General features: G+C 47.7%; 8 protein-coding genes across 17 annotated transcripts in view; 6 read left to right on the forward strand and 2 right to left on the reverse strand.

The window, feature by feature from the left end:
• The first annotated feature begins 46,759 nt into the window (after nt 1–46,759).
• Nucleotides 46,760–184,898, forward strand: LOC3290643 (probable WRKY transcription factor protein 1). Of its 10 annotated transcripts, none has more exons than XM_061652157.1 (7): nt 46,760–46,976; nt 48,384–48,865; nt 70,388–70,497; nt 92,962–93,777; nt 100,115–100,227; nt 171,318–171,501; nt 179,194–184,898. In XM_061652157.1, exons 4-7 carry the CDS (start codon nt 93,550–93,552, stop codon nt 181,096–181,098), a joined length of 2,430 nt encoding a protein of 809 aa, XP_061508141.1. In that variant the 5' UTR covers nt 46,760–46,976; nt 48,384–48,865; nt 70,388–70,497; nt 92,962–93,549; the 3' UTR covers nt 181,099–184,898. The 10 variants fall into 10 exon arrangements, with proteins under 10 accessions (XP_061508141.1, XP_061508140.1, XP_061508142.1 ...); XM_061652156.1 differs by having other exon boundaries at nt 48,416–48,865; XM_061652158.1 differs by having other exon boundaries at nt 48,427–48,865.
• Nucleotides 184,899–189,415: 4,517 nt separating this feature from the next.
• Nucleotides 189,416–206,937, forward strand: LOC11175951 (uncharacterized). The gene is made up of 21 exons (XM_003436119.2): nt 189,416–189,837; nt 189,948–190,173; nt 190,261–190,311; nt 192,663–193,012; nt 193,092–193,193; nt 193,278–193,384; nt 197,341–197,496; nt 197,577–197,805; nt 197,883–197,978; nt 198,072–198,204; nt 198,293–198,312; nt 199,473–199,591; nt 200,787–201,039; nt 201,245–201,473; nt 202,094–202,235; nt 202,313–202,541; nt 202,630–202,849; nt 205,542–205,770; nt 205,858–206,101; nt 206,337–206,423; nt 206,518–206,937. The coding sequence occupies exons 1-21, from the start codon at nt 189,486–189,488 to the stop codon at nt 206,760–206,762; spliced, it is 3,819 nt and encodes a 1,272-aa protein (XP_003436167.2). The 5' UTR covers nt 189,416–189,485; the 3' UTR covers nt 206,763–206,937.
• On the forward strand, nt 191,996–193,502 carry LOC133392068 (apolipoprotein D-like). The gene is made up of 3 exons (XM_061650120.1): nt 191,996–193,012; nt 193,092–193,193; nt 193,278–193,502. Exons 1-3 carry the CDS (start codon nt 192,664–192,666, stop codon nt 193,424–193,426), a joined length of 600 nt encoding a protein of 199 aa, XP_061506104.1. The 5' UTR covers nt 191,996–192,663; the 3' UTR covers nt 193,427–193,502.
• LOC11175800 (apolipoprotein D) lies at nt 193,654–194,602 on the reverse strand. The gene is made up of 3 exons (XM_003436118.2): nt 194,158–194,602; nt 193,855–194,080; nt 193,654–193,775 (listed from the first exon to the last, which is right to left on the reverse strand). Exons 1-3 carry the CDS (start codon nt 194,510–194,512, stop codon nt 193,760–193,762), a joined length of 597 nt encoding a protein of 198 aa, XP_003436166.2. The 5' UTR covers nt 194,513–194,602; the 3' UTR covers nt 193,654–193,759.
• On the forward strand, nt 199,231–202,002 carry LOC1273378 (apolipoprotein D). The gene is made up of 4 exons (XM_563569.3): nt 199,231–199,591; nt 200,787–201,039; nt 201,245–201,473; nt 201,677–202,002. Exons 1-4 carry the CDS (start codon nt 199,445–199,447, stop codon nt 201,735–201,737), a joined length of 690 nt encoding a protein of 229 aa, XP_563569.2. The 5' UTR covers nt 199,231–199,444; the 3' UTR covers nt 201,738–202,002.
• Nucleotides 206,938–219,022: 12,085 nt separating the features above from the next.
• LOC1273376 (mitochondrial import receptor subunit TOM40 homolog 2) lies at nt 219,023–221,550 on the reverse strand. The gene is made up of 4 exons (XM_312343.5): nt 221,022–221,550; nt 220,615–220,943; nt 220,049–220,273; nt 219,023–219,699 (listed from the first exon to the last, which is right to left on the reverse strand). Exons 1-4 carry the CDS (start codon nt 221,331–221,333, stop codon nt 219,591–219,593), a joined length of 975 nt encoding a protein of 324 aa, XP_312343.5. The 5' UTR covers nt 221,334–221,550; the 3' UTR covers nt 219,023–219,590.
• Nucleotides 221,551–247,478: 25,928 nt separating this feature from the next.
• Nucleotides 247,479–248,917, forward strand: LOC1273375 (hatching enzyme 1.2). The gene is made up of 2 exons (XM_312342.6): nt 247,479–247,852; nt 247,943–248,917. Exons 1-2 carry the CDS (start codon nt 247,528–247,530, stop codon nt 248,770–248,772), a joined length of 1,155 nt encoding a protein of 384 aa, XP_312342.5. The 5' UTR covers nt 247,479–247,527; the 3' UTR covers nt 248,773–248,917.
• Nucleotides 248,918–278,589: 29,672 nt separating this feature from the next.
• Nucleotides 278,590–288,358, forward strand: part of LOC11176005 (inactive rhomboid protein 1) — a 15,688-nt gene continuing 5,919 nt past the window's right edge. Inside the window, exons 1-3 of the mRNA XM_061652786.1 lie at nt 278,590–278,797; nt 281,095–282,690; nt 285,222–288,183. Coding sequence (XP_061508770.1) covers nt 281,921–282,690; nt 285,222–288,183 — 3,732 coding nt within the window. The 5' untranslated portion in view covers nt 278,590–278,797; nt 281,095–281,920. The remainder of the gene's footprint in view (nt 278,798–281,094; nt 282,691–285,221; nt 288,184–288,358) is intronic.

The raw sequence follows: 288,358 nt of genomic DNA on the forward strand, positions 1-288,358 counted from the left end.
TCTCGGTCCAAAAAAGATTGCTTCCCATTTTATGACGTTTTTATTGCCTCCGGGGTGGCGCGCGCCCTGTATCTACCCCGGTTGTTGGTGAGATGAAAATTTGCTGCAGCCTTTCTGTGGGCCGAGGTTGGTTTTTTTTTGTATGTGTGTGTTGGTGTTTTGTTTAAAGAGCCACACCGAAATGTTCCGCACGGACGGTGTGCAGACGGTTTTTCGTGGATGGACGTGGACCAGAATCTTAAGGACTCCAGGATCACTCCAGCTCCAAATGATGGTCGACTAGGACGTTTGTGAGGTTAGATTTGAGAGAGTGAGAATCAGAAAAAAACGAAACGAAGGTACGTTGCAATGTCATTTGATTTGGGTTTCCGTCGGGATGAAGGCAAATGCGAAACTTAGCCCACAATTTACTGGAATGCGTTCGAATTTTGCGGATGTTGCTCGGCTTCCAACATGTTGCTCCTGTCACCTGAAATGGGTTTTTATTCTGTTCCGACCGGCCGCCCACACACACCCACACAGAGCCAATTCAGCCAATGGGCAATCTCTTCGAGCTTATCCAATCTACAAAAGACAACTCTCCCTGGAATGGACATTTAAGGGACATTGATAAGCTTCGATGTAGAGCTTCGAAAGAATACAAACAAAAAAAAGCCTACACACACAATATCCCCTGGAGGAAAAACCAACCAAATATGGGGCAAAAAAAAAGAATCAAATTTTCTCTCGTGCAAATAAGAAGCGAACGTAGGGGCAGCCAACGACAGTCGAATAAGTTGAGATAAAATTTTCTAAAATCACATAATAACGCCAACTTTTCTAGCCTAGCCTTGTTGCGTTTGCTCTCCCAGCTGTCTCTTGTCCTCCCCTTGCTTCTGTTTATCACATCGCTACCAATTTTCACCGATAGCGTGTCGATACGGGACGACACTTTATGGCATCATTCGATTACAAACTTTGATTTGAGTTTTGATTTAGTTTTATCCTTCTCGGTGCCATCTCCGTCTTTTGCGCTCTTTTGCGCTTTCCTCCCCCAAGCCTGCAAGTCATCCATCCGGCAGTGGCAGTTTTTGTTTCGAGTATTTCCCGGGAGGATTATTAAATTTGTCGCAAACTTTGTCCAATCGAGAATCGACAGCGGGCCGGCGGAGAGTGATCCCGGGGAGTTGTGCGGGATCATCGCGCTGTGGACGCTTGCGAGAAAACGGAAACCGATTTTCGTGTTGTACAGGACGTTTCCGCAGTGATGATAGCTTTTGCTGGCTATTGCCGAATGGCATTAGATTGACGGTAATTTACCATCGCGTGTGCGCTTGATTTTGAGCACGCAGCTCAGTTTTAAAATATATTTCCACCAGCTGGCACCCTTTTTGCGTGAACTCTCTGCTGCTTCTTGATGAGTTTTGACAAACACCTTCCCAGCCAGGTGTGTGCGCGAGTGTGTGTTGCTTATTTATTCGACACCTGTGCAACTTCCGGAGCACGTTTGTAATGCCCCCCGACATTTATGCCCGCCCCCGATAGCAATCTCACCCACACCACCCAACACCTTGCGCGAGTTTGGCAAAAGTTTGACGCTTTGGCGTAAAGTTTTCATGACAAAACGCGCGCGTGTGTGTGTATTACGTTTACTGTCGGAAACACCTTTCAACAAATCGCTGCTGCACGGAGCGAATGGCGCCAAGAATGATCCTGCAAATGTGCTGTTTAGACGCGCAATTTAAACTTTGCGCCAAACTTTCCCCACCGAAGTGTGATGCAGCCCTTCGCTAACGAGATGATGTTTTGTTGACGAATCTTTCTACACTCTGTGACGGGATGGAGTTTGGAGCGGGCAAAGGGAAGTGTGGTGCACCATTTCATACTCCCAAAAACCATGCACCCACTTTACTGCGCGTTCAATAGTTTCGAGTACGAGTTTTATACCGACAATACCACTCGGAATTTGCTGTGTAAAAGGCGCCCACATTCACCAACTTCTGTGGTTGAGAGGGCTGAAATGGGGCTTTCAAAACCCCCACCCACGATGCGATATGCTGGGCATGCGGTCGGTCAGCGATGAGAAAACAATCCCCTCTCGAAATGCCGCCCGGAAGGAGGCGCCAATGCATGTGTCGGAAGTGACACTTGATAGCAATGCCGGGAGGGCATCCTTCCCTCCCGACCCTGGGCGCCGGGGTAAGCTCCTGGCAGGAATGCATGTTTTAACAGCAGCATTGTAAGCGGTGCAGTGCAGCACTCTCATTATGCTGTGCTGGCCGGGAGGGGAGCGAATAATCTTATCAGTGGTAAAAACAACAATCCCGCTCTCCTGGTGGCGTGTGTGTTGAGTGTAGCCTTGTCGGAAAACATGGCACGTAATTCCACCTGGAGAGTGCCGACTGCTGTGTGCTGCCCTTAAGCTTGAAAAGCACTACAGCAGTAGCAGCAGCAGCACGATTGCCGGAAACGGGCAGCCACACCGAACATGCACCGTGTGGCAACCGAAAGTGCCCTCTAATATCAGCCGTGGTCAATCTCACTCGCCCGGCGAAGCAGCATTTCACTTCCTGCACCGACGAGCCAGGTTGTCTGATGTAACATTTGTTAATATAAATACACCCGTCATACACCGGTGGGGCACCGGTTTTTGGCGAAGAGCTAGAGGGGAACTGCAGCAAACCGGTGAATATGCAAGAGGCTCAAAATTACTGCATCCGGGGAAGCCCTCGGACGCTGAAGTCGGCGGCGTGGGGTCGACTTGGGCCCAATTCGGGAGCTCAACAACGTAGCGCGCACTGACTGACTGACCGACCGGGCTGTGCATTACCACCGAGCTTCTGCATCTTCTGCGGGCTTTCTACGAAACACGGTGCACACACACACACACTTCTCTACCATTTTGCATGTCATAGCCCTTTCCACACACACACACACACACCCAGACTTGATCCCCGTCTTCCCCTTTTTGGACGTTGGCGAGCAGCAGCAATGCCCACCGTCCTTGAGCGAAACCGGCGAAGGATAAACGTTTAAAAGCATTCCGGTGCTGCCCGGGCGAGAGCGTTTGCCGAGGAGAGTGATATGATAATATTTTATTTAGAATCAATGAATAATAATAACAGCTTCTCATCTCGAGCACGTCGACCAGCACGTCAGCCAACACTGCTGCTGCTGCTGCTGCTGCTGCCCGATCCCGGTCTCGTGGGGGTCGTTTGGAAGCCAACTGGAAACTTCACTTCACTTAGCTCTCTGTCTCGCGCTCTGTGTGTGTGTGTGCCTCGGCACGGTCAGCTAAAGTGCATATATCCCACTCGAAACCGGCACAGTGGAGCCGTACTTTCGACACACTGCCAGTAATCTATTTCGGTGAGTGCGAGCTCTTTGCCGCAATTTACGAGCCTGTCGATAGCCTTCACGCAGCCCAGCCACCCAACGTACCAGCGTGCAAGTGACGCTGCACTGGGCAGATAGTGCACAAGTGGGCCTGGGGACGCCCGAAAGATAGAGGTCGATGCGAACATAATGCAATGGACTGCATTGTGCCGAGGATGCTCTTCTTGAAGAAGGAAAAAAAAGAAAAATGCTCTCATCCCCTTTCCGACTGCGCTGGGATGCGAAAACGGGCATTCGAAAATTGCCTTCAGGTAAAGCGTGCTGCTGCTGCTGCCTGCCCAATCTCCCTCGGCGTGGGTCATTAGTTCGAGCGTGGTAGTCATCGGCAGCTCGGGAGTCCGCGCGCGGGTGGTTTTCCTTGCTGACCGATAAGTGGCCCCGACAGGCCCGTAAAGTCCCGGGCTGTAACACGGCCGATAACCGATAGGGGTTAGGGTTATCCCGTTCATTTTTAGCCCGTGCATTATTCGTTCCGGGAGCCTCTTGGCGTCGTAGACTGTTGCAACTGTTGCAAAAAGAAGCAGGTTCGGTTTTTTGCTTGTGACCAGTTCTCTGGCCGTTTGTTATCTACCTGCGGACCACCGGTTTTGGAAGAAAGTACGCAAAGAGAGCCTTGTACACTGGGCTAAGGTGTATCTAAGTGGCTGGGCAGCGAAGGTTACCCCGGTTCGAACCTTGCCGGCGATAATCGATTTCTCTCCCGTTTTATCTATCGGTTATCTATCAGACGGGGAAACCTCGGTTTTTGTGGTGGGAGCTGCGTTCCGCCTAAGGTCGGCCGGAGTGCTGGGAGTGCAGCTACGCTTCGCATTCATCCCCGGGACGTGTCATAAATCTTGCAACCAGGGCGCAATACACCGTAGCACCGCCGGGTGTAGTAGCAGTTCATCGGCCGTGGCATCGGCAGCACTGCTCCTGGTCCAGCGGGCTGCTGCAGGGCCAACCGTTTTCACCAAATGATCATAAATGAAGTGTAACCACGTAGCCACGTCGGTGTTGCTCAGGCCCCTTGCAGTGGCCCTTGAACTGCTGCCCCCCCCCCCCCCCCCCCCCCCCCGTTCCGCAGTTTCGTGTGTTGGGAGCGCGAGGCTCATTACGACCGGCCGGCCAGCTTCTAATCGCTTGACCTGCAGGATGGGATGGACGCTCGGTGAGTTTCTCCGGTGCTCCAGCACCGGACCGAGATGGGTATGCGCACGTGTGGCGAATCGAGCAGTACGCTTGGTGCACATCCAATCTCCACCGACACTGAGAGCACTGCTGGAATGTTTTGTGCACGGTTTGAATGATTTATTTTTACGACCAACATTTACGGCGAAAATGTTTTCCATCGCGCAAGGCATTGCAAGCAGCAGCTCGTGAGGACTTGGGAAGGTGTTCTTGGGTTTGAGGCGATCTTGCGAAAAATTTGAAGACCGAACCTGCTCCGATGATTGAGTCAGGTTGCAGATCCTCAGGTGCAGGCGTAAAACGGCCTGTTTTTTTTCGTTGAGAAACGATGCTTTACTCTGCCTGGAGATAAACGCTCTGCGTACTGGAGAAATAATTCAGTTTGCTGTTGCCGGTTCCGTTAGCATTTTTCCGCAACTACTACTGCAACGAGCTATCGGACCCAATTCGTTATCGGAGGTGGATTTTCGGCCCGTTTATAGTGTGTAGTGGAAGCTGGTCGTGAAAGCAGGTACATTCCCGGGGTTGATTTGGTATCTCGAGTTGAGCATGATTTAAACAGCTTGTATCTAGGTTGATGTGTATTGGAATTTATCGTCGAGCAAGAAGTTAAGCATGAGACTAGAATAGCTGATACAAAATTAACTTTGGTGTAATAAATAGACGATTATTTTGAACCACGTATTCTTCAAGGCATTGCAAGAGCATGCGTTTTGGTAAAGAGGATCTTGTTTATGCGCTTTCAAGGTGCAAGATGTGTGCGAGTATCACAAGCCGAGTAGTTGTTGCTCAATCAATATTAAACTGATTGCTCCCGAAGTTGGAACTGTTTCTGCGCAAAATAATGCCCTAGCCATCCCCACTGATATCTGCACACACTAAAACATTCCCAATGTTTCTCAATGTCCACCCTCGCAGCCGCAACCAACTTCGCAACTTTTCACATTAAATTCCCACGCTTGCAAAACCCACACAGGCCCATTACAGCCATCGGTCAAGCTCCGGTCGTCGTCGCCGGTTTGTGCTCTGTCCGCCACAGGATCAACTACTGGACACCACACTGCCCTCTGTACTTGCCCCCTTTCCCTCTACAAACTAGCGCAAAATCCCAAAGCCCATGCTGTGTTCGGGGCAACAGCAGTAACACTCACACACAAAAAAAACCACTCCACGCAAAACGGCGAGTACACATGCGGGGCCGCCCGAAATAGATACAGCCATCATTACTCACTCACCCCCGACTGACCCGAAACCCCAGGTGGCGGCAAGCTTACCGAAGCGCCCTGCTCCGTGACGTCTTGTTCCCGGCCCTGGGATCTCTGGAGTTTGTGTGTTTTTTTTTGCCGAAAGGCCTGTTACTCTTCCTTCTGCGAAACGCACCCCTCGACGGGTCTGCGCAAAGAAGTCCTTGGCAAGGTCTAGTTTGTGTGTGTGTGTTTTTTTTTTTTGTTCAACTTAATTACTAATGATATATTTATTGCTGGCGACGACGACGACGGCCCCTTGGGCAACCCACTGTGTGCAACGCACAGGCCTGGCGGGGAACGTGTGGCAGCGAAGCGACGACCGACCGACCGACCCGTTTGTCAGCGGGATGGCGACCTCCGGGCCAGGTAGAAGCGCAGCAACGGGCGTTGGGCAATGTGCGTAGCCTGCCTAGGCAAGTCCAGGAAGTCAATCGGCCAGTTGTATCGATGTCTTAATGAACGTTTGCGATTGGAAAACGGAGGGGTAATTTACAAATCGGAAACAAGGCTAAGTAGCTCGTTCAGTTAGCTGTAAATGGGAAGGTTAATTGGTAAAATGCATTACCGAAAGAGTGCAGATCAATCTTGCCTTGGAATGTATTGCTGAGGCACTTCAACAGACTTCCATTTGGCATTCAAATCCGAATGAAAATCATTAACAAATGCAGAAATCAGAACAAAATTAAGACATCTCCTATATTGTGGATTAGCAGTACGTGTGTGATACGAATGTTCGAAAATTCAAAACATCCGACACACTCCAATTCTCATCCGCTCGTTTTTGTTCATCTTCTTTATTTCCCAAGAAGCGAAGATTGTTATAATCTAATTTATCCTAGCCGGGAGAACCGTTTCAAATCTACGAGGTATCCGCCTCCGGAACCTAGCCCAGCAATCAGGCTCGAACAGCCTTAGAACGCTTGTGGGAAGAAGATCGGCACCCTGAAACCTGTGCAGGAGAATTAGATTAAACCGATAGCGCTCCTCGCGTCACAAGTGAACCAGGCCTTCCGCCCGCAAAAGGTGTGCATGTGGCCGAGACCTGGCCGAGAGGGCCCAATACCGCTCCTCGACTCCGTGGTCCGACGTTCTCCAGTGGTACAGCCCGGGAAGCCGTAGTGTTAAAATGCAATAAATAACTGGGAGATACGGTTCCATGATTAAACGCTCTCGCCCTGAAAGAAGGTAGAAGGCAAGTTGCCCACTGAGTGTGTCTGTAAGGTGCAGAAAAAGGTTGCCTAGCCGTTGCGCTTTTTTTTTCTCCTCTGCCTCCTTTCTTTTATTAATTTAAGACCGATTAGAAGTGTGATGTTTATCTTTCGTACGATGAATTTCGGGTAAGAATATGCGCTTCTCTCCTCCTCCCCCCCCCCTCCTAGAGCGCACGAGATGGGCAACTTCAACGCGAATAGATAGCGACTGGAAACGTAATCATTAGCCCGCCCTCCGGGATGGTTTGGTAGAAGCTCGATGGCGAAACGAAACGACGAGCGGACCTGCTTATCTTGCTCTCGGTGCCATTTTTGGGATCAACACTGCTAACCGTATACCCGGCGGGTTAGCCGAGATGGATCCTCCACCAACAGCAGCAGCAGCCCGGGAGGTTGCGGTGCTGCTGCTGGTGCGATTTGAATATTCAGGAGTCCGCTCGCACCGGTGCGGATACACATTTTTCGATTTCGATCGCTTCCCGGGGGTTTCCGCGCACTGGGCACCGCTGGGTCTGTGGACCTGTGGAACCCGGTCCGGTACGAAAAGGTAACATATTAATCAATAATCCGCTTGCGTTTTCTCCCTCCCACCCCCTTCAAACTTCAGATTGTCAATAATTTATTGGAACACACCGCTCTCCTGCTCTCGCACTGTTATGCGACGAAAGATAAGGCTGTGTGTTGTGTTGTCGATGGAACAACTACATGATTATGCTCTTGCCAAACGATTTATGGCCCAACCGGCATGGGTGCAGGGTTTATGGGAGGCTTTTTCCACCCACCCTCCCCAGCATCTGTTTCGTTGCCTTTTTTGCGCTTTAAACTGTGAGTGATGCTTTAAACTCGTACTTACTCCATCCATTCCCAGCCAGCAGCAGCAGCAGCACCGGAACTTCTGGAGCAAATATTCACCACTTCAACAATGCACCATTGATTTGTGTGCCTGTGTGTGTGTGTGGGGGGAGGGTGGGCGCATTCACTGGAAGGGTGACAAAGAAAGGCAACTCATCAGACCGAATCGCCCAGCCAGGAAACGCGCACTGCCCTGGCGCCCAGACCATTTCCGTTCCGGTTGCTTGTAATTTCAAGTGACACGTCCACTACCCAACCCCCGGCGCTTTCTACCCCTCCCCCCCCCCCCCCCCAAAATGAGGCTGCGGGACAGGAATGCGCTTGAATACGCATCGCGCACTGGCTCACACCGGAACGCACTTTTGAATGGAGCAATAAATTACTTCCGCACTGTTGTGTGCCGTTCGCGGTCGGTTTTCCACCCGCGCGATATTCCAGTGTGGTGGTGGTGTGAGTGAAGTGTGCTAAGGATTACATCTTGCCCTTGTATCCCGGGCAGGTTCCGTCATTACTTCCGAAAGTCGAAGGCGTCCTGCTGTCCGCGCCGCACCGAACCACGGTGTGATGCCTTAAAAATGGCTGCCAGATATTGAAATCCGGTTTGATTAATTCTCTCATCAATCGACCGGAACACAGGCAGGCAGGCAGGCAGGCAGACGATGAAGCAGCATCAACTCGTGCTCCTGCTGCTGCTAGTGACATTTCGCACGGTGAAGAGGGGACGGGGAAGAAACGACCACCGTAAGCTGGAATCTAATTGGATCTCACAAATTAAGAGTTAATAACAATCCATTCATTAATCATCACCCCGAGACGCGCCTTACACGGGGCGATGTGAGAGGGAGGTGTGGAAGTTGCGGGGAGTAGGAACCATGCCCCGGATGTCCGGATGAGACGCAGCGAGGTTCAGTGGGGAGTTGGGAAAGATATCGATCCGGATGCACCAATGGCAACTGTTCCCAGGACACGCTACCGGCGTAACTCTCCCAAAATTCCAGACAAACCCGGTGCACTTAGCTGCCCCCGCTCCAAAAAAGGAGCAATAGGCAGACGAAATGGGAGAAGCTTGTGGGCTGGGGGAATGCTGCATTAATTTATGTTCAATCGCTAATTTATTGTTCAACCATACGGACCGCAACGTGGCAACGCGCGCGCGCGCTCGAGTGTTGATGCGCTTCTATTGTGTCCGCTGCACAATCGGATGTGCGTGTGCAGTGCGGTGTGCAGCCGACGATAGCATAAATTGCATCCGGCCACGGAGCGAGAGAGAGAGAGAGTGGGAGTAATAGCAACATCCGACACACATGCACGCACAAACAAAAAAAGAGCTGCAACGAAACATGGCGTTGCTCTTCACTACATCACATCATTAATCAGCAATATTTTAGCTTCATTAATTTCACCCAAACAACAACCACCACCACACTAATGCGGCGGCGGCCCCGGCGAAAGCCTTGATTGCGGCGATGTCACCAATGTGTTCTCACGTTGTAAAAATGGCGTTTAATCAGGCAGCTTCAGCCTTCAGGGTTGAACAGTGTCCCCTGTATTGATACAAATTGATAGTTTATGCGTTTGCGCTGTAAACAAACTTAAACACCGGACGTAAAGGTAAACAAAAAAGAACTCAATCTGAGTCCTTTTTCTAGAGTGCCAAAGATGCAATGATTATTAAATTAAAACCATCTTTTTCATGTTATCGTCTTCTGGCTTACACTTATGCATCTGTGAAGCGAGACTCTTGGGAAACACGCACAATCGCTTTCCGCGTTTGTCAGACCCTCGCGGCAACTGCATTCCAACACTGCAAGCGATACAAACGATAACACGGGGCAAGGATCCGGTTTCCCTTGCCTTCCCATGAGACGATCAACATTACCAAGGGCAGTGTGAAGAAGGCATCCATCGCAACAACATATTTCTTGATTACGCACGGGATGTTAATTGTGCTAAATTTATGGATGATTTGTTCGGCCGATTTTGTGCGTAGCACGCGCACGAGAAGGGTGAACGGGGCGAGTCAAATTACGGCGTGCCTGCATTCAAGGCACGCATACGAAGCATACGGGTGAAAACGCACAGACACACACACATTTCGAGTTGCGTTTCGTGTGTGAGATTAATCCACCTTTACCACCTTTACCACCCAACGTTAGCATAGGAGAGCTGGGAATACGACGGCGAAGATACTGCTACTGGCTGGCACTGGGTGGAAAGCTACCCCGAAACGGGGGTTGAAATGAATCACTCCCGGAGCCTTTGAAAGGCGGGAATGAATAATTTATAATCTAATTTCACGCACTCTCAACCACTTACCCGCCGCGGGTGCAAGGATGCCTCGCGCGAAGGGTCGCCTCCGAACTTCGAAGTCGATCTTGAGCTGGTTTAGGTTTCGGGCGGGCTTCTCGTACTCTCTCTCTAGAGTGGGTAAATTGATTTCGTTCGATCTTCCGACCCATCCTTTCCGACAAGCTGCACTGCTAGCTAGCCGCACCGACCTGCTGAAACGAACGATACTGTCAGGTGCAAATGAATCACCCAGGATTCGTTCGATTTCGTCTTCGTCTTAGGCACGGTGCTGGTACGCTTACCATTCCGGCTGTTCGCCTCCCCAATGCACGGTAGCGCATGGAAGTGTTGGAATGATTTATCCCCTGAATTCTCCAACCACCACCGACCTGCCGGATTCGAGAGACAAACAATCCTGTGCCATCTCCCCCGCTACACTGCCGCAACCGTTGGACGATAATTGTTAGATAATTAACGATGAAATGTGTTCCCGCTGTGGTTGACGACCATTCACCAAACTGGCGGGCGGCTGCTGCAACCTATTTGCTGCCGTTTGATCCTTTTGCAAAGCGTCTTGGCGGCGGGCTAAGAGATTGATCATCGCACGGTCACCGGCCGAGCACCGTTAATGCTAATCACTCAAGTGAGTTTGCCGATAAATTGATTTCGACCGATCCTCCTGCCGGTTTTGCCGTAAGCGCGTCAAGTGTCTGATTTGGTCGCCACTTCCCTCGCAGTCGGGAGCGATGACGATTTTCCGAGTTCCGAGCAGTGGGATGGTTTGATTGAAGACGGGCACTAACGTGCACAATGTGCCGGTTAATTGCAGCTAGGAAGCGAGCTGTTAAGTAGAATTATAAACGGGCTGCTGCTACTGCTGAACGGTAACTTGGGAACGGTTCAACATTCAGGTAGTAGTGTACTTAAGGGCTCGGATTGGAGTTCAATCGTATTTACCTGTTTAAGGAATTTAACGACGCTTTCGCTTTATTGTTTTAATACACTTCGCTTACTGTTGGAACGGTCTGCAAGAGTGATGGATCATAAACAGATGTTTAAACAGATGATATTGTATACTTGCGTACATAATAGTTTAACGGCTAACTTTAAAGGGACATTAAAGTTTTATATGTCGCCATGTATGCTATCGCCCTAAAAACACACACCTTCCCAAGGTTCTTCGAGAAACACTCTGTGTCGAACCCACCATAGAATGTCTAAAATATGTTACATGAAAGGTGCAAACAATTTCAATAAAGATTCCTCACCAGCTACAAACTTCCCCGGTAATGCATACATCTCACATTAAGACCTTCGCAAACTTCTTCATTCCGCCTTCCGGAGGTAGTGGCAGTGGTTTGCAGGAATAGGTTCGGTTGCGGTTGTGCTACACATCGACTCCCACTCTCCCCCATAAACTAGGCTCGATCGACGACAGCAGGGTTTCCTTTGCTTCAATAAACGGGTGGCGTTCCCGGTGTGTACCGCTTTTCTACCAAGAGACGTTTAGTGTCCGATTGCAAAACCTCTCCCCCCCATTTGTTGCGACGAGGTTTTGTGTTAATGTGTTTGGGCTGGCCTTTGGATACCCCTTTTCCCCAGCAGTAGCTGCTACACATCGCTTAAACTGAGATTAGTAGCCGAAAGGGCTTGGTGGTGATGCTTGGTTGTATAGTCTTCCGACATGTGTAGCTACAACTTACCGACAGCACGACCAAACTGCTCCTCGAAAACTCTAGGCCGAATTAGGCCTACTCGGGCATTGGGTTTCATAAAATCCCGCAACCTATTGACCATGCCTGTTGTTTGGAGCACGGCAGTTCGATAGGACGTCCTCCAACCGGATCTTACGCATTCCTCCCCAAGGATGCATAAAGAATGAAACTTTACCACCACCAACCACTGCTCGCTCCTGCCCGAACCGGCCCGGAATTGGCAGGCAAGAACCACTCCCAGGCACTTACGCACGGACATAAACAAGCAATATAACCGACCTGTGGTACCGCGCCGCCGGCCATCGTACGCAATGTACCGAGCACAATTTACATTTCCTAAATGTTTTCCTCGTTGCTGCTTGCCCTTTCAACTGCTTCCGCTTTCAACCACCAGGACCGTGGTTCAACGTTAAGAGAGAACACGATCCAAATGAGAGGGACGGTGGCCATGCGTTTTGATGCTTTCATCACGCGCTGCGATTTAGCTTGAACCTAAGCTCAATCTTGCCGGAGTGCGATGAATCGATAAGCCACACCTGCTCCTCGCCGGGCATGTTTCGAAAACGCTGTAAAACCCTCCAATTACACCCACTGAGCCTCCTTTTCTGGTCATCGCCTTTGCTGGTCGGAGGGCTCTTATTACTCATTAAGCAACTGCCCTAATGGCCGCCCGGGAAAATGTGTTGTGGTCCACAGCGCTCCACCTCCATTGGCTGGTTTGTGCAGCACATCACTTTTATTGCCACGTTCGTCCTGTGCTGATGGAAATTTTACCTTTTTTTTTGCTGTTGGCCGCGCTTTGCGCTGTTAGCAAAGCACGAGGCGTTAGTAAAATATTTTTATTACTTCATCGTGTGCAAACCTTTTTCGAAACCATCTCCGCCGATGGGTCAGCCGCGGCTAACGTGACGTCGTTGGCCGCCCGTTCATCACACCAGCAGGTCGGTGGTTGCTGCTGATGTGCATTAGTCGCTTTATTCCCTTGGCAGCGACTTCTAAGAGATTTTTTTTTTGTAAATGTCCTTCCCTCTCGCCCTGACTCGGACACCAATCACTACTGCAACCTCCTGGAGGGTGGGCTTTTTTCCCGTTGACCAACACACTTTCTCTGCCCACCAGTGTTCGCGATTCGTTCGGTAGTGGAGGAAGTAATTTTAACATTTTCTTCCCCCCGACTCGGGCAGAGAGAGCGAGAGAGAAGGCCGACGAGGCTTACGAGCAATTTGTGGTTTCATGTCAACTTCCGGCCACGAGCGAGAGTAACCGCTTGGCTGGCACTCGCTGTCGCCTGGTCGCTGTGTGTGAACGTGGTTTGCTGACGTGATGTGGTTTTCATCATTCTTTCCCATTTGCTCCTCCGATCCATTCCGCTCTCGGGGTCTTGGTCGTGGGGCGACAGATTTTCCCGGATTGTTACTTGTTACCCGCGACCTGAAAGGGACACTCTCGAGTTTCCAAACCACTTTTCATCACCTCACACACACACACACACACCGGTCTGTGTCTGCGCTTTTTTTGGAGCGAACAGAAGAATCTGTGAAAGCCTCCGCGCGCCGTTAGTAGTACTGCATCGCACGGTGAGAGGAGACAGTCGTGTGTAGTCGTCGGGCAAGGATGCATTTTTAAACCATCCTACTAGTGTAACTATTTTTTGTTACGAGAGGTGAAAGGCTCTACACACGGTCGGTCACTGGAGGCGAGGTTAGGAATTTGTGGAAAATTCTCGCATTAGCAGCACTTTTGTGTCTGCTGGCATGCATCCAGTGTCGCAGTGGTCGTCATGTGGAGTGCGCAAAGGTTAGCATGTTGATGGAGGAGGATAGAAGTGGAGGGAATTTACTTTACCTTTTATCAGAGAAAATCTGGTGGAACGAAACACAACACTGGGACAAGCTGTCGTTTTAGTACAGCTTCCAACGTGTTTCTATGGAGGACAATGGTAGATAGGAAAAGGTTTAATTGTACTTTTTATTTAAGAGTCTCTTTGTTTCCTGTAAAAGTTTCGATATTGGACAAATTTTTGTAGCTTTTCATTTAAATTGAGTTCATCAGAGTTCAATTTGACACCGAGTGCGTTAAGATAATTTTCTAAAACAAATCTCCTCAAACTGCTCCAAACCAGGCTTGATTCAGGAATTGGCGTGATGCAACGAGACACACTTACCGGTTCGACTAATCCGTCTGCTAGTCAGTGGCACACCAAACGTCCTATATAAACCATCAAATACCATCATTATTGTTCTAATCTCAAATGAACGGAGCCAAAAACAAAACCAGTTGCAATTTCGTTACAACAATGTTTGTTTAGGGCAACAAAAAACGAAAGTGAAATGCCCTAGTAAGCCATTTGGTTTGCACGAGACCGCCTATCGCGTACAAAGCACCCTAAAAATCTTTGCTGCGGCTAATCCAGTAATTTACGATCGAAACGACATATTGTTTTATTACAACGCTTTGCCTCGAATTGCACCTCCTTTGAATACTCTCTCGATAGGCAAAAAAATAGTTACATGTACGCACACATATGCATGGGCTCAAATCGCTTTACATCGGCATCGAAACATAACACTAAACAGCCATCATCAATGGCGTATCCAATTTACTTTAATCCTAAAGTGGACTATAAAAGCGATTACGGAAATTGCGCGCATGGCCTGGCCTGGGCTCAGAGGGCCTTTCCCTGGCATTAGGCTCGGTTCTATACAAACCGCGATCCTGCCGTGTCTCCTTGCCTTCCCTTCGGCACCAGTGTAGCAGTCCACGTTGGGCCGGTCAAGTGTAAAGCAAATAATCACCATAATCACGCCCGTGCGGCCACCCGATGCTCATAACTCTCGTGAGATTGAACCCGCCCCAAACGGAGACCGCCCCAGCGCCACCGTACCGTACTGTCCGTGTGACCACGTGTGACAACACGACGGCAGGTATGGTTGTTACACCGAATTTTCCTCCCCACCCACCGAAACAAAGCCGGCTTTTCGCAAGACTTCCTGCTACATCGCGTGCCCAAACCGCGCGCCACTACTGTGTGAACGATCTGGATAAGAAAACTAATTTGTTAGCACATTCGTCCGCCGCACCGTCCACTTCCAATCGCCATAAAACAAACACGCACGCGGCACAGACGCGCACAGGCTTACTGCAGGTGGCTGGGCTGTCCTTTCACCTGTCCCCGGACACCACAAAGGTTCCACGGTGCTGGAGTGTGTGCCTGTGTGACCGGTACAGGTTATCTGACGGTCAACAAATCAAGCCCGGGTTATTGGATGAAGTTTCCGAGACACTGGCCATGCTCACGTTCACACACCGCTCGGTCAAAAGTACTGCAGTGTGAACATTTACGAAAAAAAAGAATTGTGTGTGTGTGAAATAAAACACATTCTCGGTTCGCTGCTGTTGGTTGCACGGTAGCCGTACGGAGCGATTGCAACAGCGGGCAAGAGTAAAGGATCGAAAGGGCTTTTCCTTATCGGCTGGAATGGAGCGCTCATTGTATATCCTGCAACAACGCCACTCTCGGGCAACAATGCGTGTTGGTTTTTAATAGAACTTGGCCCATTGGACAAGTGGACCGGAAACTGCCATTCCCCTTTTCGTCCGCCCACTGTCTCCGCTTCACATCAAACCCGCATCAAACCGTGTGCCGTGTGTAGCAACTGCGACAAATTCGACTTCGCACACGATTGTGTTCTGTTCGCGCGGCCCAAGGGACCGATATCAATAAAGGGCTAAATTATGGGGTGCCCGGCTGCAGGCCACCACCTAATCGCACGTTTGTTTGTGAGTGCGTTGTGCGTATGGGTTAGTTGTGTCGCTCGTTCGCCCATATTGATGCACCGCGGGATCATAACGAACTGCCTCGGACGACTACGACGACGACAACGACGCGAAACCGACGCGACGATTGGAAATAGCCCCAGGTGGCCAATCGTGGCCGGCTCCAACACGGTCACTGCTTGCTCGTACCGCGTTTGTGCACACAGAGCAAAAGACAACGAACATTGTGTCCGTCCATGCGTCCATCCCCCCACCTGCGCAGTGCACGTGATTGAGTCATTTTCGGGCGTAACGAAATTTGCCATTGTTGTTTGTCTCGTTGTGGTGGGGCGTACCGTTTGAAACGCTCGCGAAATTAACATATTCATCCCTGTTGTTCTGGGATCCCCTCCCGAAGCAGAGTGCGAAGCGCTGGCTGCGCAAGCATCACGGCCGCGACCGAGAACGCGCATCATAGTCATTAATTATCACTCATTAGAATACATTAGGCAGAGGGATGTGTGCGCTTTTTGGGGAGCGCGGATCGAGGAATCTATGGCAGGAGACGCAAACTTTTGGGCACCTTCCTTCCGCAGCAAATGGCAGGCAGGATCGTCCATGACACCACAAAAGGTACGAAAAACTAACCTTTCTTTCAAGGTTTTCCTGTCCCTGCGGCCGCGGGGAGCATCTGCAAGAAAACTAAACCGGTTCCCCTCCTGGCTGGTGGTCGCGGCTGAAACTCCAACTCCGCTCCCCCGTTGAACGGACGCTCCTCTGTTGGTGATGAATTATTCTCTACCTGCCCGTGGATGTGCCACAGTTACACATTCGCATGGCCGGCGGTAGAAACACACACACACCGGATTGTCTGCGGGACCCACTGATTAATCGCGATCGAAGCGAGCGCACATTTCTCATTCGCTCACCCGCGAAAAGCCAGCCGGCCGACACCGCCGCCGTTGCCACCCGGGTCGAACAAAGACCGCCCGCTGGCTGGCTGCGGGCTAGCCGCACACCAGCTCGCCCCGCTCGTCTGCAATCATCTTCCCTTCGAGCTGAAGGCTAAGGAGATTAAGCCATCAACAGCGTCTTGAAAAGGGGTGACATTTCAAGGTATCGTTTCGAGTGCGTGCTGTCGGTCGGTGGTCCGTGTGCGATGGCGGGACGGGCGCGACCGTTTGAGGTAGGTCTTGCTTTGCTGGGTGACTAATTTCCTGCCACCGTGTCGAGTTAGTTACCGACTGCATGCCGGAGTTTCGGCCAAGGTTGGCGCGCGAGAAGTTAATCTTGCCGTCGGACAGGAGTCATCAGGCAAACTTGACTCCGGTCGGTTCCGGTGAGCGGCTAAAGCGGAACCACAACACGCTCCAGCAATGGTGATGCATTGCTGTACTGAGAGTGAATGAAGCGAGCGGTCAAAACGGATTTCTTTTTGGAATTGGACGAACTGTGGCAGTTGATTCATTTTGAGAAAACCTTAACTTGTTTTTTTGCAAATTAAGATGTAACACGGATGTATCAGCGGTTGTCACTGTGAATATTGGACTGCCGGATTGTACTACCATACCTAATTGAGTTCCACTATCTTGGATTTCAATGGTTGTCTCCCAACGTTTATGGCTTGCAAAATCGTTTTGTTTGCTTATTTTCGGCATAAAAATCAGTATAATACGTTTCAAACACTGTGACACCTTGTTTTGAGCTTCTTGGTTGGCAAAATACTTGTAATTCAGCAGAATTTGGGCAGAAATCAATCAAGCATGAGCTCGCCTGATCAAGAACTGGGCATTTATTGAAATTTTTAGACTTCAAAATTTGGACTTAAAACTTGAGGATAGTTAGATGTGAAGTTTTACATGGAAGGGTGATATAATTTTTTTGTCAAATCTCAAACTGTACATAAAAAAGTTATTGGAATCGCAAAATCCACGAAAATTCATATAATGAATTGTTTTGATTAAACTGAAATAACTTTAACACTAGATATTCGTCGAAAGAGGGTTCTAAAAAGCGTATCGTTATTGGGGTCTGTTCCGTTTTAAGTTCGTAGGCTTGTCAGCTGTTTGCATTGTGCAGGCGATCCCCGAGATACACGATTAATGGGGACCGAAAACGGCCGCAAAATACCGCGTATCTCGAATTTCCGCATAAGTCGAATCTCGTGATTTCCAGCTAAAATTTCACTAATTTTCGTGTAATTTTGCAAGTAGGGGGCGGTTTTAGTCACTTTATGAGTTATTTGATATGATTCTGACTGAATATAACAGCTTTAAACCTTTTGAAATAGTTTTTAACATTCGAACGAAACGGAAATTATTTGGCAATTTACAATTGATGTAGCAGATCAGTACAATTTAGTCAAAGAACTGTCAAATTTATAAAACCGCGTATCTCCGAATCCGCGTATAAGAGGTACCGTGTATCTCGGAGACCGCCTGTATTGCAGTTTTCGAGCAGCTATCTAAGTCAGTATAATATACAGGTGGGCCTATCCCAAGGTGTATGAATTTAGAAGGCTGATTTTAATCGCTTCTGCTTCTGAATGAAGATTTTAAGAGTGTTTTGTGTATTCGTCAAGCCTCCAGAAAACTTGTGTGGACAAAAATTTTCACCCATCCTGTCAAAAAGGATATTCAAATTTGTTTGTAAAAAACTTGCTATCATACCACCTGGACTACATACATTTCGATTCGGGATTCCATCACCAGATCTCTTTAATGCACCTTGGAATGTAAACGCTACCATGTTTTACCGTTTTTTGAGCTGGTACTCGAATCTAATTCTAGCTTTGAGGCTAGAATAATCTAGACTGAAAATTGCAGGCTAGTTTTGTATGAGGTTTTGTATGGAGTGTTTACATGACTTTAGCCTCCAACTGTCAAACTCCATATAAAAATACTGACTAGAATCGTGAAGGGCCCCATTGCTGGATTAAACAACGTATTTTTTGATTTGTTTTTAATGCCAATCAGAGTTTTTCAAGCGCTGTTTAGATCGCGACAGTTGTCATCTGGATTGCTACTGTATGTATCTCGCTACTAAATGTTTATCCTTGGCTTGTTTGTAAACTATCCCCGGTTATTTATACATTTCTCGGGAGGTCGGATGGCAAACCGGCAAGGCAATAAACACCAATAGGCCACAACCACAATCATGCGACACCACCCATAAAAACGGCAAGTGATTTCCCGGTTCCTGGCACTGCCGGGAATGGAACACCACACTCCACCAAACTATACTACCGTCGTCCATCAAACGCGCAGGACCTCTTTGCCGCTCCGAGCAGCAAGGACGACAATTTCAGACACGGAAATCATTTTTATCGAAAGCTTTCCGTTTACAGGCTGCACTTGTTTGTGCTTTCACCGTCACCAACCAGCGGCCGGGGATTTACGAGCGTATCCCTGCCGGCCAGGGAGGAGGACTTCACGCTGACCTGATTAATATTTATAACCCACGGCTAAACATTAATCGCCCGGATGCGAAAACCAGGATACAAAAGCCGGCGTCCACGACGACCACAACGACGACGTGCCCTGGCAAACACACCCTGTTGGCCTAAAGTTGGGGCAGAAGTTGTTGGGCGACGGTGACAGTTGGCGTCTCGAGGCCATGTTGTCGTTCCGAGCGGCCCCAGAAAATCTTTTGGCAAACTTTCTGAAGCGGGCGCTAAATTGCGCCAAAGTACGTGAGTGCAATAAATATTTGCACAACCACTGGGGTGTGTGTGTGTGGTTGATTTCCCAAGTTGTACCGTGCAGCCGCATGACCGATTGTGTGTGATCCTTGATCGGTGGTGGTGGTGGTGATTCGTCGTTTCCTGAAGGCTCCTTCCTGCCCTTTTCCCCCGCATTTGTCGAACGCTACACGCACAACGGCAAGCCCCTCCGGGTTTCGGTATCGGTAGGAAGTTTGAGTAATAATTGTTAATAAATATCTTTATGATTATTCGGCTGCCACCCTACCAGGTTCGGAACTGGTTACGCCCTTCCACACCGATTGCACCAACGGCGATCAACAATCGGGGCACCATTTACCCCAGCACCAGCGGAACACAGCGAGGGTGAAAAAGGGGGAAAAATATCGAACGGAGTGTAGTGCCCTGTTTGTTTCCTTTCCGTTTCTGTGTTGCTTTTTTATTGTTACAATTTATGATGCACTTTGTGCCACGGCACGCGCGTGTGTCTGTGTGTATGGTGTTCAATAAACGAACGCAACGTGGCCGTTTACGCATGTCTTCGTTCCCTTGTTCGAAACGCGCGGGAGAAAGGCAAAATGGCCCGAAATTACGAATGAATGTAATTGTTTTCCAGCACCTCGAAACCGACCAACCGACCGACGTAGAGGGCCATATTTTGCAGCCCCTGAAAGCCACCCACCAGTTCCTCCTGTGTGCGAATGGTTTCCGTTCAGGGACGCTTTGTTCGGTCGCGGTCGGGTGTGTACTAAATGGCGGCCAAAAGCCGCCTACACTTAACGAAATTATTTTCCGCTTCCTTTTCGTGTGCCAGCAGGGAAACGCGGTGGAAATGGGGGTGTTTACCCTAAACGCTACCGGTGGTGACCCTGGTGATTGCGTTGCCGAGGACTGTGGCTGCCTTAGATGCATGGGACGAACTGCCTTTTGGTGGGCAACGTACAATGCAGCAAGAGGGCAATAGCTTATCGATTGTTTTGTATAGACAGGTTTAAATATATACAAGCATTGAAATAACCAGGCTAAATGAGGTATAGTTTTATTACAGAATTATTTGAACGTTGACATGCTTTTAAAAGGACGACATTATATTCATAGTAGGGTGAAACACATTTAGTTTTAGATTTGGATAATTTTTTGTCAAGTTCTTTCTTTGATCTATTACTTTAAAAAAAAAGTCAATTTCTACTGTTTGTTCATAACTAATTTAAAATTGAATGATCTTTGCTCTTTTGCTTTGCTTTTATTTTACAGTTCCTTATGTATTTTTTATGTTTTTTTTCTTCACTTCACATTTTCTCATTGCACAAATTTTGCTCTTTTTTATGGGTTTGTGTTTTACTTGATTTTTTTCCATCAATTTTTTCATCAATTTTTTCGTCAATTTTGTTCTTCTGTTATCTTTTTTTTTTAATTGCAAATTTTTCATTCCAGGATAAGAATCTCAAAACAACTGTTTTGTTTTGTTTTTTTTTGCTTTCCAGTTCAAAATTTACTTGCTGATGTGACTCAATTAAATGAATATTTCAGGTCATATTTCTATTTTCCTCAAATGAGCTTCTCACAAACAATAAGAGCAAATTATTTAAAAAAAAACTCCGATGAGAAGCCAATCTACTTAACCTTCTTCCCTATTTTGAAAAACAAAATACACTACCCGTCTTAACGTACCGTCTCCCGAAAAATGACCACCGTGACCCAGGAAGGGGCAAAACATTAATAAAATCCCATGGTATATAAATTATAGCCGGCGCGTGCCAAGAATAATTCAATCATTTTCATTAGACTGCAAACGCGCCATATTGAATACCCACCCCCCCCCCTCCCCCCTCCCGTCGTAGAGTGGAAGTAGTGGACGTGAGCCAAACCCCCGACTAACCCACACGTGGCTAGTGTACTGCTGCTGCGAACGGTAACGGCGTTGCTAAGGGCAAGAGACAACACTGGTCGACCCTTGCTGCGGCCTATTCCGTCCATATCTATTAGGCAACCCGGGGACCGGGAGTTTTACAGCTCAATTTAACCGCCCGCCCTTTACCCCCGCGCACTGGAATGAAAAATGATTTTGCAATAATCAACAAACACTGAAAACATGCCACATCCTAACGGACCGCGAAACACCATGCGCCCGTGAAAGTGCGCGGTTTATGTGCGCCACGCCGGTCACGTGGTTAGTACACACGGTGCGCGTCCTTCACGCGTTCGTTCGTCCGCGTCTGCTTTTGCCAACCCCCATTACCGGCAACGGAAGATGTGTTCTGGTTGCTCTGGATTGTATCATCCGTCGGGAAACCGTGGAAAGGGATTCTACCGCTGTTTGAAAGGGGATAGAGAGAGAAAAAAAACAACTGTGCGGCAGGTCGTGAAAAACCAGTGTGGCGGCAATTACGGGCTGCATTTGTGAGTAATTACGGCCAGTGGGGTGGGTGGCATCGTGCGTGCATCTCCGCAGCCGTCTGCGGTTGGTCGCGTGGGTTGGCAAGGGAAAATATGATTAGAAGTTTAAGCGCCCGAAAAACGAACTCCGGTGCAGCTTTTCCTATTATTTTGTTTTGGTTTTTGGTTTTCCATTCCATAAATGCTCGAACGGTATCGGAACGGGTAAACATGTGCCCGGGAGGCGGCTGTACATGTAGATGCATCTGTTGACTTTGAGGTTTTGAAGAGCTGTTTATTTAGCACGATGTTTGATCACAAGACCGCCGCATCGTGTATTGGAAGTGTTCGGCAACGGCCCTCCGACTAGGGCAAGGAAGAGGAGGAAACGACACGCACACAAAACAACAACACCTATCGGTGCGCGTTCGTTAGGCGGCTCTTTCAAACGGCTTTCAAAGCTATCCTTAACGAAGCTGGTTGTGCATCGTAACACAATTACACGCGCCGCCCTTGTCCTTTGCCACAAGCGACTGACGGCGCAGTCAAATTACGTGAAGTGCAATCACGCCGGAACGGAACCGAACTGTCGCCCTCTCGACTCTGCATGCGCATAGCAGAGAGAGGGCACATTGTGTAGCGAAAGAAGTGCGAGTCCTGCCGAAAACGGGATGATAATTTCGTTTGCTTAACAAGACAGACGGCGAAGGAAACGAACTTCTTTGTACTGCTGGCTAAAGCCAGGCCAGCGAGTCAACTTGGAGGGAAGCACCTTCCAGCAGCAGTGTCAGTACGCACACACGCGCGCAGTTAACCTTTATCGCTAACTTCGCCCGGAAGCCCGCCTCGGTTATGCTGCAGCGGGTTCGCCAAATGTCCGCATCGAAAATCGTGAATAAATAATAACCGGCCGCCGAGCAGCGTCTTATCGTTTGCCTGCAATCAGACGGGGCCACCAACTCCGTTGTGCTTGGGAATCCTTCCTTCCTTTCCTTCCTGGTGCTGGGAGCCAAACTTTTGGACACCCTTTCCTGGGGGGAGCAGATGAAGATGGTCTCAACACACATTGGGAAAGAGAGAGAGACAGAGAGTGAGTGAGAAAGATATAGAGAGATTGCTGTAGTGCTCGGCTCCAAGGATAAACCAATATTAATGCTTCCTTATTTATCATTATTATTAATTTAACGCTATCAGTGCGCTCGGCCGACGCTCCGCTTCGGATGAAGATATCCCTAGGATTTAGACGACGCATTGGTTTTGGGGTTTGTTTCGAGCGGCTTTACAATTCACTTTACACAGCCTTCCACCGTTCCCCTTTTCGAGCCGTAAACCGCGCATCAATGTGTAAGATACGCGCATAAAGCTTCCCGATGGCCGCCCGCGATGCCTTATTTAATTACTTCATTTCGTGCGACGACCGTCAAAGCGTCCGTCCGATCTCGTTTGTTCCGCGCGGAGCCCTGTTGTCCGGAGCTGGGTGTTTGTCTGCGTCTACCAGAACTTGCCTTGTATCCAACCCGTTAATTATCGATGGAAATACCCGACCCGTGGGGCGTACCGCGGTAGCGATACTGAAACAATGTAGCGATTGCCGAGTTAGTCACGCAGCCATCCGGGTAGGCCCTACTGGAGGTCCAGTCGGGGCTTTTTTTTCTTTCTCCTCATCTTCTGCTCCACTTTCACTGCGCACAGCAGCATTTGAAATAACGAGCAAAATGTGCCATTCGCAAGGCGACACACAGTAAACGCTACGGAATGTGCTATCTCATGTTCGGGCAATGTTTCGCGATGGTGCGATAACTTCTTCACCGTACGACGGAACCGCTCCCGAAAAAATGCTTTTTAACAAATTGGGCACTCTGCTAACTGCGCACCACTTGGACAGAGTTGCCGTTGAAACTGATTTCCGATGTTCCATCCTGATCGCTTGCCCCTTTTCCAAAGGTAGCCAGAACGAGATGTAGAGAGTGAGAGTCCTGTTACGGTCCCGAAAGAAACGCGTAGAATCCTTAACCAATGCCCCCGTTTTGTTGTTCCGCTTGTATCAGCTCTCCCCCCGCAATCTTGATTCCCTTGTGCCCCGAAAGAGGTGACCCACCCTGACAATTAGTCCGAAAATAAGAAAATTGATGGTTTTGTTTCACGAAACCGTACTCGCTGCTCGCTTCCACCGCTACCGCACGCATCCTTACTTTCTCTCGCTTATGCTGTCGCTCAGGCACTGGCCTCTTCCCCCAACAGCAACAACAGCAACAAAAAGGGAACCGAAGTAATGACTTAATCATTAGTATGAAGTTTTTCCCTTCAGCCCGCTCCGTTTAGCTTATCGTAATGGGATACGCACCGCCCCGATGTCCATGTGCGTGTGTGTCTTCACTTGCTCCACGAACGCGGGGACGTTCCTGGCCGTTCCCCTTAATGGGAAAGAAGGGCTAATTATGTGGTCGCGGCTTGCCAACCGAAGGTTCGCTTCCGTTCCCTGCGAATCCAACCGCCAGCTGCGGGCGGAAGGGAACGTTGTTTATCATCTCCGATAGTAGGGACGAGCAAATGGATTCTTGTACGTATGTGTATGTGTGTGTGTGTGCGTATGTGTCCGTTGGGGGCAACGCATTCCTTGCCCACACCGGACATCCTATTAGGGAAGGCGGGCTTATGGTAAAATACGGCAAGGAAGCGCAAAGCTGTGTAATCCATCTAGTCCACCGGCTGGTCATTCCGGCCGGGTTCAGATTGTACGGCCGGAGCAGCTGTTTCCACGTGCCGAAGCTAGTTTGTATCTATTTCAGGAGCGGGGTCATACGAGGGAAAAGGTGTAGCTTAGGACCTGCCGTATCATTCGCGCGGTTGGGAGATGTATTTATGTTCGGAGTTGTTATTGAAATAAACGGCGATAAGGTTGCCGGGTGGAATGAGCTGAGGACTAATGTTAATTCAATTGTGAATTCTTGATGGTTTCTTTAGGAAATGGGTAAATCGTATGAGCCTGGCTTTTGCAAAAAAAGGAAAACATTGAATATCTGATCAATATCTAATTTTCTGATGACTTGGAATGGTTGCACTTTGAAATGTTGTACTCATCTACAAGAAATGTTTCCAGATCAACTATTTGTGATCCAATTCTGTGATCTTCTTATCTTATCTACAAGCTGAACAATTGATAACTGGAATCCATGTTTAATAACCATTCAATAGGCTAGAAATCATCCAGAACATTGTTGATTTCTCACTCCAACCATAACAACGGAACCATGCCTAATCATAATCGACACCTTTCGCTCGTAACTTTGAACCTTGTTGCATTACAAAGGTGTCCAATAATCGTTCCCAAAATTACAACCGATCCTCGGCTCTCTCTGTCCACGCACCAAATGACATCATCAGGCCAGTACGTTACGGCCTGCTGCTCATAATGCGATCACAAGCTTATTCAAAAATTATTTGCAGTCAATTTAATGCCGGCTCCTTACTTGTTTCTTGTGGCCTCACTCACCCCTAGGCAATCAGTTTGCATTCGTTGCACTCATTTCGCTGGACAATACTCGGCCGAATCAGCCGATTGCGGTGCAGTCCATTACAGTAAGATCCCGGCACCCGACAAAATGAAACGTGGCTAATCCGACAGAATGCGATTCGACACACGGAGGGTGCACACACTTCATCCTCACACAGCATGCTGCCCCGAGCAAGCAACTCCAGGCGATTACAGATGCCTTCTTCACGCTGCGGTTACGGTACGTCGCATCCATCGCCCTTACGGAGCGCAACATCCTGTTGCCTTGGTCGGAAAGGATCATCTCACCGACAACTCAATCCGATTTTTTTTTGCTTTCCAAGCAACATTCGGCCGTATCGTCCTGTGTCGCTTTCGATTCTTTGATCGTTACCTTCTCTACCCCGCGGGGTGTTGGCATTCTACGCCGTTCTCCGCACACTCCGGCCCGCAATTGTCGGCAGGTTTTCGGCAAGTTTGGTGTGGCGCGGGGTTAAGGAAAAACAAACTTTCCTTTCTCACTCTCAACGTTCCCGGTTCGTTCGATATCGTCTCGGTTGCCATATGTTTCCATGTCTCCGCTACGCACGGCACCCGACCTTAACCCCGGTTGCCTTTACGGAAACCGATCTTAATCGCTTAATTTCCCGTTTAAAACCCATAAGCTTTGAAAGGTTGCAACGATCCCGCACTCCGCTTCTCGGCATCTCTTCCCATACTCTCACACGCGTGCATTCTTCGGGCGGCATCCTATCCCATCGAATGTTGGCAAGCGAGGGCCCGACTTCTGATGCCGTGTTGCAAACCAAGCCCATCGCATCGCTACACACAGAAAGTACCGAAAAGTGTACTGTTCCCTTTGCCCTTTCCTTTCCGTCCGTCCGGCCAACAATCAACTGTGACGGATGACCGAAAACACGGCCACAAAACAAGCGCTCGTCGTCGCCACAAAAGAAATGCCAAAGCACAGGCAGTCCCCTCCCTGTCGCGGCAACGATGCTGTGGCGATCCAACAGGAAGGAGTCGGTTTGTGTGCGTGCGTTTTCTTCCACACGCTCTTCTGCGCCGCTTTGTGCGGAGTCATCTGCTGATGTAAAACTATCAACAAATTCTTCCGAAAACCCCGACTGCCAAACAAAACATGGTTTGCCTGGCGAAACCATAACAGCCCTGTGCAGGCAACGGCGTTCGTCACACGACGAGACGGCCACTCCAAACTGACTGGGAACGGAAGACGTGCACCGTCGTGACCCTGGAGCGATGCAAATGTGTAACGTCTTCATCTTGCCAAAGCCACTGTAATTATCTTGTTCCGTGTTGCTTACTTCAATTATTGTTCGATTGGCTTTAAATGGGGGCTCCTTTTGTTGCTTGTTGTAACGTGGTTTTGTATGTATCGTTTTAAAAAGTTTTCCAAAGCGTTTACAAAACAGAAACAATGTTCTAAACAAGCACTAAATGCTTTTCCTACAGCGCTTCTCAAGCCCATCCCAAGCGTAAGGGTTACGAAGGAGACAAACAAATAAATAACTCACCAACTTCAAACAAGGACATCAAATAATGGGAGAAAAAAACACAAATCCTGTCATCCTGAGATTCCTTCCTCAACATGTACCTAAGCGTACGGCGCGCTCATCCTTGGAAAACCTTATTGGTTCGTTAGTTTTCGCCCTAAAAGCGTCCTTCGACCTCTGCAAAAAGCTCTCCGTACAATTGGTAGCGAAACCAGGAGAAGGATGTTCTTTGTTTCTTCCTTTTTTCCGTTTTTCATTTGAATGAAATCTCCCCGAAGTTCCGGAATTCTTGAGCAATTCTTTCCAGGTGTATTGTACATGTGTTTGTCTGGATCCATTTTCTCCTAGGCGCACGAAAGGTACGCGCCCAAAAACCGCCCTACTTTCTCACCCTATCCTGGATCATCCGACCACGTTACGCTTCGTTAGAAAGCAAAACAATTATCCTGAGGAAGTAAAAAAAAGTTTTTCACAAATAACGAAGTTTATGAGGTTGCCATGCTTCCCGCGCGCGTTTGTGTATGCTTGTGCTTAGGATTTGCACTATCCATTGTTTTGAGGAGACCGTACACATTTTTTTAGCTTGTTCTTTTTTTTCACTATTTCATCCCTTCCGTGAAGAAGGATCTTTCCAGGAGGACGACAATGATTCCAATAGATGCTCAAACGCTTTACTCTATTCCGCAACGCACCGGGAAAAGGATCGGCAAGGGATTGGTTAGAAAAGTTACGTTTTGCGAAAATATTTTGCTTTCAATTTAACACACACATTCTTCGGTTTTCGTTCGTTTACGAGGTAAGCTGCTTTGACAAAGGATAACAAAGGTAGGTGGGTTTTACATGTTTGTGGTTCTGAGGCCCGTTTCCTGACCTGCAACAAGTATTTCAAGAACCCGTACCAAAGTTTCAATCATTATTTTTTCCCACTTTTATGTTTCGTTTTAAGCGATATTAAAGCGTAAACAGGTTAGAGCACGTTAATAGATTTTCAAGACATACCAACACACGCAATTGGGATGCTCCGGTTCGAAGGACCAAAACGGTAACCGTCCAAATATTGCCTTACTTTCCCGCCAGCGATCGTTTGGGGCAAACCGCGATGATTTACCGTCCTCCCGGCCAAACAAAACCGTTCGGTAAATTCGTATCGATACACACCGCGCTCGAGTCGGGCTCATGTTTATATCGTCCCGTCCCGGATAGGCTACCCGGCAGAAAGTATCGAAAACAAAACAAAACTTGCCCGTACTTCACGCTGATATACGGACCTAGGGGTCGTAAAAGATGAATTTTTAAAACCTTTAAAAACCGCTCGAACCAGCACACACACTCACCATCGGACGGACGGACGCGGGGCTGGTGGTGCGATTGCGCATTTGGCTGAGGTTATGGTTGTTTTATTTTAATTTCTCTCACGTTGCCCATTCTCCAGGCCTGCAGGCTTGTTTTCACCGCGTCGCTGCTCTTGGGCGCTCGGGAAAAAACGATCGAGGGCGGTAAGCATTTTATTAGAACTCGAAAATCTATTTTTATTGAACTGCGAGAATAAATTAAATCTATCCAAATTGGGTAGCCAACAAAGACAAAAAAATCATGCTAGATATACGATAGAACTGTATGATACACACGCAGCATGAGCGTGAGTGTGTATCCAGCGAAAGTCCACGCGAATGGGAGCCCGAGAAGGAAACGCATCAATTAATGATAGTTTCGTTTTTGTGGGTGCTAGGGCTTTAAAAATTCTAGGAAGCTTTAAAACGTTTGAAGCGATGTGGCGTAGAGCGGAGAAAAAGGGGGAGAACGCAGCAAACGTTCACGCACTGAATTGTAGCAAAATTCACGCTTGTCTGATGATTGTTTTATACCTACACTTGTTGGTTCCGCGTAGGAGTGATCCTGTGCTCTCAGCTCCATTTTGGGGTGAATTGGGAATGCCGCTTGAACGTGTGATATTCTCTATAGGCGCAAACAAGAAAAATCCATAGTTTTTAATTAACACCAAATCGGAATCGAAATGGCTTCTCCTGTGTACGTTTGTACGTACGCTCCAAACACGGACATCATTATAGCCCATTTCAGGTGAAGTTTGCACAAATCTCGAACGGATGAGTTCATCCATTCGGCCAGTGGTAAATATTATGTCATCCGCATTGCCTGGGAAGGCGCTGTGGCTGGATTGGCACCTTGTCACTGCCGGACACCTTCAGTTACCACAACAGTCCATTCCATCGCGATTATGATCTGCGTGAGGCACGATCTCTGCGGGCCTTTCAGCTTGAAGGGTTGTGGTCATACCAGCCCTGCCGATCGTGTGCAAAACCTAGCCCGCTCTCTGCAGTCCGATGCATTCGATTTAGGGTGCGATCGTGTGCGATCGACAAAAAACGCCGCCCAAACACGGCAAGGAGAAAGGCACGATAATAACTATATCATGCGCACGGAGATATTGAATGGAAATTGAGGGGCCGCCGTAAGTATATATATGTATGGGAGGCAGGCCGCACTGCCGTCGTCGCCCTGTGCCGACTTCAATCAACTTCGGCAGCGAAGGTTAACCCAGCAGCGTGTTTGGAGAATGTAGTGAACATGGCGTAGCGCGAACAATAATAACGAAAACCTCCGAAACAGATCAGGTAGCCGAGCTACCTGTCAGTTAGCATTTTTCAGGTCTCAATTTCTCGTTTCACCCATCATTGGCCGTGTTCTACCGCGTCGCGTGTGTTACACGATCGAGTCTGGACAATCGGGGTTGTTTTGGTTGTTTTTCTTTTTTTCTGGAGCAGCAAATCTGACGTGCACCCTTTTGCGCGTCCGTGATCCTTTAATTTTATCCGCCCCGAATGCTGCAGATGTGTTTCCATCGTTCGGTTTTTTGCTCCTTCTTGAGCTTCTTCCGCCGTCCCTGAGGATGAGGTAACTGTTGCCAACTGTGACCATTCAACCAAGGGCGGTGAAGATGATAAGTTTTGCCTCGCAGCTGCTGCACTAGAACCTACCGAAATTGAGAAGATGTCGGTGGATTTTGTTTTTTTCGGTACCCACTCTCCCAGGATCTCTTCGTTCGGGTGCCGTTTGCCGGCAGTAATGAAGCAGATGTGTTGGAACGTAATGATTATTTGATGATGGATCAATCGCACCGTGCAGCGAAAACGAGCACGCTATCCATTGCGATCTTGCGTGCCTCTTGTTCCCCGGAAACGAACGATTCCCTCCAGGATCTAGTGAAAATAATTAAAATGGAAAACACATAAACAGATTCACTGAGAATGATGATGATGCTGCTGTGCGGGTGCTCTCGCTCGGATGCTTGTGCGGCCCGATTCGATTTAAGCTCACACATTATGTAGCATGCGTGTGCCCTATTCTCTTTCCCCCAAACGCCTCTTACGGCGGCTCCACTGACGGCCCCTTTGGCCGAAAAATCTCATCCAACCGTTTGTCGCAACGCATCAGTTCCGGGGCACGCTCAGAATGCACCGGATTCCGGCAGCATAATATGCAAATATTTATTTTGGAACGGCTCATCGGCATCCCGGGATCGGTGCACGCGGTAACGGCTCGCACGGGATGACCGTACCGATCCCGGGCCGGGCTGTGCAAAATGTTACCAAACGGAAAACACGGTACACCTCCTCTGGTTAGGCGAACGAAAAGCGAACCCTACGCCTACCAGCAACAACAAAAAAGAGCGATTCGTTGCTGGACTTCACTTGAATATTTATCAAATGCCGGACCATGCGTGCATACATTTGCTGGAATGGAGAGAAAGAACGATCGTAACCCTAGCCGATGTGTTTCCCGTGCGTGTGAGCTAGACAGGGTGAGTTCATTAACATGCGACGATTGCGTTGTTTGACGTTGTGAGCAGCAGGAGCAGCCGGAGCATCAGCAACCGATCCAGGCAAGCGTGTACGCAGCTCCAAACCAAAACACATTGACGGCTCATTATTGTCAAACTGACAGGCGCGTCGTCCGTCTGAAAGCTTGAAGCCCCGAATGTGTACGCACAGTCGATACGTTTACAGTACCGGAACGTACCGGTCGAGATTGGGACTTGGGACACACAATCTTGGAAGGGCGGGGAACGACGCCAGCGGATCGCAACGGGTGATCCGTCAACGGTGTTTGGATCACACAGAGACCCACAGACCATTGAAAGCAAATCAAACATGCATTCAGAACTCCCTGCCTTTTAACGGAATAATCAAAGATAATTTACCTCTTTCTTTGCGTTCCAATGCCTTCAATGTTGGTTACCTCCGGACATTGGTGGGCAACAACCTGCTGGAAGCGATGCGAGATTCTGAGCTTCTTTGTCCGGCCGTGGCAGTGGGAAAGATTGCTCTCCCTTCTTCAATGTATGCGGCGATAGGCTTTGGGGGATCCCAAGCTCCCACGAGCAGTTTTAACTAGGCAACCATCAACCTTCGCGGGGTGGAGGATTAATGCCTGCCGGGGTAGACACGGTGGTTTGTGGTCCGGCGGTGCTCCGACGAACACAGGATGGCGTGAAACACTCATCAGTCAGTGAGCAAACTAATCGATCGTCTCCCGCAGTCCCTCCACCATCAATGGACGATGGAGAATTCCCCCGCCACATTACACCATCGGAGAAGTGCAACAAAATCAGTCAACGAGAAAACGTCCACCCAAGTGGCCTAGCCGGACTTTGGGGGGGAAAAGTACCGCGTAGCATCAGAAATATCGTTATTATTCAAGCATCTATCTTGCCGATCCGATCACCGATCTATCATAGCTGGGGATTGCTACCTTTTTTCCCTGCTCTCTGTCTCTCTCTCTTCCAAAACACGCTACGGATGTCCCTTGCGCCCAAGTCAACCCAATGGTCCAGAAGAGCCACTCGTTGAATGCTTTGATGCGATGGTACCGAGCGATGGACGTCGCGCGTTGTATCCATCCGAATCCACCAGCGGTCCCAGCCAGTGATTTTCCCATTTCCAAATCAGTGCCCCTTCGAAGGCTGGACGCATGCCTACCTACGCGCGCACCGTGGCTGCTCATTTCATGATAAATTAGTCCCGAAAGCACGCGCTATAAATCTTGCGCCTGCCCGCGCTACTACGCGTACGGCGGCTACGATTTCGGTGCGCGGCTCGACGCAGCTTCTACTGCGCCCGCCGTACAAAACCCACTGTGCAGAGCCCGTCGGCAGCCACGATTTGTTTGACGTTTTGTAAATCCGCGTGTTTCGCTTGCGAACGTAGCGACGACGGGGAAACATAAAGGGGGGAGGGGAGAGAACAGGATTTGTGTCTTGCGAAAAGAACGCCAAAAAAGAAAGCCCGCCACAGCCACCACAATCAATCTATGCTGATGCGAATTATGCTGCCACATTTCACTCCCAATCAATTGCTTTCAGCTTGATGCCCGTCTCCCCGTTTGACTGCCGTCCCACTCCTGTGCCGGTTTTGTGTAAGTCGGTCGTCTTCGCCGCCGCCGCCGCCGTCGTCGTTTACAAATTTCCAGCCTGACTGTGGTGTAGGTTTGCCGCGCTTGCTGATGGGTTGATGAGTGCTCTAGGAATTTATCCGGATGATGAGGAATTTCGCTTTCCTCAAATTTGATTCTACCGTGGCGGCCCCTTCCCCGACCGATCAGCAGGTCTTAGGTCGGTTTAACTTTCCTCTTTGAGCGACGTGCTTTTTTGGGTGCAGGGGAGGGTTAATGTTGTGCTAAGAATAGGGCGGATTAAAGAATGGGAAGCTTTTACGGAAAGCTATTTGTGTAGCCTTGGTAGCTTATTAAATTAGTCGACTAAATGCAGCTGAGAGGCTTCATTTTGTTTTGGATTCATTTTGGAGTAGAGGCAGATATATTGTTAATCATTCGCGCTCTTACTGTCTACTCCAGTATCTGTCAGATACTAGTTGCGTTTACATCCATCAGCTCAAGTGCTCAAGCTTGTTTCAACTAATTGATGTTGTTTAACGAATTCGGTCAAAGTAACAGAAAACGTAGTACGCTAAGGAAGATTTAAAAATAATAATAACCCTTATCTTCATCTCGTTCTCTTATAGTTATCAAACGGTATAGAGAACTCATATTTTCTCATGTTTCTTCGGTGTTTGATCGGTGTAGGAATGCGTTACATTTCACGTTGTGTCTTCCGCTTATGTGACGCTGGCTTTCATCAAACTATTCACCGTTGACCGTAAAATCCCGTAAAAAGAAGTACACGACCGTACGAATGCCAGCATGTTAATCAAGCATACACCATAGCGATGTAACGTTGGGCAAAATTCAATTCCGGAACTGCACCTCCGCTTCGCTTACAGGCAGACACTACGACACTAAAGCGCATTTCAGGTTCAGTGCGCGTCGTGCTCGTTCATTTATTTGTTTGCCTCGAAGCTCTGTGTTGCTGTGGCTTTTATGGCAACGGCAGCAGCGTGTTGTTTTAGCACAGACAACGACAAAGCATCACCTAGCCTGCCAGTTGGAAGGTAAGTGCGGTGTTTGTCGATCGTTACGGCCAACGATCTGGAATTGGTAGATGAGCGGATGTTCGCTGAATGTGCTAAACCTCCCTATCACCCTAGAAACAGTTAGTTTGGTGTTACATTTTTCTCTCCTTATAATATAACTTTTATGAATTGTCAATTCCAAACACTATTTTAATTCTTTAAATCATCAACAAACACTGTGAAGAGCTCCCAGGTGATCCTTCCACCTTTTATTCCGGTTTCATCACAAACGACAGCACCCCGCTGGAATGGTCACACACCCTCTTTCCGCCAGCGTGCAAAAGATGCCCGAGCTTTTAGTAAATGTTCGAGTGTTGGCATTCATGTCGTACCAATGGAAAACACCGTCACCCTTCTCCGGTGGGTAGCTTTTTCGTTTATCACTGCAACACGTGCTTTACATGCCCGGCAGGGGGAGGGGGGGAGCCACAGTTTTCACAGCAACAACCATACACAATCGCACACCGTCAGTGTTGCTGTGGGCTACTCGATTTTGTCTGCCGTTGATCACCGAGCGTCGTCCGGTTGATGGACGGAACCAAGTTTTCCGCCGAAGGGAAAACCGGGATCATAAATATAGCATTTGCTTGCAACTCGGGGCTCCCTCCGGGGTCCTTTGCGATCCATTGCGCTTCGGTGCGCTTCGTTTTGTCGGAAGAGAAACCGACGCCCTTCACCACCTCCCCACCAACTGCATGTGCATTATGCATTCCAAAAATGTGGCACTGTGGTGGCAACAAGTATCACCCAGTAATGCCACCGTACTCCAGCTCTCGCTCTCTCTCCTGGAATGGGCAGGAAGGCAAAAGCATCAACCATTTTACGTTCCAAATCGGTCAACTGCCGGTCGTTCTGACTGACCTCCTGCCTGCTCTGCATGCTCTCTGCAGTGTGGGTGTGCAGCAATACAGGCTTCCCGGCACCCCCCGGAAGCCCTTGCCGAGCAAGCACCGAAAATGGGACGAAATCACTTCACTTTAAATTTTATCAAATTATACACACAGCAATGCGTTCAGTTGGGCGGAAACATTTTACACACCACCGCCGCGCAACGAGACGAGGTGGTGGTGGTGATGCTGACGTGTGCTGTGTGTTGGTATGTTGTGCCGTTAACTTTGCTTCGTCTCTTTTTTTTACCAAAATTTCACTTCCGGAAAGTGTCCTCGCCCGTAACGTGCTGGGCGTCCATTTTACTGCGGGGTGCAAACTTTTGACCCGATTATGCACACGCCAGCGCCTCCTGTCGACTTCTCTCTGGTGGCGCTGCTCGGTGCTTTGCGCACGCCACCGCACCGGAAATGCAGCGCACAAATTGAATCACACGCTTCCCTCCGAGAGGACCGGCGGACACTGAAATTAAATCGGCAACATTTGCGCACAATTGTTCATCATTATCGTTTCGGATCGACCATTTCCACTTCGTTTTTATTTTTGCTTTTCCTCCGTTCGACGAATCGTAAATCATTATCAAGTGTGTGTGTGTGTTTGTTTCCAAAAGCCGCACAGCGGTGTGGTGGTGGTGCGGATAAAAATCAATCAGCACTGTCCCTACCTTTTTGTTCCTCACACACACACTCAAACAAGCGCGCATTCAAGGTAACAATTAAAAATGCAGATTTAACAAAGTGTGAAAAGCGGACAGAGAAGAATAGAGCCTGACGACGGTCAGGAAATGCAGCAAAAGTGGCACTGCGGGTCAATTGCACTTTCACCCGGAGCAATGGAAAATGATAAACTGTCCACCGCAGTGTGGAAGCTGGGGGAAAACGGCACACACACACACACGCGCGCGCGCGAGGAGGAAAGCAACAGTGTTTTGCCGAATGCCGAAGGTATGAAAGCACATAATCTTTGACCATAAATTATGATCAGTATATGAACGGACGGAAGGATCTAATGCGCACGCATACACACTGGTACAGGCCCATCCCTCCGTCCGTGTCTGCTCTCCGGGCTTGATGATAAATCAATTTCCTTCCCCTTGCAAGCAAAGCAATCTATTTTATTAAACTAAAACTTTTATATACTTTCCATCTTTTGTGGTCGTTGGGATCGGTTTGTGGCAGCAATTGCCTCTTTGGCGAATTGTTTGGGGTATTGTTTGTTATTTCGCGTGCTCTCTCAGTTAGCGGAGATGAAAAAAAAACAATTAAAGGATTTTTTTAGTTTACCTATGACTGAACAGTGCTGAGCCATCGGAATTTTGCTTGAACGGGGAATTTGCAGGGAAGATAAAAATTAGGGGATTTTTTTTTTGTTTGTTCTATCACAAGGGAGGGTTGTTGGTGGCCTCTGTATGGAATGTCGATTCAGCTAACTAGTGCTATTGTGTATCGTTTGTTGACTCTTCACTCAATTATATGATTGTATTTGTGTGCATACGTTGAATATTTCACTACTTTCAACGACGACCACGTGATCAGCTGTACCATCCGGCTCGAAGGACCAAATTTTGTTTAGGATCTAAATTATTTCATTTCTTCATATTTTAATACTGTTGATTTGAAGTGTCGAATTGCATTGAGGAAATAGCGCTTGATAATAGGAATATGACAAAACAATACTCGATATCACGTTAAGGCCTCATTGTGGTTACGTTATAAACGAGTAATAAAGTTACAATTTTAACGAACGCTTTACACAACCCGCTGTAATTAAATCACTAAATGAGGTTTCGTTTTTCATAGCTCCACACTCTATCATTACCGCAGTGGCCAGCTAATGCAATTAGTAGTTGTGTGTGTTTTTTTTTTTTTTGCTTTTGTTTCATGTATTTGCAGCTCCTTACTTTATTTTCAAAGCTGTCACCGCCGATGATCAAATTACCCTTTAAACGACCGACCGATGCTCTCGTCCACCAACAAATCGCCCTAAAATGAAACGGATCAATTTTAACGAAGGCGATCAACCATCATCATTAATCCTCGCTCCTCGGCACTCTAGCACTAGTGACGACCACCACCACCACCATACCGGCGTTGTCCATGGGCAACGGCTCGTTAAAAAGGGGTTTCGGATTGTACAAAGCGGGTAGCATTTGCTACCAATGTCCTCCCTCCTCGCTAACGTTGGAGTTCCCGGGAGGCCGGGATTGGGCGCGCCACTTACTGATTACATATTCATTAAGGTCCTTAAACAACGCGAAACAATTGTGAAGCTTCATTCCATTTTTGCCTGGTCGCACTGTGCAAGAGAGGGAGCGGCGATTGGTGGTTGTTTTTCCGCGCGCAGCAACAGCAACAGCAGCAGCCACGATAATTAGATTGTTCGCGGATAATGAACGAAAAGTCATTTTCAATTAATTTCGACAGGTATTGGCGCGCTCGATACCTTGGCCACCGGTAAACCGGTGTGTGTGTGTGTGTGTGTGCACGCGATGGTGTAACAGACTTATAGACTCAAACACACACACACACTCCCATTGTAAAATGGGCACCCGTGGGGAAAATTTCGGTGATGATGAAGAGGATGAAGGTGGGTATGTACATCCTTTCATCCTTGTTTTTTGCCACGGGCACACGGGACACCTGTTACAGGGCGTGTGGAAGGTGTTTGATGGGACGATGTTAGGGGTGTTTTTATAGCGACGCGGTTTTCTTTCAGCAACCGATGGCATAAAGGGAGGCATGAAAATTCGATCAAATTGATTGCCTCAGGGAAGGAAGATGCTGTTGTGCTATATCGTTTTAAACCCGTATTGAAGGTATGAGGGTTGCTTAAGATGTTTGTACACGAAGTACACACTTTCACCGGTGTGTTTCACGGTGTTTCGTATCAATCCCAGCCCTAGGATACAGTCTGGACTTGAATTTGTGTCTGAGATGTCTGGCCCCATTAAACTTTAAGAACTCGAAATTGCTCTGAATTTTATATTCCGAAGCCTTGAATTCCTGGTCATAATGTGTACATCAGCTTAGACCAGACGTTCCAGCTGACATCAAACATCAATCGAAACTCTGATCGTGGTCGGAGAGTTCAATTCTTAATGAAGGTTTAATCATCTCCAAACACTTAATTTTGAAACTCAAGATTAAGTCGATGCCACTCGTGTTGACGTCAATGCTCTGGGCACTTTAAAAGAGGCTGATGATATAGAACCTCTTAAACTGAATCCTACCCAAGGCTACAAGGGTTTACAGATCGAAGCAAATTTCTTCCGTGGATATACACCCTAAGGAGGGATGTAACGCCAACCTTAGCAAGGATCAATGTACAGGAAAGAAATGGAAATATCTTTAAATCGGTTAGTAACTCTGAAAGATACCTGCACAAGAACGTCTCAACCCAAAACTATAAACACGCCCATTGATTTTGATTTGCCTTGCAAATGTAATCCAAACACTTTGCCATCCTTGCATACAACCACCATGTCAGCCAGGCTCGAACTGGAATGCATGGACATACAAATAAAAAAGCCAACCTAAAACCAAGCTCTCCGATCTTGTCGCACGAGGTGCTAATCCGACGACCAGCAGCAGGAGGGATGCTTATAATAAAGATGCGGAGTGGTGCGCAAAGCGTAAACGCGCAAACGTAACTGGGTATCATAATCCGGGCGATAATGATTATCATAACAATTCACGACTTGATGAAAAACTTGTGCGGTGCGCACACAGGAACACACAGGGCCCGCCCCGGTACACGGTGATGACTTTCCACGGTGTTAACGGAAAAAGGTGTACAAAAGATGTCCTGTTTTGCCCCGCTTCCACCATCTTCTCTCCATCCCATTCCTTTGTTGGTAGTTAGCGTACCGTTCCAACCCGAACAACCGCACCAACCGACGGCCCTTCTATTCACCCCGAGGGGGCATTCTGCGTTGCAAAGTGCAAAACACTTTTAACACTTTATTAAACCAGTTTCATTCTTCCCGTGGTTCGCAGCGTAAACGTCTTCGTTGGTTTCGGTGGCAGCTTTCGATGGGTGACCCGCGGCACCGTACAAGGGCTCGGGATTCCGGAAGGGAATTCTATTACCTTGATAATTTCCAGCAATTATATTTCAAAAACGCGCATTCCTCCACCCAATTGAGGGGGGTTGCTTTCTTCGCTTGACAATATTACCGCCCATTCCTCCGTTGGGGTTGGTGTGAGTGGAAAATGTTCACTCTTTCGCTTTTGCGTGTCCCCAGGGCGCGGAGAGAAAGGGCAATCTTCTGCTCCTCCGTATCGGTTTGCTCTATCGAAGCTAAAAATAGCTGACAGCAGGACAGAACCGACTGATGGAGAAAATGATGAGCATGATGACGGAAAAATGTCATTCCTGTGGTATCGATACCTCGTCGTGGCGTTGGTTCACTCGGAGCACGGATAATGGCAGCGTTCGGGGATATTTTGTAACGAACGCTTCAAATTCAATGGCCAAGCTACTTCCCCAATACTCGCCCCGGCTGTGATGGACGGGCTAGCAGAGCGGTTGGCCACTAGGGAATGACGTCTGGAGCTGCATCTTCTTGGCTATGCTTAATGAGCTTCGCATGCCTTCGGGTTATCGGGTTGGATGACGGATTCCTTGTATCCGCGTTCCGCACTCCTCTATCGACCTTACTGCTCTGGCCATGCTTTTGTGAAATTGAAAATGAGTTTTCTGTCACAATTTCAACGATGCCGGTTTAGGTCAGTTTACTTACAAATTCACTGTTGTCTGTTTTCTGCTTTGCGTCCCAGTTTTGCTATCCTTGTTTGTGCTGAGAAAAAGTTTAAATTACTGACACTGTGTCTCATACCTGTGCCCGCTGGACGAACGCCAGCAAAAGGATCTGACAGAAATCACCTGGGAAATTTTGCCCTGATTGAACGGTGAGGACTATAGTGGCCAAGAAGAACGCAAGAGTTAAGAAGCTTAAGAAATGGTTCTTCATCATCATCGTCATTGCCGTCATCACGCAAAGATGTAGAGGCCTCTGCACTGCCGTTTTTTTTGCGTGGTTCTCCTCTCTACCTCAACACTATCAATCATCGTATCAATCAAAAGTCGTATCTTACGGTACTCCGGCCCAGCAACCCGGCGAGAAGCCCGGTGAGAGGGCACAAGCGTCCCAAAACTTTGCCACCATACTGCGAACGGGGTCACGCAGTGTGTGGTGCTGACGGTTAATGCCAAAACCATCTCCTTCCGTGCACGCTAAAAAAGTTAAAACCGCGCCGACTGATACTGATGCCGCAACAAAAAAAAGCTGACGCCGCACATCGATGACAAACGACTGCTAAAATTGATTCCCAAGGTTTCCAAATGGGGAACTTGCAGATACTCTCAGTTTTTTTCGTTAGTTTAAATATTATCTGCATACAAATGGATGGAAGGAGATATTGCAGTTTTCAAGCGCACCTCTGTGTGTTTGGTAGAACGAGATCGAGTCGCTCGGTGCAATTAACGACATCATTAATCTTATCAGACCGTCTCACGATCGAGCTTGGAGCGGCGAGCTGCCAACGCATCAAGTCGCCGAGATCTTCCGAATGCAACATCCAAAACTCACAACCAGCGAGGCTTTGCTTTGCAATGTGTAATTGGGAAGAATTATTTCTGACGCTCTTGTTGTGACATTATTACGCGAGCTTCTGTCCTTTGCTTCAAACTTATTTCAATTAAACCTCGAGAGCAATGCCACGGCGTTGATAAGATGTCACAATATTACTGACGCTTTCAAAAGTTTTTCCAATTTTTTATCTTCAAAATTCCACTTCAAAGTTCAAAAGAAAGTGTCACAAAGTGAGCAAACTGGCAACTGGTGCTTTTCACCGTAGACACCTGTCTCCAATCTCAGGGCCTAAATCACCGGGCCTTGGAACGTGACAGTCGCACGAGGGTGATGGGTATCCCGTCTCTCTCTTTTTTCCCTTTAATTGCGTGCCCCGGGACAACGACGCAACGCATTTGTCACTTTATTAGGCGTCACTCTAGCGTGTAGCTTCAAAATTCTAAAGCTCCATCAGTTAGGCTGACAGTAATGGAGATAGAAGAAGAAAACATAAAGCTTCGTTCCACGACTACACACGCGGTTGGTGCATTGTACTAAGGAACGTACGGGACTATTAAACGTCCACCGAACGGTTTGATGACAGGTTGTTGTGGGAGAGTTCGCGCGTGTATACATTGAAAGAGGTACTAATAAAACCTCGGAAGCCATTCTCCACGATAAACATAGAATTCCTCGGGGCGGGCGTTCATGCGTAGTCAGCAATTGCAGCATAAAAGCATCAACGGGTAAAACGTTGCTAGGAAAAAAAACCAAAGTGTACGGTGAAATAATTTACAACTGTTGACATTTGTTTCAGCAGGTAGTTCTTTTTTGAAGAATTTCAATGTGCATACATCCCTGGATTGTGCGTGCGTAGAGAGGTCGCGTCGCGGGAGCATAAGAATCCCGCCGTACGCACATTTCAACAACGCAACATAACACAGCAAAAGGCATGGCGCGTTTTGACTGCAGGCAATCATCAGCGTTGGGTTCTGTCGGGTCAAAGTGGTGGTGGTACCGCCCCACTCTGGAGGTGTAATAAACTTTATGATCGTAGTCGCCCCAGCATGACCTCTCGAGCGTGCTGTAGGGGAGCATTTCATTCAACCGACCTTGTCGTTTCATTCCGGTTTTTTTCCTTCTTATTCACTCTCTTCCCAAAACATTTCTTTTGGGCGTTAGTGCTGCAAGGTGAGGGAACGGTTTGCGGACGAGACAAATCGAGAAATTAATTACACAAAAATCATTAAACATCCGCTACACACCTACCACCACGTTTTCCCCGAAATGTCGAGGCGCACTGTTTACACCCTGGCGATGGAATCGTTTGATGCTGTGATGCTGACCTGATGCTGGAACAGATCTTGTGAATTCCCGTTAGCGCTTACAACAGCCGTTTGACTGCCGTCACTTTTGGAATGCTGTCCAGACGGAAACCTAGTAGATGCGCGCACACACACGCACTAGAAACGGCCCCGAAGCCCCGAAGCGTGAAGAAGGAGGCTCCGTGTCTCAAGCCGAAGACGCCACTTGAGTGTCAATAATGTTGTTGAATCGTCGTTGGCCACCTTTCCCATACCTTTGCCAAGGTTTGTTGGAACATTGGCAGACACTGGCGGCTTTCGGTGTATGCCGGCTTTTAGTTGTTTGACTTATGAGTACTTAAGCGGTGGTGTATTTTTTTGTTTTGTTATTTTGGGGAGTGGGACTAAAGTGCTCAAGTAGGTTGATGATGTTCCAATACACGGCCAAAGGCGTAGCGTTTTTTTTTTTTTCGGAGCTCGTTTTTGGGAGAAGGCTGATGAAGGCGATGTTAGATGAAGGGCCCCAGGGATCTGTTGCGGTGTGCAAACACTTGGACCTGGGGCGAGTTGTTTGTCAACTGTGCGCCTTAGTTGTAGCAGATTGGCCACTTTGACCGTTTAGCGTCAAACCCAACAAGATCGCTGGAATCTCGACTCGTGCAAGAACCTGTACGCCGGGGTAAGGTGGTGGTACTCATTGGAACAGATATGAAAATGAGTTAATTACACCGGTAAGGCACTTGGTGGGAAATTTCAATTAACTGTGCGACATGAACTTAATTAGCAAAGCCATGGTTGTTCTTGCACAATTTGTTTTTAAGTTGTTGAAATGAAGTTAATTGACGATAGTGAAGAAAGAACCAACTATTTCGAATGTTTTGAAGTGACTAAGGGTAGTAATGTTGAGCTGTAGTGCTATTTGTTGCGCGTTTGCGTCGCCACGCGGAACCATCTTTATAGCGTCGTACGTTAGAGCACCCGCAAGCACAAGGCAGGTCGCAGACGTAGTTCTATAAAGGATCTTGTAAGTCTATGCAATATGATGCGTTATTAATTTTCAGACTAAGTAAAAGACTTTTTAAATATTTGTTTTCCAGACTTCAGCCCAGCTGAATGTGAAAAAAGAACTGTAAACATGGGATTCTGCACTCAACAATCCAGAGATTGGTAAACGGTCTTTCTTCCAAGTAAGCATTATACTCTTTGCAAGAGATGACGAAGTGAGAGTGAACTGATGTGTGACGATGTTGGGATATGCTTTGGTATTGGCAGCGACAGGTTATCCTGAGTACTCCTTTAATATCCTATCCCGGTAGTCAAAAATCGCATCAAAGTTAAATTGTCCATAAATCTGAACGCTGTTTGAAGGGCACTTGGTCTTGATCTGTAGGCAGATGCTGTGGGTATTTTTGTTTATTTATTTATTTTTTAGTTTGCTCCCGCACTCTGCACACATTGGGGATGGAATGTTCTGCAATGCTTTTCGCACCCACAGAGAACTTTTAAACATTTCGTTCGGAAACAGTTAAATTCCTTTCCCGGCCAAGAAACCAATTTGCATATCAATCGCCAAACGATGGCGAACAGTAACTGCAGCAGAGGGTGTAGGGTACGCGTGCGTTCTGACGACATGGTCTGGTTAAGCCATTCAGAAAATGGGAGGGCCCCCGGGGCCTTGGCTGGCACTGTGTTACCTTGGAATCCGGAGCACACATCGGCACAATAAGCGCTGGACGCGAAATATTTTCTCTCATTTTATTACTCCGTGCGGGACGCCGATGACGACGACGACGACGACTCCCCTCCGCACTGTTTAAATGGGAGAAGACCCGTGCGATGTAACGCACTTCAGGTGACAGTTATACGCACACGACCCTGTGTGGAGTGTTTAGGAATGTTAAAGCGGGGCAAAACACCACACCGCAAACAAGCAAGACCCCGAAACCGTTGACGGCGTGAGTTTATATATTATTCGATATAGTTTCGAGGTTAATGCATCTCCGGTTGGTGTTGTTTTAACTACACCGCACGGGACGAATCGGTTGTGTGGTGCGGTTTATGGGAAGCACAGAAACCACAGCAAAGAACATATACTTGCAAAGGGTGAAAAAGGCAAAAAAACCCCGACATGACTAATCTAAATGGCAGCGGGTGGTAATGATCGCGTCGCATAAATGCGTGCTGAAATGAACCCGTTTGTTTGCCGCCTAATGATCGCCGGTCGACGAAAAGAGTAGGCCAACGGCAGAAAGAAAACAAAGTTTAAAACAGCGTTAAAACTGCACCTAACACGGCTAAGGAAGAAGCAAAAACGGAACGGAGATTAGCAAAAAAAGACAAAGCAAAAGCGAAACGCGGCAGTGTGAGATGAAAGAAACACAATCGGCACTTACAAAAAAAAAGAACAAGAAAAAAGTTTAAAATAAAAGAAATTAAACAAACAGAACAGAAAGAAGGAACGGAACGACACCGAGCGATTGAAAAACGTTAGCACACATTTTTATCTGGTGTCGGAAAGCGTCGGATATTCCACCCTTAAGCTGCCGCCATCGCGGCACGCTCTTGTTCTTTTGAAGGTTTTTTTTTGTTATTGTTTCGTTAATTTCCTACTCTTTTGCGTGTGCTCTTGGCGCAAACAGTTCTTGGCAAATCAATAAAAATAATCGATTGTGTTCAGCGCAAAGCACCGTCAATCCGAAAGTTATCTGGCTAACGCCCACCACGCGAGAAGGATTGTTCTTTTTGTTTTGCAATGCAAATCAATTTGATGCGTAATTTATCAAAAGTAACAAAAAATCTGCAATTTCTGCAACATTTTTTTCTTCTCCCTTCCCTAGTTTCGATCAGCAATGGCTCCGGTCGGATTTAAATTACGTTGCCTGGGGATTTTGCACGCGCATCATCGTCACCGAGCGAGGTGCAATAAGCAGAGCCTATTACCGTGGGGGTTGGATTACCCATGGCAACGGTTTCGGCATGCAGCAGCGGACCAGATCGCGCACGGATTGTTTTTATTTCGTTCCAATCCACCATGTGTCAGCCCCCTTTCTAATCCATGTGTCACCGACAAACACCGTGCGGGGAGCTTGGCAATTCGCAACTGTTGGAAATTTTGACGGTGAGAGGTAACGGGGAGGGTGGCCTTATATGCATCGGTTTAATGCCCCGGGCAATGGGTGCCCCGCGCTGTGCGCTGGGTCGCACTGTGTTTGTGTTTGGACTCTTGAATTGAATCATAAAATTTTATGGTTCCCCAATAAATATACATAAAAATATACACTCGTTCATTTTACGATTTTTGGTGCGTCGTTTTTCTACTTCACTCGCTGCAAGACACGAGGAAAACTACGAAGAGTGTGGAGACGGAAAAAGGGGGAGAGGGTAGAGAAAGGGTCCCTTTTGTGGGCACTTTCTTTCGTGCGTGTTGTTTTCGTTGCACACTACTCTCCTTTGACCATTGGTTGTCAAGGTATTGCCCAAGCCCAGTGTGTCATACGGAGTGTTTCCATACTTTGCCTGGACCTAGCGACTAACTACGCTTAAATGTCGTCATCACCCATCACGGGGTCGGTCTGTTGTATGCACCCGTGCAGCGTGCAGGAAAGTTGCGTTCTAAAGAGCAACCACAGTGGTCAAAGCAACCCCGGCGTAGCACATTGGGTTTTATTCTTTCTTTCTTTTTTATTTTGACTCTGCTTTCGCTGTTCATCATCATTACCATCTTCATCACCATTCTCACTGTGCTCGTATCAACATCACTCTCTGGGTCTATTTCTTGTTCAATTTTGCTTCGGTTTCCCTTCGCTTTTCCCCGAACTGGCCCTTTCTGTTGCGTGTGTGCGTGTGTTTCTTTTGTTTTCCCTTTGTTTTTATGTGTTTTTTGTTTTCTCCTCTTACCTTTCCCCTTGTTTCCTCTTACTCATTCCCTTTGGTTGTACAGTGCGCCCCGCTATCGCTATCACACACTATTGATTATAGTTTGATTTCTTACTTCTCCTTCTTATCGTTCTACACCAATTTCTCTTGCTCTCTTCCATTCTTACCGTTTGCCTCGCGTCTTCATCTACTTTTGTCTTTTTCGTTCCTTTGATTTGTTTCGGGGCGTACGGCGGCCGATTTCTGTTTTTTTCTGTTTTTTCTTCTTCTTCTTCTTCTTCTTCTTCTTTGCTTATTGATGATTTTCTTTTCCCTCATCAACCGTTGCGTTGGTGACCCGCCGTTTCGCGCCCAATGCTTCTTTCAGCGCCTTTTGCGCGGGGTGTGTGTGTGCATCGGCGGCTTGCCGTTTCTTGCTCGAAATTCATCGAAGTCGAAGTCCCAACCCCGGCTACATTCTTTCGCGTCCTTGGAGTTGCGTCGCCCGCCCAAACGCTCGCTTCGCCAGCGCGGGGTGCCTACCAGTTGGGGAGATGAACGTTCGTACCCCCCCCCCCCCCCCTTCTCCCCCCGACACAGAGAAGACGACAGAATGGAGAATCTCTTAATTTTTGGACTTCCTTTTTGGGGCGAAACGACAACGGAGACGACGGACTCTGTGTTGGGTGCGTGTACGGTTTTGTAAGCTTTTCTTCCCATTTGTTCGTTCTGCTGCTGAACCTGCGAGGGGGGCGGATGGAAGGGGGTTAGAAGAAGGTTGGAGATAATTAGTAGCATAAATGCAAATCCGTATATTCACGAAACCCGTCGTGCGAGGGGGGGGGGGGGGGGGCAGAAGAGGAGGAAAAGAACACTGGGGCTCGTTTGACAGTTGTGTCACGGTGTGACGGTTTTCGGTGAACATGGAAATCAACTACACCTCTATGGTAAGTGGAATATGTTAAAGAAGGAGAGAAAAAAGAAAGAAATCAATGGTATAACGAGCGGGAAATTTATATTAGAGAGCATAAATCGTGAAACACGCTGCCTTAGTTGATTCGGTTTCGATTTAAATGCAAAGTACGAAGAAAGTTTCGCTTCTTTGTTGTCCGTTTGTTCTTCACTTAGGACTTGCACAAAATGCTGGCGCAAACGAAGTTACGAATGTGTCATCCAGAAAATTTGGATAGTGATACGCACGAAGAATCACCATGTACATTTATTGGATAATATCAAAGCGTCTGCACTTGCACAACCAGTGTTTGACAGCTCTGGAATGAATGTGTTGCTGTTGGGCAAACACAGAATGAACTTTGCGCCGAAACCGACCGAAGCTGACAGCCGAATGCAAGTGAGATAGCGAGATCATGCTTTCCTCGTTGCATCGTCCGAACCCGGCGTAAATGAACCGGTCGCACGGGAAATGAACCCTCGAGGCGATGATGCGAAGTTTGTTGTTTTTTTTTATATGTTTTCGTTCCCGGAAGAATGGTTTCAATTGTAGCAGCTTCTCTGGTACACAATGGCAATGTACTGTTGAAGTAGTATATTGACATGTGTTTCTGTTTTGAAATTACAATAATTATCATGTTTTTTTTTTAATGTTCTTTTCTTCTAAAGCTCGTTCACAACAAAATATAGATGAAATAAGCTACAAAACAGTGCAATCGCCGCCACGATGCCATTCATTTAGAGTTCAGCACCTGAAGCTAACATCGTTGCTTTGCCGCCTCTAGACATATTTTGCCCAAAACTCCCTGTCAAATACCCGGTACAACACTCACGCACCGCATCGCACATGAATTTTCTACCGAAACACCGGGGCTGCTTGCTGCGGCGGCTGCACATGCTGCGATTCACGCAAAACCCGAACGCATCGTCCCGTTCACCCGAGTCCGCAGCTCGATCCGCGCGCTCGGGTGTAGTGTTCATGCCGCGCCATGATTCGTGAGCGCACCGGTGTTCATCCCGGCAGCATTTGTCGTCTAGCGGTCGAACGGGAAGGGTGTGCTACGTGCGTTCCCGGGCGAGTTTTTCGGAAGGCAAGCAAGCGGTCTCTCGTGCGTGTACACACTGGAGAGTTTTATGCGCATCCTTCAGTTGGAGCGGTACGGTTCGATAGTGCGTGTTGTATGAAAAAGTGCACATTATACTGAGGAGAAGAACCATACAGTGTGAGTAAAGTGATTCTTTAACCGTGCACCAAATCTATAACTGCTTACTGTGAGCCGTGGTAGCACAAACGTGTTCGGCGTCAATAAAAGTTACAAGGTGCAGAAGTGAAGAAAAGAAACGCTTTCATTTTATTCGTTATAAATTCCGGCAGAAAAAGCAAAAAAAAACAGTGTGTGCTGCTACAGTCCAAACCCACAATTGAAAGCAATCGAAAGGGAAGCCTTTGCCCGGTGTTTTCCTATAAACACGTTTCGCATGCCTCCGCTCTTGCGCGAGGTTCCGTAAATAAACGAAGAAGTAAACAGTTTTCCAAACAGCTCAGAAGAGCGTAAAATCGGGTGTGGTTGGTTGAACCTCGTGTGTGTGTGTGTGCGTGTGTGTGTATGTTTGTGCCGGACATTCCGGGCTTCTCTGGTGGAAATAATCCTCCAAAAGACGCGCCTCACCCTTACTCTACCGCAGGCTCAGTCTATCGCCATGGCAACTAAACGACGATACGGCGACGAAGGGCAACTGTTGTGAAGTTTGGGACGCGAGGCTAAAACGGGGTGGAAAAGCGTGTAGCGAGCAAGAAAATCAATGAAGTTTTCCGCCGCTGCTGCTGCTGCCACTGCATTGTGGAAGGCAGCAGGCGAACGGTAGAAAAAGCTCCTTTCCACGTGGTGCGGTGGTGGCGCGCTCGACTACGAACGGATTTCACCGGATGGTGGAAAATCAAGTTGGTTGAATTGAATTTCCTTATCGCTACTTTTCCACCTGCTGCCAGACTAGCCAGCCGGGTCTTGTAGGTGTGTGTGTGTGTGTGTACGTGAATGCATGCCTGTGTGTTGGTGGTGTGTGTATACATTGTGTGTGGGATACTGGGAAAAGCTCGAACGCCGCTCCTGTACACGGGATATGGTGGTTTTCCCACATGCCTACGGGTAAAAACCATGCAGCGGCACAACAACGGCTGTAGTAGCAGCAGCAGCAGCCGTACCACACATGTTCGGTCGTGTTTGCGCTCCACACGAGTGCGACAAAAGTGGTAAATCCTAAACAAGAGTACAAAACGAAAATGCCGGCAGAACCACCACCACCACCACCACCACTGGATTGTGTCCTGTTTTGCGTGTGCTTGTGCCCCGCATCTGTGTGTTACGGTTTGTCGTTCTCAGTTTTGCGGAATTTCCCTTGGTGATATGTTCAAGCTGATTATTTTATCGTTTTTATCCGCTTTTGTATGCCAAGTTATGTGTTTTTTTGTTGGTCATGATTGTGTGGTTTTGTGTTCACTTGTTTTTAAATGTCCTTTGTATGTGTGTGTGTTGAGTGTATATGTGTATTGTTTTTGGTTTTCTTACTATTGTCCAGTTTTGTCGTCCCATGTGTTGTGTTGTTGTGGTGCAATTTAATGAAAATTTTAGTTTTCCTCTACTCTACTACTTTCTACTACTAGATTTTTTATAGTTTTGCACTGGTTCTGTTCTATGTACACCCTTTCGCTAATCAGTGTTCTACAACAGTTGGTGTCATTTACGTGTACAAAAAAAAAATAATAATAATAAAGTGTTGAAGTAAGCGTACAAAACCAAGCGATTTGTTTTTTGAGGCCCAAAACAACGCTCCAGCAACAAGCGTTAGTGATTGAAATCCACTTTCATGTGTTCCAAAAAGCAACAGTGTAAATTCACAGTGACAGGAGCGAAAAACGAGTGTGTGCGTGTGACAGCATAATTACAGTGGCTGCTGAGCTTCTGCTTGCTATCGATTCACCGGTAAAGCCCAAACAGCAGTAGCCAACAATCACATCAACGTGTGGTTAACGTCGAAGCGACCCGAGTTGTGGGTTTCGCCAATTTTATCTACACTAAAAATACATCGATAACATTAGGAGACAAACAAAACTGTAAGTTTGAAAGCAAATGTATCTTAAAGTTGGGAAGGGAATTTGTTCAACTAAAACACGAACCCGAATCCCAGTTCGGAGATTGCCAAACTCCAGAACGTAAGCCACGAAGCACAAACAAATGAGTGTAACCTCCGGCTCGAAGGACCAAAACACGTCATTGCACAGGGTTTTGCTCGCGCTTCCTAGACACGCGTGCACTAGCGTTTGACGGCTCGTTTATTATTATTCGTGTGTAGTTATGCATGCTTTGCCAAGCATTTTTATCGAAGTGCTCTACAATTTTTTTAAAAATAAAGCAACGGACAAGTATTGCGGAAAGTAATTTGAAAGCGCTCACCCCACCGCGGCCACCCCGAGCAAGCACCATTCGTAGCAATCTGCAATTGCTACACAAAACACTGAGCGAGACAGAGAGTGTGTGTGTGTGTGTTTTGCATTTTGTTGCTTAATATTTGCCGGCCTTTACCGGGGGTGCGTTTATGCTGGTGCGTAACGACGGAACGGCTCCCTCCGAGGGGGCCGGAGGGGGTGCCACACGCATACCAGCCACGAGATCCGCATTGTGTGTGTGTGTGTGTGTGTGTGTGTGTGTGTGTGTGTGTGTGGCGCACTTGTGCGTTTGTGCATCACGTCATCGTTGGTGTGCGCCCGGTGCTGATTAACATCGTGTGCCGTATCATACGCACAGTAGCACTCGTCCATTGCACCGCAGACCAAACCGGGCCTTTGCCGGCTCCTCCACCTCCTCCCAATCCCCTCTGCATCAGCAGCATCATCATAAACATCCTCTCGCGCTATTCGGGTGCAGTTATTTTGTACACGCTTGGGTCGCATTTTTATCGCAACCAGGCTGCTGCTGCTGCTGCCTTCTCGGTTCGTCGCTGTGTGATGCGGGAAGAGCTTGGCAGAGGGGGACCATTTTGCAACGGGAATAGGTGGGTAGAACAAGGCCATAAAAAAATAAAAATAAAAAAACTAGTCCAGCGTGTCATTGCGCGTGCATGCGTGTGCGTATGCTTGCAGCCATTTTTTATGCTGACCTTCCCGCTGCCGCATCTCCTACGGGCGGGGGTTTTAGTTTTGTGTTTGTGACGAGTTTTTTTTTTCATTTTGCTTCACTCGGTGCGTGTGTGTGTCTCTGGTCGCTTGCTGCCCACATTCCACCCAGTGTTGCAGTTTGCAGTGCAGCTGCATAATGGGGACACATTTCGGTACACCAATTCATTCCTGCCAATGCTCGTGCCATATTATTGCTCGGTGGAATGGCACTGGCCCAGTCGGGCTGGGCATGGACACAGCCTACACCCACACGCACCACCCCCCTTAATGGTGAAACCTTAATCGAATCATTTATGTTGTGATGATGTGAAACAATTTCACTCATCACTCGGTAAGTGCGTACCGCCGGAAAACATGGGACCTACAATGGCGCACCGCGAGCAGAGGTCGTAAATAGTCAGCATAAATTCAGCGCCCCTCACACCACAGCGTGGTTTTTTCGGCACACACGGCTACATCAGCAACATGTTTTTCGTGCGGCTCAAACCACACAAACGAGGTGGAGAGAAATAGAAGCAGCAAACAAACGAAAAAAAAAAACCAAAGCACGGACGACAAATCATATATTCATGGTGTTGTGTCCCGCTTGTGTGGATTTTATGGAGGCCGAGAGAAGCTGCTGCTGCTTTTGCTCTATTTTAGCAATGCGGCAACACATTGTGTTGTATGCCTTCGTCGCCCCATTCTTCCCAAGCATCCCAAAAGATAAACAATAACGAAACAAAATAGCAACAAAAAAAGGTATGCAAAGTGCTGGCAAAAGTGCTCTATAAATTGCAATTTATTTAAATTTATCTCGCCTCGGAAGTGGATCGGAAAGCCGGAGACAGCGAAGAGAGGTCCTTTACAAATCGATTTTTATGTTATTATAGGGGGGGGGGGGGGTGTAAGGGGTCTAGGACGAGAGCATTTGTTGCAAAATGGTCCTGGTTTTTTGGCATCGTATTCCACCACACCCACCAAGGAGGAAATCAATTATATAGCGACATTGCATCGTAGGTGCAGCAATGGTGGTTATAGCGCCTAACACTATGGAAATGTAGGCGCTTTAATGTAGTTTGCCTAATAAAGTACGCTGAAAAATACCCCACAGCGTTTCCATTATGGCAAACTTTCCCAATTTAATCTATGGGATAAAATTTCCACCTTCCAAGGGGATGGTTTTATGATGTTATTCGTCCGAAAATCCTAGACACACTGCCTCGTTCGCTTGCGAGGTACCGTAGGCCCCGTCGTATCTTCTTCCTTTGCATCGATAATTTATCGTTCATTATCGCCGCACTGGGGGTAGGCGCGTGTGTAACCACACGATTCTCCCGCCCTGCAGTTTAGCCCATGGCGGCTTTTGTCCGCTTTCCGTTGGATTGGAAAAGTTTCCTACCCACTTGGTGTATTTTTGGTATTTTCCAGCCGTTCTGGGGCAGCAGGCTTTGTAGGCAACAGTCGAGAGTCGGTGTACCCCACCACAAACCAGCCGGAGTGTGCTGTGGAACGAAACTAGAGCTCTCGCCGGGTTTTTGCTTGTTGAATACCGGGCCCAACCGCGAGCGCACGGAGAAAGGAGGCTTGTGGTTTTTCGGAGTTGAAGTACAGCTGAGAAGATTTTCTTGCACCACAGAAAAAAAAAGAACCCACATCAGGAAACAAGGCACGCGAGAGGAGGAAGGACCAACCGGGTGAAGATGCCGTGACGTGTGTATCATGTTTTCGTCGCTGAACTGATCTTTACCTTGAGCCCCGGTGCGCTTGGGAGAGATAGTGGAACAGATCCCACACACGATCATTTCTGGTGGAAGATGAAAGATGAGTAATGGCGCATCGATGGGGGGGGGGGGGGGGGGGGGGAGGGGATGAGCGTTGCGGTATTGAGGGGATAGAGAATGGAGAGACAGATATCTTCCCGGCTCGAAAAAAAGGCGTCTGTGTAATGCCATACCTTCCGTGCGGGGCAAGGAAGCCGCTGTAAATTGATCCGCGCTAAACTTTCTTCATGCCAACATCAGCACGAGTTTTGACGTCTGTTGTGTGTTGTGTTAGCGCATTTTCTTCACCAAAGTGCAATCATTTTATCTTACAATCACGTTTGGGCCGAACAGCGGCCTTCCAGCGCATTCAAAAAGCTCATAAAACTGCCGTCAAACTCCCGAAATTGGGGTTTTTTTTGCAGCATGCATCTTTGCACATTCGGTGGAAAAGTTAAAGACAAATTTCCCTCTGCTTCGTCTTCCTTTGCCGTCTCATCAAGTATGAATTGAACGAGCCACTCGTTGTCCCTCTTTATCCGTCCGGCATGATGAGGTCTCTCTCTCTCTGTCTCGGTGGTGGTACAGCGCCAGTGGACAAGCGAGGGATGATATGTGCGTAGGTTGTGGGCTTGCTGTTTCTGTAACAAGGTCATAAAACCAAACTTTGCTCAAACCCACGGGTACCGGCTCCCCGAGACTCAGCTGCCACCGCTTCCGGACGCGGCATAAACGGGAGGCGGCATTCTTGCTGCTCTTCCTGAGCAACACTGGAGGAGGAAACCACACAACTTGCAGTCACCTTCCAACCACCACCCGGCTGCCTCTCGACCGCATGCAAAGTCGAAGAAGCTCACACGCCCCGCGACACATTTATGCTCTTGCATTATTTATGGCACTTTTTTGAAGGCAGCTTTATTTTGGCTGCTTTTTCAGTAGAGTGCTAAAGTTGCATCGTGTCTGTCTTGGTTTCCAGTGCGCGCTGCTTTTGTGAATCATGGTTTTTATTTAGAGGGATTTCGAGGTTGGGTGGTCGAATTTAATAAAGCACACAAAAAAGCACACGACGCGGGAAGCTTCCTGATTGCTCCGGCTTGTGAGTTCCTGGTGGATGTTCTAATCGCTTCCAATTCGCCATATATGGGACGCGGTACAATATGAAGCCTTTGGTTTTGCTGGAGAAGCATCCAGCTTTAGCACGGAACGCAGGAAAAAACTCTCCCGTGTGTCATCCGATAATCATTTTTTTTGGATTTTTAAACGCTTCTCTCCTGTGGTCTGATCACGGCGTGTCATCATCAACCGGGATCTGTGGGTTTCCGGGTCCGTGGGGCCAAGGCGCACCAACATTGTTGCGCGCGCCTCCGCACCGTCATCCTGACCAGTGAGAACGGGAACAGCGTTGTTGAGGGATGGAAGAATCGCGCGAAGATTCATTGCATCTTGATAACGCCACCACGATCGTTCTGTTCCGTTTCTGTCGCTGGAGTTTTGTTTTTCCACTCCCGTTTTGCCTCGTTTATTAGAGCAGAAACGAAGCAACAGAATTGGACTACCAAAAGCTGCAAGGAAAGCAAAGCAAAAAAAAAACAGAAAGAAAATAGAAAGATCTCTGCTGGTGTCTGGTGTTTTCCATTCTGAGGAAATTTATGAGCCATCCAGTTGGAAAAAAACGGGAAAGCGTAGGGCTTAGCAGCCGCGTCGAGATCCTTAACGCTTTTCAATGTGTCTTTTTTCTGCCTGTTTTCTGCTAGTGCTGCTCTTCTTCTAATGGGCGGTCGGTGCGTGGGATTTATGATGCGAAATAATTGCCACGGTGTGTTGCGGTGCAAATGCGAGCTAATCCCTGCCACCCAGCCAAGGATGGGCGCTTTCGGTGTCAGACACGTCTCAGTTCTTTTTTTTTTTTTGGGTCGAATTTTGCATTTAGGTTAAGAAGGCTAGATTAGAGTGGAAGAGCGAGCTTTTACGAGTAGGTTGGTGCACAAGCAGTCGCATCTTTGCCGTAGAATATTGATTTTTAAACAGACACTTACAAATATGCACTTCAAACATGTAGAAGTGTCGTGACATCCGTTCAGAGGTGTCGTGCAAAAGAATTATTTATCCGGTTTCAGCGCTGCTGCTACCAATTTAGTCAACAATGTTTGTTTATTTTTTAATTTGTTTGCCAATAACTGAACACACTCGATGCAGATTTGTGTGCAAAAATCAATACACAACGCGATTTCTGAACTACCTACTACTCCCTTCGAACGGGGTCAATATTTATGGCACGCTATTCGAGTGATTTTCTCTTTTGCTGGGAAAAATCAATCAACCGATCGGGCGCAGCTTAACGCCCGGTTGTAATTGAACGGTTGATCTGTAAACAGAATTATTTTTGCCGTGTTTTCCTCCCCCTGAACAGCGGCCCCGCCAACACAACAGGTGCAAATAAATCGCCCGCACCCGCCGGAAGTGCACCCACCTCCGTGCACTTTCGTTGCATTATGCATTGGCCTGTGCTGTGTGCTGTAGTTTCAGGGTGGCAGAAAAGGGATTAATATTGTTCGCGTTAGCCACGCACACCCACGGGAAAAGCCGTGGGAAAAGTGGTGTTGCTCCATCGGTTTATTGTTTTGTAAATGAAGATGCCAAAGCGTGCACACATACTCCAAAGAGACGGAGATAGAGAGAGAGGGAAAGAGAGATGGATGTGTTCTACCCTCCCCGTGACTATCATGAATCTCTGGTGGTTATGGTAGAATTTAATTTAATCCTTTTCAGTGAAACGCTTGTGAAGGACACACACCCTGACCGACCAGGGGACATTTACTACTACTACCAGTACTCCCCGTAGGAGAGTGTGCACCCTGGCGATGACTAATGCGTCGCCTCATTGTCTCCCCATGACACTAGGCGGGGTGGACCCTAGTGGACGTCATCTCATCATCATGCGCCTCGTTCGCAAATGCAAATAAGCTAATGAACTTCGGCTTTCGTGTGTGTGTGCGTGTGTTCCGGAATCATCCGGCAAAATGGCAACAGAGGCAAAAGGGGAGAGGATCTGGCCGGTAACATCCGGTCCAGTTTCAGGTCAGGTCTTTTCCATTTCGCATTCCCGCATTTTCTCTCCGACTTTTCACCGGCTCTCGGTGCATCATCATCATCATCATCATCATTGTCATTAGCCTTTCGGCCCCTAAATGGCTGCAAAATTACCTTCGGTCGATGGCTTCTCCATTGCTGCGCGCACCCGTACCATTGCGCGCGAATGTTGGCCGTACTTGCGATTTGATACCCGATTGTGCTCTCGCCCCAGTCGACGGGACGGGGTTTGAAATGAGCGCACCGCGGTGCCGTCACATGAGCTGGCGGTGAGCTGGCCGGCTCAAGCGTTGCCCTGGAACGGGTGGAGTGAGCTGCAAAGAGAGCGAGCGAGCGCGAGTTGCAACAAAACCGCACTAATTAGAGTGGCCGAGAAACCCGTAGTACAACCCGAATGGAGGCGGTTGGTGGAAGAAAAGGGGGGTAGCGAAGAGGCAGTAGAACAAAAAGGATTGATAAAAAAGATGGGAGTCCCACTCCCTGCTGTGTGTGTGTGTGATAATGATGATTCGGATTATGATGCTCTCGGTTTTGCATACATTTGCCGCTTGTGCAAAGGGTAAAATGACTTTTCACATTCATTCCGCGGGACAGAGAAAGAGAGAGAAAGAGAGAGAGAGAGAGAGAGAGAGAGAGAGAGAGAGAGAGAGAGAGAGAGAGAGAGAGAGAGAGAGAGCAAAAGTGATAAATCTTCTGGACAAGGGAATGAGACTGACTGGTAAAAGTTGTAACTTTCTACATCTTCTGGAACGAAAAATTACATTCTTAGCATAAATTCTTAGGTAACGTACGCAAACACATAAAGCACGATAATGTGCAAACACACTTCATTCTGCTTGAAGGCACACACACACCCAAACAGCCACAAATAGCTACTGTTGTCATGTTTTAGATAAATTGCTGAAAGATTCCATCTTCACTCTCCGCATCTTCCACGGATGTTAGGCATCGGTACAACTGACCTACTTGTAACGAGAGCCTGGGAAATTCTTGCAAATAAACTACTACCCCAATCCCGGATCTCCTCGTGTGTTTGGTGTGTGTTTGTGTGTGGTGGTGGTGTTGCGATGCGGTTTCGGAAGCTTGCGGTTAGACCGAGAGTGAGACTGCTGGTTGAAAGTTTTATGGTGGTGTTGTCCCGTTCGTTTGGGGGAGAAGACCGCCAGGATCAATGTTTTATGCGAGTCGGTCGAGTCCGGACGGACCGGAGACTAGCAGAGGGGACGAATGCTTGCTTGTTGCTTGAATCGATTGAAGCGTTGATCCTTCAGATTGCCCAGTCAGACTGAACTGAATAAAACACCCCGCTCACACCAACACACAGAGCCAGAAGCGTTCAGGGTGAATAAAAAATGGATTAAAATTCGTAATGCAAGCATTTGAAATTCAACCTTTTTTTTTTTTTCTTAAATCCATTTTGACAACAATACGGCTGCTTTGGCATGGCAAAGAACATGTCCGCTTGGTGTTTATCCTTATCCACAGACAGAGAAGCACCAAAGCAGGGATGTTTTAGGGCTATAAAATATCGACGAAAACACACATTCCGTTTGCTGCACACTGTGAAAGAATCGACCAATTGTGCCATGTGATGGCGAGGGAGATCTGTTTGCATTCAAAGCTTTGCTGTTTTGAGCAAACTTTGATGAGCAGTTGAAGCCATCGTACGGCTCCATGCGTTTAGCTACCAAAAAGCACTTAAGCTTTGTTTCATTATTTGTGAAGTAAACAGAGATATGCGATGCTTTGCTAATGCAAAAAATAGACAAAGCAGTACTGGAAAGGCTTTGGCAACGAAAACTGCACCAAAAGTGCAACCTGAAGAGCTGTGAAGGAAAGGATTGGTGTGTGGGTGAGCTGTTCCGTTCTTTTTTTTTTTCCTCCTTATGCGTTATTCATCCTACCACAAACGGAAATGTGAAGGAAACGTACACGATTTCCCCACCACGCGTCAACCACAATGCCACACACACACAGAGGGTGAAACACATCCTCGTTCAGCGCGGTGGCTGTGGTTGTGGGCTGGAAAAAGCCAGCATCAGCCACGCACGGTACAAGAAGTCGTGGAAATAAAAGTAACACTTTTCTGCGCCCTTTTTTCCCCCTTCAACACCGCAACGGTTGAACCACAAAGCGCGTGAGAGGTGGGAAAAGCACGGAAAGGAAAACTGTACCCCGTGAAGGGTCTGCTGGTTCGTGTGGTTCATTCACATTTACACTCGCATCCACTTGTCGAAAGCTTTTGTGAGCAACAGTTCGCTTTGGTTCGCGCGGAAAAACTCTCCAGCCACTTTTCCTGCCCATCGTTCGCGCCGCACACCTGTCGGCCGCAAAAGAAAAGAAGGGGAATGGATGATGTTGATCGTTTGCGTGCGTATGTGTGAGTTGAAAGTGTGTGTGTGTGTTTACACCACCACGCCTCAGTCAAATCACCGAACCGTCAAGATCATCTCTCTCAGGTCGCGGGTGTAAATGAGGACTTTTTCCACTGTTTTTTTCCCCCATTTTTCCTCGAGCTGCTTCGGTGACGCAATTGCTTCAGCTATTCCACCACACGATTCCCACTTTTTGCATGCTGTACGTAGACGGCCAACGACACAGGTACAAACAGGGCAGGGCTTTAAAAGTATCGATTTTTCTACCGACTTTGGTTGTCGTCGCTGGGATAATCGGTAACGGTCCCCGTTCGGAAGCATAGAACAAAAGGGGCTTTTCCACTAATTCCCACTTAACGGCGGCAACTGATATCGTATATGCTCCTTCTGCTGCTAGATTTTCCTCTTTAAAATTACGTGTACGTATATTCGCGTAAGAGCCTGGGGAGGAGATGTGATATTAAAGTTGCTCCTAAATCCGTTCGGTACACGTGTGCTTACTCTTTTTTTGTTTGCAGCTGCTGCTTTAACAAGAGCAGCTTTTCACACAAACAAACACACATACTCTGATGTCTACACAGCGCGGGCGGGCTGAAAGGGTAATGTCCCCCGAAACCCTCCCGGCAGCAGGCGATCTTTCACCGTGCAAAACTTTGACGTTTTCAATTTGTTTTCCATTCAGACGGAAAAATGTTGTGCAACTCCCCTGTTGAGGGCAAAACTGCGGAGGAAGTACGAGAGGGGAGAGGAGAGCGAGAGAGGATGAGAAGGGTAAGCGAGTGTTATAAAGCAGCTTTTTTCTGTACGTCTTACTTCATCTACTCCCTTTGCATCCCTTGCCATATCGTCCCTTTTGGGAAGGGGAAATAGAGAAAACTTTCTTGCCAACTTTCTACCCAGAGTGGGACGGATGACTCCTGGAGTGGTGGCGGCCACGCGGCCCTCACTTTGAGGAAGAAGGATTGGGCTGGTTATTTGCTCGTTCGTTTGCGAATCTCTTAGACCTCACTGGACCTCTCACTCACCCGTTCTCTCCTGTGGTACCGCACAACGATGTGTTGCTGAGGTCGCATTTGTACACGGTACCTTGATTCCGGTAATGTTCCGATGTTTCCGGCGGGAAGTAGCGGGCAGCAGAAAGTTAAGCGCAGTTTGGTGGCGTGTAGTTTGTATTCGCCTGCTGCCGCCGCCTCAACCAGAGAATCGCCGACCAGTTGATTCACCGACCGCGAACCTCCTGGACGAGTTGGGTTTTGTTGGTGTGCCTGCCCCCGTCCCGGAAGTCGCCCGTCGACGTGTGGAACCTTTGGAAGATCCGATAAAACATCTGTCAGCAAGAAGGGAAAGCAAAAAGCAGTGAGGAAGTGTCCTGATGCTGGGTGGGCTTTTCTGCAAGTAGCAAGTCTCTCGAGGGGAGCCAAATAAAAAAAGATCCTTCCAACCGAAGAAAGCACCAAACAAAAAGGACTTGTTGCTTATGGTACATTTCCGATTGATACGGATCTTTTCCATTCGGGGTTCTCCTCTCTTATACAACTCAGTTTGGAGTGTGCGGGACTTCGATTTTTTTTTCGTTTGCCCGTGTTTCGTCCGTTTAAGTATCTATCTACTTTGGAGTAAAACAGGTCCATTCAGGCGAGCAAAGCGGGCCCTTTTACAAGCGACGGCGGGCAGCCGGAACCCGGCCAACAAACAACAAGCACTCGGTTGGTCGCCCGGTTTCGGTCGCCGATTGTTGGTTGGTCTCTGAACAATTTTTACTCACCGCAATCGAGCAGAGAATCAGACACGAGAAAAAGGTTGCTCCTTCTTTACCGTCGTTTTTCTGGCGCTGCCTGCCTGCCTGCCTGACCGCGAGGCTGTGGTGTACATCAAAGCGCGTGGCTGGTTGGTGGTAGAATCAGTGAAGTGAAACTGTTTTTTCCCCTGGCGGAAGTTGTCGAAGAAATTCATTTCGGGTCGAACAATTTTTGGGTAGGTTTGAGTTTTGGGGTATTTTAGTTGCTCAAGGGTTATTCCGGCTGTCCCTCCGAATGTCTCTCGGTGCCACAAATAACCGCGTTTAATGATGTTTGCACGTTTTTGTACAACTGTGTTTTTCAAAATGTCGGCCTTTTGCTCCGCTTTTGGAAAATGGCAATATTGTATGGTGTAGTGTTGTTCGTCCAGCCTGTGGCAGTAATGAATCCCCTAGGGAACCATCGATCCACAGCGGCAGCGAACTACATACGCGGTGGCGTATCGAAAAAGCGTGGTGTGTTTGTTGTCTGGCTGCATGATGGATGTTTGAAATGAGTGTCTGGGGGGAAAAAATGTCCATTTAGTGGCGGCGAAGTTGCTGTTCCTGGTCGTCACCGCGGATGAATATGAATATTGATCGAAGCTGGGCAATCCGCGTGGGGTGCACACGATACATATCGCCACTTCTGATGGCGTTAGAACGGTAACGAGTGAGCAGCAGCAGAACCTTTGTATATACCTAGCTGGGTTGAAGAACAGCTTTGCTTTATATCCTGCTCCAATGCTCGACCATTGGATACACCTCCCCGGAACGGGTGCATATGTCGGAATCCTTCACCCCTGACCTGCCACACGGGTAAGGTTCGCGTTGTTTGTTTTGGTGTGACAGAATGGCAACACTTGCCAACGGCAGTTGGCGGCGTTGGAGGTTCATTTCCTTCCTCACGTCTGTCTCGCGTCCTGCATTTTCCACGAGCTAGTGAGACTAGAGGACGAAGCTTTATGCTACAACTGGGAAAGCTTTCTATAGACGTGCACTGGTAGAAAACCACTTCATCATTCGGTTGGGCTTTATTTTTCAACTGTGCAATGAGCTAGAAACTAGTGGAATACTCTCTCTCTGGTGATTTGAGCTGATTGATTAGTGCTCGTTGTTGGGGTTAGGTAAATACAAACATCATATCCCTGTCTCTCTCTGATAGCGGTTTTCACTGCCCAACGTACGCCATTAGCACATGTACCAGCACGGCACTGAGGGGGAAGTAGGAGTAGGTCTAATGATATGGTGGATTTTGTTTCAACCTCGGCCACTCGTCCAGTGCTGAATGGGAGGATAATTTTAATTGAGTGCCAATATTTCTACCCCGGTTGGTTAGCGCTACACCACAACAACAGCACACCGTTGATGGCTGTTGGTGCTGTAATCAGCACCAGGTCCAGGGGATGATCGGTGTGGGATGAACAAGTAGCACTTGCTTTTTATTTCTGCTACATCACTGCGTCCGACCCTCGCAGTAATTGGAGGACACGGTTTCCTATTTTCACATGTTTGCTGGGCACCACCACCATGGGGGGTTAACAACCTCTCTCGCGGTGTATGTGTATAGTGGGTTGTAATGTACGACGGTATGCAGAATTTTCATTGATCGCCGGCCCTGGGCTAATGAAGGGTGTAAAGTGGAAAGATTCAGCTATTCGTTCGTCTATGCCTTGCTGATTACTGCAGCGCCCTTCCAGCAACACTACCCAAGCACCGGCGGTTTGTTAATTTTCCACCAAAGTAAGTTGTACAAACATCTCGTGCCGGCCGGAGCGATAAAAGGGAACGATTGTCGAGTGTCGAGATTTACCTGGCAACTGGCAACATCCTCTCCGGGACAACTGCCCCGTTGACCCAGTGTGCGTGTACATTATCCGAAGGTGCGAGATGAGCCGGCTCGATTGCGGAACAAAGATGCCGATTGATCCTCAGAAACAGTCGCCGTGCCGCCGTCTCGCCCACTTGTGTCTCTGGGCCCCTTCCTTTATGACGTGAGCTTGGTGCGTAAAGGGATTGCATTGTTCTTTCATTGCCTCGGGCTCTGTGAAGGAATGGCTCTGTGTTTGCCGTAACCAAACACCAAACGAAGCGAGCGAGAAGGCTACATCCGGAGCAACACGAGGCGGCGGCGGTATGTTTTGAAGAAGAGTTTTGAATTTGAAGCTATCTCTACGCGCCCTTTCAAGCAGCGCAATGAAGAGGCCACTTTAAGAGATGCACACCTGTAACACTTGTTCCCGCTTGTGGTCGCTTAAGGGCGCGCAAATATTTATTCTTGGGCACGATTTCGAGCCCATTATCAGGGGGGGTTTTCCCAACCATTGACACACGGTCGAGCCGGTGTTGTTTGACAGTTTTGGAGAGCCATTTTCCAGGTCGAAAGCAATTTCACTGACATCTGATCGTTGCCGCAGGCATCTTTCTGAAGCTATTTCTGAACGCCACAAACGCACTGTGTACTCGCCGCCACTACCACCACCACCATCATCGCAAGGCTTTCGGAATTTAATTTGAAGTCTGTTTATATTATCCAGCTTTTTTTTTTCTTCATTTCTCCAATTTAGCTTTTAGCTTCCCAGTTAACTTTTCCACTTTTGTCTTGTTGAGCTCTGCTGGTCGTAACTCTTTGGGGAGGGTTTTTTTTTGTTTGTTTCGGTGTCACGTAATTAAAACCGTTCAACCTCTTTCGCAGCCATCACTCGCTAAAGTCTAGCTGCTTCGTCTCTAGCCCATCAGAAACTAGCGTTTGGGTGACACCGATGGAGTAATTAAAAATTCCACTAACTTCTGGCCACTAACTCCAGACACGCCGAGACTTAGGGCTTTCGATAGAGTAGAGATAGACAAGGTTCGTTCGGTCTTGTGCCAGTCTGAAATGACTTTGCAGGTGGGAAAACTGCCCTTCTATTAATTGATTGTTTTCGGCCAAGGGTTGTCCAGGGCACACAATGTAGGCCAATGGGAACTCACTGCACACTGACACGGAATTCTCAGAGCTGCCAGGCTGGACATACCTCCCCATGTCTCACGTGGTGGCGTGCGCACTACTCTGATTGACTTTTCTCTTTCTGGGCGGAATCGACGCCGAAACAACGAGCCGACGTCATATGGTATGGCAGTTTGACCGATTGCTGATGTTTCACTGGTGTGCTTACCTCCGCCGGGGGGGAAAATGTGTTCCATTCAAAAAAATACCCAAGTCACCAAACGCCAATCAGTTGGGGTGTGAGCTGAAAAATTGCTTTTTTTCCCTTGAAGAAGGTGGCTTTTTTATGATTATTTCTGATACACGATCACGCGTGTTTGCTCCTTCGTATCGGCGCGCGCTCATACACGCAGCCTGCCCCGTGACCATGGGAAGCGTGTGCGAGTGGACAATGAAGGAATGACCGCGGATATCTCTTACCGTCGCGCTAGCCGGCGGCGGCGGCTGTCCCCACGTTCAGATTGCAACCGACGACGACGGCTTGGAATGATGAGAACGAAGCGTCGGGAATTTAATTTCTTCATCTCGGAGTCGCGGTCCTTCCATCATGGGATGCTTGTGTGTGTGTGTGTGTGTGTGTGTGTGTGTGTGTGTGTGTGTGTGTGTGTGTGTGTATCGGCGTACTAATCGGACGCGCTGATCTATCAGATGTGGTTGTTATAGTTTCTGTTTTTTTGTCCGCTCTCTCTCTCCCTTCTTTCTTCTCCACAGCGCTGTTCGTTATCTTGTTTGATTCGTTTCATTCATGCATCGAGCAGGCATCGCGTTCCTGGAAGCGTAGTCGTCTTGGTGGTGGTTCCGGAGCGCGCTCTGTCTTATTAGATGTATACAAGGTAGTTTTTCTCTATGTTTGCACTTTGTGAAAGGTCGCTTTGTTTTTGCCCGATCGCGCGCAGTGGTTAACGATATAATTTTCTTACACTTCCCTTTGAACTGAGCGTCCGCGGTGCGAGGTTTTTCCAGTTCGTTTTTTTTTCTTTATTTTGTTTGCGTGCTGTTCACCACCCCGGCCTCGTGCAATAGGAGCAGCTTCTCTTCTACCTCGCTTCCTTGGCATGCCTGCAAGAAACATAAGTTTACAAATGAAGCTCGCGGAACTGTGCAGTGAGCGTCCGGGTTGGGGAGAGGATCACGATTTGTCAATATTAAATATGTGGTCCGGTCGCACGCCAACCTTCATTATTTGGACGGGGCATCATTGCGCTTAATGGCATGCGATCAAATTGATCGCCCCGACACACAATCCTTTCAACACGCAAAAGAGCCGAGACCCCTTTCCCTCGCCATGTGCTGCTTTCGGGCGCCATTTTTTATTGATCAATTGAGCGGTCCTGCTTGGGAGTAAAAAACAACAACAACATCGCGCACAGCTCCAGCACACCTTTGCCGGTTGCAGAAAGCGTAAAACAAAAAAAAAGAGGGAAGCAATGGCGTGCCACGGACGCAGAAGACCAATCGGCACAGGTGGTATAATTTGTTCGCAATTATGGTCGCGCTCTCGTTTTTATCTGCGGGTGCTGTTGGAGTTGAAGTGCGCGCGTTTTAGTGTCAGAAATAATTCATCGTCACTTCAGTGTTGGCCAGAGCGAGACAAATCTACCGAGGGAGCTGCCCTTTACTGTCACATTGAATAAAGATTCACTACAAAGCCCAATGCCCCCAATGGGTCTAGTATGATATCCTCAGCTTACAAAAGCCAGAAAGAGGTTTCTTACGCGATAATCATAATCTTGGTATACCTTTCGACGGCATCTCCACTGCTGCTCCACTCGAAAGATCTCTTCCGGAGCACGTACCCTACAATTGTACCCACCACCATCCAAGCTTGCGCAGTGTAATCAAGGCACGAATTTGCACGCGCGGCGCCCTCTTGAAAAAAACCAGGAGCAAAAGAGTGGGGGGTCTTGGAATGAGAGGATCGCATCTCCTTCTCTTCTCCATTAGCATGACTTCCTGGGCTCCACGCCCTAAATCCGCCCGCGGCGGCATGCTAGAGGAAGCAACAACTCCAACCTAAAGGTGTACTCTTCACTGCCGGAGAAAGACTTACACAACTCCAAGTAGTTTGGAAGCGAGATGAGCCACCACCATCACGACGGATCGTCGATCATTTTAGTGGTGGACGGAAACGGTTTTCTAGTCATCCGTCGGTGGAGGTCACATCTACGAGAGTGCACCGGAAAGTGTTGCAACACCAAATGTATGTGTGTGTGATCATGATCGGAGCTTGTAAAGGAAGCGGGAAGAGCACCATTGCCATTACTACATCGCCCGTCCATTTCCTTTCGCAATACGAGAATCAATTGTAATCGCCCGTTATTAGCCAGAGCAAGCAGAGGATGCTGTGTCTAGTACCAGTGTTCGAAGTAGTCGGAATCGGCCAAAGATGTATATACACGACGCCTCCGGGTCTGTTTCTTCTCCTCTTGCTGCCTTCGCTCCTGCGCCTACCACGCCGAGAGACACGAGAGAGGAAGCGGTTTCGGTAGATTCGGTTGCGGATCAAATGGACGATTTGTAATACATCGCGTGCGCGTTGGGGCGGGGGCAGTTGGAAGTGGCAGCAGTTCCCTCTCTATCGTGTGCCGAGCTACCATGTGGAGCAAAGTAGCAACATTTTGTTGGCCCCATGCGTGTATGTATGTTATATGTTGAGAGGTAGGTGGGCTGGTGTAATTTATATTTCGCTTTTAACTTGATTGAGATCGTCGGTTGGGGCCGCCGCCGTCGGCGCACCGTTTATTAGGCCCCGGACCACATACTGGCTTAGTCATGTTTTCCATGATTTCTAGCGTCGCTTTCGGTTGTGGTCTGTGTTTTCTGTCGGTAACCAACTGCTGCTTGATCACCGCCGTCGTCTATAGCTGCGTGAGCGAAACTGGATTTTGGAGGAAGTAAAATAAGTCATCACCGAATGGGAGTCGCTGGACGCGGTTTTGGGGGAGTGTGTGGTGCTGCTGCTGCTACTGCGCCGTTTGAATTAAGACACTTTGCTCGGTATCATTGCATCAATCTGGTCCAAGTCTGCGAGAGGGACCATTGAGCCCAGGACAAATAAATCCCCTTTTTTCCGGGTGTCCAGGTGCGAATTGTGTGATTGCTTTCGCTCCGTGCAGCGCGTGTGTGCGTGCTCGTTCGGTCGCTTTTATTGCTAATCTCCGCCCTCTAGCGGCGTGTGTGTTGCGGTGCCCATTCTTCATTTTATCCCTTCATAAGCCCGATCGGGGCGATTGGGCACGAAATTCTTTCCGTGCGTGTGTTTCCGTGTGTTGTTGTCCTATGAATTGCCATTTACTACTACCCCTCTTGCACCCGCCCAAGCCGAAAGGGAGGAGGTTTTGGTGCGTCGAAGTCGTGCTTGTAATCCGCTGTAGGAAATTAGCTTGCTCAAATAGGTTTATCGGTGGCGATTCGTCCCGTTTGTTGTCCTGTACGGCTTTCTCTTGCGGGCCGAGAGGGTCCCGAAAATAGAAGACGAATTGCTCGACGATCGAAACTGACTGGGGTATCGTATCCTTTTGTGTCGCAGCACGTTGTACCCATTTCATGCGCCGCCACGTTTCCGCACAAACACGTTCCCGTGTCCTTTGCAATGTGCACACAAAAACCAAAGTACATTTCATTAAAGGTATTAGATGGTGGAAAATGGTTTACTTATCCTGACGACCTTCGTCCATGTCCCTGAAACCATGTGTGCCTTCGTCGTTTGAGCCGATCGGGGCCTCCTTCCCTCCGGACGGCCGGCTGTGCTAATTCTTTCAACAATTCGAGTGAGTCCATCAAAAGAACGGCGACATATGTTCCGTCCTTCGGTTGACGGCGGACCGACCATATTGTCCGGAGTTTTGCCGGGGTTTTTTTTCTTCAGAAAACAGCGATGGAAACACGTACGGGCGACGTGACGTGAACACAAGGCTCCATGGCACAAGGCGCTGTAATGGAACGGGGGAAAAAAAGTAAAAAGGTGGCCTCCCGCTGTGAGTGGGATAATTTTTTCTCTTCCTCTCTCACCTTGGACGCATCTCCTTGCCCTTCTGCTTAGCCTAGCGCAATGGCTTCGTTTTGGGAATCCTTTTTGGAAGATCCTTTTTATTGTGTGATTCTCTTCTTCATCTTCGTTGGTTCTTATTAACGAGTTTGCCTTTCTTCGGGACGTGCATGGTTCGAAAGGGAATTTTCAAGCAACCCGCTTGGCCTCGGCGAGAGCAGCAGCAGCACAGCCCTGCTGGAAAAGGGAATGCGCGTGAGCGAGAGTGGTGGATCGCTTGTTTGAAAAATTGTAATCTCTGTATGGCTTGTTCGTGGCAGAAGTTATTGAGTGATCAATTTCAAACATCATCATCATCATCATCATCTTCGTCGTCATGCTGCGTAACCAACAAATATATCCTGCCGCTGCTGCTCTTTTTTTTTGGCTTTATTCCAAGGATATATCTGACTTACTGCGCCGACTGAGGACCTCCTTTTGGGCCTTTCACAGACCTTTCAGAATCAAGCAAAATAAGAAATGGATGACCATTGCTAGATTCTCCCTTTTTTTCTGGGAAATATTGGGTGTTAGTTGTTACGTACGTGATGTTATCGGGGTGAAAATGATTGGGCGTGTGTGTGTGTGTGTGTGTGTCTGACTATCTTCACAGTTCCAATTTGTGGAATTTTCTTCTCCGGACATATCATCATTCCGGAGCGCGTAATAGCATACCGAACAAATAAACGACCGGTGGCGTTGCCACGTTTGTTCAGAGCCGGCTTTTAGGTTGCGATAAGCAAAAACGATGGTGTTGAGAATGATGCACCAAGGAAATAAATTTCTCACGCCGCCTTCGATTTGATGCAGTTGCAACTTTTGGGCTCATATATTTGTTTATTGATAGCACGATAATAAACACTGAATGCGGGTCTTCTGGTAAACAACATGGAAGGATTTATGGCACGCTATCGGACCTCTTCGGAACTTGGCAGCCTTGCTGCTGGAAAAGAAATAGCGATGACGGAAGCCATTTCGGAACCTTAGTTTATTGCCGCGCAGGAAATGAAGGCGCTTATAAGAGAGCCTTCTGGAAGGAAGCGAATGGAAGCGACCTTTTTTGAGCGGTCCCTTTTTTTGCTGGCACGGAATTGGGAACATTGGAAGATCCCAATGCTCGGCAAAGACGAGCGCCGGGCGTGGAAAGCAAAAACGTTAATTAGTTTGAAATTATTCATAACGTAACGGGTCGGTGTGTGGGTGTGCGCTCAGTGGCTTGCATTGTCGAACTCTGTGGAGTTCGATTGACAACTCTCATTTTCTTTAATATCCCACTCCCCCCTCTCGAAACATCATCTCGCACCCGGCGGGGAGTCTTCCCGGGCGCCGAAAGGACCCAGCGGGGTACGTTAACAAATCAACGCGAGTCGGCGAGTTTCTCCGTGATTAACATCGCAGGGAGAAACATCAGAACTCAAAAAAAGCCATAAAGATCACAGAGAAGTACCCTTACTTCAGGGGTTTTTACAAGAGGAAACCTTTATGCCCTAACAGTCAGCGTCTGTTTCAAACAATTTTCAAAAGAAAAAAATCATTTGTAGGCAAATTGAAATCGAAATGAGAAATTTCGGACCGTTGAGTGAAATGCCACATCTTCACACTTTTTGCCGCTTCTCCTTTCGGGTTGGGGAATAATTCACTTCTGCTCTCTTCTTTTGCACAAAGCTTCTGATGATGAACGGGTATCGATCCGCGTTCAAATCTCGCGTTGCTTACGCGCGCTCCATAATCGATTTTCGGGTCGAAGTGAGATGTATTAGAAATTGGTATCGCTTTCTAGGATTTGTTTTTTAACTTTGCACCAATTTTCGCATACCCCTCACGGAAAGCTCCCCGTGAGAGGGCAAATCATCAACGCCACAAAGCCCTTTCGCTCCGGCGCTCTAAGAAAAGGGGCAAGCATTCTATTACAACCGACGTCCATGCGCGAAAATGAAACCGAAAGGCGGAGAGAGGGTGCAAGGTCCGTGGAATCGGTAGTGAATCTCGCTAAACACAAACTCTCTCCCCCACGCGCGAAAGTGCAAGGCAAAAGAGCGAAAGCATCTTGCTGAAGCCTTTTAAACGGTGCGCTAACTGGAGTGTGCAGAATTTCCATAAATTATCTGTACGCCCAAGACAGGCAGGCTGGCTGGCTGGCTGTGTGGGCTCCAGTGAGATATAAAAGGCGCACACACCATCATACGATCAGCGGGCGAAAGCATGAAGGTTAGCAATTACGGCCTTCCCTGCAGATTGGCATCCCTTGTTGCCATGGCTCCCCTCTTGGCAAGTCTAGCCTTCTTTGCTTTTCAATCCCTCGAGTTTCGTCGGAAGCTTTTGTAAGATCTGACCTCCGAGCAAATGGCAAAGTTTTCCCCTTCCCCAATGACTCCCACTATCTCCACCGTGTGCTCAAAAGAAGCTGACCATTAACCTCTACATCTTCCATCACCCACCCATAACCACCAGGTTGTTTATGTGTGTGTGTGTGCGATCGCGTTTATAGTGCACACTCACTATCCCCTGTGGCGAATAATTCGGTATGCTTTATGTGTGTTTTATTTGGCGTGTGTGTGTCTGCACCAAACGGGCCATTAAATTGGGGCTGAGAAAAAAAAAACGCATCGAGCATAACGAGATCAACCGCAATGCTGGGTTGGGAGGGTGTAGCAGTGCTCGCACATACCTTTATATATACATGCCAGTGCGATTGCAGCCAAATGCGTACAATGCGGCTATAATTTACCTGTTTTACCAAGTGTGTTGCCCACTTGAGGAGAGAATTATCCTCTGCCTTATATTACACATATCACCTCCTCACCCTTCCCTCCAAATGGGGTTGCTTCTCAGGGGGGTTGATGCTCTCCCTCGCACGCGTGTGTGTAAGTTTGTATTTGCATTCTTAATTCAAGTTGCATATAAACGATGCACCCACCATCATCCTTCATTCGCTAACCATAAAAGTGTGTTATCTTTGGTGGTTTATTTTCATATTACTTACCAAGACGCTGTGTTGAACCCACAAACACACATCCAGGGGAACACAAGGTTGGCAATCCGAGACCGATAAAGAAAAGAAAAGCAAATAAATAAGTGTGATAATTAGGCGACGCGCATAAATATCACGGCGGGCAGCAGCGACACGCCAAGAAAAACGATCTTGACTTTGGTGGCATAGTCGGTGTGTGAATGTTGATGCGGTTTCCCTTAGGTCGGCAATTTTTCTTGGAACCACGACCGTTCTTGGACCGGACCGTGTCGCGGTCTGACGTCTGCGTGGCAATAGAGAACGATCCGTGGTGGAGTGGAGTTGAATTTATTATTTCTTTTATTTATAGCCGATTATTTTCCGACTGAGGGAATTTTTCGGCTGTGTGCGCCCGTGCGGGGCTTCCTTTCTGCTTGCTTTTGGAATCGTTCTTTGGAAATTCGTTCTGACGTTCGTCTAATTTTGATTCGGACACACTCTGGTGGTGGGGAGACATGCACGCGCTCTCAAGTGTTGTGTACCGTTCGGCCGTGGGCGTGCGGGAAAACAGAAGCAGTCGAAGTTTTTATCAAAAGAGAACGAAAAAACAACTCAAAGAAACCTATATACCAACCGTAGCACGTGATGAAAGCATCAACATGCGGGTTTTCCACGCCACCGTACAGGAAAAGACACTCAATTCACCCCCGGGGCCGCCTTTTCCCAGTCTATGGTGTTAGGTTTTGCTCCTATACTATTTATTTATTGCTGTTTAACTTCCTAAACATCGACCCACAGTGACCGGATTAAGCGGGAAAGCTTACCTCACTCTCTTTCCCTGTGTATTGGTGTGTGTGTGCTGCGTTAAGGTGTAAATTAATTGCGCCCTACCCTGCCTCTGTTTCTCTTCAGGGTGCCTCTCAGCACTGCTTTGCCTTCAGGGTTAGCTTGTTTTCCGGCGGGCTTTTTCTCTCCATAATGCTAATGGATTTCGAAAATTGGACGTCCTCTACGCAAGAGTACGCACGCGAGTTCTCCCAGGCGTGTGATTAGCCAATAATACGCCATCCAGGGAGAAGTCCCCCTTTTGTCCCTTCACATCGAAATGCAGCGGCAGCAGCCCATTTGTGAGCGGAGAGGCTCGCGGCTTCCAAAATAGCACCTTGGAGCGTCTTAAATTTTCCGATCATTATTTGCGCGAGTGTGTGTGGATACTCGAGCAGTAGGAGGGCAGTGGAGAAAGAGTGGCCTGTCGACACCTTTGTCTTGCTTTTATCTTAGCCACCGCTACTTCTGCTCTGTTTCTCGCGTTTGCCGAAGCGGCTGCAGGTTTGCATTAGCATAAACGAGGGTACTGGGATATGGGTATCCTCATCAATTCCAGTGAGCAACAAGATTTCTAATGGGTGGCAACGTTTTTCGTCTAATTATTTCCCAGTTTTTTGTGTGTGTGCTTGTGTTCTCATACCGGTCTCTCTTGTTTTCTTTTCTTTTTTTTCATTTTGTACAGGAGCACCGCGGCTAGGAAAAAGGTCCGGAGTTGGTCGAAACAAAACCCGAACCTCAACGACGAAGCCGGAATGAAGTGAAGCTCTGGCTGCCTGCGCGTGGAGTAAGAAGGTAAGAGAGTGGGTGAACGGGTGAGGCTAATTATGGGTACCAATATACCAATATCATCTTCTAGAGAGTGCGGCGGGTATTCCGCCCAAGGGAAGGCGGTAATTTCCATCCGATCATGAACGCAAAGTGGGTTGATGTCCGAGTCAGGGGAAGATATAGTCATTTGCTCTGCCGGCCTGCTTGCCCTGCTTGCTTGACGATGCTTCTGGCCGGCATTGGTCGTCGGGTAGCAGCACAACACGCGTTTACGGTACTTACTCCACTGGGACGCTATTGAAGCATTTGTTTGTGCTGATTGCTTTGCTTCTGGGTGTGTGCCATTTTTTGGGGGAGAGATCATCTAATCGTTGGTAGCGGGGATGGTAAATTAGGCGATGACCTCGAAATAAGACTGAAGAGGAGTCAGATTATGATTAATCAAACAATAAGACATTCATTTGCAGCGCCTGAATGATCTGGAGGAGGTATTGAGGCCTCTTCTGGTGGGTATAACTTGCATGAGCTCTCCTAGTCATTGGGTGGTATTGGAAAGAATGCCGTATAGATAGTGAGACGCTTCTTCACCATGTGAAGTTGATTTTTTTTCCAGAGGAGATGCAATTAATGGGATCATTGAATGTACAACATCGCAAGATTTTAGAGCTTGTTATTGGAAAATGTTCTATTGCAAGTGCAAAGACCAGGGTACATCCTAATGCCCAAAAATAATGAGATTCCTGAAACAAAATTGTTCGGATTCTTTATTTACCTAAGTTCTGGAATGCCTTTTCGGATCAATCGATCAATCACTTCATAAATAAAGCCCATTCGATGTTCTTCTTCCATCAAAATCTTGCCCTTTTCCCGCTGCGCAGACAGCAACTCGGAGTTACCAGACACAAAAAAACCGGTTTTAGGTTGGTCTTTTGGACAGGGAAATAATTGTATAAATTACTCTTGCTCGACAGTTTGTGTTGAGTTCTCGATGTCTGGCAATTGCTTCATTTCGATCGTTAGCGAATGAATCCTTACCGGTGCCCCGGTACAACACGGTAGGCATTACCCAGCGGGAGTTTCCGCTCTGATGAAGTGTTGTGCCACAGGTTGACAACTTCACAGGTCAAGTTCAACGAGTAAGAAGAGAGAGAAAAAAACAAACTCCATCTTTTCGGTGATTCTTGAACTTTCCGATCAATCGTACAAAAGCGGTACAAGCTAGATCGGACCATTACAGCAAACTACACTCGGAGACAACTTCCCATTTACACAAACCGCTCTTGAAGGCTTGAAACATACAAACACACAGCACCGACCTGTGTTGGAGAGAGGTAAAGTAAATCGATCATGAATATTCATTTCATCTCGCTCGCTTTAGGTCGGTCCCCCCCTGAGGACTTGGTTTTGTGTGAGTCGTCCTCTCTGACGACTACGCTTTGCGCTGGACCTTCTGTCCTTTTTAAGGTATTTGCAGTGCTTCCTGGGAGTCGGTGTCGGTTGGAAGTACAGCACAGCGCTCCGAAGGCACAGCGGTATGTGTGCGCGTTGCTGAAAGGGCTTTTTCGGCCATTTAATTAATGCCAATTTTCGGGCCAATTTCCAAAAACCCAGCAGGCGATACTGGCCAGTGGTTGTAAAATTAAAAAAGCAGTGCACTTTTTTACGTATGGCAATAGGTCGGTGTGGAAAAATGTGCTGCAGGGTGTGTGTTGGCTACCAACCAATATCGGACGAGCGCGCGCTCGTCACCATTTCCGAATGGTGAAATGACTTATTAGAATTGGAAATGGTTCGAAGGGAGCAGGGGAGCACCGGTACTGCTTTGTCCAACAACTTGAATATCACGAACCGTGAGGCACAAAAGTACACGAGAAGAAGAAGGTTTTATTTTACCAGTTGCCTAAAGGTTTAGTTTCCCTGTGGACTTCAGGACGATCGGTTTTGTTTCGTTTCATCGTTGCCCCATTTGTATCTTGAGGTTCGAGGCGAAGGAAGCCCTTTCGATTGTTTGATTCCAGCGACCCGGTGTACCTTTCTCCGTACAGATATCGATGCTTTATGTAGCCGTATCCCGAAACGATAGGTCGAACGCGGGTTGATTGTGGTAAAGTGCCGAAAAGGTTTGCCGCCATTGTCACACGTATGTCCTGTTCCAAGTAATTGATGAAAAGCTCCGTTCGGGTAAAGGTAACCGTCCAGGGATGAAAGTTTAATAACGAGATCTTCATTTTGGACGAAAAGGGGCCAGAAAGAATGACTTCATGTGTTTGTGTACAACCGTTACAGTCGGCACAGCACAAAAGCAATCGTAATGTTACAATGAAAGGTATCTCTATTAGTTCCTTGGGAGATTTATTAATGTATCGCCCATTTCATAGATGTGGAAGCAAAGTAAGGAGAGGTTCTATTGGGGTTATTCATGATATTTTCTAGTTCTGAAACAGTAGGAAAGTGTTGATAAGTCAGACATTTAATGTAACTAGCTAACCTAAAGGTTAGTTGAAGCATTTTAAAGGTTTTCCAGGAACTTATGAATATTCGTTCTCTGCAAAGGAGCCCCACAACCGAAACAAATTTTAAGTGGACGTTAATTGTGTGGGTCTGGGTGTGCTCAGCCATCTGCAAACGCAAGATAATTCCTATAGATCGATTTGCTGTTCCTTGCTCGGTACATGGTTCGCTTCCGACATCCGGAGTTCCGTAGGATGCTCTGCTATTCCAAGAACCCAATTCGCCCTTTTGGGATCGTGAATTCGATTGCGCAAAAAAAAACCCCGCGTAGCTGCGTTGGCTTCAATAGCCTGGAACACTCACAAACATACGCCCGATTGCTGCTTCGTAGGGTCAGACACGCCAAGCACGGCACCTTCCTGGAAAATTGTCGGCTAAAATGGGTTTTAATGCGAATTTTTCGGCCCACAAGATATGGCTGTGTACATTTGTACATCTGCTGCTCCACTTGTTAGGAGGAGGGATCGTTCTAGCGCACGTAACTACGGGTGACTGCAGTGAAGAGCACAAAGTGGTGGCCTCCGTACTCGGCTGTACCAAGATCGAAATTCGACAAGGCCACGCGTGCGGCCTGGGGCCTGTCTGTCGATGCTCTTGAACGAGCCGCAGTTTGGGGCGCTACGGCTTCCAAGAAGTGGTCCCAGTGCTGGATAGTGATGTAGATTTGGATCTTTTCTGCGTGCGTCCAGAAAAGTGCAATCGTGTTTACCGTGATTTGCTGGACAAAACCGCAAGGGCTTCAAAATGCTGCTAGAAATGCGGTGTTTATTACACCCATGCTGTAATCGTGCCCGCTGCTAGAAATATCTCCAACACACAAACGAAACCCCATACCGATTTTGTATTGTTTCGTTGGAAAGAAAGTACTTGTCATCCTACTTCCCCGTATATGCCACTCGTGTTGGTGTATGTTCGATTTGTTTCCCCGTGTGGTTTGGTGATGCTGTTATATGTCTTCTGTTTGGCCAAAACAAACAGCAATTTGCTCGTTCCGGTATATTTTCGTAATTCAATCATCAATAGTCCTTGAAACGATAGAGCGAACGAGAAGGAGAGGGAGCGTAAAAAGTGTGTGCGCCAGGTGAATCTGACGGGGAAAATCCACCTAACGAACGAACCAAGAGCAGGGGAAGCCCCAAAAAATTCAATCCACCGATCCAGTGTGTGCGGCAAAAGGGAGACGAACGTTCACCAATCTATTTTCCCGCAATGTGATAGCATTGATCATCATAACAATAATGGAGCGAATAACGATGAAGCTTTTCCAGTCCATTCCCATTCGTATTCTATCTCGCTTTCTCTGCGTGTCTCTGTGACTGCATTTGGCCGTGCCCTGCTGTGTGAATATTTGTGCGGCAATGGCGCAATGCCGATCACCATCATCATCATCATCATCTTCATCATCATGATTATCATCATAAGCATCGTTTTGATTACGGGTAGCTGCTCTATAAGTGTGTTTTCCGATTTTCGTGTGCTTTTTCCCATACACTGTCTCCCGCACATGATGAACCACCGCATAACGCCCGGCCCCAGGCCCGGGCGTACTGCGTAACCTGTGCAACGGTGTGGGAAAAGCTGAACCTCGCGGAAAAAAACACTCCAACCGCCTCAATCGCGAAACAACCAATCAATAATGCAAACACACGTCCTCCACTGTTCGGTGCTTTTGCTGTTGGTGCTAAAACCAGCGTGCTCCACCGTTTTTCCCGCGACGAAGCTTTTGTTTTTATTCGTTCCACCCGGTTTCCTTAACCCCGCCTGCCAGTGAAAAACTTTCGCACTAGGCCCCGAACGCGCAGGCAATGTGGAAAAGAAATCGGCTGGAACGGAAAAGCAATTCGTCTTCAGCGGTGCGCCCAGTGCCGATCATCGTCATTGGAAGCCTTTTCCTCGCGCCGAACCACCATGCTGCGCGTGTTTTCCACCATCCCGCCGAACAGAGCCCGTGCGAAGAAAATTCAGAATTCTCTATTCGCGTGGAAAACGGTTCTCCCTTTTTCTCCGCCCGCTTTCGGTGCAAAACGAGTAAGTGCCTCCGCTTTCGGAAGGTAAATTTGAAGAGACAGTTCGATTGAACCGCGAACGGCACAAAAGCGTTCCGCACAAAAGTTGTGTGCTGCCGGGTTTTCCGCCTCGTTGGGCACCCGACCGGGAAAGCACCGAGAAACATAAATCGAACGCAACATAGAATGTTTTAAAATTCCTCAAGCATGCCGTGTTCGACTTTTGTTGTGTGAGGGGTTTTGGAAACTTCTTGCCGGCAGCTTTCGTCTTGGCCATTCTGGTGAGCAAGGGAAATCCTCGCCTCTATGTTCGGCAGCCCGGAAGCGGGCTTTGTGGATTCTTTTCCACATTCCACCTTGCATACCATACCGGCAGCCTTTGTTGCTTTCTCTTTCTTACTTTCGCTCCGGATCAGGATCTAGAATATTGCTCGTTTAGCCTCTCTGTACGCTTTGAGCGGAGTGCGAAAAGTCAGCGCTAAACTTTACCGAAGCTAAACTTCAAAATGCAGAAAACAAATAATCGAACCTTCTCCCCTCATTCTTCTGTTGCCTTGTTGCGTCGTGATGTATTGGTGTTCTTTAGGATCTTTAAGGTTGTGCTAGCTTTCCTCTCTGTTGGGGATAAGGTGGATTATGTTGTTTGTTCAAAAAATAATCTCCTTCTCAAGATGCATGCAAGCACTTTTAGGGAGGATATGAACATGTGTGGCCAGCAAGCTTTTGGCAAAATGGGCAACTTGCGTACAAACCCACTTGACCGGGACAGCAAGTTGGTATGTATCCAACTGAACGAGGCACGCTGGATCCCGGCTGAATGTTTGTGCATATCCAACGGACTTGGAGCAACCAAGAAGCAACAACGATTTCAAGTCCTGCGATTGCTTGCATGGAGAATGGTTGCCGGTGGCAAAGAAAAAAAAAACAACCGCTACGAGATGATCTCAACCATTGTTGCCTTTGATTGTAACATTTGCAGCGCCATTTCGCTTCTCCAATTCAGCACGGGGCATAAGTGGGGAGCCTTTCAATAGATCGTACCCGGTTGCGATTCGTTTGGAATGGTATTATCCTACAGCAGCTTCCCGATGCTGTTTCCATTCTACCCACCAGCTAGTTGAGATCTCTAATTCAGGAACAATCCCAGCAACAAAAAAGACTCCTGTGCACGCGTCCCGCCAGACATTGGAAAGCATTGACGTGCGCTCAGACCTCAGAGAGCGAATCGAACCGAATTAAACAGCACAACAACAGTACGCAAGACCCAAAGGGTGCACCGGGGATCTGTTCCGAACCCGATCATTACGCGGAAAGAGATCGGAGTCCCTCCAATTAAGACATTTAAGAACTCAAAAATCCCCCCGAAGCAACCTCCGCTGCTTCCACACGCGGACGCCGTTGTCTCGATCGTTTGCTTTGGTTCTCGTTTGCTCTTGTAAATTATTTCATTTCAGATCACTCTGGTCGTCACTCTGGCCTTGGGTTCGGTTAATGGGTGCTGTTGGTGATCACCTTTTTTTTTCCTTACTCTTTTCCTTTCCGTTGCTTCTAGTTCGGCCTTTACCTGGCTTTCGGTGCGGTGTGTGCGTGTTTTAGGTGTGTTGTTTTATGGGTTTTCTGCTAGTTTAGAAAAAAAAGCGTCGCTTTGTGCGTTGCGTCTTAATCTTGTGTGCCTTTTGATTTCGGGTTTGAAAGAATCTTGGTTCCAGTGTTTTTTTTTTTGTCTTTCTTATCAGCTCTCACTGTTCCTTTTCTCCTATCCGACGAGGCAGCTCATTATTCTCGCGGACCAAGTCTCGCGCAGAAAACAACTTCTCGGAACTAATTCCGACGTGAAAAAGATTGACTCCTAATTGGACGGATGAGCTGTTGGAGTATGTGTAATCGCTTTATCTAACAAACCGGGCGCGTTAAAATCTAAACTAAAGCCCCTTTTTCGGGAGTGTAGTCTTTTTGAGGCTCTACCCCGGGAACATCTGGAAGAATTTCGGTAAGTTAAGCCACGTATAAGGCGCGATGGATTGGACGTAGACGCGGTTGCTTTTCTGGGATTAAAATGTTTGCGTCGTCGGTGTATCTCGGCTACTTAGGCCTTCGAGGCTTAGAACTGATAAGAACTTTGGAGAGGCTTGAAATTCCTGCGCGCCGGTGTTGTATCTGGTCGGTGTCGATTGCTTGCACCATTGGCCATTGTTCCTACGAAAGCACACCCCATGATAGAGACATCAAACCGGTAGCGGCACCGGTTTGTTAGCCTCCGTGTTGTAATCATGCACCTCGTAAGAAAGGCAGTTAAAATGTAGGATTTACGAACGTTCGTGTGGTGTGCACTTTAGATACTTTCGCCGGCAGCAGAAGAAGGGTTTGAGCGATCGTTTCGTTTCAACAGCTTTTTGACTCGCCGAATTCGGCTGCGTTTTCTATCGATACGCGGGACTTCAAGTGTCCGTTCGCTGTGGTTATCGAAGACCTCGGGGCTGGTTTTGAAGTGGGACTAACTACTTGAGCGTAACGGTTGCCCAACGAAAAATGAACGCCCTTTCTTTCGCTTCAAGGCGGAGACAACGATGTGCTGCGCGATACAGTGGGAGTTGCGGTTGTTTTATGGTCGGATATTTTTAGTTTAATGACCCAATCGGTTTGCCCCCGTGAGCACATTGGAGAGGCGGCTCTTGCCTATCTATGTGATGTCCCTGTGAGTCACTCGGTGTGTATGTGTGTGTGTGTAGGCGGAATAAGTCATCGTTGCCGCTGGATAAGGGCATTGCTTTGAGATGCGCACACCACATCCCAAGGTACACTGGGGACGAATAACATAAGGCACTGTTTTGTTTAGATAAACAGTCATTGGTAGCCATCATTCTCGCTATCTATTGCTGCTGGAATGCGGCGGCAGCGACGACGTGTATTGCAATAACTACTTCCTTTAACAAATTGCAACAACACCGAGAGACCCTTCGCAGTGGTGTGCATCCGAATGCATTAGGCAAATAAAACGTTCGCGCGAGAACAACACATCGCAATGCAATGCTGCCGCCGGGCAGAAGTAGCAAACCGGCAGCATCTTGTCGCACCGGAGGTGGCCATCCGCGCGCTGGATGGATTGGCTCGCCTCCCGTGTACACGGGCTAATGGCGAACTGTCCCGCTGGGCCTGCTGCAACCAGACTGTTGCAATCGCGCGCTGTGTCAGTCGGTAAGACTCCCGCCGGGCAGGCAGAATAGCGCGCGGGACATTCGAGTACAAAAATGGAGTAGCAATTCTTCACACCAAATGCTACAGTGGGGGGTGGCGCGCGAGGCATAAACAAAGTCATAATTGCGGTGATGGAGGACGGCACAGCACCCACATCCACCCAGAGTGCGCATGAAGAGATGCTGCACAGTGGCCTCCGGGCTTGTACCAACGGAGTGGTTACCACTTCCTGTCGAGAAGACCTAGCGCTGGGTGATGGGTAGTGGAACGACCGAGTCTGGCCAATCTTAAGCGCTCATTAAAAAGCAACAGCAGGAAAGGGAGAAAAATTACGCCATTATTCCAGGTGTCATTATCGCACCTTTCGGACATTCTGCGCGCAGACAGCCAGCGAAGGGAAACGACTGTTGCTGGGTGTGTTTACGGGGGTAGTACGATTTGACGATGTGTTGCTGCACACTGCAAAGAAGGCGAGACGGCTTGTATCCGTAGTGTCCCGTCAGGGCGAGTCCCCCTTAGGTTGTGACTTACTCAGGAGATGTCTTTTCGCTGGGTAGCAAAATGCAGAACCCCACTGGACGCAAGGCATTCCCAAATCTGACGCTTTTTACCATGTCGTCTAGGCGGTTGGATGGAGCAGAGGGCAGCTGGCCCTATCTTTGAATATTATTATCACTTCAGACTCTCTCCTTTTGGGAGTGGTGCTCTGGGAGTCGTGGCGGGATGGACACACCACTCCAAACGGTGCACTCTCGCGCGTTAATCAATGCACCCTTCGAGCGGTGGACGGTCGTACGGAACCGATCCAAAAATGGTGATAGCTCTCGGTGCTCCGAAAGCGGTGACAGCCCCAGCCCCAGGTGACTCTCTACTTCGGCAAAACCTTGTGGTGGGGTGTGAAGTAGAGTGTCGCAAGGGTTCTGTTCTTTTTTTTTGCCCGGGTTCGTTTGCGTTTCCATTCCCGGTTTGTCAATGGCACCGGGGTGTTGTCCCCTAGGGGGGAGAAAGAAAAAACAAGCCCAAGAAACATTCCGTTCCTGCCATAAGAAGCAGAGGTATGAACGCGCTTTGTTCTTTTGCGAGCCATAGTTCCAGTTTCGGAAGGTTAAGGGAACAAGGTTCTTCCCGTTTTTCGTCCCCTGTCTCTCCATGGGCCGTTGGTGTTAACTTGTTGGGGGCCTGGGAGTTTGCCGCATTGTAATAACGTTGTCGACGTACCCGCGCGCAGAATGGGTGGTCTCCCCATTTCCAGAAGAGAGCATATCGTTTGCCGATATCCATAACAGGCCCCCGGCTTTGCGGTCAGTTCCGAATTGAGTATTCAAGAATAGGATATGCTCTCCTGCTTCTTCCCACAGATCACCCTGCTGCAACTCCCAATGCTAGGCCACTGAGGGCGCGAAGGTTTTGGAGCTATCGGGCGGTTTCCTATTACTCTGCAAAAGCGAAAAAAGAAAGAAGTCAGATGGAAAACCCAACCTCGTTAGTGTTAGGGCAAACCGCGGGAAAGATAGTTTGATAGTACATAATTCAACTCGGTAAGAAGGAAATAATTTTCCTGTCTTGCTTCCTGCACACTCGGTACCTTTCGGATAAGCGAAGGCGCAGATCGGTGAGTCCTAGAATTGGTTGCCAGCTGGTATGACAGTGGTTTAGGCCATCCTCCAGCTCTCAATCCGGTCGGGGAGATACACGGGCTCCTCGCACCTGACGTTGCCGCAGTGCCGAACACAGGAAATTTCCCCACAGGTTTCTTTTTATGTTTCCTTGAATCGTAGGTAACCATAAGTGCCCTTTCTTCTTCTGGCAACGCTGTCCGATAAACCAAAGCGTGGCGTTGCTTCCTGATTCCGTATTCCGCACAGCAGCAATGCATAGGAAGTTAGGCTAGTGGTAGCAGCGCGCCCATTACAGTGGAGCAAATATAAATTTCACCTTTATTGCTCATTCTTTTGTTGTTCCACCCTTCCCACCCTGCCGACACCGACCAACTCTTGGGTGTTGCAATGTTTATGCCGCACGGAGGACAGGGAAGAGAGCCTTTAGCTTTTTCTATCACCATTTTCATAGCAATCCACTATGCCCAAGTGTTCTCTCCCTCTTGTGGTCGTCGTGTCCTGTTGGTCAGCGTATGAGTGTGTCTAACAGTGTTTTTTTTTTTTGTGCTCTGTGTAAGGTTCTTCCCTCTGGGTACTTTTTTCGCCAAGAACGAGCGAGCAAATCGTCTCACACTCTGCTCGGCCTAGGAAAGTCCTGTCCATTCCCATCAGCATCTCGATGCCCGTCCGCGCTACTTGACTGCAAAGCTGCAGGAAATGGGCATAAGAACGGGAAGGGATATGCAAGTGGGGACGAGCATTATATATCCGCCGTATAAATCCGTCCGACTTTGTGCCCGTACGCTCTGCCCTCTGGTGTGCCATAAATGGGAAGGAAGCAGCAGCATATCATATTTTGTTCGTTTTTATGCAGTACCAATTTTCTTCTGCCTGCTCGAGCAGTTCGCCCGAAACATATCTTCCCTTTCTCTCGTGCTATTTGCCCGGGTCATCTTGAAACTCCCCCAGGTCCAGTTGCTGGGAGGACAAACTCCCCGTACCTTCGCTCTAGCATCTTAATGGTGGCTCTCCGCCCGACGTGTTGGCGGGGAGTGCATTCGTCCGGAAAGTCCATTTTTGGCTGGCCGAGAATTGGCCAATGCGCAGACACTCGGAGTCTGTCTAGTTTATCATAAAATATTATGAAAAATTCAGCTAAGCAGTTGGCGGCAGCCTGTGGACAACACACGGGCGCAGTTCGGGGAGGACAGTTCGGGTCATTCCTTGCAGAGTGCTCTTCTTCGCACACGAGCCTTAGAGCCGCTGGTAAGACTTTCAATATTTATAAGTCATCCGGACACAAGTAATACAAGTGTGCAACAGCAGCAGCAGCAGCACCGGTAGCAGCACCGCATGTACCTTCTTCTTTTTCCGGCGAAACCTTGAAGGGTATGCAAACTCTCCTCTTCAGCGTGGAACACCGTAACTGGCGCAGTGCTGTAGCGTGTAAGGCTGCTGGCATTTAAATAAACCGCCCCAAACGGGGCGCGCGCGCACTGCCCAAAGCGGAGGAAAGTAGACACAGGTCCCAGTTTTGGATTATTGTTCGTCTCGGTGGTCCCCTACCGGGAGAGTCTACCCTCTGGCCGCGCTGTCGGAAAAGGAAACCCGAGCAAAAAGGGATGCCCCAAAACGGTCGTCTCGGTGTGTTCGGGAAACGAAGCCAACCATAATTAGCATGACGGTGCGAACACTGCGGATATTCAGGCTCCAAGTTTGGTGCGACTTTCGTCTTGCACTTCTGGGCGCGGAGACTGCCTTATTGGAGCGGCAGCAGTGTGCCGGGTTGTCTGCCGTGTACTGTGCTGCTGGCTTCTACAAAACGGAACCACATTTCCTTCAACTAATCACAAATTAATTTCGCGATAATCGCGTACCCTTGCTTAATGTCTTAAATTAACTGGCGACTTTGGTGCATCAACTCCAACACTGTAGCATCTTCCATCTCTGTATGTCTGTGCTGTTTAAAAGCTACTATGAACCTCGTTTTTTTCAACACATTTTACCTCACTAGACAGTGGGAAAAGCGAACAGATTTGCTCTTAAGCCGGGATGAACAACCCTGATGCACATACAACAAACTCTAGCGACTACGGTTCCGTTGAGTTGATGCACTGCCATTAACCCCTGGCAGTCTCGGTGCTGTCTATCTCTTCCTCTCGCCTTTCGTCCATTATTAGCGCCGCATAGAGCGCACCCTGCGTTGTGCGTGTATGGGGTGAGGCGCATTAATTGTATTTACTTAACCGGGGCCACGCACACAGCATGCATTCCGCTGGGCTGGGGAAAATCATTTCTCCCGGCGAGGTGTTTGGTGCGGTGCATCTTGCGCTTTTTTTGGTGTTCCAACTGGGAAGAATGTCCATTAGCGTTTCCGCGTCCGCCCTGTGTGTCTCCGGGGTGTCCTTCTTCCCGTCGCATCGACCTAAAGTGTCAATGGTGTGTGCGTGTTTTCCAGGCGTTTTTTTTTTCGAAGGCGCCTCGTCCAGAACAATTCGTCCGGAAAATAGGTGGCCGGGAGTGTTGATTTTTGAACGATTCTTACCCCCTTTAGGGAGATGATAATAAAACCCAAAAACACTGGCACTCAGAAGCATTGGTACTTCGTCTCGTGTTCTCCGAACGCGCGCGTAAGTAATGGTGTATTTGCTCCGCTCAAACAGTGGAGAAGAAATCTCGCTTTACCTTTTTATGTCCCTCCGGATGGGTCGTTTGTTCTGTGGTTAGAGTGTTGTCGGGACGCTGCCTCTTGCACACACCGGCACATGTGTCCACACTAACGATCCGGCGCTGACCATTAAGCGTTGAATGTCTCGACACAACACACATCTCCCAACGACCGTGAGTGGGTATAGCAAAGGGAAGACAAGCACAAACAATCAGCTCTCGAATGCGGAACCGTACGACGACACACGTGGGTCGTCGTCATCGTCGTCCTCCCCGGTGGGACTATCGCCTTCCATCGTTATCCGTTCCGGTGCAGGTTGGAGTGTCCGCCCATCCCATCCTTTAGGGGAGGGGCTGGCGCACCATTCCACCGTGTGCGCTATGCAAAGCTGCTTTGCCATGAACTGCTGACCGGCGGTGGGATGGATGCTGACCGGTTGCAGGATTTAATTGATTTTCCAGAAATCCTGCGGTTTCGAACTGCCATCACCATCACCACCCAGTGCAGCAGCCGGCCAGCCGCTTTCCAGTGTTGTGTGCGCGGCGGGTAAAGGTTTGTTCAGGACTTATCGACCGAAACCAAATCCGAGCGGGAACCGTAAGCCAACCTTATTAATCCTTTACCCCTTTGCTTTTATTGCACCACTTTGGGGAAGGCAACCCCGGGCTGTAGGTCCCGGTGGGGACGAGGTGATTTTCCATGTCCTGGAAGCCGGTTGACCACACCGAGTCATATTGGTGGGACTTTGCCGTTGGCTCGCGCCTTCCGGAGGAGTGCTGGAAATCCAATTTAAGTCGACAATGACGCGCTGACACACACACACATGGTGGCAGTTGGGTTGTGTGGAATGTCACCTTTTCGTTTGGTTCTTGTTCCTCGGACCCAGCGTACCCCCTCTAACCTGAACAGTCCCCTGTCGTGCATGGACACTCAGTCACTTAGCAGTAAGCCAACGGTGAGCCGCATTAAACCGATGAACCCCCAAGGATTAAAAGCTTGCCTGGATAAGTTGGAACTGTGCTTGCGTTTTCCTGGTCAGGCTGCGCGCTCGTCTTGAAGCTAATGCTGATGCTGCAATAGCATTGGCTATTGATTTGGTAGCGCCAAATGGGGCGGAGGCAACAAAAACACACTGTTACTAAATAAATCTCCTCCGGTGCACTGTGTGTTCTTCGATTGGAGCAGGTTGAGAGAGGGACAGGAGTGCACAGAAAACTTTACAAACACAATTTCGACGGCCCGGATAGCGTCGCTATCCCAGCTGCCCCGCCGTGTATCGTTTGCATCGAACACCAAAAAATGCCTCACCCTCGCGCACTAAAAACAATTCCGATACTAATAATTCAGCAAATAATTTGAAAACTTTCATCTCCCGGCCTTGTGTGCTGGTCCAAATACTACCCCCCCCCCCCCCCCCCCCCCCATCGCATGGGCACCCTTCCTGGCCCGAGAGAAAATGAATTCGTTTTACGGCAAAGTTTCTCATCGTCAGTTTCGGTTGGTTTTTGGGGCTGCAAAAGCTTACTATTTGTTGTTTTTATTTGCCTGACTTTGTTTTCCCAACTATCGTAAAGCATCAATTATTGCGCAAACGGGCAGTGTAGTGTGGTTTGTTTTTAATCGATTAGGAAAGTTTGATGCTTTCCCGCTCGATGTGTGTCTAGTGTGTGTATTGCTTGCTCGTTTTGCTGTTCAAATACACCTCCGGTTGATCGTGTGTTCGTTCGAGGAAAATAAGTTTGGGCAATGTTTGACCAGAACTGTAGCGCTGCGGTACAAAACCCCCTCTCGCCTCCTCGACCAAAACCAAGTGAAATTGCTTTGGTAAACCGAAATAACACAGCCTGTTTGCTGTGGTGAAAAAAATGGATGTCGTGCATATCCTGTGTTGTCCCTTACAGCTGTAGGTGAACGAGGGGCTTTCAGTTGAAATGGCAAACGTTCAAATAATGGAGTTTCTTTTGATGGTATGGTACGAAAGTACACAACTCCATTTAACTAAATCTACATTTTTTGTAATATTAAATGAAAAAAAACTCAATTGTGTTCTTAAATCGCCGATAAATTTGCCCTATAAAGTGGAAACCCCCTGCATAGTCTTAACCCCTACAATCCAGAAGAACCGTTGTGTCAGGAAGTAAATTATGAATGTCAACATTGGTTTCAACCTCGTTCTAAATTAAATACTCTGATATTTCATTTCTATCATAATATTTTTTATTTCTTCACCATGATTTTCAACACTTTAACGTTCCGTTGCATTCGTTTTTTCACCGGAGTTTAAAGCCGGATCTCATCGTCTGGCGACCCCTGTCGAAAGTAACTTGGAAAACCCTGTAATGTACTCTGCCCCCAAAAAAATGGGAACAGTGGGGAGGACATTTAGGTCCGAAATGAAGTCGTTCGATGATAAATGTTCGATGTGCACTGTGTAGATGTGTTTCTATGTTTGCAGCGCTGCACTATCCTGTGTTGTCAACAAGAGTGCTAGACAAACATTCATTTATCATGTTCCGTGCGCGTCCGCCATGCACATTGTTGTGCCCTCACACGACTCGCCCCACCGAAGCTTAACATTCCGATTAGTGGTGCAATGGAAATCTGTGTTTAGTGTATTGTTTGCTCGTTATTTTACAACAACAAAAAAATGCCGTACATGCAATACCGATGCCCATTAGTGTTCGGTGTAAAGGCTTGTAATGGTGGAGAGCACGGGGAAAGGATGTTGTTGTTGTTTTTTTTTACTTTGTCCAATCCCTGTGTTTCGCACCGCCATGTACAACAGCGATCGATTAATTGGTATTGCAGGAGCGAGGAGGAGGGGGCTTGTTCACGCTCAAAATAGAAAGCCCTCCGTCCTTTGCAATCAAGTGAATCGAAACAGTCCGCGTGTGTGTGTGTGTGTCTATCTCCCTCCCAACAACAATACAGACCATCCTGCCGCATCCTGGATCATCCTTCTGGGCCCGTTTTCCCCCATTTGCATCTCGAACCGAACTTCTGCATATGCGTGTTGTACGCGCATTCACTTGATGCCCCTGGGACAAAGGGCCTCAGGTTGTGTGTATTGTGTTGTAATGTGCATCAGCAGTAGAACGGCCCTAATATACCTTCCCGCGCCCGCTTTGTTTGCATTCCAACGCGCTCTTTCCATCCCCTGTGCCGCTGGTTTTTAAACATGCCGAGTCCAGAGTTCCAACAGGTATTTTCGGGGTCCGCAACAACCCGCGTCCCCCCCCCCCTGCTTCTCCACCGCCATGTGTCCTTTCGCTCCCTTTGCGCGATCCCCTTCGGCCACCATCGGCTTACACAAATGGTTCCGCTCCGTGCCAAACACCAGCGTCATTTGTAAATGTTTTGTCCACCAGGTGTGTATGTGTATGCGTGTGTCGTCGTCGGCACCTTTCCACCTTTCCCACCCAAACACCTTTCCGAAGTTTGTTAAACTCCGTGGCGACGGCAACAACGGCCGCGGGGTGGTGTGGTGACACTTTGGAGCAATTACGCGACAACACGCTGAACTTTTCCAGTAAAGGCACAGGCACTCACGCAGACACATTGTACAGTCGATTTAAATGCATTTTTCGTGTTCAGTTAAATACTGCCACTGCCTCACCGACCCGCTCTTCGCGTCCCCCAATAGCAGTGCTCCAGAGGATGGTTCATTTCTCGCGGATTTTGGAATGGAAAAATGGGTTTGGAAGTGTGGGGCGGCTGTGTGTCGGTCGCAGCACAAACAGGGACGACAATGTGTGAAAGCGAGATTTTTCGGCACTGCGATGGGGAGGGTGTGTGACGTATCAGGGCATCAGGTGAGAGTGGCAGGGACGGAGATGGAGGGACCTTTGCCGTGTTTACAGCCGCTATTAACATCGTGCACTTACAAGTACGCATTATCCGAGCGCGCGACGGTAGTGAGTGCTGGAAAACATAATTTACATACCTGTTCCGAACTGTGTTGTCGAAGCAGCAGAGTGTGTGTGTGTGTGCGTATAGTTGCTGGTAAAATTCCCACCGCATTCTTTGCCTTCCTGTTTCCCTCATGCCCATATACCCTCGGCCCTGTGAAATCAAATCGTATTAATTTTTCGCCTTTTTAAGTATTTTACTTTTTTCTTTGGCGCGCGCTACTTACACGGTACAAACCAAATCCGGGTGCGCTAGAATGGCAGGTTCATTTATCTTGCTCCGGAGCAGCACAAACTATGGGTGGAGGTGTAAAAATTGCTTCAAGAAAAACCTTCATTAATTTCCATCAAACATGGTGCGGGTGTGGCATCGCAAAGAAAGTGAAGAGAGCTTAATTCTGGTTAGAATGATTTTATTTATCCAATTTGATGGAGGCCTGGTGCCTACGGAGGGATGTGTTCGGTACGTAGGACCTGTCAGCTTGGGTGTGTTCACCTGGTGTTCATAAATTTTCCTCCCATTGAAACGTGCGAGAGCGGTAGAAAGCGTGACAGTTTCTGCGGCGCGGCGTTGGTGGTAACTGTGGTACCAGGTGGAAAGCTTTGAAACAATTTTCCGCACTTTCCACGGAGGAATTCACATTACATTTCATTCGAGTTCGAGTAAAAGCAGAGCCTCGTTGTTTGATACAGTCGCCCAGTAGGCCTGTGTTGCGTCAGTTTCAATTCAGAAATATATGTTCAATATTTCGCTCTCCGTGAACGCCGCATTGAATTGATCAGAGAATTTTCCACGAACTCGTGTCCACCGGTAGTGTTTTCAGCACACAACACACAGCTTCCCTAATCTCTGCTGCTGACACAAAGGTAAGGTTCTAAAATCGGAACAATAGCAACATGATGCACCCAGATGCAACATTGTTCTTCGTTGCGATGCGTTTACTCCGTTCACTGTTAGGGCTATTTGCTTTACAGTCCGAAATGTTGTGTTCTTGCACAATTTCTGGCAGGGTCCATGTTTGGATGAAATTCCTGCTACACTCGGCCACTCATTTTCGGAACACTGTTCGATGATGCCCGGCAGGAATACACCACCTACTGTAGTACCGCACGCTACTCGCACTCGCGCTCCAGCTCCAAAGACAACAAACCCGATTCCGTGTGTCGTCGGTAGTAGCGCACACCGTTTGTTGGCTTTCGAAAGCATCCCACCGTTGGGTCGATTGAAGCGGAGTTTTCTAACGCATATCCATTATGAAAGCTATTGCACCAGTATCTGGAATAAGTACTCTAGTAACCTGTTTGCCCATTGCCCAGTAAAACGCCCAGCTGGCCAGATCTTTATCATCCTTGACCGCGGCTAGGTTTCGGGGTTTTTCCGGAGAACGTTTTGCCATCATAATTCTTCACGAAGGTTTTGCTCATTTGAATTTCGACGGTAGAAAGGAGGGGAGAATTTTTTTGGGAGTCGTTGTACTGTACTGCTCCTTTTCACCCTCCTCTGTGTCTGCACATGCGTTGCCATACACAACCGCAGTCGTTAGGACGCAGTAACGGTGCGCACTTCGAGCTTTGTTTTCCCACTTTTCCACCCCACGTGATAACGAACTACCTTGCTGTCTGGCTGTGTGTCTGTGTGTGCGTGTATCAGTCACCTGCCGCGGTCGGCAGAATAAGAACGAACACGCCGTGCGTGTGATATACGTTGCCGCAGCATAAATTTCCATCTCAAGGCCCCAAAATCAGTCCACCCCAAACCACTCACTCTACTGTCTGGTTCGGTAGCTGTGTTGGCTTGTATGTGTGTGTTTTTTTTTTTTGCAACAGAGCATGCGTTTGCATAAGTGTGTACGAAGCGCGATTCACCATTTCGCTTCGAATGCCAACGGTGGGAGCCTCCTTTTTGCCTGGCCTGGTGACGGCCGTTGTTGGTAAAGCGAGCAACGAAAGTCGAATGCCGGAAATCCAATCCTAGCTCGATTCTATGCCTTCCTCCCCACCATCGCGTGTGTATGTGTGTGGTTGAGTAGGCTTTTTTGCTGCTTCCTTGATGGAGCACAATGTTCCACCTCCGCCTGTCATGTGGGTAGGCTTTCGACGCGATACAGCTTTACCAAATCATTCCAGCTGCTCCATCAAACTAGGCAAAGTGGTTGAACCATCCCGAACACACACTGATGATGCTGATGATGATGGAATTGAAACAACGAATGTTTCTCCTTTTCATTTCTGTTGTTTTTTTTGGGGGGCTGTTGTTTGGTGGAGTTGATTTTCGACGTGGCAATGATGGGCGATGTTTACCCGAGCGCGTGTGCCCGATTGCCGGTAGATAGCATCACACGGGTTTAAGGGATTGTTTCCAATTGCTGATTTATGTTGCACGCGCCTCAAATTCGCATCGCGGGGGGGGGGGGTGGGGGAGTTGCAGAGTCGTGACTGTCGCCGCCGTCTGCACAAATGCTTGCCAAGCGCGCGTGACAGTTGTGTGATGAAGCCATCGGGCACGTTTTCGTGTGGGAGTTTCCCGGATTTGGTGGGCTCGGAAATTGGGATGTATTTTGTTACACCGGTTTGTGTGTTTGGGTTGTTGTTTTTTTTTTTGTAGCATCCACTCTACTAAATGTAATTGGATTAGCAATTAAAGATGTACGCGTGTGAAAAACACGTTCCTTCGCCAGTGTCTAAGACTATTTCCTTTGAAGCTGCTGATGAAGATAGATCCTCTACTAGCAGTCCTTTACGATTGATAAATGTTAAAATATCTAAAAAAAATAATAAAACAGATGAACTCGAACCAATCGCACGTCACTCCGTTTTTCATCTACCATCCCACAGCCCCACTGCACATGCTTATCGATCATAATCGAATAATCCACTCCAATCGACACGTTCTTAACTTTTGCCACTTTATGTGTGTGTGTGTGCGGATACCGATGAAACAACTCTCGCAGTGCAGTGTGTCTGTGGCACTCACACCCACACCCCGAACGTCCTAAAAATATCGATTCTTTCACCCGATAAATGCCACCGGAACCGGAACGGATCACCGAGGAAAAAAGCCCCAAAATCGATCTTGTGTGTGTGTGTGGGAGCAAGTGGCGCGGTGAAACATAAAAAAAGCCCCCACCCATCCCTCACCACCCTCAACACATATCAGTGAATATTTATTTCGCTTTCGCGCCCCGGCCCCGCCTCCCCGCCCGCACATTGTGGCCCTTTTTATCGCCCATCCGAGCCGGCTCATCATCTGCTCTCTGTGTGTGCTTGTGTGTGTGTGTATGTACCCTCGGTGCTGATGTGTTCGGTGTGTGACGTGAGTTAAGGGACCGGTTAACTTACTGGAATTTATTTTTCCTGCTCACCGTGTTCTCTGCTACTATTTTCGCTGTTGCTCACACGTGTGTCGGTGGGTGTGTGTTTTCGAACCGAAAATCATCCTCCTTTTACCCGGCAGGTTGCCGAATTTGATGGAGACACGGGGGGAGGGTCAGCCGGGCGCCGAGGTATGTGAAAACGTGAGCAGCATGCCAACGGGCGGATAAACGGAAACCTTTTGCCGCAGAATCATTTCTCCAGCCTGGAAGCGACCCTTGGGGGATGCGGGTGCAGAGAGCGCGCGCAAATCTCGTCCCCGCCAGAGCGTTTCGGTTGTGGTGGCAGTGAGGAGGCCCTCCTTCCTGGCTTTGGTTGGTTTTTGGGTAGTTCGCTTGGCTACGAAGTTGTGACGATGGTTTATTTTTTGTTATGATGGCCCTCTTCTCCGCGTTGACCACCAGTGTGATGATATTGCAACGGAAACGGAAAGCAACATCTCTGTGCAGTGCTGTGTGTAGTAGTGGTGGATTGCAGAATAGTCGCGGAGATAAATAAATTTGTAGACTCAGGGCGAGAGGTGTCTACCATTCATACGTCACCAACTCATCATGCTCGGGACAGTTTCAGTGTTGTTTTTTTCTCTCCTCCGATCCCAAGCAGGACTATCATGGTGCCTTTATTGCGGCTCTATTAACCCTTCCCGTCCCGTCCCCAGGGCCAGTGAGATCATCAGACAAGCGCGGTCCTGATTGTGCGGAATTTCGTTTTTAATAACTCTTCTTTTCGCTGCGTTACCTTCATTATGAGGACACTCCAAGCGAAAGAACGGAGGCAAAAGAAACTAAAATCCGCTCCCCAACTCGTCATATTTAATTGAAAAATTAATTTTGTTTGGATTTCCACACACCAACCCAGCTTCTTGCCGTCATCTTCTCGTTCAGTTCTATGAAAGGACTCGCCACAGGAAGTGTGACGTCGGGGTCAGTGGCGATGGCTTAGCGAGTTTTTGGTGCGCTATTGAGCGTCCTCTTCCCAGCGTTTTGTGTGGACACTGATTCAGCAGAATGCTATCGGTACATCTCAGCATCCTAACGCTCACTCCTCGTCTCTCTTCACGCGCGCGCCGACTTCAAGTGGAAAAATGGTGAAAATAAGTGGGTCACGCCGGGAGCGATGGATTATTATTCGGTCGTCTGACACCGGTTTTGTATGTGTGTGTGTGTGTGTGTGTGTGTGTGTGTGTGTGTGTGTGTGTGTGTGTGTGTGTGTGTGTGTGTGTGTGTGTTCGCGTGTCCTGTGTTCTGGTGCGATAAGGGCGGATCTACAATGTAAACACACTGGTCAGGGAAAGTGAAAGCGCGGAAAACAAATGATGAAAGCTTCCGTTTTTTTTTTGTTTGTTGTTGCTGTGCGTTGCTGGGGAAAAGGAAATTGGCAAGCAATCTGGGCAAGCATGCTGGGGCAGAAATTTAGATGGATTTCACCCACTTCAAAGGCAACACACAGCGCAGAGAGAGGGAGAGAGAATGAGAATAAGGAAAGAAAAATCAGTAAAATATATAAATAAACGAACAAACGAGCGACGCCGCTGTCGCCTGTGACGACGCGCCCTTCAGCAACAGCGGCGGCAATCTGCTAAATCATCAATTTTAAGGGATTATCATATGATTTATTTTTATCACGCTCTGATTACGGTTTTATAAAGGATTTTCCGTTTGCGGCGCTGCGTGTTGCGTACGCTCTGATCCGCAAAGAAGTTTTGAGCCGCTGCTCTGCGGGTCCTCTTTCTTGCTTCTATTTGTGCGTCACAGTGTTTTTGTTTATTTCGGCCAAGAATTTGCTGACGGTTTCTTTTTTGTTTTGTTTGGTGTGGCTAAGTAAAAAAAAAAAAGAAAGTAATATGATTTTCCTCCCACAAGGCAGGCCGCAGGGGGACGCTATTTTTAAAGCCGTTTCCATTATGGGATGACGATGGCGCGGACCTAGCCCTGCTACAGTTTCCTGTAAATGCTTCTTCTTCAAAGCACCGCGTTGTTGTTACGGCGTTTAAAATTATCTACTATCAAATAATGGAAAATGTGGTCTGGTTGCTCGCCGCTTTCCAGGCGCGGCCGGGTTTTAACGCCATGCGGTGTATCAATGATCAGCGTTTTTGGTGCGCGTTTTGTTTCCAAAGCGAAGGAAGGAAATAGGAAACAGGCCTATGGAAGGTTTGGGTGGGTGGGAGTACCTGGTGGCGTTCGTTCGTTGCCGCCCGGCTTGTCTAATTCATCGATCAGAAAGTACAAAGCTTAATTAAGCCATAAAATTTCCAATTATCACGATGAAGTAATTAATCGCTTGCGGCAGTTTTAGGCATCCGCTCTCACTCTCTCCACTTCGCATCATTCTCGGGGGGGGGCGCCACTCCTCGTGGTCGTGGTGATGAAGCCCTGGCGCCCGCGAAATCATCACTTCTCGCGCGTCTTGGCAACCCGCACACACACACACAGACATCCCAGACCTTTAGCCATCTTTGCCTACCTCATAACCCCTTTTTGAAGCTGAACCGACGAAAGCGATCTTGAAGGCTCTCCCGGGTTAGTTTCTGTGGTTCTCTGACGAGGGTTCGGCTCAACAACGGCTCAACGACAATCAACCTGACAACGTCTGTCGGGGGAAAGCTGTCGTGCTGTATCAGGTGTGTGTGCGGAAAGGGAGAGAAAGTACAATGACAGCAACAACCACACACACACAACGTCCGATACAGTACGGATCAATGATTTTAATTTCCGCTGCTGATAGGCATCGTTTTGGCATAGAGTTCCCCACCATTGTGTGTGACGTTTATGAAGCCGGCATCAGAAGCAGAGCAGAGGAAGAGGAAGAAGAAGAACCTTCGGCTGGCACAACGAGATCGCTATCGGGAGTAAAGACCTTGAAAGTGTACGCCCATCGCTCGTCGCGCGCGGTGCACGCAACACTTGTTGGTCCTTCGAGCCGGATCGGTGCCTTCTGTTTTTCATTGCGCTCCCCATTCCTGCTGACTAATTGTGAACAAATTAAAAAGTTTTAATAATTAATTAAAATACTGCGAAGCGTGGTGTAAGCCTCCCCTCCGGTTTATGTTCATGTAGTGGTCGTGATGAGACAGGACTCTGGCCGTGTGGCCCCAACACTGCCTAGGCAACATAACCTAGGCAACGCAAGTTTTAATGAGGTTTTTCGCTGCTCAATTCTTTGATTTTGACAAGTATATTAATGCTTAAGCTTTTTCTCATGCTTTTCTCTATCTATCTCATTTGCAGATTGCTGATTAACTGGCACAACAAAACGGCGGAACGTGGTCGTCGTCCTGATTCGCGTCTCCCGGGAAGGACACAATCCTGTCACACAGCTCCAGCCCCCGCCCAGCTCTGTAATATGTGGTTTTGCGTTGCTTCAATGTAAAGTGTAGGGGTTCTGTGTCCGGTGGCAAGTTTGCAAATGTAATTTGTATCAGATTTTCCAGCCAGGCAAGTGCGGAAGTGCGTGTAGCAGGCTTTCATTTGCCGGGTGTGTATTGGTGTTTGTGGGGTTAAAATGTGTGTTGTGTCTCACAATGGCATGAAGGAAAGGTGCTCATGCTAAGGTGCTGTGATTGTGTGTTGTTCACCTCTGTGTAAGTGTATTTGTGTGCTACCCCCTCCTCAGTGTGCATGCGTGAATGTGGATGAGGGGCAGTATAAAGGGAAAGGAAGAAGCCGTTGTAGTAGGGAAGAAGTGGAAGCAGTAGTGGTGTGCGCCAGGGGTTGAAGAAAGCCCACCCCGCGCCGCCGCTGCCGCCGCATTGCACCCGGGGCACTAGCACCACCGGGCAGAGCGGGAAGGAGGGGAGTGTGTAGTGGTGGCGTTACATGTGGGAAATGTTAGATCCCGACCTAGAGTGTGGCAATGAGTGTGGTGGGCCGGGGCCGCCCCCCGAGTTTCTCGTGCCACCGCCACCCCGGCCCCCGTTTCTGGCGGAGCTGGTCAACTGCAACGAGGAGCAGCTGCTGCTGCAGCAGACGACGGCACCGTTCGGTGGTGGAGCCGGCGGGGCCGCCGGTTCCTTCGCCGAGGTCGACATGTGCGAGGCGTTTCCGGTAAGTAAAATATCGATTAATTTGTGCAATGAAGATAGAGGAGCAGAGAGAAAGAGACAGTGAGAGAGAAAGGGTAAAGTACAGAGCATATTTCGTACATGATTTGGTGAAAACTTGAAAAGCCGAAACGAGTTCGGCTCAGCATGTAGGCGATGTAGACTGCTTTAGATCATAATCCTTCCAATCCCAGTGTGGTAAGCTTCATCCACAACGGGCAGAGGAAGAGTCGACAGGTAGCAGCATCCTTTCCTGGGCTACTATGCTGTGCAAATGCCGGGTAATCCGTCTGAAACGTTTCTTTCCAAATGCATCCTCACAACACTGCCACTCGATGATGGCGCTATGCTCTCTAGCAGGTTGTGTTTATGTTTTCGGACGCATACGGACGGCCTGTCGTCTCGTCGATTGGATTAAGTGTAATTGAAAGCCTGTTTCTCATGTCTCTGGCTCGGTTTCAATACCTTTTCCTCTGCATCATTGGATGCAACTGTCTCTGTGGGAGGAGGCGTTTGCCCGGTCAGCGTTACGTCCATTTAGGATCCTAGCCTAGTCTCTTTTTTATCTGAACCACCTGTCCTGACTCCTGACCCTCCGCACAATCTTCTGGCTGGAAGGATTGGGTACAGTTTTTCATAATTGAAAAATTTTCCACCTTTCTGCCTTAGGTTGAAAGGTGAAAAAAACGAGCCTCAATAGCATGATTTTCTTTCACACAACCGTCTCTCTACACACGGCGTTGGCTGGCTCATGGACAGCGATGAGTGAGGACAATTCGCAGAACTAGACTTTTTAAATCATTGTTATCTTTTCCATTAGATGACCCCTTTTTGCCAGCATTTTCCCTTCACTCAATCACTGCATCGAAAAGAAAGAAGAAAAATCGAACCACCAAATCAAAGGTTCGAGTACTACACACACACCGTGCAAGGCAAGAAGTTCGTTTTGATCACATTGTCGCCTCGCTTATCTTGCTGCTGGCCATCTCGTGCTGCGGACGAAACATTTTTTCCGGTGGGGAGGAGATGGTGAAGTCGAGCAGGCACTGCCAACCCCAACTTGGGACCTTATTGTTTGGGATAGCGGACAATCGACCGAATCCCGCCCGGCTTTCGCCCAGCTCGTCGTACCCGCAGGACGCGAAGGCTTAAATCTTTGACCGGAGAAAACACACACAAATAAAAAGAAAACTCCTACAAAAAGCTCTTTCTAAGCTCTCTGCTATTTTCTACTACCTTTCTAACCTAGCCTGTTGTTGCGAAGCATGAGTTATGGGCCCCCTTTCGCTTGGATTTTCACGCAGCCACACTCACACACACAGAATGTCCAGTTGCGCTAGATGAATGGAGGGGAGCGGAAAAGAGGGGACGAAAGGGATGTTAGCGCGGGCGTAGAGTCAACATACGAAGGGAAAACACTCCCCCTGCGTCGCCCCCATCCGGACGGCAAACTATTTTCATTCCACTGTGCCTTTGTTCTCCTTATCATAATAAATCAAACCTTACCCGATGAGCCAACCTTTTATATTGGTGGAACCAATGCTGTACGTGTCCGAGGAGGGGGCTGCCCGGCTCTATTGTATGTTGCGACCTTTTCCTTTCGGCTATGATTTGATGATGGTCAAACAATCATAAGGGCTGACCCTCCAGCCCTCCCGTAGCTCTCCGTGCGGAAAAGCGCTCGCGCGCGCGCTCAATTGCGAACAAAAACACACACCGGTGAGACGATGGGAGGGCGTGTTGAGGTTGGTGTGTCCTTTTTCTTATCGGCTGTTTGCGATTTCCCGTCCACTCGCCGGGTACTGGTGTTTCTACGTGGCAACGGGATTTTGTGGGGACGTGGCTCAGATGAATGTGGTCCACGAATCGACGCGACTAGCAGCAGAGTGACCATTGTGAATCAGGGAACGCTTTTCGCTCGCTCAGTCCCGGAACGCACCGAAGATGGCGATCGAGTGATAGGAAAAAGAAGGGCTGAAGGAAGGGGTTCAGGTGGTGGTGCACTATAGGAATCATCACATCGCGTTCCCATTGTTAGCTGGCCGCTGCAGAGGTTATATTGTGCAGGTGATATCAGGTTCGATAGATCTGTTTGCGATCTTTCGGTTTGTAGCAGTTTTGCTTCACCTCCCGGTTAGCTTGGTAAAGGTTGGAATTGCTATTTCTGTGGTTTAAATGACCTTCAAAAATTTTTTTGTATTATTTAATTATTCGTTTGGAGGTTTTTCTATTTGTGTATTGTTAAATGTACCATAACGGGACCAAAAAGCTACAACCAATAAAACCCATTTTAGATTCAATTCTTCGTTCGTTTATTAGATTGTCCCATCTTTGCAGGCCACGGAAAATCCTTTTTTCGTCCTCTAATTTAACCCCTATTTCCCGCCTTCGAAAGGATCACTATTTGGATGGGGATGACGGGGTGTTAGGTTGTGCGGAGTTGTGCTTCCAATCCTATTGCGATCAATTTTCGTTTCCGTCGTGTGCGGTCTAAGCCGCACAGGAGCTAATACGTGCTGCTTTCCGCGGTAGTCCGCGCCGAAGTAACGGGAAGTAACTAACAGAATAAAAGCCGGAAAACCTACTCCTCCTTTCGTACAAACCACCCCCTCCGTCTGGCACACACGTTAGCGCTTTAATTCCGAACAAGAACGTACGATTTGCACCGATTTTTACTGTGTGTCTGTGCGCCCGCTTTGCGCTGGGGTAATGCAAAGTTATCGTCGGGTGGATTTTGTTAACCGAAGCACAAACCCCTCTTCGGTCTCGTTGTATATGGCCTAAAACGATGGTAGGAGAATGTTTTTGGAAGGATTTTTCGCTCCTTTTTTCTCACCCCCGGCCACTGGTGTATGGGTCAATTTTAGCACAAAACACACAGCCCAGCCCAGGACAAGTATGGAGCCTGGGAGCTGGCTAGCCCTTTTGTCAGCCGGCATGGAAGGGCGCAAATTCCGGCGTGCTTCTTTTACAGCATGTGTGCTAGCCGCGTTTGCAGTTCCAGCTTTTAACTTCTAGATTCGGAGCGCTTTACTTTTTGCTGCGTGCCAGGAAGCTCTCCGCTGCTCCCGTGTGTGTGTGTTGGAAAATCCATTAACGGCACTATAAATGTCGGGTTGAATTAAGTTTTATGGAATCTTCTTGGCGTGTGTATGTGTGTGTGCTGCATTGGATTAGAGGATTCGCTCATGTTTGTATGCGTACAGTCCTAAGCATGGTGGGTAAGAAATGTCTGGAAAATGAGGCCCGTAAAGGGATTTTCCTATTCAATTACTGCTGCCTTGGTACAAATAAGGGTCGGAAATTTGCTTTTATCATTTAAGCTTGTGCCTATTCTCGGGAAGGAATATTGAAACAGAGGATCCCAAACCGTTGTACGCACAGCTCCCTTAAAAATGAATTATGTATTTAGTATCGCATTTTTAATTGGACCTAAAACAAAAACAAAAAATAACAAAAAAAGGTAGTTTCCATCATCTTTGCACGTTGCGAAATGAAAATGGAGAAGCCAAACATTTGGTGGATCTATTTCATCAAAGCATTGATTTCATAATTGGCGACCGAATTTTGGAGACTCTTTTTCTGCGTCAATGATTGCGTCCATCCGCCAACAACAAATTTATCCGCCAGGATGGCCTAAATTTTCATGAATAATTAATGTTTAATCAAATTTTATTTTCATTTTGATTATATCGCACCAGATTCAGCCTTTCGATTGGATTGACGCTCGATATGATTAATTTGGTTTTTGGGATATTTTTTTGTAATTGAGAAATGTTAGGCTCGAAAAAGGTTTTTCTATTTCGTTTTTTTTTTGCTCAAACATTCTATTAAAAAGGCAATATGGCCATCCGGAACCGAATTCCACTTGCCAGCTCGCGGTTCACTGAAAACGATTGATTGAATAACTCTCCCTTCTCCGTGTCACACGAGTGGAACAAATTTATGTCGCACTGTCTCATGCCTCACTGAAAGCGTCCCGAGTTTTTCCGGGCGTATCATTTTCCTTTGCTCCCACCCTTGTGTGTGTGTGTGTGTGTGTGTGTGTGTGTGTGTGTGTGTGTGTGTGTGTGTGTGTGTGTGTGTGTGTGTGTGTGTGTGTGTGTGTGTGTGTGTGTGTGTGTGTGTGTGTGTGTGTGTGTGTGTGTGTGTGTGTGTGTGTGTGTGTGTGTGTGTGTGTGTGTGTGTGTGTGTGTGTGTGTGTGTGTGTGTGTGTGTGTGTGTGTGTGTGTGTGTGTGTGTGTGTGTGTGTGTGTGTGTGTGTGTGTGTGTGTGTGTGTGTGTGTGTGTGTGTGTGTGTGTGTGTGTGTGTGTGTGTGTGTGTGTGTGTGTGTGTGTGTGTGTGTGTGTGTGTGTGTGTGTGTGTGTGTGTGTGTGTGTGTGTGTGTGTGTGTGTGTGTGTGTGTGTGTGTGTGTGTGTGTGTGTGTGTGTGTGTGTGTGTGTGTGTGTGTGTGTGTGTGTGTGTGTGTGTGTGTGTGTGTGTGTGTGTGTGTGTGTGTGTGTGTGTGTGTGTGTGTGTGTGTGTGTGTGTGTGTGTGTGTGTGTGTGTGTGTGTGTGTGTGTGTGTGTGTGTGTGTGTGTGTGTGTGTGTGTGTGTGTGTGTGTGCTAGTCTCTATTGCTTTTAAACGACATTCCCAAACTGTTTTTATGGCCCTTAATTATAAATTTTTAGCCATTTTCCTGCCACAAAATGGCCCAGCTTCCGTTCTTCATGGTTTGCCCGATCTGATCTTCCGTTTCGAATTCTCATTTGTTATGGTGTGATTCTTTCTCCCTTTTTTGTTGTTTTGGTTTGATGTGGCTCCATGTTCTCTCCGTGCTGTGTATTTCAGGCTCTTAAACAATCGCTACACTGCCAAGGGGGCGCTGCGGGCGCACAAAGAGACGAACCCGCGAGGACGCGCTTTGCCATTCAAGTAGAAAGTTTTATTGTAAAACTTTTAAAAGGATGGATCGCACGCCGTGTTGCCTGCTTGATTTTTCTCTCCCTTGTCTTGTTCGCTGTCTTTTGTATCGTCCGGAAGCTTTTCCGGATGTGCGGGTAGTCGAACCATAAGTACGACATGCAATTTTCTTCCCCAGGCAGCGTGCCCGTCCGTGCGAGCATCATCTTTGTGCCATTTTTCACGAACCACCCGCGCGTTATCTTGAAGTGTGTATAGCACGTGTTGGCATATGTTTTTTTTTGCTGTCTTAAAATTCTCCTTCGTGTAGGCGAGCCTACCAGCCAGGAAGAACGGTAAAATAAAGCCTGTTGGTTGGATTTTTATCTCGAAAGTTTTCACTTACGGCTATAAATTTCGCCAACCATCGGGGCTATTCAAATGAGCCTTTTTAACTGTTCGTCCCTACTACCTTGCCTTGCTTTTATACTGTTTTGTTTGATAGGAAAAAGCTCCAAAACGGCTCATTGCAATTTTCCACTTAAACAACGCAACAATAAACAAACAAAAAGAGTACCAAAAAAAAAAAACAGGAAAATATAATATAAATCCTTCCATCGGGCAAACGTTCACCATTTACCAATGTAAGGAGCAGTGGAGAAGAAGTGCGAGAGCGAGAGAGAGACAGAGGAGGGGGAAGAAAATGCTGTTTTTCAAAGAGCTATGCTACATCGCGTCGCCCACGATGTCCTGCTTCCCGTTGTGGGCTGCACCTTCGGTCATTTGTAGTGGAGTGGAAAACTGAAAACGCTTCTTAGGAAACTTCCTCAATTGGAAGCAACGGAAAAGTTGTGTCATTAAAAATTGTTGCAGAAATTATTTTTAATGTCTTGTTTTGCGACGACCGTCGGTCCCATTGATTGCTGGCCATGCTCCTGGCCACTAAATAGCACTACCGTGGACAGCGAACGTAACAGGAACGGTAGTAATGCAAGCCAGCAGAACATGCTATCTGCGTTCGATGAGGAAATGCCGTCCATCAGCGGTTTGTTGCCTATTTTTGGTGCTCTCCCGCCCAACATATTTCCTGCTCGAAAACTTTTCCCATAAAGACGGCGCAATGTCGCTCTCTATCGCGTTCTGCAGTAAAAGATGGTCTTAGTGTAAGTATCTCAAATGATACAAATAAAACAATTTCCATCTGGCCGTAACTTTCGCTTGCTCCAGTGAAACTCTCGTGTGTGTGTGCCTTTGTGACCAGTGCAGGCCGAGAGATCGGCTTAATTGAGTTATTAATTGAGGGGTTTAGGTTTAATTATCTGCCGTTTCAATCCCCGAGCGACCCCAGCGGGCCTCCATTGTGCATCAATTAAAAGTGTAAACACGTCAGACCGAGCGCGAAGCTTGTTATAGTATTCTAACGTCATATTTTTCTCTTCTCTTTCTCATTTAACAGATCATCGACGCCAGCTACCACAGTGGTCCATCATTCCAAACCTCCGCCATGATAGTGCTGTGCTCGGGGCTACTGTTGTTAGTCATATTTATTTCATCGTTACTAGTGTGGAAGTAAGTATCATCATCTTTACGTACATTTGTACTTGCGATAGCGTTTTCTAGCGCGCTTCTCGTGCCTCATTATTGGAGAAAACGGTGAACTGAGGGCTTAAGAGTATCTTGTTGAAGGAGAGAGCAAAGTAAATGCTATTACACATGACCGATGAAAGGGGATGTCTTTATAATAATTACTAAGCAAAACTTCAAACTATTGCTCAGAAATAGAAGATGTAAAAAACTGCCCTTCTAACGCCTGTGCTCAATGGGACATCAAACACGTCGTTGGTGGTGGAAGCAATTACGGAGATTGAACCCGCACGCGCTCTTTAGTTTATCTCGTCAATCTTAAGTGTCTTTGCTTTGTGATCGGCTGTAAATACGATGGGTTTGCAAATATGGATTAATCTCTACCCAGAGATGCCTCATCCAACTGTTGACTGTGGTTTCCTGCCAGCTGCGGGTTCATCATCAGTGTTCATTCTTCAGTAAATGAAGTGCCAGCGCTTCTCCTTAAAGCTCGAGTTGTTTGCAAAATATCATTTTTATTTTCTCGACATCTTCAATCCAGTTCCAAGAGTGCTTATGTTGTTGCCTCTGAACCCACTCGGCCCTTCGTGTAATGCTTTATAATTTGTGTTGCTAGTGGAGCTTTCTACCGAACGGTTTGAGCAAAGATGGCCTCCTACTCCTTCAGCATCATCCTACTGCTGAGTGCTCTCTAACCCGAACGCCCGAGCGGCGGAATAGAGCAGCAGCAAAGTTTGTTGTAAATATGCTTCAATTAATTTAATTAGCTCGCCTCGGGGTAGAGGAAAGCCGGCAAAAAAAAAACCTCGAAGAGCAAAGCTTCTACAAAAAGCAACAAGAACAAGCTTTCCGTGTGCCCGTCGTGACACATCCCATTTTGAAACCACTCACAAGAGCCGCCGTCCTCGTTGTTGGTGGCCATTCTGGTTGCTGGTCCTGTTCTTCCTGCAGTGCGACTTTTCCCTAAAACCGGAAGTAACTCAACTATGGGTCCCAGGCAGATACTGTCTGCGAAGGAAAACTGATCCGCTGGTGGTGGTGTAAACAAAGTACAAATTATCAAAGTCCGTCCAGCGAAAGGAGCGTCCGGTAACGCTTTCCCCCGTGGGTTGGCTATTATCCTTTGCGCGTCCGTTCCGTACACATACACACAATGTGCTGCTGATGCTGCTTAGCGCGTGAACCAGAACGGACGGTCAGATGAAGGGCTTGCCTTACCGTTGAAAGAGGTTCCTTCGCTCGACGAGCTGAAAATGTAGATAAATTGCGTGTTTCTGGCGAGCTTTCTTGAACGGGGTTTTCCTCATTGTTCCGCAAACGAGAGACCTTGCGGGGGGTGGTGCAGATTGTTTTATGATATTTATGTTTGAGAAAGGTTGATTGTTTTGTTTGGATAGTGTGTACTTGTGTTGGTGTGTTTGTGTATAAATATGGACTGTTATAGTTTGTACCACCACTAACACCATTGACTCCTAGTGCGGCAAGGAAGTGTTGAAAGTCGTCCTGCCTTCCGATGGTGCGGCGGAAGATCTTCAAGATAAAGATAAGGAGAACGCTGGCGAGGTTCTGCTGCGCGCACTGTACCACTTGCTCCCAGCAGCAGCACTGGGTTGGCGTGATTGATGGCCGAGTTACGTGATGCGGCCATGCTGGCGTGTTCCGGTGTTTGGCGCACTGTTTGTTCGGGCTGACGAAGGTAATCGCTAGCTGAAGAAGTTGCGCGCCTGTGTTCATTACAGCTTTCGGGTCGGCATTAAAGCTCGATTACACACACACACACACACACACACACACACACACACACACACACACACACACACACACACACACACACACACACACACACACACACACACACACACACACACACACACACACACACACACACACAAGATGAAGTGTGTGCTGTCTGTCGAGGTCGAGGGTTGACAGAGGGTTTGTTGGTTGATTATAAGGCGGCCCACGCAACTATTTAATCATCAATTGTAGAACGTCAAGAGAGAGAGAGACTGAGATAGAGAGGGCGTATCCTTAAACCTTTGTTGTTGGTGTGAAGTTTGCGTTTAAATGCAAACTATGCCTGCGAAACAGGTGCTATAGTGCGGTATCAATTAGCAACAAGCGACGTGATTCGGTAGGGTAAGCTTTCCATCTTCATGAAAGTTGTTCGGTATCATCTCGCACGCCCCAGCATCTTCTCCATTCGCATAATGGATATTATTTTTAATCAGTTTAGCGAAGCACTCTGATACAGTCGCTGGCACGGGCGTGCAAATACATCAAGCTTTTCTTGGAACGTAACGGAAACCATTGTCTGCCAGCTAACCTCAGGATAGCAGAACGTTAGTTAGTATCTTGTTTTCTATCCTCTTAGCTTCGAAGCGAGGCGCCGTTTGTGAGTCGACAGCAGATTCAATATCAATAAAGCTCATTCCTGGAAAATTCTGCAACAATTACGCGTGTCGAGAACGGTTCGTTGACGCTCGTTTACCTTCATGCTCAGGGATGTTGCTGGGTGAGCCCTACAATAACGAAATTCTTTTCATCCCACGTTTGATGCTTCTCGCACCGCCCGCTGGAACTGCTGGAACTATTTCCAAGTTTCCAAGTTTACTTGTCATTCTTTTATTTTGTTGTCTCAACGCGTGTCAGTAAACTGTTCAGCAAAATGTGTGTGTTTAAGCTGTGACACGAACGTCTCAGTGTGTGAGAGGAAAAGTGTCGTCCTGCGTGTTGTCGAGTGTAATCAACCTAAACATTAAAGAAACGATTGTTCCACTGGAAGCGTACACCAACTGCGCGCACTTGTAGTAGCTTCCTGTAGGAGCGGAGGAAAAGAATGCCACAAGAAACACAAAACCTGTTCGAGCTGTTTGAGCAGTGGAGCTGACATTGGGTCGTCCTCGGGACTGTTCCTATGCGGGGGCATACTTTGAATGCTTCGTAAGAATATTGGAAATACTGATGCTCAACCGAAGACCAGCACCCTCAGAGAGTGTGGTAGTTCTGGCTGGAACTGTAGTACATTTTTTCTCGAAGTGTTGTTCCTCCATTGGTTTCAGTATCAGCAAAAAGTGTGTTTGGTAGCCGTAGGTGAAAGTTTCGCCCGAAAATTCTGACAGCAAACAAACTCACTTGCAATCACACACTCACACGCTGAGAGTTACTCATACTTTTCGGGCTCTAATATCTAACCTGTGTGCTGGGAAGGTATGTGATCGGAAGGCACATGGACAGGAGAGTATACACGCAGCAGCACCGACCGATCTGACGATGCGCTTCGTTTGACAGGTACCCAACTGGAATGAACTAAGTTCCGGTGGCATTTTGGGAGCATTCTGTTTGGGGATGTTTTGCTGCTGCTGCCGGTCGAAGGCAGCCGTTATGTGCTTGGGTTTCGAATTTCTTCCAAAAGCAGCATCAGCACAAACACAGGAGTTCGGCAGAATGCTTGAAGTATTTGTTCACCTCCTGTCCGGGTCCTCCTACGTGGATATCCATTGTGCACCTGAACGGAAAGGCAGAAAACAGTATTTTGCACCAAGAAACTTTTGCCTGAATGAAACGCATAACCCAGAAATCGTAAAGGGACCAGTGGGGGGGGGGGGGGGGGGGAAGGAGGTGCAAACGAGTTTTCCAAACGCTTCTCTAGTAGTAAGGATACACCGAAGACATCTTCATACCGAGCATGGGTGCACAATTATTTACTTTGCACATTTGTTTCCAAGGACAGAATTCAATTAACGAAAGTAATTCTAGTATGATCGGTGTGTGGCCGGTGAAGTTGGCGGTGCACTGTACATGTTCACGTGATTTGGAATATTTATTTATGAGGAGAATGCAGTCTAGCACCGAATAATAGCCTTTATATTTTTAACATTGGTTGAGTAATAGACAAATTCTGCTTTCTTTTCAAACTCAATGCTCAAGAGATATTCGATGCTCGGGATAACCTTATTTCCTAGCAGTCCTAAGAATGCATGTTACAAGATTTTTCGAGGGAGCTGTTCCCTTTATTGAAATACTTGCTGAGGTGTGCGATGCTTGGAATGATGTATTTTTATCCAAAAGACCCTTGGTGTAATGTCTGATGACCTTTTAATAGCCTTTTTCTCGTTCTTGCCTACAGCAAAACCATCTAATTGTTCGTTCGCTCACGAAAGAGCCGGCCTCTCAAGACACAGGATCTTGCACAACCAGCATTGGATTTCATTGTTTTTTTTTTGCGTTTAATGAAAGAGTTAACGACTCCCCAAGGATATTGTAACGCACTTGAGAGCGTAGCGGAATCGGTGACTTAAATACCAACGGGAAGGGTTTTTGAGGGAATTATCCATCCCTCGCTGCTCTAGTCCAACGACAGCGACATATCACTGTTGGGTGTGGTCGTAAACGATGTACTTATATCCGCCCGACAGCAGCGAACTATGCCTGCGTGTCACTACTATGCTTGCTCTGGTTACTCTGGCCCACCAAACCGACCGTGTTCGTTTGTGTGACCAAGGGGCTGTGTAAAAATAAACGTCTCCTTATGGCGACGGTGTGTGAGACACGTCGAGCTGCATTAAGGAAAATACACCCGACCGGTGTAGATCCACACCCGTTGAAGAAGTTGAATTTTCCCTCCAAACCGCGCACCGGGGAAAAGAAAACCTCCTCTCCCGCTGGCAAAGATCGTTAATCAATGGGCGGGCGGTTGTGGTTTTCCCGCGTTTGATGGGCGCGTGTGTACTGCAAACAAGCAAGATCGGCGGCTGGGGAAAGTTTCTTCTAAGCGTTTTGGCAAGCGCAAGCGAGATGCTGCCAAACGCGCGTGGCTGGTAGCGTTTTTTGCGTGAGTGGTTTTTTTGTTTGTATTTTGGGGTGTGGAATTTTACCAGCCCTGTGTCGTCTCATTGCAATGATGCCAGTTTAGAAACACCACGCCCCATTTCGGTGCAAAGACACAGCCAACAAGCGAGCGCGCACTCCCGTCGCCGCCGCGAAAGGCTGACGCGCGATGGTTAATGCGGTTGGAGCGCGTTTAATGTGCGTGCTCCACCACATCAGCCAGCCAGCCGGAGATCAGGTTAGGTTAGGGTTGCTGTTGCTGCGGTTTCCTTCGGTATTTTCGAAACCACCACACACAACGCGCATTTTAGCGCGTCTTTGGTTTGTTTTAAAACAATACGCGACGCGACAAGACATGCTATCGCTGTCTCGCTTTCGTTTTGGAGCATCGGAACCTTCGCTCGAGCGTACGCGCATTCCTGTGGCGTTGATTTGACGGGTTTTAAAACTGTATTGAATGCGCTGCGCCACGCTGATGAAAACCCGTGCTCAATGACAAAATGAAAGATTAATGGTTTGTATGTTTGCCTTTGTTTAATGCGTGCTCGCGTCTAAGACACCCAGCCGTCTCGCGTAGCAATTGATGGTGATACACACCCGCGCGAGCTCGCAGTTCGCGCCGTCTGACCGAACACCGATGCTCATCGATCTCTTTCGTGTCGCAGACGGTAGAACATCCACTAGAAAATCGATTTGGTCCTGCCGCGGACATATGAGCCAGTACCATCATTAACACGGCTGTTTAGCGATAATCGTGTGTCGTTTTTTAATGGGTTTATTTCCCGCTTTAAATCAAATAAACTTTTTCCCAATAAAGAAGGTCTCATTTCAGCGGGCCTTTTTTGGGTGCTCCCAGTTGTCCGTTTGGGAGACTTGCTGCGAGGATGAGAGTTGTTGGTGGATTTGGAGGATTATTTGGGATAGTACACCGCCATCAAATGTGGCGATTGACAAGCTGCGCTCGTGAAACGGGGGAATGAGAAACATCCATTTTAAGTCTACACCCGCCCCGTGTGCGTGACGTGCCTGCCGGGTCTCCTATTACGCGATTCTGGCAAAGCAACCCACTTCGCTTCCCGAACCACCGGGTCCGGTCAATAAATCTTCTGCTCGTGCTTAGAGCTGCGGTGTTCGGTTCAATGTGACGTGTGTCACGCTGCATTAGAAAAGAATGTTTGATTTCGATGAAAGGAACCACAGACCCACAGCGACAAAATCACGGAAGGTATCGCTTACCGTACCGTGGTTTCGATCGATCGAGTTGAAGATCGTTTCGTTAATGTGGTTTTTCACGTTCGCACCTATATCGATTACCTGCTGAGGAAGTTGTTGAAGGCTGGTTTTTGTTTTCGATGGATTGGTATTTTTTATTTTATTGAATCCTTCTCAATTCCAAAATCCAGAACTCTCCGGACATTAAAGTATCGGATTGTCGTGGTTTTTGTTCAGCTCGCTCTCTCCCTCTCCCTATCTTCAGTCCAGCTGTGTGATGATCTTGCATACGGGCGATGGCCGTAGGGTTCTCTAAATGAAGATTCGGTTTCCATTTCATTTGAGCTTTCCTTTTCAATTCACTCACGCTCCGTCTTGATGCGTTTTGAAATTCTTGAAGTCTTTGATCAGACTTAAAAGTGCATTAACCGCTCGATTGAGTTGGGAGTTTTTTGTGTACCTCCGAAAAGATTCGTCTGCTGCAGAAAACGTTGCACTTAGATCATTAATATCAATCGCACCTCCCGCTCGATACAACCCAGGGTGAGCAATAAAACGTGATTGAAAACAACTAAAGATAATGGATAACAAAGCTTTTCGGACATAATCGTGCTCTGACACAAACAGTGGTCAGCAGTGGGATCGTTTGCTCCATTTGATTGCAAACCACCGAATGTGTGTGTGTGTGTGTCTGGTCTATGTTGACCAAATGCGTCTGCCTGATCGTCGTCGACAGAGAGCACGGTTTCGAAATAAAATGTTTTCTGGTGCGATAGGAAAGGGAGGAGCAAGTATGACAGAGTTTTCTCACACGTGTTCCTGTGCAGGATCTGTGTAGCAAAGGCGGTTTCCTTCTGCAGCTTCTATCAGCTGATAAAATAGGAGGGCCAGAAGGCGAAACTCTTGGATTTGCTCCCGGGGGTCAGCATCGTCGAGTGTATGATGCCACCGAGATGTACTGTAGAGTAAAACCAAAAGACCATACCTCTCTCCCCCCTCCCTGCTTGTACACACTCTTGCATCGTGTGATTGTGTCATGCCACAATCAGACATGGCACATTCGATTGCTTTCTGGGGTTTTCGATACCGGAGGATGGGCTGCTGTGCCGCACACACACACATCATCCTTTTCGCTGGAAGTGATGACCCCCTTGGAGCAGAAAGTACAGTGCTCTTGTAGCTCGTACAGTGCTGCAAAGTCTCGGGCAAGCACTCGGCGAGCAAAGTGAAGGTTGGTAATCGCATAGGATTACACCATTAGCCAGCTTGGGAAATCTGCTTCAAATATTCTTACTCTCAGGACCACTTGCGTCGCTCCGGCACACCCTCACCCTGGATGCTGGAAAGAACATCGAGACAAATACTACACAAAATTGGTCGCAAGTTCAACTAGCGTGTGCGCTCGTTCTCTCCTATCAATAAGTGGATATTAAACGATTGTGAACGGTTTTAAGGATTACAACCCGATTCCATTCTGCCCGGTTATGCCTTGCCTGCAAATGCTCGATAAAGGTAATAATAGGTTATGGTGGGTGTGTGTGTGTGTGTGTGTGTGGGTTGTGTCCTAGGTTGTCCCAGACACTGGATGTGGCAAGACAGAAGAACACTCCACGGTAGATCGGTAGATTAAATGGTAATAAAATATAAATGGCCTGGAAGAGAGCAGACCCTCTTGCAGACACCGACATGAAAGTTCGAAACTCGTGGTGCGCGTCTTGGAATGCGACTCGATCTAGCACGGACGCACGGTTGTAATTGTAAGATATCACCCGCAGTTCCAAAAGTACCCGGGCCACGGCTGGGAGAAGCAATGGACGATAACGAAAATTAATAAATGCTCCGTGCAATCGGGGTTCAGTTTTCTTGTCGTAATCATTAGAAAGCTTTCGGGCGGAATAAGCGCGCGCGCACACACAGTACAATCAGCCGGAAAGTATGAAGCTTACCAATTCAATACACACTCGCAAACCTTATAGCTCTAGAGTGGACGGTTTTGGGTGTAATTTTTCATGAAAAAAAAAAAACACAAATTTGCAAAACGGAGCGGGTAGCTTTTTATTAGCTCCAAAGGTAAACGATTACGATTGAGTTCGTTCCCTTGCAGTGGCCCCGTGAACGTGAAAGTGAAAGTATTTTTTTTTATCTGAGCGCCATTTCTTCTGCATTCATTGTCCTTGCCTTTGAAATTGCGCCACTCTGGCCCATCCCCAGAGCCCTCTAACCGTATTGATCCGGTTCGAAGGACCAAAAGCATGGAACCGAAAAGAAGGCGATCGAACGTTGGCTGAATGAATGCTGCATTCACCGTGCATAGCAATAGCAAAAGCTTTTTGTTAGCAGCTGCCAGCAGGGAAGACAGATTCCTTCTACACCGTTTACTGCTTCTACCCAAACCTAACCCCTCCAAGTGGTGGGCAATCCTTCCTGGAAAGTGCATCCGTTTTTGTGTGAGCTGGAAAGCACCGAGCGCGCGCCGCGCTTATTCAAATAGCGAACAATGCAAAGAAGCGCCATGTGACGGTATTTATCGTTCTTCCAACTCTCCCTCACTGTGTGTGTGTGTGTGTTGTTCTGGCAATTTTCCATCCCTTCAGCTGTTGGTGAAAGTTTTACTCCTTCCACCGTCCCGAGCCTTCCGCCACTAGATGTGAAGCAATGTGGGAAAACGTCGTACGCCCAAGAGTGGGATAGCTAATGGGCGAAGGAATGGAATAGTTTGTGGAAAGTACTTGCATTGATCTCGCGCTTGTTGTCCCCCCCCCCCCCCCCCCCCCCCTCCGCTTGTCCTTGTGAGCATTCCCCCGACAGAGGAAAATCAAGCTGGGCAAGGTGCAGCAGCCCGCCCCTCCAAGCTCACGCTGTCAGCATCGTTCAGTTGTTCCCGCGATGTGTCTGCCGGATTTCCATTTCTGGTTCGGGTGAAACTTTTAAGGATTGTTTTTCCACATACTTGCATCGGTTGTTTTTCTCTGCACCCTTTGTGTGTGTGTGTGCGATGCATTCATCTCTTTCGATGCCCTCGGTTTGGCTGGTACATTGGCTGGCAGAGAGAGGCCGCACAGTCATCTGTCTATTGATGTTAAGCTTTTTTTTTGCTGTGTGTGTGTTGGTTTGTTTGCTATTCGGAACCATCTTTTCCTTGGATAGCTTTATCGATTTTCCCGTTTTTCCAAGCAGTGGAGGTCTCGTTTGCTGCATACCCCCAGCCCACAGGGTGCAAGTTGAGCATTTCGATTTCGATCTCGTCGCTGCACGTGAAAGGCGCACTACTGTGGCTGGCTGATGAGGTTCTTCTTACGGTTCTTATCAAACCACGCTCCCCGACCTTCAGCTTTGTGTGGGTTCGTTTGCGTAGCTGCTGCCATCACCACACACACACACACCGTTGTGTGTCACGCGCTCGGGAAATGCATTGTTGTTTAAGATTATTTTGCATCGCTTGCGCGCCCGGTGATTCAACCGTCGCTTCCTGGCTTTCCCGACGTCGGCGAAGCACCACGGGCAGGAGAAAGTTTAAATTTGGTATGGCATTGATTTGGATTGAATTTAAATTGTGTTCCAGGAGCAGACAAAGCGGGGATATTTGGCGAGAGGTTTGCATTTCCCGACCGTGCACCAATCTTGATTGGTTTTGAGATTTGATTTTGTTGAACTCCCTGCCGTTGGGGATGTACTTTTTTGTGTTTGTTTTAGGATTTTCCGCAGACCGAGTCACTGATGTCACCGTGAGCGATTTATTTCATTTTATGCGACTTCTCGAAATCACGTGGCGTGGTTTCCTTGGGTGAGACATACGGAGGCAAAGATGATAGGAATTTATTTTAAAATATTGTGATTTATCAATCAGAAGTCTCTTTGCTCACGTGTTTTGCTGCGTCTCCGTGTACCTTCACGCGAGGTTGGCGATAAATTTCCCTCAAAATGATTGTCTCTTTCGTCGACGGCAGAAGCCCGAGACACCGAGAAACGTCTGGCATCTTCCCCCCCCCCCCCCCCCCCCCCCCTTTCGATGATGAACAGGGCACCATCTATCTATGGCCACACGGGTGCAAAGCGTTCCTGTCTCTTATCTTTGCCGGCGGTGTGTGTTCGTGCTCGGAAGTGTGTGAGTGCATATGTCAGACCCACCAGCGAGAGTATGGTCTGCGCTAGGACGAGCGCGGGCACATGTTTCGTGATGGTTGTAGGGTGGGTCAGGTTGCGCTCGGTGTATAGAATTACAGCATCGCACATAAGCTAGCACGGTAAGGTTCAGCAGATCCATGGATATACCAACCCAGATACACAGACGCACCAGACGTACCAGACACGTGACGTACCTTTGATCGACTCACCACAACTCTGCCCCGAAGACTGATCGATTGCCGTGTCTATTTGCACTTTCGTCGTCCTGCCGGTTTTGTGTCGTTTAATTACCACCAAAGTAGCGCGCGTAGTTTGTTCGCAATGTGGCAGCTTGAGTAATGGGTTTCTGTCCGCTGCCGCTGCAGACAGAACAGAAGCTAATGGCCAAAAGAAGTATCTCCTCCGTAAAGCGAAAATCGTTCCAACACGCTCGCGCACCATATGGTGTACGATTTTGGGGTTGAAGCTACGGCATTTTATTGTGTGTGCTGCAACGCGGATTTGCAGGAAGCGTCTGCACGTTCTTTTCGCGTGGAGCAAGAGGAAAGCGAACGGGAGGGGGCAGTTGGGATGTCTGTTGGTGAAGCATCATCGCGAACATAATCAGCATCTTGGCGGCTCGTTTCGCGGTTGTAAGGGGACCACCCGATAATTGAGTGCACCACTGAACGCGGGGAGCCGTAAAGGAAGGAGGGAGACCGGTGGATGGGTGCTTCTTAATTGAGAAATTATTATTAATCCTCTCTCACTCTATCTCCTTCTTGTACTTGTCGCCCTGTAGAAAAGGGATCGAGCTCTCTACTGCGCTTTGTTTCCCCACCCGTTTTGGCTTGTTTTTCTCAGGGAGTCGTGTTTTAGCGTGAGGCTGACGAGAGGACGACAACGAGACATGACGAAGAAAAAATAAAAACACGCGAGATCACTTCGGATGATGATGATGATGGTTCGGTGTAGAGCTCGAAAGAAATTTATTGAGATATGCCGCAATTATTTGCACTCTTCTCGAGTTGGTTGCTGCGTGCGTAGGGAAAATTCATCGCCCGATTTCAGCCCGAAGAAGGATGGCTTGTGCAAAAGCAAACACAGCACACACACACAAAAACGTAAAAGCAGCCTGGAAGCAAAGGGAGAATGCTACCATGGATACTCCTCCTTTTTTTTTGTGTTGCAAACTGTCGCACACGAAACAGCATCTTTCCCTGCAGGAAGACAGACACATACACACAGACAATGTGAAGGTGCCTGCAAGACAAGACACCCAACTGGTGAAAAATGATGATGTTGTTACGTGGAGCACTTCAATTAAAATAATTGCGGTTTTTAAATACCATCTTTCGCGATACCGTGTCCTCCGGCCTGTGTCGCCCGTGTCGTCGCCGGGCCACACAGTTGACTTTACGCGGCTTTAGGTGCGCCCTTCGGGGGGAGGGAAGCGTACGGCGATTGGCAGAAGAATAACCGGCCCGGTGTGTTTTGGGCAAGAGCGCAGCGGAAAATTTATGACAGTGTGGCATCTCATAAGCTGGAAACGAGGGAAGCAAGGCTAGTTATGCTCTGGCGACTCCCACCGTTTGGGGGGAAGTGGCACAGGCAGGCTACCACTACTACTGCTAGAACTGCACGCGATGCTCCAACATGGTGTGCGCGCGCGCTATGCCTGTGAAAAGGGCTACGATAATTGCAATTATGCTGCAGTTTGTCTTGAGACACCACCGATGGTGGTTTGTATGTGCCTCTGTCTGTGTACGTTTCTCTGTGATACCAACCGCTTTTTGCTGGCGAAGTATGGCAGTTTGTGATTTACCTTCATTATGCTCGATTTCCTTCTTGCCACCACCAGCAGGAGGAACAGAGCATACTGGCTGGTTTGTGTGATTAAATGCATTCTACTGCTCGGTCGGGGAGATGATGCATTTTTGCTAGCCGGAGAAGTGGGATCGTGGTTTAAGTGTCAACCTCTCGTTCGCGCCGAGTGGATAATGATGATGACGGTACCTGCTGAACGATGCGCTAAGTGAGTCATCACATTTTTGACTGGTGGTGCTGATTGCAGAAATCACGGCGTGCCGGCTTTCTCACACACCGGTAGCCGTAGAAGAGGGATGGCTTGATGCAAGGATACACGTCGCCGTCGCGGGCTCATTATCCAGCGCTGTAATTACAACTCGCTGAAGTGCTGTGTGTGAAACAATACAATCGACCACAGACACACACACAAACATACATGCAAAGGAATGCTTGTATTAAAGCTTTCAAGAGTCTTGAAGCCTCATGCAAAGGTGTGATTTAATTATGTACAAACAAGAGCGAAGCGAGTGACTGGTTTAAATGGTACTAGATTTGTCTGGTGGAACCGGTGCTGCAAAATGTCACTGTCAATGTTATCAAAAATTGAGATAATCAGAGGTGATGCTCAAACAATTGGTGTGATCAATACATGCTTGGTCACTCATTTGGTCATGACTTTTTTTTTACTGCGTTCAGTTCGGCAAAATGTCACTGACATTATCATGACAAATTCGGACTGAAACAAAATCATGTCAGCGTCTCAAGCTCTACTGTGATGATCGGAGGTGAGACTCAAACAGTTGTTGCGATCATCACATGCTTGGTGACATTTTTGCAACCATCTCTTGGTCAGTCAGTCACTTGGTCGACACATTTTCTGTCGGTGATCATCACAATATGTGGTGCGTGCGAGTGGTCCCAAGCAACAAATTGAACATACTTTCTCGCTCAAATGCTTTAACATGGTATCCATCATACCATCAAAGCAGACAGAGCGAGAAAGTATGCTCATTTTTTTTGCTTGGGACCGCTCACCAAGTATGTGCAAAGAATGTAGTGATTCTCATATGGAGAAAATGTCATTACCAAGTGAGTGACCAAGAGTTGGGTGCTACAAAAATGTCACCAAGCCAGGACCACCAACTATCATGAGGTATGAGTCTCACCCTTGATCATCTCAGTTGTGTGCGTGAGCTGATTTGAACTTCGTTTCAGTGATGGTTGTTGATGACTGAAACAGTGGGATTTAGCAGCACTGTTCCACGTCAAAAAAAAGTCATGATTATGCTTGCGAAGGCATTAAGCTCAGCTTGTCAGTGAGAGTATCGTGTTGGACTCGAGCATTCGCACGTCACGTTAGGCATGTCATGACGCTCTTTCAATGAGTATCAGCAAATGAACCTCAAGCTACCACGAATATGTTCATCGTTTTCGGTGGTGATCGTCACGTGATGCTCATCGCATTTTGCAACATTGGCTGGAACTGTTGGTGCGTTTCAAGCGCAAGGTTTTACCTTTTTGGCTGTTGTTTAAAATTTTAATAATTCTCTCCGCCCAACAAGTCCTCAAAACAAACAGCAAAATCGATATAATTCCAGTACGAGCTATAAAATAGAAACTATGAAACCAATATTTCTGCCCCTCAAACGTGCCATTTTGCAGGGATCCGTGCCGAGCAAGCATGACCACCTTTAAAGTGGTTCCTATCCTTGCTATCCCTGCATGTGTGTGCCCTATATATGTCGGCTTGATTGGGCTGCGTGTGCAGGAAGCGCTTGCCGAAACGCAAACTCTAATAGCTGCGCTTACATGCCATTAGTTATGTTTTTATCGATCTCGGAAACAGGCAACTAAGCGAAACGACGCTCTTCCCTCACAAAAAAACACTTCCTTCAGTGTGCCAGCAACACTACTGTGTGTGTGTGTGTGCACCGTTTTTCGGTGCTGCACAATGTGCAACATCCTGTTTGCGATACGCGGGGACAACCTCCCACCCCCTCGGATGGCGGCACACGCGAGAAATTACAAGCGGCCTGGCCACCATCACCAAGAGCCGTGTGTGTTTATAGTGTGCACGCCAAAGCTGCAATATCGCTCATTAACTGCTCCACAAACCTACCGACCGAGCGACACACAGAGAATGCGAAAAAGGCGATCGGTGGCAACAGCGCACAAACGGAAACAGGAAGGAAGAAACAGTGTGGGGCCGAAACGTTCGGCCCGGAATATCGAAAACCCGAACATTCCCTTGTGCCGACGCTGCCAGGTTCGCGCATTCGCGGTACCGGTGATGGTGGCAAAATCTGTGTATCACCACCACCCGTGTGCACGCTGAAAATGGTCCAAACCTTTCCCATACGATGGACGGAGCAAGGGGTTGGATGCTGTTTCGGTGCAAGCGGAGGTTAAAATTTATTATCAGAAAAGAACCATAAATTTTGTACCGAAAAACCGCTCGCTATACCAACCATCCTCTCTGTTCCCGTGTTCTTTTGAACTGCACACACACCTTTACAGTGTAAAAAAGGGATGTTGGGGAGTGTGTGTGTTTTTTTGTTGCTGTTTGAGTCGCTTTATTCGCTTGCACACGATGATGGTAGATTGCAATTCCGAAAATGGTACGGAAAAGGCAAAAGCGAACGCGTGAGCGTGTGCATCTGCAATAATAATGCTCATTTCGTTTGGAGTCGGGCAGGGGAAAGGAGGTCAAGGGAATTGCAGTGCTGTTCCTACTGTAACACTGACCTTCGGGCAGGAGACACAAACAGTAGCGAGTGTTTGTTTGTTTTTTTCTTCTTTTGCAGCACGAATTTGAAGCGGACTCCGAAAGCCGTTGCTGAGTTTGAATTCCTTTTTCGATGTCGATCTCGAGTGGAGTGGAGGGAGCTCCCGGTGGGAGATAATCTCATTGGGGAGGATAGCAGCTTTTGGAGCTGAAAAGAAGAAGCAAAAAAAACCGGGCCATTTTGGAATGGAAATGTGAACTGAATACAGCCAGAACACATAAAATAACACAAAACCCTCTCAAAAGGTGGCGGCATTTATCAAACGCATGAGCTGCGAGAGCGAGGCGTGTTTCATCTCATCTTCGCAGCGGACAGATGTTTCCATGCATAACCCGCCGACCACACAAAACAACGTGGTGGTCCGGCAGCACAGTCCACAGATTTGGCAATTCTTCCATCTTCGAGCTAGAAATTAAGCTGCTGGAATTATGTTTCTCCCCTCTTGCAGGTCGTCCCGATGGCTTAAAGATGATTTAATAACTCTCGCAGGTCGTCAAACTTCGCGTTTGCCGAGTGGGGGGGGGGGGAGTTCTGTTCTCGTTCTCCTCCTCTACCACTCTCGGAGCGCTCGGGCTTAGCTGATTCTAATGAGCTGACCAACTTAGCTACCGGGCTTTAGCGTAGCAACATTTTCAACCTCTTACCAGTGTGTGTATGGGTCTGTGTGATCGAGAGAGAGAGAGAGAGAGGGAGTTGCTTTTAATCGGCAAACCGAATAAACCTGCCACCAATCAAACACAATTCATTCGTAATTCGTATGCGCAGCAATGGGTAGCTGTATGTGAGTTTTTGAAGTCACATTGAAGTTCGGTACCAACCTCTGATGCGCTTTGTCCATCATAATCGGCTTAGTGGAGAAGTTAAGGGGGCTAAAACATAAAAGAAACGATCGTCAGATCGCCAAGTTGCACGCGGTTTCTGAGCTAATTCCCTCTCCAATCCCGTTCTGCAAAGGCCACTACAACCGTAGTGATTGTTGGATCACTGATCGAAATCAACTGGTGCTGTTAGTAGTGCGCCTGTCAAAAGGGCAACCATCATTGTGGGGACGACAGCTGTCCATCTCTGCGCTAAGTAGACGCTGGGACAGGGGCTGGCAGTACGATCGAGAACCGTTTAACATACGACGACAGATGACGACAGGTTTTTGGGTTCTCGTTGCTGCTTTGCGCGCCTGCCCTCTCTTGTTTGGTTTTCTGCGTTTTTTTATCGATCTACCGGAAAATTTATGAGTTGATTACGTTGCACACACATGTGAAGGGAAAATTCGCATGCAGAGGATCGTTTTTCTCATCACAGTAACTCTTGTTTGTTTACGCATGCTTACAGCATGCTCTTGAACTGTACAAATGCTCCATCGTGTATGAATTTTTCGTTGTGGAAAAAACACGCTCGAGTAATAGTGTTTGTTTGTACGCGTGAACCGTTTCACCTTTCGCAGAACTTGTAAGCTATATTTGTTGGGGATACATTTAAGGTAACATAAAAAACGTGTACGATATTTCCTGGAACACACATAAAGGCCATTGGTAACAGAAGCTGGAAACAGCCCCATTCTTCCTCTTGCAGACCTCACGCAAAGGGTTTTGGTAAACGGTTTCCTGGGGAAAATTGAACTCTGAACCTCTCTCTCCCTCTCTCTCGCATCAATGAAAGCTGATTCGTCCATGTGCGGTCGATAGAAACGGTTTAATCAAAGTTAAAATTGTACGTTTCATCATAGTGAGTGATAGTTTTTCCCCCATGCTTGGTTGCTTGGTGGGATGGAAAATCCTCCAAATGGAGTGAAAACTCATTGACGATGTAAATTGTTCGGTGGCAGGTTTCTGTAAACAATATCAAGTTCGAAAAAAAAGATGTCACACTACAAAGTTCATCGTTCTGAGCTTTCATTTTTAAACTGTGGAATAAATTGGATCTCACCCATTTCCAGTTGAATTGGATTTGATTCTTCTGTTTTTTTTTATCTACGTGCTATTAATATAAAGATGTGCCCTCAGAGTCAATAATCTAGTTCTTCGCTTGTGGAGGGAATTAAAAGCACCACGTACATCGAGCGATAAATAATCGCCAGCAAACGACACTGTTGGACATATTTATGTCCTACTTAGACGAAAAGCAACACACTCACCCAGCAGACACACACACATAAAAAAGGGAAGAACCTATTCTGAAAGAAACTGGACTGATTAGCGGAGACAATAAAAAAAAAAGAAAGACGAACCCTTTAGGGAAGCAACGGACGGATCACGCTGAAATGAAGTCATTAAAGACGAGCGAGAAGCCGAAAGATGGGAAAGCCAACACACCACCGATTTCAATGCGAACGCGTGTGCGAGGTAAAGACCGCGAGAAGATTCATATGTGTGTGCCTCTCTTCTGTCCCCCCTGCTCTGATCGTTCGAACGCGGTTGTCATGTTGGTGATGATGCTGCACGTCTCTCGGGGACTCTTTCTCTCCCGTGCGAGATTCGTTAAATTGCCCAATGATATGTGGATGAGTTGTTTTTTATGTGTGTACATTTATCACTAACCAAAAAAAAAAACGCTCATACGAGAAAAAAACACATTCTCGTGACCGTTGCACCAGAAACGAAACGCATAAGAATGAGAAGAGAACAGTGCACTGGTCAACTGGTTTAGAATTAGTTCTCCTCGACTTCTTTCCAGCAACAGGTCACAAACGGAGCCGATTGGCTTTTGTTTATGTGACGGTCCAGCGGTGGTTCCCCCCCTATACTGGTGCTGTTGCCTCCTTTGCCCTTTGGGAATAATCGTGGTTGCTGCCCAAACGACGCAGAAGTGAGATGATTTCCTCGCGCACCGATAACTGTCATCGTATTTTGTTCTACGCTTCGTCGAACGCCTCCCCGAACTCGCCGCTCGTACTAGCTCATCAAAGCCTCTAATACTCATTCCGTAGCGCATCATTAACGCAAGCATCACACACTGCGTTGCCTGCCGCTGTGCCGGTGCGATTCTGGCTCATTTTCATCGGTCAACAGCTGTGCGGTGGAGCTGGAGCGCTGGCAAAGCAGCAGAAAACAAGAACGGGTTACTCTTTCGGGACAAGACGATCATCATTTCGGGCGGCACCTTGTTTGGTTTTGGGATCTCGCTCTCTAAGCCCTCTCGAGCTCCCCCACAGGATGGGGTCCGGGGGTCCGGCGGGTGGAGAGTAAAAGGTGCGCTAATCGAAAAATTCCCCCCCAGCGAAAATGCCCAATCAGCCCCGAAATGAGGCTCATTAAAACATTGAAAAATCTTTCGTTGTCGAAAGCTTGTGAACCAGTTGTGCTGGGGATGAAAAGAAGACAAAGAAAACAATGTTTTTTTTTTAGTTTTAATACTACTAACTAAAAAACTAACGCAAACCATTCGAGCCGTTAGAATTTCGGTTGGTTCATGTTTGAGCGTCGTAAATGTTGGAGTTCTCAATGGCCTTCGCAGGAGATGAGGTTTAAATGCCAGATGCTATCTTGTGGAGGATCCCCAAGGAACTCTGTTCAAGCTATGATTTAGATCAGAAACACTCATTTGAAAAGATTCTTTCACCTGACGCCGGGAACTTCCCAACGGAGTGATAGAGCGGACACGGAACTTCTTGCCGAGGAACTTCTCATCCGTAACCGTTTCTCGAAGGCTTTTACCTTCAATCAGTCTCGACGGGCGTGTTGTTATGCCATCCAGCATCATCGCCCAAAATTGCCATTGGCAGCTGGACCTGGGCGGCTGGCCCCGCGTGTCTATTTTGTCATTCATTGTTCGCTTATTGCTTTTTAATAAGCTTCCCAAACAATATCGAGTGCTCTCTTACACACACACACACACAGATACCGCTCAATGAACGCGGAAGAGACAAGTCAAGCCAAAACAGCCAACTCCTCCATCTCCACATGATTTTAGTCTCCAAAAAAAAAAAAAAAAAAAAACGTTAGAAAGAAAACAAAATCCCACGGACATCATCATCATCGCCCGACTGGGGCACTCGTCGTGGTCGTCGTCGTCGAGCGTTGGAACGAAACGAACTTTTGCCTCAATTAAGTAATTAAGATAGACAGTGCGTAACGCTCTTACAGCGCCTCCAACTTTGGCGTGTTTTGTGCTGAGCGAATGGCAGCGTGTTTGTTGTTCCTTCTTCTCTCCCTGCGGTGAGGGATATTCGTGTGGGTGGCCAAGATGACAGCCGCCGGCCGGGTTGACGTTGACGAGTTTGCCGGTGACGCGTGGGGTGCGGTGGTGCAGTTGACGGAGAGTCCTTGGTGAGACTGTTGTGTAAGGTGGCTAACACCGATCAGTCTCGGTTCGTTAAATACTTGTGAACACTGCTGGTACGAGAAACGTGTAAGTGTACTCCTTCACCCCGCTGAGGGGGGCAATAATCCACACCCAAACAAACGGTGATGTTTTATTGACGGCGGTTGCACTTAAACGGTTGCGACTGAATTGATTGTAAAAAAAAAAATTAAATGAAGAAATTTCCTTGAATTGTTTAGTGCTGCCGCATGCTACTTATCATGCTTCCGGCGTACACAATTATTAGTGTGTTGTGGTCAAATTATTATTCCCCGTTCGGCTCCTCCTACGGAGCATCCTTCGAAATGTCTTGAAGGACGACCTTGCTCTGGACGAAACGGGAACACCAAGGACGGAGGCTGCAAAATGGCTTAGGTCACGAATGGTTTATGCAAATTTGACATTCCCGCAATCGGGTCACAAGCTGTGTGGCTGTGTGTGTGCATTTTGTTTGTGTGCGGTAAGGGAATTCAATTTTGCCACAAGATGCTCAAATTATTATTGTCGTCTCGGTTTGTGTCCCTTCCTGTGCCTTACCACGCCCGCTTACACAGCTCGCCGCTTTGCTTTCCATTCGCCTCTAGCCTTGAATATAAATGCTTTAACGTTGACGGCAGCAGAGGCTGCGGGTTGTGCTATTTCCGGAGCACATTTTATTTTGCTCCATTTTGAATGCCGGAATTATTATTTTTTTCGTTATTATCGCTCGAGACTGGATGCTGGGTGAACCAGTTTCAGACAAAGAGGCAAAGGGTACGCGCAGACAAAACGGGGTTGTGTTCCCCGGGAACGTGACAATATTTCAATCATGAAGCCGCCGTCCGCGTGTGACAAACTTGACCAAGCAATTATTTGAATTATATTGCCTACGGTAGTGCAAATAGCCCGACGGACGCTGATAGCCTCCACTGATTGGTGCTCTGGTGCAAGGTGATGCATATTTTAATGAAATTAGTGCACTGTATCAGTTGCGGCTGCCTGCTGGTTGCCCAATACTTCCCATTTTAAATGTGTCAATTGTGGTGTTCAATTGCGGTTGAGGTTTTTTTTTTGTATCTGCTTCCGTGTTTGAACTGTATTCAAAAGAAACGCACCGCAAATATAGCAATATTAATAACCACAATTGTAAATATTCCACATGCTCCTGGTAGGATTCCTGCTTCGGCAACGTTCAAAAACATGTTCAGTAGTTTAACGGCCACATGATTGTAGGGAACAAAACACTTAAGAAGCGAAATGGCTTGTCCCAATTCGACCGGGCACATACGGTTCCAGTTCCATTTTTGTACGCTGGATTGGACTGTGGCCAATGCGCGCGACACACACACAAACAGCATCAACCCGCGCCCATCCGTGTGACCGTCGATGATGATGTCTCCGTCTTCTGCAAACCCACCATCGGCCATCCCGCTCTAGCCATTGCTAGCCAACAGCATTAGCATATTTATGATAATGAGATTATTATGCTTATTATGCTGTGCGAATGGTCGCGCGTGTGTTTTCTGCGAAAAGATGATCACACGTTCCTTCCCTTCTCCCTGGGGGTTGCGCCTGGCGTCTTACGTCGTGTTTTGGCTCCCAGCAGCACGTTTAGTTGCTTGGTCGAGAATTCACAACATTTCTATGTTGTTTTTTATATTTTCATGTTTTAATGCCCCCTTACCCCAATGCAGATCGTGCAGATGTTTTGTTTTTTGCACACTCAAACGACCGATTTTCTCGACCAATCGGTTTGTGGTTGACATGCGCATTTCTTTTTTCTTTTTCGTACTTCATTTCCGTTTTCTAAGCATGGCTACAAGCCTTGTGTGTCATATGGTTGTGTTTTGAATGTTGTTTTTTTTTTTTGTACTGTGCTTCCACAATATGTTGATGGTATATTGCTTCCGCTCTTGTCGGGTGTCGAATTTTGCTTCAACTAAACTAAACGGTTAAGAGAAACCGAAAAAGAGTTCACTTCCGTTTTGCACTTTCTCGTAATGCCCATGAGTTTCAACACAGCATCTACCAAGAGCAACGGTCGCTATGTGCCTTTTCCGAGCGCTCACTCTCTCTCTCTCTCTAGTCTAGCTCATTTTAAAACTGTAACGTCCTCCGCTTGAAATCCACACGCGAAATAATCAGCAAAGAAACGACAACGAACGAAACCAAAAGGAAAACAAAAAAAAAACACCATCGCAAAGTTCAGAAAATTTATTGCAATTTTATTCTCCACCATCAAATCAGCCCCACGCCACTCCCTTCCCCACTCGCATCACACTATATCCGGTGTGAAAAGACAGAGACAGTACTCGGGGACAGTCAAGGTGTGTCCTCTTGGCCGCCCTTTTCAAACCGCTTTCTGAAGTGACGGCCCAGTTCCCCAAGTGTGTGTGTGTGTGAGTGTGTGAGTGACACATTTCCTGGGTGGAATTGCCACAGTGCTCGCCGTGCTCTGTTGCTGGTGGTGAGGAGATATTAAAAAGAGTTTTAAAAATAAATGTATAAAGTACGCAACGTAGAATCACACCACCTCGCGTATACTCTTTCTATAGTGACCTCTACTCTTTCGTGTGGAAGGATGCACAGCATACAATCTTCGTTCGCTGTGGCGAGGTTGGAGAAAAACTGCCAAATTAACTGCGTCCCGTACACCACCCAGCACCGTTTATCATCATCAAAAGCCGTGCAAAAAGTGCTGCCTGTATTCTAATTTCGTTTGGAGCAGCCAATGCGTTGTCACGGGATGCAGCAAGCGACGAACGTATAATCTGTGAGATAATTCGCGTCCAGTTGCGAGTTTTTGGTTCCTCTTGTTGAAGTAAAGGACACCTTCTTCCTTCATTCTCTCCCTTTCGCTTGATTAGTCATTTGGAAGCGATTGAACTGATGCTGAAACTGAAGAAGAGTGACAAACAACTGCTCCAAAGTTCCAACTCACTCGAGCGCGGCGGCACAGCATATGTTTGTAGGTCCCCCAAGCGTGCTATAAACAATCGCTACCGCTAAAAATAACCCTTCGGAATCATTCCAACCTCTGGCAAAGTGTGTCTATGTGTGTGCTTATGACGGTAGAATGATATTTCTACGAAACGCGCTAGAAAACAAGTCCCCCAAACGTGTCCATCCTGATGATCATCGCCCCCGAGTATTCCAGCGAGAGCGGGCGCTCGGGTGAAGTAAACAAAGGCGCACTACCCCGTGTATCCCCGACCTAACAGCAGTAACAACCGACGGATATGTGTTCGTTCTCGCTGGCACACACCGTGTAACCAAACTGTCAGATATTATACCGACCGCCGTACAACCGATCGCGAACGTTTTGTTTACTGCGAAGCGGAACAAAAATCGGCACATTTCCCGGCCACACGCGCGTTGTGGCGAGTGAAAGGGCGAGTGTATCGTCCGCTCCGACAATGTACCAAGAAAGGAAACAGCGGTGTGTAGCGCGTCCCGGAAAACAGTGTCCGTAAATATAATGTTTCTCGCGTTCAACCAACATTCTTTGGTGGCTTTCATCGGTTTCCGCCGCGGTCGGGTTATATGGTGATTGCCGGTTAAAGATTACCTTTAAGGTCAGGATCATGATCACCATCACCACTTCAAAAATAAAAAATAAAAAACAAGCGTTTCGCTATTGTGATCGCAATAACCATTCTCGCGCAGCCTCTAGGTGCAGACATACACACCGGGTCAGGTATGATGGGCTGGTGCACTTTATTTTTTCGCAAGCGACTCATGAAAAATCGATTATGTTACAATTCACGTTGCAGAGCCGCTGCCACTTCCTCGCGAATCAAAGCGTTGTTGATGATGGCTCGAACAACAACAGGACCAGACTGTCTCGCTACGCTTCGGGTGATCTGCAGCGCGGTTCATCACGATCGTCGTCGTTCCCCTGGCTGCTCGTTTGCGTCTACCGTAAGCATCATCTATCGCGTTACAAGGGGGCCGATCGACCCGGTTCGGGCATTTATCCCACCGTTTTCGTATCTTTGCACCGTTGGCGGAGCCCCATCACCAGTACTAGCCTCTCCGCTCTGCGGTAATTTAGCATCGGGTCACGCGAGTTACGACCAAATGTCTTCATCACGATCCTCGCCGAAAGGGTGGAAAAGCAAAACAACAACAACAAAAAACACACGAACCACAAGGCGCTTGCAGCGCAGGTGGGATTGAAAGGCCAGACAAATTTTGCTCCAAAGGGGGTTGTTTTGCTGGCGCGAGAAAAAGACAGACGCACAGAAACGCCGTACCGGGGATGAGGCTTTGATTGGTCTGGACCTCCTTGATTGCCATCGCCATTGGGTACGCGATCTGTGAAGCCGTTTGTGTTGCGCTCACGCCGTCGACATTGAGCTTGGCTTGCTCTGGACCGAGAAGCAGTGTGGTGTCTTCTAGATGAAGGTTGTGCTCATGGGAAGATACTTTTTTTTGTTGTGGAATTCGAGCGAGTTACGTTATTTATCGTTCTACGGTTGAATTATTTTCACGATCTGATCGTCAAGCGCACAGCACACTGCACACACAGAGCAAGCAGCAGCAAACGCCAATGGCAGGAAACCGTATTGCGTAAGTCCTAGCAAAAGTTGCGCTTGTCGGCGCTACAGGGAACAAAAAAGTGCAACCCGAACTTTCCACGCGCACACTACTCACACACTCATTTTGGGGCGCTGCTTTTCCTTTTTTCGCCCCTTCTTGGGGCTGGGGAGCCGACGCTATTTCATTAAGCATTTTTAGCAAAGCCACAAACTTTGTACGATAGTTGGAAAACTTGCGTGCATTTCGCGCACGGAAAAGAGGCAGAAAGAAAAACTTCCACCTTCAAAAATGGGGTAGGAAAAGCCATCAGCGCGTGGTGAGCGTAAACCCACCCTGCGCTTGTGAAAAGTAACGTAATTGTAGCAACCGGAAGGATGTGTGAGTGTGTATGTGTGTGTGTGTGTGTGTGTTACGAAAACGAAAAGCTGCTCCACCCCAGAATGCACTAAATTGCTAGCATTAGCTTCTTTGCGGAAAAATTGCACGAATATCTGCGAAATTGGCCCATCATGCTTTCTTCTCCCGCTGCAGCGCGCTCCCCTCCCGGCCCGTGGCAAACAATCTTCCTGCTGTTTCTGCTCCCCGGTAAAACCATGCGGGTTTAGTACCTTCCAAAAGCATAATGAAAAATCAACAAAACTAACAGACAAACTGCTGCTGCATTTTTTCTTTCCCGACTAAAGGATATATGAAGAATGGTTAAGAAGAGGAGGGCCTTGTTTGGAAGCTTCGGGGAGTTTTTTTTTTTTGTTGTTTCGGCACCATGAAAAGTGGGAAAAGTGGTAGCAAGTTTTATGCTCCTTCCTGCACCTCTTGCTGGGGGAAATAAAAATTCCAAAAGAAGCAGCGCAACTGTTTGGCAACAAAAAAAAAACCCACCTCTTCCAAACTCACACAGAGTGTGATTGTTTTTATTTTCCTTTTTGTTTGACGCTGCGAATGCACGAGCTTCCGGGTGCGGGGGCTGATTTCCACCGGCAGCACAAGGACTGCCAAAGTTTCCCATCACGCTAACAAACACACAGGGCGGGACAAAAACACACACTGTGTTTACTCTCAATGTGTTTTGTGACAAGCCGCGCCGGCAGCAGCAGCGCGCAACTTCCCCCCCCCCCCCCCGGAAAGGGTTGCGAGTGTGTAGGAATGTTGCACACAAGGGAGCTTGGCAAAATGGTGCAGCAAACTAACTAGCCCGAGGGAATGAAAAATTAACGAAAAGGAGGGAGAAAACGCTAGCAAATGGAGAAATTAAAACGAAAACATCATCTCTCCCACTGTCGGATGTTTGTTCCGCATTCCCTTTCGTACATGCCCTTCGCCTTCTCATATCAGCAGCGCTGCACTGTGAGTGTGCAGAAAGGGAACGACAAAGCATCCCCCCGTTAAAATAATTAAAAGTAAAACTAACTAGTAAAACTGCAATAAATTTGAAATTAAGCAGAGCGCACAGTTGCAGTGTTTGGTTTGTTCCTTTTGCTCTTCTGCCAGCCCGGGAGAAGGGCGGGAAAAAGAATACGGGAAAAGCGAGCGCCAGGCTCGTGGTCAGCAGTACGGGGGCGCAAATTTGGAAAGTGGCTGTGTTAACCACAAGGGCAAGAAATTGCATCCCAAGGGGAGAGATTGGGAATGTGCTATCGGTGCTAGAAGCCGAGAACCTTCAACTGGGTAAAGTTCGAATTTTGGCCGGACTCAGCTTTCGGGAAGCAAAAGGAATTGAGAGAGGAGAGAATATGAACCGTTTCGTGATAATTTAACTACCATCGGTTGCAGCTTTGATTGCAGTTTTGTCTGTCGTTGCAGGCAAGGTATACACCGGATTTAGGATAACGAGCATCTATCGCTGCGTTAATTTAACAAAATGTAATCCATTTGCAAATGACATTTATACACTCACAGCAAGAAAGAGAGCTCGGCGTGCTGCTCATCGGTGTCGCCACACATTCCAACTTTGTTTGCGTCTCCGTTTGGAAACCCCCGGAACATTGAAACCAAAGGATTGTTTGCGCGATCTAAAAGCACTACACGCTGAAAAGCGCTTCTGCTCCTTTGTCCGTCACAGTGCAAACACTCGTTCACTTTTTGCGTTCTCTTTTTTTTCTGCTAAATTAGAAAGCATTACCGTTACGAGTTGCAGCAGCACCGCGTAAACATACAGCAAAGGGAGGGATGGAATGGGTTGGAGGTTTTGGGGGTGGAAAGGATGCAGGAAAGGCCCTACACCAGTGCAGGGGAGGGCTGCTTGTATGTTAGTAATTAAATTTAATTAAAAAACAGTGAAAGCGAAACCAGTGCTGGGAGGGGAACGACAATGTGTGGTGTTCCCCGTAATGCTATACACTCAACCTAAACGGAAATGCATACCGGGAGAACCCGATGCACCACTCTGTCGTTGATGAACCAGAACGGGTCGGGTGGGTTGGTGGGTGCCCTGGGTGTTGGCGCACACGGAAAAGCATAAGGCGCTATCTTCTCCATTCAGAAGCACCGAAGAGTGAAACGACGGCACCTTCTTGTCTGGTGTGTCACATCTCTTCAGGTGCTGCGGTGTGTCTTCTCTCGCTGCGTTACGATAAGAGATTGTGGCCGTGGCTCTGTGTTTGACGACAGGAAATATGTACATCTAATATAAAGTCGCTTGCTTGTGTGTTTTTGCTGCGGAATTCCTGGAAGCGGAGCATTGGTGTTTCGTGTGACACGTGACAGAGCTTCACCGAGCGCCGGGCGTGTCGTGTTAAAACAGTATGAGCCCAATCTTCCGGCTGCTCTAATGTTTCCGCAGAACAACCTTCAGCGGAAAATGGGCTTTTTAGGAACGAAATTTTCACCATCAGCAGCATTTGTTCGTATTGGGTTCGTGCTCTGCCGTACTACGATGGAAGGAGAGCGCACTGCCGCATCAGGCGGGAACCATTAAATTGACGCGTGTTTGATGTGTGTTTCCGTGTGGCGCTCTTCTCCACACAGTTCTGCGGTAAATCCGATCAAAAAGCAATAACACTCGACCAGAACCGCGTGTGTGTGTGTGTGTGTGTCTGTGTTGGTTTGTGGTGCACGCAAATCAGTATGCAAAATGTAAAAGTCATAGGTCCGTGTCGGCACCGGTGTTGGGAACCGGAGCATGTTGCCAAACAATACCCGCACCGAGCGCACCGACAAAAGTGAACCGAAATGTTTTCGGGCGGAAAAGCCTGCGCAAAATCGTTGTTTTCGTCGGTGGAGGGGGTTGTTTTCCAGTGCCAACCACCGGCACCAAATGCCGCGGCGGGTTACGTTCTGGTAAAAGATTTTGATCCTAACATAACACAACCCAAATTGATCCTAAATCTCGGCCCTGTTTGAAAATGCGAACCACGACGGTTTGCTACTCACGCACATACACTCACACACACCCGGGGAAGTTACTCCTGTTTGGGAAATAGGGGGGGGGGGTTACCAGAGAGGAGCAACAGGAACAGTCAGTGATTTTTCCCAGGAACCAACTTCAACTCAACAGGCCCTCTCTTTCCTTGCGTGTAACTCCGAAAAAAGCGCTCGATTTGGGTTTTTTTTTTTTTTGAGGAGGCACATTGACTTTTGTTTAGGGTCTCTTGTGATGCACACCCGAGGAAAGGGTAAGTGTGACCGGGGACTGGGGAATTGAAAACTCATCCAAATGTATTTGATTCGGTATTGCTGATAAATCAAGTTGGTTACATCCTTACTTTTATCCTTTCGATCAAAATCGTTCTACTTTTGCTCTCCATCTGAGGTTCCTTTTTTCTTTGTTTTGGGTTTTCATGCCTTTGTTCGACTTTTATTATCTTATGGCTTGCAGTATATTTCTCGTTGTTTTTTCCTCGCTTGTTTCCTTCCCATGTTCCCCTGTTGAAGGATGGATGGAGTGTGATGATTATGATTGTTTTCAATGTTTTTTTTTATGTTGTTTGAAGCTCTTCACACAATTCTTCTAAACTGCTCTCCTTTCCAACAAAATGGTATTTCCCCACGTTTGCTTTTTGGTTTGTTACTTTTGCCCGTGTTGAAAGTAACAAAGAATTAAGGGATTACTTTTTGATGTTTTACATCTTCTTTGCTACACTTTGCCTTCCAATGTCCTTCTAAAGTTTGCCCTCAGTTGTTGCTGCCTCGGTGAAGGAAAGGGAAGTGAAAAAGTACGGCAAACGATTAAAAACAAAAACCTTCGTTCTTGGCTGCAACTTTATGTCCTATAATTGTAACATGAATCGATTTTTTCCTTCTCTCTCTCCTTTACCTTTGCCAAAACCACCTACCGAGGGGTCGATTGTTTCTAAATCGATTTTTGTTTTTCTTGGCCGGGCCCCCTCCAGTACTCTCGTCGCTCTTCGTGTAGCCGATGATTTGTTAATCCCTTTACCGAGGGGTTGGCGTTCGAGCCAGCGACGGTGTTTATGTAATGCTGCTTATTTAACGGGCTTATCATCAGTTCCCTTACTTCTCCGTTCCAGTCGTGTGTGCGGTCATTGTCTGCTTTCTAAGGGCCATTCTGGTGCTTGATTTCTTCCACACTCACACGTTTCGGTGTTCATAGAGAGGTTTTGGGTGTGTGTGTGTTTGTGTGTGTTGTTTTTTGGTTTCAACTGTCAACGCCTTAAGTGATGATTAGAATGAGGGAACTTGTCGAAGCAAAGGAACGCTTTTCGAGAGCGTCCGTGGTGTGTCCTAATCACTAAACATGTTTTCTTGGAATCCAAACACACAAAAAAAACCCTCCAACACACACGTACATCGCACACAAATGAGCTGCCAAACAGTACGAGAGGAATTAAGTTACGATGATTTATGGTTCATTCTTTTTTTTGTGTGTGCTGTCGGTTCTCTCAGTTAGCTGTGAAGTAGGCTCATATAGAATGACCGCACGATTATTCAACCATAAAGTAATCGCTTGTCACTATGTTCTGCCTTGTCCGACGACCATTCTGCTCCACAATGCGCACAGCATACAGCAACGGAATACACACTAGGAAGAGCTAATTCCGTCGCAGAGCCGATTGTGAAGGATTATGAATCCATAGAACGACTGCGGCTTAAGTTTAACGCTGCCACTTGCTTCTTCGTGTGGTGAAGCGAGCGGAAGTCCTATTGGAAATCGAATATAAAACCAATAGGCACTTTACGCGTGTTGGCTGTGTGCTGCGCTACTTTGGAGTATTGGTTTACATGTTCTAATCGCTCGAACGGGCGTGCCTTAATCCGGCAGCATGTGTTCAAGGGGGAGGAAACAAAAACTTAAGTTTACCGCCTACAACACACACAGCTTATGACGCTTCTCACTTGTGCAGGTGTCGTTTATGAGCCACTTTGTGTTGGCGTAAGGTTGTGTGTGTGTGTTTTCTAGTTAGAAGAAAATTAAATTCAACGTTAAAATGACGCCATTCTGAAGCGATTATTTGTGTGTGATTTAAAAGGCGACGGAAAAGTGCAACCTTCCTTCCTTTGCTTTTCTCCTTCCGGTGGTGCCGACGTGGCAGTGTGGAGCAGCACCCCGCTGTGCTACTTATTTGTCAAATTGTTTTCGTTTCCTCCCCCCCCACCCCCTCTCTCAACCTGCACCTGACGAAAAGGTACTCACTAAATGCTTCATTAGCGTTCTTTGGCTGCTAAAATTAAGGATAAGGGATACCCAGCTCGTCGGGGTTCGGGTTTCAGCCGTTAGCATTTACTCCAACAAAAAAAAACGCACACAATGGAGCGGCGCAAGGAAGCAGAATGGAAAGGGAGTGAGAGTGGCAACGTTTTGGTTTTGCAATGTTTTATCTTCAATTTTGCCTTTTCTTCGACTCGCACTGCTGCTGTCTTTGTGTGTGTGTGTGTGTGCGCGACCGATCGCGACCTTTTCCCGGCATTTCCGGCCAAAATACGGCGCGCTACGAAGTAATTAAAATTCTGCACCAACAGTTTGCCACCGCTTTTCCGGTCGCCCATTTGCCGGCTTTGCGAACCCTGTGTACACACCTTCCTGGCCCCTCAGATCCTCCCTTCCGGTATCGTCATCGTGCCTTTCAAGAGGAGAGGGATGGTTTGGTTTTTACAGCGATCGAGAAAAGGACTAAAAATTTGGAAAGAAAAACACGTAGCACATTTTCTCACCGTAGCAGGAAGCTCCTGTCGGTGCTTTGGAGCTTTTCCTTTATGGCTGGTGCATTTGTTTCCTTTTTTTTGTAGAAGCTAGGAAGGAAGCATGCCACAGGGATCGTCCTTCCGGAAAGGTCGCCAATTTTATTAGCTTCTTTCAATGATAAACAGCTTCATGGTTGCTATTTAGTTTGGTTTTTCTTGCGCCCGGAAGAAGGACGAAGGCTTTTTGGTGTGAGGATTTATTTTCTCTGCCCCGTAAAAGCTTCGGAAGGTATTGGAAACTTTTATCGAATTTTGTAACTCACCTGGAGCATTCCTAAACGGGGGAGCCGTGGACCGTGTGAGGCTTTTATCGATTTAAAAAAAAAAATCATTACATATTGATTACAAGAGGATACAAGTGGAAAGGATTACTGTGTTAAAAAATCATTGTTTTCGAGTGAAAATTTCACCAAGAATGTGAAATAGTATGACCATGACCATGTTCATTTATCTTCATTTTCTTCATTGGAGTGGAGAAATTGTTCAAATCAAATCATCATTAAAGAGCGAGCTCCATTGACTCTACCAACGCTTCCCCTCTCAAAGCAGCAAACCAGGCTTCCGAGGAAAACAAACAAAACCCACCCAAACAACCCGACGATTATCGTTAAATGGACCAACGGATGCCAACTGTGCACAGCTGGGGAAAAACCGCTCCACAAAATGTTTGGCATTCCCCGAAACTGGCCACAATGGCATTTCCACCCCCGCCCAACTTCCGGCCTTCTTCTTTTTAAGCTAAGAAATGTGCCAGTTCGTATTGGCAGAAGAGGGAATCTCGCCCTTCCTTACGTTCCGGCTCGGAATTCGCGGACCGTGTGGTTGTGATAAATAATTCAAATATTAATTTTCGGTAATAGTCCCCCCCACACTTTTTTCGTTAGTGTGTGTACTGGGGCGGATCCCCCGAAAGCGAAAAATCCACACCAAACGGTCGTTCCCGTTTTCATTGGGATCCTGCGCAAGAATACACCATTGTCCTTTTTTTTGCCCCTCCACGGGAAGAAAGACTTATTGCGTACAGAGGAGCATTAGAGGGGGTGTCGTCTCTTGCACCTCGATAGTCGAGATAAGCTCTTAAACCGTAACCGCAAAGAGTATTCTCACCGCACACTAATCGATACCCTTAAGGAGGGGGTGAACAGATTTGGCTCTGTTTCCCTTTCCCTAAATGCTGGAACTCTGTCCCGGTTCTCGGGAATGCGGAAGAAATTAGGGACGATATTATACTCTTCTGCTTGTTGTAAAAGGAAAAAAAGGCCCCTATATGCTTTGTTTGGGTGCTGCACAACACAACACTGCTCGATAGTAGAGTGTGACACCTGCCCCGGCAAGAAGCAACCACGACCGTGACACCAACACCGGCTTAAGAAAGCTAAATCCAATGCGGAAGAAGACGACACACCGTACCGATTCTGGCGCCGCCTTGTAGTTGGTGCTCTTTGTGGGTGCACACGAACGAACGAAGCTTCTCCTGTGCTGCCCGGAACAGATTGTCACGTTAAACTAATAAAATTATACAATCTTAATTACGATCGCATAATGTAAGCTTAATTTAACCTTTCCATACCACCATGTAGCCACTCCCGCTACTTGCTTCGGAGAGGTTTCGATTGGGAGGAAGACGACACTGCACGGGCTGGCTCACCGCTAGGGCATGTGTGTATCCATGGCGCGCTGTTGTGCTTCGGGGTACAATTTCTCCCCCGAGATCACTACAAGAGTGCAGCAAGCGTGCGCGTGTGTTTGTGTGACTCTGTTTTGCAATCTTCCAATCCCCCAAGCGCGCTCCAACTCCAGCGAGGGATGTCACTTGATGTTTAATGCCGCTTGTTTGTCCTGCAACGTGCGGTAGGATACACAGCCAGCCGCACACAATGGGATGTGCAACACAGCACAACTCGGAAAAAAAAGTAGTGAACCCCAGCAAAAGTGTGGGTGCTTAAGGGTACGGTGGCAAATTAATGAGCAACAGCAGCAGCATCAAACCCCACAACAACGGAGCAGGGCAGACAGCGCACATTGGCGCGCGCGCACACCCTCGGATGATATTCAATATCCGCTCCGAACGCTCCTTCAGGTCGAACTCTGCGCGAGATCGTCTAAATCGCTTTTCGTCGAAAAAGAAGCTTGCAGCTAAACATAATCAGAAGAGGGAAAAAGGGTCGTCAGACCGGGCACTTGTCGCGACTTGCACTCTTTCGCCGATGTTGTACGCCGCCAGTGTCTTCTAACGCGTAGTTGGCGACTAGTCCCAGTCCCATCAGATACATCGGAACACATAAGAGAGCCTCCCGGCCAAAGGAGTGGGGTGTCCGTGTGTGTCTACCTTTTCACAGGCGATGCTTCTCCTCCATTCAATCACCAGTTTGGTGGAGGGGGGGGGAGAGGTTTTGCTGCTGCTTTTAGCTTTAATGGTACCATTATCACCATCATTATCGCTCGTGTGGTGTCCTCGTCCTCGGGGGCCACCAGAAGACAATTTTACCAGTCGCTAGCATTGGCATAGGCACTGGGCCCGCTTGTTCGGTGTTCCCCGGTGACATGGAATCTCTGGAATAGATAGCAACCGCCACCGGGCACGGCTGCTACATGGACTTTGAGGAGATGCACGATGGAGGAGTTGCAGCTTGAATTTCTCCAAACATCAACCTGGGGACATCGTTGCAGAGCAGGTCATCGTTGTCGGGGGGATATACGTTTGATGTTGTTAGATACCACGGCCCCAGATTACCACCCGGTTGGTGGGTAATGGTTTCGATTACTTTCATTAGGGGCAACATTTAATTAGACAGACACCTTTTTTATGGCTTAAAATCGATTGGACTTGTCCCGGTCGGTTGCTGGTCGTTACCAACAAAGCTGCACCACGCCGAGGTCGTGAACAGAAACGACATACAAATATTTCGCAATTTGTTGAGAAAAAGAGGTTCTGAAGAAGTTTCCAGCATCGCTTGAAATACATTTCAGAAGTTCTCTGTTTCTTTGTAGTAGCAGACCCAGAATTGACGGCTTCTTTCATGTTTGTGATGTTGTAATGCATCTCTTCACCAACTTGGCAGCCGTTTCTATCACCTTTCATAATCGCAAAAAGAAATAGGGAAGAAGCTCTGTCACAGACATTCAGACATTTCCACCCATTCCAAGCTGACCTAGATGCGGGGGTCGTAAGATGTGTGTGCCCACTCGCATTGCCTAATCTGGGGTTGGAGTAGTGGGGTGTGAACTAATCAGAATCCATCATTCCTCTTCCCTCGGGCGGACAGGCGCGCGCCTCACTCTCTTAGCCTTCTGTTTGAGCACCACTACTACCATAATGCAAATAGTGGGTACACGTGTGTTTGCACCTCTTACACACTCCATCCCTTCGGTGGGAATCTAATCTTAGTGGCACATCAAAACATAAACATCACACACACGCACACTTACGGCGCACGATACTGGCACACGATGATGAATGCAAAAGTGCACGGAGTTTATAAAGCGAGGAAAACATCAGTCGTTGAATGGATGACTGGTCGTCAGCTCCTTTGCCCAGGGGGTGGTGTGCATAGTGTGCGAAGCGATGATGTTTACTGCCGTGCAAATACATGGCTTGGGTAAATAGGGAGCAGTAAGTGTTAAAGGTCATCTTTTGTGAAAACTCGGTCGGCCTGCTGTAAGGCTGCCCTTTGAAGAGGAGCTGTATTTCCGCGAAGTGTGTGTGTGTGTGTATTGCATAATAAATCCGTTCCTGATCCGTTCGGATGTTGCAACACTAGAGCAAGCACCTCCCAATACCTCACACTTCCTTGTCCTTGTGGGCTTGAACTAGCAAAACATTCTCATTTCCGCACAAGGCTTACCACAGCAACAGCCCTTACTAATGCTTGCTTTTCCCTTTTTATTTACTCTCATTTCAGGTAAGTGTCAACAGTAGTTAATCAACCTACATTTGCTCGTCCCGTTTCGCAACATCACACAGGGACTGGGGCGAAAAAAAACGGGTTTCCACGTTTACAAAGTAAGATTTCATCATTCGTGCTACCCTCACGGTGGATGGGGATGGGCTAGAGAAGTATAACGAGACAGCTGGGACACTTTTTTCGCTTCCGGCTGTGTTAGTGCGTAGGATGGAACTCCTCCCACATACACTGCCGCAAGTGTTTACTTACTTACGGGCGCGCTTACACCGAGCTCAGGAGGAAAAACTCAGCTCGCCAGTAGTTGTATTTGTGTTTTTTCTTCCTCTCCAGCCAAAGTGTAGAAAACTACTCCACCCTCCGCCAAACGACACGTGGAGGAAATGTGGAGGCAAAATTAGCTCGTTCGATCGAGCAGCGTGGCACACTCGTGATGCTAAAAGTGCTTTGAAAAATGGAAGAAAAATGCGGAAAAGCAGCATTGAAATCAAAGAGTGTTAGGATAAAAAATCCCCAAAAAACCACCCAAGTGGAATCGGAAGTAGTTTTCGGTAGTGGGTGGTATGTGAAATCCGAATCGGTAGGATGAAAAATCATTCCAACGAAAAGAAAATTGCTTCCAAACCTCGTTTTGAGAGATATCCGCGTGTTCCGTCCGTTCCTTTCAATCCCTTGCGCTGGCGAGATAACGGGGCGTGAAAAATGTATCGAATGCAAATGTGTGTGACTGGTCGGAAAAGCGGCGGTGGTGGTGGTGGTGGTGATAAGCGTGGTGAAGGATGCTCGGGGAACATCTCGGGCTTTGCTCAACGACCGATCCGATGTCGATGATGGTGAAAATTGCTGCAGCAAAAGCACACACACCCCCCAACACATGTGGAGTGCAAAAGCGGAAAAGCGAGAAAAGGATCCTTTTTTTGTCGTTTTCACAAGATGTGTGTGTGTGTGTGTGTGTGTGTGTGTGTGTGTGTGTGTGTGTGTGTGTGTGTGTGTGTGTGTGTGTGTGTGTGTGTGTGCTGTACGGTTTTTATGCTTTTTTTTGGGCCCTCATGAGTCGTTTTCCAATAAAATGCTAATCAAGTGAATGTAGAGCGCCGGGCAGCAGCAGCAGCAGCACAAGAGTAACCGGGCTGATGTGTTCCGCGTTCCTTCGTACAGTCTCCCCGTGTTTGCCTGTCAGGAACGGAACGGGGAAGGACGACGACCATGTGTGTGTTCATTCCGATTAGCTCCAAAATTGATTGGAAGCTTGTTTTCATCGTCGTTTGCTTTCTCGCCTCGCTTTTGTTTGCTTTTTACTGCGCAAACAGCATCAACGCATACAGCATGGGTAACAAACACATGGAAATCAAAATATGTCGGTTCCACTTTTATGTTTGCCCCGGTGCGCGCACACCCGAATGCGTCAGACGTGTTAACATGGGTGTTTTTTTCTTTTCTTTTTCCTTTCCCCAAACGGATAAGCGCTTAACCAGCTTAAAGCAGGGAACGGGTGTGTGCGTGGCATGCAAAACATTTTCCATCAAACTGTCACCCACGGGCGGCAGGTATTGGCACAAACAGCCGACCGAGGAATGTTAATATGTATATTATGTTGTGATTTATTTTAGTGCGCCAGACCTAGCCCGGAACTGCTCACACCCATATGGGCGTCTTGGAATGGTGCTCGCTGCTTGTGCTAGCAACAGCCGATGAGGTTGAAGACGGTTTGCGCGCCCGATACAACATAGCACTTTCGTTTTCGGCTATGGCACTAGTACGCTTTCGCTCTTCTGCCCCTAGCAATAAAATGCTCACCATGGCGGGAAGATCCGCCCGAAAACAGCAAAGGGAAGGGAAAAAGCGCAGCACAACTGGTGAAAAATGCTCCCTGCTGTAACATGAACGCCGCGCACCAGGGGAGAAAAGTCAAAAAAAGAAGCAAAGCGCATATAAAAGCTGTCAACTCTTCTTCCAATCCCTCACCACTGCTGTCGTGCTATCATAAACCATAAAGCTCTGATGTGCTCCCTCAAGTCACTGTGGTGGTTTAGCGTTTGGTCGAGAGAGATAGAGAAAGAAAAAGTGCCGACGGACAAGCACCTCCTTTTGGGCGAGGAAACATACACATTGCACGATGGTTGTGTGTAACGTTTCATAAGCTGGACGATTTGTGCGCACCGGAAGCAGAGCGCTGCTGGTGGCAGAAGAACCACGTTGCAAGGTCTAAAGTGCATCATGGAATCGGGATTTGCTATCCTCTGGAGGGAAATCTGCCGAGACGCTGCTGATGGTGCTCATGTTTAGTGTCAAACGAACAAACTCCCAAAGCTTACACTGCACTTTTACTGCAGACGACAAAGTTGACCAGTTGCTTCATGCTTAGCTTCAATGTCTGGCTGGATGCTGTTTATATGAAATTGATTTCAATCTGTAAATCACTGTGCAATAAGCGAAACGAAATATACCCTCCCTCTCTATCTCTGAATGCATCATAGCATTTAAAAGCGCTCGCATAAAATTCATAATAAATGCATTCACAACAATGCATATTGCGCGGCACCCATCATTTATTGATTCATTGACAGTGAAACCTATCAGCGGGCATATTCCACTTTACTTTCAACAGTTTCAATTGTTTGCCCGCATGTGCTACACGGGCTCTTGCGAAAGGGGGCATTATTATTTAAAAAAAACAAAACGGCCTTTTTCGTTGGCCAAACATTTGACCGGCCAATGCAATGCACACCTCATTGAAATGCAGTTTCGCGAGGGTTTTAAGCCCCTTCTCCTCCTCCTCCTCCTCCTCCTCCTCCTCCGCGACTGCTGCATTAATTCACATTAATGCACAAATAAATCATATTTCATTTATTACCGTGTCGCCGATATCCGGTGCCTCCGGTTTTGTACCACGTTCAAAGGATTTCACCGTACGCGCGCCTCTCCGCGGGCGTACCCGGTGACATCTTCCTGTGCACCTCCGTAGCCCATAAACCATAACCATAAATGTAATGCTGTTTCTCGTTGTGCAGCAAACGGTGCTACGACCGAACCCGATAACCGAACCCGTTTATGTGCACACAGGCGCACGCCGAATGCACTTGCAGTGCAGCAAATTTGCAACATAATGTTCTTGCCGCCGAAATGCGATATGCGGGGCTCGCTGCGCGAATCGTGATGTGGGTGTGGGAAGGGGGCGAGCATTTATTACAACGTGGAAAACCGCGCGCGAGACGGTTAATTGTGTTTGCGAATCAATAATAACGGACCCCGGGTGGCACAAAAAGGACGCGCACACACACACGATTTGCGGCTTATTATATGCAAATCGCGTATCATATCGCACTGTGTTCCATTCCGCTTGCCACTTTGGAAGCATAAGATGCGGGTTTGGTTGTGTCTGCTTTACTGCTGCTGCTTCTTGGTGAGCTTCTTCTGGTGCGCTCACCATTCACGGCAGGAAAATGGTCCTTCTCTCTCCATTTACGAGCCAATTTAAATAAACAAATAGTCATCGGGGTTCGGGTATTGCTTCCTTCGGTCCGATTCCGAAACGTTTGCTAAATTATTCGACGATCACCCCGCGCGCGTAAAGAACCACCCAGCGCACAGGCAGCACCACCACCACCATCGAAAGCGTCAGTATTTTCCGTTGACCTTTCCCGGGTCTGGTGGTGGAGCCTCTCTTGGCCGGGAGGCAACGTTGGTACGAGTGGACGGACGGACGGACCTAAACATGGGCCACAAATCGTGAGACAGGTGTGACAACACTTCGGTCACGAACGAACGTTACACACACACACACACACACACACACACACACACATAGACACAGAGAGAAAAAAAGTAGAAAATTCGCTGTACTACATGAATTATTGATGTAATTTCTTCCAGCAACGTGCGCCACACGTACGCGACCGGCCACGTCCGTCCCCTTTCTGTCCCACACTTAGCTTGACAAGGGTCCCGTGTATCCCATCCCCCCCTGCGGCCCTCCGAGGGTTCTTTGGCCTTTTTTTTTCCTTTTTGGGGCGCTTCGTACGCGCGTCGTCCCCCCGAATCGTGCTTTATTTGTTATGTGCTTACGATTGGATGCCTTCGCGAACCCGTCGCAGAAGCAGGAAGCAAAGAAATGGAGGAAGGAAACGCCAGTGAGCGGAGGTAACGGGGCGCTCAATGCTTTTCCATCGAGCGGAAAATCAAATATTGGTATCCAATTTTGGCGGATACCAATCCGCCTTTCCGCCGTGCAAAACTGGCCCTGAGGGCGGCGGGCCCGCCCGCCCTTACCGTCTCGCTCTCCCTCAGTGCGGAATGATTTGCTTCGTTAAACGCTTTTTCGCTCCGCTCGCTTAAAGCTGCTCATTTTCCACTTCTCGCAGCAACACGGTCACGGTGTTTTCGATCGTTCTGTGTGGGTGTGCCTGTTTTTTTTCTTTTTATCACATTCGCTTGCTTCAAACACCAAAGGAAAGCGAACGGAAAAACGCAACCTCGCAGCCTAACAGCAGCGGCAGTGGCAAACTAGTCAAAAGTCAACTGTTTACCTTTTTGTCTGTCAAATTAACGCTCGAGTGGCGCATACTTGAACGCCGCCCCGTTGGGGGGACGATAACGCTGGGAGCAAAGATGGCAGAGTACGTCGGTGGTAGAGATGGGAAGGCCACGCGCAACGCAAAGCACAAAGCAGCCACCCTCGCTTGATACTAAATTAGATTTGTAGCGATTCGTTCACTTCTTCCAGCGAAGCGGCAGGGAGCGAAGCAAACAAGCCAAAAAAAAGCAAACGGCCACCACCGCCACCACTACATCCGGCACGTGATTTCAGGACCACGTCCTTGATTGTAGGTGAAGGCTTCGTGGGTGTTTTTTTTCTCTATCTATCCAAGCTCTTCGTCCTGACGGCTGTTCATCTGGGTATTAGCGTTGCAGGAAGATTGTTTGGATCACACAACAAAAAAAAAAAAAAAAAAAAAAAAAAAAACAAATCAGTGGCACAGGAAATTCACCGGAACGTACGGAACCATACGCTTCGCGGCTCTGGACGACGGCTGTTGCTCCAGGAAGTTGCCACTTGTGCTGCGCTGTGGCCACTTGAAGGATGTATCGTTTAATGTTCGCAAAAGTCGAAAGGTCGAAAATGACGAACCGCTAGCAACTTCCAGCGAAAGGCTTCTGCTGCTGCTTCGGCGCACGAAGCTCGGTTCTTCCCAATCGGAAACTCCATAGCCTTCACCGAATCAACGAAAAGGCATCCATTATCATTGGCTGGCTTCTCTGTCCCTTGCGCGAAAAGGTAACGTGTACGAATGTTGGGCAAAATATTTCCCCCAAACGCACTGGCGCGTCTAGCAGTTGGGAAGAGTTTTTCCTGGAGAAACATCTCATCCAACATCCCGGGGAACGCCACCGGCTCGTAGATACTTTATCGAACCGCATAAAGAGAACCAAGAAAGAGAGCACGACAGCACGAGTAGAGAGGCCCTTCAGCGATCACTAACACCGCGTGCGGTACAATCAATCAAAGAGCAAAGTCGAAAGTCGCATTCTCGCGAAGGCAATTCCAGCCTGCCGCACGAAGCGGCGGCCGGGATTTCGTTTGACACATCGTTGGGATTAAGGAGATATGGGGTAGAAGAGGCGGGGTGAGTCTTACCCCAGCAGCCGTACATCCATTTTGTTTATCACCACCCTCCCCCAAGTACGGCGTGTTAGCTTTTGTGGGGATCGAAAAATGGCCCAGGATAAAAGGCGTTGGCTTGTGTAAAAGCTCATCTTACCTATGCTGCCATACTCAGAAAAACCAAACTCTAAGAAGAAAGTATTTTCCACCAAAAATTGAAACCGCAAGGCTTCACTTTTTTGCTGTCGCAATTTTCCCTTTTTTGTCGCTTTCTAAGACAGATGAATCTTCGCTTCTTAACCAACATCACCGCGTGGTTCTCTCACCCTCTTCTTTACCGCCAATATCCCACGATTGTGGGAAACGTCACCCGAGACAAATCGCTCGAAATCCAATCAAATGGAAGCTGGTGATAGGCACAAAATTGGCCAAAGAGCGGGGGGATGTCTTATCATCGCGTGTGTTTCGCACAAAACTCATTCAGGTGAACAATATGTGTGTGTGTGGGATATACTACATAGCATTCTCTTTTTTCCTGATCGACCGAAGGCTTACCTGAAGAAAGCAAAGATCAATTTCCGAATTCGTTTCGTATTAGGTATGCCTTCTTTATTTCGATGAAGGGAAATATCCGCTTCTACGTACAGCTGCACGCGCGCATTGGATTTAGAGAGAGCGAGAGAGAGGGCGAGGCTTTGCAGGGGTGGAGGAAATTAGAATACATTTTCTCGACAGGCGCGAGATTTCCGAACGAATTTATTCGTGATAGCTATTTTGAAGCAACTTGATTGATGGAGTTGATAACGGGGCGCTGTCGGTTGCCTTTTTGGCAGCTGCTGGTGGGTGGTTGTCAGAAAGCAGAGTGGGTTTTGAGACAATTACTGACACTCGTTTGGAGGAACGTAATACGCTCAATCAGGAATAATTTCTTGCCAGTATTTGATCCATCTTACTTCAAACATTCAAGTTGACGAGGGCTTTTTTTTTGTGGTGACGTTTCCACACAAAAACCAAATCCTTTCATCCACTTCATTTCACTGAAACGCCACCAAATGGGGGCTAAGATTATGGCACTATCGGTAAAAGGTCAACTTTGTTTCACGCCCAGCAGATGCCTCAAGAGTTCCTGCTGTTTCAAGTGGTAGTAACACTTTACACCTCGCTCCAAGGATCGCTTTAGTTGCGCCCAGTTCCTGGTTATCTTCACGATGTACCCACACACAAAAAAAAAACCTCCCGGGAAAGTGATATTTTCCATCCTCACAAGGTGATGACAGTTTTCATAGTGCTGACGATGCACTACGTCTTCTTCTGTAAAAACCGTCCCGTCCTGTGGGGATATTCTCACAGGAGCAATCTTCTGTCAGGAGGCTCTATGTACATTGTGTTCACACCAAAACTCCCGCTCCTTCAAACTATCGGAATATTCATTGGATGCTTTTGACTTGGTCTTTGGTCGCGGCAAGGCTGGCCAACGGAACATAGGGAAGCGCACAAGCCCGGGTGGTCCTTGTGTGCTTCTCGGTTCGGTCAAACCACTTTCGTTCGCCACCGTCACACGGGGCTGTGGCTGACGGTGAAGATGGAACGCGAAGAGATAGAGCGAAGCGCAGGCCCGTTGTGTAGGGGCAACATCTCCGTCTGGCGTTGTGTCCTGTCTTTCTTCGTGCAAACTGAGGAAGCTCTCGATCGGTCGAGCTACTCCTTTAGTGTCGAGGGGGCATTTTTTGTGGCTGTGCACACCAACCGAGCGACCAAGCAACTATCACTTTCACGGCGCTGAGCAGGGGCCACCAGCAGGACGCGCACGTACGCTGTCGGTCAGGAGAGGGGTCACACGGCTGCTGCCCTTGCACGGCTACAGCTTCTAAAATGATTTATAATGGGTAATGGTTTTAGAGGCCATTAGGAAAATGTTTTTAATGTCCTTTTCTCTTGCACGCCCGCTCGTTCGCGCTAGTGCCAGCGTTACATCCGGGTGTTGTTTGGACCACAGTCGCGGCCCCCTCGGTGGGCTTTTAAGGACATTTGGGGTTCACTGGGGACGAAAGTTGACCAAGCTTTACACTTTCGCCTCTCGGTGTCACCTCGGTCGATTGTGCCTTGTCTCTCGGTGTGGTGCGGCCCCCTTTTGTGTGTTGAGAGGGAGTGTTTTTGCCCCCAAAAAACTCTGGTAAGAAGTTTTGCATTCCTGTTTGTGACGCGCGCGCATCTAGTCCTTAGCTAGTTTCACAGAAGGGCAGAAAGAACCATTAGCGTCAACAGAACGGCAGAAGACGCATCACCGGGGGCCACTACGAGGTTTAAAGGTTCTCTGGAACGTTATCAAACTGCTTGTGGGGATGGCCAGCCAGCCAGCCAGCCAGCCGGCCGCCTCCCCTCAAATTAGCGCCTTCGAATGAAACGTGCTGACAGTTTGCGAAATGGCGCCTTGCTGCTGCTGCTGCTGCTGCTGCATCACGGCTGGCAAAGATGCTCTTGATGATGGTGGAACATCAGGACCATTCATGCCCAAGACAAGAATGGTGCGCTGTGTGGCCATTAACGGTGTGGCTCTTGGTGCTGGAACCATCAGCTGGCAGTGTGAAATAAAAATGAATTTCTAGCACTTTGTCTGCCCGCCTGTCACCGAGCACAAATAGAGGCCGTAGGGAGAGGGTGTGATCTTATTTGCAAGCAAAAAGGCAACGTTCCGGTTATTAATAAAGCACAAGCCGGTAGTGAAGACTTCCCGCCTGCATTTGCATTCGCTCGTCTCTACCACCGAAGACCTATAATTGAGTTTCAAACCCTGCTCGCGTTGCTGGTTCTAGTGTTTTTTTTTTCCTCCGCATACTTTGCCTCTTTCTTTTAACTGCCTTCTTCCCGGACAGTCGTGCAATTATCCTTATCAAAGCCACCAATAAGCGTCCCGAGGGCGCTAAATGTGGGTCAGCAGAAACAGTGCTTTGTCTTCAAAGCTCAAATCATTATTATGGGAAGAACACTGGCAACAGAAAAACGCAAAAGAAAATCCAATATTTAGTTCTCGCGCATCCATGTTTGATGTGTCCTTTTTTTGTTGTTGGTAGAGGTAGACAACCTCAAAAAAAAAGGAGACAAACGCAGCGACATAGCAAGAACCACCAACCTGGAAATAGCGGCGGGAGGCCAGGCTTTTTGACGTAAAATTAAATGAAAGCAATAAAAAAGCTGACGCGCGATGCATGCGCAAAAAAAAAGCTCGTCATAATGTGCTCCTCCACTTCCTCCCGTAGCTCTGTTCTGTGGGTCCGGGCAGTGTGTGCGTGTGTTTGTGTGTGGGTATAGGAGCGCCAGGACAAACGAGGACGACACGCCTGCCCAGGAATGGTGGACTCTCCAAACATGAAAGCGCACACAAAATGCCGATAACATTTCTCATGAAATTAAATTCAATTTTCGCGCGGTCCCGTGTGCTGCTTCCTTCGCTGGTTGCACGTGCCTGGAGAGTTCGTGCCCTCGTTTCATTATTATTATTATTTTTATTATTGTCGCATGCCACTTTTTGGAGCAATGTTCCGGTTTCGGTTCGTTAAGCAGCATTTTTTCGAATCCGGTTCGTTCTTGTGCAATCTGTGTTTGTGCTTTTTTTCTCCTTGTTTGGTTAGAGGAAGCAAGAAGGACCTTTTAGCATCTTGGTGGTCCCATTTTTCAATGGGCAACAGGCTGCGTTGCGCTTTGCTCTGCGTGTGTAAGTAAGTGTTAATGAAATGAGCCATCAAATGACAGCTCTTGGATCAGGCGGGAATGTGCACTGGTCCACTGGAGTGTTTGCCACGTTGCCACCATCTACACCGATGGGATGTTTTAGTTTTACACTTGGATGCAATCGTTTTATCGGCTTCAAAGTGTTCATTGGATAGAACCATACTCGGCAAATAAGTAAACCCATGAAGATAAATTAAATCTTGGAAAAGCGCAAAACTGTATGAGCCGCACCGTTATGACACCGCTTTCCCCAGAATTATTATCACAGCGTACACTCGACTTTGTCCCGGTTTTGTCGGAACCAAAAACGAAAATCCGAACTTTTATGAGCTGTTTAATTAAAATTGCAATTTAATCTCTTACTGTGTGCGCTGCACGGGGTGGAACAGTGTGTTTGTGCATGCAATTCCGACTTCAAACGTGTGTACAGCAGCCGTTCGTCGTTGCATAGCCGCGTTATTCCTCTTACATGCAGATATGCATACTTTCGGGGAACAGATAGACTACATGGAAGCGCATCGTCGGTGAGTTGTATCTCTACGCTGGTACACTATACACACATATACAAATACACACAAGCACTCCATGGGATTCTGTGTGATATGGTTTTGAGATGTCACGGAGATAATCTTATTTAATTCAACAGCTTTCAATCAATTTTTCAACTGAAAAGCTTCATACCCGGCCAAATACATCCTTGGAAAGCAGCCTCATCCACCGCCAGCGCACTTGCGAAGGGTGTAGAGCGTTGCTGCTCCCATGATTATCAGACACACACAATCAGGGGAGGCCAACATTATTACGCTCGTAGCCGCGTTTTCTCATTAAAGAGATTGCAGACGCGCGCGAGCGCCCCCCCATACACTCAATCGGTCGATCACGGCGCGGTTGGAAGCTTCAACTTACATGCTCTTAAATGAATTAAATATTCCTCCCTAGTACCTGCTCTCCCGCGGTGGCAACACGGAGTGAATGCTTTTAGTGATGTATCCCTTTTTGCAGCCTCCAAATCCTAATACGCGCTCCGGCTAAGCACTAAGCGCGCGCGCGTTATTATGAGCGCCGTTGTGATTCTTCGTTTTACCCCGGTGTGGAGGGATGTCCTGCGGCGTCGTTGGCCTGCCTGTGAAGACCGCGTGATGCCCATTAGAAAGTCAACCAATTTACGGTGCGTTTGTGTGTGTGTGTGTGTATGTGAGAGTCTTCCCTCCCCTGGAAAATCCCGTGCTTTTGGGGAAATTGCCTAAAATTTGCACACACCAGCCGCGCATTCTCATCTTCATCCTCTCTCACACACACACACACACGGAAGCCCGAGAAGATGAAAGTCATTATCGTAATGTGTTTAATAAAGTTTTAATATACTTCCCCGCGCGCTTCCGTGCGTGTGGTGCCCATTTTGGACGGCAGAATGTAAGTATGCGTGTGTGTGTGCACCAGACACTCTGGCCTACGCGCGGGATGATCTTCTCACACTTACGAGCTTTTTCGGTTCCGGTCCGGGGAAGCTTCCACAAGGACGACCAGTTATGTACGCTGCTGGCTTGATGCTGCAGACGTCTCCGATTTTCCTCCATCCCGTGCACAGGTTTTGCTGGAATTAAACGACCCTTTCGTGCTCTTCCTCGTTCTCTCTCTCTCTCCCTCTCTCCCTCTTTGAATCTGTTGAAAACCTTCGTCCCATCAAAACGGGTATTATGCTGCATAATGACGTATTCATAATGATTACCAGAGTAGTACTACACAGACACACACACACGTACACACTCTTATTGGAAGGGCGTTTCACGCTGCCGCGGAAGTGTGTAGGTTTCCACGAGCTCCTCCTGATGGTGGTGATTATTTTCGCCGGCGCCATTTGCCTTAAGCAGCAGCAGGAGTGGGGATGTGTGGAGTTTGTGTGTAAGTGCTTTTTCCACGACAGCGGTGACTGGGGGAGAGATACAAAGAATGTCCCACCTCATCGTCCCACCACGTCGCATCGCCCGCCTGAGGGTGGGCTGTTGTCATTGCGTTAGTCAGTTGATTCCTTTTAATTACGCTTATTCAACCCCTTAGGGGGGGAGAAAGCGCTGCACAAAACCGGCAATGACAGGGAAAGCTCACAGATTTCGGTACTTACAATATAATTCTATTAATGTTGGTGGATGAAAACACACACACACACACACACACACACACACACACACACACACACTGTCATTGTCATCATTCTCGTAAGCAGTTCCAAAAAGAAAATTAATCTACTTTTTTTTAACCCCGCTTAAACGTTGACAAGTCTTGTACAGTTGAAAAGCGACGAAACTTGATCATCGAAGCGCTAGATGAAGAAGTGTATGGGGAAGGAGTGAGGAGCACTCAGTGCCAAAATTTACATAATCTGTATCAGCTTAAACAGTGGGAAGTGGGCTTTAAAGGTACCAGCGTTTCATAAATCATTCAGCAGCGCGCTATCAGTTTGTTTCATTAAAAAGCGCTTCACGCTACCAGTTAAGTTGCCGGAATGCTGACGTGCACGGGACAATGTGGGAATTGGAGGCCTCGTGAGGAGACCAGCACCACGGGTACAAAGCAACACGTGCCGCAACTCGTAGACCATCGCTTACGCTTTGTCTCTCTATCGGCCAAAGTGCATCATGATGTTTTACTTATCACAATTCCATCATCGCACGGGCTTTCGCTGCATAAAGTAGGCAACTAAGCTCTTCTCTCTTCTGACCCTTTTCCCTGATTGGGTACTACCACCAGTGCTGGCAGCACGTGTGTCGTCTCTTGAAATGAACAGTGTGTGTGTGTGTGTGCATGTTTAAGTGTAGAACGATAAGAATCACGTTAATCAAGATTCACTCTCCAACAAGGAGTGTGCCGGCTTAGAGCGACAGCATCAAGTACGTTTAATTTCCATCAACAGAGGTTTTTCACAAATCTCCCCCGCCGTGGTTCTTTTTTTTTTGCTCTACCAGAAGCCGGCTGGTGGGATGGGACTCGGGAAATGGCGAAAAACACAGCTGTTGATGGGCTCTCTTCATGGTTGTGTGTAAGCCCCTTTTCTCGGGGTCGTTGCTAGCACGCTGGTTGCGATCGAAAGGGGTAGATTTGGTAGGTTTTCCCTCCCTCGAGTTCAGCACTCGTGAATGATTGATTGGAAGAAGTCGAGAAGCACTGGAGGGAAAAAAAACCCGAGAAAAAGTGGTAACCGATACGCTCTTGAAACACACGTACTTACCGCATACCAAACAACATAACCTCAAGAGTACATTAAAGGATTTTTTCTTCAAACAAAGAACACAAATAGTTGCAGAAGCTAAATTTACACAAGATTTAGCAAAGCAAAATAAAAGGCTTTTGCGTGAGGAGAGGAAGTTTTCCATACTTCGAACCCTTTACTGTGCCACTGTTACTGTAACAGCGCTGCAATTACCGTGCCATGGAGAGCTCATCGACAAGCAGCAGCTGTCAACGGACGGACAACTCCGCCCAAACCGGCCCAAACTGTCTGTCTGCCACACTCGCTGCTAGAAACGTTAATTAAAAACATCGCCCACAAATCGTACCATTTGCACCCGTCGCCCGTGGAGTTTTGCCATCAGAACTCGCAAACAAAAAAAACACATGAAGGAGGTGAAATCCTTCCCGGTTGCCATCGTAATCCAAATTCGTCATCTAACGCCCTTCTATTTTCGCGGCAAGCTGGTGAATTATATACTCCCAACGTTCGCTTTTAATCACAACCGAGTGCGCCAGAAGGGGAGACAGATTCCCGGCGACCGGCGGGCGCTAGTACGGTTCATCGCCGTCACGGATAATAATCCGTTTTCATTACCGCTAATAAGTGCCTGCTAAGCGGCGAACGGTCGGTGCGGTGTGCACGCGCGCTGCTTCCGGCGGGGGACGCATGCTTTTGACAGGGACGCGAAATGTCCTTCGAGTTGGACAGCAAATCAGTCCTCAAAGCAAAAGGTAGAAAGCGGTGGTGGGATATGAAACAAGAGTAAATTTTGTTTCCCATTTATGGCGAACAAAAAAAAAGAGCCCACGTTCTTCGGCTGTGATTGATGCAAAGGGAAATATGCTACCGAAGGGAGTCACAGCACGAGCCGCGTGCGCGTCTGTTCGATTATTAGCTGCCGCTTTTGGAAACATTCCCATCCTACGCTGCCTAGGTACGCGTACCGCAGGACGAGCTCAAGCGGAGATCGATTCGATAAAAGGAAAGCTAGCAGCAGGAGTTGGAGAATTAGAGAATTACTGTTGTCGGATGTCGTGTGCCGAGATGAGATCAACGAAGAAGCAACAAAAAAAAAACACACTCACCACGCCCTATCCACCAATGCGCTGCGATGGATGAAAAGATGTTCACTCCTCTTTAATCCCTGCTTGTGATAATATTAATACTGTCGGTAGTAAATTGGAAGGTACTTATCGATGACGACGACGACGACGGCCGTGCTAAACAAACGCATCATCATCGTTTCCGATTCGATCGGAGCAGCATTTGAAGTCATTATCCTGGTTTCATGTCCTCTTTCTTATGGAACAGGAAGCTTCGCAGTGTATGTGTTGCTCCTACTCTTCCACCTGTCACTGTTAGCTCCTGCTACATTTACCACCCTTTTGTGCACTAGGATGATGGCTAGGTGTACATAGCATCATCTATAGCCCGGTATGATGGAAGCAGCCTTCACCACGGCACGCGATGTCGGTTCCAGTTTGCATTTCCGGAAATCATAAATTCCACTCTTAAGAATCATTTTGCTCAGGTTCCTACCGTTCACCGAGTGGAGTACCTCACTCCACAGCCCTCAACGCGCTAAACCCACAGAACGGATGGAGTCGTATGGAAGGAAATGATTTGCCTTTATGATGCGCGTCGCGCCGCGGGGCGAAAGAAATGGAAAACTTTCCTTACCACAACACTCTCCTTGCGTACGCGCGTGCGGGGCCAAAATGTGAAATGTCATTAAGAAGAAGGTACTTAAAAAATTCGTCCTCGTCCTTTTCTTGTCGGGCGTAGTGGAGAAGCGCCCTTCGACAGCTGGGGGAGAATATGAATGATGCAGATGATATTCGCTCGTCCCCCAAAATCCTCCACCACATTCTGCGGCACAGCACCAAATTGTAATGCTAAGCAATTTCCGTTCTTCCTTCCTTCCTTCCTTCCGGCAACTGGGCTGGGCGGTGGTATTTCCACTTCGTGTGCCGCCTACGGGCCTGGGGTTTTGGAAAAAGCCACATTTTTCACGTGCCGCAACTTCTGGTCGCCTCGCTGCGTTGTGATGGGTGTGTTGGTTTCTTAAATTTTTGCTTCCGAAAATGCTGTCCAAAGTTAAAGACACACTCATTTCCACGACGAAGGAAGGCTTCGAGCGAGGAACTTGCATCGGTGGGAGCGCTGTTGTTGCCACTCTTCTGCCAAGTGGTGGTTTTCTTGGCGTGGCGGATGGTGAAAAGTGGCTGGCGGTTGTTCTGGGAAGGAAAGCACTGAACCGTATGGCGAGACCACTCCGGTTGTCAAACGCGCGTGACATAATTTATTTTGCTGCCTTCCTTTCAGCAGACAAAAAGGGCTTCATTTTGCTTTGATAATTTAAACAGCGGTCGGTAGCCGGTTTGTGTGCTCGCACGTAGTTGGTGAACAAATTATCAAGTTTACCCCTTTTTTTTCATTTTCCGTTTAGGAAAGTTGGTTGCAAGGGTTTATGATTTCAATGATGTGTATTTTATATTGCAATGTTTCTTAGTGAGGAGTCTCGACGATCCCGACGACACTATTCAGGTGAATCTCAATGGATGCTGGGGCGCTGCTACTACTATTTCGCTCATTATTTTTCCCCCTGCTCGCGGTGCTCAAATGTCCTTTTAACAGTTGCGTATGCGTCGTCGAACACAACACTGAAATGCAGGGCACAACGGTAACCAAATCCGTTCGTTTAATACCGCTCTCCACTTGTAAGACACGTCCTTGTTTATCCTTCAACCCTCAAACCCGTTACATTTTAATAAATGTGCAAGGGGACCCCTTCGAAAGCAAAACAACGAGAAGAAAAAAACGATCGTCTTTCGCCATTGTTCCCCTGTTTTATTTTCACGCAGTGCTTTTGTTGTTGTCGTCGTTGTTGCCAGTAGCTGCGGCTTCATTATTATTATCTCCGAAAAGCCAAACCCGCTAATGCCTGCCGTGTTTCTGTTTAGTCAGAAAGTCCCGAGCAACAGCTTCGCCTGGTGTAGTTCTATGATTAACACGTCTTTGGGCAATGTGCAAAGAAAAATCCGCATAAACAGGGAAAACACTCAGCAACCCAACTGCGCGGCGTGCAGAATGCTCCTTTACGATTGTTGTTCTTTAATCAAAAAACCCCGTCCGGAGGGGGGAGAACGAATGCAAAAAAAAACCCCTGAAACAAAACACCCCACTCTTCCAGGGTTTCCAAGGTGGCCGAGGTTTCAATTTCACACCCCTTTTGTGCGGTGTGTGGTGCATTGTAGCGTGCGCTAGAATTTAAATTAAGTACCGGGCAAAAGATTGCCCCTGTGTACAGTACGCAGAAAAGGACGCGCGGGAAAAGGGTCGGGTTGTTGGAGGAAAAATCCCAGAACAAACGAAGGTTCACTATTGAAGCGAGCGGAAGAAACGCAACCAAAGTCCATCCCTTTTTCTTCCGGAGATGGAGATATGGTGTAGGTTTTATTTCCCGTTTCGCATTGGTGTGGTGTTTCGAAATAAGGGGGATTGAAACATGAACAGAATAGACAGACCACGCATCTATTTTGTCAACGAAAGACAGACGCACAAGCCTGTAAAAAAAAGCAGTACAGTCCCGTGCCACAGGACCATAAATTCGTTTCACAGGGATAAACACATCCTAACGTCCCTAAACGGGACAATGGCTACGCGGTCCGAAAAATCACGACAGTGGCGTTAAGTAGTCAAATTGCACGCCCTATCCCCCGTACCAATATAAACAGGGAAACAAACACGCACCGTGATTTACCCCCAAAACGTCAAAGAGTGGAGAACATTAGGATACTTTTATTTTGGGTTTGAAGATGTCCTGTGCCCTAGACGACACTAAGGGCTATAGAGACGAATTGCTCGGGGAAAATGTAAAAATAAAATGATGGCATCACGATGGCACACACAATGCGAGGAAGAGAACAATCAACAGTGCGCTCAGGGAAGAAGCAAAAAAAAACAAACCAAAACGAAACGCATCATCGCCTCCCGGACAAATCTTGATCTAAAAAGCGGACCTAGCAGCGACCTATTCTGCTACACAGTCGTCCTTTGCTTTGAAACAAGGGCAACATAAAGCATGCATAGAGAGTACCGGAACCTAACCCAAAAGGGTTTTGCCCACCAGCTTGTGTGTTTGTGTGTGTGCCTTAACCCTCGTACCAATTTCCAGCCAAGCGAGGAGGCAGCCGCGCATAAAATCCATCCCCGGCGCTTTACTTGCTTGAGTCAAGAACGTCGCTTCTCGGCGAACCCCGGTACCAGTACAGCCTAGCGCAAAGCCTCATCCTTCTCATAAACACATTGATGTGCTTCTTGCAGCGAGGCACGGCTGTAGAACCTACCAAGGCTTCACAAGAGCCACCAACAACGGCAAGGTTTGCGACACACTTGTGCACTCTCTGTGCCTGTGTGTGTCCTCGGCAGGGGACCGTTTGTTTGCCGTCAGTATACACACCGAACCCCTCCCTCCTGCTGTGTCGTTGCTGCTTAGCTAGGCTTTGGGAAATAAAAAGGGTTTTTTTGTTGCTCGGAAATTTTATGCTATCCCATTGAATTAAAATGAAAATAATACGACGACGTTTCCTCTCGTGCGCTCCCGTGGTGGGTTGCGTTCGTGTTGCGAAATCATCAGTGTGTACCGGCTGAGGCAATGGCTGAGAGGATCTTTTGACGTTTTATTATTTGGAAACTAACTGCACCATCATGCCGCCGCGCTCACAACACAACCCCATTGCGCTTGATGTGCGCTTACTGCTGAGATTTTAAATCCATAGGGTAGGGGATGGCCTACTCCCCCTTTCCAAAAGCTAGGATACAGGATGCTGAGATTGATAAAATGCGTTCTGCGTAGTAAAAAAAAACACCCCCAAACGAAGAACGAGTGGTCCGAAATGGGGGAGTAGCGCTTGCCTTTTTAAAAGCGGTTTCCTCCGGTTTTGTTTTGTGTACTCTACTGCCTGTGTATTGCTGAAAGAAAGGATCAACGGCGCAAGTCATCGTGACGACAGAAAAGAGGGGAGCATATGTGGCGTACAGTTAGAAGTTGCTGGGACGGTCGTGTGGGACGATTCAATGAGTGGGGCCTGGAGCTGTGGAAGCATTTTTGCGGTACACATGCGGCTGGTGCGTTTGGTTGGTAAAATTGCGCCATGATTTGAGCAACACAACTTCCGGTGTGATAATGGATTTTACCCACCCCACATCCAACACTTTCGGTTTCCTTTCAGGATTCACACTTCTTATTATGTTTTGCACACTTTTGTGATCTTTTTTTTTGTTTCCTTCCGAAAAGGGGATAAAATCCCCTCATCTTTGTGTAATGATTCAACCCACCTCGCACTGCTGCTGTGGAAGTAAATCCCGCAATGAAATGGTACTACCCCCCAAAAAAAAACAATAGCCCTTTAAAAGGCAACCTCCTTCTGTCCTCTTGGGTGTGTTCTTTCTTCTTTCAAAATCAGAACCACAATCGCTCTTTACATCAGTGCTCTCCCTCCATTGCGCGCCCGGCTACCCTTTTCGGAAGCGCCACAGGGCCGTGTGGTAACGTCATTACGGAACAATATATCAATATCAAATATGCATTAATAAGCGGAGTACGCATTTTGCTCGATTCATATTTCATGATTATTCTCCACTTACTGCACACAGCAGCACCGTTGCCTCCAGCGGGAAAGGAACAACAGCAAAAAATAGAGCCTGCCGGTTGACGACTACCGAGTGGCTTGTGTTGTGTAACCCCGCTTTCTCTGCACCCTGCCGGGACTGCCATCTCAGGGTAGAGAATCGCAAAAGATGATGAATCTTACGACATCGGGATTCATCATCCATCCATCCTCATAGCGGTGCGTTTGGTGCTGGCCAGCTCTCTCCACAACATTACGCCCAGGGAAAGGGAAGTGGCTGGCCGGTTCTGGAAGCAGACCACAGAAGCGCACACTGTAGCGGTGGGTTTTGTTTCAACAAACCCCACTGTTGGATTGCGTGGATTACGAAGAAGGGAACGGAAAACAAATCTTAAATCAAGGTCCGTTGGTATATCCACCTAGACGGAGAGAGAGTAAGAGAGAAGAGTGCGAGAGAGGACGATGCTGTTTGGTTTTGGTCCTTCGAGCCGGATTGCTGGCAAAGGGAAAAATTCGCATCATAGCAGACCCCCCGTCTGGGTCGATGAGCGATGACCTCCGCCTCTGTCTGATTCGCCTCGTTCGCCAATGTTCTCGCATGCCTTGGAGCGTCGATGGTGCGTCCCTATATCTGATGCTATTTGCATTGCTGTGCACTGCTGCATCTCTTCTCCGCCGGCAAGGGACAGGAGGAAAAGGTCGAACGCACCCTCGATCGACCTCGGTAAAGAATCGATCGATGAATCGCATCATTAAGGCGCACCATGGGGATGGAGAAGAGGGAGAGAGAGAGAGAGAGAGAGAGAGAGAGAGAGAGAGAGAGAGAGAGAGAGAGAGAGAGAGAGAGAGAGAGAGAGAGAGAGAGACAGAAGTAAGAGAAGCAGCTGAAGAAGACGAAGAACTTAGATAGACAAAGTCACGAGTATAAATTTAATATCTACCCCAACCGTAACGACACACCACCCCCGACGATGATGATGAAGATGATGATGATCATGAGATGAGGTTGTACCGTTGTGGTGCTTCGTGTTCTCTCTCTCTTTCTAGTCTAATCGATCGCATAGAAAGACCACCGTGACATCGTCCCATTCACCTCTACGCCCTCCCCTAAAGCAGTTTAATAATCTTAGTTGCCGGCCTGAAGGAGGTGCAGGAGGCGAATGTTGGGTGGCGCCCCCATGCTGTGTTGGAGTTAGTTGCTCGTTTGTAATCATTTCCCGAGTCACTCTCCCAGTCCAGTGGTCGCCGGGATTTCCTGCACTTTAAAATCCATTCCCCATACTCTCTCTCTCTCTCTCTGTGTTGTGTGTGTATGGAAGCAATTGCTGCAGCCAAATACATGACATTTCGAAATGGTTTGAAAGAGAGAGTACAACCTCCGGACGACGGTTGGCACAAAAAGCAGAACCGGTCGTTTGATTAATAGCCCAACGATGATCGGAAGCGAAGTGTGCAGTGATGTCCATCTGCCGTCTGCCACCGTTTTTGGGGTAGTTGGTTGGCTGGCAGGACATACAGGTGGGGGGTGAGATATTCATAAACTCCCTCTTCTTTGCCCAATGTCCGATGCATTTATGCAAAGACACACACACACACACAGATCAAAGTCATCTTAACGTGTACACTCTGATGCCACAGCTTCGAATGTAAGATTCCATATCAAATCTAAAATGCACCTAATTGTGTCCATACGCCAGCGCCCGTCGCCTTTGATTCCAGCAGCGGCTGCTGGTGGGACGTCGAAATGTCGACTTTGTGTTGTCGACCCGGCCAACCCTCTGTCACGATAATGTGCAATTATTTATTGCAAACTTCGGCCGGCGTGAAATATGCAATCACACTTCCACCCGATCCTCGGCCTCCCGCTCTCCTCCAGCTTTGGCAGTGGCACGGCTCTGTGGCACTGATTTGTTGTCTACTACCGTGCTTCTCGGGCCGCACATTTGGAGTGATGGGATTACTAGTGGTGTGTGTACCCCAGCGCTCTCGTGCTCACAACATGTCAAGATTGGAGGACGATTCGCAAAGCACTACGACTCCCCTCGCAGCCAACCGCGCCACAAATGCACCACACGCACCACAACATTCCACGGTCGGGTTAGAAACGGTTGCCACTCGGAATGCACCGACCTGTCGTTCGACCAGCAGGCCCGCGAGGGTAGGGTATGAATAATCCATCCATCTAAGATGGATTACGGTCCCCGGGCCTCCTCCGCTCGACTCCAGTCCACCGGTTTTAAAACGTCGGAGCAGCGGGAATCGGTCGCCAGATCGACGCGACATGTTTACCTTTTCAATTACAGTATCCCCTCCCGCGTGTATGTACAGGCGCGGGGCTTCCTTTTTGCTGAGCTTGCTGCTCTGCGGAAGATTTATTTGAACTGCAATCGTTTGAAGTGCTGTGCTCTGTTGGCCAATGCTCCGCGCTCGGCCGGGTTTGGGTGCAATCAGTGCCTCGAAAGGTGGTGGTACGAGCATTGGAGTGTGTTTTCCGTGTCCAGATGAATGCAGGCAAGCGGATTTTACCGTAAAACCCGCGTGTCACATTGCCTTTCTTCCTCTCTGTCTCTCTCATACAATGTGTGTCCAGGAAGAGAAAACAGAGAGAGAGAGAGAGAGTGCGTCAGGATCAGCAGCAGCGTGCACCTGGATGCAACGACGGAATAGGACACAAATAGGAGAGGGATGGAAAAAAAGAGAAAAAGAAAAAAAAAAGAAAAAAATGCAATTCTAAAAACGCACCTTTTATCCCCCCAGCCTTCAGTCTAATGCACACACACGCACCCAGTCAAAAACATATTTGCGCAACGTTTTGCGCAAAAGTGCACTTGTACGACAACAGAAATGCAATGCGCAAACAGAGTGAACAAACAAACAATTTCACCTGGATTTTTTTTTGCTTCCCTCCTTCTTCTCTCTTTCGAAGATTGAGGGGCTGGTAAGGACGAGGGGATGAGGCTTTGACACACATAAAAAAAGAAGAATAAAACCCATTCCAAATCGGTCGGGTCGGGGTTGGTGGTGTAACGCTTTTTTCGCACATGCACCTGATTTGCATATTCAATTATTTAAATGAACCAATACTTTACGATTTCATAAATCTTCCCACTTTGGTGTGATTGTGTGTGAGTGTGTGAGTCTGTAGTGCATATCTCCCATCACTATTACGTGTGTGTCTCTCTCCCTCTCTCCGAGCCGGCTTAAAGTCGATTCCAGGCGATAGTGTCGGTCGGTGTAGTTGGTCATGATGGCGCACTCGTTGCAATTCAATCCACATCCGCATACATATTTCGCGTTCTGGTCGCCGCGTGTTTGGGGCTTACCTCTATGTACCCACCCAAACCCCCTCCTCTAAGGCAACGGGGGCTTGCCACGCATTCTTGGTCAAAGAGATTCTTTCTCGCCCGGCAGTGCGCTAGCTGCAAAGGGTTTAATTAAATCTTTTTACATGTTTATTAAACGAATTAAGATATTTGAGATATTTCAATTACCTCCGCTCCTCCGCAAAATGCACCCAAACACCTTAACATTCTGCCCTCCCGTTGCTGGACGATCATGCTCTAGCTTGACTTTGGGTTGGATGGGGGTGGTTTGAGGTCGTCTAACTTCCTAGCACACGGCACTGATCACGGGCTAGAATCTATTGCACCGTCGTCGAACAGCGCCCGGCTATGCTGGGATTTACTCTAGGGACAACAACAACATACCGGCGGGAAAGGAACCATGGGAACAACTGATCGGCTATGAATATTCATGACGACGGTGTGTGTTTTGCATGCTGCAGCACTCCGGGTGCAATTGCAATGCTCGGGCTGCCTTACTGGTCGCGTAGAGCAGCATTGGGTAGGAAATGAATCCTGTGCGCGCCCTGAGAAAGAGTGACGTTTTGTGCAGGGGCACCCATGCGCAGCCACAATCGTGCCATTTCTCGCGAATCTGCGAATTCTACCACCATCATACTACACCGTTCATTAAATCACCCTGCCGGCTGTTGTGACTCCTGACTGTTGAGACACACACACACACACGCAACCCTAATGTTGAGGTTTCTCGTAAGGTTTAGAAGCCAGCAAAAACACTCTTACTCTCTCCACTCCATCAGCTGTCAGTCGTTATTCGCGCCCCGGCGAGTCAGACGATTTACTGCCGGCGCGCGCGATAGTGGTTCACTACTACTGGAATGGTGAAACAATTGAAGTTGACAGTAGTTGTTTTCCTTCCGCTCCCTGCCGGCGGAATCCTGCCCCGTGGAAGAGTCGGAAATGCATTCCTGCATACTGTGCAAGCGGTGGTAGTAGCAGTTGCACTCGCGACGGGGGTGGTAGTACCCCGGTTACAATAAAAAGGTAGATGATGCAGCCGGGAGTGTGATGTGTTCGCTTTGAGCCAGCAACAACAACAACACCGTTCATCACTTTGGCACCGCGGTCCCGATGAAAAGGGAAAACGATCTACTTCCGGGCGATGTAAAAGCGGCCGGCAGCACTCTGTGTACTAGGGAGTGGGAGTGGAAGAGGAGAAAAGTCGCTCTAACCCAACCACTTCCGGCGGCGGTGGTGGTTCCTGTACCATAGTTTTTGTGCCATAGTGCTGTGTTTGCTTTTGTTTTCCGTGTTCGGTGCCTCGGTGCCTGTTATGCACGCCCTGACAGCTAAGCTGAAAAGTGGCCCACGAACAATTGTTTGCATCTGGGGGGCGGTGTACTGCACAAGCATAAATCTTTGTTGCAGATAATAATAACTAACTGTGCACGTTCGAATTGCGGCACAATCAGTGTGAGAGGAAGTGTGAAGTACATTGAGTGGCCCTTTTGATTGATATCTTTACAAAACGTTTCTACTGCTCGCTGGCCTTGTGACTAGCTTGTGGGATGGTATGATGGTTAAGAATGAGATTTTGTGATGTACTAAAATGCTTTGAAAGGATATTATTGTGTAAATTCAAACGAAAACAAACAAGTGATCTTCAAAATGCGTGTCAAACTGTCAATTTGTAATGGAAGAATTTGACATCTGTCAAATATATTTGTGGTTAAAAACAATGAAACAAAAATCTGCTAGATCTCTTCTCGAAATGTGTCGATGTATGGAAACGCAGATACCATAATAATAAACGCCACTGTACGTCTTCCAAACGGTCCTCCACCAACAACTTTCTGCTTGTGCTTTGTGTATTAAGGTTTGTTAAGTAAACAAACACACCCACCAGCAAGAGAGATGCAGCGTGTGTTGTCGTGTTGATACAGTCTACTGCCTCCCGTTGGCGTGGGTTTCCAAGCGGCATAAGAAAACGAATGCCAAATTTCACGACCTAACAAGTAAAACCGCCAGCGCACACAGCAATGCCTAACGATGCGAGGCACTGCAAATGGGGAAACCCCGCCAAGCCAGTTGCTGATGAGCGGTGACACGAAGCATAAATATTGTTTCTAATTGATTTTCCATCCTGCACCGACCGACCAGCGGGCGCGGAGTGGTGGAATGCACTTTCACTTTGAATTTCCAGTGCGCCAAGACATCATCAATCAAACGAGACGCGCGCGCGCCTCGACTGTGGGAAGGACACCGAGCGAAAGTTGGGACGATGATGATCCTCCGGCTCTGCCGAACAAATGATCGTCAAGAGGGTAGGGAACGCAAACGGAGCAAGAGAAAGGATGTTTTTCTTTCTGCGCAGAGCCCAGCTTTTTCTGGAGCCGCCAGACACAAACACAAACACACCGGAAGTCGCGCGGACAAAACGGCACAGAAAACGGCACAAAAATGGCAGATGATTTACTTGGCCAAACAAATAAACAAACCTCTCGGTGCGCTCGCTAGCTGCCTGCCGTCTGGTGCGCACATTCTCTCTCTCTCTCTCTAATAAGTTGGCTTGCACACGGCCAAACCCCTAAAATGCCGCATTGTCTTGATTTTTTTGGGGTTGGTTTGGTGATTTATGGCATTTCTTCACTCCCATGGTGCCGTAGATCCTTGAACCTCGATGCTGCTGCTAATGCTGCTACTGCTGCTGTCATCAGCATGGGCGCGACCCGATAATTGGTCTCACGTCCACCCGACCCGACCGATCCAGGATGTTGTGCAGTGAAGTTCACAGAAACTCAACACAAGTTTCCCGTTTAATACCATATCTCACTCGTCCCTCCCAGCTATGCTATGCGTGTTTGTCCTTCTTTCCGTCATCCACCGAATCCTGCTCGCTGCTAGACACACCGACCGGGAAAGCAAAACGGACGAAGCTGTTGACAATTAATCTTTGAATTGGATGTGTTTGAAAAACTATCCGCTAACAAAGGCTAGAAGAGGACAAGCTGGAGAAACACTCTTCACCCAATACGTCTGCACATGTGCCTGTCTTTGGGTGGAATGGTTTCCAGAGAAACGTTCGAGTAAAGCGACTCGGTCTAGGCAAAGCCATCCTAATTTTCAAGTGCATGTTTACGGTCGCTGGAAAGGATCTTTCTTCATTTCCACTCTCCTACGACCCTTGTCGCATCCGTGGGAGGGAAAAACTCTCTCACGTTCGTTGTTTATTAATTTCGAACGCGTTCCTCGTCGGCGCTGACGAGGGAAAACCACGAGTGCAGGATCGGTGGTGTCGTTATCGCTTGCTTGATGTTCTTCCCTTTCTGTCTGTCTATCTCTCTCGCTGGTTAAGAATTTGTGTCACGTCCCTTACCGGTATCAACCCTTGGATGAGAGGACAAAACCTGGCCCCCCCTTCCCCTCCTGTCTGATGATGGATATTGTCTCTTTTTATCTCTTCGGCAGCGAGAAACGTGAAACACAAACCACCACCCCAAGGACCTCCAAAACAATCAAACGGCGCGCTATTTGCTGGGGCGATAGGAGAGAGTAACTTCCATGCTTTCCTTTGGCCCAGTTTTATTAATATTCCTTTCCCGGGGCTTGGAAAACCCGGGGACCCAATTTAATAACAACAATCCATGGTGGTTAGTGACCGCAGTCACTCATTCACTGAGCCATCTCCGTGCCTGTTTCTCCTCCTCCGGAAGCAAGGATGGTAGAACATGGTTGCCCAGTTACTGCTACTTCTTCCGCCACGAACCGGCAGTGGGGATGAACTCGGACAGAATGGTAGAGGCTGGAGTGATAAGCGATAAGGCACGAACTTTCTAGCATCACACGGCAACATACACACACAGACACAGTGACTGTCACACAAGTTCCTCGGCAGGATCAGTTTGACATATGTCTGGCTGAGAAATTGAATTGGGTGATTCCATCAAGCAGCAATTGCTTGGTTCTGTGGTGTCGTTGTGCCCCGTTGTGGAGTTTGTTTTGTGGAGCAAACTTTGACGCAGGGGTTGTCATGGGAGATGCTCTTTATTGACGTTCCACAGAGCGCTCCTGTGGGGCTCTTGTCAGTATATGAGTTGTGTTGCTGATGCTGATTTGTTTTTCTCTTTGGCACAATGACACATATATTGGTAAACATGTAAGCGCTCCACTCCGGCCTGGGAGTCTCTCGCCGTGTATCTTGCAAGTTGTATGTGTATGTGTGTGGTTCGAGGATTCTTGGCAGCCTCGTGGGAAGAATTTAATATCCAGTTGTGATACTGCTGGTAGTAACATTAATTCTTTATTACCTTGAAACGCCAATTCCCGGGCCTTGGGCGCTAAAATTGAAAACTCAAGTGTTCTTTTGTGAAGAAACGGAAAAGTTCCACCAATTTTTTGTACTTAATTCAAAGCGTTGCAAACAGCGTTTGACGAGCTGCCAGTATGAACAAAGCAGCACGTTGCCATACCCGTTACTTGTCTAACTTGTTCGCCTGCTTTAAACTAAGTGACAGCGTCACCATCATCGTCGACTATGCACCCTTTTTCGTGTGCGCCGCAAACGCCAGCAGTTTGTCCACCGATCGCCGCCAGCCCCTTACGATGTGCAGTGCAACATTTACTTTTTCGCCAACCCCTTCCACCGACCTTTTCTTCGGGTGCCACACCTAGCGCTACAAAAACCACAATAATAACAAAAAAGAGCTGACATTCTTTTAAATTCTCTAACTCCCGTTCCCAGTCCTTGCCCTACTTTCAGCACCGTACAAATACGCGAATAATAGCCATTCTTACATCCTTTTTTTTGTGCTATTCTCTCCCGTGTGCACACAAAACCAACAACCTTTCCCGACATGATGAGACGGGTTTACAATTGGACGGTAGACGACGTCGACGACGACGACATGGTCAAGCGACAAAGTACGCTAAACCGAACGAGGAGAAGGGCCAGCGAAGGGGAGCCACTCTCGAATGGCTTGACACACAGAGCAAAATGGATTTTGTGTCCACCCACTTAAACCAAGCGTGTGCTGCTTCACGAAAGCGCACGAGAAGGATGGACAATGGAAGCGTTTGTATCCCATTTTCTCGCTTTTCCTCGCCAAAAGTTTCCCCGGGAGGAAGCTGGCGTCCGTGGTCGGCGGTGTGGGGCGGCCTAATTTATGATGCTGTAAGGATTTCAGCGTTATTTCCGCAGCGAATGTGGCGGCACTTTGCCTTCAGTTACCCTCTCCCCCCAAAAAAAAGCAGGAATCATCTTTTCCCGTTCTCGTCGTCGTCGTCGTCCTCTCTATTGACAACGGAAAAGTTTGTCCTGGACCAGCAAAAAAAAAAGGCAGCACCGGCACAAGGGCGCATCCCGGGAGGGGAGAGACATTGTAGAAAACTTTTGCCCCGGTCGCTCTTTTGCGACCATTGTGTGATTTTTACTTTCACCACATCAAGCGGAAAATTGCGCACCCGAGAGAGAGCCCGTTCCCGTTTTTGCTCCCGGGAATCCTTGTGCGATCCTGCTCCATTTTCGTACGGCTGGAAGTTTCCACCAGTCTGGCATGGCACTGGGCGGAAGAAACGATTTCGCTTCCGTTGTAAAGGGGTTTGATGGAGTGGAAACGAACCGGCCGAACGAACCGCTGTCCGTTGTCACCATTCCGTTTTTCCAACTCTGACTATCAGTAATTAAAACTGAACCGAATGAACCTTTGAAACCTGGGACTGTGCACACTGTGCCTTTTTATTTACCGCACTGTGTAACTTCCGGAAGAAACGCGTGTCTGTATCTTCGTAAGGAAGTGTTGGAATGTAGTTTTTTTTGGGGAAAAGCATTGTTTTCAATTTCCAGCTTGTTTTCTACCCGTTCCATGAACGCAAACAGATCACAATCCCGACGAATCATGGAAGATCTCGGGTTGTTTTTAATAGCAGATCGGTGTAGGATCAGTCAACTTCTCTAAAGATCATCTCGTTACCTCATCTCCAAGCTCTTGTAGGGCATAATTTCCAACAGATGTTTTGCTCTCGGCGCTAACGCTTTTTCCAGCATCCAACATCGCATCCAACTGCAGTTATGGTGTGCCAAATGTGACACTTTTATTTCCAACCAAACAGATCCTAATGCACCGATGTCGCTCGGTGCATTCTTTCTGTCGCGGAGAAGGCTCCGGGGTTCAGACAGCAGAGAACATTCGGGCGGAAGGAGAATTTATGACACACGGATACGGTTCGACGCGTCCAGACGCTTGGACACACACACTGCGATTGCCAACTTCTTGCTGGAGAAAACGGCGACTTGGCTGGCGCCTGGAGCGCCAGCAACACGTTTGCCAGCGCGGTTTTGCAAGCATTATCTGCGCGAGCCATATCTGTGCTGTGTCGTGAATCACCCCACGACTCATTGGGCGAGTTAAATGTGATGGAAAATGTTGTGTGTGTGTGTGTGTGTGTGTGTGAATGTATGCCTTTATCCAATAGAAACACACACACACAAACACAGTAACACACCTGTCTGAACTGTCGGAGGGGGGGGGGGGGGAAAGGTTTCATATCTTGCGCCAGTTTCCTCACCAGCTTCAGTACCTCCACTGGGTAACTCATCAAAATTCTACAGTAGTTCCTTCCGTGAGACGCACGAACTCCTCCTCACGCTGCTCCGTGGTGTGATGAAGAAGATTTATCAACTGCCTGGCCAACCTCTGCTGTGGATATCACGGCTGGAAAAGCGGGAGCGAACTCAACGAACGACGGTTTTCGGTGATTTGTTCGCCTGTTTACGAATTGTTGTGTTGCTTTCCAGGCGCGCGCGAGCGCTCGCTCGCTGGAGCCTGCTGCGAAGCCTTTTTCGTGTGCGGCTGCACACAGGAAGCGGTGGCCGTCCCCATCCCACAGCCGCTCTGTTCTGGTGGCTCAAACCCGAGAGATAACAAGATAAATTACAGACAGACCAACCAGTTCGTCGGGTTCGCCGTCACTCCCAATTGCGCCTTCGCCCGCCCGCCGGCTGCTGTTTGGCGTGTTTCGCTTTTCGGTCTATTAAACATAATAGCCATTTTTGGCGTGGTATCACTTTGGAGCAGCAGCAGCAGCAGTAGCAGTAGTTCGCGATTTCATCGAGCGTGTGTTTTGGGGGGGGGGGAAGTTTCGTCCGACTTCCGACTTTGGTTGCAAACGCGGTGGATTTGAGGGGAATTTGAGTGTTACCGCGTCTAACGTTTTATACCCTTTGTTTTGGGGTACAGACGGTCATTGTTTATGTTTTCTCACAGACACACATCACCGCGATGGTTTGAAGATGGCCTGCAGGAATTTTGCAATAAACGGGCATGGAAAGAAGGGCGATGATTGCATCTTCGTTTTTTTGTACTCTCCAATATGGATGGTAGTGCGACATACTGGAACACTCACAAACGTTTCGCACATCCGTCTTATAAAAATTCCCATATTAAAAACAAGTTCCTAATAGAGAGTGCGTTTCCCCCTTTTCAAAAAAGGGAATGTCTTCACTTTGATCGATATCACACTTAAAAATACGACGGAGTGACGGAGGGTTTTGTTGCTTTGCTTGCCCGGCTCTGGCGGCTTTATTGTTATTCCCTTTTTGACGAGATAATTTCCATAAATATATACACAAACGCTCCCGGTGCGGTGTGTCTGTCGTGTTGCCTAATAATAATATTCCATCACCAAAGTGGCCGCTTTTGAAGCAGCAGCAGAATGCTTAAAACAAGTGGTTGCTGTGGTGTTGTCCCAAAACCTGCCCGGAGCTGGCTGATAAGCGCAGCGCAGAAGACATTTACATAATTTCAAACCATCGACAACTCGATCGAGCGCAGTTGTGTTTTTGGACGGTTTGGTTCCATAAATTTTGCGCAACTTCCCTTCGCGTAATCATCGTTAGGAATCTCTGTAGCACGGCCAAAGAAACGCTCAAATAATGATCATCCATTTTCGTTCGTAGCACTCACTCTCGCGATCACACTTCCCCACATGATATATTTACTTCCTCCTGATCGTTTGACTGTTCATCTATCTGCTTCTGCTGCACGCAAGTTAGCCGTCCATCTATGCTTGTGGGTACCAATCTTCTCTCTCCCGAGCCGGGAACCCATAATTTATGGGACAAAGGTACATCTTGAGCTTATCTCTCTCTCGCGCTCGCGCGCGCGTTGTGATTAATTTATGAATCTATCGATGTAATAAACCTCTTTTTTCGTCTTCTCTTTCCCCTTAACGTCCCTTTTTTCGCTGTATTCGGTGTAAAGGAATTGAGTCCCTGTTTGTTTTTTTTAGCAACAGTAGCAGCAGCTGCTCGACCTGTTGGGAAGAGTACGCGCAGAGCATTAAAACAGCGACAGTGCGATCCTTTCCTCGCGCCGTACGTAAATTTAATCCAAAACGATTTTATGAGCCCTATTTTCACGTTAGGAAAATCCAATAACAAATCGTATGTTTCGGTCCGTTTTTTATGTGCATTTTCCTTCCCATCCTATTAAATCTCAGCACGTTCTTTGCGGTTGTGCGTCGTGTTAACAGGATGCGCCCCCCCCCCCCCACCCCACTTGACTGCAAACGCACCGGCGGTTTGGTTAGCACAGATGGTTTTATATACACAAAACTATATGGTATTTTGCCATAATCAACCACCACCACCACGATTTGAAAATTTGCATCGACAAACAGGGGTTAACACTGGGTTTGGGAAATGGGTAGGAAAATTGTCATCACGCTCGTATTGCTGCGGCTCGCTCCGAAGCACACCGCGCGGCACAAACGAAATGACACGCTCGTCGTGTGACACAGTCTGTTGCCCAACTCGGAAGGGATGGAAAATGATGGCACGTTGATTAAGACTAAAGAAAGAAGGAGGGGAAAAGCCACCATCACTCCGTATAAGAACCGTATCAGCAGCTCAAATCCATTTAATGAAGATAAACCCTTTTCGGGTGACGGTGGGTGACTCCAGCACCACCACCGCCGTGGCTGCGTGTTTACTAGCTCTCTAACCCTGCCTGCTGCCCACACACACACATACACATTTTCGGAGAAAATCAGACGATAAAAGTGTGATGTGGTTTCCATAGCAGCAGCAGCAGCAGCGCCAGTGTCTCTCGAATGGAAAGCTGCAATCGACTGCGTTAAAACGGATTTTCGTATGCGGATTTGGTACGCCCAGCCGTCATTGCCGGCGTTTGTGCATCTTGTAGGCGCCCCTACCTTCCCCTTCGCCTTCACACAAACACACACTCACACAAAGAGTACTGGAAAAGCATCCCCCTGGAAATCGGGTTGAAAACTTGCGACACGCAAATGCAGATGACAGCTGCCGTGCAGGAGAAGAAGCGAAAGGAGCGAAAGAGATAAAGAGCTGCTCCTGCTGCTGCTGCTTTGTGGTTGTGTAGCCTCTTCCTCTGTGTGTTTGTGGTTTTTTTAGTGGATGAGAAATCTGGAATCTTTTGGTTTTTGGCGGGGGCCGGGTGTGCTAAAACTTCTGCCAGCAGCAACCCTCCCGTTCGGAGCAACATCTTGTTGCAGTATGCAAATTACTTTCATTTCATTTCTTACTGTGCGCTTTACTTAATTACAAACTTGGAATAATATTTGTTACAGTACTCGACAGTTGGTGCCTGTGTGCGCACACGACACTATCCCTTTTACTCCTTTACTTTCGATTGTTTTCCCGCCCCCGCTTTCATGCGTATCGGGAGACTTTCGGCTGCGTAAAAATTCGTTTACCCAAGGACGTTTCTCCTACGCTGTGCAACACATTTGCTTTTGTGGCCCCCCGAATGGCCCGGCCTCTCCGGTGTTGTGGAAATGTGATCGTCGTCGTGCACAAGCTGTTACCCGGGTGCGCTGTCGGGCACATGAAACATGTCAACCCTTGTCTCTTGGTTGAGTTTTGTTGGCGAGAAATTAAAACCCCCGAAACCAACCACCACCGGGCCTTACAAAAATGAACGCCGCCGGCCCTTTTCGCGAATGAATTTGGGAGGGTTTTCACACAGTTTTCCCACCCACTTGAAGGATATGGTGAGGAAAGGGCAGGGCGTAGACACAACTAATCCCCTTTTCTGCCCAGCGAAACCAAGCGGAAACTGACCGGATGTAGCCCCAAAACTCTCTGAACGACCAAAAAAAAAAAGAAGGTGATGAAGTGTATTCCCTCCCTCTCCTCCTGGCCAATGTCTAGTTTGAGGGCAAGAAATTGTCCGCTGCTCAATGTGTCAACCAATGGCGACCAAATGCCCAACCGCCACACAATTAAAGCTGTATCCGTTTCGGCTTTAAAGGATTAGCAAGCTAACACCGGGCCATTTATATCGCTCTCCCTCTCGCCCGCGGTGGCGAATTCTTTCGGTGGTGCGTTCTTTTGGAGAGGTTTTATTTTCTTTCTCTTCCTTTTATGCTGTGGCTGGAATGTTTTGGCCCGGGCTTTCCTCAACCATCCCCCACCCCCTTCCCTGCCGAAAATGCTACGATTTGACGTAAAATAAAATGGATCATCCTACCTTTTACCGACCAATTTCATCCAATTTTTCTTTTCCCTCCATCCGTCTCAATATATCGGTTTCTCGGGAAGGGGGAAGGGATTCCGGATGTGTTTACACAGCAAATTTTCTCATCCTGCTTCAGTAAAGTTTTTTACTGAAACGGTTCAGTAATAGAATATTTTACTGATTTTCAGCATGAATGTCATGTTTTTACTGACTTTCAGCAAAATAATTTACTGAATTCATTTCAGTAATACGCATTTTACTGAAAATCAGTAAAATAAGTGTCAAATTAGTCGTTTCACTGGATACCAGTAAAACAAATTACTGAAAATGCAGCAATTCATTCTGTCAAATCGACCTGTCAGTCAGAACATCAAAACAAAACAATGCGGTACCTACTTGCTCGTGATGTGCAAAAAGTTGATTTTGTAGGCGCTTACAGGCACCCTGGTGAAATTTCAGGTGATATTTCGGCTTACGGGATTTATTTCACACAATTGGCAGCCGTGTTGGTGTGTAAAATATTTGCTACAATCCACTGTGCTTGCTGAAATTGCGTGGTGTCTGTGAGCGCTTACTGAACCATCTACAATTGCGGCGGCAAAATACAGTATAAAAACTGTATAAAACAACACAAAACATGTATGAATATGAACTGAGGGACTGGCATTATCTGCGCATCAATAAAAACTCAATTTAAAATAAATATTTCCTCATTTTTTAATCGCTACCAACTACTGAAAAATCAGTAATATGAGAATGGCTTTACTGGGATTTCAGTAAACGAGCTGTCATTTTGGTGAGCACCGGACATTACTGAATGATTCAGTAAACATTCTTTTTACTGAAAGGATTACTGAAACTTCAGTTAAAAAAAATTCAGTAAAATTTTACTGAAGTTCAGTAAAAAAAGTTTTCTGTGTAGCGATGTTGGCGTGGGGGTTGTGTATTCTTTTTTTTATACACATTCAACGGTAACAGGAAAGAAGGTAAAGGGATCATGGTTGATGAAAATTTCATCCGGAAATTCCTTCACACAGGACACACAATTCTAACAGCGGCTAAACATGTGTGTGTGTGTGTGCTGTCGTCGGGTTTGTTCGGTGCAAAAAGTTTTGGCGCCGACCATAAAAACCACCTCTCCCACCCCATCCGGAATCAAAGCCGCCCGGGGAGGAAAAACTTCCAGCTCGAAATAGTTGTCATTGATTTCGGGTTTCCCGAGGTTTTCCTCTTGTCTTGGGCGGTCGTTTTTTTGTTGGTTGGAAGGAAAATCCGGTCCATGATATACACACCTTCCCTACACTTGGCGTCACGACAGTACACGACGCCCGCCGGTAAGTTCGGATTTGCACCGGACGTTGTTCACACCCAAACACACACACACACTCAGGTGGCCGGATGTGGACTGGACCGGTCGGTTTAATACTTACAGCAAACACTGAAACTCTTGCCTCTCCCCCTCCGGAAGGTTGCTTTCCTGCTCCTCACTATCTCTTTCTCTCTCGCTGTGCTTTGGGCTGCAACTCTTCCCTCTACACCACACCGGACGTAACTGAGCCAAGGAGAAAATTGACTTTAGTTTAACTTTTTACGGCAAACGGGGACAGTTTTCGGTCGGTGCTTTACCGGTTCCTGGCGTACAGTTGGCAATGTGATGGCACAAAAAGAAAGCGTCCTTTGACCCTTTGCTTCCGGGGCGCTAACCTTGGGTGGGGTGAAAGGCCACACGATACATCTAAGTTTGTGCAAGTTTCTTCACAAAAGATTCGAGCAGCTCGCTGCAGCCGTTGCATCGGCACCAGTGTGCTCCGTAGGTGAACGTGAGCTGCCGCTGCTAGAAACTGCAAGCAAAGCCGGAAAAGCATGCATCCTTTCTTCCCCTTTCTTCATCTGCTGGAAGGACTGTGGGAGGGAAAAAAGCGACCAAATGGAAAAGGTGGCAAAATTGGGAAAGTTTGTGCCGAGTTTAATAAAAGCCAACAGACACACACACACCCACAGACCCGGGAACCGTTGGGTCATCACATATAAACCCAAACGTGATATCATCGCTCGAGAGAGAAAGAAAAAATCAGATTGAAGGGAAAAGCTCTGGCAGAAAACTTGTAGCGCACCCCTGGGCCCGACCTTCCTTCCGTTCGGCATCTCAGTGTCGTTCTATCTCTCTCTATCTCTCTCTCTTTCGCTCTAGAGCTGGCAAAACGGGGAAAGGCACAACGGAAGTGAAGTAAAAACGACTGCGAATCCCTGACGTTCAAGCTTGCCTCCTGTCGCACGGTAGATAAATTAACTTTATTAAATTTCTCCCCGACAACGACCGGTGCTGTTGCTCGGTTCCTCCGGGTGGGAAAGTGTTTTTCCACCACCAGTAGCAGCAGTGAATGTGATAAGATGTCAAATGACCCCGACCGAAAGGGAGCTTTGGGCTCTTGGAGGTGGACGTGGACACAGGACGCTCCTTTGGCAAGAGAGATCTCTCTGCTCACCGTGACTGGTAGCGCCCCCGGAAAATTGCACTATAAATCCTTCACGGATCCGTTGCAACTCGCGGACGCCTTCCCGGACAACACCGGTCGTCACACGGGTGGAGCCTTTTCTTTAGTTTTCGGTCGGTCAGACAGGCAGGCAGGCGGTTTTTAGTGACAGCAAGATTACTGTGCGCGCCCGAGTGCGACAGGAAGTGAGCAAAAAAACGCGCCATAACCGACGGAGGACGACGACGAGATGCGTATCTTGCAATCAAGGTTGGTTCTTATTTGCTTCCAGCAGCAGCACCGTTTGCTTCTACCGTTGTTAGCAGCGTCAGTTTGTCGTCCTGGGGGGTTGAAGGTGACGGTGACGGTGTGTTTGTGTCATTTATTTCGATTGGACAGTCGCTTTTCGTCGCCTGCGTCAAAAGTCAACGGTGTGTTAATAGCCGGACAAAAGAGTGTACCTTTGCCATCCGTTTAGGCTCTTCCGGCGAGACGAGGCCTGTGTACACACACACAGTTCCTCCTAATCCTTGTCCCCAAACCGTTCGCTGTCTCTAGACAAAGCCACTAGACAGATAGGCTCTTGTTCTCGACCTGCTGACATTTGACCTTAATCGATCGATCGCTCTCGTACACTTCACATTTCAAGCAAAGACTCTCCCGTGCAGTGGGCGCCCGAAGACGCGTGAGGACGCGTCAAGTGTAAGTAATAGGGATAAATCAAATATTTACACGCCACACTTCAACCGGGTTCATCTAAACCGGGCACTTCATCGCAGCGAGCTCTGATACGTACGATGAATTGTGTAAAGTAACACCATTTCATTAGCAGCAGTAGCTCTGGATAATAGACGCGCAGCTATATATATAGCGCAGGGTCAGTGGGTAGTAGCAATAAAAGTAAGTATCACCTGCAAGAGTAGGTTCAACCGATGCTGCAACCCGATCCGACTACTACTTGCTAATCAATAACAGGGGTTTTAGTGTCCGCTTTGGACCGATTCACAACGACCCGGGCGACAGATGGGAGCCACTACTGTATGTTGTGCCTCCACAGTGACACTACCGAATGGTGGGGAACTGGTATGGATTGATGGTGACTTTATTTCCCTGCTGCTACTCACAATCATCCATCAATCTCACTCGGGGCACGCTCCACACACACACACTCAGTCCGTTACAAAATACACGACACACGCGATATCTGTCCTCATATCTGTCGCCGGGGGAAATCGAAATCGCGTCTGTAGCGCCTGTCAGACCGCTCCGCCTGACCTCATAACCGGTGCGGGGTGCAGTGATATGAATTTGATTTGATGTTTTTTTTTACGTGTTTCTGTGACTTTTTCCGACTTTATGTGTTGCCTTCTTTTTCTTTTTTTTTTTTTTTGGTGTGCTGTCAGCATGTCCTTGCTCGGCTGTCGGTTTGTTGAGCCGCGTTCGGTTGCCCATCAACCAGCGCAACTTTTCAGGAGGACGTTCGGCAAGGACGTCGTACACCCATACACACAATATGACTGCCACGCAAAGATGACGTCGCTGCCATTCATGGCCATTCATCGGGGAGAGAGCAGAGCACGGGAAAAGGATACTCTGTCAAGCGTTAAATAAGATGAAGGCTGGTTCGTTAACTTGAACCGTGTTCGATCGCTTGGAGCCCTTGGAGCGGAGATTGAGCGACAGTGATGCGTGTGATGTCGATGGAGTTAGTGGTGGTGGTGGTGGTTGCGTCAACCTGCTGCCACACTATATCGTTCCGTCAACACTGCTCTTTCGCCGTACGCACTGGAACGAGCATGGAACAAGGGACGACGGACGCATTGGCTTAGAAGAAGGGGATTTTGAAAGATTAACGTTTTGCTCCTTTTGCCCTCTTATCGATCGATATTTTCCCATTCATATAGCGTGCCTGGGAGAAGGACAACAGTGAGTGAAACGTGTGGACAACAACACATCGGTGTCACTTTGAAGATGTCCTGTTTGCCAGTGCTTTGAAGTAAGCAAACATAACCCCATCCATCCCGCTGCACACTATTAAGCAAACTTGAATGCCTAATGGGGCAGAAAAGCGTTAAAAGTTCACTTTTCTTTTGCGGTAGCAGGGGGCGATGATAGCATAGGGGGCAGTGAGTGTTGGAGTAACCAAGAACCGCATTTTAGCGTGCTTTCGCTGCTGCTGCTGCTGCTGCTGCTGCATACTTATGATAATTAGAATGTTAATTAGTCCTCCTGAAGTCAGCAACAGCACCAAAACCAAAGCAAAAAACAGGACTGCATTGCTTGCACATCGAAGACACCATCGAAAGGAATTCGATATTCCACGACCGTCATCCTAAGCGGCGGGGGTCGGCAAAAGGATCTTTACACGTCGCAAGTTCACAACTTCAACCCCCCGAGCGGTTGCTGTCCCCTGCGGGAGTGGAGAATTTGTGTGAGTGGAATTAATTTACAGCTCTAATTGCTGCTGCTGCCGCCGCCGAGAACCCGGTGCGACAATTCCTTGTAAACTCTCAACGCGAAGGAAACTACTTTATATCCCCTCTTCGCTAGCAGTAGTGGCATGGTGGCTCTCCATACGGAGCGTACACCACAGATTGAAGTGCCACACTTGGTCGCCCCCCGCGCTTAAGAAGGGTTGAGGAGAAATTAATGTGCTGTTTACGCGTTGTGTTGGGCTGCGTTTGACATTTGCCTTGTAAGAAACGGTTCAGCGCATAATACTACTTGGGAGGGTTTTGTTGAAATTAAATGCAGTAGTAATGCTCTCTCGGCTCTTGTGGTCGATTTTGAAAAGCAGACTTCTTTGCGGTTGCCTTGGGGCTACGGTCCCAAGGGAGATTTTCGAACCTCTCCATGCGACCGCACAGTAAACCCATGTGCCCACGTCGTGCACATTAATTAACTCGATCTCTTCGCTTGTTGGAGGCACTCTCAGAGAAGAGGGTTTGTGTGTGTTTTTTTTTGGTTTGACAGTATTATTAATTCGATCTTTCGCGTCCCTTTTCTCATCCACAGACACAAACGAAAAGTTCAAAACTTCCTGCCATGCAAGACGCCAACCCGCGGACCGCCCCATCTCGATGCGACAGGTGTACCGACCGGGCATTCGGTGACGTACGAAGACCCGGACGTACACTTGGGCCACCATCCGCTCGTTATGCGGCACCATCATCATCATCACCATCATCATAACATGGAGGTAAGTGTGTCTGTGTGTTGCATGTTTTTTAAAGTTAAGTTTAACATGAAAAGAAAAGAGGTTCGTTCTTGTGCACCCATTCATTAACTTCGACAAAATCACTCCCCAAAAATTCCTCCCAAAACGACCGAACGGGGTGCGGGGGGCACCCTTCTTCGATTGCTCTTGTCAAAATTTATTCGCTCTGTCAGATTACATTAAATCATTTTAAATTGGATAATTCCAAGTGACATATTTTTTGGCCGAGTGCCGAGTGGGAGAGTATAGAAAGGGAGCGTGTTTGTTGGTGGTTTCGCCCTTCACTGGCGGCGGCTAAGAGCATTTAAAAATTCACCTCACACATCATCCCGCAAACCGTTGGGAATTGAGCCAATCACGCAATCGCGCGTGTGTGTGTGTGTGTTGGGTGAATTTTAAAAGAGACTGAGCAATGCAACGCAAGGTTTTGGGTTACAGTAATCAATTTTTAATTTCAAAACAGCGCACTTCGTATCCCGCAATGACGGTGTGTCCTGTGCGTCCCGGTATTTGCCCCAGTCCTCGTCCCAAAACGGTCCTAAGTGTCTGCAAAAAAAGTCCAAACGTGTACGTACAATGTCAAAATGTGTCATGTGTTTGGACTGTTTTTCGGTTTTCTCTTTTAATTATTCATGTTATTCCACCGCTTCCATCCATCGGCAGTCTCATCTCTCTCTCTCTCTCTCTCTGTTCCTGTCCATCATCGCAAAAAGTTAGTTGCCCAAAAAAAAAACAACAACAGAAATATGTCCAATTTTGATGAATTGGAAAACGTAATCGAACGTCTTCCCTTCCCTATCGATCATTGTTAATGCAGGCTCGTCTTCTTGTCTTGCTGGCGGTGGTGTTGAACGTTGGAATGCAAAACCGCGGAACCTCCCAAAAGCGGGTTGTGTACCGTTTAGTTTCTGCCCAAAAGTGGAACTGAAGGAAGTTTGTTCATTTTTTTGTTACGTGTTCACCGTTCACGTGTTCACCAAACTCATCGCCGATTAGGATTTTGAGATCGTGTCTTGCTGTCGGGTTTGTGTGCCTTTTAAGAGACAATTGAACAATAGTAGGCTTCAACTGATTTAGCTAAGTTGCCTGCCTGAGTGACAGATCAGGAAAAGGGGAAATGTCCTTCTATCTGAAGCTGTCACAACAACTGTCAACTGACACAACCGCAAACCCAACAACCGGATGCATCTCAATGGGGAGGGATTTGATATCACACATACAAAAAAAACTTAAACAAAAACACATGATCTTCTCTATGCGCGTGTGTTAAATCTTAGTCCGCGGGAAACGACAAACGACCAGTGGGAAAAAGAGGATCAGAATGTGTGGCGCAAGTTCGCGCTTGCGCGCGCGCGCTCGCACAAACAAAAGCACTGATGCTCGTCCTAATGTTTGGTGTCCGGAGAGCGGGATAAACTGTCATAATATTACGACAATCCATGTCAAAGCCTCAAGTTCCTTCCCTCCCAGTTCCACGGGGAACAATAGCGACGCCGTGTATTTTGGTCGTGGTTTGTTCGCCCTCCCTTCTGCACACACACATCCTGCTTGCTTGTGGCGGTTTCGGGGTGGAATTTGCACACCGGCACAGCACCGTGCTCAAGAACCGTTTTCTTAGACCTTCGTTACGATCTCCACGCATTCCAATTCTCTGTTGTTGCGGATATCAATGACAGACACACACACACACACACAAACACAGGCTTTTGAAACCTGAAGCCCTCGTACGACGACGAAGACGACAACGGTTGTCGCTCGTTCTCTATCCTTGCCATGCATCCTTTGTACCGAATGTGCATCCATCTTCTCCAAGCTGAATGAAATCTTCAAAATTAATGCACACACACACACACACAAAAGCGCAGAAGTGGTTCGCTGCAGGTTTCGAAGCAGTAGACAAAAAGAGACCTCTGAAATCTTAACCGTTTTTGTTGGGTTTCTTTTCCGTGGTAGAATTATAATCAAACAGTTTCTCCACCACTCCACCACCCAGGATGTTGTTTATGCCCAAGATGGTGCGAAGCAGCTTAAGAAGATGTTGTTTCCATTGCTCAATCATACCGTAAAGAGGAAGAGCGACATACAATATAATAATCGAGCCGGAAAATGACGACAAACCTGAACCTGGTCCTCTCCTCCTTCACCGTGCCGAACTTCACTGGGTTTTTTTTTTGTTGGGAATGAAAATTTAACCATATCCATATCATATTTCCTACCCCAAACTGTTTTGGTATAGAAATGTGAGCATAGCTTTTTATTTCAGTGGGGAGGAATTCCACGAAACCACAACGTGCGTGCGTGCGCGCCCATTTGTTGCTGTTGAAAGCCACGCTGGCTCAGGTGTCGCGCTTTTTGCCTAGAACCTCGCGGGAACCTCCGACCTAGCGACCAGCAGTTTTTGAGTTATTCCAATGAGTAAGATATCTCATCACGGGGGACCTACTACACACACCGGCAACTGGCACTTGGGCCCAGCGCCATTCGCATAGCGGGCGACGTTTTGTTTCTCAATAATTTTCGGGACGACACCACACAAACGGTCGTCGTCGTCGTCGTCTTCGTGTTCCGCGCGAGCCTTCTGCCTCTCACGAGGGGATAATTTATATGTTTCCATTTACATTTCATTAGGCTCGCGCACTGACCCCTGTGCGTGTGCGGTGGGGTAGTGTCGTACAAGCAAGAAGAGACGCGAAGATCGTCTGTCCGTGAATAGATCGCGCCAGTGGAAAGAAGATCGTTCCGGATCGCCAGGAGGAGCCACCAGACACATAATCCTGTACTTCCCGCCCCGTTGTGTGTGTGTCTGTGGTCGCGCAAAGGTGGCAAGCAAACACCGAAGGGGTTTTTTAGAGGCACGCTGCTCATAACTCTCCTGTTCGCTGCTTCCCTTCGGTGTGTGAGGAAAAAAGGTATTTTTTGCTCCTTTTGCTCCGGTCAGGCAAGCCTCTTTACCAACGAAACCACAAGAAACTGGCTCTGTGGTGTGTGTGTGTCGCACCGTGTTTAGGGGTGAGTGCGAAGCGAATTATGATTGGCGTGTGATGATCAAATTTCGTGTCTGTGTAATAATGCTGTCAAACATGTTTATTCCCAAGGCAGAGAGCAGCGTGGCGGCTTATCCGTCGAACGCGCGCACGCACCCGCGTCTGTCTGCCATGTCCGCGCTGTCATGCTGCGCGAACCTGTGTGCCCCCTTCGATGGGAGTGTACATGCGCGCGGTGTTGCTGTAGAGGCGTTCCTCCAAGCGGTCCTGACCCTGCCCTGTCCTCTGCCCCTGCTGAGCTGTTGTGTTGCCTGCTAATTAACAACTGTATACGCCTCGAAATATGTTGGATGGATGGAAATTTTTCTACAAAGGGTGATTGTCGGTGATGCCGCCGCCAAGACGAAGGATCCGACTCCAACGCTTATCACTCCTAATTATTCCGATTAGAAATTGTGGATGCGGATGATGGGAAGAAGAAGAGGTTTAACACCGCAAAAGGTACGGCTAGCGATAGACGTGTGTGTGTGTGTTTCTATCAAGCCAGCTGGTCGGCCGTTTTGTGGAGCTCCTAGACAGGCGGTAAAAATTAGCTAAAAATTGATAACCATACCAAAACGGCCTGTTTCTCGTCTTTCCGTCCCCGTCGATCACGCTTATGGAGCGCAAGAGAGCATCATAAAATCTAATTGGAATTTATCCAATCGTACGAGCAGATGAGCTTCTTTTAGGGTAACGGCACACTCCCGCATTCCGTTTCAGTAGGTCCTTCAGACAATGGCTTGTTTTCACTCACCTCACAGCCACTCCGTCTACAATCACTTCAGTTTTGGGGAGTTTTGTTTTATTACTACAAAAAATAAATAAAATAAAGCGGGTTCTATCACCCGCCCGCGGTGTGTGAAACCTTTCAACGTCTTCGCACATCAGGTTGCATATTTTCAGCGGCGCAACAACCGCTCAGAGCGATATCACTTTGATAGACACACAGCACACAGCCCTTGCCTTCTCTCTATCTCTCTGGACCGGTGGAACACCGTTCACACGCCCCCACACCACCCTGTCCACTCGGTTCAGGCGGACAATATTTAGTTTCTTCCGAAACCTTAACCCCGATCCGGCGCAGCTTTTCTTGCGGTCACTGGCCACTGATCGACGCACAGCTTTTTTTTTTTGTTTTCGCTCGTACGCGTTAGACCGTAAAGCAATATGGTGTGTGATGTGCGAGCGCTGGCGAGGATGTTGCTCCTTTCCCGTTGTGTGATGATCGGTGTGGGAGAAAGATGAAATCTTGTCAGGGAGCTGTCCCTACCTATCTGCAAAACAACACCCCCTTGCACTCTCAGCGAGGAGGAGGAGAAGGAGGCGCATTTAATATCAACAAAGCAGGCGCGCAACATAAGCAGCAACCACAACACAACACCTCGGCCGTTTGGTGTGTGTGTGTGTTTTCTTGTATCTTTCTTGTTCTTTTATTTTTTTTTTCTAGTGAGAGCCCCTTCCTTCCACCCCTTTCGCTACTCACCTCTTATGATGAACGACCGCGCTCGGCTCGGCGATTCCTCTTCAGCGGTAAGAATTCGACCTCGCCTTCAGACTCACGCACCGACCGCAGCATTCGGACAAGGGACAAGCTTTCCCGGGGGCGAGCGCGCGCGTCCGAGCTATTTGGGTGGCATTATTACGTGTTGCGTCCCTCCCCCCGATTCTTCGTCCACACACAGCAAAAGGGACCACACACAACGTTTGGGACAGCATGTGCCCCTTGACGCTCTGTGCTGCTCGATGCTCCTGCTTGTGGTCGACGGTGGCGCTGAGGTGGAATGGAGGATAGAGTGTGTATTCGATGGCCACCTAAAATGGCCATCTGCTTAACGGCGCAAGCGATTGCTGCAAATCTAGCTTCACGCTAACACGCGCACCACTCTTCTCAACATATCGCTGAAGAGATGTAGAAAACATTACAACACAACAGACGCGCCTCGCGCTCGCTTCCCTATTATTATTATTTGTACAGTGGTAATGTCCGATACGGCTGTTTGTTTGCTGTCCAAACATACACAACACAGTCTGGTGGTGTCTTCGCACTGAAGAGACACACGTGTGATGTGTGTTAGCTGATCGTGGATGATCATGTTTTGCCTGCTATAAGCTACGCGCGTATGCCTTCCTCCGCCTTTTTTTCTTTCTTATTGTAATCATCATTTCCATTCTTTTGGCGCGAAGAGTGCCTCTCGAGTGCCAAGTACCGGTGTTGTTGTTGGTGTACCGTGTAGAGGATACACTTATCATAATGCTTTCCAAACGCTCCGCGATTCAATGCCACTATCTTTGGCTCGTCTTCCAAAAACAAAACAGAACAAAACGTGCTCAATCCTTTTTTTTGGTTGTTGATGGAGAGACTCACGGGGTCTCAACAATAATGCGCACGGGAGGGATTATGCTTCGTTGTTTTTTTTCTATCCCTTTGGGACATAGCGAAATCAGTGGCATCGTGTGTTCGTTTACGGCGCATAATGATATCCGGAAATGGGGTGCGAACAATCAACCTGCCCATTCATTCCATTCCACCGAACAGGCAGTACGAGCAACGTGTGGCCATTTGTGTAGCAGCAGCAGCAGATCCTTCTTAATATGTACATACACTTAAGCTGCGCCGAGGTGTGGCACATACACTTTACACTTTTGCTGTATGCCATTTTCTAGCAAACACACGCGCCGATAGTACGCCAAGGAGCAGCGGAGTGGAGAAAGGTGCATAAAAATATATAGAGATGTACCATTTCTGCATTTTTATTCGTTTTCTAAAGGGTGTTTTTCTGCCATCGAACTGTCCTTTACAGGGTTTTCCAGGCGTGCTCATAGATGTGGGATACTTTATTGATGAACTGAATGGGAATTTGACCCTATAGCACCCTTGTGGACAAATCCCAATATGAATTTCCAAGTCCTATAAAGGTGCCATAGAATCCAATTTCCATCTCTATGAAGTTCACTTCCAATAGGAAAGAGTAAAAGAAGTGTCCCACAACTATGATGCGAAGCGCTGAAAACCCCTGTACTGCTTTCTTCTGCTGCTGCAGTGCTACTTGTGCACATACGTGTACGTAAATTGCAAATGCAAAGCCAGAATCGTGAGCACACCACTCTGCCCGGGGAAAAAGGAAACGTACGGAACGGATAGATACATCACGGTTTGGTGGATTTTTAAGAATAGTTTCCCAATCAGCACTACAGTGCATGCATAAGCAAACAAGCATGGGGCGCAACACACAACAAGAGCAAACGTGACGAGTTTACAATTGTGTGTGCCCCTCCTTCGTGGTAGCCAGTAAAGGTCCTGCCAGCTCACGACGCTCTCTCTCTCTCCTTTTGTGTAAGACACTTTGCAAACGTCACTGCCACACAAACCCCCGCTCAAGCCAAGTGTGTGTGTGTGCATGTGTGGTATCTTGGGATATATAAAGCAGGAAAGATAGAGAGCGTTCGACCGAGAATGGTTGCCATTATTCTAACTGTTAAGGCAAAAAAAACTAGATACTGACTGCAACACACACACAGGACCATATTCTGGCAAACACTTACCCCAGCGAGCAGGACCGGAAGTGTGGAGCGGCTGCTGCAAAACCCACCCTTGTGTGTTTTGTGGCACGGGCTTCGGAATGGACGGTAAATTCAGTTACACTTTCTTCGCTCGCTCTCGAGCGCTGTTTGAGTCTCGTGTCCGCCTCGAACGACGACGATGACGACCACAGCCAGTGCACAATGGAATGGCGCTGGGAAAATGCGCTGCGGACCTTCGTGGTGTGTCATGTGCAATCCTTTTCCACGCTCAAAAAAATCCACCCAAACCCCTTGGGGAATATTTACCCAAAATGCCCAGCTTTTCCAGCGTTGACTTTTCGTCCTGTTTTGGGTTAACAAACATTCGAAACTGTCCCCCAAAAGAGTTAGAGTGTGTGTGGTTGGAATGTCACACACCGTGCGCGCGGCTCCAATCGATTTCACTCTGCAAACGATTATCTTTCTTAGTTGGCGCTGGCTGGCACACACTGCGAACGATCGCAGTAACGTTTGCTTCAGTAACAATGTACTTCACAATAATATGGTGTGTGTGTGTGTGTGTATGTGGAAGGGGGAAAACTGAATTGATACACCATTAAGCAGGCGAAGCAACGAACAAGTTTGTCAAGCACTTTGCCATACCACCGGGCAAACGCATTCCGCATCGGATAACAATTCGGCTTTTTTGTACCATATGAAATCGAAAAAAGAAACCCGCAAATGGAACACTCTTAAAACCACCATTGTGTGTGCGTGTGAAAATGCACAGGGCCCCGCCAAGTGTGAACCATTTCATGCCCTCTGAAGGGCCCTTTGCACACACACACACACACACACACACACACACCGTCTGCGTTCGACAGCAGAGCCCAACCCAGGGGGAGAAGGGTTTGTGTGATTGTAAGGATTCTTGTGTGATTTTATCGCGGTGCAGCAGCAACAACAATGAGTGCCTGTGAGGAGAGGTGGTTCGCTTTTGTTTGGAAGTGTGAAACGCGTGTGAATGCGCTGCGCATCTTGAGCGGACCTCTTCATTTTTCTTTCAATCTCAATTTGTGTTTTTTTTAAGCACATTACTTAGCATTAATTCATGTCTCTCTTTCTCTCTCTCTCTCTCTCTCGACAGCTGCACGCGAAGCAGATCCACTATCCGAGCGGATATCCGATGCCACGGTCGCCACCATTGTTCATCTGCTCGTCGCCCGGCCCCGATCCGTACCGGTCGCACGACAACGTGTACGAGGAGCTGGAGCATGGGCCGGGCCGGGACACGGACTCGGAGCCGCCGATCCAGTCGGACGACGACTTTGCCGAGGACGAGCTCAGCTTGCCGGGCGACCGGTCCTTCCACAAGTCGCCGTCGGACGGTGGCACCACGGTCGCTACCATCTACCACGACCGGAGCAACGGGGGCGGCAGCAGCAACAGTGCGGTCACGACCGCTTCCGCCTCGACCATGCCCGTTACGGACGGCGGTGGCGGCGGTGGCGGATGTTGTGCTGCGGGTGTAGAGGGGAGTGTTGGTGGACCACCAGCACCAGCAACGGCGGCGGGTTCGGGCCCATCGTCCGCCTACCTGGAGCGGAACCGCACCGAGCGCAACTCGCTCCTGTCGTCCTCGTCCTCGTCCGGGAATGACAATACACATCCGCTGGCACACCACCACCACCACCACCGGGGCGGAACGGCGGCCGTGCCACCGTCTTCGTCCGCCGGCGGCCTCAACGGAGTTGGCAATAGCAACAACAACAACAATAATGGAAGCAGCGGTGGTGGCAACAGCAGCGGCAGCAGCAGCGCGAGCAACAGCAACCGCAACTCCAACTCCAGCACGGATTGTGGGAACAACAACAACAACAACAATAACAATAACAATAATAGTAACATCAGCGGCAGTTCCAGCCTGCCCAACGGAACCGGCGGCACCACGCACTGCAATGGTGTTGGTGGTGTGTTGGGATTGTTCCGGTCGCGCAAGCACCACCCGGCGGCGACGCTGGGCAGCTCCGGACGGAGGCAGGCGGCGCCGGCATTCAACAGCTGCTCGCTGGACGGGGGACCGCTCGGGGAGCCGGTCGTACTGCCGCCAATGTACGACGATCGGGGCATGATGACGTTACCGCCGCCCGCCTACGCCCATACGCTCACGACGACGACGACGGGGACCGGGGGTCACCATCATCACCATCCGCTGCACCACCATCCGCACCACCATCACCTGAACAGTGTCAATAACAACTCGCTCGGCAATCAGCACCATCATCGGTCGAACTACTACAGCACGATCGACGACGATGGTGGCGGGCCAGCGTCGGAACCGCTCGATCCGGTCGAGCGGCGGAATCGCATCAACGCGCAGCTGTCGGCGTCGGCCGGCGGCGTCTCCACCATCTTCCGCAATGGGCACCGGACGCCGGGAACCACTGTAGGCGCACCGATCGGCGGGTATGGCAGTGGCCGCTCGCGAACGAATCCACGCCGGCACGGCCGAAATGGTAACAGCGGGAGCCAACAGCAGCAACCGCTGGCCGTGATATCGGCACCGTCGCAGGACCCGTCGCAGTACATCTACCACGAGCCCGTCTTCCACGAGGGCCTCATCTACGATGGGTGCCTGTCGCACACGTACAGCGATCGGAGCGGGGGCAGCGGCAGCACCGGCACCGGCAGTACCGGCGGCGGCGTTGCCTACCACCATCCCTACATTCTGCCCCAGTTTACCACCTTCCGGAATGGTGGTGGCGGTGGTGTTGGTGGTGGAAGTGTAGCGGGAGTACCACCTTCATCGCATCCGGCCGGTACCAACGGTGGCCATTCGATCTACTCGCGCGATTCCAGCTTCGGGTCGGACTCGGGCTACAGTCAGCACACGCAAACGTCCAACCGGAGTGTGGCCGGCTGGAGCCATCGGCGGCCGGCTGGCGGACAGTCGGGGACCGGCACCGTCGCCAACCCGAAGGTAGCGGCGACAGCAACCGAGCAGCAGCAGCAGCAGCAGCCACCGCAATCAACGATGGTGGTCGATTCTTGAGAGAAAGCTACCGTACTACCCGGACGACCGTTCATATCCAGTATTGTATACGGCAAGATACTGCTCTGAGGTGTGCGGACAAGTCAAACTTGGCTAAAACACGGCGGGGAGCGCCTGTACACATGCACACACAAATAGAAACAGAGGCAGAGGCGTTGCTTCTGAGTGTCTGAGTAGAACCGATGGAGGGGGTGGTCGAAGCGGATGTGTTGCTAGAGCAGTAGTAGACAGAAGAAGGCAAGAAGAAAAAAACCAAGAATGTGATTTTAATTTTAGTATCAATCTCTCTTAATGCCGCCCTCTTTATTGGACGGTGTTTTGTAGTGGTAGTAGTAGTGGTAGTAGTAGCAGTAGTAGTTGTAGTCAGGAGAAGAATTAATAGCTTGTAAAGAAGGAGAGGTTAGTGAGTGATAGACGCTTCGTTTGTGTACAGTTTTCAATGAGCAAACAGGCTCGTTCAGAGAGAGGGTGCATGAGAAACCCAGGGAAAAGTAGACAACCTGGAATAGTGGGAGAAGACCTGTTCTCACATGTCCGGATGCTGCCCTGTCAAAGTTACTAGATATTTGTAATTTGCAACAATTGTGTACAGATACGGGAAGTACTCGTGTGCGTGAGTGTCGTTTGTGTGAGTGAGTGGACTTGTATGTGTGTGTGTGTGCGATAGGTACTTAAAAATGGCAGTCAAAATGAGAGCTTTTCTTACACATAATCGTATCTTATAAACAGAAGAAACACACACACACAAATGTCATCGCTCGCATGAGACGCACACACCGCGCACAGAAGTGAACCCCCCTTTTTGTGTCAGAAAGAGAGAGAGAGCACAGTCCACGTATCCTAACTGAGAGAGAGAGAGAGAGCGAAAAAGCAGGCCGACGGCGAGAAGTTAAAGGCAGCATTTAGTAGCAGTAGTAGTAGCAGCAGCAGCGAAGTGACTAGGGAAAGGAAGGAGCTTTTGTTTGTGTGGTTGTTGTTGCACATACACCACGTGTCATGTACATATACGTCTTACTAAACACTCCCTCCTTCCCTCCCTTTTCAGACAAAACCCTCCTAGTCTTAGAAAAGCGGCAGCCGGCGTGGGAATGTAAAGCAATTCCCACGTGTATTGAGAGCATTTTGTTTCGCGTTTTTAATGTCTGCTGATCACATGGTCAGATCAGATCAGATTGTAAAGCACGGGGGCCGTAGGGCAGAGAATTAGGCAGAACATTCGGTGTTCGGTTTCGGTGAGTTTACTCTTGTGGTTGTAATTTGTACGTAATTACGCAAAATGGCGCCCGGGTGCCCAGGGTGGTTGTCCCCTCCTTCCCCCTTCCCCGCGTCCGTTGTTGTTGTTGTGGGCCGATAGATCCTTACCGATCGGAAGCGGGATCGATCTGCTGCTCCATACTGCGTCTGTTTCTTCTTACTTAAGCGTGTATTTTTTATGCAATTTTAGCATTTTTTTCTATTAAAAGCAGCTTTTCTTTGCGGGTTGCATACTTTGAGGCGCTTACACTGTGATGATGATTGTACATTCGCTTGCATTTCTGTTTTTTTTTTCGTGCTTTGCGTGTCAGGTGCTCGTGTGCTACACTACATTTCTGTAGCATCATTACGTTGGATTACGTGGTTGGACTTGGACTTTATTTTTTGTATTTGTTTCCATCTGGTGTTTTGGACTGATGGAAACCCCATCGCTTGCGTTTCATCTAGTGGTTACCCCCCTGTTTTCAATGCGCAATTCCAACTTGCAGCCGCTGTGTTGGTTGCGTGACAACGAAGCCATCCTCCTTGAATGGAGATGGTCACAGCGAAATAATGATGCATTGGGTTGTTGTCATTTTTTACACGTACACCTCTTTCTAATTGCTGCCAGCATGATGATGATGGCGTACTTGATGACTGGTTTTGTGTTTTAAGCCACGCCTTTTAACCATTTTCTGGAGATGCTTGCCTGTATCCCAACATTTTCAGTTCAATGTGTGGATTTTAAAATGGATTTTGTGTGTGTGTGTTTTTTTTTTAACTACACAGCACCTGAATTTGAGTGGAAAGTAAGAAGAAACGCAGAAATGGACAACTCTACCCTACAACTGGGACGCGGGATCGCGGGTAAATTGTAAAATGGCGCCGACACATAATGAAACTATGATAGAATAAAACCCTGTGTAAATACTCTTGTACAGTGCGGCTAGAACGTAATAATAAAATAAAAAATAAAAACAAAAGTCAACAAGAATACAAGCTAAACACTGAATGAATGAAGACAAAATGCAAACTCCTGCAACCGTTTATATGTGTATGTATATATTTTGTTTAATTGTTCGCTCTGTTCGTTTGGACCGATTTGGCAACTCTTTGTTTCTCTTGCGCGTGTTTCCTTTTCAATCGGTAATGGAAATATTTGTATTGTTTTCGTTCAAGTTTTTCACTTTTTATTGTTTTTTCCCTCGTTCGTTTTGTTTAGTTATGCTTTATAATCCTTGCAGAAGAGTTTTTTTTTTCTTTCAAGAACCAGAAACCTCTTAACCGTTTTTTTAATCAACCAACTCTCTGTACCTGTTCCTATTCATCACACACTTCCCTCTACCACTAAGATGAGCAGGAAGGAATTAGCGAAAGCATAGTAAGTGAAAAAAAAAACATAACAACAAGACTAAAGGAAACGACCTTTCTTTCCTCTCCGACCTTAGCTCTCCCTTCCCCCTGTTCTTCCCTCAGTAGAAATTACACCGTGTAGTGTTGTCACGAAATCGTCGTGATTGAGTGTTTTGCGAAACAGTGAACAAAAATCACTACGACCTAGCAAGCGAACAGATGAAGCAAACACAATATGGTTAAATAGAATGTGTACATGAAATTACTGACAGCAAACCACTCACAGCAAGACAACACAGGGAATACAAAATATGTGTGTAGAAGAAGCCAGTGAGCAGAGTGGGTAAAACTGAAACTGGTAAAGTAGTGGAAATTCAACAACGTTGGTAAAGAACTGTGCAACACACAAGCAAAGAGAAAGATTACCATATCATTTTAGCATGTAGCAAAAGGGAAGTTAAACAGGGGAAGGAAGAAAACAAAACACGAGAAAAACGAAGAGTTTCCTGATTCGAAAGCAATCCTAATGCCAAACAAAAAGAGGTAATAAAGTAACAAAACAACATAGAGCAAAAGATAGAAAGAAAGAGAGAGAGAGAGAGAGAGAAAGAGAGAGAGAGAGAGAGATGCAGGAATTATATCAAAACCAAATGAACTGAAACAGAGAAAGAGAGAAAATAAACGTTTGAAAGATAAGTAAGAAGGAACAGCAGGTCGATTACGTGTACATAGTGAGGTGTAAAAGTGAACAAAAAAAACATAAAGCAAAAGTGAAACAATCGAACGCTAATCATTCGGGGAAGGGCGATAGTTTTCTTCAAATATTGCAAACTCTCTAAAGAAGAGGGACTCGCTAATCGCAAACAAAATACCACAACAAAAACCACAACCCACAACTACTACAAGCCAGCCCTATCAATCTTTTCGCTCGCGTCCCTCTCTATCTATCATCGATCTGTTTTTTCCCCCCTGAAAACCAAACAAACTCCTCCCATTAAAAGAAAAAAAACTAACAAAGACATCTTACAATGGAAAAAAGCATAAAGCGAAAAAGTAAAGTAAAGTAAGTAAAAAAAAAACGGTCGTGAAAAACAAACAAAAACCCTATCAGTGTAGAAAAAACAGAAACAAACAACAAACGAACAAACGAACAAACTCTAGTGGAAAACAATTAATAAAATTGATAAAATGCAAATGAAATAACATAAAACGAATAGCTCTTGTGTGTATTTCTTTCTTCGTTTTTAATTATTGATCAACATGAAAGAAATGTAGCTTTGTGTTTGTACTTTTTGTAATCATATTAACAAGACCGGTCGTTTCCATAATCGGATTTTAAATGATGCATTTTTCTTTGTTATGTTCCAAAGAAAGATAAAGAACGACAGCTCATTATAATGAAACATGAACAATTGCACAGTCCACACTCATGGTACCCATTATAATATTATTTTCCATGTGAGTAAGCATTCTCCGGCATGACGAGCAAACAAAATTCTTAATATTATTTAATATTTCGTTATTGAAAAAAGTTTGATGGGAAAGCTATAGTTACAAAGCTTCACTCAAAGCGTGTTCGAAAGTATTTAAATCAAATGAAAATATGCAACAGCTGCATTTCACACTACTGGTAAAGCTTTTCATCCACACACCATACAAACCAAAAAACCAGTGAAATCATGCAAAAGAAAAGTAAAAAAAAAAGTCGAACAAAATCCCCACAAAACGAAAGACAATAAATAATTAAATCGATTTCGTTGTACATTAACGTTTCGGGCAAAGTGCAGAGGACAAACAGGGTAGCTCGGAAAATATTGAGTGGGTTACCCAGGGCAACCGGGTACGCGCACCATGCACAGCAGCGTACGTAAGCCTCCTGCAGGAACAAAGAGAGCACACAGAGCACATGAGGGTAAGAGGGCGCCCCATTAATATTGATCCGATTTAACTTCCATTTAGCGGCAGAAGGTACTGCGGAGGCAAGTTGCCAAAATTCCGCCGAAAAGGAAAACCAGTGCCAGTGTGCTAGGTGAGGTGGAAGGAATTAATAGGCTTGTGAAAGGGTGAGAGCAGTACAGAAGGATGGTTGGTGGTGGTGGTATTATCAATTCAATAAAACCGATGGATGCCGGACATTTAATGAGGATGCAGCAGCTCGTAGAAGGGCTGCGGGTGTTGAGGGATGAAAAAAGGGTCACAGTTACTGATTCAAGGAAAAAGGATTCAAGCAAACACACACAAACACGCATGAATAATGCTTCATATTGGTAGCGCAGTGTGATTTCAGTTGCACCTTTCTGTGCATGTTGATGATCAATATTATTGGTGCTAGTTTATCGCACTATTGTTTGCGTAGTGAATGTAGGTTTTGCCCTATAATGGCACCTAATGAGTGGTGCTAATCGTTTTCGTTTTATAAACTCTTGTTCGCCGAAAAATCGTTAAACACAAGCAAACCAAATCAATACCACCTGCTGCGCACTGCTAGTGTTGCATACCTTTAGGCGTAATGCGTGTAACACTAGCCGGTGCGCGGTAGCTCATTTGACCACATTATTTTAATTTAAAATTTAAAATTTTCGAAACAGTATGTTTTCAAATGTTATAGAAAATGTATGTTAATTTAAAATTTTAAGTTTTAGCAAATTGAGTACCTAAAATAATTATATTCAAAAAGTGATTTGTATTAAAAAAACAAATTTCAGCATACGAACTTACTAATACAAATTCCTGTAAGGCCCTTGGAAGTTGTCCCAGGAAATATCCCTAACACCCAAGACTGAATCAATTGGTAGAACTTTAGCCCTTAAAGTGTGTTCTACTTTGATACACACTCACATAGTTCCAGAGACTGTATTGGATACAAGCACTGGGAGAGCAACTGAGAAAAAAGCGAACTACATTCACGCATACATTCCTTACCGTGCACCCCAATATACCGCCAAATGGAGTTACGCTGTAAAGCATGAAACCAAATTTGATGATATTCGATCAGAACTCCCTACAAAAACCATCTATTTCACGGCAAATAGTTTCCCGTCATGTGAACAATTTTGCATTTCAAGGAATGTCATGGCAGGAATGTCATACAGAATGACATTTGGGTGCATACATTTAGACGTGAAGTATTTCGCTCTGGTTATTTTAGTTAATTTTTCACATCTTTTCGGTCTTGAAATTGTCTCAATATGTCTAGGCGCACGGTTACAGCAGCAGGTGCGATATACAAGATGGGTTCATTATACAACCCGTAGGGCCTCAGTATCTGGTTTCTGGTATAAGTTTGGTATAAGTTCTTAGGATCGGTATGGATCGAGGATAAGTCCCAGACTCAGAGCTATACTTTGCGGCCATGGCTTGCCTCAAGAGTGTCCGAAGCCGCTGACGGTCTCGCGCCTTCGTCTGCCAGTCCGTTATCCCGGCCTTGATGGCGGACGCCTCCACGCCATCTTGCCACCTCAGTTTGAGCCTACCACGCTTCCTCTGTCCTTGTGGACGGCCTAAAAAGACTTTACGGGCTAGGTCGTCCGTTTCCATGCGTACAACATGACCAGCTCACCGGAACCTGGCGAGCTTGATACGCTGCACAACAGTGAGGTCGCCGTACATCTTGTATAGCTCGTCATTATAACGGCTCCTCCATTGTCCTTCCACACATACGGGGCCAAGTATCCTTCTGAGCATCTTCCTCTCGAACGCGGCTAAGAAGGTTTCGTCAGATTTGGACAGTGTCCATGTCTCAGAGGCGTATATGAGTACTGGTACTATATAGTCCCAGTTTCGTTCATTGCAACAGGTTCTTTGAGGTAAACTGATTTTTCAGGCTATAGAATGACCGGTTGGCAGCCAGCATCCTAGCGCGCCACTCAGCTTCCATGCTATTGTAGCTGCTGACCCTTGACGCAAGATAGGTGAATTCTGGGACGACTTAAAAAGTGCGTTCACCTATCTGTACGTCACACCTTCGTAGATTTTGATTATTTATTGGTAGCCCTGCTGATGTTGCCACCATCAGTTTGGTCTTTGCCTCGTTTATCTGCCATCCGAGGTTCTCTGCCGCCTGCTCGATCCCTTGGTAGGCTTCTGCTACATATGAGAGCCGCAGACCAATGATTTTTATATCATCAACGTATGCCAGGATCTGGGTTGACTTATAGAAGATGGTTCCCGTAGTCTCCACCCTCGAGTCACGGATAGGCCTCTCTAGCGCGAGGTTGAGAGCTATTTAACTGGTTTGTGTAAATTCGAGTTCTACAGACCATTTGTTTGACATCCGCATATGGGCGAAACGAATCAATTTCTGTTTAAAAAATATGGCAGAGTCGGCAAAACTTGAAGTACAATACAACGTTGATCTACACGTTGCTATACACATCATCTATTTAAAGTGCAACCAGTTGATCTTACACAATTTCTGCAGCAATTATCATTATTCATAATACTCGAAGTGAAATGATTCACTATTGCTCATGATATCTTCGAATAACCTTTTTCAGAATATCGAAACACATAAAAAAGCATCATAATTTAATCATTCAGATCGCACAATTTTGCGCATGTGCATACAGCTTTACAACCTGTCGTTTAATTATGCTAGATAAGGTTTCCTGTCCAATGCAAGTTTATCAGTTCCTGCCAGCTGCATTGGGATGCAAAGGAAATAGCAATCATTTGCGGCGAAGATAACAGTATATCACAGCACCAATTACGCATACATTCCAGAACAGTAATCGTAAAACCATGCACACGAATAAGCTAAACCCTCAACAGTGAGAACTCCCACAGTTATAGCGGTAGCAGTTATAGCGGTAAAAGCGCCTGTTATAGAGCAAGAAAGCCTGTTAGGCTTTGCCCATAACTCTGATCAAAAGGCACACCTGGGTAGATACTTATTTACAATGCCTTGAACCCGGCGTCAAATGCAAAATCCGATGATATTGATATCAAATCGAAGGGATTGCTCATTGTCTAACAAACTGCACTTTGGCTGACCATGCATGCCGCCTCCATTGCAGGTGATTGAACCACCGAAATTCTCAGACGCAATTTCATCGCCGGTAACAATAAACCGCATCGAACTAGGTTAAGCACGTGCCCATGATCAGAAATCGATTTCGCAAAGCAACGAAATTCCCCCGACCCAATGCACCACCACCCCCAAAGGGGACTGGTGTTTATTGCCTGCACACGCTCTGATAGGAACCTGATCCAAAGGTTATGATAGCAACAATAACAGCAAACATTCTGAAAGTCCCATACCATACGTACGCACCACACTAAACGCATAAACAGTGGAGCAACTACTGCTGCCACTGGTGGGCCAGGTAAGAAGACAACACACACATGACGGCCAAAAAAAGGCCAACAGTTTCTCCGATACCGGAAAATCTGATTTACAACAACCGATATAGGTAGGTGGCCGCGGTGCGACATGCAGAACTTTCTAGAAGGATTCTCCCATCAGATAGCTGACCGCAAACAGCAATCCGAAATCGATTGGAAGCTCACTATCTAAACTGCCGCGACTGGCGCGAACTGCAACGCGTGTTTCTTATCTTGCTTTTCTAATTGCAGATTTACGATAGGACGCCCTGTTTTATCAAGATCGAGTAACCTGGGCCAGTAGTCGAGTGGGTCCATATGTTTTTGGTTTTTTTTTGGAGGGCGGGAACTGTGAGGACCCATGCGATAACCAAGTTGTGCGGAAGTTCGTATAAAAGTGCTGTACTGGAGGAAGGCAAGTATCACAAACTACCGTACCTTACCGTAGCAGAGAAGACGACCTCCTCCATTCAGCCACAATGAACTCCATCCAACTGCTCGCAGCAGCGTTCGTGCTCGGCCTGGTCGGACTGACCAGCGGCCAGCTCGTCTCGCCCGGAGTCTGCCAGGACTTTCCGGTGCACGTGAACTTCGATGTGCCGCGCTACCTTGGCCTGTGGTACGAGATCCGCCGCTACGAGCAGGTGTTCCAGCGTGGTGGTGAGTGCGTTACCGCCGAGTACTCGCTGAACGACGATGGTAGCGTGCGCGTGTTCAACTCGATGCTGGTGCCGCCCGGCCAGGTCCGCCAGTCTGATGTGGGCCGTGCCGTGGTTGCCTTCCCCGATGAGTCGCCGCTGGAGGCCAAGCTGAACGTTACCTTCGATGCGAGTAAGTACACAATCGGGGTAGTTACGGAACTCCCTGTATTGGCACCCTTAAGCTACGGTAGATATTAATTCTTCGCTTTCGATCGCACCCAATCCCAAACTCTACTCTAGCTGCCACCGACATCTCCGCCAACTACTGGGTGCTGGGTACGGACTACGACAGCTACGCCGTCGTGTGGGGCTGCTTCGGAGTGGGCACGACGCTGCGTGCCGAAAGTGCCTGGATCCTGTCCCGCACGCCCACGCTGACGCCGCAGGCTGAGGCCGAGGTTCAGCGCTACGTCGACCTGTACCTGAGCGAGGAAGACCTTCGTCCGACCGTCCAGAACTTGGACTTGTAAGTAATTTTGCCAAGCGCTCAGCACCACTTCTATCACCACCAGTTGTCTTATGCACTACCTTCGCTCTCTATCTTGTTACACAGCTGCTGCACGATCGATCCCGAAGTTACCGCTTACCCGCAGTGCCCAACACAGTAAGAAGGGCATTTGGATGGTTGAGCAAAAACAACAGAATTTATTCCATGAATAAGAATCCCATGTTTTAATGCCGGAAGACAATAAAATGTAATCTTTAGATGAAGTAAAATTTAAAGCACGAGTTTTTATTAGGGTTTCGGGTTCGCTTTGAAAGCATTGGGAAGTGTTTTTAGGTACAATGTGATTTTACACTGTATTGAATAAAGATTAAGGAACTCTAGCCTCTTGTCTCTAAGGGCTAAGGTCTAAGGTCTAATGCTTCTTGTACCAAGGTCCTGAGGTCCAAAAGACTTCGAGATCGCTCGAAATCGATCGCACCGAGGAAAGCAAACGCTCTGGGCGTGTTTGAGCGACGCATCCACCGGACCATCTTTGGCGGTGTGTTCAGGCATGATGTGTGGAGGCGAAAGATGAACCATGAGCATGCTATAAGTTAATCATCCTATCCTATGCTATAAGCATCCTTTAAGCTGTAAGCTAAGCTATACAGCGAACCAGACATCCTGGCGGTGGCGAAAACCTGCGGAATACAATGGTTGGTGCCTGTTATGATAGTGATGGACAATGACAGCGACTCCCAGCTCCAGAGAAGTACTGCAAGTTTGTTGGCTGGATCTGGTAACGAAAAGAGAAAGGAAGAGATAGATAAACCTATCCCAGCCTAAAAAAAATCATAGGACATGATGTGCAACTGGCAAAGATCAGGGCCGGTCTGGTATTACAGTAGTCAACTCGTACGATTTATCGACATGCCCGTCGTGGGATCAAGCCCCGAAAAGACCGTAGCGACAACAGTTGTTTTGCCAAAAAAGAGGAAGAAGAACAAGAAGAACTGACAAAGACTTGAAATAGAACTGATATGAGAATTTTGCTGCACCTCTTAAAGTATAAGACCAGTTACAGAAGCTATGTACCGCTCCAGAAATTGATCATAAATATACTCTAGCCGTAAAAGTAAATCCCCACAGCCATCCGAACTCAGGAAACTGATAACGAACCATTCCTAGTTCAGCAACAGATACAGAGAGCCAAGCTTGGTCCAGGAATTCATACGGAACCAGTCTTGGGACAGCTTCCAAACCAATTCCAGTCAAGAAACTGTTCGCAATCTGTCTTTTTCAAGGGCGGGAACTAGTAAGGAACTGGATATAAGCTAGTGTTGAATTAAGAGATCATAAAGATGCCGAATTGTTGAATAGGAAGAATTAGTATGACAATGACAGTGCATTGATTTGATGAAATATGAAAACACTGCCCTGCCGCTGCTGAAGATTAATTATGTCTACCCAAGTACACCAAACGCTTCTTCAAGAAACTTCCAATAGTTTCTCAAATCGAATCGAAAACTATTTCCGTTCAGTACGGAATAAGTCTCACCCAGTTCCGTGGCGAGTTGATCAGATGCTACCAAGGTTAATGGGAGTCGTCCTTGCCACACGAACGCCTGAAAACGGCTGCTCTGCTTCCTCAACTACACATACATTGCATAATCGCATCAGCCCAACCTTTTTCCCATGCTCACACCCAGCCAACGGTCACGAAATGCACGATTAGGCCGAGAGACAGCAAGACAGCAGGCTACCCGGCATAATACCGCACTCAATTGGCAAACTCACTTACGCGAAAGTATGCAAAGTGCGATAAGAGCGATCAATTCACACCGCACACAAAACAAACGCGCGCGGAAACGACAAGTGGTTGTGTACATCGCACTAATCCTATCCGAAAAAGTGCCATCAAACCGGTTACTGACCTGTCTGCCCTCTCGTCTGCTGATACGATCGTGTTTATGATTAGATGGTTTCTGTTTTGTTTTCGGGGGGGGGGGGGGGGGGCTCTATTCTGTTTGCCAATCGAAAACAATCTTCTCGTCCGCTTCATTTTAGCACACCTGTCAAACGTTGTTCTAGTCGTTTCTCACGATCGCACCCAAGACGATCGTCTTCTTTGTACATGGACAGCACCTTTGTTTTTCTTTTGCGCTCGGGGGTGCCACGAAGAGACCAAAATCCGGCCGTACTGGGGTGCTGAGGTGTGCTGAGGTTATCGCGACTCAGAAACGATCGTTCTCTCGAAGCTACCACAGAACGGTCGTCCGTCCGACGGTCAATGCTTCTATTTACTGATCAGCTCCTCCTTCCTCCTCATGTTCTCTTCCCATTTTGCACCATTACCAAAAATACAAATAAATACAGTCACAACCGTCGGGCATAGAGCTCCAGTGAGCAGCGAAGCGTTAAGGGTCATTTCTTGCACAGCCAGCACACGATCGCCCGGTCAGTCTTGCTGTTGATCGCAGCGCGAAAGGTTCTCCGGGAAAGCAAAACAACCAACTCCGCACAATCAGTATGAGTGCATTATCGACGGTACTGCTGCTAGCGGGACTAGTGGCCTGTGTTGCCGGGCTGCTGACGGACGAGGCCTGCCCACAGGATGTGACGGCGATGAGTGGCTTTTCGCTGAACGATTACGCCGGCCGCTGGTACGAGATCAAGCGGTACGAGCAGTTCTACGAGAAGGATCTGGACTGCGTGGTGGCCGAGTATCAGAAGACGGGCGACAACAGCATCTCGGTGAAGAATGGTGCCTTCAGCCTGGCGAACAATACGCGCGTGGTGGCGGACGGTACGGCCGTGGTATCCTACCCGGACGACGCGACCCATCCGGCCAAGCTGAGCGTCGCGTTCTTCGGAGCAAGTGAGTGGAGCTGACCAGGCGGAAGGACAGTGATCATTATAACAAATCTGCTACTGTTTCATCTCAAATCATTCCACAGAGGCCGATCGTAGCAACTACTGGGTGCTAGACACCGACTACACCTCGTTCGCCGTCGTCTGGTCCTGTGAGCCGTTCTTCCGCGATCCCTCCAAGAATGTCCGTAGGTATCGAAGAAGGCAAACGAATAAAGTGAACGATCTTTCTCACTCACAACTAACATCTTATCCTATCAATGTACTACTAGTCGGTTTCTGGATCTTCTCGCGCAACCAAACCTTCCCGACCGACGAAGCCGTGGTGAAGCGCGTGGACGAGCTGGTGAAGAAGTACGCCGACGCGTCCAAGTTCGAAGTGCCGAACCAATCGGACGAACGATGCCCTCGATCGTACTAGAAGCTCTCACAAGGTGTGTAAGTGGAGTGATTTTCTCATAAAAGACAATAAAGTGACTGTAAGGCGGTAAAACTCACGAAACTCTTTTTTTTTTTTTGAGAATTGGTTTAAAAAAAGGTGATAAGCTTTGGATTTGTGCCTTAAACTCAATAACGTGCCGATAAGATAAAGTATGACACAAAAAAGCCAGATTATGGGACTTTCAAGGTATCACATGGACATGAATGTAAAACGTAGTTGATTATGGTTTATTGTCCAAAAACAGACCTTGGATTGTACAGTTAATTGGTAAGTTTATATCCACTTTCCGGTTGGATCTGGAGAAGATCATGCTTAAAACACAGGACACCTAAAAGATAGTCGGTAGAAGATCGTTACATTAAAAACCGATCCAAAATCCAAAGACCACTTTCACGTTTACTACGTACCGTTCGTCAAGCTGGCTAGTGAATCGCACCAGACTACGATCGATGTACCGCCGCATGATGTAGTGTATGCGGAACAGCACGTCCGTGTCGGCGGGCAGCGTTGGCGTTCGGGACAGCACCCAGAAGCTTTCCTCCGACTGCTCCTCGCCACGCGGTTGACAGTTCCAGACGACCGAAAACGTCTCATAATCAGTATCCAGCACCCAGTAGTTCGATAGGTCATTTGCTGTAAGATCAAACAGAGATACACATCGCATTACACCAACGTTTCAGTGGAGAACAGCCTTAAAACCGCCAACTTACGTGCACCGAAGAAGGACACGTTCAGCTTGCCCTGCACGACCTCCTCGTCCGGGAAGGACAGCACCGCCCGGCCGAGCGCATTGATCGACGAACCGTTGAACAGGTTGTAGGCCGAGTTGGACACCTGCACCGAGTCGTCCTCGTTCAGCGTGTACCGCACCTGCACGCAGTCAAAGTTCTCCTCGAACTCGCTCTCGTAGCGCTGCATCTCGTACCACTTGCCAAGGTAGCTGTCCACCTCGAAGTACTGCTTCACCGGCACGTTGGTCGGGCAGGGACGGTCGAACATGAGCCCGCCGTACACGGCACCGGCCAGCAGGCACACGATGGCCACCGAAAGTGCAACAGTTTGCATTGTGAAAACGGGTCGTCGTCCTCCTTGCTTGCTTTGGGGAGAGCTCCTGTACGCTTCCAGGTACACTGTGTGGTGGGTCAACTCACCGGCAAAAGGCTTTATAGCGAGTGACCCTACCACCACCTACCGGTGCAATATATCTTACAACAACGATTGATAAGCGCCCTAACCATTCTTGAGCCAGATACGGGTACGAAACAGCGGAAGAACATGGCGTGATTAGAATCTTACTCATTTCTCACGTCACAAACCCAACCCACCGGGTTTGGGTCCGCTGTGCGATACACTGTGTTTGTCATACTAGCGACACACATCAAACCCGTTCCGGCCAGACGTCGGAAATTTTCTTTCGCTCTCAGCGAAGCATAAAATTGGTTCCGACACGCGATGCAATTTCGGTTCGGCTGTACCCCCGGGCTGTCATACCTTCACCCATCCCAGTGGGGTGCGGGAGGGGTGGCATGTGTGTACGGGGTTATCGATAAGATCCCCGAAACGTAGGGTAGAGTGACACGACCAAGTTTATGTAACGTTCGTTTATCATACCTCACCCAAAAAACGGAGATAGCCTTCAGCCGGAATGTCGCCCCACTCGTCGTCGGTGTTCGGAGTTCGAAACCGCCCTGCCTTAATGGCTTCCGGTTGAATGATATTTCAATTTTTGGCTGTTTCGGTAGGTGTAGGGGACGGGAGGAAAGGGTTTGTTTTTGGCAGCCATGACTCGGTCAAAAATGAATTCTCGAACAAACAGCACAGCGGTTTGTCACCACATACTTACCACCCCCTCTGCCGAGTGGGTGGGATGGTTCCCAATCATGCTACACCTACACCTGTAAGGGGAATGCGAGGCAAAATGGTCTGATGAAGCGAAATGGTCAACTGCGTCCATTGGTAACACGGTTAAAATGTCTTACTGCAACGTATGATTCTTAAATAAATGAGGAAATTTTTATATTAAAAAATTAAAATTAAAACATTTAAAAACAAAAAATATATTTTAGATTTTAGTGCATTAAAATGTTTTTAATTTTTTTAAGTTATTTTTGTATGTTTTATCTAGTTTCTTTGATATTTCGTTAATTAGATTCATCCTACTACACATATCATCAGACATTGTACTGTGAAGTATTATGGTTACATTTATGGTTTACTGAACATGGTTACTTAGATCATTTCAAGTATATTGCGCCAACTCCAACGTGGAGAGAGAAAGATAAACAGCAATAGAGAAACGCGAGGAGCATTTGAGAGAGTTGGTGAGAATAATGCCCGCAAAACACGGCGATTTGACGAGCATTACATTTTCATAGCCGAGAGGAAGCGACTTTAATTTAAAAAAAACGTGAAAAAAACGTGTAATAATAATTATGATCAATATAACGCTTTAATAGGGTAAATGTACCTATAGTGGTGGTAGTACCAATAGTGGTGCTATTGCTCTAAAATGCGGTTCAAAGGACAAATTACAAGTATTTAAGTTATTTAAGTTAGTGTGAAATGTTCTTTAGCCTTTTACAAAGGGTTTAAAAGTTAAATGGGGCCATTCCGTTACTTAGTGACCGAAAAATCCATTATTTTGTGAAATGTGTCAACATTTTTCCAAAATCCTTAGGATTTCATAACGAAACTCATTTTTCTGTTAACGTTCTAAACGACCACATAACCACGCAATTACTAGTTTTTCAACATAACTGTTATGTAAAGTTATTGTTTTACTAAAATTATTTGCCTTTTGACCATATTTATGCATTTTTAAGTGTTTTTTACCATAGTGCCATTATAGGTACACAAAACAGGCATGTTCCTATAGTGGTCCTAGTTCTAAAATCAATAAAAACAGGTGATTTTAGATTTTTTTCGGCGACATTTTTGACATCTCGTACTGTTTTCACTAAAATAAGCAACAGAAATGAGTTTTATGTAGGTAATTTACCAAAAACAGGCCAAAATTCGCTTATCTGGCTGAATGAAAAATTGACTTCAAATCAAGCACACTCTTCCGGGTGTAGGTTGACAACAGGTGTGATGCAGTACTTTAGTGAATATTTTCATCAACCAAATTCATACATTTTTTACGATCAAATTACGAAAGATATCATTATTATGGCAATAATCCATGCTATTCATACGAAAACAGCTTCAAAACTAAGTTATATTGATATTATACACTGTGTTGAGGCATCTTTGTTTACCACCACTATAGGAACACAATACGACGACTATAGGAACCATACCACCATTATAGGTACAACGAAGCAATCACAAAAATATGTATTTTTTCGTAAATGTTATGTGTTTCATGGTAAAAATGGTTGCGATTGCGAAGATAAAACATATTCCAATTGCTATGTGTTAAAATATTCAGAAATTGTCCTTCCTGACACTTTAAATACATTAAAACACATCGGTACCTCTACAAATTGCACCACTATTGGTACATTTATCCTATTTAAGATTTAAATTAAGTGTAACAGTATCGATTACTACTTCAAAATCACTTTTAACTGATTTACTCGATGAGATACAGAGCAAGATCATGGCCATTATGCCCCATGTTCCCCTTTTCAGCTTGTTTGTTTGCACCGCGACCACAACGCAACCACCACAACCCTCCAATCACAGGGCAATGATCATGATGTTGATGATGGTGATAATGATACATAGTGGATGCATATGAATCGAACGGAGATGAATCTTATCACACCATTGATTTGTGGCTTGTGTGTTTGTCTTTCGACGGGGAAGACATTCTTATCTATGCAAATGATATAAAAAGGAGATGTGCCACCAGCGCCGGCCATGGGATACGAAGACACATTGGCTGAAAGCTAGTTTTGGCTCGACAGTTTAAAGTTACAACGGTGAAAATGTTGAAGCAGTTGGTTTGTGGCGCCCTCTTCCTGGCCACCCTAGTACAGGGGACGATTTTCGAGCGACCGTGCCGTACGGATGTTGCCGTTGTGCAGGACTTCCAGGTGGATCAGGTAAGTGTCAAACGGGAGAGATATGTTCCTCCTTATCGCTTCAATCAAACACATTCACATCACGCGACGTCGCCCCTCAGTATCTCGGCCTGTGGTACGATCTGGAACACTACGAGGCCAGCTTCGAGCAGAACACGGATTGCGTAACGGCCGAGTACAGCCGGTACGCGGACGGTTCGATCCGGGTGTTCAACTCGGCCGTTCGGCTCACCGACGGGCTGCTGTACGCCGTGGACGGACTGGCACTGCTGAGCTACCCGGAGGCGGAAGTGCTGGAGGCAAAGCTGAACGTTTCATTCTACGGTGCACGTGAGTGGTGTGACGGATTTTTTTTTCCTTTCCCCGGAACTAAAGCTCTAAATTTCCCTCCTTTTTCCATCGAGCAGCGAATGATGAATCAAACTACTGGATATTGGATACGGACTACGAGAACTACTCGATTGTGTGGAGCTGCGAACCGATCGGAGAGGAACGATCGCTCGGTAAGGCACCCCACCCCACATAATGATAATAATTGTATGCTTCATTTGACATCCTGGGTTTCTCATTGTTTGCTCCTTTTTCTATGGAAACAGAATACTATTGGCTGCTCTCCCGCACCCCAGCGCTGCCGGAGGACGAGGAGCTGAGGGAGAAGATTGAAATTCTCAAGGAGCAGAACGGCATCATCGACGACGAGCTCATCATTACGGAACACTTTGCCGAAGGGTAAGTGCAGATTGTTAGCATTGCATTGGTTGTAATAATAAGAATCTTTGCTTTTGTCTCCGTTTGCTTGCATTTCATCTCTGCACAGTTGCAACATTAAGCGAAACGGTCTATTGTAAAAAAAACACAGCGAAGTACACAGTGAAGAGCAGTAAGGTGAAGAGCAGAAGAGCAATAAGGTGCGAATAAAGATACTAAAATAAATAAGAAAAAACTCAATCTATATTATTTTACTGAGAGAGTACTGATAAACTTCGTTCCGATGCGATAACATTGTTTTTAGATATAACGATCTACGCGACCATAATTATTGTTACAGGGGGGATGATGGTTCCGGATACAACACACCCGATCTTGTACCAGTTACCATCTCTATTTACTACACTACCAAGCATTTATGATTGTATGATTATTGCGTTGCACTTTAATCAACCTCTATCGTAAATTAAATGATGGACGATACTGTAAATCAAAGCAATAGCATGACCAGTAAACAAATCTAATAATACTAACAAATAAAAAGATTCTTCACCAATTTAGCACGAGACGGTGTGTAATTAAACAATTAAACAACACATACACAGTCTAATTTGAACGTTTCGAATTAGAAAAAAAGGCCGCCTGAAGGTATGCAATCGGCATGACCAAATAGCGCACAGTGCTGCACATGCCGCAGCATAGTGGACATATGTATACAAGATCGTTTATTGAAATTGATGGAAATGAAAAATTGCTTCTGAATCTAATCCAATCTTCTAGCTCATAGAATACTAATTCTCAACAAAAAAAAAGCTATTATGAGAACGATAATAAAAATGAAAACAATTTAACACAACAGGAAGCAATGTTGAATTCTGTTATCAACAACACAGAAAAACTAATTTGAATTCCGCTCCTTTGACACAACGATGCAACGATGCTGCCACCTAATACCACAGCCAGCACCTGGCACACAGCCACACAGGGGAGGGCAGCATCATTCCTGCGCCCGAAGACTGCTGTCGTAATCGTGTTTTATCTTAAGACGGTGGATTCGCCAACCCATCTTCAGTTTACTTTCAGAGCTCGATCGGATCGGATCAGCCCGAAACGGCACACGGCACACGTGGTCCACAGTGCTTTTGTTTTTAACAGCACGTAGCTTTGTGTTGGTTGATTTGGTTTTAACTTAGTTACCACCACAAGCGTACTGCAAGTGTAGTTTTGCATAGTTTACATTAGTGTTAATAAAGCATTGACTATGATCAGTAAAACAGTGAACATGTTAGCATTAGCCGTGCTGATCGTCAGCAGCCTGCAAGTGGCAGTGGGATTTGTGGTACGCGATGGAAACTGCACACTGGCCACGGCAAATCTGCCATTTGTGAAAGACTTTCAGCTGGAACAGGTAAGCGAGTTCGCGAAAGGGCAACCAGAGCAGAGGAAAGCACTCCCGGGTCTAGACTTTTCTCTTTCTCCGACTGTCCGTGAGTGTGAATAAATCATAAAAAAGAGAAAAAAAGAGTAGAAAACAGTTCCACCGCAAAATGTCATCCCGTTTAGGTAACCTTTTGCCGTAAGTGGGTCGAATTTACCACACATATTACATAAATATTACGGCGTATTTTCCCGCCATCTCGCCATGTCACCGGTATTGTTCGGGGTTCGCGGTTAAAAGCCATCTCCACCAAACGACCCGTGTCTTCTGCCTTAATTATGCTGCAGTGTTTTAGGCCCTGCTCGTCGTCGTCCATTTGCTCCCCACAAAAGCTTTCGATTGTCGCTGAAAATTGCATAATCGTACCATCGGTGAACGATTGGCCAGTGTTCCCGATCAGGTTCATTCATCGATCTCGAGCCGGGAGCACATCTTTACGGGAAGCCGCCTACCTGGTTGAACCCGAGTAAACCAACCAAACCGAGGCAACTAGGCGAACTCGACCTCTTGAAATCGGATGCGTGGCTAGCACAGGCTGGCCCGGTTGTTATTAGAGCTACGGCGCAGTTTGAAGGCCGGCATTCGATCATAAAATTTGCATAACCTGCCTTGAGACGGGCCTTCTCCCTTGTACAGCTGATTAACGGGCTAGCGATCGAAAGAATGCCTCATCCCATCGTTAGATAGTTAAGCCGAGGGTCCATACTTTTCTCTTCATCCGCTGTTACCGTGGCGCTAACGATTAACCGTGCTGTGTGTTTGAACTTCAGCCTTAGCGGTGGTGATTTATAAAGACACCGATGACATTAGCCATTACCGCCCGATGCCCTGTCCCCGAGAGGAGATGAATAGACGACGGATCGATCCATCGAGAAGGGCGCCGCTTCGCGAATGTGCGGTGGTCGTTTGGGAGGTCTTTCGTAAAAGCCTCTTTTTTCATTGTACGAGGGGCCGAGGGGCTCTTGCTGGGTAGAGCTAATGATGGCGTTAGCCCGACGCCAATGTCGGATACGACCGCTGGCTGGCTGGCTGGATCTGTATAATAAAGTGGCAATTCTAACCTTCGACTTCGGCTATTTCTCTACGATTCGGACGACACGTTTCGTTTGTTAATTAAAAGCGATAAAAACGCGACACTACACATCTCTTTCACATGCTTTCGCAGTATCTTGGCAAGTGGTACGAGCTGGAACGGTACGAGCAGGACTACGAGCGTAACATGGAGTGCGTGTCGATCGTGTACCGATGGCAGCAACCGCTCGAAACGCTCGACGTGAACTATCGTGGCTATCTGCCGCACAATGGTACCGTCAACACCTTCACCGGCAGCGGTGTATTCAGCCAGGAGCCGGCGCAGGAAACCGCTAACTCTACGGCACCTACCACGGCTGCTAAGCTGCTCGTATCGTTTGGCAGAGGTTAGTAGACAGTTCTTCATCGCATCGGATAATTAATGTACACTTTCTGGACGTCACCTGGTGTCGTTATATCCCAAACAAGGCATGCATGTCTTAATGTCACAGAGAGTCCACAATGTATGCCAACTTTATCAGATCATATGACAAACCTCTGCAAAAGCTGCATCCATCCACACCAGTTTTATGTCCTTTACTTCTCCCACAGTGTACAATGCCACCAACTACTGGGTAGTGGATACGGATTACGTCAACTACGCGATCGTGTACTCCTGCGTGACGTTCGCCGAGATGGGCCAGGCCGTCGAGGGCTACTGGCTGCTGGCACGCACACCCAACCTGCCGGACAACCAGACCGTGATCGAGCGCGTCAAATACCTGCGCTCCACGTACTTCCAGGTGTCGCACATGCGCTTCACAAACCACACCGAGGAACTGTAAGTGGTGTGCAGTGCTTTTGCTCCGGAAGCAAGAAGCATGCCAATTGAAGGTTCATTATTAATCAAACGCACTCATTCGCTTTCTCTCTCTCTCTCTCTCTCTCTCTCTCTCTTTCTCTCTCTCTCTCTCTCTTTCTCTCTTTCTCTCTCTCTCTCTGTCTCTCTCTCTCTTTCTCTCTCGCTCTTCCACTTTCCTACAGCTGCCCAGAGGAGGAAAAGCTGCCAACCGAACCGAGCTTAGTCATTTTGCCACCACTGTAGTTACGTAGGGACGCCCGACCACAATTAGGTTAAGTGGTGCCAATCCCTCCCTTGCCGCTCTCGGGGGTTACTGTCCCCTTCCCCGAGTGAACGCCCCCCGGTCAGCACTCCAGCCTCACAGTGTGTCTGTATGTGCGGGCGCGTGCAACCATTATCAGCAGATAAGTCAGCCTAATCTAGTAACGTAAACAAGCGCACACTGTAAACTGTAAACTGTAAACTGTAAACAAGCGCACACACAATAAAGATGGAATAAAAACAGAAACTGAAAGTGTGGTTTGTTTGGCGAGGGACCTTCGGGTGCAGCGAGGTCGTGCCAGTTTGCCGGTAGCTGTCGTAGCGATAAGAGCTGTGTAACTGGACATCATGTCGTTCGTACGGTGTTTGTTTGTGGTGCTGGTGGCGGCCGGCTCGATTGCGCTGGCTCAACGGATCGTCAGTCAACCGTGCCCGGACCCGGCCAACCGTCCGGTCGTGCAGTATTTCGATCTGCAAAGGGTAGGTATTGCAAAAGAGACTCTTCGGTTGCCGTTTGCTTCGCTGCTATAGTTGGCGTTTTTGCGTTCGTTCGCCAGTACGTTGACGGCCGATGGTACGAGATCTCGCGGTACGATCAACACTTCGAGAAGGACTGTGACTGCGGGTACGCCACGTACACACCGCTGGCGGATGGGTCGGTGCGGGTGCAGAACTGCTGCGAACGGTTGCCCAACACAACGGTCAAATGTAGCATCGGCAAGGCGGTGGTTAGCTATCCGGACGTGTTCCCGCTGGAAGGCAGGTTTAATGTCACATTCGGTGGACGTAAGTTTGAAACGGTTGAGGGGAGGGGTGGACGGGGAGAGAAGGGGTAACGATCCGAGCACTAAGCTGCTGTTTCGTTTCCTGATAGCACCGAAAACCTCCAACTACTGGATCCTGGACACGGACTATGACAACTACGCGCTGATCTACTACTGCAAGAATCTGTCCGAGAGCAAGTCGGCCGAAGCGGCCTGGGTACTGTCGAAGCAGCGAACGATCCATCCGTCGGTGCAGGACACTGTCAACGGGCTGGTGGACAAGTACTTTGTGCGACAGGATATGCGCATCACCGAGCAAAGTCAGGCAAAGTAAGCATCTTGCAGGGGTTTGGGATTTACAAGAAACCCAACAAATATTAACTTTGGCATTTTATTTTTTTAGATGCAAATATGACACAAATGATGTTTAGAAATCTCTTCCAAAAGGTAGATGAACCTTCAACCTAACATTGCAGAATAAATCGAATACTAGACATTTCTAGATTAATGCTCTGAAGCTTCAAACTATTCAGGGAGGAGGGAAAAATCTAAACTTTCAAGCGAAATAAAAGCAGAAATTAACTTCTCGAGCAAAGTTTCACCTAATTGGCAGTACTTGACCGTACGGGTTTCCTCCCAGTCCAGCTCGTTGTAGCACATAAACCATTGTTTCTCACATTGCGCAATCCCGTCGCCAACCGCGCCACTTTCGATCTATCCGCTGGTCTCTTCCACACTTCCAACACAGACGCAGATCATCATCAAAACTTATGAAAAATTCGCCCTTCCACCGAGCACCCTCGACTTGGAGCTCAACCCGACACAGACTCCCGGATGACTTTGGCTAATTTTTACGAGCAGAACTTGTGTTCTCTTCCAACACACCCCGCCCACCCCCCCTTTGGTCCGTCAGAAAAACCGCGAAACTGATCGCTGGGTAAACTGTAGAGGCAAAAGGGAAAAAGTTTCGAGCGAGAAATGAAAAGTTTATGAAATCAGTTCTTGTGCCGTGTGAATTGGTGAAAACGGACCCCCATCATAGCCGTTGGGGGGGAGGAGGTGTACAGCAAGGGAAGGAACTGCGAGGGCGGGATGGAGAGTTTCCCAGGACTTTGAAAACTCTCGCTGCGCACGCTCCCCTTCACACTTTTGTTGATAATTAGCAGTGTTTTTGGCCAGCTTGGAGCTTTCACTTTTTGGATTATTTTGAAGTGTTTTAGTTTCAGGTTGCTTTCCCACTTCTGCTGCCCCGCAGGCGAGCGAGCGACGAGCATTAGGGTTTCATTTAGTGGAAAAACGAGGGAGTAGGAGTAAAAATGTAGTGTTCTTAAATTCCATTGAAATGAGCTTGAAAGGCGCTTGAGGCTAAGAGTTAATCGATTCGGAGAAGATTCAATCTGCGCCAATCACCCTGCTTCATGTTTAAAGTGTTACTCTGCGTTGTAGCAAACACAGTACAGCTTCGATTGTGTTCTTCCCCAGCCCTTAGGGATACTTTATTGACCTGGTAACAGAGTATCTGCACACTGCATACCGCAGCAAATGTATCACCGCAGACGGGTCGACGGTAGCTCCAGCACGTTTCACTGATAAGCTAACTGGGCTGAAATGTCAAAAAAGAAAGAGCCAGAGAGCGAGAGAGTAGAAACGATCACTTCACTCAAGATCATTCGCTCTCTCCGCGCTCTGAACAAAAATACAGTGATGCACAGAAAAAAAAAAAAACACAGACTTTCTAAGAATTTGATAAATTAAAAACATATCATCATAATTTATGAACTACATTTCTAATAAAAATATGGTTTAACTTTGAACTGCAGGTATATTTTTCAAAAATATTCTGTAAATGTGTATACTACATTGTTTTGATGAACGATGATAAAAGTATTTTATTTTAAGAAGCACCCACAAGCAAGAAAGCAAATTAGAGTCTAGGCTTTCAGTCTTGTCCACACCACACTGCTATGGTTAGAATTAATATTTTTTTTAAGATTAGAAGATTTTAAGATTAGAATTAATATATTGAATAAAACCCTCTACAACAAAAATATGGTAATTGAACTGAAAGTGGCTGCTTGAAAGTGGCTAAGATAGTTAACTTGTTGTTTGAACACCACTCACACGATAGTATCAGTGTTGACAATCATGACTGTTGTGTGCGCAACCCCGATACTAAGTAGTTCACAGTAAGGCTAGTGCAATTGCCGACGGCCAACTTGGTCAATGAGCCAGCCAGGTCAGTTCGATATGCAGCACGATTAGAACTCGACCGATACGTTTCCCTTACATTGCCACCGCGCTAATATGCTAATAATGCGAGAGAGCGTAGGTCCAAACCATTTCTTGCTCCAAGTAAAAGGTTAGCATCCAACTTGGCTTCAACAAAAGTAAGCTTAAGTGAGTACATTGGCTTAATAAACTATTGTGAGGTGTTAGAGGTTCACCGAACTATAGAAAACATAGAATTAATCTGGCAGGAATTCGCGGAAAGGTATTATTGAGAGTAAAGTGTGGTTGGATAGTCTCATAGGACTCGGCGGTTAAAACAGTAAATGTTCTACTTGATCGCCAGTATATCCCTGATTGAATAATATCCAATAACAGAGCGTTTGTTTTGCCAGCCATTGTTCATGTGAAACAACTTACTCAAAAAGGTTTGTGACAGTGAATCACAAAAAAAAGGATTGATTTCTTTACCTTCAGATTTTTTTGCAATATTGTTTAGAGAAATTAAGTTAATTACTGAATATTGATGTCAAACCCCCAACAAAAAAAATTGCATATACTATTCATCCACAAAGTACAACAATGACCTAAAAATAGTTATTCACCCCTGGACGAAAACATTTGAGAGCGACTGTACAGAGCCGATAGAACAAACATGAGATGCAACGCTTTGTGATCTTCCCGCTAGATCAATGTAGGGTTGTCGGGAGTGTCCAGAGCGGCTCAAATCAGTCCGTGGTAATCAGTGGCGCGCAGTGTAACAGTGCTTGCAGCGGTTTACATTTTACCCGAATTGATCACTTTCTAAGCCAAACGGGGCCCTAGTGACCTTCACACGAACAGAAAAGGGGCGTCTAATTGCCAAACTTGCTAAAAGTGAACAGCGCGCAGCCAGTATGAAAACGTTCCCTTGTTTGATGATCGCGATGGCGTACCTGTGGTGTGCCGTCGATGGAAGTCAAGGAGGACTGCTCACCCTCTCCTGCATGACGTTTGAGGAGGATTATAACTTTAAAGAGGATAAGGTAAGTGGGAAGTAGGGCACAGCAGTTTGGAGCCATCCGAACGCGGGAGTAATATTGCGTGGCTTTATCCTCTTTCGCACGCCCCAGTTCGATGGTACGTGGTACGAGGTGCGGCGGCTGAGCGATCCTAGCGCCACCCAGCACGAGGACTGTGTGGTGATGAACTACAAGCTCGGCGAGCAGGGCAGCTTCGAGATACGGCAATCGTACCAGGTGGGCGACGAGAGCGAACCGATCTACCGGAGTGGCAGGGCCGAACCGAAGGTCTTCCAGGACGCTCGCATTCCCAAGTTTTTCGAGCGCTTCAACACGACCGATCCGGCCGATCCGGGTAAGTGGTGTTGGTGGTGGTGATGATGGTGACAGTGACTTCGCGGGCTTTCCCGTGATCGATAGGCGCTGGCTGTGTGATAACAAGCACAAAAACGCACACACACACACTCAGTCGCACAATAGTTCTGTCAGTGTCGGCGGATGCTTGAAGCGATAGCAGCAATGGCGACGATGCACAGACGAATGGCTTGATAAGGGCACACTCACACTAATTGCGCCTTTCCGCTTTGCAGACATCTCGATCGACATCGTAGCGACGGACTACAGCAGCTACGCGGTCGTGTACTCCTGCACCTCGATCAATTCCACGCACCATCTCGGTAAGACCCAGGCCCCAAACGAAAAGGCCCTGCCAAAGGGTCCACCGGCGCACAGCACAACATAACCTCTCCTTTGCGTAATTTCCCTTCACAGAATCGGCCTGGGTACTGTCGCGCCAACCGGCACTCGCGAAGAATGTGGTCGAGCTGGTGAACCTCTTCCTGGAGTCGCGCTTCACCCGGCCCGATCACAAGTGGCGTGCGACGATACATACGGCCGACTACTGTAAGCCCACGTCCGTCGAGGAGCTGCCGATGTACGCGGGCGCGGGCACTCGCACCGCCCTTAGCATGCCGGCCGTCCTGCTGGGAATGCTGCTGGCTGTGCTGCTTCACTAAGCAGCATCCCTTCATTCATGTTTTATCCCGCACCCCTCCCCCTAGTCATAGTGTACGTGTGCGCGCGCCTCGTTAGTGTAAGCTCTTGCATGTAAACCCCACCAAGGCTGTATGAAAAGTGAAGTAAACTATGTACCACGATCACTGGCCCAGTGCCAGTTCCGCTTGGGCAAAAGTTTGGTGCGTTTGTTGCTGCTGTCCATGAAGCTGCTGGGGAAGGAAGAACTTTTCCACGGTCCACAGAGAAACTTTATCCGCTGCCGCTGGGGTGCAGCGTTTAGCGCGAGATTCGGGCTCTACGTACGGTGCGATAGTTGCACCGCCAACGTCAAAGATGCAAATTAATTGCACACAAACTTGAAGCATACGAAGCACAGTAAATCCCCACGCCCGCCCTGAGGGCTCGAGAGCAAACAAATTGGACAAGGTGTCAAATGTTTATTTTCCGCCAACGCTTTACGGCCCTCCCTTGCGGCGAAGCTGGGCGCTTCCCGGTGCTGTTTAATGATCGCATTATCAATAGTTTACAATCTACTGGAGATTGCCCTGTTGGAGGGTTTTTTTCTTCTTCTTTTGCAACTACTTTGTATGCAACGCTAAAACGTAGCTCGTGTTGCAAGTAAATGTTATTGTAGACATTATTGTAACTAGAAATACGTCAAAATAACCTCACGTCCGCCCACAAGCACGACGGAGCTGAAGCTTTAATACCATTTTTTCGTTACTCCACGTCAGAAAGGACATTCAATCTCATTGCTCGCTCTTCATTTTAACATTTAAATGAACCACAATCCTCTCAGACGATGCTGCTTTTTCCCCCACACAGATGACATTTCCGTGCCCTTCACTCATGGATATCAAGTCATCCACTGCTTCCGGGGTGGTGCTCTTTTTCCTCTGCTCAAGAGTGTCGGACGCATTTCCGATGCTCTTTTGTGCATTGTGTTCCATCGCTGCGAGGCGAAATGCAAGTTACTAACTAGTTCTGCGAAGTGAGCGAATGTTTCAAAACCTCTCGAAGGCCAAAAGACGTACGAAGCGCGCATGCTATGGGGTGTAAAGCACACGGGACTACTAATTAATGTTCATTATCAGACGGATCTGTCGGATGTGCGGGATTCGGTTCCGTTCCGCACCGCACACAGTGATTACCGGCCAGAGTTCAGCCGAAAAGGGAAGTTTACCATCCATTACCATCGTGAGGAGATTGTGTCTGAGAAGATCTTTGCCACGCTCTACAGCCTCGCTAATGAATGCAACTCCAACAGGCGCATGTTGGGGTGGCCGATCCTCTTAGGTGTCATCCGCACTGGTGTAGCATCATTTTGTACCGCGTGACTGTTTCGCTGTGCTCTCGGTGTGGTTTTCCATTCCATTTAGAGTGTGTTTGGGTCTGTTTGGAAACAGCGAAAGTGTCGAACACTGGCGACAGCAAGTTCGAAACGTCACTGATTTAAGGAGAATTTCCAGAAGACTTAAAATGCTGCAGACACTCTACCTGGCAAAGGTTGGTTCACGTGCGTGAAGCGAGTGTCGGCGAAAATGTAAATGATTTTCCCATCACTTCTCGGAGAGCCTCAAACCGCTTACACCCCATCCCAACGGTTCGCCCTCGTTGGGGTAAAACTTTTCGCTTTTTCGCCCACCCAAACTGTCCAATGGGATTATGGCGGACGCAAGAAGTTTACGCGAAGCATTCCCCAGCTCTAAAAAGAATGGAAAGTAAGTGAGTGAAGCAACACACACGCACAGACATACACCGGCAAACGGGCGGGCAAGCGGTCCATGAGCAGTCCAGCGGGGCACGAAAATCCAAATGCAAATCAACTCGGTAGGTAAAAGTTCGCTTTTTTCGCGCTTTCCACCTTCTGCACATCCTTTATTTTGCCGGTAGGGCGATGGTGTACTATGGCCCACGTGGTAAAAAAACATAGAGATTCCATCACTCGAACGTCCCACGGCGCTTCCTTCAGTATCGTTTTGCCTCGGCTTCGAGAGACAGCACCGATACAGAGGGTCGCTGGAATCGACAACTTTTCGCCGCATCCCACCGCGCCAGGTAAGGTGGGAGTGTGGTGCGAAGCAACCGATTTGAATTGTAAACGGGACCGCTTTGCGCAAACGATGAAACGATGTTAAGATCACTTACGAGCGAGCTGTCGAGCTTCGCAGAGGGCGGTAAGAGCCTGTAATTTCAGACTTTACGCGTGAACGTGGCTGTGTGCGGCGATGACTGTGAATGTAACGCACACTGTGAGGGCCATTTTGCTTTGCCGAGTTTGGTGATGTGTCTTGATTTTCTTACCAAAAATTGCACCCAAAACCCTTTTCCCAGCGTTTCCCCTCTTCGCTATGATACGAATTCGGTGTACCCTAAGTTTACTTTCAGCTTAATGGTTTGGAAACAAAAAAATGCGGCCAAAAGGACACACAGCGGCGGGGCCAAATTCGTCAAGAAAAGTTTCTTCCACTTCTTAACGGCAAACTAAGTGAGTGAGAGGAGAGACAAATACTCCCTGAAAGAAGCGTCCCTTCAGTTTTGTCCACTCAGATACAGAAAAGAAGAGTTTCGAGACACACACAAACGTATCAACGCGCACCATCCATCCACCAAAAATGTACGTTATGTCTTCTGCCGCCGCCCGGGGTATTATCTATTGTATTTTTGCATAATTTATGGTAAAACCCGTTCCCTTTCTTCGGGCGTAAGTAGCGTCCGCGTCGTTGTCCTTTTTTTTTGTTAATGCTCCACACTTCCCACACTTCCGGGAGGGGGGCTTTTTAAAACATTGCAACGTTGGGCAAAAGTTTACAGAAAATATAAAGTAAAATAAAAAAAAACAAGAACGAGCGCACAAAAATTCCACATAAATCCGTCACGTTTAGTAGATGGCTGCGAAGAATAATACAAAAACAAAAAAAAAGGCAAAAGGAAAGAGCGGCAAAAGGAAAAAATCAGAATCCTCATCGCGCTGAAACCGAAACCAAGGTGGAAGGAACAGAGAGGCAAGGCAAAAGAATAAGAAAAGTAAAATAAAATAAAGCACACAGTACAAAAGTGAAGCAAGAAAAAAAACAGCACCGAGTAACCGAGAAGTGAAGTGAAAAGATTTTAATCTACTTTACATAAATTATGTCACAACATTTCGCTTGACAGTACAACACCTGACGGTCTTCTTCTCGCCCCTCCTACCCCTGCCATTCCCTCCCATTCCCACAGTGTGTCCAGCAGTTTGTGCAACGAACGAATTCTGTTTTGTCTACTGCTTCTAAAAGTAATTTGTCGTGTAAAAATGAAGATACCACGACAGCGGCCAACTTTTGCCTTCCCATCCTTCTTGGGTGGTTTGTGTGTGTGTGTGTGTGTGTGAGTGTATTTAGTAGTAAAAGATTTGCATTTCAAATGCTTCCCAATCCTACCCGCCCAGCGATACGACACCACCACCACCAACGTGGTCACCACCGGTCTGAGACGGATGCTGAAAAGGTAGCGTTCTGCCCTTCGCAGTCTCCTCTTCCACTGCCAATGGCAACACCATTAAACGGGCATTATCATAATAAAAGTAGGAACCATTCTGCCCCCATTTTGGTCCCTGTTTTTCCTTCCCTCACTGGGTACACACGAAGGGATTGTGTGGCTGTTTTCATTAGCAATCAAATTCGATACACACATTCGTGACGTACAAACAACCCTCGCCAAACGAGGAAACGAGGCTCGTTGTTTCAGGCTACAAATGAGCTACCGCCGTGTGACCAATCGCATTACGAGCGTGCGCACCGTCTGTTTGGCCACAACATTCGATCTTCCCAAATCCCCTGCAACGGTACAAGAGCACCATATTGTACACTTCGCAAGCAGGTTTGAAAGCGGACAGCAATATTGCTTTTTATTTACATTTATCTATCTGACACCGTCCTCGCCCATTTTCCGTATGTTACACCGTCCCACAGCAAAAACACATTTTTCAGGTTGTGTATTTGGGGGGTTTTCTGGCATTTTTTTTCCGGTTACAAACCTCACAAACAAGGGTCATCCCATGCCTCGCACCGACCGCCCTAAACACGGAAGCCATATTTCAACGACCATCCCGATGGATGGTCTCATCGATCAAATGCAATTTATTAGCAGCAACAGCCGCCTTCGGGGTGCTGCTTCAGGTGAGTTATTAATTTTTAATTAACTTGCCCACATCCGCCCGCTGCCCGAGACGGGGTTTTGTTCTAATATTTCGGCAAACTATTTAGAGGGCCCGGGACGGCGCGCGCGATGAATGAAGCATATTTATGCGTCCGTTTTTATTGTGTACGGTAGAGGAGCAAGAAGAAGGAAGGAGAAACAGCGGATGGATTGAGGGGTATTTTTTGAAATAATAAAAGCCACCATTTATGGCCTCCGCGGCTGGAAGCTACGCATCGGAAGCGCTTTAGTCAATAAATCTTTGGCATTTTAATTAAAATTTAATTCGTCACAGTCACGGGCCAACCGGGGGGATGTATTACTTCGAAAATGGAACAAGCCAGTTTGGTGGAAATGGAAAAAAATTATATAATTTTTCCTAGAAAATTTCGCCATAATATTACAATCGACAGCCGAAATTCGCTGTAGTTGCGATGGACAGGCTGTAATTAAAGTCTTAATAGCAGGATATTGTTATGCGTATTGCATTACTTACGGCGGGATTTTTATTTTTCCATAGCAGCGCTCCATATTTAATCCATCGAAGGCAAAAGCGCCTAAAGTCATGCAATTTGCATTACAGTAATATTAGTTTTACACCCGCATGCAGACAGCATGTTTGCCGGCGTGCGCAAACAAATCGCACCGAAACCGATCGAACGAAATCCGTTGTACGTGAAGGGGAAAACGGCCCGATTCGGTGGAAATTTCACAAACTTTCTCTCCCCACCTGCCCGTTGCGCCGCAAACCGTTGCGCTTCGCACTTGAGATGAATTAGTTAGCAGCACCGGAGCGACACGCACCAGAGGCTGGAAACTTTTTGACAGTGCCGAATGTCTTCGGATTAGATTCAATTTATCCGTTGGACGTGAAAACACACCGCCGCACATGTCCCACACCAGCACGCAGACGCTCGACGCCACGTCGCTGTGTGAATCGTACAAATGAACCGAATCCTGCTCCGCCGCTCTGCTTTCCATTCATTTAATCAGCTAACTTTGTCTGACGGCCGCGATGCCGCGCAAGCGTCGCCTGCGCCCGGAAATGGCAGGACGTAATGCGCCTTCTTACACTACCACTGCCCGCTCCCGCAGCTACCCTTCGGTTAGGGCATTAAGTTAGGGCGAACGGAAAAGCGGACGACCGAGCGTCCACTCCACCTCGCTCACCGACGGCACGAACGCACATTAGGGAAAGGTAATTGAATTTAACGTGTCGCCAGAGATGAAGGACATCGCATCGCACCGTCGAGTGGCAACATAATTAGTCCTTGCCGCTCTTACGATGCCCATTCCCCCCTTCCCTCACAAAACATCCGCCGCGTGATGAATCGGCTGCCGAGCGGCTCCGGTTTGAAAGTACATTCATAATTCAACGCGGGCACGAGCCATGAACAGATTCACACACACACTTTGCACCCTTGCTGCAGTGGCATGGCATGATGAGCCCGGGTGACGGGCGAGCTCTCGGTCCCGAAAAGTGGCTCTTTTAAAAAGTGTACTCACGCTCCATCCAAGCTCTGCCAGCGACGCGAGGAAGTGGCCACACTCGAACCATTCGCTCTCATCCCCTGCAGCCCAGGCACACACACATTAGCACATGTTTATTCGCACAATTTTTGACATTTTCATTTCGATGCTCTAATTTCGAGTGGGAGAGTAAGGAGATTGCTTGTTTTTGAAAGGCGAAAAAATGATTTTAACCACCATGATGGTGGAGTGATAGCGTGCAAGTGAAGGCGTTCAAGTGGGACAATCCATCGGTAAATGTAGGATAGCCAGAGAGACATTGAAATTGTTGGAATTTTAGGACTAATTTAACCTGTTTTAATTGTTTTAAAAAATATACTGCCTGGCTTTTATAGCTTTTATGTAATTAAAAAAACAAAAACTCTTGGACTAGAATTAATTTAAAGATGACGTTAGCTAGTATGTAATGTATAATCGCCCGCCAACAAGGCGTTTAAAAGGTAAATATAAAAACAAGCGCCTAATTCTATGCAAATATATGATGCGGCCTAAATGTAGGCTTTGATTTCGAGCAAAAATCAAATTTAAAGCACAATTTTAGTACCGATCCAATAACGAAGACGTGTTTATACAATCATTCACATCAATTCTTCATTGCGGCCATTTTATCAACCATCATGTTATATAATGGGTGGTTCTGTGCCATGCGACTGACGTATGCTCTTCTAAATACAGTCATTTTGAAAGATATTTGCATAACTTTAGGCGCCATAGCATGAGTAACGCAGCGGAAATCCGCAATCTCTTCACTACGTTTATTCGGGGGAAAAAGTTTAGTTTCTACAATTGATTTAGACTTTATTCTAAGCATTACAAAAGTGTGCACTGGCGAAAGGAAATTTCATCCGCGCTGGTTGTTTTACTTCGCTTGTTAGAAACAAAAACATTTTATACATCCTGTTGATCTCCCAAGACCAACGTAGACACGCGTGTCGAGGTCCCGCTAACGAGCCCGTACACAGCTTCCTCATCCATCGGCTGGCTCATCCCTTCGGTGCCGTTGTTCCACCAGCAAAAAAAAAAATCCATCGAATCAGTCGGATGAAAATTTTTAACATCTAGCATCTTTCTTCTTATTTTGATGAGATTGTCGTAAATTTTTCCGCTTCCCGGCGCACACTCGAGGCATTCATCCGCGGCCGAGTGTGCGTCGTGAGCCTTCAAACGGCTGACTGTTTCTTTGAACTTAGCCACGGGACCGACCACCGACCGATGGGAGGCACAAGCACTCGCGGTGGCTTCGCCCTATCGACAGACTTCGCGAAGAAAACTTGTGGGCGGAAAAGTTGCGCCCACACACGCACGCACACACACACACACACACACACACACACACACACACACACACACACACACACACACACACACACACAAGACTCCCACGACACAAGAACAAGGAAGTGAACGGCCGATCCCTTTGAAGACGCGTTTACGCTCGAGGGAAGAAAGAAAGCGCAAACGGGCCAAAACATGAACCGAGCGTCATCCGCGACGTAGCATAATTGTGCCGCCGAAGCATGACGAGTAAGCGCCCACCACTGTACGGAATCGCTCGTGCGATGTGCGGGACAGGGGGAGGAAGGAGAGGGGTGTGCGCTTCGATTATTAGCTTATCCGCCGTTGATGCGATGTACGGTTGAGCAAAACCTCAATCATAACACAGCACACGCGCACGGACCACCGTTGTCAAAAGGAGAGAATGTTGTCCCGCTGGGCTCGACTCCTGAAGCCTTCCAAACCCTCCACGCAAAAGCTTACACAGATGCCCCCCTGTGACTGAATAATAATATGTGGAGATGTATCTACCCGGAGCCGGAAGCTTGCCGCACTGCCACCGATGCGATGCCGTCGGTACCATTACTCATAAAAGTACTTCAAGCTGGGAGGATTTATATCGTCTACGTGCTTCCGGGCTGTCGAACACTGTGGCCGTGCGGGATTGAAATAGTACATCGCCCAGCCGTGTCGCGCTGGAAAGCAGTACAAACCGACGCAGTATCTGTTACGCCCGATACAGCACGCTCTCGGGTGCAACGTCTCGGGACGCTCGGGTAAATGCATTTCGCTTGCAGCGGGAGTAAAGTAGAGAGGATGATCACACAATCTTACAGCACGAGTCTCGCATGCTAATTTGGTGTATTGATTGCATTCCGGTTGGTTTGTTTAAGACGTAGTGGAGAAATTGGAATAAAGAACTTGCGGAGGAATAAAGCATGCTCCTCAACCGGATAAATTACTGTTTTATTAAATTAGGGACAAGAAAAGCTACATTCTTAAATTAATGCGAGCATCAAGAAATGAACTGAAATAAAATGGTATGCAATGGTTAACCAGTGAGTGGGAGAAAATGTCTATCTTTCGAATTGAAAGCTGTGTTGTAGCTTTTATCACGATTATTACGACAAACTGGTTTTGAACAAATGGTATTTTTCCAGCGACTGAACGTTGCAATGCCAACGACAGTGCCGTACGATTGCATATCTTCCGGCGTTTTACACATCCAGCGCACGACAGTGAAGGATAAACCGCGGGAAAACCCGCACACTTTAAGCGCAAGCAAACACCCACTGCCAATGACCCATTAGCTGGCCAATTCCGGTGGCAACTTTTACGTTCTCCCCCTGCTTTCCCCCGCCCCATTTCCTCGACTCCCACCCATTAGCAAGCCTTTATCCGCGCGGGTATTTTGTTTCCTGCTATCGGCATTCTATCAAATTTAATTACCGACGAAACGCTACACCGTAAGGCAACACACCACTTCCTTCCTCCCCCCACACCTTCCTCTTACCCCCCGCCTCCCCTCCCCCGTCTAGTCAGTCGTAAAACGTTCGCCCGTTCATGGCGCGGTGCGCAAAACCGAATTTATCACCCGGGCAGCCAAAATTCGCTTTCACCGGGGGCGCGCTGGGTACAACAACAGGGTTGCATTTTCGGGGAAAGAAATTTATCGCTTCATTAAATTTTCACCAGAAGAAAAATGGAGCAAACCTTCCGCCGGCAAACGGGTGGTCGGGAGTGGTAGGGCGCAGTTTTTTCTTCAACCGTCAAGAGCAGGTGCTTTTTTCCGAGACGCCAAAGTTTGCCTGTTCTTGTTTTTTTTTTTTGTGCACAATCTTTTCTTTTGTCCGTTTTCCCTCCCCGAGTGATGTGAGGAAAACTGGCGCGGAAATGTAGCAAACAGCAGGAATAACAACGGAGAGAGAGAGATAGAGATAAAGTAAAAAAAAAAAAACGCTGTAACCGGGAAGATAAAAGCGAACAAATGAACCATGAACCATGAGGGAAGCGATCGCGCGAAAGAAAACACTTTCCAGCTAGCTCGAAGGAAAAGCGCGTACGGAGCACCGAGCTTACAAACGCACCAACACTCGCACATCAGGCCAGGCAGGAGGGACCCCCTGAGACACACAGAATGGGGAAAATGTTCACCACACTCTTCTCACTTCTCAACGCTCCATCCATCCCGCGAGAGGATTAATGAAGATAATAAATGTTTAATTTTTTAATCGCACCAATGAGAGTAATTAAAGCATTCTGCCCAACCAACCCGCCATCGCCACCCCCCACAGTTCTTCCCCGCAAGCTGCTAAACCAAAAACGATGGACGGGGGTCGGTTTTATGTTTCCTTGCGCTTTGTTTTTCCACCCCTTTTCCTAGCATCTCCTATTCCATCATCATCCTCGCATCGCAGCAGTTTGTGCCGAAAAGGGAAATGGCGGTGAAAAACAATCTTTCCCGGGCAAGAAAACTTAATCCAACACTGTTTATATGGGGGGCGGGGAGCATTCGAGAAAAAAAAGTTTTCCTCAACAGCCTAATTCAAAAGAAGAAAAAATGCGAGAGTAAAAAATCGCGTCCCCACAGCACAACAAAACATTTGCAACAAAACAAAGCAAAGCGAAATGAAACACATGGCGGCCTTGGGTGGCTCGGTTTACACCATTTCGGACGGATGGATACCAGCTTCTTCCCGTGCCGTGCCCCCCCATGTCTCCCGGAGGACGGAAAAAAGATATTAAACTCTCCCCCCCCCCTTCCCCCGTCAGTTGCAACACTCCACCCAAACGCGTTAACGTATAATCTTTAATGGTTGTTTGGAACGCGCGGAATTGCAAGATGCGACACGCGGGACGCGCAACGCTCGCCCAGATAACAAGTGCGGAAACTAGGCGAAAAGTAAGCAGCAAGGGGAACACGGGTCTGAAAGGGAGAGGGACAAACCGGAGCATAAATAACGGTGCCCCATAATTCTTAGCCCGCGTCAGCCGGCAAATGGTAAAAGGGGTAAAGGATGAATAGAACTGTCCTTAAGAAAACCGAACCGTACACTACGCACCGTCTTGCTGGTCGGGGGGGGGGAGGGGTGGGGGGTTTAATTGTGGCCATAACGCGATTATGCTGACATTTGCCGCGCACATCACTGTGTCCGTATCTCGCGATGCGTGGCTGAAACACCGGGCAAATAAAACAAAACAATAATGTTTGGTTACGGTAATGATGTCGTTGGATGGGAGCGGGGCGGAGTGGTTTTATTTGTGCGTTTCCTCCACCGGCAGAGTAACGATGCCCGCACAACGATTACAACGATTATATCGAAACACCAAGCAATAAAAACAAGAGGTTTAATCGTTGTGTCATCTTCGCTTTACGATACGTAGAACAATTTCTTCAACAATTCGGTAAACATTCTTTTCCCGGAACCCAAAATTGAGCCGAAAACAACAGAGATCGGGCATAGCCGAACAAAACACACACCACCCGCATCTGTCCGGCACAGGCTGGCGAACGGAAAACTTTTTCCCCACCGATGACATATTGGCAGGTTATAACATTACCAGTGGGCCACCACCCTGACGACCGGGGGGGGGCCAAAAACCCTTTCAAGTGGTGAGATAAAGTGAAAGCAAAAGCTCTCTTCTTTCACTCCCCTTCCAACAACAACTTCCACCCACTGCGTAACGCCCCGGCCCGATAAACCGTGGTCAGTGACACATGTCGTCTGTCTCTATTTTCGGGAGGAAAGTTTAAGCGAACGTCACCGCCACCGCTGGAACCTAAGCCCCGACGACGGCCAGCGTTCCGCATCCGTACATTAGACGACGGTCTGGCATCCGTTCCTCTAAATGGCTCGTTTACGCTGCCTCCCAAAAGCCACAGAGCGGCGTGTAACTCTAAGCCAAGCCAAAACTGGGCAAACTTTTTCCCCTGACCTGCCTATTTGCCGGAAGCATGCTAGGACACATACCCACACGATGAGCGCTCGAAAGGCGCAAAAGTTATCGCTTCAATCCACAAAACTCTACCCTGGGTATGGGGAGCCAAAGGGGAAAATGAATCCCTTTTTCCCTTTCGAGGTTTTCTGGCCAAATTCCGTAGCAAATCACCGTCACACCACAAAGCCGAGCGTTCAGCTGTAGTGGTCCGAGCTAAAAGTAAAAAAAATCGGGTAAAATGTTTTTACTAAATTAATGATTAAAGTGCAAGCGTAGATGATAGAGATGTTTAAAACGAATCGAAACCATACATACCCAAAGCTGACGTGTTCCATCGTATTTTTGTTCATCCTTTCGAAATAACTTGCAATCCAATCAATCATACAATGCTTAGCGGCATTTAGATAAATAATTAATTAGTCACAGCTGATAGGATATAAATCCTGGTTTCATGTAAATGTGGCGCTGGGTAGGATGAGTGCGGTGTGTCACATTATTCGTCGTAAAATACCAACATTACTAGTTCGTGATCCGATAGAATCGACCTTTCAGTGTCGATAGTTAGTTTTCATTCAACCGTTCATACAATAATTCGCAATTGCAAATCCGAGGATGAGTGTCAATTTCATCGTCTCCTAACCATGCGTTTGATGGATGCATCATTACCCTTTTTTGTTACCCAAATGGCGTACTAATCGATTGAGAATGAGAGCGCGGGATCCCTTTTAAATTGCACTTGTGAACGAAATATTTCAACAAAACGCACATAAAGGCAAAAACAAAAACTATTCATTAAATCAATAGATTGAGGGCACAAATGCACACACACACACACATCGACAAAAATTCATCTGCAGCGATGTCACCCTTAAATTGGATTGCATTTCTATTCAATTTTAATCAATCGTAGCTAATGCAGCCCGCCGGAACAAACTGCAATCAATTATCGCACATGATCGTGGTACACGCTGAACGATAAGTTGCTTGCAGGGCCTTATCATTATGGGATGAATATTTAATCACGCGCCACATCATTCAACTGGCACAGCAAAAACGTCCAAATCCGCCAAAAAAAAAAAAAAACCATTTAAAATCAGCTTCAAATTACTTCACCATATTGCACTTAAACATTAGCAAAATAAAATGAAATGTGTGTGCGTTGTTTGTGGCTTTCACCTGTCGCTTTCCACCTTAAGCCCCAGCCCCTGGTTTTTTTTTTCGTGGTAGAGGAAAGAATTTAAAATTAAATCAATACAATTGCCCAACTCTATAGCTTCCCCTTTCTGGAAAAGTAGAAAATACCATGAAAACGCGAGAAAAAACTCGAGAGAGAAGATTATGCAATGTCCCCGCACTATCGGCCAGCTGCATTTGCGATCGATCTCCACAGAATCATTCAAATACATAAATGCACAGTGGGTAATAAGGGCAGCTTCGGACAGCTCGGTCTCCACACACACACACACACACATACAAACAAAAACCACACCGGACGGGAACGGGACGCGGTTTCGAATCGGATGAGCTATCGGACTAATTTGGTCCACAGGCATACACACTCGTCCAGTCCGCTCGGTTGCGGTCCCTTTTCAAGGTGTGAAGAGCGAGAGTGTGTGTGTGTGTGTACGCAGTGCTGTCCCGTGTAGAGTGTCATTTAATCCTTGCCCCGCGCCAATCCGTCACCCGAAACCCACAACTGTTCTGAGCACATGTGCGGCCTTTTTCCGTTTTTTCTAGGTTGATTCGCTTTCCCATTCTGCGGTTCGTATCGATCGCGCGCGCGCGCGTATTGAGGTCGCACGCAAAAGCCCCGCCAAACCGCTGCCGTCCGTAGTATTCTGCGCGAAATCAAGCGGATCGGGGGAAATGGCGTGCACCGGTCGGCGCCGCACAGCGGTCCCGCACACTCACAGCAAATTAGAATCCAAATCAATCCGAAATCCACACTGAAACGTGTTTTTCGGCACGCAAAACAACAAACTCAACCGGGCGGTGAATGCGGCCGGCGTAAGCTTTCTGCATTTTCGGACAGGCAGCCATCCATCATCGGTCGGTCGGTCGGTGTGCGATCATTAACATCATCGTCATCCGCATGGCCAACGTGGGCGTGTGCATTCGGGTTCGGGCGGAGGTTGACAGTGGATTGAATTTTTCCAACCCGGTGCACATGAAAAGAGATACGTGACAGATAAGTGGCGATGTGCGCGGGGACAGCAGGAAGGGAATGGGTAAGGGATTCGATTTTCGATTTAATTGCTGCGAAATTTATCAGACCCCACCAGGCCCTGAGCCTTTTTGTGACGCGCAGCAATGGAGAGTTTTTTTGTTTTGTCCTTCCGTACTTGCTACTACTACTACTACTAACCTGCCGTACGTGAAGCCGACGGTCCAATCAGAGTCGAACGAACCGCGGATCACCGTGTCCTCGTGCTCGAGCCGGTAGCAGACGGTGCCGAGCGCCCGGTTCTGCCGCTGGTTCACAATCATGGACGAGCCCATCTGCAACGTGCCGGACACTTTTTGCCAGTAGCTCAAATCGAACGCTTCGGGCGAAACGGTGGCGGCCAGCGTGGACGTTTCCCGGTTGTAGCTGCGCGGAGAACGGAATGGAACGAATGGAACGCTGTTGTTAGCGTTTGTTACAGCGAAAAGCCTTGTCCGATTGCAAAACAACGCGCGGATGCAACAATGCAAACACCTTAAGCCGGCGGCTAAGTGCGTGGCTGTGTGTGGCAAAAACGGCAACACTAGGAAATACCATTTTCCGTCCATAATTAACAACCACTGGGTTAGCAATTATCTGCCGCCTTTGGTCCGTACACCGCATTAATCCGCATGCAGCGCGCACTTATCTCTAAAGTAGCCCGGTGGCAAACCAGCATCATCATCATCATTCCCATCTCTTGCTAGCTCGCTTTTGAGTCTACGTACCGTCCGGCAAAGGCCACGTTCGTGTGCTGAGCGCCCCGGTAGCATTCGCACAGCAGCTCCACCCCGAAGCAGAGCCGATCGTTCACGCTCACCAGATGATCCAGGCTGACCCGGTACGAGTCGAGCGTGGTGTCGGGCGTACTGCACCGTACGGTGGACGTCCGGCTCGCCCCGGTGTACTGCAGCGACACCTCGTCCACGTACGGTTTCGCGCCCGGCCGAAGCTGCAGGGCTAGCTCGAGTCCCACCGACCGGACCGGCCGGTACAGCAGCAGCAGGTTCGTGCAGAGCGTCGTCGGATTCACATCGAACGCTACAAGTGGTGTGGTCTGCAAAAATTAATTTCGAGCCGAGCGTTAAAACACAGCCACCGGTCGCGCGGGAATGCGCGAGGAGAAAGGGCTTACCAGCACGCTATCGCTGCATCGGCGCTGGAAGTGTCCACCGAACCGGAAGCCGCTCGGCGTCACGTGGCTAAGGTTCCAGCTAGCGCCCAGCGTCCGGTTCACGCCGCAGCCCTTCGTCACGTTCAGCTGGAACCCTTCGAACCAGACCGGCCGCAGGTGGTTGATGCGCTCGTGCAGGTTCGCCATGTCGCCCGGGTTGAGGGGCGGCTGCCGGACGCCCGACGTCCACGTGAACGGCCACGGAAAGCGGCCACCGTACCGTGGATCCGGCTCCGGCACGCACGTACCACCGTCCTTGCCTTCGTACCGCATTCGGTGGTTGTTTTGCAGTGCCGTAAAGGGGGGGAGAGGATCCGACCCCGATGAATGAGCAACCAACTTCCACAGCCTGCCAAGATGGCGACGAGCCAACTGCGGGACAACGGCGAGATTCAATTTTCTCTCTACCGCCAAAGCATCCAGCGCACACTTGGACCCAAACACACACAACAATTTTGCACCCCGCAATTTGCATAAGTAAACGCCAGCTGTCAACAAACACAATGGCAGGGGCTGTTGGCGCCAAAAGTGACACCAGCAAAAGTGACATTTACGACGACGACGACGACTACGAGTGTACTCACGGGGCGTGCTTTTGAATTTCATCCAACAGTGCAACATTTATCAAAATGCATTTTTCAATATTGGCACGAACGGAAAAGCGATTTCCACACTTCCCCCTCCCCCGGACCTAATGCACCCTCTCCGTTCTGATTGCAATTTCAGCACGAGTAAATGTCCCAAAAATGTCCGCATTATCGAGTGGACTTGGGACCACGGGCGAGAAGTGGCACTGCAGTAAAATGATGAAAAATCACTTCAACCAGCCACCAGTCCCATCTCCTCCCCCTCCTCTTTTTAGTCATGTTACTCGAGGGTTGGTACAACACACAAAAAAATGCCGGGAACGGATAAAACAATAAATGGAGTTTCGAAGTGTCGCACCACTTGTCCACACAGTACTGCACGAGAAAAAAAGGGAGTGTGTGAGAGGTGGCACGTTAACTAAATCATACAAAAAAAGAAGAAAAATCCATTTCTACTCTCTCGACTCTCGGCTGCAGATAAACAGTATTTCTTGTGAACTTTCACACCGGATCGATCGACCAAATGTCGGTGAGTGTCGGTAACGACTCAAAACCGACCCAGAAACAAAGCAAAAAAAAAACTCATACTTTCTTGGCACCACTATTTCGGATCGAGCACGGTTCTGTTTTGTGTATGTGTGTGTCTGTATGCTGTTTGCCGAGGGAAACTTTCAGCACCCTTCCGTTGCCAAATGCTAACTGAATTCACAATCAACACGATGCATCATCGAACGAAAAGGATGGGTCAAGCCCCGGACCCAAACCCCAGGACCGAAGGGTGTAAAGTTTGATGGCACACAGAGAGAGAGAGAGATAGGGTGGGGCTCCGAATTGTTCCGAATTTCCATATCGAACGTGAATATTTTATTGAGATTTTATCGCCCGAATGTCTGCAATTTGCACTGCGCCACCCAGCGACCGGGGGATTATTAATTTTTTGCCACTTGCTTCTGCTTTCTTCAATCAAATTTGGTCCGAATTTTTTTTTTTTTTTTTGCGGTGCAGAGGTTAGCGTGGTAAACAGGCAGCATATTGCAGATGAAAGGATGCACAATGATAAGACGACCAAATGGAGCGGTACGTACGTCTGGAGTAGGTTTATCGAAGGATGCGCCATACATAGTTGGATCGTTGCTTGATATTGGATAAAATATTCGTTAAAAAAAGATTCAAATTTGCTTAAAGAGAGCGATTCTGCAAATGCATTATCCCATGCAAAGAAAGGCACCACTGTGCCGCAAACCCATCCCAACAATTTCACCTTGTTGGCGCCAACACGCTGCACCACAGAATGCACCACACGCAAAAGGGTGCAATTAAAGGCCACACTTTTTAATTGTGCACGAACGGAAACAATCGCCACACTGTGCTATTAATGCACACACCCGATGGAAAAGCACCAAATCACAACATTGGTCCGTCGATGCGAATTAGATCTGCCTTACAATATGTGGCCGCGCCTGTGTAAATTGAAATCAATTCTCCATCGGCTAACCGTTTCGAAGTAAAGCGAAAAGGCAAACAAAAAAAGAAGGGGGGCGAACGGGGAGTGGGGGGGGAGGCACCTCACGAACCCGTGTCATCAAACACACCCAAACCCGTGTGGTCGTTCGCTTCCCAATCGTCCCCCACGCCTGGTGTGGCGCAGGAACAGGCTTCCAGTTTTTATGAGCGAATTATATTGATTTACGTTACGCGGCGTTCGGCAAACAGCCATTTGGGCTCGGGTGCAGCCATATAAAAAGCCACTCTCCTGCCCTTTCTACCCCTAGACGGCATTTTAATTGGTCTGCACGCGAAAAAGATCCTGTCCGTGGTCAGGATCCCAGCGTGTGTGTGTGTGTGTGCCGTTCCGGCCGGGCTGGCTCGTAATACCCCGAACGACATTTCCGCTTTCCGGCTGATTGCCGCTGTTGCACATTACTCATAAAATGTCGGCCAGCGGATTTCCACCCTGGCACCGCTGGCCCCACAGCCGGCCAACCGCAATCCCAATCCGGGGTACAACCAATGGTCAGGTGACCTACTTTAGCGAGACGGCGATAGGCAAGGATGAGCGAGGTTGCGAGCCGATTTAATGACACCGATATCCGGTTCAGCCTCCGGGTGGGGTACGGGAGACCCAGTAACCGGGTGTACGGGCAAAATACACACTCACACACACACACACACACACACACACACACACACACACACACACACTGACTGTGAGCCGCCCAAATGTCTGCAGCGCGCGTTCCGTGGTCGATTGTCCGTGGTAAATGAGCCGATCAGGACGAGGGGAAGGGGGGTGAAGGGGGGAAGGAGGAGGGGGGAAATCGTGCCGGCACCGTACCAATGAAACGGAAACGCAGGGCCCCGAGCACGGGTAAAGCTCATCGGCAGGAAATGAAAAAGCCATTTCCGGTGGCAAAAGTGTGACTCCGCGGGAGGGTGGATTGATGAGGCAAGGGTGGGGCAGATTTTTGCTATTTCTTACTCACACTCTGTTAGGAGTCTTTTTTATCTTCTTTTTCTTCTTTTGTGATCATTGATTTTTGTTGGCACTCGATGTTTAACTCGCACGGACAACTTCACACTAAAGCATTCGTCTATAAAGCGCTTTAAGTAACGGATTATTGATGCATAAGCACCTCATCATCCTGCAAATTAAACATTAACACACTCACACACACACACACACACACATGTCCCCGAGTGGTCGAGCCAATGTTTTACAACTCACAGCACTCACACGTAAAGCCAACAAACACTCTCCAAAAGCACCCGAAAGCTCAACCGGTTATCTCGAAAACCTTTCGATCCCTGACCATGTGCCATGCGAGTTGGAGTTGGTTGACAGCAGTAACAAAAAAGGGGAAACTTTCCACTGATGTGCAGAAAGTGCAAATTGCAATCCCTCACACACGGTCAAACTCATAGCTGCCCCCCCTCCCCCCTCTTCACCGCACAAAATGTCAATCTCGATGGGGACAAATTTCCACCCTCGGAAACAAACTTTCTCCATTCGAGCGAGCTGCTCCGGCGTCCTGTCCCTGCGATGCATGCGAGTTGCATAAACTACTAATAAACAGCGCAGTAGGCAGCTGCTAAGCGCCTGCAGCTATGCAAATCACGGTCAACACCACCGACACGGGCTGGGCGGATAATTAGAAATGTCCTTGCCTTCCGGAGCGGAGAGCCGGGATGATGCTCGCAGTTGATCATTTTTACCCCGCAGCCCGCCTGCTAAACCGGCTAATGGCAACGTGGGGACCCGTCCATGACCCATTTGCCCCCATCACCCTACCTCCCCGGGCGACAGGCAGGAAATCGTTCTATCATTTAGCGTTCAGCCCCGTTCGCTCGCTCGCTCGCTCGGTAAACTTTACCACCGACCATGAAACTTTGATGAACGGTGGGAATAATCGTGTTTTATGATCATGATGGCATTAAAAGTTGTCATTCGCTATCGTGCCGAGGGCCGAGGGTTCGTGGCGATCCGCGATAAAGCATCGTTCTTAACGCTCCGGCCGAACAGCGGAACGCGAGCGTCCCCGGTCAGCTTGGATGGGTTTTGGATAGAGCGTCGTTTGGTCGGGTGCGCGATATGTCGAAACTGTTCAACAAGCTCGGAACTCAAAGGTAGTAAAAGTTTACACGATAGTTATAGTTTGTGGGATGAAGGGTGTCTATGTGTGGGCTGTGTCGTTTTATTTTCTCGTTCGCATTTTTCTGCTACTTTTTTGCTGCTATTCGCGATGAAATTGATTTCATTTTGAACGTTGTTTTATGGAATATCATTAGTGTCGTTGTTTGCGAGAAAAAAAGAAAACAATTAAAAGCAGTACAGTATTGTTTTTATAGTCGAGCTGGATCAACAATTACGAATGGAACTGAAACTTTGAAATGACTGAGAAATATGACAGACAAAAGGAGGAGACATAACTTAAAACAAAAATGCATTTTAATTACTGAGTGATGTCTTGTTGTCAAAAAAGCATTGGTAAAGCAAACCAAATATAAATCAATTCATCTTACAAAGCGCTGACATGTATGCAACCTTATATACTGCATTTTTTGCAATATTTATTAAAGAAAACAACAAAACTAATATAAACAACCCAAAACAAAACATTTCAATTCTTTTGAAAAATATTCTGCCATCGCAAACGCACAGCAAATCAACCTCCGGAACATATTAGCCTAAAAGTATGCAACCGGCTACACGCAACACCGTTCAAAACGATCCATTTACGATTGTAAAGCAACCGCATGCTGTTAGACCGTATTCATTACTTTGCTTTACGTTTTTTCATCTCCCAGACACAACAGTTTAAAACAAAATCACCTCCAGGCAAACGAGACGCTTGTCATGCATATTGCACATATCAACTTCCGCATCAACTTCATTTTACCTGCCACCGAAACTCATCACCTAAGCGTGTGTGTATGCAAACCGATGAACTCAACCGCCCTGTGGGAACCACCTATGAAGTGCGGTAACTGCCACAAAAGCAGCCAGATTGGTTGCTTCCGCAAACATTACCTTCAATTCGGGCTCGGCAAATACACAAAACTTTTACCATCACAAACGGGAAGCAGCGCGTGGGAGAAAAAGAGCACAAAACACACCCCTGCAACCGTAAAACGCGATAAAGAATCTTAGTTTTACACCAAAAAATTAGCAAAAAAAAACTCCCGCCCCGACACATACACACAAACTGCCAAAAGAAGAGGCCAAACATTGCTGCAAGTAAAAATTACACACAACACCAGCATTGCGGTGTAGAAATGGTGCCCGGAAATGGTGTAAGTAACTGGCACAAAACAAGTGCATTAGTAGAGGCACAACCTCCTTCCCCTTTCTCCAGCTCGGCTGAGTCCGCCGGGAGCGGAGAGTAATGCTGTGAATCGGAAAAGTTTTTCCATTACCCGAAAGCTGAAGCATCTCGCGAGCGCACACTCTCCTGACACGCTTTCCGGCGGCGGAGGGTGGCAGGGCGTTCGAGGTGGATGGTGTGGGATGTGTATGTTGTTCTTGTGTTTTTTTTCTGCACTTCGCTCATGTTCCGTTTTTCAATTTTTGCACCGTGCAAAGCTGGCAGAAATTTGCTAGCACCGCAAGTGGGACAAATAGACAAACCTCAACGGTACCCGGTTTGACGGTTTTGCAAAACACCAACAGAAGTATGCAAAGTGGGTATTGTTTTTGATGAAAACATTACAAATTAATGTTGCTCCCACCCCCCTGTAGTGAAGTTCCACTAAGCATGGGCAACGAAGTGAAGCTAGAAATAATCAACTCAAGTTGTCGTGCACAATCTCAAAAAAAGGTTGCAGTGGGTTTGAAAATAATTACTAGAGGGCTATGAGTTCTTCATTTGTTTGCTACCCCAAGGATGTGAACTTGTTTGAAAGAGTAATTTCTTTCTTATTTAAACAACACACAACAATAAACATAACAAGTCAATATAAAACTGCTTTAAAACGTTCCTTTTGAAAATATTTGCTTAACTCAAGGGGCATTTGCAGTACCGATTGCATACTAACGGGTACATGTAAAAAAATACACAACATTGCATACTTTAAGGGGCATTGTGCTACCAATTGCAGACATTCTGGCAAATCGGCAGTACAAAAAAGCCTATTGAAGAAGTCTTTCAACTCTTTTGTTACCCTGTTTAAGCATCAGTTTAAACTGTGGCTCAGCACATATGAACGAATTTAAATTTCGTTAGCATCTCCGCCGCTCACTCCGCTTCAAGCACGCGCTCCAAAACGTCCGATCCTCAACCATTTGTCAGCACAGACCCATGGGGTGTGCCAGCGCCACAACAAACCACTTCACGACCCAACACGGCACACGGATGGCTGTCGTCTGCAGTGAGCATCCGTCCACTCTTCCCATCCACTCGGGGCCACATTTATGTTAATCTCCAAATAACAGCTGGAGGACAGCTCGAGCTCTGGTACAGCGGAAAATGCAAATCCATTCCCATTCAGAACTTTCACTTTCTTCCTTCAGTTGCGGCAAAGGACCCAAAAGGATGCCGCCCTCGTCCTCGTTTGGACGGGAAAGTGTAATCGTAAATAAATCCAAACCCTACCCGGCGGTGGTGGTTTCGTGATTCACGGAACTGTTGGCTCGGCAGGGTGTGCTGTTGCGTCGGCCTGTCGATGGGTTTGGGGTGATGTCTGGTAGACATGGAGCGAATGTAGCTGCATCGGATGTGAGTCTGTGGTTTTCTTACGAATGTTAAACTCTCTACAATGCGCTTCACTTTCCTTGCTGGGGTCCTGCTTTCGATGCAGCAGTGTCGGGGAGCACCACACACCCAATGGGTTGGACATTGTAGACATGGAAAACTGAAAACGTCAGAGACAAAATGCTGTAATTAAAACCGCCAGACTATCTCGTCCATATTCACGATGGCTGGTGCAGGGGAACAAGAAAAACAAATAAAAACATGACGAAACATTTCTCCGTCAGACAAAACTAACTGGCAACCGTTTGATTGCTAAAATTCTTTGCTCAAATGTTCAAATTCCTCCATGACACACAACACAAAGCCAGCGATCAATCTCTATTTCCGACACCACTCAATACAATTTTTACCCTGCAAAGCGAGCAAAAGGAGCCTTTAAACGGGTTGAAGCGTTGAATTAAATGTATCGCTTGATACTCCGGCCACATTCCATTCAACGCAAATTTGGGATACATTTCGGTCGATTGCGAAAAAAGGGACGCCAATTAACGAAAGTGTGCGCAACCCCATTCATCGTGCCGGCGCGTTGAGCAGTTAAGTTTAATTTCTACTAATCGCCATTTAACGGTTATTTACGATTCCATTCATTGAGCCGGGACACCTTTTGTGCGATGGGTTTCACTTCCAAGCCAAGCGGGAGTTTCATTTTGTGCGTGAACCGTATTAACTCATTCCACGATGGGAGTAACGAAACAATAAAGGACCTTAGCTGCGTTTGGTGATTAGGAACCGGGTTTAATCATTCAATTTTTTTTTCAATGCTACTCACTTGCAGCTGTTGACAATGTTGAAAATATTTCATCATTTTAAACTTGTTTTGTTCAGTGTTGTTTTCTTTATCATTTCATTCCTCAAATTTATACGTTTTCATCCTCTGGTTTTCCCTCTTTTCTTGTTTTTTTTCTAACATGCTTTTCTTCTTCTTATTTTTATTCTTTTTGCTCCATTTGCCAGACTTTATTTCTATTAATTTTGTTCTTTTATGTTTTCTTTTATTTTGCTTTTAATTTGTTTGGTTTTTAATTATCTTTATTTTAATTCCTTTTTTCAACATTTCTTTTCTCTTCTCTTATCTATTCTTCGGTTCTATATTTCAACAATGTTTTGTAATTTCATTCTTTACTCTTTATGTTATTTTTGTTCATTTTCCTTCTACCTCTTCTTCTTCTTCTTTGGCACAACAACCGTTGTCGGTCAAGGCCTGCCTGTACCCACTAGTGAAGAGAGCTTGGCTTTCAGTGTCTTATTGTTACCATAGCAGGATAGTCAGTCCTATGTATGGGGGCACGGTCTATTCGGGGCATGAACCCATGAGGGGCATGTTGTTAAGTCGTACGAGTTGACGACTGTACCACCAGACCGGCCTTCTACCTCTACTTCTTAATAATACTCTGCTAGAAAGCCAGCAACATCAACCACGTTAGCACATTCATCGTGATCCTTTCCTTAATCAATACATTAGGATGAACCAATGCGCAGGGAAGAATTTATCATTTACATTACCAACCGGCGATAAGATACACCCTATTAGCTTCATTCTTGCAGCGTAGTCACGCTCATCAGCAACTTGAAAGCTTCCCGTGTCATCGCCAAACGCAATACCCAGGTTCAATATTTGCTCTGGGACCACGATCGGCATCGCCCGCGCGTTCCGAAATCTACATGAAACGGTCTGATTCCACCGAAAATTACTTATCATTTGCGTGCGTGTTTTGCGTCCAACCCATGCCCCACCCCACCCAAGAACAGAACTACTGAGGCAGCAGGAGGACTACTTTTCGCGCAAATGCCTGCTGGCTGTGCGCAATATTATTTATTCATGGTAATCATCGATATCTTCAGCCCACGGCAGGAGCGAACGAGCTGCCACGAGCAGGACCGTACGAAACGAACCGAAACCTTCTACCGCCGCCAAATCGTAGTCATCATAATAGTAGCAATAATGACGTACAACTCTCATCATTCCATCAGCATGGGGCGGATCGGCTCTGTGTGTCGCGGGCGCGCGCGCCTGCAATGGGCCCCAATCCATCAAGCACCCCAAAATTAGCTTCCCCACATCGCTCCCACAGCTAATGGAGAACGTGCCCGCTGCCGCCCTTTTTGCGATTCTCCCCGCTTGTGCCTGCGAGGCATGTGAGCTTACTAAATCACACGCAACCTCGCGGCAACCGTGGTGGTGGCGGTGACGGTTCATAAGCATAATATTAACATCTACTTAAGCGTCTGTTTTAAGGACAATCGTTGGGTTGCGGGCAAGGTACGCCGTTGAGGGACCAGCGGGAGCAATTATAAATTATTCAAATACATTTCGCCTACCCAGGGCGGCCTACCCACCCTCTGTGTACATCACGGGATGGTTGACGAGCTGGGCCTGCAATGGTGCTCCCGGCGGCTTTGTCACCACGATGAATGATGAGATTTCGTGCTGCCGTGCTGCTCGCGCAAGGGAGGCCAGAAGCGGATGTTTGAGTTACTTTTGGAGGAAAAGACACACACGCATGCACACACACACGCGTGGTTTATTGAATGGGCGGAACAGCGAGCAGAGGGGGCTTAACCAACAGCAAGCCACCTTCAAAAGCGCGCTTATTAGTTTCGCCGGAAGCTGCCGGAAGGGCGGATTTTAATTTCGAAAACTTCACAATGAAATGCATCACGACAGACGTTTGATTTGAAATTTCAACAAAACCCGTCGTTGTTCGTAATTCCCCCGCTATCGCAATGCGTACCGGCATGATGGCATACAATTCGAATTAAAATGTGATTTTCAACCCGTTCGCCGGCTCCCTGTACATACAAAACCGTCAGGGGAATGGGAATACATTTTCTATTAAATTCTCCCCACTGCTTTCCCCTCTAGTTTCATCGTCATAGCAATGCTTTTAAAGGTGAGCTATGAGAGAAAGAGAGAGTGAGAGAGAGACAGAGAGAGAAAAAGAAGGATCACCAAAACGCGGGTGGAGTAGATTTAAAATGCAAATTTAATATCCTTCACTGTGGTTAAACTATTCCAACCCCCGTACCCCGTACGGAGGGATTGCAAGCGCAGGCGACGAACTCAAATGGCATGTAATCTATTCCACATGAACCGTGTCACCAGTGTGTCACCACCGGTTACATCCCCTGCCCCATCGGCCGGTGGAAAACCACATCATTTATGCAATTTCAACCGCCACCGTCAAAAAAGCTCACCGGGCTGACTCTTTCCCGAGCATGTTAGAGGCCCATGGACCCTTCGTTTCATGCCTCTTTTTTGCCATACCTTTTTATTTACTTTACTCTACGGTGCAGCCGTAAAAATCCGTTCCAAACAGACCATTGCACTCACCCCGGGTTCGCAATTATCATAATTGATGATTAGTTTAACGAGTATCATGACGAGTATCATAATTAACCGGCGCTTTCGACACGCCGCACTGTTCGATTTAGTCGACATCGAGATCATTAGGGCAGGTGCAGAACTTACCAAAGCTGTGATAATGACACGTGATTACCAGACGTCATTATTTAGACAGAGAAAGAAAAAATGTAGAATAAATCATTTTTTTCTTCACCCTCCATGCGCTGCAGTGCTATAAATAATTTCTGTACATTTATTAAGTCACTTAAACGAAGGCTAATCTCTGCACTTGATGAGCAAAACTGGGAAAAACAAACGAACTCAGCTGCAGCTGCACGCTCCTAGCCATTCATTTCCATTTTACATGGCAGTCCTCTGCAGACAGTCTTCGTTTTTCTTCATTTTCGTTAATGTAATTGCTGAAAATCTGTGCAACATTCGCATGCACATGGCGAATGTCTTCGTAAGCACCTTTACAGCGGAATGGGGTGAACTGAGCATTAATTTGATAGTTGCTCCTCATGGAGAGCAGTGGGAGACCCACATCCACATAGACACTGGTTGTGAGCGTCGTGATTTATAGAATCACCCCAAAATCATCGTGATAGGTTAATGTTTTCCCTACAAAAATAAACCCTATTTGCATATCGCTTGCAGAAACATACAAATTTTGCTCATGCTTTTGTTCTCGCTGCAGGAACAAGGAAGAGCAGTTGAATTTTGGATTCACTTTTTGTGTGCTCTAACTGCCGTGTGCAGCCATACGCTTAGTTTAACTTTCATTTCCCTAAGTACTGGCGGCGCATGTTGACCAACATTTGCCAGACCAACTCTTTCGTGCGACGGGTCCGCCTTCCAGCCCCAGCATAGATCGGATTCAATTCAATTACTTCCTGAATTGCTTATGCCGCATTATGCCGTTCAGCTTTCAGCCTAGACAGTAGGAAAAACGCACCATGGCCACATCCCCCCCTTCCCCGTTTGCACAAACTCTGGAGGGAAAGCAATAATTAAATGCTTTCACGAACATGAGCCGACGTTGCATCAAAAAGCACTCTCGGGTAGCTAATTAAAGAAAATGTATCCTTTCTTACCTTGTGCGGCGGGACCAGCAACCACCAACACCACCACCAGACCAACCGTAGTTCAAATCCATTGCGCGTGGAGTGTCGCGCATCAGGGGGCGCACCACGGGATGGAGAGCAACAGCAGCAGCAGCAGCATGATCTTAAGAGCAATGGCTAATTATGAAAAATTAATGTTTTGCCGCAGTCAAATTTGCACTCCAGAAAACTTACACTTGGCTCAAGCCGAGCTGGCAATGAGAACAAATTGAGAAAGGGAAAGAAAGGCGGAGGGTAAGCGAAAAAGAAAGATATGCGCCCCAGCAATGAAAAGTACAGCGCGAGACAATTGCGACGAAAGCCGATGGTGGTCCCTTCCTGTTCGGACAAGATTCCTCGCAGCGACTGTTTTTTTTTGTCTGCCATTTCTGGCGTTTGATTCATTTCCACGTAAACTTCATTACGCCGTGTAATGTTTTCCGCTCGCTCGCAGACGAGAGCATGATTCCGGTTCTTGCGAGGGTACGGTTTCTTTGTGCAGCTTTCCCATCATTCCATTTGTCCGCTTTGTCTAGCGTCGAGTCTTTGCAGTGTCGAGTGTATCTTTTTGAGTTTGAAATAAATATAAAAAAAATATAAACTTACTTTTTTGTCTTTTGGAATAGGAGTTTTGTTTCATCTTGAATTGTTCAAATTTGTAATTTACTAGTGTATATTGTGGCGAACCTCTTCGGAAGGAAAAAGCAGACTCTTCATCGCAGCTAAAGAAATCCCCTTTGAACCACTTTGCGGAAGCGCCTAAAGGTATGCAATAAGGATGATGAGAAACATGGTTGCTGGTTTTAATTGAAAAAACAATCAAATTACTAGAAAATTAAATGTTAGACTTGCACATTTAACAACATTTTGATTTACAATTATACACAAAAAAACTTAAGCCACATATTTCGAATATTTCTATTTATTTAAAATTCCAACCCAACATTGAGCTGTCGAAAAGAGCTGTTTGCCCTCTTTATGCGCTCGTAGGAGTACAATCATCTGAATTATTTCGTGCCATAACACTACAGCTGGGTCTTCTTCTTCTTCTTTGGCTCAACAACCGTTATCGGTCAAGGCCTGCCTGTACCACTTGTGGGCTTTGGCTTTCAGTGACTAATTGATTTCCCCCCATAGCAGGATAGTCAATCCTACACGTATGGCGGCACGGTCTATTTGGGGATTGAACCCATGACGGGCATGTTGTTAAGTCGTACGGGTTGACGATTGTACTACGAGACAGCTGGGTCACTAAAGTAATTTTATCTAAAAATTTATCTTTCAATCCACCAATCGATCCATTATGACGGCTTCCACTAGCGTTAGAGACCATCCTACCTCACACCTAGAGACCGGGAACGCTACCATGCCAAGCCGTTCGAGCAGAATTCTAGTGAAAATGTGCAACTTGCCATTCCGGTGCCCATATTCGACGAAATGCAATGTAAGCTTAAATGCCGATTTGGAGACCCCTGCCCCATCGCTCGCCATTTCCAATGCCAATAATCAATACCTCAAACCAGAGCTAAACGGTGCGTATCTCTTCCCGCTCGGGCCATTTTATCTGCGTGTCGTGTCAGCTCGTTATCCTTGATGTAAATTGCCATCATCACGAACCTTGTACCTCGCGCCCCAAAACTATTTTATCCCACCATCCATGCCGCTGCCTTCCTCGAAACACAAACCAACAGACGGCTTTTGAGTTTCGGTCACCGGGAATCGGCTCCATACACACCTACGCACAATGTCCGAAAGAGTTTTCGACCGATAAATCAACTGGGTCACATAGGCGATAGGCGCAGCCGAGCCAAAAAGGGTGAGGGTATGGGACATACACACATTTTTCAAGCTATTCATGGTGTTTAACCTTGTGTAGAACGGAAATCGGTACAAAAAGAGGGAACGATGGGGGAAAGGGGTTTTGTCGGACACACACATACACAAAGCGATAAACGTTTACAATCTCCCGATGTGTGTCCTTTCGGTATGTTGATGATGCCTCGATATGCTGGGGTACTGCCTGCTCGGCCTTTGTCCACATTGTGCTGAAATGGAACTGTTTCCAGTCGGTCCGTTCGTTCCAAAAGTGGTATCTTTATTTTATCCTTTCGAAAAAGGGGTAGCCCGAGAGCGGTAACCCAGTCCGAAATGTGCATATTAGAAGCGATGTTGGCCGCAAAATGCCGCCGCCTCCGTGCCCCATCGTGAGATAATTTATCGGATATGTCCTACATTTATTTACCTTTTCTGGCGTTGCCTTAGAGGGTAGTTTTTCCCTTCACGCAATCGACTCATCCTCTCGCACACGCACAGTGCCACAAAGCGGAGGGGGCTGACTTTAAAACTAATACCATTCCACGGCCCTTTACCCTAGCCGGTCGGTCGGTTTCGGCTGGAAAATGAACGCCCCCTTTAGCCGTCCACTATCCCACGTAACAGTGGCATTTTCATTGTTTTGAGCAAATCGTTTGCTGTACCCTTTCCCTTTTTCCTGGCTGGCACCACGGCAAGCAGCGAGAAAAGGGGTTCATTATTCTTACATTTTATTGCTCTGGCCCCGGTGGAATCGTATTAAAAATAATTTATAGGTAATTGGCGTTTTATTGTTTGACTTTTATCTGCCCACCGGCGGCTCCGGCCCGGGCCACTTGTGCCGTTTGCCGAAATCTTCAGCGCTCACTAAATCTTTCACGAATGATAAAGAGAAGCGATAAAGCAGGGAGCGTCCGCTTTGTCTGTCCGCCCTGGCGGTGGCCAAAGGGGGGGAAGAAGTTTCGCTTCGCAGTGGGGAACAAACTCAAATATGGCACAGCATAAGGCACGGATGGGAATGGGCCAATGAGAGGGCGAACGGTGCTGCTTACAGGGGACGCTCCCATTCATGAATCACAGCTTTTTCTTTTGGTTATTTTCTTTTCCCCTGTAACAAAAAAAAATGAACCCGGCCGGTAAACGACCGGATACGGGTAAACCGTAACGGATCGGTCAGGAAGCCAGAAAGGACACATTTCCATTTTCCCTTTCCGCTAACCGGCTCTGGCTGGGTGCCGGTTTTGATGAGGGTTTGGCTCGTTTCGGGACGGAGGCAACGTGTAGGTGATGGAGACGTTTCGGTGACCCGATTTGATGTCACTCTGATGGCCCCAAATGCTTGCTTCCCCTTCAGGTTCGCTCGCTACGTGTGTTTGCCCACCCGGCCCGGCTGCGGAAAACCGATCGAACCGGAAAACGGCAAAAAAGGATACCCCGGCTATCGATTTCTTATTCATGACAGTGAGTATCGAGAGGAGAGGGGTCAGTCAACACACACACACCTCCCCCATCGATGACGGGGATTTGGCAAATAAAAGAGCATCCCTCTGGCAGCGAACCGGTCAAACCCGTCTACGGCAACGGAAATGGAATGGATGAGCTTTAAGCACACTTGAAATTAAATTTGTATCCAATTTGATGAAAGACATTTCCGATTTTGTCAGCCCAATTCAGGCCCGAATCCAACCACCCAGCTCCCTCACTGTCGTTGCTCCGCTGTCCGCTGGGTTCGGAATTCGAGAGGCCAATTGAAACATTCAGGGTTCGTTTTGCAGTTTGACATAGTGTTGTTTCTTCTTTTCTCCTTTCCGTATGTGTGGGGCCTGTTTTGTGCCGTTCGTGTGGACGTACGGATGGCCTTCGGAATGGTGCATGAGCGTTAATAGGGGCATTGATTTCAGCTTTTTTATGTTTTGTTATAAAATTATACAAAAGGTAGTGAGAAACTATCTTTTATTAACAATACTTTTCATTTTAACAGTTCATTTTAAGGGAAAAAATAGTTAAACAATGTTCGAGCAATTGTATTGTTTTCACAAAAATAACAGAATGTAATTATGATTATATTTTATCAAACAAAGGCTAACATTTTGCACAGCTAGCTAAGTGAAAAGCTGTCGTAAAATCAAGAAATCTCTTGCAGGTAAGAGTTAAGTACAGTCATTATACGATGCTTCAGCCAATATTTTCAATCAATCATTCATTCAACTATTCAACGGTTGATTAACGCAGATTTTTTCATATTATGACAGTAATCGTCGTTATAAATCAAACAAGAAAAAAACAAACAAATAATTATAATTTTTAAAATGCACATAAATTCTTCTTCTAATTAGATTTTTAAACTTCCTTTACTTCCACCACTATATGAATACAATCAGATAACTATTGGAACCATACAACCATTGTGGGTACAACGGAGCAAACAAACAAATAGCTTATTTTCGTAAAATTGTTGTGTTTCATGGTATAAATGGTTGTGTTTTGGAAGATGAAACTGATTTCAAATGCCCCTTGATTAAATATTTATGTGTTTACTCACTAGACACATTGAATTCATGAATCCATTATCTACACAAATGCCACCACTATTAGCACATTTACCCTAATGTATTTTTTTGTTATAATTATCACTATTAAAACGAGAATTCACAGTTAATCAAGACAAATTTGTATTTTTCTATTCATTACCTTATGTAAAAGTAAAACTCTATGCTTTCGTAAAGATAATCTTTCAAGTCTTCAACAAAAAAAAAAGATCATTTACTTTCATTCTTTCCACAAATTATAAACAACCCACGGCCAAATATCGAAGCCCATTCGACGAACAGGGAATAATTCGATTAACGTCTACCTTCCATCTGCTACACAAACAAAGCTGCTGGGCGGATCCGGGCGGTAAAGGGGGAGGAAAAAAACAAAACACAATGGGAATAACAAAGAAAAAACAATCCCTCTCAAATTTATTAAACACAGCGCCACGGATGCAAATGCGCTCGCAAGAAGAAAAAAAAAAGTCCAATTCCGTGTGAGAGGAATGAGAGGAACCCAAAAGTATTTCAAAGTAAGCGCACCGGATGCAACCCGGTTTTTTTCCGGATATAGCCACCAATGCTCGCAAGCTAACCACCCTTATCGTTACGATAACTGATAACTTTTGGTGGCGTGCTGGTCGAAGTAACTTTATAATATTATGCCCGGTATCTCACACACACACACACACAAAACACAGGCCAATCGGGCGTCTATCTTTTTATGCAAATGTTATCAAAGATTGAAATATGAAAAAAGCTCACCCTCGCTCACCCGTGTAACGAAGCCGGATAACCGTGCGACACTTGTCCTATGCAAAGCGGGAAGAAATCATGAAAACCCGCCATTTGGTATACTGCAACTCCACCCCAGTACTGCAAATGGACGAAATAATAGGGTAAAAAGGAAAACAAGAAGATGCTGGAGCAAAGTACGCGTCGTCGTCCCTTTTTTGCTTTTTCGGGTGGATGGGATGCACAACACCTGGGCGTCTTTAAAAGAGGCAGGAAAAAAAAAGTCTTGCAAAGGGTCGGTCTAAGCCGTCCTTTGTATTACAAAACCTCCATCCATCCATCCGGTTAGAGCAGGGGCAGCGGCAGCAACAACAACGACCCACAAGCCAATAACACTCCCCGGAATCACTTTCCGTGGAACCAGAAGCTCGAAATAATCTGTCTGCCTTGGGAGGGTTGTGTCGTTCTCAGTGCGTCCTTCCCGCTCCGCTCGCCATTCTGCCAGCGAATGATATTTCGATCATATCAGAAATTAAATATAATCCGATTAGTTTCCCATCGCCTACACAGTTCCACTCTCCTGCTTCGAGCGCCCGTGAACACCCGAAGCCCGAAACCGAATCGAAATTCGAAAGCAAGGAAGAAAGACCGGGCAAAGAAAAGGCATCACTAACGGGGAACGGGCTGTATGGGGATGATTGTGGAAACGGCAAGGTACGGTGGCTGCTCTGGTGGAGTGGAAAATTTGTCTCTAAATCCCTTTAGCCCGCGTGAATCAACGGAACCTCCCATGCGCCCCGCCGAATGGTGCAAATGTTTCGTTTGCCAATTGCACCAGTTCTCAGGCTCAGCCCAGCTTAGCTCCAGCAGTCCATTTTCCACCATTTTGCCAATCGGCAGTGGGCAGATCGGTGGTGACGGGAGTGTTCGGTTTCTTTAATGCCGCTCCGAGGCTTCGGCAAATGCGGGGCAAAGCTTTTAATGGGAAATGTGCGGATCATTTCATCACTGGCCCGGCGTAGAAGTGGGCATGATTGGGCCAATTATCTGCGATCTGGAGTGAATGGTGAAGAGGCTTTTTTTTTAAGGTTTGATTTCTACTTCACCCTCAACGCCATTTGCTCCACCTGTTGAGAGAATGTGGGCCAGCTGGATGCGTTGGGGGAGAAATAAATACGACCCGAGCAGAGAAACATTTCATCAACAGTTATCAACTGGTCCGATCAGTTCTTGGATTTGTTTATTGTTTTCAATTTTCTCTGAATCTCCATACTCTATGCTGCTTTTTCGATACAGTGCTTGTTTGCTTGCATGAATGATGTTGCCTATCCGTCCAATCGACCAGTGTTCATGAAATTAAAAGTAAAAGCTTCACAAGTTGGAGAGTTTAATTTCCGGCCTGTGCACGCTCTTGCACTCCCATCTCCCCTAATCTTCCCAGAATGTGTCCCACAAAACATATTGCAACATGCACGTTGCTTTTATCTTCCTGCCGCAATCGATGCCGTCCGGAGCAGAACGCAAAACTCCATCCATCCCATCGAGCACCGTTCCGGGGGCCGGGTCAGATAGAGAAGCCTCAAGGGCTTTAGAAAGAAACCATACACGTACAATAGCCGTCGTACCCAGGTCGAGAATCCGAACACTCACTGACCGCCAACCCTTGCTTCAATTTTCCAATCGAGAGTTTATGCTCGTTCAAATCCAGAAAAAGCTTAATACCGGACAAGCTCACGGGCTCCTCCGACCGCACACCCAGTACCGAGAATCCCCTAAACCCGGACGACGATGGCGATGACTTTTCCCTCGGTGATCCCTGAGCAGTTGCCGGCAGAAAATCTCCGGATCAGTTACTCCAGACTGCTGCGAGGATTAGATTTTCCACTCGAGCGAACTATTAAGAACTAACTCTCCCGTCGAGTGTGTGTGTCTGTGTCGTCCGGTGATAGGACGCTTGTGGTTTTAGGTTATACTTTTTCTTCCTTTTTTGTTAGGAGCAACCTGCACATGCGGCCGAGCATGTTGAGACGATTGAGTGATAGTAGACTACCGTTCAGGCCGGGGAAATGTACTCTTCATAATCCGTAAGCCTGGCAGAACGAGGAAAATCTGCTTAACCGTTCGACAAATATGTTGCACTGGACACACTTGCATTTCTTTCTCGCTCCTCCAATTTCTCTCTCTCCCTCTCTTCTCCCTGCTTCTGAGCTGAGTGGGTTGTATCAATTTTACTGATATTGAAACCGTACCGCTTTTCGGTAAGAGCACAGGGCCAGAAATGTTCCAAAGGGTAAGTGAATACCTATTGAACATATGCGAAGCGAAGGTAAACGCCACTCTAGGCTTTGGATTGATTTTACTCTAGAAGCATTTGATGTTTACATTACAGTGAAGAAGCAGATACAATATTCGTGATGTTAAACTGAAAGCTTTTTGGGTGCTAAACGCCTTTTAGCACCGTAAGGCATAGTTGTGTTTTGGATACGAAACGCCGAAAGGTATGTAGAAAATGTACGCCTAAAGTTATGCACAACCATCGACTTTTGGTTGTTTTTTTTATGAAATATGTGCCTTTTGCTACTATGGATATAAATTGGGCAACCAGAAAAAAAGTTGTAAAGCCATTAGGAAAATCCGACATGGCCCGGGAAGAGGAAAATTGAAACTTCTGTAAAATTGTGGTTTCTGTAATAATAATAATAATAAAAATAATAATAATAATAATAATGATAATAATAATAATAATAATAATAATAATAATAATAATAATAATAATAATAATAATAATAATGATAAAAATAATAATAATAATAATGATAATAATAATAATAATAATACTAATAAAAAATAGTTCAAAAGTTCAACCAGAATTGAAAAACAACCAAGAAAACTGCTAAAGGGCTTTTACAACGTTGTATACTTCTGCAGAATAAAGCTAGGTAAAGAGGTGGTTTCCAATGACCGATCGATGACGACCGATAGTTCATTCTGCGGAATGATTCACCGATGAACAGGTTTTTGGTTCATTTTTAGCCAAAATTTGTCCACTGGGGGACCGTTGAAATTAATGTTTGTTCATTTCAGAGTTATTATAGCTCATGTTGGTTATTTTTTTATTCATTTCATAACATGTTTGTTTCCTGGGTCATGTTATACATAGAACTGAAGTTCATGTTTGATCATCATGTTAACCCCAAACTATCGATCATCATCGATCGTTGGTCAGAAAGGGATGTATCAGTTGTGCGGAATCTAACGATAGTCATCGAAGGATAAGCCATTCATCTGTACATGAACGTTTTATTAACTTTCAATATTTTTTTTAATGAAATGTCAATAAAAGTCTTTTCGTTTGATGCCAAAATCAAACCAATAAGTTAAACCATTGCTTGTTTTACAATCTGTACTAAGTAACCAGATTCTACAAGAACAGGTCTTTAACTAACCATAGAGCTGAACCGTCCGGCATTCCAAAAGCTGGAAACAAATAGAAATTCCTTCCGCTTAGAAAGATGCAATTATAATCTAGCAAACAAATATCGAGAAAAAGGTTTATTTCTGTTCGTTTCTATCCGGTGCACTGGTTGTAATCACAACTCTCCATAAATATAATGCCTCAATTTTAAATATTTGTGGAAGCTACAATTTCATGAGGTATAATAAAACACCACACACACACACAAAATCGGTCAATACCTTCCCATTTGTTTTTTCGACAAGCCTTAAAGTCTTAGCCGGAAGCAGAGTGATTGGTTATAGCAAATAAAGTGCAACAAGATATTAATAACCCGGCACTGCGCAAATACCATCATCCCCTTTTCCCACCATCAATGCTGTCTCACCCGAAAACCTTTCCTTCTTGGAAAACACTCCACTCCAAGGATTAAATCCGAAACATAGGAACATCGGTTGTTGCCCAGATTGTTTACTTAAAGCTGCCGAATCCACGGTGACCTAAATATTGCGTTACTATCCTTCGCGAAGCAATTTGATACCGTCGAAATAAATGCGCCCAGCTGCGTGTTGTTGTTTACACCGGGCCGCACCTGCTCCACCATCGTTCTCCCTCTCCTGGGGGGGGGAAGCAAACACTGGTTTGGCATGGGGCTTGACACCCCCCCCCCCTTTACCGGGTAATAGCTCCCTTAATGGACAGCCAATGCGTGTAACCGGAGCCTCTTTGTGAACGCTTATAAGCAAACCCACCCCTCTGCACACAGCAACCTTCCTGGCTTCCTTGGAAAAGAAGCGCGCGAAAATAGCACACAGTGTCGTTATTATTTTCCCGCTCTGATGGGTGCTATCTGTTACCGCCCCTCTGCAATACATTCATTTATACATTGAAGTTGCTTTTTTTGTTTTGTTTTACCAGGAAGGATGTTTAGCTAATCTTTCGCAATCTCAAAACCGAGCCGATATCACTCAACAGGCGCAGCAATCAGTGGAAGCACAAGGCCGTCGGTATCAGATCAAACAGTAGCCGTGCAACGCGCCGGGCTGGAAAGGAAAAATCAATTTCCTACTTTTCCAAACCGATCATCCCACTGCTTGGTACAATTTTGGGACCTGTTTTTTTGTGTGAGTGTGTACTTTGTAAAGTTCTATGAATATGTGTGTGTCTATGTGCGTATTCTTCCTTCCATGACGTTCTATTTACGCTCTATACCATTTTTTATGTACCACCACCAGCGTTCCTAGTTCCGATTTCCGGTGTACGGCGGTAAAAGGTGCTTCCCATCCGATCGTCACTGATTGCCACGGGGCCGGCTCGTACCGTTTTTCTGTGAAAGGTACCCCAAAAAGAGCTTCCGCCCTTCCCATTGATGGATTGGTGGGCTACGGTATCTACACACACACACACACACACGTACACACTGGCCGGTATTTCCAATTTGGTCGAATGCCGGACAACGCAAACATCAAAGGTAAACACATCGGCCAGTTTCGGTCAGATTAAACCGTTTCCCGGGAGCGGATGTGGATAAATTGTTCGTTTCTTTTTTTAGCGCTCGAAAGGAGGGGCAAAGGTAGTGTGCCTTCAGGTAGTGTGCCTAAGGATGGTAGCGGTTCCAGGAGCGTTCTGGCAGGAGTCGGACGGAGAAAAGAATAAACAAATTCCTGGCACGGAAGCTTGCCTACTACGTGTGCGGCCCAGGAAGCAACGCAGTGTTCGTGTAGGAGCCGGTTTGCCACCCCTAACCCTACGGATGAAATAAAGCTTGGAGAGCTTTAGGGGGTTTTTGACACGGTACAAAAACCTTAGCCAGTGATTAGTACGGAGTGAAGCGGAGCTCAATCGAACTGTAAAGTGACTGTTTTTTTTTTCATCTGAGCAGAGGCACCTCAGCACTGGCAGAGTAGTATTAATTGTGCAAAAGCAAACGGATACAACAATGGGCAGACTCAGGAAACTGATGTACTAATTAAATGTTTAACCAAGCAAAGCCCAAATCAACCTCAGATATTTAATATTTGGGCATAGTTTCAGCAAGCTCATGAACCTTAATTGTACTTTTTTATTTGTGATGAAGCGTTTTTCTAGTGTAATAAATCAAAATGAAGCATGATGCTGTGACTGCTTCGCAAACTATTTCCAAGCGAAAAGCGAGAAGCGACTTAACAAAAAGCTCTCATGGTAAGGAATACAGGACGAGAATTAATAATCAAAAGAATAAAAAATAAGCAACTAAAAGAGCACATGGATAAACAAGAAAATAAATCAATAAAACTGTTCAACATACTGCAAATTGAAATCGCAACACAATGTTGCAAAGCTGCAATGCATTGCTCAACCACAAAGCTTCTACAATGCATATATCATCATTTTCTTTCCAATGTTTGCACAAAACAAAAGCAAACTAGTGCAGCTCGCACAGTGCATTCAGACGAAAGAAGACAATTTCCTGACAACACCGAACGCAGCCGAATCCAACCAAAGTGCCTGCCAGGGAAATGAGTTTCCCTCCCTTGTTTTGGGCAGCCCGAATGCCGTATTGCATTGCTACTCGTTGACGACGAAAGCATCCAACATATGGATTGATCGTTCCTCGAGTGCGGTGCAGTAAAGCTTACCCCGATTCGTTACAAACGCTCCCGTTGGGATGGGAGAGGGTATTGTATCAATTAAAAAGCATGGCGACATGCTGTAGTGCATTCATCGACCAGCCCAGCGCACGCTTGATTGCTTCAAATGTAACTACTCAATAGTCCGGCCCATTCAGCTGTGACTGATCGGTTTTCAAACTAACTGTAGAGAAGAGGGAATGGCTTTACGCTACCAGAAAGGTAAAGTATTAGCAGCAAAAAAAAAGACTAGTATGGAACCTTCCCGGTCCGTAGTAAAAGAGGATACTTTTCCGACAAGCACAATTTTACGTACAACACACTCGCCATGAGCAGGAGAAGCACTGGAAACTGCAAGCTTTCATAATTGACTTGTTTTTAGTTCGATTGATTTGATTTGTCGGTTCAGGTCGGGGACAGGTTCACGGTTGGGATACGGATTGCCACGGTTGTACCGTACCGGTGAGTGTAAATTGAAAACTTTATCCGGTACGGTTGAAGCGTTCGGTTCAGCAAACGGTTACATCCGGCGATGGAGCACAGTAGAGCGAGCAGTAGCAGCAGCAGCAGCAGCAGCAACAAAAAAAACGGCCAAACCACACCCGGACATTCACGTGTCCAATACACGACACACACAGCGGTGAATGAAGTGGGCGCTCGCTCGTCCTGTCACCTTCATCATCGCGCTGTCACTAAAACCTCGCGACCAATTGCAAGACGAGCGGATACGGACACATCGCATCCGCACAGTAAACAGCAGACAGCCGGACACATTTTTCCGGAATCCGCTCATGTGTTTGTGTGTGTGTGTTTGTTTTTTTTACCTATCTTCTTGGGTTTGCTTCAAAAAAAATAAAACACCTACCAAATGGAGGCGCCTGGTCGTCGTGGTCTTTGACTGAAGTGAATGTGCATTTGGTTTATCTGGTCTTTCTTTTTTTTTGTGTGCACTTCGTTCGTACCACAGTTTCGCCTACAAATTGAAGCTTTTCTGCATAAAGCTATGCATAAGGTAGAGGGCAAATAAAAAGGAAGCACACAAACCAAACCGAAACCCGAAACAAACAGAATCAGGCGCTAAACGCGATGCTTGCGCCGGTTTGGGCACGCCGGTAATCCGAACGTGCGATTGCAAAAGCCAGCAAACGTGGGCTCTACATTTTGACTACAGCTTTGGCGCCAGGTCTGCCAGGTGAGCCCGGGCAGGCATTCCCTCCAGAGCAGCAATCGGATGGCTGAAGTGATGATGATGCAGTACCGACGGCGACACCCCTAAGCGCTGTTTGCTCTGCACTCGACAAATCGGCATCGGTGGACGCCAATCCATCGCTTACCCATCGGCGTATTGGAGCTTGTGTATAGGGAGCTAAATTTGAGACAGCACTAAAACGGAAGTGTTTTTCTCTCCAGGTCTCACAGTACAATAGGAAACAACGCAAACAGCGCCTATGTGTTTTCGATTGGTGATGTGATTTTAAGTAATTTATTCCGGCTAAATGTGTGGCAGCTTATTTGCTGTTGTTGCAAATGCAACTTCTTTCCTAATCGCATTGAATAGACTAGACACGTTTTATAAAAACTTTGTTTTAACGAACTATAAAGAACGTGTCTTTATTCGCGGTAGCAGGAAAAAAGGACGAGAGCGCATCTCTCGCCTCTATTTATAATATTACAATTCGCGATGGCCGCCCCCAATTTGTCTTCGATCGTTCCCTTTCGCGCGCCTCGTGGTTAACTTCGTAAACGTCAGTTGGAGTCGACATAGGCCCATGCAGCAGACAGAGATAAAGGGCCATTACACGTTTGTAATAGCTGTATTGCTACAATCCCGCACAGCCAGCTCATCGTGGCTATCGCAGTAAAAAGTGGCTGGGATATGCAAAAACATTCATATGATAAACTGTGATTAGATGCTCTTGTGTATCTGTGTGTGTTTCAAGCGATGCTCTTCAACGCACCTCAATCATACGAGCACAAAGCCCACGGTTTGAGCTGGGAGAAAATCACACCCCACATACTTCAACCCATGCTCACGGTAACATGCTCCATGTCAACCGCAAGTCCCAGTCAGGCATCTCGACTGTACATGTGACACACACCAGCTCGCATCATAAAATCATACCCAAGTCGCAGTCATGCCAATGGCATTTCTCTTCAAATTTTATCTTCACGTTCCCTTTCACGTCCACGTTCCACGCACTGAACCTATCGATTGATGTAAGGCAAAGTGACAGATATCAAAATAACGGCCACCTTCCCTCCGGTGCCGATATAAGCACGAGCTTTATCAAGTGCGACGTGAGACGACAGCCCGACAAACAACAGCCAGACAAACACGGATGGACGGGTTCTCCCAAAACCCCTTTTTCCTCCGTTTGCTCGAGACGGCTCAACGCATTTCATAGCCGAAACCGCAAAGCTTCCCACCAAAGCTCGAGAAGAACCGTACGGGCAGCAGCTCGTCACCAAGGGTCATACACATGCCCGTACACAAGCCTCATAACAGACAATATGGAAAATAGTCTCCCTTGCTCACACTCGCATTTGATTATACATATTTCATCTGCAGTCATTCATCCATGCAGCGGACGTGTGGCCCGGAGACGAACCAGCCATCCACCCACTTTGGGGTGCGAACTATTCGCCCAGTAACCGTGTGCCGAGTGTCTTGACTTCTAAATCTGACGTCCGGACGTTGTGCCCCTTGCCATTGCCGGCTCAACAAAACCAGCTCAACAGGAACTTGTCGATCGTGCAAAGCTGACAGAGTTGCCCAGAACGGACTCAAGTGGACCCACAGGGCAGGCGGGACGCAGATCGGTGCATCTCGGGACGAACTGGCGTGCACAGCCAAGGAAGATGCCAAACACGTAACCTTTACCGACAACGCAGGTCAATGCATGTGGCTTCCCCTCTCCTCCCCAGCACTGGTGACCGGATTTTCAAAGTTTGAAGGCTCTTGGTCCTCATGTCCACCCGTTTCGACAGCGTCTCGTAATAATACCAAACTGCCCCTACCCCGCTCCGGTAGGCATAACCGCAAAACCTTGGCCCTGTCCGGTTTGGCGAGGTGCAAGATTTACTTATCTTTGCTGCTGCCCAAACCGTTGGCTCTTCTCGACGTCCATCGTTTGCCCGGCAGTGTCACAATCAAACGAGGCATGATGAACCCCCCCAACCCGAACTGGTTGCGTGTGTGTATGCCTACTGTCCAATAGGAGGCAATCAGACGACATTCAGCTACTGAAAGGGAGTACCATTTGGTCATCCAAATGGAGGTTGAGATGGAGGGAAAAGGCTGCACATTGGCAGTTCGGTCCATTTGCCAATAATTTGGTTCAAACCTAAGGATTTCCTGCACATCGTTCACTGAAGTGGGCCAGTTTTGTGTTGTCAATTGCAATGGTGTCCGTTATATTGAGTAGATTTTTTTGTTGGCACTCGCTTTCCTTCAGATCGTTCTCCAACCATCGATCTTCACAATGTAAACCCTTCATTCGGTACTGCGCAAAATTTATGGCACATCTTGCTCTTCTGTAGACAACGCACGCAAACGTTCATTTACAAACCTCTGTCCATAAAATGACACTGACAATCGCGTCGCTAAGTTTGCAGCAAGCAATAAGAAAGCAAAAGATCCAACTTCAAAAACAACTTTTTTTTACAACTAGTTTGTAAATTCCAAACAAGCAAAACCCTGTACGCTCTGTGTTGGATGTTGCAGTGTCTTCTTGGCTTGAACCTAGCTTGAAGCAATCGACCCCACGTCCAAAGTACGCACTATTTGGAAGCCATTAAGTCTGCTGCTCTCAAAACATGCCCCAAAAAACAACCGTCCGTAGTGTGCAAAACATCTCGCCCAGCCCAGTGGATGGATCAAACAATGGTTCGAATTGAACCGGGCAGGAAGATTTCAATTCCGACCAGCACCATCCATGCAGCTCTTCGCGCGCACAATCGGTCCCATTGTACCGACGGATAGTATAATAATGGCATGCGATCGGCGGCAGATCGATACAGTTCAGTAGCAACCATCGATCGTGCCATGGTTTGCGGTAAGGAAACGTTGTTCGCCCTCGGCACGCTGCTGCTTGCCTGCTGTCTGCTGGAGTGGGCCGAAGGTCGCGGCGCCACCGGCCCCAGCCTCGACGTTGGACAGCGGCTGCGTGCGTTGAAGGCGCGCAAAGCGTCCGCGGTCAATGGTGCAGCACCGATCAAGTTCAAGCCGTGGGAGGCGGGCCTGGGCGTCTACAAGGAGGGCGACATCATGGAGCGAGTCGTCCGCCAGCGGAACGGGGTGGCGCTGAGCGCCTTCCCGAATGCGCGCTGGCCGAACGCAGTCGTACCGTACGTGGTGACGAACACCTTCAGTAAGTAGTGCACTCCCGTGGTTTGCCACGCCCCACACCCGTTCGATCATCATTGGTCATTTTGTTCCCCCCCCCCCTCTCCCCTATTAGCGACAACACAGCAGGGCGTCATTCAATCGGCAATGGCACAGATCGCTGCCGCCACGTGTGTCCGGTTCGTTCCGCGCACCACGCAAACGCTGTACGTGACGATCGGTAACGGCGAGAGTGGCTGCTGGTCGTACGTTGGCCGCAGTACCCGCAACAGCGAAAATCAGGTGAACCTGCAGAGCCCGGAGTGTGTGGACATCGGTACGGTGGTGCACGAGCTGATGCACTCGATCGGTTTCTATCACGAGTTTACGCGCCCGGATCGTGACGAGTGGGTGACGATCGATCAAGGCGCACTCGCGCCCGAGTACCAGTCGGCCACGTTCTACGCCGACAACTACGGCAAGATGGCCGCCAGCGACGTGGTGCTGTACGGCCGGAAGTACGACTACGGTAGTGTGATGCACTACTCCAAGTACGCGGCAGCAGCAAGCCGTACGCGCCCCGTCATGAACAACCTGCAGCCCTGGACCGGGGACTTCGGCAACGATAACGGGCTGTCGGCGGCAGACATCATCGACATCAATTACATGTACTGCAATGGGACGACCACGACCGCGGCACAGGCGGCCACGACTACTACCACTGCCAGGCCCGCTACCACGACGACAACGACTGCACGCCCGGTGACTACCACGACAACCACCACGAGCAGGGCTGCCACCACGACCACCACGACTACGACCCGGGCTTCAACCACCACGGCTACGACCCGGGCTCCAACCACGGTACGTCCGGGCATCTTCACCACGCTTATCCAGGTGCCAGTAACTCGCTTCCTCGAGATACTCCGCTCGCTGCCACTGTTCAACCTGTTCAGCATGGGCTGAGCGTCCAGCGTGTCAGCAGCAATTCCTGCCCCTCCCTTTCCCATCATGTAAAGTCCAACTGTCTAAATATATTGTACGCAAAAACACAAAACCAGCTAAAAAACATGCGCTCGAATAAAGCAAAACCTTGTTGGAAGAGTACAAATGCAGTGCTATCGGTGCTATGGCGCTTGTTGGGTTGTGTGTTATGGCGGTTCAGTTGTGTCAATAAATATGGCGCAGTTGAGTTGAACGCTACAAAAGTGGCCATTCTGTGCTGGTTGTTTACAGGACCAGTGCTGTTGGGAGGCAAAAGTCTTGCAACGCAAAAAACATACAACAAGCGAGCTTTCTGGTACGCAAGAGCTCTCCAGAATCGAAGCCAACTCCATCCATGGGTATCTTAGCAACGACATGTTTGCTGTAATCGTACGGGTACGGCACTATCGTCCGATCGGACACGCTTCGTACGTTACTTAGAGCAGCTGAAAAATGAACTCGAGCAACAACAAAAAATGCAATTTAAGATATTACATCTCCGTTCGACATTCGACAAGGTTAAGCAGGAAAAAGCACAAATCCCCTCCAAGAACACGACCACTCGATCTGAAGTAGTATCTCTCTCTCTCTCTCTCTCGCTCTACCTCGTTCTTTCTCGAGAGCATCTTGTACCATAATCCCCCAGGCACGTGTTCGTTACCGATAACTCCTGCTGCGAGCGTGTGCATCGCTTCATGCAAACATTTGCATACGTAAGCATATGCAAAGAAGTTCAAAAGTTGATCCGCACGCCGGGGAGAAGGTCAACACGTGCAGCCAGCTGTGCTGTGCACTCGGCGGGACACGGCGTCTTACATTTTAACCGTAAGCTTCACAAAATCAAAGCAGTTGCCCGATTGGTATTTAGGTTTTAGGTTGGTTTTGCGCCGTCTTCTTGGAAATTGCAAAAACTTCTACATTGGTAGGATGAACAGAGAAAGGCATCCAATTGTCTGATTAATGTTAAAACTCTCGCACACACACACACACACACACACCAAATTACGTGATTCTGGTACTGCCGACTCTCGTCTCAAGAGCTGCAACTATCAAAAGGCAACACTGCAGCTTTCTTGAGCCAAACCAAAACTAAGGCACCACGGCGCTTAACCACATATTAGCATCCCCGGTTCTAGGGGCAACAACTTTCCGTCATCCGTCCGTCGTGCGACGTTGGTTGAGTACTGCGATGCAATCGCTTACCGACGCTTTCTTCGCTCAACTTACCCATCCTACCCATGTGGTGCACCGTTTCACGTGCGGCCCCTTTTGCTGCGGGTAAACCAAACCTCCCTTCGGAGCCCCCCAGGCCAACTGATGCGTCCTTACTAATCCCTGTTTACAGTGGTAATAACAAACGCAAACACTCGACTAACACGCATCAAACCACATGCACATAAGCACATACACACATACACACAGAGTCCCGTAACCGCGAACACTCCAGGTCTGCTGCTTCACAAGCATCTCCGATGGCAGCTAAAAACATGTAGAGAGCGCAGGACATGGCAGGACACTACGCAAGGGCGACGAGTTGGGGGCCTGGTGTTTGCGCGTGGTGGGGATGAGTGAAGTGAGTCTTTGCAGAAGACGGAACCCTGAGCTTTGCAGATTGTTTGCACAGTTATTGAAATAGATGCTGTTGAAATTGAATATACATATTCCAGGCAGCCGCCCAATCTTCAAAGGTGCCCTGCAATCCGAGCACATCCGCTCGCCGGCATCCCTGCTGGTCGACTGTTTGCAAAGGTCACAAACACAGCCACAGGCTCGAGGGATTTTGAGAGGTGAGGCAGGAGGCTCTCTCTGAGCGGCAGCATGATTGTTTGCCGAGCTGCCTCCGGTTGCGTACGATTATATTATATCTCCTAGAAAGGTAGCGGCAAAAAGAGTTCCACTTCTGGGGAGTATCAAACGGGTACGAGATTGGAATGTCATATACGATATCATTATGAATGGAAATGAGAACTAACCTCTTTGAAACCGTATTAGTTCCCCTTCTGGCTACGGCAAACCCGTAAGGGACTGTTGACAGAAACATCTACATCACTCGCTGCTAGACTTGAAAGCTGTTTAAATATGTTTCTATTTCAGTACGTCACCACTCCCAACAACTGCCCATTGCGACACAATTAACGAAGTTTGTACTGAAAACATCACAGGCCAGCTTTACCGATCGCTCGAAAATCGACTTTGGTTCATGCCACAATAGCACCATCACCATCACCACTGCGTCAAACTCCCATGGCAACCGTCATGCGATGCGTTCGCCGCTTGCTTCGATTGTGAACGGTGACGTTTTGTGATAGAATTTGCCAGTAACACTGCTTCCATCAACCTGTCAGCCCCATTTCCGGCCAACGGCCACGCAACGTCCCTCTGTTCAATGGATTCGAATTCAATTTTGCACATGAATCACAAATCACACTTAAATCCTCAACGCCACAGGACAGAGACCACTTGTCAGCGGTCGTTTCAATATTCCTGTTGTGTGTGTGTTTGTGTGCCTATGTTTCTGTCGTGCATTCCCACCCATCCCAACCGAGTGCTCCCTCCCCCATCTAAAGGGCACAAGAAACTGTATCTCTGTACCATTCCTCCACAGTTCCGTTCCCGGCTGTGTCAATCACGCACTTCGTTCGGCAGTCCGTTTGTAGTCGGTGGCCAGGCGAACATTATGCTGATGCTGATTGAAATGCTCCCTGCTCGCACCGAAACTGTAATCTTCGCTCAACTTTTTGTTGCCCCGCTGCACGCCACCACCACCTTTTCCGCCCTTAACATTGTCGCTGAAAGTTGATCAACCGCACAACTGTTTGCGGGCCTTTAATCTGATGGGGCTCGCAAAAAAGTTGAAATTAGTTTTCTTTCGACCATCTTTATACCCCATTTATTGTGAAAAGCGACTTTTCCCCCCCCAATTGGCTCGAAACGCTGTTTGCGAAATGGCAAAAACTTCCCACACACACACACATTACCACCGTCGCCTGTTTCGTCGCCTGTGCGCCACCCGTTACAATTAACATCTTCAGCATTCCCCAATGCCCGCTGAAAAGACGTGCCAAATGGCCAATGTTGTCTTCCTACCATGTTGTTGATAGGATGGAGCTGTGGCGGAGGGCTGCCGAAAAATGCCGGAAATTCAATCCGGGATTACTGTGGAGAGGAGAGTGGCGGGATGTCCCAAACCTTCCTTCCATTCGTGACGCTATCAGTAGTTTAATTAACGAACCCCTTTTTAACCCACCCCTAGTGATGGTTGATGCTCCTTGGTTGAGGGTCGGTGTGGTGGAGTTGCTAATGCTTACTGGAACTGGGGCGGCAAATTCAATTTGACCCTTCTCAAATCATCACCTGAATCACACGCAGAGTCACATACACACACACACACACACACACACGGTGCTGTATTGGAATTAGATTCTCACGACATCTTCTCGAGCTCCTTCCCCAGAGTATGAGACAGCGTGAGGGAGAGAGAAAACGAGAGACAGAGAGTGAGCGAGATAGATGGATCGTGGCAACTAGTTTCGACGCAAACGACCCTAGATGTGCTCAGCTGGGTTATGGTAAAGTTTAAGCACTTCCGGTGTCATATGGTGAACGTTCCCGCAATCAGTAACGGACGTTTAATTGGATTTAATATGTTAATCGTTCATGGGACTTGTGCTGCTCCATTTTCCAGCGCTCCGAGGGCAGGGACATCAATGTTGAACGGTCATTAAAAATGCCGGGGGGGAAAGTGAGCAACTGAAAAAATCCTATATACTGCAAGCATTCCATTACGATTCTTCCCTCAGCGAGAGAGAAAGAGAGAGAGAGAGAAGGAGAGTAACGAGCAATATGGGATCTTCCCAGTAGATTTCCCTGTCCAATTCGCTTTTCATTTACGATTACAGTCAATGATACTGTTCTCGCTTTGTTTGGGAAAATTGTCGGGCAAACTCCTAACATTACATTACAACAACATTGTACCAAACGCAACAGAAAATAAGAAATGGCCTGTCTCGTTTGGTCCTTATCTTTACCAAACCCCAGTAGCAGAAGCTTTGTATAGCCTTTCCCCCTTAGGGAAGGTCCATCACCGGTACCTACAGCGGCATGATGTCTTGCGTCCAAGCCCGTAGTGTGCCAAAGAAAACACCCTCAGGGATGTGCTCGTCACACCGCAACACCAGGCGAGCAGGCGAAAGATACACGGCGGAGCACCACTTAGCTACTGGGAAAACATTGGTCATTACTGTACTGCCGCGCGCGCGTCCAAGTGCCACATGATTCAATCCACTTCCGGGTCAGTCGCGTAAATTGAAAATGATAAAAAAAAAAGTCAACCACTTCCAACACCGTCTGCACAGTGCCATCCGTAGCCGAAGTGAAACAATTGCACAAACGACCAGGACACAGAAAGTTGAGATGAAATGTTCCAACACTTCCCCGGACGGATAAAATGACAATCTAATGGACTGACTTTCTCTGAACGCGTTGGTTGGGCTCGTCCTTTTCACCCCACCAGCTTGAGGCGTGACAGCTTCCCGCGTTGTCTTGTAATGGAAAAGGAATGTTACACAAAAGCAAAGGTGAACTTGCGTACAGGAGAACGCGTACATTCCCGCCGAAACTGGGTCAAACTGTTCGGTTTTTTGGTTGAGCTGAACAACTCACTGGTTGAATTGCCGGTCATGTTTAACAGAAAATATCTGCAGACACGACAGAGCACAGAGGAGATGGTAAGACAGTAATTGCATCTTTTAGCCAAACAGGAAATAATGCTCCATTCCTGTGAGTGTGTATCCCCGCTCCCTTCCATTGAGGCATCAAATATTGCTCTTAGATGATGGAGAGAGAGTAAAAGGAACATGACAAGTCGACAGTAAAAAAAGCGATAAAAGAGAATATTTAAGCATGTGTATCCTCCCCCATAACGAACTTTAGATCTTTATCCTTCAACTACCAACAAAAAAACCGTTGCTTCCATTTAATAGATTCTGATTGTCCTGATGGTGGTACGACACGGTTCGAACCGGATGCAATCGGCCATTGCATTTGGCACACAATCACAATCACTAACACACACACAGAGGCAGACACATTTTCCCTCCCCCGAATGCTTTGCTAGCATCAAAGCATCAAACACGGCGTGTGAATGTTGGCAAAGATCCTTCAGATATTCCCCATTTTTGTCCGCAAGAGCGCGATGGCAGCTCGCAAGACGCTGGCGGAAAACTTAAATGTGTCAGACTGGTAGTAATCGATCGGTTTGATTGCTACCCTGCACCGTACAGGGTAGTTTGGTTTTTCGGTTGATGATTTGCAGTACATTTTCCTCAATATTTTATCAAATTCCTCTTACAAATAATAGGAATCGTTGTAAATCTAGTTAGAAAAGCTACTGTCAAAGCAGACTACCAGTCACGCCCTTCCAATTAGTAACTCCAGTTTGCAATCTTAACCGGATTATCGCACAGCAAGCAATAACATTGATCCACCCTGTCTACAGCCGAGTGATGGTCGGCCTGAATCCGCTTGTTGCGTTTGCGTGCCGGTTCATTTAGATTCTCTCTTTCTTATCTGCTTCCTTTTTTTCCTTCATCTATGCACTTTTCTGGCCATTGTCAGCGAAACGTCTGGTGCTGCTGCTGCTGCCATCAAAAAGCAAGGCGTACCCCTCTGCATTCTCTCTCTCTCACTCTCTGTCTCTTGCAAAGAAGAAAGGAAACTCTATTAAGATCCGATTTTCCATTTCCCATCACCCGCCAAATCCGGTCTTTGGCATTTATCCCCTCCCCCCCCCCCCCTCCCGGTCAGGGTTTCCCCGTCCCTTTTGTGGCATCGCAACACGGAAGCCGACCGTAACCGACTCCCCGGGTGGAAGATTGATTCGGCACGACCCTATGGCGATTGTGTGATTTGATTACGTCGTCTGTTTGAGTGCTTCTGTGCTGTGGCAGGCAGCAAACCTGCAGATAGAAGAGCTTCACACCACGTCCTTTTTTTCGACCACGTTTGCATAAGGTTGCTGTTATGGGGCGGGTTCTTTTTTTTTTTTTTTTTTTGGTGCAAAATGTGAGAAAGTGAAGAGTTTTTTATCTCTTTGCAATCAAAACGCCGCTTTTTTGTTTGAAGAATCACATCCTTATACGTGGAACGAACGGTTCCACCCATTCCATTTCTGACTTTTCGCCCCACCATTTTGATAGTGGTGCTGTTGTTGTTGTTGTTGTCTGTTTTCTACCAACAATACCCATCGGTGCAGGAGTGCAATCTCACCGACCGACCGACCGACCGACCGAAGTCCATCGATGACAGCGAACCATCAACAATAGATCCATTAGCAGCTGGAAGGCCAAGGAGTGCGCACTCCAAACCTGCCACCATCGTCACGTATTGTTCCCCCGGGAGGATGGTGGTGATCTGAGCTCAAACACACATACACACGCCACAATCAAGTGCCCGAAGTGCCCGAAAAGTGAAGGTTGCAGTTTCGTAGCAGCAAAGCGATGCATTCAAAGCAGTGGGAAAGGCACCAAAAAAAAAAAAAAAACAACAGCTCAGCTGCATTCTGCTGCACCGGTACGCAGCAACCGTGGCTACGTGGCGATGAGCGCTCAAAAGTCAATGCGCAAAGCAAACAAACACTCACGTGCGCGCCGTTTACGTACACAGCCTGCTAGATGGAAGGAAGATGGCGAGCAAAAATCTTCCCTTTTACTTGCGCAACCCTTTGGAAAACAAAGCATCTGCTGAAATGCTGCTGATCTCCCTAGAGCGGTCGCTGGCTTTGTGTGTGTGTGTGTGTGTTGATATGAATGTGAAGGAAGTGAGTGTTTTTTTTTTCTCGGTTTCCACTCAACCTCCCCTGAAACCAACCAAGTGATGGAGTAGAACTGAATAAACCGACCATAAATTTGAGTTGAGCAAAATTTAATAAAAGTAGATAAATTATTCACCAAACTTCCCGTTTTGGGGGGCGAGACTGATCCCTGCCCGCCAGGTGCTTGATCCCCTGATAATAGACGCATTTTTTCCCATAGCGCGCATAGCGTACACACAGAGGGAACGGAATAGCATGAGCTTATACATTATTTTTCCGTGTTTGGTAAAAGTCTCAAATATGATTTTCAAACATTTTTTTTTTTTTGCTGAATATATGTCACGATGCAAAAACAAAGCGCCAGAAAGATTGCGTTGTTCCGCGGGGATGGTTACTGACTGCTGAAACGAAGTTAGTAGGTAGTAGTGTAGTACTACGCATGAATGAGAAGGGTCTGCTCTGTCTATTCAACATGCTGTTGCAAAAAGCTACCATGCAGTGTAGTATAAGAGGTTTGTTGATGAATTATTCTTCGTTCTTTTTCTCCTTAAAATATCAACAGAAACAGCGAGAGTGAAGTCCCATCTTCCGACAGGGTATTATAAACCTATCGTCGCTCCACTTCGCTCTATGACAGATGCTTTTAGTACACGTTTCGAGATTTTTTTTTTAATTTTAATTAAAGTTCTTTGGAATTTTGCTCTAATTCAGGCTTTTTTGCTATTTGCTGGGTGTGACGAAACCAACCGGCTCCAAGCATCCTTTCATTCGTTGCTCATTTTTCAGGCGAAACGTTACAGAGCACATGAAAGAATGTTCACACGCGCCAACAGAACTGAACCATTACGACGGATCACGTGTCCCAACAATCGCCACCACCTCCACCACCATCACCGGCATCGTAGGCGTAGGCAAATCTAATATGGTCGCTTTATTTTACTTAAAATACATTTTTTTTCTCCCTGCTACAACTCTGCGGGCTGTGCTGCTGCTGGAAAACACACGGATCTGCACGGTAATTCACATGTTCCTGCACGGAACGTTCCCCACACGCCGAAGGGGCCTCCGCGCAATGTCACTTTTGACTGCCGACAGGCCCGGTTTGGGTGTTTACTTTTTTTCCTGCGTCAATCTATTCACCAAAGAAAAGCCCTGACTGACTACTACAACTGTTTTTTATTTGCCACTGCCTTCTTCCAGCAAACTCTCTGCAGTACGTGAGCGAGTACAGAGTACGTTCTTATGTGCACCGATTCAGTTTGTTTGCTCGGTGTTGTTCGGTGTGGCGTACAGAATTCATATCTTCACATGTCGGCGTGGTGTTTCCAAGATCTATGGACCTAAAATCGGTGGACCTGGTCCGGGCTGGCAATAGGCGCAAGTGGAAGGACGGTCCAAAGTTTTGCCCTTTTTGTAGAGGGCCACCCGCTAAGGCTTCTGGGGCAAGTCACGAGTCACACGGCGGGTGAGCGGGAATTGCTGTCTTTCCAACCCGACCGAAGGCAAAAAAGCTCATCCATCCCGGGGTGTGTGCCTTTATTGTGTGTGCCCGAGCCTCAGCAACAGTGGTCCGGCCCCCCCTACCGTGACCCACCATGTGTTTGTGTGTGTATCTGCAGTAGGGAGTTGCAAAGAAACACACGGCAGCACAAACCCGGCAGCAACTTGCACACTCGATCGTTTGTCTGTTTACCGAGCAGTTTGTGTTCTGATTCAATAACAAGGAAATCTGCTGCTGCTGCTGCTGCTACTGCTGCTGGAATGTAGCCCTTTTGTCGTCCTCCACGCCACGTTCCGTTGCCATCCCGCGTTCAAACGCTGGAGAAAATGCTTGTTTTTTTTTTATTTTGGGCGATGCTGTTTTGTTGCCCCGTTTTCAATTTGCCATCAGCACACACAAACGCACACAACCCGGATGTGGATGCAAAATACTCACAGCAGCAGCGTCAAAATAGTCATCGTAGTCCCCCGTTTCAGGAAGGAGTGCCGTAGTGTGTGTGTTTTGCACCACACGTCGTGGTGGAACGGCCTCCCTCGACTGTGTCGCTCTATTTAGCAGCATTTCCTTCTCTCTTTTTTTTGTTGTTGGTCCTCTTCTTTCGACCATGTCCGTTGTGCATGTTTCGTATGATCTATTGCGCACGGGCACATACATGTGCCGTGGGGTTTGTACTGCTGCCCGGGAATTACGGCCAACGTCTGTTAGGCATCGTGTGAGGCTCGTTGGGCTTTTTTCTCCCCGCGGTTCGTGTTTTTGCCCCTTCGAAGTGATCGGTATTCAAAGAAAGCGGCAGGAACGCCTCTGCACTGTGTGTGTGTGTGTGTGTGCATGTGTGCGACGGGAAAAAGTGTGTTGTTGAATGTGTGACTTGAAATGCGGCAGTTGAATGTTGATATTGGTAATCGCATTCGGGAGGTGAAAATGGTTTGATTGAGCTCGTACTGCTAAAGCACTGTGAACAGTCGAATGCTTTGCGGACGTGTAGTCAACCATAGAATGCGTACAAACCAAGAAATCTTGAACACGAGTGTGTTTCTCTTCTTTTTGTACCCATTAATGACTCCACTCTTCCGGAAGAGTACATGAAGGTCTTAATTTCTTCTCGCTTATCGCCCGCCCTGCCCCATTTACATAACATCCTCCAAAACGGTCGGTGGTGGATGGATAAACTTTCCCATAACTCTTCCACCCATCCACTCAGAGCTCTCTTTCTTTTACTTTCTACCTTTTTTTCTTCTTTTGCTTTTGTTAAACCTCACCCATAAAACCGTATTCATCCGATCCATGGCCCTCGCTATCTTCACCATACCGAACGTTAGCACATTTTTGTACGTTTTATTACAGGCAAGAATTTACATTCACTCTGTGAAAGAATGTGCTCTCAGGGTGTGTAGGCAAAAAACAGGGTATGAGAAAATACAGGACTAAAGTGCAAAATCTGTTTATGCAAGGAATTACTGTAGTCGCTCAGGCGTGTTCCCGTTGAGGCAGCGGGAAGTCAATCCCGGCCGCCCATAAAGACGAATCCCAAGCATATGAACACGTGTAGTGGACGGGGACGAAAAGCAAGGATATGGTGGGGCCCGGTGATCGCTCAAGATCTTTCCCACCGTGTGTGCAAGAGAGTGTACTTAACACGCACACACACACACACACACACACACACACACACACACCGGGGATAGTCGAGGCTTTGTGAACTCGCACCACCACCACCACCAGACGGTAGAATGCTGAATTCAAATCAGAAACGAAAACCCCCCATCCATCTCAAGACCGACAGAACCGGGAAACCACTTTTGGGAGGGGGAAGAGCGTTGAAGGGGAATGACTGATTCTCACTACTTTCCATCATTCGCCCCGGTCCCGGTCAGGTAAAGATGGAGCTGCTTATGAATAAGCTCCTAGAGCAGCAGCCAGCAGGGCGAAGCGCGGCGAAAAAATCCTTTTTCCCACCGATCAAAGAAAGCTGGCAGGTTGCCTACTTCCAGGCGCCTGGTTCACCTGCCCGGCACTCTGCCTGCCCGGGCGCTCTGATCTAATTTAAATTCAATTTTCATAAATGCTCCGTGCACATGCGGAGGAGTTTCGTCGACCATTCGACACACCGCGAGCCGGAGCAACGGGGAACCGATTACGATGACTGTAACTGGGTAAGTGGCTTTAGCTGAAACGGTTCAATGTTCCGGACCGGAGTAGCTCGATGCCGCGTGTGTGATGGATTATGGGGAGCAAAGTACGAAAATTCACTCGCGCTAAGCACCCGTCTTATCTGGTGGTGATAAGTAGCGTTTCGCTTTAAATGCAAAAGAACGCAAAACTTGTGTGAGAATGTATACCAACGAAATGGCCTTTAAAGTATGCAGAGTAAGGGATTCGAATAGTTTTTTTTTAAAGCAAATAACGAACTATTTTAACCTCAGGTCGTTTGAGCGGAAATTCCCAAACGAATACAGCCCGCACGACCAAAAGTAACCGATAATAAGCAAATTGGCTTACTGAGGTAACGTTTCCAAATGGTCCCTACAGTTAAATAGCGTTACACCACCGTAGGGGAAAGAAGAGATGCTTAACATGCTTAGAATATACGTGCAAATGTGGAAAACTGCTTCACCATCAACTTCAGTGGAGTGTGAAATTTCGAAAGCTTTTCACTAAATACGATTCGGAAATCTCGTTATTAGAGGGGCGAATAGGTAGTCAACTCGGCGTTGAGTTGATCCTCAAGGGAGTTTGGTGGGCATGTGTGTGTGTGTGTGTTTGTTTTTGCCTTTAATGTTAAACCAATTTCACTGGCCAACCACTCCGGAAGAACATCGTATCCATTCTCGCATCCAAACGTAAGCATCATTATCGAAATTACTTTTCACACATAGTGGCCGGACCGTGCTTTTAGCTTGAGCTTAAAATGGGAAAGCCGGACGGGCGAGGGGACGTCCTATTCCACCGGTCAGTAGAAGGATTTGTTTTGCGAACTTCACTTCAGTAGCCCAGTTTTATTGCTAAGCGGTTGAGTGCATCCTTTTCCGCCGTATTGGCGTACTGTAGCGTGCCGGCCAAAATGGGGCTGAACGAGTTAGAAATATTCAAATTGGATTGTTTCTTTGCCTGTAGCCCTTTTTTTTACTTTGGTGGACGTTGTGCCTGGTGGTGCATGCAACGGTTCTAATCTCGTTTACGTCCCTCTTGACTCGTCGAAAGGAACCCAACCCATGCGAAACCCGATACGGTGTGTCGGGCCGCATTTAGCAGTAACGATCAATGCGAAGTTGGCCGAAGTTAACGCTTGTCGGGGGAAAAATTTGTATATATTTATCTCACCACAACATTCCACCACTAACGGACATTTACCCAAACACAGCGTGCATTGGCAGCACATTTGCCTAATTGAATCGTGATGCATTATTCATCCTGCTGAGAGAGAGAGAGAGAGTGCTGCAACGATTGGGATGCAAAGATGAGCCAGCCGGTTAACAGGATTCATTATTACATTTTCACTTGGACAAAGCAGCTCGGGAAAGCAGTTGGAACCCATCCAGCAAAGAAATGAATTATTGGTGAATCACACACACACACACACACACACACACACACACAGGGAGCGAGACACGAAAATCATTATAAGCAAAGAAAACGATCAGATAAAGTGCAGCCGCAGCTCAGAAAAATTGAAAACACACAACAAAACACGAACCACAAAGAGGAAAATAACGATCAACTTTTGCCTTGCCACTACACTAACAGCCCTGCACACTTAAGCGCTTAAGGATGCCTTCTGCCCTGCCCTGTCCCCCGCTTAGGTTTTCGGTTTGCTTGATTAAAAGTGTGCCCCCCCCCCCCCGCTCCCCTTCACTTCCATTCCTTCCACTACACCACCGTTTGCAGTGAGTCGTTTTGCGAGACGAGACAAAACAAATTGCTTCACGGGCGCACAGATAAGAAGTTTTCCCCCCGATGAGAGTGTCTAGCCGCACAAATCGGGCGCTGAAAACTTTCCATCGAACACACACAAACACACACACACACACACACACACACACCATTCACTGCAGACACAATGAGACAATTGACAATTGAAAGCCAAATCCGTTCCCTCCTTTCGCTGTGCTCTCGAAGAGTGAACTAATTTTCCTGCAGCAACAACAAAACAAAAAAACTTAATGAAGCGGTTAGGGGCGCGCAATCGAGCATTCGTGAGTTTGTGCTTATTTTCCAGCCCCACTCTCCCTGCCCGTACCACTGCCCTAAGTAAGATAAAAGGTTGCTGTTGTTTTTCTTTAATTAATTATATAGAAAATTGGGTTTCACAACTTGCCGTACAAAAACTTTCACCATTCGCTTGCGCAAATTAGTTTCGAACGGGTGGAAAAGTGTCTCAAACAAAACGTTTTCACAAAACAAAACAAAAAAAAACGAGCGAGAAAAGGGAATTAGTTTGCCATTAGTCGGAATTGAAATGAAATGCTTTCTCGATCACGCTCTATCGACAGTCACCACCCGCACCCTCCATGATGGTCGTCAGCCAGCCGGGCCCGGTGAGTTAACGAGTTATTTGCAATATTTTATTCCAACGATGAAACCCGATTTACGAGCACGGGGGGGGGAGAAAAGTGACTTAATGGTGGTTGCAATAAATCTTTGCAAAGCAGCTTTACGGTAGCACTGCGCCCGCGTTGAAGGGAATTCGTACCGAACCGATAATCCTGGTCACGGCACCAATTCTTCAAAATCTCTCTGCACTAGCTGCATTAGAGAGGAAGTGAAAAGAGAGAAAGAGAGAGAGAGAGAGAGAGAGAGAGAGAGAGAGAGAGAGAGGATAGCTCGAAACCACAACAATCTGTTGAGGAGGAAAATATGATTTTCCTGTTCCCTTTTCTTCCCGTCTTCCCTTCCCGTCACAGCCATTTGCTATGGAGTGTGTTTTATTGTTTTGTCATTTACTGCCGGGCACGTAAAATGGTCGCAACATTATCTTACCATTTTCCCGTTACGCCATGTTGAGCGGGAAAATAGCGGTACGGAAATCAATAAATATGTATCCATATTTCGGTCCGGTTGCCATTGCCGGCCCGGATTTGCACCGGATTTGTGCCCAGTTCATCTGTAATAGTGATTTGGGTTTCTTTTTTGTTTTCTTCTGTTCTCTGTCAATTGCACCGAAACAAATGAAGGATGACCGTTGGTGGAAAGGAGAAACTATTTGCGGCTCCCGCCCGCGGGTTGGGTCCGGTTGTTGAGCCAGCACGCACACGCAGTGTGCAGTTGGGTGGAAATTTATAATTTATTGGCACCTTGATTTATTGTTCGACTTAGACCAAACATACACACACACGCACACATACACTAACAATCCCCTTTCAATCTTCCAACTTACTGTTGCGAGCTCGGGCTTGGCTTTCCGCACGGTGGCGCATAAATCCGAACGCCAAAAACTGACACGTTTTTTCCATTAAATATATGCTCGCATCGTACGCAAAGGCAGCCCGGAAAGGATGGACCAAAAAACTGGGAACAATATCCTCCATTGCTTTTGCTTTCTGGGGAGCGATCTACGTACGTGAGAATATAGCGACGGCCGCTTCAAAGACGCTACCAAAGATACAGCCGTGTCGTGTAAGGATGATTTTTGGCTCGGGAAAAACAACAACACCAACTGCCAGAGTGCCGTCTTACGTTTTACCTACGCTGTTTTGGTGCCAGCTTTTATGTACAAACGTTTGGAAATAGCTGGGCAGAGGGAGGCAGGAAAAAATCGGTATAACCCGGCGGCTCAGCAGTCACAAACATGCTCAGGGGTGTAGACGCAATATAACTTCAATCTCCTCTAGACGCACGCTCCCCCCCCCCCCCCCCCCACACACACACACACACACACACACGCATTCCATACAGACTCTTAATGGGTTTCCTCATTTTGCAACTGGTCGATTGTGCATGTTCATGACGTGGTGGTGCGAGATTATTGCTACGTGCAAACCGTTTTATTGCATTGCAGGTGTAGCTGAACGGTTGTTGTTGTTATGCTCTCTGCTTTGTTTGTTGCTGTGTAGAATTATGGTTAGCAATGTAATAACGCTCCTGAAGCAATAGGATGCTTTCCCCGCAAGCGCATGATAAATGGTGGTACAGCGTGCTTTCTTGTACTGGAATGCAATTGGCATTAGGGGAATGGGGTTTATTTTTGTATAGAAATATAGGGTTATAGCCATTTACATTTACTATTAAGCTGAATACACAATCAAACCGATCTGCACGCCATGAGATTAACCGTAAGTTCTTATCTAACTCACTGATAAGGGCAAAATTGATAAAAAAGTCATATAACTTTCTACTGACTTTGAAGAGGATTGAAACCTCTGAAATACTATCAGTGTACTAAGCTCACTCAAATCATCTATATGTCTGGTAGATAAGGAAGTAATATTGAGGAATAATATGAAAGATTTACATATAATTATCGTTATATAGTCGCAAACATAGTGAGCTTTACAACTTTCTTTTTGTATAATGCAATACATATGTTCAATATATATTTTAATGTTAAATGAGAGTCTTCAAAGCCCAAAATACGTTGAAAAAATAGTTTTATTTAACACAAAGTTGTAGATCAAATCCATAAACAAGTAAAAAAACATAAATAATGGTTTGAACCCCGGAGACCTCACAGGGTTTCCCACGAACCAATAAGGTTCCCATCAATTTTTGGTGGGTTCCCATATGTTTGTGGTGCGTTTCCACGATTTTTTGGTCCAATTGTATTGTAATCCAATCGGAAAATACCAATAAATTATGGGAAGGAACCAAAAATCTATGGGATACGATCAAAAAATCGTGGGAAACCCTGTATTGCAAGTGACGAATGGTCCAAATGCTCTGTATCTGTCCACCACCTGATCTCCTTAATCCACCTTCGTGGACTGTCAAGGAATTGACTTCCCAAAAACCCTGCAATGTCTTTTGTTAATACTCTTTTCATAACTGGTTTTTTATAATTCAAAATAAAATCAAAGCAATCATTTTGCACCCTTTCAAGCTCAACACAACACTTGATCTACCTTTTGTTTTACTAAAATTGTGTCAAATTAATTGAACGAAATTATTATAAATACAATTTAGGCAAGAAATGCTGCCTACCCTAACATGATTAAATTTTCATTACACGCTTTGCAAAGATCCCGTCCAATACAATTGATTAACATTTTTTCAGCATTATTCCTTCCATCCATTCCAATAAGCCGACCCGTTTCGGCGTTATCAACAAACTAATATGGACCGTCCTTTCAACCACCGGTAACAGCAGCAACCGGTGTACGGAATGCCCGGAAATATATGACTTACAAAATTATTCCAATAAACGCCAATTGGTCATGTTTACCGGCCGATGCGCACAAGCCACCGAACACGCTTGCAACCTCATGCTTGCCAGGTAAGCGCGCCTGGAGAGCGTGTTGTTTCTCGCCAGCGCTGCAAAATTATTGGCAACCAATCCGTAAAACTCGAACTCGTGCCTGTGAAACGTGCCAAAGCAGCAGCAGGAGGGTGGCGTCGAATGAAACGCTCACACACCCAAACACACGGAGTTGTGCCATACACAAACGATGCAAATAATAAATATTTTAACCCGGGAGAAAAATTATGATGAGAATTTACCTCAGCACACCTCGGCCACTTTCTAACCACCCCACAGGCTCCGCGCTAAGCTGCGGCAGTGCGACGAGAAAAATAACCCAACCAACCCCTCGTTTGTAACGATTGCCACTATGACCACTTTTCTCTTGCCTTTCCCTTCTTTTTGGGGTGGCAGGAAAAGCTTTCGAGGTCTACCAAAACTACCTCGGTTGGCATTGGTGGAAAGGCTAGAGAGCGAGAGAAAGTTGCACCCGGCCCATGGGTCGGATTTTCAGAGTGGCCCGAATCCTGTGACCCTCGCCTTTGGCTTCATCGCCGTCTCTGCCACCGCTCTGCCACCACATCCCAGCATATGTGTGACCGGGTGGCCGTGACAGATTTTCCTCCCTTTTGCTGCCATTTTTTTTTTTTTGCGTTTTCTACACACCGGTAACATACATATTTCACACACCACACCACACATTCCCACAACTTTGGCCGGCCTCGAAAGCGATGGTGCTAACCTACCTGACACGAACACTGCCAAATCCTGCCACCCATTCGTAGCGCTAGCAGCAGGAGCAGCAGCACGAGCACCAGCATGTGACCATAAACTTGCAAACTTTATATCAAACTTTATGTTCATATTTAGGTAATGTTCCAGCAGATTTTGTTTTTTTTTTTGTTTCTCCTTTTCTTCCTCACAGCACCCCGGCCTGGTCCCGCTGCTGGTCGTTTTGCACGCTTTGGACAGCATGAAAAATGTCGAAACGCAAAAAACTCCTCCGAGAGCCGCAATCGTAAAAACATATTTATGAACACAGAATAACACCAGACACCATTTGCATTTACCCCCCAAATGCAAGGCCGGTGAGCGTAGAACTAACATCGCTGGACCACCGTAACCGTAATCGTCCACCGTCACAAGGCCCGAGCGAGTGAGGCAGGAAAAAAGTGATCCTGCTGCTTGAATAATACATCACTTACATCCGTATTGCGGCCGTTCCGAGATTACCACGTCGATTTCGGGCTGACCTGAAATCCCGTTTCAGAGGAGACCAGTGAGCTTTCCCTTAATGTGTACAAAATTATTTACCGCATTTGGATCGGCTTTTGCTGCAAAAAGCATTAATGACATCAATCGAAAACAGCTCCTCCATCCATTGGATTAGAAATTGCTTTTATAAGCTTGCAGGTAATGTAAAATCAACCGTTGAACTGTGTAAACTGTGCATGGATTATTTGTGTTTCAGAAGGAGGACACCTAGACAGCTTCCTGATAAGTAAAGTGAATTAGAAAAAAAAGAAACGAACTGCTTTTATTCAACGTCCTGCAGTGCGATTAACTATAGATCAAAGCGATTGACTTACGTGGACGATATGAAAGAGCATACTGAAGTAGCTCGCAAACGAATGGAAAAAAATCTTCTTGCTTCAGTCTGCAAAACTCATCAGACCACTCTGTATGCTCCGTCTGCTTCCATTCACTTCGTATTGAGAACTGTCTCCATGTACAAAAAAAAAACTGCTGCATCAACACGACGCCCACCAGCCAACCAACCAACCATACGCGTGCTTGAAAAATAAATAACCCAATCAAAGCCACCGATGGTAATGATAAAACATGACAGTTTGGCCCAAAACGTCATCCGGTGCGGCGTTTGTCAGCAACGCACCGGACGGTAGCGGGAAAAAAATGATCGATCTGTGAAAACGGACACAGCACCCGGCAATGGAACGGATTTATATCACCATACCTTCTAGGCTGCTGCCATCAGCAGAACGGCATCGGTCCCAGCTGATCACACCACGGCCATGACGATATAAACATTCAGCCAGTCTCATCAGGAGCAGCGGAAAAAAACACCTTCCTCCCGAAACCAGAGCCGCCAACGCACAATCAAACCCATCGATCGTACCGAAGCCTCCGCGTTCCGAGGCACCTGACAGATGGCAGCTGTAGCGTCAGCGGATTTTGAATCACGGCAGCGCGTTACGCACCAACGATACACCCACCTGAGCCCGCTGGCCCTTTGGTGTCGGTAAACCATGCATCCTGTGACTGTGCCCAACGCCTACGTGAGGCCATTCCCGGTATACGTCTGTGTGTGTGTGTGTGTGTGTGTGGTGTGTGGACAATTTGATCGACCAGCCGAGCTAGGCTGGACAGGGCAATGACACGTTCCCGCGGACGAATATATCATACTTATCCCGCAACATTTAAACCGACCAGTGACAGTGGCACATGGTTTTGAGGCTTATTGGTTTCTTTCGCTTTTTCTCCTTCTATTTTTTTTACTTTATATCACAGCGTTTCAGAGGGGGGGGGGGGTGGGAATGACTAACTGGGCATACACTGTTGCAAGTGGAATTTGTTTGCATGGAAACCGTTCTTCAAAGGAATGGAAACACGTTTGGGCTCTTTTGACGTATCACAGCGTAGTTGTTGCGCTGCTGAATTTTTCATTTTGCACTGTCTGTTGAACAATGTTTTACAATTGACATTCACGCAACGAATGTTTGAAATAATAAAAGAATATGCAATTGAGTAGGAATAAAAAGTACTACTGTTGTAGTGTTATAGGAGTTTAAAAATACATATCTGGTATATACCATACTGGCTAACACTAAATTACCACTGTCTTTAAACGTTCGTAGGACGTAGGACTCAAATAAAGTTTGTTGAAGTCAACTTGACACTATAAAGAAGTAATAAATTATGAATGTGTGTGAAAGCCTCACGACTCACGAGCTTATTTTAATTTAATGTCTGCAAGGAATCTAAAGGTAACATCATTGTTATGTTTTACGTTTGATTGACGTAATTTTCACTGCAAAAATGCTTCCAATACAAGGTCCATAAATTACTAGAGGAAGGGAAACGGTTAGCTGTAGTTGCTGAGAGCTGAGCATTAATTCATATCAATAATGCTATGTTTAACGCTTAGTACATTTCTAAAGACATCAAAGTACATCCATCACCATAAACAATCTTTTTTTTTTATTTCTTCAATCGTCTTGCACTTTAATTGAGTTTGAGAAAATCTTCGATCAGGTGAAAAATGACTACTTCGTGTGATCGTCGCACCAAATCGTTTAGATTCCACAGAAATCGCCCATCTTGCCAAAGAGAATGTCAAGAATGAGATGAAACCACGTGGTCTCCATAGTTATTGGTTAACCATAAGTAGCCATTGTTGTGACTTTTGCTATGCGGTTTGCATACTTCAAGGCTCATTTAGCTCATAGTGGCAATCTGACCATTTTCATTGCTATTCCACGAGGCAAACGATGCAGAAGAAAAGTAATTTTTATTACACTTGCAAGCCAATATCAAATCGATAAAATATCATCACTAATAGCAATTCGAGCTTTGTTTGCGCATAATCACCGTTTGTATTATTATCAATCAAAACTTACTCACAGGGCTCTTCAACCCCATTCACGCGCACAACAAAGCGTCCAATGATACGACATAATTCCATCCATCAAAACTGTATCGGTACAGTCGCACCGAACCAGCAACGACCACCCAGCATTACATCGCCCTAATTCCATCCATCGGGCTCAAAGGGATTCGTGAGGTCCAGTAAAAGAAGCCAGTCCTCCGTCCGGTTGTTCCTGTTTGCCAATTCCGAGCACATCCCGGATGTAACCCAAGCTGTGGACCAAGTTCGTTTGTGCGTGTTCCAGAGTGAGCACACTTTTTTGTAATGAAGAAATCCGACCTGAAACTCTGTGTGTGTGTGTGTGTGCAAAACCGAGACCCGAGAAGAAAAACGGCAACGTCCGGCACTCGTGCTCCGCTGTGCCGCATCATCAACTTTTTGCGAGCGGGGTAGGGGGTTGCAGCGTTGGCGAGACAAATGATGACATTTGGAAGCGTAAAACTTTAGCAGAACTTTCTCCGAGTGGCTGAAACAAAAAGCCGGCACGCGTGGTGCTGCGGGACCGGAAGCCGGAAGCCGTGGCGCACACTAATGGGTTCGGAAGTGGTAGCGCACTGGCTGGCTGGTGGCCTGTTGTTTGATTTATGATGCCAACCCGAGTGCTTCCGGATGGATTAATATCAAGAATTGGGGGTGGGGGGGGGGGGGAGTTGGTGAGTGTGCGTTAGTGTGTGGCCTTCCGTTTCCCCGAAAAGTTGTGACGAGTGAAGCGGAAAGCGATTTCTTTCCCCGTTTGTATCTTCCAACATTGGCATTGGCACACAGAATGGCGTAAGTGGATGCGAGCGATCATCTGTGCTGCGGGAAGCTGCCCTTAAAGCTTGCAATCGCAATGCTATTCAAGGTACTGACAAAAAGGTAGCATTTTGTTTCCAGTGGGGGAGAAAAAGCAAGCCGCGTTTTTTGCACGCCCCAGAACCATTTATCGCCATCAACACGGGCTTTGGGGAACAACAAATGAAACGCACGCAGAATATTGGCAAAAAGTTGTATAATTAATTAGGGCTCCCGCATTTCCCGCTTTTGGACGACACACACACAGAAGAAGAAAAAACTCACCGGGAAGGAAGCTCATTTACGCGACCAGTCCCCTAAAAGCGACGTTTACGGATACCATTAAAAGACCTTCCGAAACCCGAAAGCGAAACCGTTCAGTCGCGCGACAGCTGAGAGCTTCTTATTGGGTTCGGGTCGGGCGCCGCAAGGCTCGAAATGAATTTCCGAAGCAACAGCTGGCGCAGCTTGCACGCTTCCTGTCTCTCATTATGGCTGGATGCGGTGGTGGTGGCGCGGTAAAGTGAAGGCGCTTAAAATTAGAAACCGTCCACGGGTGCCGTGCAGCTTCGTGCCCAGTGAACTCGTAAGGGGCCTAATGAAATTTCCACGGCCACAGGCCGGTCTCGCAATTATCGATATTTACGACGGTGACGCTGAATTCAATTAACGTGTCTTTTCTTGTTGCAAGTCTTAGATCTTTTGCCCCCCGTTGCAAGCCCCTTTTTTTCTAGGGGCCACACGCTTCGCCACAGCGCAGCTCGTACTGCCGGCAGGGATTTCAATTACTTATTAAAATAAGCAGCACGAGCAGCAGCCATATCAGTCCCGCTGGACGAAGGAGTACTGCCACGATGCCGTTCGGTGCTGATCACACAATGCACGTGCCTGCCGTCGGCGTGACATCACCAGAGACAAAAAGGGATGAAATATAACACAATTTTCAACCAATCCCTCGCGCCTCCTTTTGCCGACCGTCGTCGGGCTGGCAGTTGGAGCTCACAAATGGCCGGCGGCACCTAACCCAGCCTCAACTCATCGAATATCCCATTATAACCGGGTGACATTCGATTCCGTCTGGGTGGGTGAAGATTCTTCGAGGCTTCTTTCTTTCAATTTCCCACCATTCCCGCCCGGTCGCTCGAGGGCACGAAAATTCCATCAAAATCGACCAAAGCCACCATCGGCACCGGTCCGATGGCAGGTCGATGTCTGTACATTGTGTGTATGTGTGTGTGTGCCTAACCCATCGCACCATCCGTGCCATCTATTTCCCGGGTAACGAAATTGTTGCCTCCTTTCTTCGCTTTGTCATGCTGTGGTGTGGTTGAAATTGAAAGCTTGCACGAAAAATGGGTGCTTTATTGTGCCACTGCAGTCTGTTCCTGGGTTTTGCGTCATCTACGTAGAGCCCTAAGGGGTTGGGGGTATCATGATTGTTAAAGACGTCTTAGAAAGCTACTAGAATGCACCAACCAGTTGGGTTTACTTTGTCTATTCACCTGTAATGGAAAAAAAACGCCTAAAACTATGCAATGCGCATGGAAGAACTTCCATGTTAAGACGTTGTAAGACGATTGCTGCCTTCGAAAGGCATTTTCAAGTCGTCTGGACGATATTTTCCGCTTAATCAAGGCACTGAAAGCTAAAGAAGAGGAAAAATCGAACATTATGGAGAAACGCTTCGTTCTATCACCAGTGTTGCACCATAAGTACAGTGTTGCACCATACAAAACGGAAGAATATGCGTCTTGGTTCACTGTTACCGATGGATGCTGATCCCTGGAGTGTTTTGCAAGCAGCTTTTGTGCAAGAAAATATATTCAATCGATAAAAAAAATCGATCATGCTTTCTAAATCATTGAATATGACCCACACTTTTCTTCTATCGTATCATAATAATATTCAGTAACAATAAATATGAGACTTCTGCCTCATAAAGAAGTTCGTTTTCGTGCAATCTAAAATTAAATTTTTCGCTCCGAAAATTGAAAACATAATCAACAGTGCATTAAAGGGTTTTTTTGTGCACCCTGCACACTTGCTTGACAACATGCCACCGAGGCGAGCCGAAGCTTTACTTCAACGTCTTCCAAATAATACCTCCCAAACCGCACAGCATCAAGTCTTTGTGATGATATGAACACTGTAACCAATGCTGTTTCCGGGCAGTGCAAGGCCCCCCCTAGAGCTCTAAGACTGTGTCACCGTTGGACCCAAGTTCCGTCCGTTCCGCTCGCTTACTATTTCAAAAGCTAAGAAATAGGAAGCCACACATCCTGGCCGGGGTCTTTCCCTGGCCGTAAAAATCACACCGTATTTCAAGGCGAATGTGTGCAGTACGGCCGGAAGTAGTGCTACCGCGGGACACCCCAGTCACTTGGCTAGTGCCTGGTAGTGCCAGCATCAGCGGAAAACTGCCACTGTCATCCGCAATGCTTTACTTATTTGTCATTTGCCGGCGTACGCTTTGCTGGACCGTGCAGCAGCGATGGCAGTGGCAGTGGCAGCCACACAACGCAACTGCTGATGGCAAACGCTGAGGGCAAACAGTGAAATGCTTTTCCCCTTCCTCAATTTATCCCGCTCTCTCGCTGCTGCCATCGCTACCAGAAACCGAATTTTCCGACTGACATCGTACAAGCAAACGAACTTACCGATCATGGCAGAAACTGCGAACGATCGCACCGCGGTCGTTTCCGCAATATTTTGTAGAATATTATTTCTAAACCGATTCTATCCACTCTTCCCACCACTGTTACCCTCGGGGATGGGAAGGCAGGGCAGCACAACGGAGAGAGAACCGTTTTCCACCCAAAAACGTACGACACAAGATTCCGCTTCGATTCTGCGCGCACATTGCCTCGCTTGCCATCTTTTCTTGCTCTGCACTGTTACTGTTTTGCCCGCGTCGTTGCACTTTGCCTCCGTGCAGAAGGTGAATTTTTTAACACCTTTCCAACTTGCACTCGTGCTGTACTGATGGAAGATAACACCCAACCGCTCGGGGAGGTTTTTTTCCAAAGGTTTGAAATTGCACTACATCTCGCCCGAAAGCTCATCTTCGAAATTGACATCCCCCAGGAAGGGGTGTGAAGTTAGACAGACACAGCAGTAGCAGCAACAGGAGCAGCACCTGCAGCAAACAATCCGGATGCAAGACACCATACACTTTGTAGTTCCTACCTTCTTTTAGCCGATACATAGCACCACAGCGCCACGCTTAGACGTTTCATTTCATTTCGGCTTCGAAATGCGCGAAAAGCGATTGGAAATGGTCAACAAATATCAAATCCATTGACAATTCAATTTCTTCCGTGTCATAAGCACACTCACACACACACACATACAAACCGTTGCAGATCCGTGAAGCCAGCGGGTGGTTTGAGTGCACGATTTCAATCTTCGTTATGATTCGACTGAAGATGGAATGTGCAACCGATGAAAGTGTGCGCATTCTTTCGGTGGCAATAACAGTTCTGCGAACGAGTGCTCAATTTGGAACTATTTTGCAGGTGCACTGCGGGAATTGGTGCACAAAATTCAATTGTTGTAGCGTGTGTTTTGGAAGCCTGGGCATGCTACTCGATTTGATTTCGAGCTCGCGCTCAATGCAGCCTTTGAGCGGTTGTCAATCAACTTCGGGGAATTGGATCTACGCTGTTTGCTGGAGTATGCAGCAAATATTAACAATTGACTTGGTATTATTTTATTTAAAATATTTTATAAAAACGCTTGTGAAGACTTGAGACGCTTGAGAAGAGACATTTGAATTTCATATTTGAAAAAGAGATAAATATCTATATAAAACCAGTAACTTAGAAATAGCATCAAAGAGTAGGAAAATCGAAGAATATAACAGTAGGAGGGAATAGAATGAGAGGAGTAATAATCAAAAATGAAAAGGTAAAACAGTTGATTGGACAAAGATATGACGGATCGAAAAGATCTAGAATCGGAAACAAATTGAAAGGATAATTGAAATGAGTCGAAGAATTAAAGGATATAATGGTTCTTTAAGATGCGGCCGGAGAGTCTTACCGTCGAAATGCATCAGCTGATCGTGAAAGTCTGGGAGCAGGAGGAACTACCGGAGGAGTGGAAGCTTTTTCTTATAGTTATTCAAGCTTATAGTTATTGACACAGTCTACAAAAAGGGCGACAGGCTGGATTGCTCGAATTTCCGAGCCATCACAGTCCTGAATGCCGCCTACAAGATCCTGCTCCGAATACTCTTCTGCAGACTTGCGCCCCTTGCTACAAATTTTGTCGGCAGCTACCAAGCTGGGTTTGCTGGAGGCAAATCCACCACAGACCACTCACTCTACGGCAGACCCTCCAGAAGTGCCGAGAGCGCCAGATCCCAACGCACCATCTGTTCATCGACTTCAAGGCGGCCTACGACACCATGGACCGGTAGGAGTTATGGAGCATCATGCAGCGGTACCACTTCCCTGGAAAGTTGATCCGGCTGTTAGAGGCGCGGCCATGAACGGGCGCGGAGCTAGACCGCGACATTCATGGCACGATCCTCTACCGGTCTCTCCAATTTCTTGGCTTCGTGATTGACATCGACATCATCGGCAGGACAACAGCGAAGGTGTGTGAGGCGTACAGCCGACTCAAACGCCGACTCAATCCAATACTTGCTGGATTGAGAATCAATGCGACGCAGACGAAGTACCTGCTTGCCGGAGGCTCATTCCGTGATAGCACCCAACTGGGAGACAGTGTATTAGTTGACGGCGATAATCTCGAGGTAGTAAAGGAGTTTTGCTATCTCGGGATGGTCGATACTTCGAACAACGACATCAGCAACGTAATCCAGAGACGAATTGTTCAGTAGAATCGTGCATACTATGGGCTGCACCAACTTCTGATATCCAGAAGTCTTCTATCCCGCACGAAATGTGAGATATATCGCACATTGATTCGCCCGGTGGTCCTCTACGGACACGAGTCCTGGGCCATCCGAGCGGAGGATGCAAACGCTCTGGGCGGGTTTGAGCGACGCATCCTCCGAACCATCTTTGGCGGTGTGTTCGAGCATAGAGCGTGGAGGAGAACGATGAACCACGAGCTTGCTGAGCTGTACGGCGAACCGAGCATCCTGACGGTGGCGAAGGCAGGGGCATGTCATGAGAATGCCCCACCTCATGCCCCACCAAGAAGGTATTCGACAACGATCCCCAATTCGGCACAAGGCATAGGGGAGCACAGCGAACTCGATGGCTGGACCAGGTGAAGCGAGACCTGACGGAGATCGGGTGTCTGCTTGGATGGGAGGCTGCAGCCAGGGACCGAGCATCATGGAGAATGATTGTTGACCGGGACATGTCACATCGACGTGCTCTATCGTGAGCAGGTCAACAAGAGAGAAGGAGAGAGAGAGAGAGAGAGAGAGAGAGAGAGAGAGATAATGGTTAGAGAGAGACAAAGATTAGAATAATTGAAGAGTCCAAAATTCAAATAACAATTCGTTGAATCGTCGACGAATCGAAAGATCACAGTCGGTGAGTACAGAAGTATATCAGCCTAAAAGTCAAAGATTCCAACAATCGATACATCTAATACTTTAAAAATCTACATCCAAAAGATTCTAAAAGTTCCAATATCACTCCAGTTGTGGATGCTTTTATTAAATTTGTACAGGAAAAACACTCGATCTTTGCACTGTCACCATCGCCTGTCACCTGTCATCATGTTTTCTGTTTCATCCTCAGACACAATGACTTTATCGTATGCAGTACAACCAAATAGACCCACTACTGCCCTTATCCTTTTTGTCCCAATGTATTGCTTGTTGAAAGAAACAAATCCAACAATGTTACAAAAAAAGCGCAAACGACAAAACCCACCCTTCTGTTACCGTGGAACACTCTCATTACATCTACTCCAATGAAGGCTTTCGCCGCAGTATCCAGCCAGCTCTTAACCTTCATTCGCTTGGCTTAAACATCTAAATCGGACCATTGAAACCCGGCTTAATCTGCATGCAGCACTGTAAAACTCCCATCACCAACCCAGCGGCCCGGCAACTGGACACCCGCCAAATACCCTGTAACTCCCTATGTTACGCTTGCACCAACAGCGGTAACACCGAAACGAGCGATACAAATCGTCCCAACAAAGCAACAAGCACCGAAACGAAAGGAAAGAACGTCCAAAGATGATAATCTCCTGTCTCTTTAGCACTTCTGCAGTGCTGGTGCCGAACCGAGAGCCGCTGTACGGTAAGCGTGTGCTGTACCAGGCAAAGGGTAACGCTAACTTTCTTCATTTAACCCTTCGCAGCTGGACTTAGACGAAGACCATTGATAAATATTTATACACCCTGTCCGCACCCCGTTCGGCCCCGGGTTTGGTGCGGGTGCGAACAGCAACCGTCCCTTTACGCGCGATTTTGACGATACGCACCAACTGTGGAGTGGCCCTTTGGAACGAGTTGAAGACCTACAACGACAAGGCGATCGAAGGCTTTAAAGTACAACACCAATTCCACCCGCCCCCCAGAATCCCCCGGAGAGGAAAACCCCCGGACGTACTTGCACTTGAACGGTACGGGTACGAGAGTAATCCCCATTTGCCGCTACGATAATGCACCCTAATCCCGGGCGAAACTGTTTAAATTGATAAAATACGAGCCGCCCGGTGCCCGAGCAGCGCACAGATTCGCAAATGTTCGGCAAGTTGTTTTTCGCCTCCCTGCAACGGCTGGCTAAATCTGCTTACCGGGGATGCTAATGATTATAAATTTGCCCCTCAATGAAGACCCTGCGCGTTCGTGTTCGTGCAAAATCGCCTGTCTCCTTCAGGTTCTCTTCAGAAAACCGTTCGCAAGCCGTGGTCATTGACATTCCCCCATTTGCGACGACGACGACGACGACAGCATTTTGCACAAAGTTTGGCTGTTGTTATAAAATTTAAACCTCGACCACCATTCGTTCTAGCCCTGCGTTCTAGCCAGCCACGCTGCCCCCAGGCCAGGCGTGTTAGTTGGTAATTAAAGCAGCGAATGCAACGTAGCGCTATTACAATTCGAGCTGCTAGCTCCAATCGACCGAACCACCTTATGGGCAAGTTTTTGTGTCACCAGCACCAGAAGTTGAACTCTTTCTCTCCCCCACAAAACCCACCTGACCCCGGCGTTAAGATATTGGTGAAAGTTTCTTTATGAAATCTTTTGCTCCGTAGCGAGTTTGTTGGAAAACTGAAATTTCGCCCCCTTCCCATAGCAAGCAACTTCTGCCGCTTTCGCTGCCCGCGGGCAGTGCGATTTCACCCGAAGGATTGATATCGTTATTATTATTATCACTATTACGTTCCTCACCCGGCGCAGTGGCACTCGAAACTATTAGCCGCCGAGTGCATTGGCAATATCACCGATCGTCGTCTGGCTGCGGAAACTTTGCTCTCTCTGGAGCCGTTCGAAGGGGAGATCGCAAACCGAAATGGAGCGATGAAGTGGGATGAAAACAAAAGCGGGGACAGCTGCCAGTACCGGGCTCAAATTGCATTGGACGTCTCCCTGCCACCCGAGCGGAGGACGGACCCGGGATAGTTCCATTATCGTCGAAGCGTTTCGACTTTCACCTCCTGCTCCCACGCTGCCGGCGAAAACTGTCGTCGGTAATGTGGCGCAAAGGTTACGATTTGCCAACTTTTCCGATTTGATTTACACTTGGCGTCGTGGTTATTATTGCTAAAGTTTCGCGCTTCCTCCGTTGTGCTGTGCAGGGGGTTTTGGTGTCGTTAACGGTTGCTGCTGCGGGTGCTGTATCGAATAAACTACCGGATGAACGTATGTGGCGTAGGTTAGTGTTAATAGATTATTGTTAAATTTGCAGACAGTTTCAAAACTAAGTCTCATATAAATCAAGAAATATTCGAAGCCAAGCAATGGATCAGCTTCGTGGTACAGCCATCAACTTGTACGACTGAACAGCATGTTCGTCATGGGTTCAACCACCGAATGGACCGTGACTCCATAAGTAGGACTGACTTTCCTGCTATGGGTAATCAATAAGTCACTGAAAGCCAAGCCCACTAGTGGCACAGGTAGGCCTTGACCCACAACGATTGTTGTGCCAAAGAAGAAGAAGAAAAAGAAGAAGCAATGGATGAGAATATTTAATGGATAATACATTATACATGTATCAGTATATTTTATGCAATTAAATTAAAAATAATTTTCAGACAACGATGCTGTGGTTGTAATAATCATAGAAATTTTAGAACTTTACAATGTTTAATTCAAAACCAAATGCCATCCCGTATTGCTCGAACCAAACACAAATCTAACTCCTTAAATAACTCCATCTTGTGGCCACCGATTTGAAACATTGTGAAAAATTTCCTCCCAACACTTGCATCGCTTTCAACTTTTGATACAAAAAAGCTGCCATTTTAACATCACCTTCATTGAAAGCTCCCAAAAGCACATTGACTTGTTCAGTGTCAAAGCAACACTCACAACGTAAACAAACAGCTGTCAAATGACAGCCCCGATACCACACACACACATACATCCCAACAACACTAGGCGTCTCCATCGCCACATGTCAGAAAACGACCATGCGCACCCATCGCACGCTTCGACGGTAGAGCTCGCCAAATTCATAAAAGCTTTTGCCACCGGTAAGCTTTCTCACAGCCAGCTTGGCAAGTTAGCGAGTGAGTGTGGTGGAGGCGGTATAGAACAGGGGAGGGGGGCTTGGGGGAAATATTTCGAAAACAATCCACACCCAGCCCCAGCTGCACCGCAGCAGCGCACACCAATACCACGGCGAACGTTTGTGTGGCCACTTTGGTACGGCACACTTGCACAATTTGGCTTGGTTTTCCCGTTTTGAAAAGGGAGAGTTTACTGGTGCTGGTGCGTGCGTATTGGTGTGGTACGTGGTCCCTTCCCGTCCTCGGTGTTCCTTTCTCCTGCGTGCCTGGTGCGGATCAGTTGGGCGATGGCAAAATTTTATAGGCCAAACGCGCAAATCCTTGTTACTAGGGGATGAAGCCCTTCACTGTATGAGTGGGTGTGTGTGTGTGTGTGTATGCGAGTGGGTTCGTTCAGGGGGTGGTTGTGTTGACGAAAGCTGTAATAGAACACACCCGAACCGTTACAGATGGTTTTGTTTTTGTTCGCGCACACAGACTCGCTCGAGCGAACGGAAGAATTACTGTAAAAATGCCAGTAGTTGATGAGATTTTTTTTTAATGTTTCTTATTTTTTAAATTGCTAATCTATTAACGAGATAAACAAAAGGGTGTAAATTTTGCCTGTTGTAGACAACACGGTTGTAGGAGTGCTGAAAGTAATTAAAAGTAATAATAAAAAAGGTAATATTAGGAATGAAGTAGTTCCAAGGAAATGGAGTTCTGCTTTTCTCATCATTCCACCATCCTGTACTGCCTGGTAGCTGCCACCACCAACACAAAGACGCTTCTGTGCTCTACACGCTATGAAGCAACGAAAGGAACGTACCTGTGTGTTTGTGTACGTACGAGAGCGAGAAAGCAAATGTTGGAGCTCGCGCATTCCCAACAGCGCACATCATTCGCCTACTGTGCGAAACCAAGACAGCAACCATTCCCGTCCTTCCCTCACCACCCTTGTACAGCAAATATATCGGTGTATGTGTGTGTGTGTGTGTTTGTGAAAACGGTTTCGTTGTGTTCGCAGAGGCAACATGGGAAAAAACCAAGTGACGTTGAAGGCTTTGCAGTCGGAATAGCGCCACGGGTACGAACGCGCGACCGTACAGGGACGTCCCAGACCAGTTCTTCCAGCGTCACCCGAAACGCGCCCCGGAAAGCAGAAAACGGCAAAAGGCTTTATAAATAAAAGTGCACCATCAGTCTGTTCCGGTAGTTCGTTGAGTTTGTGTTATTTTTTTTCCAGTTTCAGTGTTCATGATTTTAAGGCTACGATTTTCAAACGCCCAAAATGTGAAGGATTTAACCCCCATCCTCTTCGAGCCCCCAAGGATACAGGGCGTAAAGTGTTTTCTCTCTCTCTTTCTCTCCACTACCCCCTTCCCTTTCATCGTCACCTTTCAACAAACGGACTGTGAGTTGGGCTGCGGGGGAAGCTCCAAATGCCGAGAAGGTGCAGAAGGTGCAGTGTTAAAATTGGCTCCCGTGACGGTGTTGTGGCTGTTTGTGTGCCTGTATGTGTGTGTGTGTATGTGTGTTCCACGGTCAAAACAATGGCACACCCGTGCCCAAAAAAGGGAAGAGTGAAAAAACACACACACACACCCGCTGTGCCAAACCCAACACCACAGAGCAGAAAATCTTCACTTTGATCTAAAAAAACGGCTTTAAAGTTGGTGAAAGAATACAAAAAAAAACCGACAAAAAACGACGTCACATTGGAAAATTTTACCACCAACCTTTGCTTCGTTGCTTCCCGTTCGGGGTGCTGCTGCTGTTTAGGTTCTTCGCCTTTCTTCCCGGAAGCCCCCTCTCCCTTTCGACCCTACCCCGTTCGGAGGGAGAGAGGCGCCTACTTTGATGGTGGTAGCATTTTCCGTGGAATAAGGTCATCAGCATTTGGATCGATTCTAATCATCAAATTGCAAATACCTTCGTCCCCGGGATTTTCGCTGACAGCAGTATCGCCTGGCCCGCGCCTAGCCTTCCTTCCTTCCACCCAACCCCCTTCCCTCTGTTTCGCTCCGCCAAGATTTCGCCAATTATTCAATAGTGGTGTAGCAGTGATTCGCTTTTCGAATGGGGTTTTTTTTTTTTAAGTGTGTAACCCTACTTGGGAAGAAGGGTCCCCCTACCTCACGCGTCGTGTCCCTTTCAAGTTAGTAGCAGCGTTCAATTATACACACACACAGCCACAGAGACGCGCGCGCGTGCCCGTGCGCTCCCTTATGCAGTTGAAGTAATTTAGAAGTAACGCACGCAGGGTGGGAACGAAAAGCGCTAGCAGAGGGTGAGGGGGGGGGGGGGAGAGTGTAAAGTAAAATCTACCAGCAACGACAACAACAACAACGGTTCAAAAAGTCCCTTCTCTTTTCTTTTTTTTTGGGTTGGGGGGGAGGGGGGATAATTTTGCCTTTGCCTTCCATTTTGTTCCCTTCTTCGGGGCTGACGTACTTCAGGCGCTGAATAAAGGATTAATCAAGTGGATCCGCTCTGTATTTCGCTGTGTGTGTCTGTGTGTGTGTGTGTCTCAGTGTGCTTTCTGCTACGCTTGTGTGAGTGTGAAAGATTTCATGTGTGTCACGTGCAAGGTCTTCTGTATGTGTATCTGTGTGTTTGTGTCCATTTGCGTGTGTGAGTGCGCGACGATGATGGTCATGTAGCGGAATGCAGCTGTGTGTGATTGTGTGGTTGTGTGCTTTCAATTGTGTACGTGTTTGCGGCCTGTCGAAGGAGAGACTTTTAAGGAATAGAATAACACACACACACACACAAGCTCACACAAACACACACACACAAGCTCACACAAACACACAGGAAAAGGGGGAGCGAAATCAAAGTACACAATAGAGAGAGAAAAAAAAACATCAACCCATCAACTGGGGGAGATGGGGAATGGTAGGGTTTCACTTGAATGTGCGCTCTGTAATTACGTACCAGTGTGTGATGATGAGGTTTGAGGTATGATTTTGCCTCTCCTTCACCCCCCCCCAAAACACCAGCAGATACGCCCGCATCGGCTCGTGCGGGATGAAATTGAAGTCGTAAAAGAATTATGTTGTGGGGAGCGGAAAGTACGCAAGCAAATACAGTGTATTACTGCAAAACAGCCCAGGGTCCAGTGGTTCCGAGGCCCAAAACCGGTGCGAGTGCTCCAAGGACTGCTTTGATGTTTACTAAAACACACAAAGCGCTTTATGGCGAGCAGAGCAGCGAAGGACTGTAGAAGCAGCTGTAGCAAAAGTGAAGTTAAATGCTCTTCTGCCCGATTCTGCCCCGCGTTGAGGCAGACCCGACAAAAAGAGATGTATTTTTATCTACAACCCGCCGGAACCCCTGGAAACTGGACACTCGTTGAATGTTGATATGCGTTGAGTGATGAATTGTCCTTTGGAGACTTTACCCAACGGCACCGGGGCTGATCGTTTTCCCTCAGTATCGTCATCGGCACGCAGTAGGCGAACGACAGCTTTCCCCGTTCACTGATGGTTAGTTTATTTTTATCCCAGGTGTCGTGTTTGCTGCTGGTAAAGTGTTTGACGGAGCAAGTGTGTGGGTGTGTGTACGTTTAGCAGGAATGTGGTGCCCTCCATCTTTGCTGGTGCGATAGCTGCAACAACTTCTAGCTGACACGAAACGGGGCTGTCATAGTGACGACGCCTGCTCGCGCCGGCAAGGATGATGGTGCGCGTTGAACCACGGTGAGAAGCTGGCAGCACATCAAAGCCGTCGATTGTTAGCGCAGCGCCAGAAAGCTGTTGTTACCCTCGGTCACCCTGTTGTCTAGAGGACACACGCATACACACACACACAGCTACACCATCGGTGGATTGATTTTCTCCATCAGCAGCGCCTTATTTCAGTGAAGGAACACGGCAAGCCGAAGGTTGGCTGTATCGTTCGTACACGGAACAAAGGGCGAAAGCGAGCTTATAGCAAATTGGTCGAAGCAACCCGCCCGAGTGAGCGAGTGCGCGCGTGAGTGTGTGGTGTGGAAAACGCTCTCAACCGTGAATTAACACGCGAAACATAAACACACACACAGGCACGCAAACACGCAGGCACGAGCAACCAACGCATTAAAGGGAATAGGGCGTAAAGTCGAACGCGTTAGCACGCACGAGAACCGCGGAGAAGGAGACAAAGATAGAGAGTGTGTGGGAGTGGGAGAGCGAAAAAGGCCTTCAAGGTGGAAGGAGTCGCACGGGAGCGGAACCACGCACCACGATGCCACAACAGCGAAAGGCGACGGCGGCGGAAAGACCGAGTGCGGCGCGCCGTACGACGCCCCTATAGCGGGAGCCGGTAGACGCGGCGGGCGGCCAGCTCAACCCGATGGAGACCGGTGCGGAGTACGGCCACGCCGCCGGCATCCACCATCATCTGCCCCCGCAGCTCGCCAAGGAGCTGTCCCATCACCATCACCAACAAGCCCAGCAGCAGCAGCAGCAGCAGCAGCAGCAACAGTCATCGTCACACCATCGTAACCATGCACACCAATCGCAGCAATCGCATCATGCGAAGTTGCTTCAGCAGCAGCAGCAGCAGCAACAGCAGCACCAATCCCAACCCGCCTCCCAACCACACACACTGGCAGCATGGTACGCTGGTGCGGCGGCCAGTGGGACGCTCCGCTCGGCCAGTTCCGGCCGGCGGGCATCGTACGGCCACAACCACTACGGCTCACAGCAGCAGCAGCAGCCGACGTTGGCATTGCCACCGTCGGCAGTCAATTACCACGACATGGCCGACACCGTCTCGATCGGCAGCGGGCACTCGGCACAGCGCTACATCGAACCGTCGCATCCGCAGCAGCAGCAGCAGCAGCAGCAGCAACATGCACTGCGGGGAGAGACCGCGACACTGGGCCGGGGCAGTGTCGGCGGGCTGCTGATCGATCGGCACGGCAGCACGGACCGGTTCGGTGCGCTGGACGATCCGCTCAGCACGGCCTGCCTGCAGCCACCGTCGCCGGCACCGAGCAACGACCACTACGTGATGGGACTGCCAGCGCCCGGGCCGGCCGGCGGCCATCATTACGGCACCGACAGTGGCCGGCACTACGGCACGATCCAGCGCCGTACCGCGAGCCCCTCGAACATCAGGTACGTGATGCTGCGGCCAACACCCACTCTCACTCTCTCACACACACACACACAACTAGCTGATTGGGGTGGGGTAGTGGGGCAAGGAGAGCATGTTATTGGGATTAATTGCTTCTCCGAAAAGCGGTGGCGCGAATCGATTTATGTACCATTCCAAGTGCTCTGACCATTTGGCCGTAAGGGTTGCCTAGGGACGGGACCGTTTTGTGGTGCGGGAGCTGCAACTGATTAGCTGGAGTACCGGTTCTTTGTGTCTGGTCGCCTGCACCTGAATGTCAGGTGTAGGGCGATCGGGTAATAGAGTACTGGTACAAACTGCGCATCCTTTATTCAGCAAGCAAGGGGTTTCCCCCAAGGATGTCTTCCGCGGAGTGGCGAAGAAGCCGGCGGAACACAAGACATGAACAATGCGAAAAAATGAGACTTTCAACCAACTAGACGTGTGAATTCTAGTACTCAAAAACTAAACGAACAAAACTTGTTATATTAAAAGGATTAAGATTGAGTTGAAGTAAATAACATAAATAGCTGTTGTAAGCTGTTACTAGTCAGTGCAACTAGTAAGAGTAATTTGTTTCATGTACATGCCTTCGACATGGACATGGAATGCATTTATTAGCTAATAGTAACTAGTTCCCATTAATTAACCCATTGCAGGGTTTTCCAGGAGTTCTCATAGCTATGAGACACTGTATTGACTCTTTCTTACACGAAATGAACTGAAATGAAAATTGGACTCTACAGAACCCTTGTTGGACAAATCCAATAGGAATTTCTAAGGAGCCTGAAACGGTGACACAGAGTTCAATTTGCAACATATGAAGTTCACTTCACTGAAGTGTCCCACAACTATGAGAACCCCTGGAAAACCTTGTAATGGTGAAGGTAGACCTAGACCGACTACGGTTGTTGCGCGAAATTAAAAAGGGTAGCAACGGATACTTGTTACTTCTTCTTCTATTTGGCGTAATACGTCCTACGCGGTCACATGTCGGCCTATGCAGGTTTTCGAGATCTGTTGAATAGCAGATAGCAGCCATATAGTTACTCGTTGCTAATGAGGAGACTGGTCAAGTCCATGGGAGGCTTGAACCCAGGACGGGAATGTTGTTATGTATTGTGAGTTAACAGCTGCACCACGGAGCTTTGTTTTTTTTCTATTATATTGCACATAATCACTTTACAAAATTCTACAAACGAGTTCTAGTAGAGAGAAATTCGCATGACATTTGGAGCTGTTTTCGATACTTCAATAGCTAAATTTGTATGGCTGATTTATTAAAAAAAAAAAAACACCTTCCACTATCGTTACGCAGTCAGTTACTCGATGGGAGTAGTTATTGTATTTAGGTCCTACAAAGAGACAGGCTCGGGATCCGTTCAATGATTGTGACAGATCAGGATATACCGAATTTTAGGTTGTATAACGACCCCCCCGGATGATCAGTGTTTGCAGTATTTTCTTTGTCAATTCCCATTCACAAGACTATCTTTGTATATTAACGAATAATTTCTCAGGTGTAATACAATTTTTTTAATACTACCCATGCACAACAACCCCACTTAATCTGATTTTGGTAATTTTCGACCTAAAAGGGGGTCGTAATGCACACTAAAATGCGGTAGTTTTTAGAACGACATAAAGTAGAATCAATTCCTTGACTGGTATGGGTTCAGTATCGGTTCTATGACTGGTTTCCTCGCCCAGAACATGTCCTAATACTAGCGTTTGTGATAGGATCAGGATGAGATAGAGTAGTTTAAGCACTCTTTAATTCCTGTCTGTTCATTTGGTTTAGAAGCCGTTTCTCTGTACTCTAGGGAGGATCTGTTTAGTGGAATAGTGGGATAATCTTGTGGTCCAGTTACCACATTAACTAACTGTCACTAAAATTACATACACTACTTGTTATGTTGCCAATTCAAATTGATTTTGCGTTTATGTTTTAATTAGTGTGAAGGTTGGCGAGGATGGAAGCAAAAATCTATTAATTGTTACACTTTTTTTACATCATGTATGTTCTATTCTTCTATTTGACGTAACGTCCTACGCGGATATGCCGGCCCTATAACAGGCTTTCAAGCCTGATTAACGGCCGTATCGGGGAGCTCGTTCGTTCCCGGCAACGTTCGCCGCGACGCTCATTTTCACTCATTTCATAGCTCCTCTATGATCAAAAATTAGAAACCCGTCTAGGTTTTGTACTGCCCAATCTAGTGATACAACCCTGTCCACTCATGAGTGACGAACGTTCTTCAACAAACGAGCTCCCCGATACGGCCGAGTATCTTTTTATTTATGTTTTGATGTGTATTCGCCATCATCTTGTTGGGTTAAGCTCTAGCAGTAGTAGGTTAAATTGTACGCCATCGATATCTTACCTTATACACACACACTCATATCTCACAACACCATTAATGTAGCCGCCCACCATCCAGCGATAGTTCCCACTCACACACCCACACACTACTAATGCAATTTTCTGTCTCTTTCCCTCCATCACCCAAAACCCCTCCCGCTCTGTTTGCAGGTACCGGCACAGCTTGACGGAGAACTATCGGGACATTTCGCCGCAGTGCGACCGGTACGTACCGCCGCCGGCCCACTTTCTCGGCGCCGACACCTACGGCTACCTCGGCTCGAACGTGCACACGCCGATCAAGCGGTACGTGCCGACGCCACCGCCCCAGGAGTCACCCTATCCGCCGCTGTCCGGCGCCGGCCCCACGAACGCCAAAACGCAAGCCCTCATGATGAGCGCCCTGCTCGGGCAGGGCGCTGGGCTGCATCTGGCCGGTTCCCATCGTCCCGGTGGCCCATCGAACGCGCACCCCACTCCTTCGCAGCCGTATGGGTACGCGGGCGCCAGCAGCACACTGCCGTACGGGTTTCGCGTCAAGAGCGGAGCGGGGAGCAGCAGTGGCCCCGAACCGACCACCATATCGCCGCCGAAGGGTTTCGAAACGCCCGACCACCATTACGGCACCAGCAGCAGCAGCAGCACACCGATGGCCGCCAGCAGCAACGGCAGCGGCAGCCTCAGCACACCGCCAGCCCGTGTTCGACCGCCCAAGTGCCCGGGGAGTACTAATGGGGCAGCGCCACCGCCAACAGCGCACAGCACCTCAACACTGCCCCACGGGGCGGGCCATGTGTCGCGCAGCAGCAGCCGCCACTCGCAAGGATCCTCCAGCGTCGGTGGAGTTGGTGGCCTGAGCGTCAGCAGCAGCACCAGCAACGGCTACCGCATGTCCCGCACGTCGTCGGCCGAGTTTTTGGACCAGCCGCGGGCCGCTAGCTACCGCGTGTCGACTCCGGTCAGCGTGATGAGCGAGCCGAACGCGGGCTCGAACGGGGGCAGCGCCTCCTGTCTGCACTGCAGCACACTGCGGCGCACGACCGGCGTCCACCAGACGACGCAAACGACCGGACCGATCAGTCCGCAGCCGAACGGGGGCCTGCCGGAGGGCGGCTGCCACTCGGTGCCGGCCAGCCCGGCCTCACTCACCTCACCCCAGCCACCAGCGGCGGCCGGCGGTGGGATCGTGTCGTCACCCCACGCACAGCACCAGCACCATCTGCTTGCAGCACAGTATGGCCAGCAAGCGCAACAGCAGCACCTTCCACCGCAAGTTCAAGCCACAATCGCACAATCGCAACACTCCCAGACGTACGACACGGAGGGTGGGGTAGGCGCGTCCCCCCTGGACGGTGGCGCTACGATCCCCCGGAACGCGGCCAAGCATCAGTTTGGCCAGTCGGGCCCGGCGAGGAACGAACCACCGTCGATGGAAAGTCTGCTCAGTGCCAGCAGCAGCCGATCGTTGTTGATGCAGCAACAGTACGCCCTACAGCAACCGCTCCCATCCCAGGCGGGTGGTCCCACTGCAAACCAGCAGCAAGCGGTGGCACCACAGCAACAACCACCACCACCACCATCAGCTTCCTCCCTGCAGCCGCCGACCGCGTCTAGTGCGTCCGGCACGCCCGTAATGCCGCAACCAGCCAGCCAACCCTCGCAGCAACAGCAATCCGTACCACCGCCACAGCAACTGACCAGCCCCGCGGAGCCACACGCGTCGCAGCACCAACCGGCGGCACCGGTCCCCTCGCCACAACCGACAGCACCGGCCGTACCGCCACCACCGACCCTCATGATGTCCTCCCAGCAACCGATGTCGTCCTCGCCGGCCTGCGTACCGTACGCCATGGCTGCGCACGTGCTACCGCCACCGCCGCAGCACGCCGCCGGATCGCTGAACGATTCGCCCGCTTCCACGCTGCAGCGCAGCAGCAATGCGCAGCTGCTGCGCATCCCGCAGAGCAATCTGTCGTGCAAGCAGCGCGCCAAGGAGTACGTGCGGCGCGAGACGGCCAAATTCTTCGGCGTGCCGATCCAGGACGAGGAGTACGAGCGGACCAAGTGGGAGGACCGGCAGCGGCGGTTCGCCTGCCGCCGGTTCGGCTCGCTGCGCGACGATTACGATGGGCGCGAGGTCATGGTTGGGCCGGGTCATCCTGGTGAGGGCGGGGCGCATCACCATCCTCACCACCATCACCATCACCATCATCATGGGCATCAGCCGGGCGCACCGTTGCCACCGTCCGACCGGCCCGACATACTGCCCGCCCAGAGCCAGGACGAGCGGGAAACGGAGCTGAGCAGGCGGCAGCGTGCCAACCCGCACTACGCCTCCGCCCAGGACCGGCAGGGCGGGGACGTGTATCTGATACGGGCGGAGCGGAAACCCTCCGTACCGGCGGTCATTTGCAGCGGGTTGCGCTTCCTGGTGCAGAGCATTACGCGGCGGCGGCTGCGCACACAGCACCAGTGGTCGCGTAGCTTTGCGCCGGCCCACGTTGAGCTGACGGGGACGGATGGGGCCGACGGGTCGGAGGTGCACTGTGACGGGTTGGCTCCGCTGCAGGACGGGGAAGCATTTTTCGACACACCGACGGCACAGATCGGACCGGTGGAGCGGGCGGGCGGCCAGCAGCTGCAGCAGATGCACGACAACTCCCGCCAGCTGTTCGTGTCGGACGGGGATCGGGCGACGGGCAGTGGGATCATTAACGGGTGGCGAACCAAATCGGCGGAACTGCACCATCACCACCAGCAGCAACAGCAACAGCAGCAGCAGCAACAGGCGGCAGCGGCTCAGGCCGGTCAGCAGGGCCAGCAAGGAGCGGTACTGCAGGAGCAGGCTGGCCACGGTGCGGCTGGCGGAATCTACGGACAGCGCATCTCGTCCCACATCCTGGACGGTGTGCTGGACAACTCGCTGCGGCCGGTGCGCAACCGGGTGAAGCTGCTGCGGCCGAACCTGCTCGACGAGCGGTACGACTATCGGCCGTTCTTCACCTACTGGATCAACACGGTGCAGATCGTGGTGATGATCCTGTCGCTGATCTGCTACGGCTTCGGTCCGATCGGGCTCGGTATGGAGTACCGGTCGGCTCAGGTGCTCGTCACGAGCTTAAGCTTGCAGCAGGTATGAAATTGTTGTGTTTTTGGCACGTAGATGTCACTGTAGCGATACGCGTAAGAAGAGTGAACGAGTTGAATTAAATCATTGTGAAGAGTTTATCTCGCTCATAGCTCGATTCAACTCTTTGCGAACACTAGTAACTCACTTACATTTGAATTGAATCAACTTTAAGTTTAAA

Source organism: Anopheles gambiae, chromosome 2, assembly GCF_943734735.2.
Source record: "Anopheles gambiae chromosome 2, idAnoGambNW_F1_1, whole genome shotgun sequence".
NCBI classification, from domain to species: Eukaryota; Metazoa; Arthropoda; class Insecta; order Diptera; family Culicidae; genus Anopheles; species Anopheles gambiae.

Coding starts and splice junctions, on each gene's coding strand:
- LOC3290643 (XM_061652157.1), top strand. CDS start 93,550: ATGTGGGAAATGTTAGATCCCGACCTAGAGTGTGGCAATGAGTGTGGT. Junction 93,778..100,114: donor ACATGTGCGAGGCGTTTCCG/GTAAGTAAAATA, acceptor CTCATTTAACAG/ATCATCGACGCCAGCTACCA. Junction 171,502..179,193: donor ACCATCATCATAACATGGAG/GTAAGTGTGTCT, acceptor CTCTCTCGACAG/CTGCACGCGAAGCAGATCCA.
- LOC1273375 (XM_312342.6), top strand. CDS start 247,528: ATGGTTTGCGGTAAGGAAACGTTGTTCGCCCTCGGCACGCTGCTGCTT. Junction 247,853..247,942: donor CGTGGTGACGAACACCTTCA/GTAAGTAGTGCA, acceptor CTCCCCTATTAG/CGACAACACAGCAGGGCGTC.
- LOC133392068 (XM_061650120.1), top strand. CDS start 192,664: ATGAGTGCATTATCGACGGTACTGCTGCTAGCGGGACTAGTGGCCTGT. Junction 193,013..193,091: donor CGTCGCGTTCTTCGGAGCAA/GTGAGTGGAGCT, acceptor ATCATTCCACAG/AGGCCGATCGTAGCAACTAC. Junction 193,194..193,277: donor CGATCCCTCCAAGAATGTCC/GTAGGTATCGAA, acceptor ATGTACTACTAG/TCGGTTTCTGGATCTTCTCG.
- LOC1273378 (XM_563569.3), top strand. CDS start 199,445: ATGATCAGTAAAACAGTGAACATGTTAGCATTAGCCGTGCTGATCGTC. Junction 199,592..200,786: donor AAGACTTTCAGCTGGAACAG/GTAAGCGAGTTC, acceptor ATGCTTTCGCAG/TATCTTGGCAAGTGGTACGA. Junction 201,474..201,676: donor ACAAACCACACCGAGGAACT/GTAAGTGGTGTG, acceptor ACTTTCCTACAG/CTGCCCAGAGGAGGAAAAGC.
- LOC11175951 (XM_003436119.2), top strand. CDS start 189,486: ATGAACTCCATCCAACTGCTCGCAGCAGCGTTCGTGCTCGGCCTGGTC. Junction 197,497..197,576: donor AGGACTTCCAGGTGGATCAG/GTAAGTGTCAAA, acceptor GTCGCCCCTCAG/TATCTCGGCCTGTGGTACGA. Junction 202,236..202,312: donor AGTATTTCGATCTGCAAAGG/GTAGGTATTGCA, acceptor TTCGTTCGCCAG/TACGTTGACGGCCGATGGTA.
- LOC1273376 (XM_312343.5), bottom strand. CDS start 221,333: ATGCGGTACGAAGGCAAGGACGGTGGTACGTGCGTGCCGGAGCCGGAT. Junction 220,944..221,021: donor GATGCAGCGATAGCGTGCTG/GTAAGCCCTTTC, acceptor TAATTTTTGCAG/ACCACACCACTTGTAGCGTT. Junction 219,700..220,048: donor GTCGGCTTCACGTACGGCAG/GTTAGTAGTAGT, acceptor CCGAAAATGCAG/AAAGCTTACGCCGGCCGCAT.
- LOC11175800 (XM_003436118.2), bottom strand. CDS start 194,512: ATGCAAACTGTTGCACTTTCGGTGGCCATCGTGTGCCTGCTGGCCGGT. Junction 194,081..194,157: donor CGTGTCCTTCTTCGGTGCAC/GTAAGTTGGCGG, acceptor TTGATCTTACAG/CAAATGACCTATCGAACTAC.